Source organism: Oncorhynchus masou, chromosome 33 (assembly GCF_036934945.1).
Source record: "Oncorhynchus masou masou isolate Uvic2021 chromosome 33, UVic_Omas_1.1, whole genome shotgun sequence".
NCBI classification, from domain to species: Eukaryota; Metazoa; Chordata; class Actinopteri; order Salmoniformes; family Salmonidae; genus Oncorhynchus; species Oncorhynchus masou.
The window spans coordinates 17137751-17422370 of NC_088244.1; the positions used below are offsets into that span (position 1 = coordinate 17137751).

At 42.2% G+C, this 284620-nt stretch overlaps 11 protein-coding genes across 21 annotated transcripts; 5 read left to right on the forward strand and 6 right to left on the reverse strand.

The window, feature by feature from the left end:
• Window positions 1-10827: 10827 nt before the first annotated feature.
• LOC135527905 (DDB1- and CUL4-associated factor 1-like) lies at window positions 10828-34165 on the reverse strand. Of its 2 annotated transcripts, none has more exons than XM_064956556.1 (25): window positions 33975-34165; window positions 33002-33134; window positions 32722-32798; window positions 32530-32603; window positions 32324-32437; window positions 32080-32217; window positions 31236-31886; window positions 30962-31063; window positions 24128-24286; window positions 23819-23998; window positions 23413-23622; window positions 23047-23216; window positions 22117-22244; window positions 21774-22009; window positions 20529-21595; window positions 19987-20185; window positions 19816-19898; window positions 18961-19045; window positions 18630-18863; window positions 18317-18410; window positions 13966-14070; window positions 13542-13615; window positions 13308-13400; window positions 12874-13138; window positions 10828-12461 (listed from the first exon to the last, which is right to left on the reverse strand). In XM_064956556.1, the coding sequence occupies exons 2-25, from the start codon at window positions 33124-33126 to the stop codon at window positions 12406-12408; spliced, it is 4719 nt and encodes a 1572-aa protein (XP_064812628.1). In that variant the 5' UTR covers window positions 33127-33134; window positions 33975-34165; the 3' UTR covers window positions 10828-12405. The 2 variants fall into 2 exon arrangements, with proteins under 2 accessions (XP_064812628.1, XP_064812627.1); XM_064956555.1 differs by having other exon boundaries at window positions 10828-12464.
• Window positions 34166-34478: 313 nt separating this feature from the next.
• On the reverse strand, window positions 34479-60923 carry ssuh2rs1 (ssu-2 homolog, related sequence 1). Its single transcript, XM_064956557.1, has 13 exons — window positions 60606-60923; window positions 60334-60395; window positions 48465-48569; window positions 48208-48283; window positions 45001-45130; window positions 44488-44548; window positions 44264-44385; window positions 40892-40954; window positions 36274-36356; window positions 36010-36102; window positions 35725-35830; window positions 35497-35604; window positions 34479-35317 (listed from the first exon to the last, which is right to left on the reverse strand). The coding sequence occupies exons 1-13, from the start codon at window positions 60626-60628 to the stop codon at window positions 35177-35179; spliced, it is 1173 nt and encodes a 390-aa protein (XP_064812629.1). The 5' UTR covers window positions 60629-60923; the 3' UTR covers window positions 34479-35176.
• Window positions 60924-61167: 244 nt separating this feature from the next.
• LOC135527908 (large ribosomal subunit protein eL32) lies at window positions 61168-67117 on the forward strand. Its single transcript, XM_064956558.1, has 4 exons — window positions 61168-61276; window positions 62071-62172; window positions 62384-62565; window positions 66947-67117. The coding sequence occupies exons 2-4, from the start codon at window positions 62077-62079 to the stop codon at window positions 67074-67076; spliced, it is 408 nt and encodes a 135-aa protein (XP_064812630.1). The 5' UTR covers window positions 61168-61276; window positions 62071-62076; the 3' UTR covers window positions 67077-67117.
• Window positions 67118-69229: 2112 nt separating this feature from the next.
• Window positions 69230-121063, forward strand: grip2a (glutamate receptor interacting protein 2a). Of its 4 annotated transcripts, none has more exons than XM_064956559.1 (24): window positions 69230-69529; window positions 79021-79095; window positions 80556-80691; window positions 81969-82114; window positions 82809-82895; window positions 82994-83069; window positions 83797-83942; window positions 86819-86966; window positions 87138-87307; window positions 92592-92711; window positions 92989-93144; window positions 93392-93578; window positions 94838-94983; window positions 98446-98526; window positions 99005-99068; window positions 99893-100038; window positions 100716-100860; window positions 103572-103711; window positions 108040-108219; window positions 108370-108541; window positions 109663-109777; window positions 110186-110410; window positions 117694-117840; window positions 117930-121063. In XM_064956559.1, exons 1-24 carry the CDS (start codon window positions 69361-69363, stop codon window positions 118125-118127), a joined length of 3375 nt encoding a protein of 1124 aa, XP_064812631.1. In that variant the 5' UTR covers window positions 69230-69360; the 3' UTR covers window positions 118128-121063. The 4 variants fall into 4 exon arrangements, with proteins under 4 accessions (XP_064812631.1, XP_064812632.1, XP_064812634.1 ...); XM_064956560.1 differs by having other exon boundaries at window positions 93025-93144; XM_064956561.1 differs by lacking the exon at window positions 69230-69529 and adding an exon at window positions 72366-72568.
• LOC135527420 (uncharacterized protein slr1819-like) lies at window positions 119131-120319 on the reverse strand. Its single transcript, XM_064955959.1, has 2 exons — window positions 120316-120319; window positions 119131-119837 (listed from the first exon to the last, which is right to left on the reverse strand). The coding sequence occupies exons 1-2, from the start codon at window positions 120317-120319 to the stop codon at window positions 119131-119133; spliced, it is 711 nt and encodes a 236-aa protein (XP_064812031.1).
• Window positions 121064-126213: 5150 nt separating the features above from the next.
• On the reverse strand, window positions 126214-160136 carry LOC135527910 (sodium- and chloride-dependent taurine transporter-like). 3 transcript variants are annotated; one of them, XM_064956564.1, is made up of 14 exons: window positions 159974-160136; window positions 148193-148422; window positions 147818-147952; window positions 143285-143519; window positions 142128-142260; window positions 137124-137258; window positions 135215-135318; window positions 134946-135070; window positions 133142-133254; window positions 130911-131048; window positions 130094-130196; window positions 129051-129151; window positions 128578-128748; window positions 126214-128342 (listed from the first exon to the last, which is right to left on the reverse strand). In XM_064956564.1, the coding sequence occupies exons 2-14, from the start codon at window positions 148419-148421 to the stop codon at window positions 128187-128189; spliced, it is 1878 nt and encodes a 625-aa protein (XP_064812636.1). In that variant the 5' UTR covers window position 148422; window positions 159974-160136; the 3' UTR covers window positions 126214-128186. The 3 variants fall into 3 exon arrangements, with proteins under 3 accessions (XP_064812636.1, XP_064812637.1, XP_064812635.1); XM_064956565.1 differs by having other exon boundaries at window positions 159938-160136; XM_064956563.1 differs by lacking the exon at window positions 159974-160136 and adding an exon at window positions 153309-159922.
• A 15485-nt stretch (window positions 160137-175621) lies between these two features.
• On the reverse strand, window positions 175622-184275 carry abtb1 (ankyrin repeat and BTB (POZ) domain containing 1). Its single transcript, XM_064956566.1, has 12 exons — window positions 184030-184275; window positions 183329-183391; window positions 183174-183229; window positions 181206-181350; window positions 180841-181000; window positions 180406-180451; window positions 179881-179997; window positions 179670-179782; window positions 179335-179433; window positions 179027-179194; window positions 178722-178922; window positions 175622-178643 (listed from the first exon to the last, which is right to left on the reverse strand). The coding sequence occupies exons 1-12, from the start codon at window positions 184083-184085 to the stop codon at window positions 178437-178439; spliced, it is 1431 nt and encodes a 476-aa protein (XP_064812638.1). The 5' UTR covers window positions 184086-184275; the 3' UTR covers window positions 175622-178436.
• Window positions 184276-202856: 18581 nt separating this feature from the next.
• LOC135527912 (intermediate filament protein ON3-like) lies at window positions 202857-209056 on the forward strand. The gene is made up of 9 exons (XM_064956567.1): window positions 202857-203200; window positions 205368-205576; window positions 205772-205832; window positions 206169-206264; window positions 206391-206555; window positions 206670-206795; window positions 207333-207553; window positions 207704-207747; window positions 208012-209056. Exons 1-9 carry the CDS (start codon window positions 202937-202939, stop codon window positions 208107-208109), a joined length of 1284 nt encoding a protein of 427 aa, XP_064812639.1. The 5' UTR covers window positions 202857-202936; the 3' UTR covers window positions 208110-209056.
• Window positions 209057-229723: 20667 nt separating this feature from the next.
• Window positions 229724-236887, forward strand: si:ch73-233m11.2 (NACHT, LRR and PYD domains-containing protein 3). The gene is made up of 9 exons (XM_064956568.1): window positions 229724-229950; window positions 230254-231883; window positions 234229-234390; window positions 234730-234903; window positions 235014-235187; window positions 235347-235520; window positions 235642-235815; window positions 235970-236137; window positions 236539-236887. The coding sequence occupies exons 1-9, from the start codon at window positions 229923-229925 to the stop codon at window positions 236606-236608; spliced, it is 2754 nt and encodes a 917-aa protein (XP_064812640.1). The 5' UTR covers window positions 229724-229922; the 3' UTR covers window positions 236609-236887.
• Window positions 236888-237342: 455 nt separating this feature from the next.
• On the reverse strand, window positions 237343-243315 carry LOC135527916 (ceramide synthase 5-like). Of its 2 annotated transcripts, XM_064956569.1 has the most exons (11): window positions 242932-243315; window positions 241826-241861; window positions 241163-241265; window positions 240615-240745; window positions 240455-240512; window positions 240177-240227; window positions 239926-240018; window positions 238755-238883; window positions 238114-238220; window positions 237770-237926; window positions 237343-237516 (listed from the first exon to the last, which is right to left on the reverse strand). In XM_064956569.1, the coding sequence occupies exons 1-11, from the start codon at window positions 243102-243104 to the stop codon at window positions 237355-237357; spliced, it is 1200 nt and encodes a 399-aa protein (XP_064812641.1). In that variant the 5' UTR covers window positions 243105-243315; the 3' UTR covers window positions 237343-237354. The 2 variants fall into 2 exon arrangements, with proteins under 2 accessions (XP_064812641.1, XP_064812642.1); XM_064956570.1 differs by lacking the exon at window positions 241826-241861.
• Window positions 243316-248864: 5549 nt separating this feature from the next.
• slmapb (sarcolemma associated protein b) lies at window positions 248865-264900 on the forward strand. Of its 4 annotated transcripts, XM_064956572.1 has the most exons (11): window positions 248883-248960; window positions 249077-249186; window positions 249521-249577; window positions 254361-254486; window positions 254703-254777; window positions 257874-258179; window positions 258990-259239; window positions 259753-259924; window positions 262010-262144; window positions 263413-263500; window positions 263897-263984. In XM_064956572.1, exons 3-10 carry the CDS (start codon window positions 249529-249531, stop codon window positions 263494-263496), a joined length of 1197 nt encoding a protein of 398 aa, XP_064812644.1. In that variant the 5' UTR covers window positions 248883-248960; window positions 249077-249186; window positions 249521-249528; the 3' UTR covers window positions 263497-263500; window positions 263897-263984. The 4 variants fall into 4 exon arrangements, with proteins under 4 accessions (XP_064812645.1, XP_064812646.1, XP_064812643.1 ...); XM_064956571.1 differs by having other exon boundaries at window positions 248867-249186; XM_064956573.1 differs by lacking the exon at window positions 263897-263984 and having other exon boundaries at window positions 248865-249186; window positions 263413-263501.
• Window positions 264901-284620: the final 19720 nt, after the last annotated feature.

The window sequence follows — 284620 nt, forward strand, 5'->3', positions numbered from 1 at the left end:
GATGTGGTAAGGCTTTTCTAGCCGATAATTACAGAAGAATAGGCCAACCACCATCAGCAAATGGTTGCAGAACCTCTATTGGTCCAATAAACACTGAACATACTCCTTGGGATATACATTTTGGATTTTGGCCTATGTTTAATTCACATGAATTAATAAAACATGGAAAAGGTGAACTTGCTCTTAATTACAGTGCATAGCCTACTCAATAAAACAAAAACAAAAAAAGTAGGCTATTCCTCCCATCACATTGGCAATGTGTTCTGGTTTGGAGGGAATAGGCCTAAGTTATGATCAACTGGTAGCCTAGGTTGTATTCAGAAACAACCCCTTGTCAAAGGATATATAGTGTAACCTGCATGTAACATTCTAACAGATAAACGCCATACAACATTGTGCACTTAGTGTTGGCTGTTGCAGGTGGGTGTTGAAAATGCTACTGTGCTGTATGCAGGCCTATACCCAAATGGACCCTCTCCCCAGGATGACACCTGCGGTTTTGTCCATTCATCTGCCTGTGTTTTTCTCAGAATCTAAAGACTAGTTCCTTCTTCTGCATTGCTGTACAATGTGATCCTTGTTGCCCTCAATAGCCTCCAACATCTCAGTGGGTTCTTGAATCTAGTCTGCCCCTCTCTCCAGTGCTTGCTCTTATTGCATTGCTTAGTGGATTCAGAAAGGGTTTAAAGAATGCTGCCTGCTTGCCAGTATTGAAACCCATTAAAAATCAACTCAGACTAATCCTCATGAAACTATATTTCTAGGGAAAACAATCTAATATTTCTGCCTTGAAAACCAACACAGCTACCTGGAGTATTACGTCATCATCCCGTTGTCCTGGGTGATGGGTCAGAGCATGATATGATCAGCAGAATGTAGTGCTGTATATTGAGAAAAAAAATATGTTCCTGATTAATTTGTTTTACTGTAGATAAAGCTGTTTCCTGTGTAAATAAACAGATTTATAGAACGTTATTATCTGACGATTGACCGTCTCAGAATGTGTCTTGTAATTACAGATGAATCTCTGATGTTCAGTTCCATAGAGTAACTAGTGTGTTGGATGCTGAGTAGGAGGAAGGGCAGTGTTGTGCAGTGCTATGTCCTCATCACAGAGACTCCATACTGACTCCCATCCGTCCTTCATCTCAAGTGGAACACTGTGGGCGGTGTTTTAATCACATACATAAAACTGGATGAGTGTGTGTGCAGGTTTAGCACTACAGCACGGGTCTTAGCTGATAGAAATGTGTAGAAATTAAATGTAAACATCTAGCTTGACATATGATTTCTACTCTTATAGACAAAAATGTGAAAATGTCAACACTGCAAATGTGTAAATGTGACGAGTTTACAGCATATTTCAAAGATTAAACATTAGGCTGGGTATCAGACAAACAAGACCTGATGAGAAGTTTGATATCTGCCCTAGCCTAGTATGCAAAGACACTATGGATTTATTTTCCCTGGTTGATACAGACGTTCTCAGGAAAGTGATATCACAACATAAGCCTTCTGCCTGCCTTCTCGATCCTATCCCCACCCCACCACCTTCTTCAAAACAGTTTTTAATTGCATATCTGAAGAAGTGTAAGCTAGTGTTAATCACTCCCTGTTCACAGGCACTTTCCCCACTGTACTAAAAACTGCTATGGTGAAACCCCTTCTGAAGAAAAGTCATCTAGATTCTTCAGTTTTTAGCCATTTTCGACCAAACTTACATTCTGGAAGCAACATTCTGGAGAAATTGGTTTTCAAACAGTTAAATGCCTTTTTAAGTGCCAACTCTATTTAAAAAAAAAATCCAATCTGGTTTTCGTGCCCACCACAGCACAGAGACAAGACAGCCTTAGATAAATTGGCAAATGATCTTAGAGCCAACACCAAACATCTCTCTGTCCTTGCGCTTGGATTCAAGTGTGGTTGTGGCCTCTCCGGTCTAGTTCTAAATTTGTTTAGGACCTATTTAACCAGTTGGGAGTTTTTTGGCACCCTTGGTGAACATAACAGAGAAAATACATGTGGCATTCCACAAGGTTACATTTTGGGTCCGGTACTGTTCAGTTTATATATGTTACCCCTTGGCAGCGTTATCAGAAAGCACTTCATTGATTTTCACTGCTACACAGACGATACACAACTTTGCATTTCCATGTCACCAGAGGATTTTAGCTCCACAGATAAATTATTAAACTGTATTGGTGAGTCAAATACTTGGATGGCTCAACTCTTCCTCCAGCTAATTCACAGGCAATAAAGATAAAACACCAGGTAAAAACCTAGGTGTTATTTTAGATTCTGAACTCAATATTGAATCACACATTAGTAATATGACCAAAATACCTTTTTACCACCTGAGGAACATTGCCAAGGTGTGGCCGTTTCTCTCTAAGGCTGATACAGAGAGACTCATCCATGCTTTTATGGATACTGTCCTGTCTGGTCTACCCAAGAAAGCCACTGGTCAACTGCAAAACATACAGAATGCTGCCGCACGGGTACTGACCAAGAACAGATGGAGGGCATACATTACACTGGCTGCCTGTGAGTTTTAGAATTAATTTTAAGATTCTTCTATTGGTTTTTAAATCAATCCATGATCCTTCACTACAATACATGTCAGACATGCTTTTAACTTATGTACCCAGTAGTTCCCTCAGGTCCTCTGGCATTGGCCTTTTAACTATCCCAAAGCCTAGGACCAATAGGCATGGAGAGGCAGCCTTCAGTTATTATGCCCACAGCCTCTGCCAGAGAACCCGAGGGGGGCCGAAACTGTGGACATATTTAAAATAGATCTTAAAACATATTTTTAGCTTTGTTTTTCCTTAGGTAGCTTTTTAATCGTAGTTTTTATTGCTATTCTTTAGTTTTTTTTGTAGTAAATATTTGATTTTCATTGGTTTTATGAGTTTTTGTCTGTGAAGAACATTGCGTTGCATTCCATATCTGAAAATTTGCTGTATAAATAAATCTCAATTTGAACACAATGTAAATATAATATTGTGCTGAACATTGGTTGGTTAGTGACAGTCACTGAGAGGATGGTATGGTAGAGAGTGGTATACTGCACCATCTGGGAACAGCAAACCTGGTATTTTAGTAACAGGTGCAAAGGAATAAACTCAATTAAAATGAACTTCAATCAATGTAAAAGTATTTATAAGGTAATTACCAAACTCAGAAATGTGATATTCTGGCTCTACATCTGATGAACATCTTGCTTGAAATATGTTTTACAGATGTTATTGTATAGTTTAATACTATTTGGCTGAGGGAATGTTTATCACTCTGTACACCAGAGGGTTGTGTGGATCACTGGTCTATGGGCACTGGGAGTGCCTACCACAGCAAGAGGTGATATCAGTTTCAAAACCCTCCATTCCATCATACCACGGAAGCCAGAGGAGCGGGTAGTAAGAACCATGCAGTGCTTCCTCATCAATCATTTACCTTCAGTCACTCCAACTCTCCATCTCTTTCTCACACACACACGCACGCACACGCACACACACACACACAAACAGCAGCTCTCTCTCTCACACAAATATACAGTTCAGCTCTCGCTCTCCATCTCTCTTTCATACACATGCAACACTTCTTCAAATCATGTGTTGCCCTCCAGTTTAAAATGTCTCTCACACACACACACACCTCTGATCAAACACAGCACAGCAGGGGTGCAACTTTCACTGGCGATGGAATGGCATTCCGAAATGGCATTTTTGTCCCTCCCAGGTTTATCATTGGAATGTGATGCAAAACGAGGCAACGGTGTGCTTTAGGACCATGCGGATGCATCCGAGTGGTTGGGTAGGCTGTTTGGAATGTTTATCCGACTGCATAAAAAAAATATAATAATACCCCCCAATGTTGTGCTCCTACAGCACAGACACTATATGCTACTCTCTTATGGACACACAGACTAATGCATACATCGGTCCTCCATCTCTTCCTCTCATACAGTAAGTATATTCATTCAGACAAAATAGCCTCTGCTGGCATCAACACCCACACAGACAGAAAAATACATTTATTCCTGCTCCCTCTCCTACACTTAGGCAGACACTATCCCGCCTGTTTTCAGCATAACACAGACTCACACACATACCCTAGCTCTCCCACTCCCACACTCTCATACAGACCAAAAGACACACACACATTTTGAATTCGGTCCAGGAAATTACACTGAATAATAATATAAAATGCAACATGCAACAATTTCCAAGATTTTACTGAGTTACAGTTCATATAAGGAAATCAGTCAAGTGAAATATATTCATTAGGCCCTGAATTTCACATGACTGAGAATACAGATATGCATCTGTTGGTCACAAATACCAACAAAAAAAGTAGGGGTGTGGATCAGAAAACCAGTCAGTATCTAGTGTGACCATCATTTACCTCATGCAGCGCAACACATCTCCTTCGCATAGAGTTGTCCAGGCTGTTGATTGTGGCTTGTGGAATGTTGTCCCACTCCTCTTCAATAGCTGTTCAAAGTTGCTGGATATTGGCGGGAACTGGAACACACTTTCGTATATGTCGATCCAGAGCATCACAAACGTGCTCAATGGGTGGCAGGTCTGGTGGGTATGCAGGACATGGAAGATCTGTGTCATTTTCAGCTTCCAGCAATTGTGTACAGATCCTTGCGACATGGGGCTGTGCATTATCATGCTGAAACATGAGGTGATGGTGGTGGATGAATGGCACGACAATGGGCTTCAGGATCTTGTCACAGTGTCTCTGTGCATTCAAACTGGAATCGATAAAATGCAATTATGTTCGTTGTGTGTAGCTTCTGCCTGCCTGCCTGCCTGCCCATACCATAACCCCACCATGGGGCACTCTGTTCACAATGTTGATATCAGCAAACCGCTTGCCCACATGATGCCATACACACTGTCTGCCATCTGCCCGGTACAGTTGAGACTGGGATTCATCCGTAAAGAGTACACATCTCCAGTGTGCCAGTGGCCATCGAAGGTGAGCATTTGTCCAATAAAGTCGGTTATGACGCCAAACTGCAGTCAGGTCAAGACCCTTGTGAGGACGACGAGCACGCAGATGAGCATCCCTGAGATGGTTACTGACAGTTTGTGCAGAAATTCTTCGCTTGTGCAAACCCACAGTTCCATCAGCTCTTTAGATGGCTGGTCTCAGACGATTCATCAGGTGAGGAAGCCGGATGTGGAGGCTCTGTGCTGGCATGGTTACATGTGGTCAGCGGTTGTGAGGCCAGTTGGACATACTGCCAAATCATCTAAAACAACATTGGAGGTGGCTTATGGTAGAGAAATGAACATTCCATTCTCTGGCAACAGCTCTGGTGGACATTCCTGCAGTCAGCATGCCAATTGCACACTCCCTCAAAACTTGAGACATCTGTGGCCTTGTGTTGTGACAAAACTGCACATTTTAGAGTGGCCTTTTGTCCCCAGCACAAGGTACACCTATGTAGTGATCGTGCTGTTTAATCAGCTTCTTGATATGCCACACCTGTCAGGTGGGTGGGTTACACAGTACACACAATACCCCATAGACATTTTTGCAAATGTATATAACTAAATGTATATAATAACTAAATGTAATAACTAAATGTATATAATAATGTATAATAATGTATTTAACTGAAAAATTACATTTACATAAGTATTCAGACTCTTCACTCAGTACTTTGTTGAAGCACCTTTTTCAGCAATTACTGCCTCGGGTATGATGCTACAAGCTTGGCACACCTTTATTTGGGGAGTTTCTCCAATTGTTCTCTGCACACTCAATCATAAAGTTTGTGGACGACACAACAGTGGTAGGCTTGATTACCAACAACGACGAAATGGCCTACAGGGAGGAGGTGAGGGCCCTCGGAGTGTGGTGTCAGGAAAATAACCTCACACTCAACGTCAACAAAACTAAGGAGATGATTGTGGACTTCAGGAAACAGCAGAGGGAACACCCCCCTATCCACATCGATAGAACAGTAGTGGAGAGGGTAGTAAGTTTTAAGTTCCTCGGCATACACATCACAGACAAACTGAATTGGTCCACCCACACAGACAGCATCGTGAAGAAGGCGCAGCAGCGCCTCTTCAACCTCAGGAGGCTGAAGAACTTCGGTTTGTCACCAAAAGCACTCACAAACTTCTACAGATGCACAATCGAGAGCATCCTGGCAGGCTGTATCACCGCCTGGTACGGCAACTGCTCCACCCACAACCGTAAGGCTCTCCAGAGGGTAGTGAGGTCTGCACAACGCATCACCGGGGGCAAACTACCTGCCCTCCAGGACACCTACACCACCCGATGTCACAGGAAGGCCATAAAGATAATCAAGGACAACAACCACCCGAGCCACTGCCTGTTCACCCCGCTATCATCCAGAAGGCGAGGTCAGTACAGGTGCATCAAAGCTGGGACCGAGAGACTGAAAAACAGCTTCTATCTCAAGGCCATCAGACTGTTAAACAGCCACCACTAACATTGAGTGGCTGCTGCCAACACACTGACTCAACTCCAGCCACTTTAATAATGGGAATTGATGGGAAATGATGTAAAATATATCACTAGCCACTTTAAACAATGCTACCTAATATAATGTTTACATACCCTACATTATTCATCTCATATGTATACGTATATACTGTACTCTATATCATCTACTGCATCTTTATGTAATACATGTATCACTAGCCACTTTAACTATGCCACTTTGTTTACATACTCATCTCATATGTATATACTGTACTCGATACCATCTACTGAATCTTGCCTATGCTGCTCTGTACCATCACTCATTCATTTATCTTTATGTACATATTCTTTATCCCCTTACACTTGTGTGTATAAGACAGTAGTTTTGGAATTGTTAGTTAGATCACTTGTTGGTTATTACTGCATTGTCGGAACTAGAAGCACAAGCATTTCGCTACACTCGCATTAACATCTGCTAACCATGTGTATGTGACAAATAAAATTTGATTTGATATCCTCTCAAGCTCTGTCAGGTTGGATGAGGAGCATCGCTGCAAAGCTATTTTCAGGTCTCTCCGGAGATGTTCGATCAGGTTCAAGTCCTGGCTCTGGCTTGGAAACTCAAGGACATTCAGAGACATGTCCTGAAGCACCTCCTGAGTTGTCTTTGCTGTGTGCTTAGGGTTGCTGTCCTGTTGGATTGTGAATCTGAGCCCCAGTCTGAGATCCTGAGCGCTCTGGAGTAGGTTTTCATCAAGGAGCTCTGTACTCCACTGAAAAACATCCCCACAGCATGATGCTGCCACCACCATGCTTCACCGTAGGGATGGTCGCAGGTTTCCTCCAGAGGTGACATTTGGCATTCAGCCCAAAGTGTTCAATCTGGGTTTCATCAGACCAGAGAATCTTGTTTCTCATGGTCTGAGAATCATTTAGGTGCCTTTTGGCAAACTCCAAGCGAGCTGTCATGTGCCTTTTAATGAGGAGTGGCTTCCGTCTGGCCACTCTACCATAAATGCCTGATTGGTGGAGTGCTGCAGAGATGGTTGACCTTCTGGAAGGTTCTCCCATCTCCACAGAGGAACTCTGCAGCTCTGCAAGGTTGATCATTGGATTCTTGGTCACCTCCCTGACCACGGCCCTTCTCCCCCGATTGCTCAGTTTGGCCGGGTGGCCAGCTCTAGGGGGTCTTGGTGGTTCCAAACTTCTTCCAACTAAGAATGATGAAGGCCACTGTGTTCTTGGGGACCTTCAGTGCTGCAGAAATGTTTTGGTACCTTCCCAGATTGGTGCCTTGACACAATCCTGTCTCGGAGCTCTACGGACAATTCCTTCGACCTCATGGCTTGGTTTCTGCTCTTAAATGCACAGTCAACTGTGGGCCAGTATATAGACAGGTGTGTGCCTTACCAAATTATATCCAACCAATTTAATTTACCGAAGGTGTACTCCATTCAAGTTGTAGAAACTTCTCAAGGATGATCAATGGAAACAAGATGCATCTGAGCTCAATTTTGAGTCTCATAGCAAAAGGGTTGAATAGTTACAGTTGACGTCGGAAGTTTACATACACTTAGGTTGGAATCATTAAAAATAATTTTTCAACCACTCCACAAATGTTTTGTTAACAAACTATAGTTTTGGCAAGTCGGTTAGGACATCTACTTTGTGCATGACACAAGTCATTTTTCCAACAATTGTTTACAGACAGACTATTTACCTTATCTCAATTCCAGTGGGGCAGAAGGTTTACTGGACGGTTGATGGTGCCTTTAAACATTTTGGAAAATCGGAAGTTCACTTACATCTTAGCCAAATACATTTAAACTCAGTTTTTCACAATTCCTGACATTTAATCCTAGTAAAAATTCTATACCTTAGGTCAGTTACGATCACCACTTTATTTTAAGAATGTGAAATGTCAGAATAATAGTATAGAGAATGATTTATTTCTTTTTATTCTTTTAAGAATGTGAAATGTCAGAATAATAGTAGAGAGAATGATTTATTTATTTTATTTCTTTCATCACATTCCCAGTGGGTCAGAAGTTTACATACACTCGATTAGTATTTGGAAGCATTGCCTTTAAATTGTTTAACTTGGGTCAAACGTTTTGGGTAGCCTTCCAGAAGATTCCCACAATAAGTTGGGTGAATTTTGTCCCATTCCTCCTAACAGAGCTGGTGTAACTGAGTCAGGTTTGTAGGCCTCCTTGCTCGCACACGCTTTTTCAGTTCTGGCCACAAATTTTCTAGAGGATTGAGGTCAGGGCTTTGTGATGGCCACTGCAATACCTTGACTTTGTTGTCTTTAAGCCATTTTGCCACAACTTTGGAAGTATGCTTGGGGTCATTGTCCATTTGCGACCAAGCTTTAACTTCCTGACTGATGTCTTGAGATGTTGCTTCAAGATATCCACATTATTTTCATCCCTCATGATGATGATCTATTTTGTGATGTGCTCCAGTCCCTCCTGCAGCAAAGCTCCCCCACAACATGACGCTGCCACCCCCGTGCTTCACGTTTGGGATGGTGTTCTTCGGCTTGCAAGCCTCCCCCTTTTTCCTCCAAACATAACGATGGTCATTATGGCCAAACAGTTCTATTTTTGTTTCATCAGACCAGAGGACATTTCTCCAAAACGTACAATCTTCGTCCCCATGTGCAGTTGCAAACCGTTGTCTGGCTTTTTTAATGGTGGTTTTGGAGCAGTGGCTTCTTCCTTGCTGAGCGGCCTTTCAGGTTATGTCGATATAGGACTCGTTTTACTGTTGATTTCTTTATATTTTCCCATGTGGTCAAGCAAAGAGGCACTGAGTTTGAAGGTAGGCCTTGAAATACATCCACAGGTACACCTCCAATTGACTCAAATTATGTCAATTAGCCTATCAGAAGCTTCTAAAGCCATGACATAATTTTCTGGAGTATTCCAAGCTGTTTAAAGGCACAGTCAACTTAGTGTATGTAAACTTCTGACCTACTGGAATTGTGATACAGTGAATTATAAGTGAAATAATCTGTCTGTAAACAATTGTTGGAAAAAGTACTTGTGTCATGCACAACGTAGATGTCCTAAACGACTTGCCAAAACTAGTTGAACAAAAAAATTGTAGATTGGTTGAAAAATGAATTTTAAATACTCCAACCTAAGTGTATGTAAACTTCCAACTTCAACTGTATGTAGCTAATAGCCCTTATACAGTATGTCGATGCAGCATGTGACCGACAAAAATATTTAACTGAAGTAGCTGCGTGAGTGTGTGTGTGTGTTGAACTGGGTTATTTCACTACGATTGGGTCATACCACGAAGAGTGCCTTTTGCATCCCTTTGCTAGTTATGTAGAAATTGTGCACCAATATTGCATTTTAAATGCCTGCTAAATGTAGTGCCCTTTAATATAGACCACATGAAAAATTCAATAAATGAGATTTTCTTTCTTCATATATATACAGTGAGGGAAAAAAGTATTTGATCCCCTGCTGATTTTGTACGTTTGCCCACTGACAAAGAAATTATCAGTCTATCATTTTAATGGTAGGTTTATTTGAACAGTGAGAGTAATGTAATGTGATTAGTGATTCATTTATAACTGTCCTTCATTTTAAGGTCAACACTGTTACGTGAACTGAACTATTATTTTTCAAAAGAAACATTGAACATCGGAAGAGGTAAATCAGTGTACAAGCAGGTGAGCTGGTTCTACTCTTTTTGGCAATTTACTGGTGTTTTGTGGTGGAAAACTGGCGGTGGAACATAACACGTCAAACCTGTTACTCATAGATATACAGGCTAGAAATGCTTTTGCTTTTTTTTTTGTGAAGCTTGGATTCAATGGCCATTCCTTGCTGCGCACAACAAGCTTCCATTCCTCCTGTCACAAGGGGATTTAAGGCTGATTTAAGATTAAATAGTCAACCCCGTTACTTTATACTTTATTTGGCACTTAGTCTTTTTTTTTTAAAATTTAATCTCTTTGAGGTGGGAAAATGTATTTTTTTAAATTAAATATAAACAAACGTAAAACTTATTTAAATGTAAAAAATAAAAAATTGTGGGGGGAGTCAGATTTCTCAAACATCACTTGGTGGACCGACTCTAATATTGGGGTACAACTAATGACTACTTCTCCTCCACATGCTATTTCCATATTCTCTTTGTTTTATGTTCTGGCCGATAACCCCTGGCTCTATGTAGGCAGAGATGTGAGCAAACTCTTCCATCACAGCGACTGAATAATAGCTGTTGGGTGTATGATGCATAAGTCATATTCAATGTTCAGGCCAGGGAGTTAGTCTCTTAATGTCAATGGTTGAGTTTTCCAACAATGAATAGGCTTAAAGACAACAGAGCTCAACCTTTCATTTTATTTATAGTAAAAATACTTTTAGATACATACTGTACAGAACATGTTTTTATGGATCTTTACAAGAGTGCCTCCTTGAAGAAATGAGAAGAGGCAGAAGGTAAAGAATGTAATCAAACTCGGTAAAGAAAACATGATGTATTGGCAATAGGCAAGACCACATCTACATTTGAATAGAGTGTCTTAATAAAGAAGTTGCAACTGAATAATAGAGCTATCCACAATTTAATACTTATCAGGAATAGCTTCTAAAGCCACCCAACATACAAAGTTCAGAAAGATGATCCAAACAAGCCCATTTCAGTCAAAATACACTGTCTGCATCATTGACAGTAGGCAAACATTCCAGGTCAAGTTCTGTTGGTGTTGTTCCATGAGAGTAAAATGAAAGGTAAACAGGTTGTAGCTTACTAAAAACTGAACAAGCAATGTCCACTAATGAACGCAAAACAAATCCTAACATGTTTGCATGCAATTCATATGTAAAGTATGTATTCCCTTAAACTAACCTGTGTGTGGGAAGCAAAAACCCAAGGTTGAGATTAAGCACCATTCAAAATGTCAACCAAAGCCAAATTCATACTTGGAAAAAGACAGACATCCTTGAAGGCCTCATTTTGTAGACATACAACTACATCAATCGTGTGCTGACAATATTTGTAGTCCACATTTTACACTCACTAATGTGTGAAGTTCCTAAACAAAATACCAGTTTTCAGCATTTATCAAGAGCACCATGTTTGATCTGTTGCTGTGAAATCCAGTGGTGTTGGTCATTGATAGCACTATTGTGTGTGGCGTCTTGGTCGTTGGTCAAGTTTGTATAGTAGAAGGTGCAGTGAGATGAACCTGAGGTTATGGCTGCTTTAGCTCCACATAGACTGTGTTAGAGTGGAAGCCTCATGCAGCACCTTAGTCTTCAGCAGGCCACGTGGGAATTGATGCAGTATAGAGCAGGATGTTTGAGTCAGCCAACACTGCCTTAGCAATCCACAGTCAGAAGTAGCTTCATTCAGTTTCCCAATCTAAAAAAAAAATTCTACAAATAGCAGTGGCCATTCAGCATTCTAAAAAATAAAGGATAGTCCATATCAAAGGGTAAACTTTTGAAAGAGCTTTAATGAAATCAAAATGAAAAAATTATAGCCTCAGTTGTTGTTGTGTCTGTACAAACATCGTTTTCCACTCATCAAGCCCACAGTGTAATATAAAACTATATCATATACAAATCTATTTTTTTTTTCACTAATTCAATTTCTGTAGAAACATTTTGAAAGGTAGATCTATCTTCTGGCTCTTCACTGACTCCTTCCATCAGCTTCTCCCAGGATGACTTGCTCCTGGGTGGTGGGGGGCATTGGACAGAATTCCAAACTGGCAATGCTCTGTTGGCGCTCTCAGTTCACTTCCCAAATCCCATCCTTCTTTCTGCCCAACTCTCTCTTATCTAACTGTACCTTATAGTCTTGTCTCAGTTGTTTATGACGGTTCATCCACATGGAGCGCTCTCTCCAGGAGTCTGGACGCGCCGTCCTAGTTTCTCTGTCCCAGACACCAACGACTCCTCACTCATTCAGGGACAGGATGATGTCATCCTCAAGGTCAGAGTTGTCAGAGCTGTCTGCTGGGTTGACAGAAAGACAACAAAGATACATTTAGAGATCTGGGGGATAAATGGGACAGAATACTGTACAAGTCACTGCTGTGGTGGTAGAAAAATGACATAAAGCAGAAACGACATGTCTTCCGCAACATTGCCCCAGACAGTGTGAGGGTCCATCCTTCTTCCCCTTTTCCTATCATTCTGTCAATCCCTCTCAAGCGGAAGTGTCCTCACACAGCAGTAGAGTAACAGCTTTTCAAGAATAATAACATAAATAGCTACATCATTACTAAAAAGTGTTAAGTAGCCTAGCCCTTATGACAACAGGTTTAAGTTTACTGTTTCCAACAACTTCAACCTTGCCTGTCCTGCATCCCATGCTGTACCTATCAGTGAATGTCTGAAGGACAAACTGACAACTGTTACTCACTGTTATCCAGGGCAAGGTCCCCATCTTCCTCATCGTCATCAGAGTCATCATCATCATCTTCATCATCATCCTCCTCCTCTCCATCCCCCTCCAGCAGGCGAGACACCTCATCGTCGGAGAGAGATAATTCATTGTTCCCGTCTTCCTCGTCTTCCTCATCCTCCCCGTTTTCGTTATCCAGCTCAGCGATCAGAGGGTCCGTGTCCATGTCATCATCAGAGTCATCATCATCATCATCATCGTCATCGTCTTGATCGTCATCCTCCTGATAGGGACAAGTGTTCCAAAACAGCCGTGTAAGGAACATGCTTCACAGATCTTACATCTCTATATTTAGGTTGTTCTAATGTCAGTGATTGGTGATTTGATTAATTATCTACCAACATAATAGAGCTGTGCTTTTTGAAGGAAGCGGGTTTGTTGTCTCTCTTTACCTGATCATCTTCATCCTCCTCCTCTTCAGCCAGTCTCTGGCGTCCCACCTCGTACAGTCTGCACACCGTGTCTGTGTTGACCGAGTCCTGGTTCTGGATGAGAGACCGCAGCAGTCAGAAACATACAACTGTTGTGTCAGAGGAGGTCTCCCAATACTATTCTACCAGTGTGTAACATTGGATACAAGCCCGTTCAGATTTATTGAGTTAAATTACAGATGACAAAAGACCTACCTCAATCACAGCCAGGTAGCAGTCCTTGGTGTCTGTGCAGAGGTCAAAGATATTCCTCTTCACGTCAATGGTGGCTGGGGGGGGGAGAGAGGGGGGTATGTTTCATTGATGTCATGTAATAAATAAACCTGTCACAATAGTTCAAACTTGACCATAGCTAAAGTAGTTAATACAGAAACAAGTTGTTTGGATGGAGTCTATCCGCTTATGGAACAAAATGAATTATATTTCACATCCACAGCAAGATGCTATAGACACCAAATACATCAAGATTATTGCTTCCCAGTTGGTGGGTCAGGAATTGTTGCTAGTGACTCATGGCTGGGTTGTTTAGGGTCGTACAGTATAAAACTGGATAGTCAATTCCTGATAAATGCAACGGCTTGAAACTCTGGTGATGGTGTGGGTCTTTGAGCCATCTCACCAATGGGTTTGTAGTCGGTGGCGTTGAACGTCCTGAAGGAGGAGCCAAAGGGAGTCTTCGTCTGCATCTCCATAATGTCATCATCGTCATCTGCCTGGAGCATCGCTGCAAAAACAACCCAGCAGGGTTAGGTTCTCTACACACCACAACTGGAACACATACATAGTTGTGCTTCATATACAGAGAAAAAGCAAGAGAGGTGTATGGATGGATACAATTATTTTTTACAGGCAAAGGGTAACAGTTGCATCAGTACAAAGGAGCTGATCATAGACTACAGGAAAAGGCAGGCCAAGTGGAGCGGGTCGCGAGTTAAGTTCCTTGGTGTCTACATCACCAACCAACTATCATGGTCCAAACACACCAAGACAGTCGTGAAGAGGGCACAACAAAACCTTTCACCCCTCAGGAGAGTGAAAAGATTTGGCATGGGCCCCCAGATCCATAAAAAGTTCTACAGCTGTACCAGAGAGCATCCTGACCGGTTGCATCACTGCCTGGTATGGCAAATGCTCGGGATCTGACCATTAAGGCGCTACAGAGGGTAGTGCGTACGACTCAGTACATCACTGAGGCCAAGCTTTCTGCAATCCAGGACCTATATAATAGGCGGTGTCAGAGGAAAGCTTATAAAAATTGTCAGCGACTCCAGTCCCCCAAGTAAGACTGTTTTCTCTGCACGGCAAGCGGTACTAGGACCAAAAGGCTCCTTAACAGCTTCTACCCACAAGCCATAAGACTGCTGAATAATTAATAAAAATGGCCACCAGACCATTACATTAACCCTATTTGTTTGTATACTGTGGCTGCTCGCTGCTATCATCTATAGTCGCTTCACCCCTACGTCAATGTACAAATTACCTCAACTAACCTGTAACCCCTAACACTGACTCAGTAACCCCTGTATATAGCCCTGTTATTCTTATGTTATTGTGTAACTTTTATTATCATTTTTTTATTTTTATTTTATTTGGTAAAAACATTTTTTTAAACTCTTCTTGAACTACACTGTTGTTTAAGGGCTTGTAAGTAAGCATTTCACGGTAAGGTCTACACTTGTTGTATTCGGTGCATGTGACAAAGTTTGATTCAATTTTTTATTTAGAAGGGAAAATGGGTGGCCAGATGAGATGGCCAGATCGATAGACATTGACCCATTATTTTGGCTATTAAATCAGTGTGGTGTGGGTGTGCAGAGCCTTCATGGTATCCACAAGGCTTTGGGTAACAGGATTGGGGTCAATTCCATTTCTATTGAGTCAAGTGAACTGGAATTCCAATGAAAGAAATGAAAAATCCTCCTTGAAAATGGATGGCAAGGTTAAATTCAGGTACCTGTAATGTGAGGATTCATCATGGTAAAATAACAGCACACATACTGGCTGAACAGATGTGTGGGTGGATGAATAGATCGATAGTAAACTCAGCGAAAAAAGAAACGTCCTCTCACTGTCAACTGCGTTAACTTTCAGCAAACTTAACATGCGTAAATATTTGTATGAACATAACAAGATTCAACAACAGACATAAACTGAACAAGTTCCACAGACATGTGACTAACATAAATGGAATAATGTGACCCTAGATAAGAGGGTGGTCAAAATCAAAAGTAACTGTCAGTATCTGGTGTGGCCACCAGCTGCATTAGGTACTGCAGTGTATCTCCTCCTCATGGACTGCACCAGATTCGCCAGTTCTTGCTGTGAGATGTTACCCCACTCTTCCACCAAGGCACCTGCAAGTTCCTGAACATTTCTGGGGGGGAAATGGCCCTAGCCCTTACCCTCCGATCCAACACGTCTCAGACGTGCTCAATGGGATTGAGATCCGGGCTCTTCGCTGGCCATGGCAGAACACTGACATTCAAGTCTTGCAGGAAATCATGCACAGAAAGAGCAGTCTGGCTGCTGGCATTGTCATGCTGAAGGGTAATGTCAGGATGAGCCTGCAAGAAGGGTACCATGAGGGAGGAGGATGTCTTCCCTGTAATGCACAGCGTTGAGATAGCCTGCAATGACAACAGGTCTAGCAACGGTGGGTTTATGCCCATAGGCAACGTTTTTGCCGGTGATGTCTGGTGAGAACCTCCCTTACAACAGGCCGACAAGCCCTCAGTCCAGCCTCTCTCATTCTATTGCGTTCCTGATGTAGCTCGGACAGTTGTTGTTGCCACCCTGTACCTGTCACGCAGGTGTGATGTTCAGATGTACCGAACCTGTGCAGGTGTTGTTACACGTAGTCTGCCACTGCGAGGACGATCAGCTGTCCGTCCTGTCTCCCTGTAGCACTGTCTTAGGTGTCTCTCAGTACGGACATTGCAATTTGTTGCCCTGTCCACATCTGCAGTCCTCATGCCTCCTTGCAGCATGCCTAAGGCACGTTCACGCAGATGAGCAGGGACCCTGGGCATCTTTCTTTTGGTGTTTTTCCAGAGTCAATAGAAAGGCTTCTTTAGTGCCCTAAGTTTTTGTAATTGTGAACTTAATTGCCTACCATCTGTAAGCTGTTAGTGCATGTTCATTAATTGTTTATGGTTCATTGAACAAGCATGGGAAACAGTTTTTAAACCCTTTACAATGAAGTTATTTGGATTTTCACAAATTATCTATGAAAGACATGGCCCTGAAAAAGGGACATTTCTTTTGCTGAGTTCATGATAAGAGTGGTACTGCTGTGTGTGGATCTATCATGGCCTCAGTGTCTCTGTTTACTGAGCTGTTAGAATGGTGTGCATGTGGAAACTTCAGTTTGTGCTAAATAAGGCTGCTAGAATCCTGACTAGAACCCCAAAAATGTGATCATATTACTCCAGTGCTAGCCTCCCTACACTGGCTTCCTGTCAAGGCAAGGGCTGATTTCAAGGTTTGACTGCTAACCTACAAAGCATTACATGGGCTTTCTCATACCCATCTCTCTGATTTGGTCCTGCCATACATACCTACACGTAAGCTATGGTCACAAGACGCAGGCCTTCTAATTGTACCTAGAATTTAAGCAAACAGCTGGAGGCAGGGCTTTCTCCTATAGAGCTCCATTTTTATGGAATGATCTGCCTACCCATGTAAGAGACGCAAACTCGGTAAGTCTTTACTTAAGACTCACCTCTTCAGTGGGTCATATGATTGAGTGTAGTCTGGCCCAGGAGTATGAAGGTGAATGGAAAGGCTCTGGGGCAACAAACCGCCCTTGCTGTCTCTGCCTGGCCGGTTCTTTCATGCTGTCCCTAGGAGGGGTGCATCACTTGAGTGGGTTGAGTCACTGATGTGATCTTCCTGTCTGGGTTGGTGCCCCCCCTTGGGTTGTGCCGTGGCGGAGATCTTTGTGGGCTATACTCGGCCTTGTCTCAGGATGGTAAGTTGGTGGTTGAAGATATCCCTCTAGTGGTGTGGGGGCTGTGCTTTGGCAAAGTGGGTGTGGTTATATTCTTCCTGTTTGGCCCTGTCCGGGGGTATCATCGGATGGGCCACAGTGTCTCCTGACCCCTCCAGTATTTATGCTGCAGTAGTTTGTGTTGGGGGGGCTAATGTCAGTTTGTTATATCTGGAGTACTTCTCCTGTCTTATCTGGTGTCTGATGTGAATTTAAGTATGCTCTCTCTAATTCTCTTTCTCTCGTTCTTTCTTTCTCTCTCTGAGGGCCTGAGCCCTCGGGCCATGCCTCAGGACTACCTGGCATGATGACTCCGTGCTGTCCCCAGTCCACCTGGCCGTGCTGCTGCTTCATTTTCAACTGTTCTGCCTGCGGCTATGGAATCCTGACCTGTTCACCGGATGTGCTACCTGTCCCAGACCTATTATTTGACCATGCTGGTCATTTATGAACATTTGAACATCTTGGCCATGTTCTGTTATAATCTCCACCCGGCACAGCCAGAAGAGGACTGGCCACCACTCATAGCCTGGTTCCCCTCTAGGTTTCTTCCTATGTTTTGGCCTTTCTAGAGAGTTTTTCCTAGCCAACGTGGTTCAACACCTGCATTGCTTGCTGTTTGGGGTTTTAGAATGGGTTTCTGTACAGCACTTTGAGATATCAGCTGATGTACGAAGGGATATATAAATAATTTTGATTTGATGTGGGTGGATCTATCATGGCCTCCCAGTGGCTGTAGATGTGAACCTGCTGGTTAGACCCCTCTGCTCGCTCAGGGCACAGCCTTCCGGCCATATGGTTCAGCAGGGCCGTGTGGCATCAAACACACACATCTACATGCACCTTTCACATGTCGTGAAAACACAACCCCACAAGCATTCACCTTTCAACACACATCTAAAAGTCTTAGCTCTTCACCATAAGGTGGAATTTGACCAGCCTTGCTACCACCTCACACTACTTCATTTCCCATAGTCCTTACCTCCGTAGATGACCGTGCCGTTGTTGTTGAAGACGATCCTACACTGGTCCAGAGCTGGCACTGTATGGAGGAGGTGAAAAGTCCGCAGGTCCCACTGACACAACCATTAAGGAATCACACTGTCACATTATCAATATAGCATATTGACTACTCTACCTAATACCTCTGGGATTGGGATGTACTCAGATGTACTCAGATGGCATGGGACAGTCCCATCTTGACATTAGGTCACTTAACAGACAAACTGATGCAGGCTCAGTACCGCCAATTAAGTCTACAAATATAACTATTGTACAGTCTGTGAGTCGGATACAATCTCAGTGTTGACGATGACCTCCAGGCCATTGGGGTGGAACACTCCACTGATGTTCATGTTGAACTTGTCAAACTTGTGGATGGCACGAGCCGAGCGCACGTCCCACAGTACACCGTCGTTCAGCACCAGGTCGTCAGTGGGGTTAAAGGTCGCACAGTTCCTCTTGTAGTTATTGGCCAGGTCCGGGTAGTTGAGGGTCAGGGTTTTCTGCCCCGTCTGGATGTCATAGATCTGAGACCCAAAGATCAGGTGATCAGGACAAAAAAAAACAAAGCTTGTGTACCTGGTCATTCAGTTGAACCTTTAGATGTTTATAAAGAAGACTCACGTGAGCTATGTGTTCCTTTGTGCCAATAACTCGGTCTTGTGACAGTTTGCTGAACTCCACATAATGATCATCTAAGAAGGAATGCCTGAAAGAAGAATAAATAGAGATAAATAGAAAATATTCCTTACAACCTCTGACTTCAGGCCATATAGAACAAGCCATTTAGGTTAAGTAATGATGCACCAACGTTGCTTTGGTTAAACTGAGGGCAGGAGGCTCCACTACACTGTGTATTGTATGAAGTGAACATTCCAGCCCTAAGACATAGTGATGGGGATAAAAAAAATATAGAAAGTAACATATTGCAACACTATTTTGGACGATATTATATTGATACTTTGACTCCAAGTATAATTTTTTATTTGTAATTTGTTAGCTAGTACTAGAGAGCTGTACCTGCGCTAACCCTCCAGTATTTTTCATCCTATAGCTTGTTCGCCATCTTTTTAAATAGTGAGACATGTTTTCAGTTATTTAATTTCTCTCTGCAGTAGACATATAGTGAGCAGTGTTCCGAAAATCAATCGCAATAAAAATTACAGTATTGAATAGTGAGAGTCTCAATACATATCGTATAACAACTAAGTATTGTGACAGTATTGTATTGCAAGGTCGCTGGCAATTCCCAGCCCTACTAAGGCAGTTCAGTTAGTGTGTTTAACGAATGTGTCACCCTCTTTCAGCAGTTCCATGCTCTGCTGGCACTGAGCAGCTGGACCATTGGGCAGGGAGCACCATAAACACACAACCAATAGAATTAACCATAGAAATGGAATGGCTAAAGCAGTCATCCCCATTTGAAGAAATAACCAACTGTATTGATCTGACAAGGTCAGTCTACTGTGTCACACTTACTTCATGATGAACACTGACTTCATGCCCCACAGTGCAGACAGAGGATAACTCCATGATGCCGACGTCAACAACAGAGAGCCATCCTGATGACAAAAAAGACAAAAGTTTCACTAAAAAACTAATGTATTAGATATCCACAAGACATGTAGATTTGTAAATGTCCCCACTGACCCGTGATGGCTCTAGGTGTGTGATGGCAGAGCTGTGGCAGCTGTAGCTGGCCTCCTCCTGGCCTGTGAACACATTGTAGAGTTTGAGCTGGCCCGTACACGTCCCCAGCATCAGGAACCGCTCACGGGCAGAGAAGGCACAACACATGAACCCACTCTCATCCTCATCTGCCTCCCTGAACACAGACATGGGACGAAACCTGGGGGAAAGGGGAACATGTTACCCAGAGAAACCTGGGGGAAAGGGGAACATGTTACCCAGAGAAACCTGGGGGAAAGGGGAACATGTTACCCAGAGAAACCTGGGGGAAAGGGGAACATGTTACCCAGAGAAACCTGGGGGAAAGGGGAACATGTTACCCAGAGAAACCTGGGGGAAAGGGGAACATGTTACCCAGAGAAACCTGGGGGAAAGGGGAACATGTTACCCAGAGAAACCTGGGGGAAAGGGGAACATGTTACCCATAGAAGTCCATCTAAAAACCCAATTAAAAGATAATGACAAGGACTTTGAGTCCCCAGTGTATTAGGAACCAAACATACCTGCTAAAGATGAGGTGTCTGTCGAAGCAGCCCCCGTCCACCCCTCCATACTTGGGGTAGACGACCCTGCGTGTGTTTCGGGAGGTGAAGTTGGTTGGGGCCTGGCGCCTCTGCTTGGGTTCGGGGCACTGGTGGGGGGTGAAAAGGGAGAAAGGGGGGCAGGTGGTGACAGGGTTCTTGCAGCGCGCGTGCTGCTCCCTCAGGTACTCTGTGATGATGCTGTCCAGGGCGGGGGGAGAGGGCAGGTGTCTGTCCAGCTGTTTCTTCATGGCTGGACTCTGGCTGAAGGCACCGTAATCTGACTTCTGCCTCAGCACCCGCGGCTTCTTACAGCTGGCAGGCACGGGGCATGGCGACGGGCGCTCTCGCGTGAACACGATCCGACCAATTAGGGGAGAGCCGTTGCTTTGGTGAGGGGTCAACAGGGGAGGGGCGGCCGGAGGGAGTGCGAGGAGTTGCGATGTCGAGGGACGGGGCTGAACTGACAACGGTATGGACGGATGAGAGCCGTGGCTCGCCAACCGCGCTGCAACCCCATTGGCCAGCCGAGGGGTCCGGGGGAGGGCAGGGGCAGGAGAGGCAGGAGGAGGGGGAACAACGACAGGAAGTAAAGCTGAGGAAGATGGGTGGGGGAGGATGGCCATGGGGAGGTCGGCCTCCTTGGTGAGTGTGGTGGCCGTGTCATGCAGGCCTTTGGCCACCAGGTGGTTCCGGATCAACAGCAGTAGCTCCTTCTCAGGGAAGGAGATCCTGGACTGGGCCACCACATTAGCCCTCTGCAGCCAGGCCAGGGACACATCCGTCCCTATCATGAGGGGTTTACCAGACACTCGCTTGATGAGCTCTGCCGCAAACTTGCAGAATTTGACGTGTTCGCTGCGTTTGTCTTGGAGCACAGGCTCCTTCATAAGCTGCTGGATGTGTCCGCTGCTGAAGAGAGGCAGCTTGCTGATAATCTGTCTGACTGAGCTGGAGCGGGACAGACCCACCAGGGCCTTACAGGCCAGGGCCCGGATTTGATCCGCATCTGTGATGGGCATCTTCACCGTCAGCAGGGACAGGAGCACCTACAGGGAGATGGCAGAAGAACTAGCTATGGTTACGAGTGCATAATAACAGTATTGAGAAATCATAAAAGAAACCCAAACCATTAATGAATAGAGACAAATCAGAGACCAGTAGCGCCCAACAACATACCAGCGTAATATCTATCAATAGACAGTTCCGAAGTTAATCTTCTCTCACCTTGATGCCGTTGTTAGACTGCACCACGTTCCACATCTTGCTGAGCACGCTCTCGCTGCTCTTGGTAGTCTGGGGCAGGCGTCTACGAGGAGTGCCCGAGATGAACTTGCCGATGCTGGACATGCGTTTGTCCGGAGCACACACACAGTTGATGACCACCTGCAGAGCAGACTTCTGGATCTCGGCGTCGTTCACAAACACCTCTCCCTCCGCCACCAACAGGACTACACTCATACCTGAGGAACAACTGAACATTAAGATTAAACCCCAAAGCAAACAGTCCTGGTCTACTGGATAGATAAGGAGGTGTCAATAGAACGCCATGGAAGGACAGGTAACGTACCCACGGTGGAGACTGCATTACCCCCCTCCCCATCTGGCACAGCCACAGACTCAGCCATCAGCAGCTGGGTCTTCGGGATCACCGTCAGGATGCTCAGTATGTCCAGGGCATAACGCACTGTGTCACTCCTAGGGGACAACACGGAGAGAACCGGAGGGAAATAGTCACACAGTATTACTCGGGTATTCACTTAAATTGTGAAAAGATATAAACAAGTGTTCTCCATAATGAATAGAGATGTATTTTAATATAGAGCAGAGTAATTATGGTGATATGATATATGATACCCATAAGGCACTGGTTAGTTGTGCAGCAGCTCCTCTTCCTGGGGTCCAGCAATATTGAAGTTGCACTATGCAGAAATCACTCTGACATTTCCTGGTTGCTAAAACTAAAACAGTTCGTCTAATTTCAGTTTATGTGACAAAATAAGCTAGTGTAGTGTAGAGAATCATTGTACCGTCTAAACCACTGTGAAATACATTTTCCATAACCATCAATATTAGTTCAGCTGTTTGAAACTGGTATAAAACCGAAAGAAAAAAGAAAAAGGGAAGCATGGAAATAGTGCACATGAACAGATCTACCGCTTCTTAGACTTTTGCTTTCAAGTAAAACGAGATCTGTACATTCGGTCAGGTCGCCCAAAAAGTCACATATTGCCACTAAGGCAAATTAAATACAATATTAGCAAATTATTATATTCTCACCAAAACATTTGTAGCATCTGAACAGTTTGGCCTACAAACTATTGTGTTTATGGAAAGATAAGACTCTCATGAACACGATGGTGTTCTCCGTTTTGCTCTACAACCCCAAACAAGTGTCTTGGCAGTCGTCTGAAGTCGGCACAGCCGATCTGCCAACTTCCCACAAGGGGATCTGTACTTGCAATAGAGAAGGAAGGTTGCATTTCTTATCTGTCCTTACCTGCCATAGTAGGTCCTCCAGTCACAAGCAATGGAGATGAGCTGCAGCAGCAGCTGAACACAGGACAGCTTGTGGAAGACCTCAGCTGGCTCCCAGTACAACCTGACTGGGCCGTACTCGATCAGAAACTCCATCATCTCCACCACCTGCTCATGGGTGTAGCTGCACGCCTGGGGAACAGAAGGACAATGAGGCACCTCTGAAGGAAAAACATCACCAAGGTATATCTGTGATGATGGGTTCCAGGGGGTTGGGGTCAATTCAGAAAGGGAACTTTATAAATCCCTATAGAAAGAAATTGGCAATTTAGAGAAAACACAATCACTTCAATCTCCCAACTCAGATGGGATGGCCTGTTCCGCCTACCTTGTAGTAGGGCTGCGGGTGAATGGGAGCGCCCCCCTCAGTCCGCTGCAGGGACTGCTTGACCTGCTCCACCTTGATGGCCAGATGGGCCTCGAAGAACCTGCGCAGGGCCATGCAGGTGTGCTTGGCTGTCTGCCTGCTGGAGAAGATCTGGTCATCACTCAGCAGGGCCGCCTGGTCTTCAGGGTTTAAGATCTCCAGCGTACTTATCTGGAGACAGTAGAATTATACACAATAAGCAGCAGTGTAATACACACTGCAACAGTGAGCATGTTCAGAGAACTGATCGAGAGACAGAAATACCAAAACAGTTTTTTTTTTTTTTTTTTTACAAATATTAGAAAACCCTGTCGTAGTGACAGCTAGAGGAAACAGAAGCAAGAATAAACCAGACAGGCCCTCCTACCAGGTTGACGAGGCGTCGGAGGCCGTCCTGCCTGTCGAAGAGCTCCAGCACAGCTCGGTAGGAGAAGGAAATGGAGAAGAACATGGTGGCGTGGCAGCAGCCCGAGGCGTGGGAACACTCCAACAGCCACAGAGTGTAGCTCACCACGTCAGACAGGATGGAGTGAGGCAGCATACACACCTAAGGGGAACAGAGAAACATGAAGTGAACACACAATTTGTATGGACTTAATTTACTTCAATGTAAATCTGTATTACACACACAGACCACAGGAACAGTTGATCTTTATGGTGTGTGTTGGTCCCCTACCCTCTCCATGGCATCCTGGTTGTAGGCCAGGTAGTAGAGGCACAGAGACACCCCTGTGGCGGCCATGGAAGGCTTGGGGATCTCCAGAAGCTTCTGAACTCCTCCATGGGCCACAAACTGGGCTGCAAACTTCTTATGCAGGAGCAGGGAGGCCAGGTACTACAGGTAGAGAATGGGAATCCTAGGATAAAGCTGGGATGCACTTCTTTAAACAATTGAGACACATTCTAAGTCAGTTCCTGCTAGGGCTGTGGGAGTCACTAAATTTCATCAGCCAGTGACTGTCAAGCAAATAACTGTTGGGTCTCACGGTAATTGACCGTTAATTAACAAACATTCAGCATCTCCTGGCTTCCACACATCTACAGTTGAAGTTGGAAGTTTACATACACATTAGCCAAATACATTTAAAAACTCACGTTTCACAATTCCTGACATTTAATCCTAGTAAAGAATTCCCTGTCTTAGGTCAGTTAGGAGCACCACTTTATTTTAAGAATGTAAAATGTCAGAATAATAGCAGAGGATTAAGTTCAGCTTTTATTTATTTCATCACATTCCCAGTGGGTCAAAAGTTTGCATACACTCAATTAGTATTTGGTAGCATTGTCTTTAAATTGTTTAACTTGGGTCAAATGTTTGGGTAGCATTCCACAAGCTTCCCACAATAAGTAGGGTGAATTTTGGCCCAATCCTCCTGACAGAGCTGGTGTAACTGAGTCAGGTTTGTAGGCCTCCTTGCTCGCACAAGCTTTTTCAGTTCTGCCCACAAATGTTCTATAGGATTGAGGTCAGGGCTTTGTGATGGCCACTCCAATACCTTGACTTTGTTGTCCTTAAGCCATTTTGCCACAACTTTGGAAGTATGCTTGGGGTCATTGTCCATTTGGAAGACCCATTTGTGACCAAGCATAAACTTCCTGACTGATGTCTTGAGATGTTGCTTCAATATACCCACATAAATTTCCTAACTCATGATGCCATCTATTTTGTGAAGTGTACCAGTCCCTCCTGCAGCAAAGCACCCCCACAACATGATGCTGCCACCCCCGTGCTTCACGGTTGGAATGGTGTTCTTCAGCTTGCAAGGATCCCTCTTTTTCCTCCAATCATAACAATGGTCATTATGGCCAAAAACGTATATTTTTGTTTCATCAGACCAGAGGACATCTCTCTCAAATGTACGATCTTTGTCCCCATGTGCATTTGCAAACCGTTGTCTGGCTTTTTTTAATGGTGGTTTTGGAGCCATTCTTCCTTGCTGAGCAGCCTTTCTGGTTATGTTGATATAAGGACTCGTTTTAGTGTGGATAAAGATACTTTTGTACCCGTTTCCTCCAGCATCTTCACAAGGTTCTTTGCTGTTGTTCTGCACTTTTTGCACCAAAGTACGTTCATCTCTAGGAGACAAAAGGCGTCTCCTTTCTGAGCGGTATGAAGGCAGTGTGGTCCCATGGTGTTTATACTTGCATACTACTGTTTGTACAGATGAACGTGGTACTTTCAGGCGTTTGGACATTGCTCCCAAGGATGAACCAGACTTGTGGAGGCCGGCATTTTTTTTCCTGAGGTCTTGGCTGATTTATTTTGATTATACCATGACACCAAGCAAAGAGGCGCTGAGTTTGAAGGTAGGCCATGAAATACATCCACAGGTACAACTCCAATTGACTCAAATGATGTCAATTAGCCTAATCAGAAGGTTCTGAAGCCATGACACCATTTTCTGGAATTTCCCAAGCTGTTTAAAGGTCACAGTCAACTTAGTGCATGTAAACCTTCTGACCCACTGGAATTTTGATACAGTGAATTATAAGTGAAATCATCTGTCTGTAAACAATTGTTGGAAAAATTACTTGTGTCATGCACCAAGTAGATGTCCTAACCGACTTGCCAAAACTATAGTTTGTTAACAAGAAATTTGTGGAGTGGTTGAAAAACGAGTTTTAATGACTCTAACCTAAGTGTATGTAAACTTCTGACTTCAACTGTACATCTATATTTTAGAAAGCCTAATAAATCCATGTAATACAGCCTACACCTTCAAAATAAATAAATGTTTTTAGACAGGTCAAAAGAAACATGATATGAAGAAAATGTAGTCTATTTCAGAAGAACAGAATAGCATACTCTGAGTTCTCCTTATGCTAGGTCGTGATCTGGCTATGCCAAATGCCTGTGGCCTAAACTAGTTCATTTAGCAGACAAGATTTGCTTAGAATTCCATTGCATTATTTTATAGTATGAAGAACACAATTTAACAAAGCTGAAAACAGAAATATTTCTCCAAACAACAAATCAAATTTTATTTGTCACATACACATGGTTAGCAGATGTTAATGCGAGTGCAACTTGAGTGCGCACATGCAGCTGCAGCTGTTCTATGTTGAGCAGTTAACAAAGAAATAAGTACTCCTTTCTGCGTAGTTTACAGTTATTAATCAAATTAATCTAAACTTTGTTTTTTGTGCAGGCTGTAAAATACTCATTAGTCTCATTTACAATTTGACAAGAACTTGATAATGTCTTGAATTTCACGGTGGCATTCCATTTCTGGCTGTAATTCACCTTTAAAAGAAAATCCATGCCTTCTCCCTGAGAGATGCGCACTCTCCATCCCGTGATCGGGTCTTTCTCAGACTACAAGCGAAGACCAACACATCCGGGACACGACTGCGAATGTCCTTCTCCAATTCCAAGGTGCATATTGAAGATTTAAAGATATATTTTACTTTTCGTCGGCCAACAAGATGAGTAGGCATAACAAACAACAAAAGCAATCTATCCCACATAGCACAAAAGTCGACCTGTTCTATTGTGTGCGAGAAATAAATATTCCAAAGTCTGACAGTTGTGGGATGCAATAGATCCCAAATTAAAACAACCACTAGCATCAATGTTTTAAAAAACATTTTTTTTTACACAATGTGGCTGACAACATATTAGAATGTTTAGCGTAAAATGTTAAACTATTAGGCCATTTCTTCACATTATAAGCGCAGCAATGCGCACATGGCAGTAGGCCATAAGCTGGAATCTTCCATTAGCTGGAAAGCACCATTATCAAAAGTGACTGCAAATGCGATTATCCATGTAATGCTTTATTATAGAAATGAATTTATGGTGAATATTATCTTCACAAAACTTGAAATAAAAATCCTATTTCATTTGTCACATGCACCGAATACAACAGTTATTGGTGTTGACTTTACAGTGAAATGCTTACAAGCCCTTAAAACAACAACGGAGTTCATTTTTTTTCTTAGGTAAAAAATATGAAATTGTAAAAAAAAACAAACAAAAAAAAAAACAGTAAAAAAAAAAAAAAAAACTATACAGAGACTATATACAGGGGGTACCAGTACAGAGTCAATGTGCGGGGGCACCGGTTAGTCAAGGTAATATGTACATGTAGGTAGAGTTAAAGTGACTATGTATAGATAATAAACAGAGTAGCAGCAGCGTAAAAGAGGGGTCTGCTGGGAAGCCCTTTGAATAGCTGTCCAGGAGTCTTATGCCTTCTGAGTAGAAGCTGTTAAGAAGCCTTTTGGACCTTGACTTAGCGCTCAAGTTCCGCTTGCCGTGCGGTAGCAGAGAGAACAGTCTATGGCTAGGGTGGATGGAGTCATTGACAATTTTTAGGGCCTTTCTCTGACACCGCCTGATATAGAGGTCCTGGATGGCAGGACACTTGTAGTGCCTTGCGGTCGGAGGCCAGGCAGTTGCCATACCAGGCAGTGTTAAACACATGCAACCATGCTCTAGATGGTACAGCTGTAAAACCTTTTGAGGATCTGAGGACCCATGCCAAATCTTTTCATTCTCCTGAGGGGGTAATAGGTTTTGTCATGCCCTCTTCACGACTGTCTTGGTGTGTTTGGACCATGATAGTTTGTTTGTGATGTGGACACCAGGGAACCTGAAGCTCTCAACCTGCTCCACTACAGCCCTGTCGGTGAGAATGGGGGCGTACTCGGTCCTCCTTTTCCCGTCGTCCACAATCATCTTAATCACGTTGAGGGAGAGGTTGTTGTCCTGGCACCACCTGGCCAGGTCTCTGACCTCCCCCTATAGGCTGTCTCATCGTTGTCAGTGACCAAGCCTACCACTGTTGTGTCGTCAGCAAACTTGATGGTGCTGGAGTTGTTCCTGGCCATGCAGTCATGAGTGAACAGGGAGAACAGGAGGGGACTGAGTACGCACCCCTGAGGGGCCCCTGTGTTGATGATCAGCGTGGCAGATGTGTTGTTACCTTATCACCTGGTGGCGGCCCGTCAGGAAGTCCAGGATCCAGTTGCAGAGAGGTGTTCAGTCCCAGGGTCCTTAGCTTAGTGATGAGATTTGAGGGCACTATGGTGTTGAACACTGAGCTGTAGTCGATGACTAGCATTCTCACATAGGTGTTCCTTTTGTCTATGTTGAGTGCATTAGGAGATTGCACCATCTGTGGATCTGTTCAGGCAGTTTGCAAATAGGAGTGGGTCTAGGGTTTCTGGGATAATTGTGTTGATGTGAGCCATGACCAGCCTTTCAAAGCACTTCATGACAGTAGTCATTTAGGCATGTTCCCTTGGTGTTCTTCGGCACAGGGACTATGGTGGTCTGCTTGAAACATGTTGGTATTACAGAATCAGTCAGGGACAGGTTGAAAATGTCAGTGTAGACACTTGGTCAGCGCATGCTCTGAATACACGTCCTGGTAATCCGTCTTACTCACATCGGCTACGGAGAGCATGATCACAGTTGTCTGGAACAGCTGATGCTCTCATGCATGTTTCAGTGTTCCTGAAACTCTCACGCTGCTTATGTATGCTAGTTAAGCTCTAAACCAGCTCTAAACCAGATGAATGAGCTTAATTTAAGAAGTTATTTGGCCACTTTAGTTGTGATACAAACCTTATTAAAACATATAGGCCTTTGGGCTAGGTTACATGAGGTGTGCGACTATGATTCGAAAAAGTCGCAAAAAAAAGGCTGTTTCTTATGCTGGGCATCATTCACAAGTGATAATATATCATTCACAACCCATCAGACTATTCATGATTTCATCATGTCTTCACATATACTAAAAAAAGATCCAAAATCAGTCAAAAGTTTGTACACACCTATTCATTCAAGGGTTTTTCTTTATTTTTACATTGTAGAATAATAGAAGTCATCAAAACTATGAAAACATGGAATCATGGTAGTACCCCCCCCCCAAAAAATTAACAAATCAATATATGTTTTACATATTTGAGATTATTCAAAGTAGTCACCTTTTGCCTTGATGACAGCTTTGCACACTCTTGGCATTCTCTCAACCAGCTTCACCTGTAATGCTTTTCCAAACATGTTGAAGGAGTTCCCATATATGCTGAGCACTTGTTGTCTGCTTATCCTTCACTCTGCTGTCCAACTCATCCCAAACCATCTCAATTTGGTTGCGGTGATTGTGGAGGCCACAAAGGCACGGTGGTTGGAACCAAAAACCTCAAATTTGCACTCATCAGACCAAAAGACAGATTTCCACTGGTCTAAAGTCCATTGCTCATGTTTCTTGGCCCAAGCAAGTCTCTTCCTCTTACTGGTGCCCATTAGTAGTGGTTTCTTTGCAGCAATTAGACCATGAAGGCCTGATTTCACGCAGTCTCCTCTGAAAAGTTGATGTTCAGATGTGTCTGTTATTTGAACTCTGTGAAGCATTTATTTGGGCTGCAATCTGTGGTGCAGTTAACTCTAATGAACCTATCCTCTGCAGCAGAGGTAACTCTGGGTCTTCCTTTCCTGTGGCAGTCCTCATGAGAGCCAGTTTTATCATAGCGCTTGAAGGCTTTTGTGACTGCACTTGAAGAAACGTTCAAAGTTCTTCAAATTTTCCAGACTGACTGGCCTTCATGTCTTAAATTGATGATCGCTTATTTGAGTAGTTCTTGCCATATTAAGAACTTGTTCCTTTACCAAATAGGGCTATCTTCTGTATACCACCACTACCATGTCACAACACAACTGAAATTACACAAATTAACAAGGCACACCTGTTAATTGAAATGCATTCCAGGTGACTACCTCATGAAGCTGGTTGAGAGAATGCCAAGAGAGTGCAAAGCTGTCAAGGCAAAGAGTGACTACTTTGAAGAATCTCAAATATATGATGATTTGTTTAACACTTTTGGCTACTACATGATTTCATGTGTTATTTCATAGTTTTGATTTCTTCACTATTATTCTATAATGTAAAATTAGTAAAGATAAAGAAAAACCCTGGAATGAGTAGGTGTGTCCAAACTTTTGACTGGTACTGTGTGAGTGAAATTTATATTGATTTAGAATGGACCATTATCACGCAACTGTCTCGAAAAATGGGCAGACGAAAAACAACATGTTATCTATGCACTTAAATAGAGAATGGAGGATGCTTTTCCAGTGATTCATTTTCATGCCAGCCAGTTAAGGCTATACTCCTGTTGTATGGTTGAGCAATGTGCTTAATATTAGGAAAGTTGAGAAATAAATATAGTTGGTCTAGCCTATAGAAAGCAGATGTGATCCTCTTTTCTCATGCAATTGCATACCCTATAGAAATGCTGTGCAACATTAGCCCATGGGCTCTCATGAAGTGTAGGATTCGATTTTCAATAACATTTGCATTAATGCCAGAGTGATTAGAGGGACAATATAGTGCCGAATACCAGGCAGTTAGCAAGTTTGGTAGGCTACTAATGACCAGCAGCATCTGAGCTTTGAGAAGCCTAATTAGCATGACTAAATGGTCACGTGGAAATTGGCTGCCTTCCTGACTCGTGACTGCCTGTAATACGGTCACAGCAACAGCCCTAGTTGTAGTAAGGTTACCTTGAGAGCCTCAAAGGTGAGCTGTACATCGTTGGTCTGCTTCAGGTCCATGTAATGGATGAGCAGCTCACAGGCTCCCATCTGCATGAAGACAGCCAACAGCTGAAAGACAGAAAATAATACAGAGAAATTAAACATTTATGCAGAGCACTACTCGTCCGTCTAGCAGCCTTCAGTTATTTATGGCATAATGTCTTCAACGAGTACAGTACTAGCTCTTATAGAGTTTGACAAGACTGACATCTGCTGGTAGGTTTATGTAGCAGACACTAACCTCCTGGTACTCCCCCAGAGGGGTGAGGTACTGTAGGATGAGCCTCTGCTCCATCTCCGGGGTCAGAGGGTAAAGGTGATAGTTGTTCCCAATCACCCAGGGGCTCATCTCAGACCAGCTACTGTTGGACAGCTCGCTGAAGTTCCTCTCCGGCTCCGGCAGGGAGAAGTTCAGCTTCTGTTTCACCTTCCGTCCATTCTCCCTCTCCGCCCTCCTCTTGAGATGACTGCTGCCCTCCGCCCTGCCATCTGGGAAGTCCCGGTGGGACAGAGACTGCGGGGCAGACACAGGTTTCATCAGGCCTTTAATGGACGAGCTGGTGCAGCTGCTGATCTTGTGGGAAGAGTTGTCAGACTCATTGCTGGGGAAGGGGCTCTCCTCTATGTCCTCCTCTGGTCCCTTCTCTGTTCTGTTATTCCCTGGGGGGAAGGGGTTCTCCTCTCTGTCCTCCTCTGGTCCCTTCTCCACCCTCTCTGTGCCGTTATTCCCAGAGGAGAACGGGGTGTCCTCGAAGCCTCCGTCAACAGTCTCCTCATCCAGAGGAAGGAGAGGTTCCCCCAGGGCCTTCCTGGGACTGGGCCGTTTAAACTCCTTCCTGTTCTCAGTGTCCTTGGCCTGCAGCTCACGTAGCCGCTGCAGCATTAGAGGCACCTGAGAGAGCGAGAGAGATGCATCTAGCGTCATTCAGAGATCCAGATGGACACCATGGCGCCCACATGTGGCTACACAAGGTCAAATTAAATTGAACCCACATTGCAGTATTTATACAAGATCTTATGTTCATGTTGTTAAACCTTCTCAGAGGCTTAATAAAAACACCTCATAATAGGGTTTGGGCACTGACCAGGACTGAGTTCTCCTCCCTGTAGTTGGCAGCGATGTCCTGGTTCTCCATGGCTCCTGCCAGCAGGCCCGTAGCATAGATCATCAGGGGTTGCTCAGCCTCCTGGGCCCATTTAAACAGCCTCTCCACTATGCCCTCCTGTCACAAACACAACATCATGATTGTTGAGTAGGTTGCATATTCTAGCTAACTAAATCTATAAACATGTTTAAGTGCATCTCCACAGAAGCAGGTTGTAGCATACCTTCTCCTGAAAGACCACAGCGGTCTCCAACCCAGGCATGATGTTCTGCAGCAAGCGACAGGCTGCCGTGTTAAGGGTGAGCTCTCTGCTGGTCATCACATAGCTATTCACCAGCTGGAAAAAGACAGGAGTTGAAATAACATGCACTCACCAGATCATCAATTTACAAATAATACTAAATAAGTATAATTGTTTTCCATTCTCACCGCATTCATGAAGTCATCATCTTTGAACAGGATCTTAAGCAGATGACCCAATACGCATTCTGGATCAGCTCTCCCTAAGTGACAAAAGGTGGGGAGAATTAAAAATATACAAAATGTCAACAAATATCACTTTTGCTAGATACAGTTAATTATATAGCTATGACTACACACAACAGAAATAAAACATCTTACCAGGGTGCCTGTCATCAAAAGGATCAGGATCAGCTTTGTGATATTCCTCAGTCTCCCTCTCCACCAGCTCTGAGATCCTGAGAGGAAAATAAAAACCCATGATATATTCAAAATATACAACATATTCCTAAATGTCCAGAGGCTTTAAAACAATCATCCATCCCTTCCTTCAAGTAATGTGATCTGAATAAAGTAAGTGCATTTTTGTTGTTGTTGAAACTTCCCATAATATCCACTGGTGTTACAAAACATTATCCTCCTTTATTACACAGGCACTCACTTGGTGAGGATGTTAACCAGGTCTGGTGTGCTAGCCTGCTGCTCCCCCTCCCACTTCTCCAACCAATGCTCCAGCAGAGCAGTCAGCTCTGCCTTGGAATCCACGCTGGCAGATGCCGACGCCATGGTGTGGCCTAATACACAGAAAACACATGATGAAAGAATGTGCAAAACACTGGATTGGTGCAAGCAAGATGGAAGCATTGAATGTTGACAGAAAAGTGGTAGGAAATCAATCTAGCCCATATCAACATTTACAATGACAGGCAACTGACGGATAGTGATAGTCACTAACACTAGCTTACTTATTTGGCCTACTCCTGAAATAAAATATATTTAATGCATGATCGATCTATGCACACAAACCACGACTTCCTCTCCAGTTGCAACCAGTGACTCAAAGGGGACCTTTCTTTGGGCTTCAGTTCAGAACAGATCCAGTCAGACAGCTGCATAGGTCCCTAGAGACTCCAACGGTCAACAGGTGATTTGGTCATGATGCTAGAAACCGTCCAATAGCATTAGCTATCTAACGTTACTGTGTAGTAGCTACTAATTAGCCTATTTCTAACGTCAGCTTGCTACCGTTACTGTCTCCGGAATATATAGCTAAACGTTAGCTAGCTACTGTACAGGATGACAAGCAACACCGTCATCGGTACGTCGATAGCTAACTTATTTCTTAGATAAACTCTGCAGGTGTGAAATACCCCTTTTAGCTAAATGTACCAGCTAGATAGCTAGCTACGGATATTCGCTATATAGAGTTACAACGTCGGAAAATCTGTTTAAGCGAAGTTACACTTAGTTCAATGTTCAGAAACTGCTGTTTGCATTGATTGTGCACACGAGCTAGCTACAAGACCGCCCAGAGTAGACAGTTATTAATGTGCGAGACAGCATTGTTGGCTAACTAACGCTAGCTATGTAGCTAGCTAGCGAACACATTATTAGCATGTTATGCGAATGCGTACCTTGATATGCTCAATTTTCCCTCGCTTTCCTTATCCCTTCCACAAAAAAAATACTTTTTAAAATCCCGACATACACTTGCTAGCTAGACATGTATTGTTAAAAACAATACAAACTGCAGCTTCGCACAGCACCTTATCACTTGTTTTAGCACAGCCTTGTTCGGGGTTTATTATGGCGAACACGTTCTACACGGTTGTCACGAGTTACCACAGCCACAAAGTCAAAACTGGATATATCGTAAAAATACATACTTTCTTTTGTTGCTTTTTGGTCTTAATTTAATTTAAGGGTTATACATAAGGTTTGTAGTGTGGTTAAGTTTAGGTTTAAAGTCAGATTTTAAGAAGATAAATTGTAAATAAAATACAAAAAGAGGCGGGGTTTATGCCTTTGTGGCTGTGCTAACCAATGACGACCGTTTACACGTCAAAGTTTAGCGCCGACTGTCGATTTTTTATGACGGACACAGGGCCGAGATAAACCAAGATTTGATCATCACAAAACACAGTATGAAATCCTTTATTTATACAACAAATATTAATGGATTAGAAAACACTCTCAACATATGTCCGGTTATTCCCCACATGTGGTTATTTCATTAAATTGTATCAATGTTCATATTTCTGTTTTGTAAGGTGATATCTAGAAGAAAATAGTATAACATACAATGGGAATGATATTCAGCCTTCCATTGAACATCAATCACACAGATATTTGTTGTATACATTCATGAAAAATAAGAGTACAAATTAGCAGACATGTTCACAAATGACAGAACTATCGCATAGCGCAATGCATAGGTTTCAGTACATTATACATTACAGCCAGTCTTCCATCTTTACTTATTCCCACTGGGCACAGACGTTTATTCCACATTGGTTCAATTTCATTGAAAATATGTGGAAACAACATTGATTCAACCAGTGTGTGCACAGTAGGTTCATCCTAGGGCCTGTGTGGTCCCCAATGACTCCTGTGGAAATTGTATTACATCCATGTCTATTTCACAAAAATTTTTTTTTTTTTTTTTTGCAAGTAGAAAATACAAATATTCCAAAAATTCATGCATTTGTTTAATGACATAACAAATTGCCTGATTGACAGTCTGCCAATCATAAACTCCTTTATAATCACATTCTTTAGAACACAGAGTCATATTCAATATAATCAAAGCAATGTCTTCCTCTGAAGCAAATCTGGGTTACATTACTGTGCAGCAACAGGTAGCTGGGTAGTTATCAGCGCTGACTTTGAACTCATTTCCATAGACAAAGTAAATGTGTGAATCTCCCTTCCATTTGTAGGTCACCTTGGTGACAGGAATCAACTCAATGGTCTGGCGCTGCAAAGGGAGAGCGAGTGCGAGAGAGGATTCTGTTATTAAAATAAGCCAAATACCATGACAAACCTTTTCAACTTAGAACAAGCAAATGCACAAACAATCTTCCAGCATAATAAGATACTTCATGTAAAGAAGGAGTTGTTATTTGAATCATGAGGTGTGGGAAAAAATGTCTGTACCTGTTGTAGAATGCGTGAGGTCTGAGAGAACCTGGCTTGGTGCTCCCTCACTAAACGCTCTGCAGCACGCACCACATTAGAGTCTGGGAACCCCATCACTGGGTAAACCTACACGACAGAGGATAAAAACTGATAGGAAAAACCCATTGTCTCACATACATCACCAAATATCTTCATTTCATGCAGACTGATGTCATATTCCCATAAAAATATGACTTTTGTTTTTACCATGTACTGAGCGTCCCTAAACATTTCCTGCCCGGACACCTTGCTCAGGTTGACCACATGCAAACCACTCGACTGTTCCACAATGTAGTCGTCAAGATTATTAGTCCTAGTAAGTGTGGATACAGAATTAGAGGAAATTAAGTTAAAGTTGAAGATAAGCAATAAACAAATCTTCTAGTTAATCATACAAATGAAGCAGATATCTACTGGATCTAGTGCATCTAATGTATGACACATACTGTTATTCAGTTGAAAAATGCTGAGCTAACACCAGCACTCACTCACCATATAACCTTGAGTTTGATGAAGACCAAAAGCTGTCGTTTGCCTTTACAGGTCTCACACTCCCTTGACCCTTGACCATGACAATGGCTGCAACTGATGAGATAAACAACAGGTCAACCACACCACCCAAGTCCCTGAGAGGCCATAGGGAAATGACTGAAATACAAACACTGTACTATAGCTACACACAATTTATTTTCCCCATATTTTATTTTAAATGACCTGTGTTTAAAAGCTGATAAATAGAGTGCATAACATACTTACTTGACCCTTCCCCTCCCTTGGCAATGATGGCATCTATCACCACTACTACGGTTACCAGCTCCATTGCACACCCAGCAGATTTTCTGGAAGCGGTGATAAAACAAGGAAATAACACAGCTGACACACTTCATAGAGCACCAAGTGACAACACCACAGATTAATTATTTAGGCTTTTGTTTGTGACAGTTAGAATGAACAAAGAGAGAATCACATTAATTCAAACTGAAAGTAACTAGTAGTTTAGTTAATGTGAAGGTGCAGTTAATTCAGTAGTCAAAATATTGAATTATCTTTTCTTTTTTTTTACATCGTTACCAAGGCTGCAATGCAACTGTGAATTATCGTAACTTAATATTGTCGGCTATAAAAAAAATAAAAATAAAGAGTCCACTAGAGATCCTGGTTAGAGTCTAGGCTCTGTTGCAGCCGGCCGCAACCGGAAGACCCATGGGGCGGCGCACAATTGGCCCAGCGTCGTCCGGGTTAGGGGAGGGTTTGGCAGGGATGTACTTGTCCCATCGCGCACTAGCGACTCCTGTGGCGGGCCGGGCGCAGTGCATGCTGACACAGTTGCCAGGTGTTCAGTGTTTCCCCCGACACATTGGTGCGGCTGGGTTCTGGGTTAAGCGGGCATTGTAAGGGAGTTGTGATGAGACAAGACTGAACTAAAAATGAGGATACCACGAAATAGGAAAAACAAAAAAAATTATAATCTGACTGTTGGCCAAAGATGTGTTTTAATCCTGCACAACTGGCTATATGGTAAACCATTCTTCATAGGAAGGGGATGCATACTCTCCACGAGTAGCAGGGTGTTGCGGTCTGTGGGCTTTGTATGTAATGCATCATTCTCTTTGATGAAAATAGTTTATTTTTCTCTTATCAGTCTACAATTGAGATATTCAGTAATCTCATTTACCCACGTTTGGAATTAATTTAGAATGATTCCTTCCCAGAGCACAAAAAACATCTATGTAGCTCTTCCATAGAAGGACTATAAAAATAATGATGATGCTTATTGTGCTGGGCCAATTGTGCACAGCCCCATGGGTCTCCCAGTCGCGGCTGCCTATGACAGAGCCTGGACTCGAGCCCAGAATCTCTAGTGGCACTGCATAGACCACTGCGCCACTCGGAAGGCCCCTCAACAGTCAAATTTTGACAACAATACTAAGAAAATGACAGACAAATTTGAAATGAGAGGCTACAAGGACAAAACTCTTGATGATGCAATGATGACTATCCCAAAAACCAAGAGAGGAATTTCTAAAAACAAAACCAAAGAAGAAATACAAAACGCAAGTCTTTTGGTCTAAGTATCACCAAGTGTTAAGATAAAAGAAAACCTGAAAAAGCATTGGCATATTCTGCAATCAGACAAAATAATTCAACACCTATTCAATGAATTTCTACTGGTACAAGCATGGCAACAATATTGGAGACAGCATAGTGAGATCTGACCTGCCCCGAGCCCACTTAGACACTCTTGGGACCTACACATGTGGCTCATATGCCGTTTAACAGCACTACAAAAATATATAATTTCATACTCCCAGGCTGAAAAATCCTTGTTAGAGGTGTTCTCATGCAAGACAAAAGGAGAGTGAGGCCTACTGGATCTCCTCTCTAAAAACACTGACCCCTAGGTCTGAAAATTGACTTTGACCTCAGGCCCATTTTTATGAATTAGTCCCATTTTTAATGAACAATTCTTCTAAATGGACATATTCTTTCTACAGTTTATCAGCGTGAAACCCAAGATGTTCCCTTTGTTGATAATACTAATTGTGCATTACAGTTGAACCAAAAGATTACATGTAACAAAGATTAAATGAAAACAATGAAATATGTATAGGAAATTAAAATAATGTATACGGATGATAATAGTATGTACAATATCTAATTATGTTTTATTTTAACAGTTACACTATATGGCTTTGTGGCAACAGTTTCAGTAAGGCCCTTTCCTGTTTCAGCATGAAAATGCCCCGTGCACAAAGGGAAGTCCATACAGAAATAGTTTGTCAAGATTGGTGTGGTTGAACTTGACTGGCCTACACAGAGACCTGATCACAACCCCATCGAATTGGAATGCCGACTGCGAGCAAGACATAAACAACCCAACATAAGTTCCCGACTTCACTAATGCTCTTGTGGCTGAATGGAAGAAAGTCCCAACATCTAGTGGAAAGCCTTCCCAGAAGAGTTAAGAATGTTAGAGCAGCAAAGGCGGGACCAACTCCATATTAATGCACATGATTTTGGAATGAGATGTTCGACGAGCAGGTGTCCACTATCCATATACTTTTGGTCATCTAGTGTATGACATCCCTCACCATTGGTCATTGGTTGCACTAATTGCAATGTTTGACTACATAACCTGGTTCAAGCATTCATGACATCAACCTGAAGAATGCACAGTGATGCCGAATCGTTGGTGGTTTACCCATTAAATAACTAGGAGGTTGTATATAGAGTGTGGGACTCCCTTTATTTTTTTATAGCCTATAGTTTACTCGCCGTTAATAAGCACCTTCACCAACATTTTTTTTATTTCACCTTTATTTAACCAGGTAGGCTATTTGAGAACAAGTTCTCATTTGCAACTGTGACTTGGCCAAGATAAAGCATAGCAGTTCGACATATACAACAACACAAAGTTACACATGGAATAAACAAACATACAGTCAATAATACAGTAGAAAAAAAAGAGACTATATACAGTGAGTGCAAATGAGGTAAGATAAGGGAGGTAAGGCAATAAATAGGCCATGGTGGAGAAGTAATTACAATATAGCAATTAAACACTGGAATGGTAGATGTGCAGAAGATGAATGTGCAAGTAGATATAAGGAGCAAAATAAATAAATACAGTATGGGGATGAGGTAGTTGGATGGGCGGTTTACAGATTGGCTATGTACAGGTGCAGTGATCTGTGAGCTGCTCTGACAGCTGGTGCTTAAAGCTAGTGAGGGAGATATTAGTCTCCAGCGTCAGTGATTTTTGCAGTTCGTTCAAGTCATTGGCAGCAGAGAACTGGAAGGAAAGGTGGCCAGACGAAGAATTGGCTTTGGGGGTGACCAGTGAGATATACCTGCTGGAGCGCGTGCTACCGTTCGGTGCTGCTATGGTGACCAGTGAGCTGAGATAAGGTGGATCTTTACCTAGCAGAGACTTGTAGATGAGCTGGAGCCAGTGGGTTTGGCGACAAGAGTGAAGCGAGGGCCAGCCAACGAGAGCGTACAGGTCGCAGTGGTGGGTAGTATATGGGGCTTTGGTGACAAAACGGATGGCACTGTGATAGACTGCATCCAATTTGTTGAGTAGAGTGTTGAGGCTATTTTCTAAATGACATCGCCAAAGTCGAGGATCGGTAGGATGTTCAGTTTTACTAGGTTATGTTTGGCAGTATGAGTGAAGGATGCTTTGTTGCGAAATAGGAAGCCGATTATAGATTTAATTTTGGATTAGAGATGGAGAGTCTGGAAGGAGAGTTTACAGTCTAACCAGACACCAAGGTATTTGAAGTTATCCACATATTCTAAGCCAGAACCGTCCAGAGTAGTGATGCTAGACGAGCGGGCAGGTGTGGGCAGTGAGCGGTTGAAGAGAATGCATTTAGTTTTTCTTGCATTTAAGAGCAGTTGGAAGCCACGGAAGGAGAGTTGTATGGCATTGAAGCTCGTCTGGAGGTTAGTTAACACAGTGTCCAAAGAAGGGCCAGAAGTATACAGAATGGTGTCGTCTGCGTGAAGGTGGATCAGAGAATCACAAGCAGCAAGAGTGACATCATTGATGTATACAGAGAAGAGAGTCGGCCCGAGATTGAACCCTGTGGCACCCCCATAGACTGCCAGAGGTCTGGACAACAGGCCCTCCGATTTGACACACTGAACTCTATCAGAGAAGTAGTTGGTAAACCAGGCGAGGCAATCATTTAAGAAACCAAGGCTGTTGAGTCTGCCAATAAGAATGTGGTGATTGACAGAGTCGAAAGCCATGGCCAGGTCGATGAATATGTCTTTTATCCATGGCAGTTATGATATCATTTAGGACCTTGAGCGTGGCTGAGGTGCACCCATGACCAGCTCTGAAACCAGATTGCATAGCGGAGAAGGTATGGTGGGATTCAAAATTATCTGTAATTTGTTTGTTAACTTGGCTTTCGAAGACCTTAGAAAGGCAGGGTAGGATAGATTTAGGTCTGGAGCAGTTAAAGTCTAGAGTGTCTCCCGCGGCAGCTTCCCAATCTTTGGGAATCTCAGAAGATACGAAAGAGAGGTTGAACAGGCTAGTGATAGGGGTTGCAACAATTTCGGCAGGTCATTTTAGAGAGAGAGGGTCCAGATTGTCTAGCCCGGCTGATTTGTAGGGGTCCAGATTTTGCAGCTATTTTAGAACATCAGCTATCTGGATTTGGGTGAAGGAGAAATCGGGGAGGCTTGAGTGAGTTGCTGGGGGGAGTGCAGAGCTGTAGACCAGGGTAGGGGTAGCCAGGTGAAAAGCACAGCCAGACGTAGAAAAATGCTTATTGCAATTCTCAATTATAGTGGATTTATTGGTGAGGTGTGCGTGTGCCAGCTCATACTTTTTATTTAACTTCATATTGACACTTACATTACCAACTCCGGCACATTCTTTGCAGGGAGTTCTTCCCATCCCCAAACAGGTATGGCAGTTCTATTGATGAAATTACAGTTTATAAAAAGGCATATTTAATAATTTCAGACATGAATATTGTATTCAGAACAGGTTATACAAAATAAATTAAAATGGTACGATGTGTTTGGAAAATACTGTGTATTTCCAATGCGGACGACAGGCATCAGATAACTTCATACAGTTGAAGTCAGAAGTTTACATACACTTAGGTTGGAGTCGTTAAAACTCTTTTTATCAACTACTCCACACATTTCTTGTTAACAAACTATAGTTTTGGCAAGTTGGTTAGGACATCTACTTTGTGCATGATACAAGTAATTTTGCCAACAATTGTTTACAGACAGATTATTTCACTGTATCACAATTCCAGTGGGTCAACGTTTAAATACACTAAGTTGACTGTGCCTTTAAACACCTTGGAAAATTCCAGAAAATTATGTCATGGCTTTAGAAGCTTCTGATAGGCTAATTGACATCATTTGAGTCAATTGGAGGTGTACCTGTGGATGTATTTCAAGGCGTACCTTCAAACTCAGTGCCTCTTTGATTGACATCATGGGAAAAGCTAAAGAAATCAGCCAAGACATCAGAATTATTTTTTGTAGATCTCCACAAGTCTGGTTCATCCTTGGGAGCAATTTTCAAATGCCTGAAGGTACCATGTTCATCTGTACAAACAATAGTACACAAGTATAAACACCATGGGACCACGCAGCTGTCATACTGCTCAGGAAGGAGACGCGTTCTGTGTCCTAGAGATGAACTTATTTCGGTGCAAAATGTGCAACTCAATCCCAGAACAACAGCAAAGGGCCGTGTGAAGATAATGGAGGAAACAGGTACAAAAGTATCTATACCCACAGTGAAATGAGTTCTTTATCGACATAACCTGAAAGGCTGCCCAGCAAGGAAGAAGCCAATGCTCCAAAACCGCCATAAAAAAAGCCAGACAATGGGGACAAAGATCGTACTTTTTGGAGAAATGTCCTCTGGTCTGATGAAACAAAAATATAACTGTTTGGCCAAAATAATGTTATGTTTAGAGGAAAAAGGGGGAGGATTGCAAGCCAAAGAACACCATCCCAACCATGAAGCACGGGGGTGGCAGCATCATGTTGTGGGGGTGCTTTGCTGCAGGAGGGACTGGTGCACTTCACAAAATAGATGGCATCATGGAAAATGATGTGGATATATTGAATCAACATCTCAAGACATCAGTCAGGAAGTTTATGCTTGGTCACAAATGGGTCTTCCAAATGGACAATGACCCCAAACATACTTCCAAAGTGGTGGCAAATTGGCTTAAGGACATCAAAGTCAAGGTATTGGAGTGGCCATCACAAAGCCCTGACCTCAATCCCATAGAAAATGTGTGGGCAGAATTGAAAAAGCGGGTGCGCGCAAGGAGGCCAACAAACCTGACTCAGTTCCACCAGCTCTGTCAGGAGGACTGGGCCAAAATTCACCCAAATTGTTGTGGGAAGCTTGTGGAAGGCTACTCAAAATGTTTGACACAAGTTAAACAATTTAAAGGCAAAGCTACCAAATACTAATTGAGTGTATGTAAACTTCTGACCCACTGGGAATGTGATGAAAGAAATAAAAGCTGAAATAAATCATTCTCTCTACTATTTTTCTGACATTTCACATTCTTAAAATAAAGTGGTGATTCGAACTGACCTAAGGCAGGGAATTTTTACTGGGATTAAAATGTCAGGAATTGTGAAAATCTGAGTTTAAATGTAGTTGGCTAATGTGTATGTAAACGTCCTACTTCAACTTTATATGCAGGACCAGTCAAACGTTTGGACACACCTACTCATTCAAGGGTATTTTATTTTTATTTTTTACATTTTTTTTTTACAATAATTCTGAAGACATCAAAACTATGAAATATGGAATAATGTAGTAACCAAAAAAGTGCTAAACAAATCAAAATATATTTTATATTTGAGATTCTTCAAAGTAGCCACGCTTTGCCTTGACAGCTTTGCACACTCTTGGCATTCTCTCAACCAGCTTCATGAGGTAGTCACCTGGAATGCATTTCAAGTTCATTTGTGGAATTCCTTTCCTTCTTAATGTGTTAGAGCCAATCAGTTGTGTTGTGACAAGGTAGAGGTTGTATACAGAAAATAGACCTATTTGGTAAAAGACCAAGTCCATATTATGGCAAGAACAGCTCAAATAAGCAAAAAGATCAACAGTCCTTTAAGACATGAAGGTCAGTCAATGTGGAAAATTTCAAGAATTTCTTAGAGCGCAGTCACAAAAACCTTCAAGCACTATGATGAAACTGGCTGTCATGACGACACCACAGGAAAGGAAGACCCGGATTTGCCTATGCTGCAGAGGATAAGTTCATTAGAGTTAACAGCACCTCAGATTGCAGCCCAAATAAGAGTTCAAGTAACAGACATCTCAACATCAGCTGTTCAGAGGAGACTGTGTGAAATCAGGCCTTCATGATCGAATTGCTGTAAAGAAACCACTACTAAAGTATACAAATAAGAAGAGACTTGCTTGGGCCAAGAAACACAAGCAATGGACATTAGACCGGTGGAAATCTGTCCTTTGGTCTGATGAGTCCAAATTTGAGATTTCTGGTTCCCAACCGCCATGTCTTTGTGAGACGCAGAGTAGGTGAACAGACAATCTCCGCATGTGTAGTTCCCACCGTGGAGAATGGAGAAGGAGATGTGACGGTGCTTTGCTGGTGACACTGTCAGTGATTTATTTAGAATTCAAGGCACACTTAACCACCATGGCTACCAAAGCATTCTGCATCGATACGCCATCCCATCTGGTTTGTGCTTTGTGGGACTGTCATTTTCTTTTCAACAGGACAATGACCCAAAAACACACCTCCAGGCTGTGTTAGGGCTATTTGACCAAGAAGAAAAGTGATTTAGTGCCACATCAGATAACCTGGCCTCCACAATCACCCACCCTCAACCCAATTGAGATGGTTTGAGATGAGTTGAACTGCAGACTGAAGGAAAAGCAGCCAACAAGTGTTTAGCATATGTGGGAACTCCTTCAAGACTGTTAGAAAAGCTGGTTGAGAGAATGCCAAGATTGTGCAAAGGTGTCATCAAGGCAAAGGGTGGCTACTTTGAAGAATCTAAACTATTAAATACATTGACATGACTCCATATGTGTTATTTCATAGTTTATGTCTTCACTAGTATTCTACAATGTAGAAAATAGTCAATAATAAAGAAAAACCCTTGAATGAGTAGGTGTGTCCAAACTTTTGACTGGTACTGTACATATATTTTTTCAGTATATTTTCTGTCATACTTTAATCAACAGAGAAATAGATACCTTGACAGATGAGGTGTTGGGAACTTTGATGACCTGTTTGTCATCCTGAAAAAAGGTGGGGGCTTTGGCAGGGATATCCCAGGGCCCAGGGGGTGATTGGGTATAGGCATCCACTGGCTGACCTAAACAACAACAAGATAGAAAGAAATGCAGATACTACAGTGGAACTGAACATTTAAATAACACAAATAAATAGGGTCATTTGAATTACCAATATTAGTTACCATTGTATGGCTGATGACTCCATTCAGTGGTTCTTGACTCATTAAAGGTTTCCAGGCGATACTGCGAATGCAAAATAAAGAAGGAATATTATATTACAAAGAGTTGAGTAATTCCTTCCTTCACTGTTGGTGATACATACATTATATTTGAAACTTTAGCGCCATCTAGTGTATATTTTTCACATTCTCTGGTTTGGGCCCGTCACTCTTTTATCAAAATAAAGGGAATCCTTTTAAAAGGGGAGCATAGGGTGCAATTATAGATGGCCACGGGTAGTCAGTTTCGACCCCAAACTAAACAGCTGTCAATATTCAACATTAACACTCAAGATCAAATATTCACAGAATAATAGTTTTCATTTGTCCCTCACTCAGGTCATCAATTCTGTAAAGATCTGAAAAAAGTGTGATTATAACAGGAAGTTGAAGCGCAGGAGAAGAAAAAAAACAAAAAAGCCTAACAGTAAGACCCTTCAATTTTCAGAAAGGGCAGAGTAAAAACATTAATCTTACCCTGTATGTATTGTATGCCTCCATGTTGGTTATCACGCCATCCTTAACTGGTGCTGAACTGTAACAGCACTTACTGGAGGCATACTGGCTAAAGGCCTCCCGGGCAGTGTCTTCGGTGATAGATGGGATACTGTGGAGGATAAAACAACCACATATTTGTCAGACAACTACACAATTGAAAGTGTACACATTGAGTCTCAGTTCAACTGTCATCACGGGTAGTCTAGTTAAGTAAGTACAGCACCACTTAAGATAAACCTGTTTTCAAGTTTGAAGTTCAAGACAGTAATAAGCTATAAACAGGGTCAGTTCCAATACCATATTACAATGTGCAGGGATACTGGAGTCATAGAGGTAGATATGTATAGGGGTCAGGTGACTAGGCATCAAGACATATGATAAACAGAGTATCAGCAGCGTAAATTATGATTGTATGTTAGTGTGTGTGCATGTGTGTAGAGTCAGTATAAATGTCTGTGTTTTGTCCTGTGAGTGTGCAGAGACAGTGCAAACATAAAATACAAGGGTCAACTCCGATAAGAATCATTGCAGATCAGATCAATCGTTATTTGTCACATGCCAAATACAACAGGTGTAGACCTTACCGTGAAATGCATACTTACGAGCCCTTAACCAACAATGCAGACTTTAAAAAAAGAAAAATGTGCAAAATAAACTAAAGGAAAAATAAAAACACAATGAAATAACTATTATGAAGCTCTATACAATGGTTACCGGTACCAAGTCAATGTTCAGGGGTACGGGTTAGTCGAGGTAAAGGTTAGTACGGGTTAGTCGAGTGGTAAAGTGACAATGCATAGATTATGAACAGAGAGAAGCAGCAGCAGCATACAGTGCATTCAGAAAGTATTCAGACCTTGACTTTCTCACATTTTGTTAGCCTTATTCTAAAAATGATTACATTTTTAAAAAAATTCAATCTACACACAATACCCAATAACGACAATGCAAAAACAGTTTTTTTTATAACATTTGCCAATGTATTAAAAATGGAACATATAGAACTTATTTACATAAGTATTCAGACCATTTTGCTATGAGACTTGAAATTGAGCTTAGATGCATCATGTTTCCATTGAGCATCCTTGAGATGTTTCTACAACTTTTTTGGAGTCCACCTGTGGTAAATTGAATTGATTGGACATGATTTGGAAAGGCACACACCAAGATAAAGCAGGAGTGGCTTCGGGACAAGTCTCTGAATGTCCTTGAGTGGCCCAGCCAGAGCCCGGACTTGAACCCGATCAAACATCTCTACAGGGAACTGAAAATAGCTGTGCAGCGACGCTCCCCATCTAACCTGACAGAGCATACCCAAGAGGACTTCAACAAAGTACTGTGTAAAGGGTCTGTATTTTTCATTGTTTAATCTTAATTTGCTATATTTTCTAAAAAACAGTTTTTGCTTTGTCATTATGAGGTATTGTGTGGAGATTGACAATGGAAAAAAAAATATTTTAATCCATTTTAGAATAAGTCTAATGTAACAAAATGTTGAAAAAGGCAAGGGGTCAGAATCCTTTCCGAATGCACTGTATGTGAAGAGCATAAAGGAATGTCAGTGTATGTACAGTTGAAGTCAGAAGATTACATACACCTTAGACAAATACCAAGTTTTTCACAATTCCTGAAGTTTACATACACTCAATGAGTATTTAGTAGCATTGCCTTTAAATTGTTTAACTTGGGTCAAATGTTTGGGTAGCCTTCCACAAGCTTCCCACAATGGGTGAATTTTGACCCATTCCTCCTCACAGAGCTGGTGTAACTGAGTCAGGTTTGTAGGCCTCCTTGCTTGCACATGCTTTTTCAGTTCTGCCCACAAATATTTCATGGGATTGAGGTCAGAGCTTTGTGATGGCCACTCCAATAACTTGACTTTGTTGTCCTTAAGCCATTTTGCCACAACTTTGGAAGTATGCTTGGGGTCATTGTCCATTTGAAAGACCCATTTGTGACCAAGCTTAAACTTCCTGACTGATGACTTGAGATGTTGCTTCAATATATCCACATCATTTTCCATGATGCCATCTATTTTGTGAAGTGCACCAGTCCCTCCTGCAGCAAAGCACCCCCACAACATGATGCTGCCACCCCCATGCTTCACGGTTGGGATGGTGTTCTTAGGCTTGCAAGCCTCCCCTTTTGTCCTCCAAACATAACAATGATCATTATGGCCAAACAGTTCTATTGTTGTTTCATCAGACCAGAAGATATTTCTCCAAAAAGTACAATCTTTGTTCCCTTTTGCAGTAGCAAACCGTTGTCTGGCTTTTTTAGGGCGGTTTTGGAGCAGTCTCTTTTTCCTTGCTGAGTCGGCCTTTCAGGTTATGTCGATATAGGACTCGTTTTACTGTTGATATAAATACTTTTGTACCCATTTCCTCCAGCATCTTCACAAGGTTCTTTGCTGTTGTTCTGGGATTGATTTACACTTTTCGTACAAGTACGTTCATCTCTAGGAGACAGAGCGCGTCTATTTCCTGAGCGGTATGACTGCTGCGTGGTCCCATGGTGTTTTTACATGCGTACTATTGTTTGTACAGATGTACATGGTACCTTCAGGCATTTGGAAATTGCTCCCAAGGATGAACCAGACTTGTGGAGGTCTACAAATGTTTTTCTGAGGTCTTGGCTGATTTCTTTTGATTTTCCCATGATGTCAAGCAAAGAGGCACTGAGTTTGAAGGTAGGCCTTGAAATACATCCACAGGTACACCTCCAATTGACTCAAATTATGTCAATTAGCCTATCAGAAGCTTCTAAAGCCATGACATCATTTTCTGGAATTTTAAAGGCACAGTCATCTTAGTGTATGTAATCTTCTGACCCACTGGAATTGTGATACAGTGAATTATAAGTGAAATAATCTGTCTATAAACAATTGTTGGAAAAATTACTTGTGTCATGCACAAAGTAGATGTCCTAACCGACTTGCCAAACTATAGTTTATTAACAAAAAATTTGTGGATTGGTTGAAAAACAAGTTAATGACTCCAACCTAAGTGTATGTAAACTTCCGACTTCAACTCTATGTATCTATGTATCTATGCATCTATTTATGTATGTATGTATGTAAGTAAATATGCATGTGGTGTGTGTGTGTCCTGTGTAGTTTGCAAGGACAGCCATGCAGAAAAATGTGTATGACGAGACAAAATTATGGCAATTGTATTTTACACCTACTTCCAGTTTGATTGTGCGGGACCAGGCTGGGGCTGAGGGGCTGGGTAAGATGGCATAGGAGGGGGCAGGTATCCACCTACAGTAAACAGTCACACATAATGAGAAGGGCTTTCAACATGTTTGTTATTAGGGAGTTATTACTCTATATGGAATTTCCAACCATAAGGAACAGCGCTGGTGTGATACGTGACTTGTTTGCTAATAAAACTAAAGATCACTGGCAGGAAACATAGGACCATGGATCTCAGGTCACATACCTTCACCCCCGGCCACCGTCCCTTCATATCCTGGCACGGTGTCAAACATACTAGCTGGAGGAGCGCTAGGGCCGTGGAAGTCGCCCACAGGCGGGGCAAACATTGCTGAGAAAAAAAGACAAACCAGTTCAGATTCAGGAGTGAAGAGCAGGGCAGGGCTGGGGTCCATTTGAATTGAAGGCAGTTGATTCAGGAAGTGATTTCAATTAAAAATGAAAAAAAATATATATTTTTTTTGAAAAGCTTACCGAGAAGTTATTGAAAAGATGCTGTTTTTTTCTCATTTAGATTTATTTAAAAAGTTCACTTCCTGAATTGACTGCCTTTAATTCAAATTGTCCCGTTGCCCTAGTGAAGAGACACTTACATATAACTGTGGTCATTTGAACCAGCTTAAATCTCTTAAAAAAAAATTTAAAAAATTAAAATTAAAAAAACAAAATCGGTGCTTGACTTGGGATGGAAGAAGTGCAGGAGCTGTCTTTTTCCAAGACAGTCGATTAGACTTTGTTCACCGAAATTCACAAAAGACATTATGCTATTATGATTATTCACTGTTAATGGTTTATACACCTTTCCCATGACTTTCAACCAAATTTTCATTACTATTATAGCCTATGTGAAAAAGTAAGCATTATTGACACTGGGAAACTGCTGTGTCTGATCCCATGTAGACCTACCACCTGCCGTTGTGCCCTTGATCAAGGCACTTAGCCCCCCACACAAAGCTGCATTGTAAGTCACATGTTGCCAACCCTCCATCTGGAGAGCTCCTGGGTGTGCAGACATGGCTTTTTCAACATTACAACCAAGTACTTTAGTCTTTATAAAAGTATTCCCTCATTCAATAAATCAGGGACCAAAATGGATAAATTAGGCTACTTCAAAGAAAGGTATCCAACTAGACATGTTTACATTTAAGGCTCAAATATGAATGTTTCAGGGGAGATCTATGCACAGGAAGCTAATTGTCATTAGGCTATTCTTAATTCTATGTTTACGTTGTCGTAATTACATGGCTACCATTTAATTAAGAGGGGAATGCCAGCTTTCCAATGGTGCAGATTTAGTTAGGCTCTACAGTGCCGGTGGAAAGTCAACGACGAAATGAATGTTTAGTTAGCTATAGCTACCGAGTGAGATAGCTGCTACAAGTTATGTTTTGAGTTGGCGATCTAGTTTGTCTGTCATTATTGTATACCTGCTGCTGAAATGTCGCACTCTTCTCCGGCAAAGGAGTACACGCAGCATACTCGGACATGCAATGAAGGGCCATTCCGATAATTGCTTATAAGCAGTTTTATAATTGATTGATCATATTTAGAAGTGTGCTTTTATGAATTACATTAAAAATTATTAAACTAATTTCCATGACCTCCCTCGTTTGACAATTTGAAACAGCGCACCATGCCATTCAAGCTGGGACATTTTCAATCTGCGCAATCTCGACAAGTCTACTGTCACTCACAGATTCACAGACTAAAGGCAAATAAACATGAACAAATCGGAATCAGGAAATGAATGCCCACTCTCCATTTCTGTTCAATGAAGACCCCGCCTTAATCAAGTTGTTTGCCTCTGTGTGTATAGCTGTAGGCGACTTTGTTTTTATAGAGGAGTTGGCACTCAATTCTCCAAAAATTAGAAGCGCCGGTATGGCGTTCCAGACAGCTCCAGCCCAAGTCAAGCACTGCTTAAAATAATGATAAAACCTCACTTAAAATATCTACTGGTGTGGCCCCATGCCAGACTATTGAACTAAACATCAGATTGACCCCTGATCCGCATTGACAGAGCATAAAGGTGGGGAAAAAACCTAGTTGTTGTCGACCTCATACAAACGTATTGGTTGCTACAAAATAAAATTTAGAACATCACAACATTGTTACCTGTTTCCCAGGTGACACTGACACAGTTGAAAAGGTAGCCTACATACAGTGGCAAGAAAAAGTATGTGAACCCTTTGGAATTACCTGCACTTCTGCATGAATTGGTCATACAATTTGATCTGATCATCTAAATCACAACAATAGACAAACCGTCTGCTTAAACTAATAACACAAACAATTATGTTTTCATGTCTTTATTGAACACACAGTGTAAACGTTCACAGTGCAGGGTGGGAAAAGTATGTGAACCCTTGGAATTAATAACTGATTGACCCTCCTTTGGCAGCAATAATCTCAACCAAACGTTTTCTGTAGTTGCGGATCAGACCTGCACAATGGTCAGGAGGAATTTTTAACCATTCCTATTTACAAAACTGTTTCAGTTCAGCAATATTCTTGGGATGTCTGGTGTGAACTGCTCTCTTGATGTCATGCCAAGGCATCTCAATCAGGTTGAGATCAGGACTCTGACTGGGCCACTCCAGAAGGCGTATTTTCTTCTGTTGAAGCCATTCTGTTGTTGATTTACTTCTGTGTTTTAGGTCGTTGTCCTGTTGCATCACCCAACTTCTGTTGAGCCTCAATTGGTGGACAGATAGCATTACATTCTCTTGCAAAATGTATTGATAAACTTGGGAATTCATTTTTCCGTCGATGATTGTAAGCTGTCCAGGCCCTGAGGCAGCAATGCAGCCCCAAACCATGAAGCTCCCTCCACCATACTAGAGGGAGAGGTTGATGTTAGTGTGCTGTGCATTTTTTCTCCACACAGTGTTGTGTTCCCTCCAAGCAACTCAACTTCAGTTTAATCTGTCCAAATAATATTTTGCCAGTAGCACTGTGAAACATCCAGATGCTATTTTACAAACTTCAGATGTATAGCAATGTTTTTTCTGGATAGCAGTGGCTTCTTCAGTGTCCTCCTATGAACACCATTCTTGTTACGCGTTTTAAGTATCATAAACTCTTCAACAGAGATGTTAGCATGTTCCAGAGATTTCTGTAAGTCTGACACTCTAGGATTCTTCTTAACCTCATTGGGAATTAGGCGTGGTGCTCTTGTAGTCATCTTTGCAGGACGGCCACTCCTAGGGATAGTAGCAACAGCACTGAACTTTCTCCATTTATTGACAATTTGTCTTACTGTGATGAACATCAAGGCTTTGAGAGATACTTCTCTAAACCTTTCCAGCTTTATGCAAGTCAACATTTCTTAATCTTGGGTCTTCGGAGATCTCATTTGTTCAAGGCATGGTTCACGTCAGACAATGCTTCTTGTGAATAGTAAACTCACATTTTGTGAATTTGTTAAAGGGCTGGGCAGCTCTAACTAACATCTCCAATCTCGTCTCATTGATGGGACTCCACATTAGCTGACTCCAATTTGGTTTTAGAGAAGTCATTAGCCTAGGGGTTCACATTAATTTTCCAACCTACACTGTGAATGTTTAAATTATGTATTCAATATAAACAAGAAAAATATGTGTGTGTGTGTGTGTGTGTGTGTGTGTGTGTGTGTGTGTGTGTGTGTGTGTGTGTGTATTATTAGTTTAAGCAGACTGTGTTTGTCTGTTGTGATTTAGATGAAGATCAGATCAAATTTTATGACCAATTTATGTAGAAATCCAGATAATTCCAAAAGGGTTCACATACCTTTTCTTGCCACTGTACATATTTGAAGGCACATTGACCGATTAGCCTCTCTCCAAAGTATTGTCCATACTCAAAATATTGATTTGCAGATAATTTAACGATTGAATAAATGTTCTCCCAGGACGAAGTAGACAAACTATAAGACCGAGCTACGGCTTCAGCTGTCAAAAAGTGAATTGTGTGGCAGGAGCGCCCATTCCGTAATGTACTGAAACGTGGTCAGAGGCTCCATAAAGACTATAGATGTGATGAAATTCCATTCTGAGGCCAAATTGAGCTCCTCCTCCCAAATTTTGTAACAATGCTAAAAGACTCTGAATGGTCAATACAGCATTTACTGGGATGCAGCATCCGCAGACAATTGGGCTTTCATACTTTTTGCTCTTAGCAAAGCAGAGCTATTGTTAAGGAAGTTGAAACGGAAGTGAGTTTGTGTTGATACAGGATGTACCACCCCCACCTACCAATCATGTCAATGCAGAGCTATAGAGCTCTCCGCATTGTTAATTTTTTGGGGGGGAAGTGCATGGGGATGCAGTACTGAGCTTGATTTGACCTCTGTATGCCACCTGAGGCTCCGCAATTGCATCACACCCTCCATATGAAGCCTACAACCACATTTCAGATCAAGCATAAATTGGCTTTGAGAGCTCCACATAGCTCTGCATTGACGTGATTGGATGATGGTAGATGAGAGTGGAAAGTCCTGTATAAAGACAAATTTGCTTCCTTGACAACTTCTTTCACAATAGCTCTGCTCCGCTAAGCGCAAGAAGTATGAAAGTCCTTTAGTCTGGATGCTGCATCACAGTAAATGCTATATGGCCACTTCAGATGTCAGCTTGACCATGCAGAGCCTTTTATACCTGGAAAAGTAAGGGTAAAATAAAAATTGTGGGTAAGGCACTCACCCTAAGGGACCGTGTTAAAAGAACTATCAGCCTATCCCTGGTGTTTATAGATTATTTATTTGTATTTTTATGAACTACATCTTAAACCAATTTAGTATTTTCCCACAACATTTATATTAAAAAAGTATCTTGTTTATTACTTATGAATTATATGTAAACATATGAGCCCCAAAAAACCAAATAGGTCAACGTCCCATAGGGCAGGGCACAATATAGAAAATAGTAAAAATACAGAAAAACTCCTGAATGAGTAGGTGTTCTAAAACTTTTGACCAGTAGTGTACATCTAAAACCCTTTGAGTTTTAGTCTTTGACCTCCCCCTGTCCATAGTAATATTTATTTAACTGATTTTACATAAATATTTCCTGTGGTCTAAATTTCAATAGCTTTACACTTTGTCCGTATGGGCTACAGATCTACAGACAAGTGTTGTGAGTTCCTTGACCTTTCTTATCAAATGTACACTTTTTTCCCCCCTCCCCTTGGTCCTCTTGGAAATATTTTTTTTTTATGTTACTGCTTTGGTTACTAATTCACATACATATCTACTTTTCTATAGCTTTATATCCAGATGGTTTTGAAATCTAACACTGAAAATACTTTCCAATATTGTACATATTTAACATATTCACCTCCAAAATATTTGGCACCCTTGATAAACATAAATAAATCTTTCAAATAATGAGATATCACATTATTTTATACTAACACAATTGGTCAGCGAAAGAGATTTTGTTTAACACCCGTTTTCAATACTCCAGCACTTTCCCCTTGCAACAATAACGACACAGCCTTTTTCTAAAATATTTTATGAGATTGGAGAACACATTGGGAGAGATGGGTGCTTTCACATATACAGTGCCTTGCGAAAGTATTCGGCCCCCTTGAACTTTGCGACCTTTTGCCACATTTCAGGCTTCAAACATAAAGATATAAAACTGTATTTTTTTGTGAAGAATCAACAACAAGTGGGACACAATCATGAAGTGGAACGACATTTATTGGATATTTCAAACTTTTTTAACAAATCAAAAACTGAAAAATTGGGCGTGCAAAATTATTCAGCCCCATTAAGTTAATACTTTGTAGCGCCACCTTTTGCTGCGATTGCAGCTGTAAGTCGCTTGGGGTATGTCTCTATCAGTTTTGCACATCGAGAGACTGACATTTTTTCCCATTCCTCCTTGCAAAACAGCTCGAGCTCAGTGAGGTTGGATGGAGAGCATTTGTGAACAGCAGTTTTTAGTTCTTTCCACAGATTCTCGATTGGATTCAGGTCTGGACTTTGACTTGGCCATTCTAACACCTGGATATGTTTATTTTTGAACCATTCCATTGTAGATTTTGCTTTATGTTTTGGATCATTGTCTTGTTGGAAGACAAATCTCCGTCCCAGTCTCAGGTCTTTTGCAGACTCCATCAGGTTTTCTTCCAGAATGGTCCTGTATTTGGCTCCATCCATCTTCCCATCAATTTTAACCATCCTCCCTGTCCCTGCTGAAGAAAAGCAGGCCCAAACCATGATGCTGCCAACACCATGTTTGACAGTGGGGATGGTGTGGTCAGGGTGATGAGCTGTGTTGCTTTTACGCCAAACATAACGTTTTGCATTGTTGCCAAAAAGTTCAATTTTGGTTTCATCTGACCAGAGCACCTTCTTCCACATGTTTGGTGTGTCTCCCAGGTGGCTTGTGGCAAACTTTAAATGACACTTTTTATGGATATCTTTAAGAAATGGCTTTCTTCTTGCCACTCTTCCATAAAGGCCAGATTTGTGCAATATACGACTGATTGTTGTCCTATGGACAGAATCCCCCACCTCAGCTGTAGATCTCTGCAGTTCATCCAGAGTGATCATGGGCCTCTTGGCTGCATCTCTGATCAGTCTTCTCCTTGTATGAGCTGAAAGTTTAGAGGGACGGCCAGGTCTTGGTAGATTTGCAGTGGTCTGATACTCCTTCCATTTCAATATTATCGCTTGCACAGTGCTCCTTGGGATGTTTAAAGCTTGGGAAATATTTTTGTATCCAAATCCGACTTTAAACCTCTTCACAACAGTATCTCGGACCTGCCTGGTGTGTTCCTTGTTCTTCATGATGCTCTCTGCGCTTTTAACGGACCACTGAGACTATCACAGTGCAGGTGCATTTATACGGAGACTTGATTACACACAGGTGGATTGTGTTTATCATCATTAGTCATTTAGGTCAACATTGGATCATTCAGAGATCCTCACTGAACTTCTGGAGAGAGTTTGCTGCACTAAAAGTAAAGGGGCTGAATAATTTTGCACTCCCAATTTTTCAGTTTTTGATTTGTTAAAAAAGTTTGAAATATCCAATAAATGTCGTTCCACTTCATGATTGTGTCCCACTTGTTGTTGATTCTTCACAAAAAAATACAATTTTACATCTTTATGTTTGAAGCCTGAAATGTGGCAAAAGGTCGCAAAGTTCAAGGGGGCCGAATACTTTCACAAGGCACTGTAGTCCTCTTTAAAATAACCAATCTCAGTCCTCTTTAAAGTGAACTCCGGGGTAAAGAAATTGCAAAATAACTTATCTTTGTATTGACACTGCCCTTGCCTTTGAATAAAGACAATTATTTTGCCAATTCACATATTGTGGTCTGAGTCCTCTTCGCATTCACATTGCTGTGTTTAAAAAGGAACCAATATCTTTTTCCAACATTCACGTAATGCACTCTGGGTTTTTACAAAGTGCAGGACAAGCCATTCCATCTGAACGTGCTATCGGACAGCTCGATATACCTACTTATATTTTGTAAGATAATAGATAGCATTTAGATTTTTTAAAATGAGGCATAATAAATTGTAAATCAGAAGATACCAATAATATTTGTTAATAGTAACAGAATAAATAGCTAAATAATAACTGCAGATTAAATAATGCTGTATTAAATAATTGAAATTGTACACACAATGTAGGCTACTGCCCTTTAAGAGTGTGTCATGATTATCGTCAAATGTTCTCTTCTCACACTATTCAAACCCAACAATCGAATAAAGAGCTTTGAAGCTCTCTTAGCCTATAGATAACATATTACGAACAAATAATCTGAACATCGTGTCAGTATAAAACTCCACACATATTTTGGTATTTATGTGCATCCTTGAGAATCGCTAATAAATATCCAAAAACAGCGCACGGTTCTCTCTCCCACAAACCTGAACATCATCATCTTATCTCTTTTGTGACACCAACGTGAGCAGTTATGGCAGGAGAAACAGTGTTGCAGTAGTCTAGTGTGTGGTGCGGGAATAATGACAAGCAAATCCGGGGAGCTTTGTGTTCACATTGTCCTAAAAAAGGGAACCAGATTCAACCAATTCAAGCGACCCAAACTCAGACCAGAGACTCAAATCTTATTAGTCACATACGCCGAATACAACAGGTGTAGTGAAATGCTTACTTGCAAGCCCCGAACCAACAATGCAGTTTAAAAAATACAAATAAGAAATAAAAGGAATTAAAGCACAGCAGTAAAATAACAATAGCGAGACTATATACAGGGGGTACCGGTACAGAGTCAATGAGCTGGGGCACCGGTTAGTTGAGGTAATATGTACATGTAGGTAGAGTTATTAAAGTGACTATGCATAGATAATAGAGTAGCAGCGGCGTAAAAGAGGGGGTGGGCAATGCAAATAGTCTGGGAAGCCATTTGATAAGATGTTCAGGGGTCTTATTTCTTGGGGGGTAGAAGCTGTTTAGAAGCCTCTTGGACCTAGATTTGGCGCTCCGGTAATGCTTGCTGTTTGGTAGCAGAGAGAACAGTCTATGACTAGCGTGGCTGGAGTCTTTGAAAATGTGTAAAATCATTGAGGATAACACACAAAGTCTGGGACTTTTTCCCATTGTGGTCCACTTGAGACAAGATGGATAGGCAAGATCGAACACAAACACAGTATGGAATTTAGATAACAAGACCTAAAAACAAAGAAGAAAAACATTATCTCATCATTGCAGTTGCATTCACGAATGTCTTTGTTTGTTTAGACCATGATATTTCATTGGTGATGTGGACACAAGGGAATTGAAGCGCTCAACCTGCTCAACTACAGCCCCGTCGATGAGAATGGGTGCATGCTCGGTCCTCCTTTTCCTGTAGTCCACAATCATCTACTTTGTCTTGATCACGTTGAGAGAGAGATTGTTGTCCTGGCACCACACGGCCAGGTCTCTAAACTTCTCCCTATAGGCTGTCTCGTCGTTGTCGGTGATCAGCCCTACCACTGTTGTGTCATCGGCAGATTTTATGATGGTGTTGGAGTCATGTATGGCCGTGCAGTCAAGAATGAACAGGGAGTAAAGGAGGGGACTGAGCAAGCAACCGAGGGGCCCCCGTGTTGAGGAACAGTGTGGCGGATGTGTTTTTACCTACCCTTACCACCTGCTAGCGGCCCGTCAGGAAGTCCAGGATCCAGTTGCAGAGGGAGGTGTTTAGCCCCAGGGCCCTTAGCTTAGTGATGAGTTGAGGGAACTATGGTGTTGGAACACTGAGCTCAATGAATAACATTCTCACATAGGAGTTCCTTTTGTCCAGGTGGGAAAGGGCAGTGTGGAGTGCAATAGAGATTGCATGATCTGTTAGGGCAGTATGCAAATTGGAGTGAGTCTAAGGTTTCTGGGATAATGGTGTTGATGTGAGCCATGACCAGCCTTTCAAAGCACTTCATGGCTACAGACGTGAGTGCCACGGGTCGGTAGTCATTTAGGCAGGTTACCTTAGTGTTCTTGGACACAGGGACCTATGGTGATCTGCTTAAAACATGTTTGTTTTACAGACTCGGACAGGGAGAGGTTGAAAAAGTCAGTGAAGACACTTGCCAGTTGGTCAGTGCATGCTTGCAGTACACATCCTAGTAATCCATCTGGCCCTGCAACCTTGTGAATATTGACCTGTTTAAAGGTCTTACTCACATCAGCTGCGGAGAGCGTGATCACACAGTCGTCCGGAATAGCTGGTGCTCTCATGCATGTTTCAATGTTATTTGCCTCGAAGTGAGCATAGAAGTAGTTTAGCTTGTCTGGTAGGCTCGTGTCACTGGGCAGCTCTCGGCTGTACTACCCCTTGTTGTCTATAAAGGTTTGCAAGCCCTGCCACATAAGACGAGCGTCGGAGCCGGTGTAGTACGATTCGATCTTAGTCCTGTATTGGTGCTTTGCCTGTTTGATGGTTCGTCAGAGGGCATAGCGGGATTTCTTATAAACTTCCAGGTTCGAGTCACGCTCCTTGAAAGTGGCAGCTCTAGCCTTTACCTCAGTGCTGATGTTGCCTGTAATCAATGGCTTCTGGTTGGGGTACGTACAGTCACTGTGGGGACGACGTCATCGATGCACTTATTGATGAAGCCAGTGACTACTGTGGTGTCCTCTTCAATGCCATCGGAAGAATCCCGGAACATATTCCATTATGTGCTAGCAAAACAGTCCTGTAGCTTAGCATCTGCTTCATCTGAACACTTTTTTTATTGACAGTCACTGGTGCTTCCTGCTTTCATTTTAGCTTGTAAGCAGGAATCAGGAGAATAGAATTATGGTCAGATTTGCCAAAAGGAGGGCGAGGGAGAGCTTTGTACAAGTCTCTGTGTGTGGAGTAAAGGTGGTCTAGAGTTTTTTTCCCTCTGGTTGCACATTTAACATGCGGATAGAAATTTGGTAAAACAGATTTAAGTTTCCCTGCATTAAAGTCCCCAGCCACTAGGAGCGCTGCCTCTGGATGAGCTTTTTCCTGTTTGCTTATGGTGGAATACAGCTCATTGAGTGTGGTCTTAGAGCCAGCATTGGTATGTGATGGTATGTAGATAGCTACGAAAAATACAGATAAACTCTCAAGGTGGATAGAGTCTCATGATAAGCTTCCTTAGATATTGTGCACCAGCTGTTGTTTACAAATATACATAGTCCACCACCCCTCGTCTTACCAAACGACTCTGTTCTATCCTGCCGATACAGTGTATAACCAGCCAGCTGTAGGTTGATAAAGTCGTCGTTCAGCCATGACTCCATGAAGCATAAGATACAAGTTTTTAATGTCCCGTTGGTAGTTTAATTTTCCTCGTAGGTTGTTGATTTTATTTTCCAATGATTGCATTTTAGCTAGTAGAACATAAGGAAGTGGGGGTTTATTCAATCGCCTACTAATTCTCAGAAGGCAGCACGAACTCTGTCCTCTTTTCACGCACATGACGGGATTTGGGGAAATAGTATGTCCTTCACATCGGGCTTATTAAAGGGAAAAAAAAGCTTCTGCAAGTTCATGGTGAGTAATCGCTGTTCTGGTGTTCAGAAGTTCTTTTCGGTCATAAGAGACAGTAGCAGCAACATTATGTACAGAATAAGTTCAAAAAGAAGTTACAAACAATGCAAAAAAAAAAAACTGTTAGTTAGGAGCATGTAAAACATCAGCCATCTTCTCCAGCGCCATGATACATGACTGAGATGGCCATTGCAAAATGTTTATTTTTGTGGTCAATTTACCCTATATTTGTGGATTTTTATGAAGCTTGAGGTTATTGTCTTGCTGGAAGATCCACTTCCAGCCAAGTTTCAGTCTCCTGGAAGAGGCAACCAGGTTTTTGGCTAAAATGTCCTGGTATGTGGTAAAGTTCATTATACCGTTGACCTTAAAGTTCCCCAGGACAGGTGGAAGCAAAATAACCCCATAAAATCAAAGATCCACCACCATATTTTACAGTAGGTATGTGGTCATTTTCTGCATATGCCTCCGTTTCTAAACACCAGACTCATCGCTGATGTGCGTGGCCAACGAGCTCTACTTTCCTCTCATCTGACCATAGCACCGGTTCCAATCCAAGTACCAATGCTATTTAGAAAACTCCAGCCGGTACTATGGCCCAATGACATGAAAATAGAGCTCTTTGGCCACACACACCAGTGGTGGGTTTGGTGTAAAAAAAAAAAGAAGCAAAGGACCTCATACCTACTGTAAAATCACACAATTGCACTTTTATGACGGTTGCTAAACGACCTGAGTGCCAGAAAACAGCTCTGCAATTAAGGTTCGAGTTCGACTTTTGGTCAAAACAAAGTGTGTACCTTGAACTCTAATGTCATCCGATTCTAGATATAACACCCTAGGAACTTCCGCAAAGCCCCCCACGAATAAATCTACTTGTTTTGAATTGAAATTACACGACGTCATCATTCACAGCAGCAGAGAGCACTTCAGATGGCATTTTGAAATTGAATCATTACAGCATCAGGTCTACAAACTAATACTTTATAACGTTGTATTATGTTCAAAAACTCCCACAATGATGTGGGAATTCACACGACAGAGGCTGTTATTCATCAGGTGCAAATGCAACTAGTAGATAGGCTAATAATTCAACATAATACAAAAACGATGAGATGGAATCACGAGATTACCTGGAGTTCCTTGTGCTATTGGTGCATATCCAGGATTGGCGGTGCCATAAGACCCATAGCCGCTATGAAGATATAACAGGTAAAGTTAAAGTAGAAGAGCAATGTGAGATTTAAATTGCTACAGACTACACGTTCTATCAAGATGTGCATTTGATTGTATCATCACAGAGGACTGTATTGGCTCACGTATATTGAAAAAGTATAGTATATATATGCTAGGCCTAAACCCAATCTCCATACATACATGCATTTTACACAAATGACGTTCTCACCTTAAAATCGGGGTGCTCTCCATTTCCACCTAAACTTTCACAACATTCAAAGAAATAATGCAAGTGAGAGTTGGTTCCCACCCTTGCATGTGATTTATGTAAGATTATCGTAAATCATAACACACATCCACAAAAATCCCCTTCGTCTGTGGTTCAATGACTCGCAACTCTTCCTCTTTTTTTAAACAAATCTGATGAAACACCAAAAACACAATTTCCCCTTAACAATAACTTTACACAATTTCGATTTAGGCTAGGCTATGACCTATCTCGTCGTTTAGTTTCGTGTTGAGGAAGTTCCGTGGTATTTGGGACACTGATCTTGGATCAGTTTAGGTTTCTTGCTAACAATGATAATGACAATTGTTTGGGTGCTGGAAGCGGATTTTGGATCAGCTTCTTGAGAAACCAGCAACCCGTGACAGTGATGATGCGTGCCTTACACAGGGAAAGCGTTTATGGGAAACGATTTACAATTACAATGAGTAATATTGAGGGAGATGTCCTCAATTTGACATACATAAGAACAGCTATTCAGCCTAGTGCCTACACAAATTAAAGTACGTAACTAATCTAATTTAATTCACTACCCATAACACTTTGCGGTCCTTCCGGAAGCCCTTTTCTTCCTTTCCGCCGTTGCCGCCGTCTCCTTAAAATTATACAGGCGGGTGAGTTATCTAAATCTATGTCCATCTACATATTTAGAAGACGTAATAACATATATCTAGCTCATTAATCACATATGTGAATTCAAGTTCTACAATTTACCGCAACATTATAGGCATTGCACATTTCTAATCCCTCAAATGCCGTGGTTTTGAACGGCTTGCTTTCCCAGTAGCTAGCTAGCTACCTACCTTTCCACACTGGTGTTTCCAATATCATAACTCTAGTTATCTTGCTAGTAGCTACGTCCATACAGTGGGGCCGACATGTTAAATAAAATATAATTTGCACATTGATTGTGCATGTTTTTTATAGCCAACGACAACGTTTTAGACTCGTACTGAAATGCATATCAAACAAACTAGTTAGCTTCGGAGCTATTTATCATATTGCCATACACAACACAGTCAAAAAACTCACGCTAGTTAGCCCAAGCTCATACCTTCCAACAATGTTGATTGCTTTAGAACGCACATGCTGCCTACTTCAATGGGATTGACATGTTACACATTCATATCTTTACACTTACGGCGTCATGTGTTTACACCGTTAAGTTACCTATAACTTGTCATTGTGATACAGGGGAAATCTAAATGTCTTGCATGAGTCAACTACTGGTAGCTAGTTAGCTTGTTTCTAACAATACGAGTTGTTGGTCGAATTAGCTAGTTATGGTAACTAACGTTACACAGCAACTGATTGTGGGTGATTTGATAGGCTATAATTGTTGATGTTTTGCCAGTTTTAATTGTTGCCCGTGTGTATTTAATATTAACAAATTACCTTTCCTCCTCAGTTCACCATGGCAGCCCTCAGACCCCTTACCAAACCGAAGATTGTCAAGAAGAGGGTTAAGAAATTCATTCGCCATCAGTCTGACAGATATGTCAAGATCACGGTAAGCGCATTTGCTAAACAGATATCAAAGATGGCACTGCTCCCTTTGTTATTGTTAGGTTGCATATCATGTAATTTGTGGCGGAAGCCAGGCTTTTCAAACATTGCACTTGCAGGGAGGCAAAGGACATTAATCTCTCGAGCAGAGTAGTTAGAAGGAACATTGAGCCTAACTTCCGTTCTATGTAACGTCTTTGCCTTTCTGCCTCCAGAAAAGCTGGCGTAAGCCCAGGGGTATTGACAACAGGGTCCGCAGGCGGTTTAAGGGTCAGATGCTGATGCCAAACATTGGTTATGGTAGCAACAAGAAGACCAAGCACATGCTACCCTCTGGCTTCAGGAAGTTCCTGGTACACAACATCAAGGAGCTCGAGGTCCTCATGATGAGCAACAAGTAAGTTTTGTTGGTTAGTTTTTGTTGGTTTTTATTTTCAAGTTAAAGGTACCTAAAGGGCAATATTATTCCTCATGGGGGTATTTCCAGGTCTCCTATTTTAACTGATACCACCCACAACATGAAGCATACTACATAGGGCATTACGTGCAAAGCTACATGGGGAAGAATTATAGAAGAGAGGGCATAGTCTTAGTGGAAAGAGGATTGCGTCTGTCATGCCTGTCCACAATGGTCAGGAGCAAGTTGCCGCAGAATTTACATGATCTATAATTCACCTCTACTCACCTTATGATGAAGTATACGCCGTGCCTACCTTGGGTAGACTCTTGTAAATCAAGTATATTGCTTTGATTTTCTAATCCGGGTTACCCACAGTTATAGACCTGTACTAATACCCCTGGAAGAAAGCCCCTTCCTGTTTCAGAAAGTTAACTGGGGTGTGTTCAGCAGGACGTAATGTTTTTGACCATTCAAATAGAAATGTTCTATGTAGACCGAACACGCCTCTGACATGTAAAATAAGGAATCACGTCTCACTCTGTTCATGGCATTTTCTATCTTCAATGTTGGAGAACGTTTGGCTACTGCACATGACCTTCTATACATTAATATGTAAATAAACGATACAATTTAAGACAGAGAATAGTATGTTCATTACCCGGGATAAATAACAAAGTGCACGCTCTCATCCACGCGTGCAAAAATACTACAGCCAAAATGGGAGTCATCTAGAAAAACTTCAAATTCTAGCTAATTTTTTCAAAAAACAAGCCTGAAACACTTTCTAAAGACTGCTATCTACTGGAAGCCTAAGGAACTGCAATCGGGGAGGTATTCCATTGATATTCCCAAAGACAGCCATTTCAATGAGTGGTGAGCTCAAACAAACAAAAATCTGGATGGATTCTCCTCGGGTTTTTGCCTGGTATATCAGTTCTGTTATACTCGGACATTATTTTAACAGTTTTGTAAACCTGTGTTTTCCATCCATTACGACCAATTATATGCATATCCTAGCTTCTGGGCCTGAGTAACAGGCAGTTTACTTTGGGCACCTCAGTCATCCATACTTCTGAATACTGCCCCCTATCCCTAAGAAGTTTTAGTGATAGCCTAGACTAAATACCAGATGAAAATGAACCAATTACAAAGATGAGCAATCCAGCACGTGAAGTTATATGTATGGGTAGGAGCTACCGGAATGTCATTTTTGCAAGCGAATGTGAACAAAAGACATTGTGCAAATGAACAAAGTTCTGCTGCATGCAGTGCTTGAACTCCAGCATGTCTGGAGTCTAGTTGCTAGGGCAACCGGTCTGCCTGCTCTGATCGGAGAAGACGAGAGGAGAAAAAAAAGCAAGGAAGTCAAGATGGCAATGGCAGCTATGCAAATAACGAATCCAAATGGCTTTTTTAAATGTTATTTTACCTTTATTTAACTAGGCAAGTCAGTTAACCTCACTAGGGTATGTGGGAAGCTAGTGTCCCACCTGGCCAACATCCAGTGAAATTGCAGAGCGCCAAATTCAAATACAGAAATACTCAGTATAAATATTCAGAAAACAAGTATTTTACATAGGTTTAAAGATTAACTTCTTGTGAATCCAACCACTGTCAGATTTATAAAATGCTTTACGGCGGAAGCATATCTCAGAATTATTTGAGAACATCGCACAGCAGACAAATCATTACAAACAGTAACCAGCCAAGTAGAAGAGTTACACAAGTCAGAAATAGAGATACAATTAATCACTTACCTTTGATCTTCATATGGTTGCACTCAGAAGACATTAATTTACTCAAATGTTTGTTTTGTTCGATAGTCTCTTTACATCCAAGAACCTCAGTTTGCGTGTTTTCTTCAGTAATCCACCGGTTCAAGTGCAGTCACAACAAGCAGACAAAAAAAATCCAAATTGTATCCAAAAGTTCATAGAAACACATCAAACAATGTTTATATTCGATCCTTAGGTTGTTTTTAGCCCAAATAATCGATAATATTTCAACCGGACAATAACATCGTAAATATAAAAGATAAACGTGAAAGGCACTTTTTAACATTTTATTTTACCTTTATTTAACTAGGACACGTCAGTTAAGAACGAATTTGATCTTGCAACTTTTCGGTTACGAACGCTCTAACCACTAGTCTACCTGCCGCCGTTTTTTTCCTTCTCAAACATGGCAGAAAGCAAACACAATATGATTCTTAAGTCAACCACTCAGCATGTTAAACTAGGGGTCATCTTAGTGCATAATTCTGTGTTATTCATACAGGAAATAAAGGAAACTTATCTTTCTGCTTTTATTTATACACTGAACCAAAATATAAACGCAACATGCAACAATTTCAAAGATTTTACTGAGTTAGAGTCCATAAGGAAATAAGTCAATTAAAATAAATTAAATAGACCCTTATCTATGGATTTCACATGCCTGGTCACAGATGCCCCCCAAAAAAGGTAAGTGCCATGGATCAGAGAACCACTCCTAATCTGATGTGACCACCATTTACCTCGTGCAGCATGACACATCTCCTTTGCATAGAGCTGATCAGGTTATTGATTCTGGCCTGTGAAATGTCCCACTTAAATGGCTGTGGGAAATTGCTGGACTTTGGCAGGAACTGGAACACACTGTCGTACACGTCGATCCAGGGCATCCCAAATGTGCTCAATGGGTGACATGTCTGGTGAGTATGCAGGCTATGGATGAACTGGGACATTTTCAGCTTCCAGGAATTGTGTACCGATCCTTGCAACATGGGGCTGTGCATTGTGCTCAAACATGAGGTGATGGTGGCTGATATATGGCACGTCAATGGACCTCAGGATCACGTCACGGGATCTGTGAAGAGCACACTTCTCTAGCATGCCAGTGGCCAATGAAGGTGGGCGTTTGCAGTCCAGATCCTGATGGGGACGATGAGCTTCCCTGAGATGATTTCTGACCGTTTTCTGACCCGAAGAAGCGGGTGTGGAAGTCCAGTGCTGGCGTGATTACATGCGGTTGAGGCCGTTGGACGTACTGCCAAACTCTCAAATGATTTTGGAGGTGGCTTATGGTAGAGAATTGAACATTCCATTCTCTGGCAACAGCTGTGGTGGACATTCCTGCATTCATTCATGTTTAATGAACATGCTGTTTAATCAGCTTCTTGATATGCCACACCTGTCAGGTAGATGGATTATCTTGGCAAAGAAAATGCTCAGTAACAGGGATGTAGACCCATTTGTGCATATATTTTTTTTTAGCTAAATAAGCTTTGTTTCATCTTTATTTTATTTCAGTACCTGAAACATGGGACCAACACTTTGTTTCATTTATATTTTTCTTCTGTGTATTTTCTGTGACAGAGAACTACAGTTGCATGTTCCTGATAATACTATTGAAGCAAAAAAACGCTGTCTTCATATATAAAACGTCAATACACAGCTGGACTCACCTGCTTCCTGCTTTCTCCTTTTGTGCTATTTACAAACAAACACGTGACTAGCTCAACTTCTGGGGAACTAAGTAAGCTTCATAATGTGACTGGTGTAATAAGAAACCGATTTTATTTATATTCTAACGCATTGCAAAAGTTCACTGCAGGTATTTACTTTAAATAGCTACAAATTATAATGTATTGAAAAACCTCAAATAGTTTCTACGGTATTGAAGAAAACATTCTGTAGCTTTTTCCAAATGCCCCAGTATATGGTATACCACTGTTTCCCAACCCTAGTCTTCGATTAACCCCAACAGTAAACATTTTTATTGTAAACCTGGGCAAGCACACCTGATTCAACTTGTAAACTAATCAACAAGCCCTCGTTGAGCTGAGTGAGGTGGGTTTGTTCAGGGCTACAATGAATGTGTACTGTTGGGGGAATTTGAGGACCAGGGTTGGGAAACACTGCGGTATATAACCTAAGCCTACTTCAGTCTCCAGCACACTGTTTGGTTGTTGTGGTCTTTTTTTTTTCTTTACTTGTCAAATGTATGAGTGCTTGTGTGGTTGAACATCCAAACGTTGCCCACATATGTTAACGTTACCTAATTGGTACAACAACAACAAACGTTTGAGGGTAGTCAGCCATGCACAAATTAAATGGCAACAGTGTGCCACTTTTCACAACTGTGCTGAGGCACAAGGTTAGATTTCTCTGCGATTTGTCCTGTAGCTATCACATTGAAGCAGCGTGAAGCACAACGGTACACATGCACAGATACTTAGTGTAACTGTGAGGGCAAAGTCTTGCATTGCGCTGCTCATAGCAACATAATGTTGTCTCACTGAAACAATCCTCTCCTTCTCTCCCTGTGCCGTTCATTCTCCAGTGCGTATGGTATTTGGTAATTATCTTGCCTCTAACCATCCTCTCCCCCTCCATAGGACCCACGCTGCTGAGATCGCCCACAACGTGTCTTCCAAGAACAGGAAGCTGATTGTGGAGAGGGCAGCCCAGCTGGCCATCAAGATCACCAACCCCAATGCCAGACTCCGCAGCGAGGAGAACGAGTGATCCAGACATTATTTTCTTAATAAAACAGATGTTTAAATGTGTTCTTGTCGCAACAATTTCTTACCTATTCCTTTTCCCATGGTGTTTGTTTATGCCCCCCTCAAGAATTTTAAAGCAATGGATGAAAGCAAAGGTGGGTGAGATTCGTGACACCAGTCCCTCTAAAGTCCATGAGGAGAATTCACACTAGAGCCAAGGGTAGAAAATAGATATGAAGCACTGGTAGCGCCCTGCAAGGGCATTCATTTTAACCCCTACCCATGCGCACTACTTCAAGCCCGACCAAAGCCCGGTTGCTTCAGCCAAATGTAAGGCCCAGACCTGCCCCAAATCAGAAATGACTGTCAGTATATCCATTAGCTACTCTGTCACTCAATCCCTGCATGCACTCTGCTCTTGACAGCTCGGAGTAATCATAGTAAGGTCTGCTTGGGCTCCTCAATGAAGAGACATGAGAGCTGTTAGCTACTTTTCATCACTCTAAACTCCTAACTCAAGGAACATCAATTTCTGTGAAACAATGTCTTATATATTTGATGAGGTTGAAGCACTTCTGTCACCATGTTATGATCTTAGTCAGATATTGCTGTACTTCACAGCGGAGCACGAGCAAAGGGCACAGCTTCAAAATGTGATACCCGAGCCCTGCCCGTACCCTAGTTATTGATGGAAAAAACAGGCCCTAACCCAATATGTTGGGGCCCGTCGGGTAGCAGAGCTCTTGCTGCTGAAATACAAGCAGTTAGCCACATGCATTAACATCTGCAGCTGGTTCTGAGATTTCTCTGAAACATTTGAAGGTGTGACATTCCAGTGCACTTTTGTGCGAAGGGAGCTTTGAAGGTCTTATGTTTAGCTCAACATTTTTATTCAGCTAACACTTTCACACCCAATCTTGCATGAAGTCCTACTTGTTAAGAGTCCTATAGATCAGATCTGGTTCTATCTGTATAAAATATGGTAAATCTGGTAAAGTAATGTCCCGGAAGCAGTGGAATCTAGTCTTCTAATACAACCCAAAAAGATTCTGTAAGACCACATTTGTTTTGTAGAATATTTCAATATCTCACTGGAGTCCAGTGATCTGTGCTACACAGTGGGCATTTTAGACAAGCGTCTAGACTGTAATTATGGGATAGCACTGTACTTGGCCCAAGCACATGCATCAGTGTGTTTGTCATACTTCAGCCTGTCATGCTGGCATCCTTGCCGACACCCAGCAATGATCCAGGCTGGTCCTTATCCTGGTTCCGACAACAGGATCTCGAACAAAAACAATGGAGACTTTTTAGAGATTTTTTTACATTGCAACTTCCATCTGATATGCTACCAACAGTGATTTTATTATGAGGCTCACAGACGATGGATGGTTGGATCCTCTTTAGGATCTTTGAATATCAAGAAGAACATGTTAATAAATTTGTTATGTCCGGCAATCAAAACAAACTACTCGATCAACATGAATGCGATTTGAATTTAGCCAATGGTTTAAAGCCCATCTGAAGAGACCAAAACCAGATTCTTTCCAATCAAGATTCATCTTGATTAAATGGCAATTAATTGAAGATTTAACACAGCTTTGAAGCTTTCTGCTGAAGGTATTAGATTAAACCAAACCAGTTCTTCTACACAGAAATGACTTTAATGTATTGTCTGCGTATGACAGCTGTATTTTGGGCCTCATACCCTCAACCGCATACGGTATTGTTAGAATTACAAAAATTGACAATCACGTTTAGATTCTGTAATTCTGAAATGCTATGTTTTGGGTAGCATGAATAAATAGCCAGTGTCGTCTACCGCCAGCCTCCTGGGGTGAAAGTTTCCATTGCGTTCTGGCAGGCAGGCTGTGCCATCTCTGCAGCCTTTTGCTCCCATCCATCTGTTCATGTAAAATAAATTGATCCAAAGCACACACAATAATAGACATATTTACGTTATCATACCTGGAATGAATTGCGTTGGTTTGCATCTTCAGTTTTTTGTTTTCATGTAGTTTTAATGTCACGTGTGTGTGTGTGTTGCAAGAGAGACAGACACTGATGGGTTCATAAATATGCATAGGTTTATGCAAATTCATTCTCTTTTATCTTTCCTAGCATCCCCCTGTTCTCCATCTGGTATTTTAAGGCTGATTCAGACACACCTGAGAATGTTGGAACTGCTCCAGTTAGGGTGGGGATTGTGGAGACATGAGGACAGAGCTAGAAGAAACACTGTGAGGTAAACAGAGAGCAATAGAAAGGAGAAAGATCAGTCTGTTTTTGCTTCCAGTGACTAGAGAATGAACATGGCAAGCAGAGTGATATGTGGTAAGGGACGCACGGCCAACCCAAAGCTCTTCACCCCGGCCTTCTCTCAGACAGATTCCATCAGGAAAGGAGGAGGGAAGAGGAGGATGTTCTCCTTTTCACTACGGTGTCGACTCGGCATCATCAGAGGGAGGACCAAAGGTAATGCGATTAGAACATAGTTTCTTCATACTTTTTAATCAAATCCAAACTGCCCGTAGGTCATTGGATTTTTATCTACTGCTATTGTATTGTGTGTACTGCTTCAGCCTGAGGATGTGGTTGCAAGTTCAAATCCCCGAGCTGACAAGGTATAAATCTGTCGTTCTGCCCCTGAACAGGCAGTTAACCCACTGTTCCTTGGACGTCATTGAAAATAAGAATTTGTTCTAAACTGACTTGCCTTGTTAAATAAAGGTTAAAAAAACAAAAACAAGTGTATTACTGTCCTGAGAGGGTGTACCGGTGCAGGAGATTTATCAACCTGGCACGCCGACTGCTGTACATTAGTCAGTAGTCAGCTCCCATGTGATGTAGTCGAAGGATTGTATTCGCCTAATGTATACCAGTATCTGCTTGTAATGAAAGAGATTAACCTTTTTGAATGACAGTGGGCCAAGTGTGAGAGCTGATGTTCCTCTAAAATGATAGGGGCGAGATCCCGGTAGTTAAGAGTAATAGCAGAATGATCACTTATGAATCACTTGATTAGGGATTTGCATACAAATTTCTCTTCTCATGTTTATTCTGTTTTGTCAAAATCTATTAATAGGATAACCTATTTTAAACATGATATTAAGTGACATTCCTCAAATAGAGCCATATTTGACCTTTGTTTGACGTTTGGCCTACCTTGCAGGTGAACATTGTACTGTGGTTATGTGATCATGTCTCCATGAATTATGACTGAGTCATGTTCACCGCCCCTGGCCCATGGTGTCAGTAATCCTGTGATCTGTGTGTTGACTCGAGTCTCTTTAATCTCTATTGCATTCAGTTGGTTGATGTATTTGCAACTACAGCTGATAGCCATAAGATGGCAGTAGGACCACCTACATGATATAAAATGTACTGCACTAGCCTTGGTTGGGGAATATTTTATATCATATCTTCACTGTACTTTCAATTCTTATATGAGAGGTTAGTCTTTCACTCGGGTACTTGTCAAGTGAAAATGTTACATCTTATTTGTCTTAGTTCCAAATAAGCATTATATCATAATGGAAGTGTCAAGTATAAGGCATTAGCACTGTTTATACCCTTTTTAAACAAACAATTGTGTGTTGAATCTAAAATCGATTGCATATTGCTTCCTAGTATAATATTTAAAAACATATTGACTCACTATTAAATCAGTTTATTGACATTGAATTTGTTCTCTTTCTCTGGTCTATATGTTGAATTCTTTCAACATTACAGAACTACACTGAGTGGGTGTGCTTCTACTGCTATACATAATTAACCTAATTCTGTTGCCTTGTGTGTTCCCCTGGGTTTTTATCAGACCATCTCACAGCTCTGTGTCTCCTGTTCCTCTTTTATTCTGTAATAAATTAATTAGTTTCGCTCTGAATCACCAAAGAGTAAATGGGGTATTAAGGACAAAACTCTCTGAGGAAATTATCTACGCCAAAGAATGTTGTGTCCACTGGAAAGAGCCGACTAATTAGGCGACATGCTACAATGAAGAGAAACACGGGAAGCGTTTGTTTGTAATTGTTTGATGTGTCTCTGGTCAGGGCTATGCATCATAGACTCTATAAATCTATGCATTATTGGGCTCAAGGATGTATTTGCACGGCACATAAAGACTTAATTTACTAGCTCATTTATTTGTACCTGAGCATATCCTCACATCTGTGGACATTTTTGTCAGTGTTGTTTTCTAAGAGCTTGTTTAGTACTTTCATGTGGTCTTTGATGCCATTTCCCTACTCTCAGACTATGACAAAAGTTCCTTTGGGGGCGATTGTCAGACCTTAATACAGGGCAACATATGGGGGGGTGATGGCGTGAGGGTGACAAATGGACAGACAGGTGTGGCTCTCAATCAGTCAGCGGCCGTGTTAACCCCTCTCTGTATGTGTCTGGGTGGAGGGCAGATGGCAGATGGCAGCAGAGATGCAGTGGGGCAAAGAGCCCTCTCACCCAGAGTAGGGAACATGAGATGTTCAGCACTCCACAGATTCCACCGATTGAAAGAGAGAAAGCATATCGTTGATTCGATTTATATCCATTGCAGCCAAATGGCTGATGTAAAAGACAGAATTCTATGGTCAGCAGTTCAAGCAGTTCAGAGAAAATCACAGTCTCTTTTGGCTTTGTCGCAGCATGAATATATGTGTATTGGTAGTGATGCTCTTGTATAAGCAAATAACAATCATTGTGATGAGCCTATGGAATGTGAGGTAGAATTGAATGCATGTGAGGGAAAAAGCACACAGGCATTAGCTAGCCAGTGTGTGTGGGTGGGATAACTATGGTGGTACAATAAGATGGTCACTGACTAGTGTGGAAAATGTGTGGCTGATATTTTATGGGCTCAAAGCGACAATGGATATGGGGGTGGTGTTGATTGTGCGCTTGACTGTAGGGAGTGTGTGCGTGTGTGTGCAGTGGGTGTGACTGCTTCATCACACCCCTCTGGCAAAGAGAGGGAGAAAGACCCTCTCCGACACAGTCATTGAGGCTGTGTGAGTGTGTCTGACGGTTTGTATGTGTGTGAGCGGGTATGTGAGTGTGTGAACGAGGGGAGGATTATTCCTCTGGAATAGGAAGCGTGACCAGGAACACCTTTAAAGGAACCTCAGCATGTTGGGGGGAAAAGAAGGAGAGATGATGATTCCTTTGTTGCTTTGATCATTTAGTGTCCCTGCTTTCCGTCTGTCTGTGGGAATGACTTATTACAGCAACAAGATAATTGTTTGTTATCAAGTTTAAACAGTTCATGGGCAAAAACATGGATCAGGATTTGTTATGTAATTTGCAATAAATAAATATATGCTTCAAGTAGAACAGTGATATGAAGATAAGAAGACTGGGTTTCTGAGGACGGACAGACAGACAGTATTCCCAGGGGCACCTCGCTGGGTCCACTGGCCACTACAACAGAACAGCTACTTTCCTCTCAAATCGGATGTTTTGACAGGACTGCAGACATGCTGTGTGGTCTGAGGAGAGAGGCGAAGAATAGCAGCATCGGTAAGACTGCCTTAACCCACTGACTGGAATCATATGAATGAATATCACAGACATGATATAGCTAGCTATATGTACTGTAGCTGTGTAGTTAGTGTGTAATGTCTGTCATATGTGCTACAGTATATAACGGGTGTAATCCTGAATGCTGATTGGTTAACAGTATACTCTAGTGCTACACCCTAGTAGTGTAATTGTCATAGTAATGGATTTATGACTATCGTTAGCGCCTGTAATAGTATTTACTTATGAATATGAAGTGTGTAGTGATGCATGCTGTTCAACTGAGGAGCATCAACTTCCTGCTTTTGTACCTGTAGTTATACCGGTGGATGCCAGCCTTCTGTCATTAGAAGTTATTTGATCATCTGGGAATGTGATTATCTTTTCCTACATTGCAGTTTCTTCAGATTGGTGGATATTTATTAAACTTTTTAAATGACAGCTCTGTCAAGCACCAGTACGTCTATTATTTAGCTAATAAGGCACAGTAGACGTCAATGCCATTTGATTCAAGCCAGACAGTACTAAATACCAGATTGCAGTCTGAAGTGGGGGCTGATATAAAAATGCAAACTGGGTCTACTGGAGCCCAGTTTATTTAAATAATGTACCTCTGAAAATAGCATTTTGATTTAAAAGCCATTATCAGAGCGGCCCCCACATTTAACCTACATTCTGATTGGTTCTGAGGGAGATTGCCCTGAATTACATTGAGTTAATTGACTCACCAGAAATACATGGGGCTGACTGTAGTTTTCTGATTACTTTGCACACCACTTTCAGTAATGTTGTAAGTACAGTCCTGTTTGCAGATCTCAAATGTATGGTATTGCAGTTCTGCTCTTGACCCTTGAGCCACAGACAGTAGTTGAGTATTCCCTCTGCCAAGACAGCATGCTTCTACCAGCATTCTGCCATACCCAGTTCATTGTTGTTGCTCAGGTCAGTTTTTTTGTTTTGGCTGCTAAATTGATTAAGCCAGTTAAATAAGTCACATATTTCGCCTATGATTGGCCAATCCAGATCACTAATGATGTTTCTAAACTGGTGCATGTGTGTATGTGTGTGCGTGAGTGGCCAACATGCGCGTGTGATCTAAGGCTGTTGAGCAGGATATTTTTGCAAGGAAGTGAATAGAAGGTCGTACATGATCATAGTATGCATATTCCTGCATGCCCTTGAGCTTTGTTTTGGTCAACTCTCACTATGTTGGATTATTACATTATTTCTGCAGATTTGTCATAGTTAACATGTGGCTTTATCAACCTCCACAATGATATGGAGTGCATCTCAGAAGACATATATTCTCCTAGTCTCTTTCCTTCAAATGCACTGATCTGAAAATATAGGAAAGCTGATAGAAAATGATTGATACATTACCTACCAGTAACAGGTAGTTGTTTTCACTAGATGAAAGAAAACAGGCAAGGAGAAGAACCATTTAAGACTAGTGAGATACACCCCATGTTATTTTGTCTTTGTGCAAATTAGTTCAATGCATGCAAATAATGAAAATTCATAATTTTTCCATTTTTGACCAAAGGCTGGCCTCATTGAATATTTCAGAATGTGAGTTTAGTTGGTGATGTAATATTATGGATTAAGAGTCATGATACCAAAGTGGATGAAGGGTTAATTGAGTGCAAAAAAAACACAGAACAGCAATATCACCCACACACATGTCCAGGGTTGTGGAGTACATGTAACTAAAAAAACACAGAACAGCAATATCACCCACACACATGTCCAGGGTTGTGGAGTACATGTAACTAAAAAAACAACAACTGTAATCTGTTACATGACCAGCAAAAGAATTGTAATCAGATCACAGATACTTTTGAAAATATAGATGATTAGGCTACTTCTAAGGTTACTTTTAAATGCAGAAAGGATGTTTGTGAAAAAATACTTTGATACCTTTCTGTTTTCTCAATGACATTCAAATCAGCATTGAAAAAAGGCACAAGTTTAAGTTTGTTCTCTCTGCCCTGAGCAAGTCTGACCACAAGCCAGAGACTACTATGGCAGAATTTACACAGGCAGCCCAATTTTGATAAATCTTTCCCGATTTGGTCTTTTGACCAATCAGATCAGCTTTGAAATAGATCTGATGTCAAATGATCTGATGTGATTTGTCAAAAGACCAATAGTGAAAAAAATTATCAAAATTGTGCTGCCTGTGTAAACGCAGCCTATGACGACACACCAAATGTGTTTGATGGATCGCAGGAATAGGTTTTTGTAGAGTGCAGTGCAAGCTACAGTAAGTCCCCCAATGATCTGACTGCTGTACTATTATTATATTATGACCATCTTGAATAAGCACTTGGAGGTATTACGACAGCAGTGGTGTAGCCTACGGGCTATACGGATATCACTTAGGCCCATTATTCTACTGATATCAACACAGCAATTAGGAATATGTGAATCACACTGCTGCTCTCTCAATTATTTGCGCCTTACGGATTGTGGTTGTTATGGATGACCGTTCACAAATGTATAGTTCTATTTTACCCCAATAATGGTTGAATTGAAGAAATATAGGCTAAGTTCTCCATCAATTATTGTTAATGGGACCGGTGGACAGACAGCCAGTGAAAAATGCTCTCTTGCAACAGCTGAATAGTGCAGATCCCAGCCTATGGAATAAAAGTTTGAGAGAGTTCCTAACACCTTCGTGGTATAGTGCTCCATACATACTGTCAAAAACGAGTAGGGCTTTTATTGTTCAATCTAGTTTGTGCTGATAGAACAAAAATGTCCAAAGGCATCAACAGCTGCAAATTATTGAGATATGTAAGTGTCACCCATAGAGATCCTATTAAAGATGTCTCTACCTATTTGCCTTATGTGCTTTTGTCTGTGCCTAACAGTGTCCATACCATGTTTGTGCTGCTATGATGTTGTGCTGCTGCCATGTTGTATTGCTACCATGTTGTGTTGTCATGTTGTGTTGCTACCATGTTGTGATGTTGTCTTAGGTCTCTCTTTATGTAGTGTTGTGGTGTCTCTCTTGTCGTGATGTGTGTTTTGTCCTACATTATTATGCACTACCGCTCAGAAGTTTGGGGTCACTTAGAAATATCCTTGTTTTTGAAAGAAAAGCCAAGTTTTGTCCATTAAAATAACATCAAATTGATCAGAAATACAGTGTAGACATTGTTAATGTTGTACATTTTTTTACATTTCTTTAACTAGGCGTGTCAGTTAAGAACAAATTCTTAATTACAATGATGGTCTAGGAACAGTGTTAACAGGTTAACTGCCTTGTTCAGGGGCAAAACGACAGATTTTTACCTTGTCAGCTCGGGGATTCGATCCATCAACCTTTCGGTTACTGACCCAACGTTCTAACCACTAGGCATCCTAGTGTCGCTGGAAATGACAGATTTGTTTATGTAATATCAACATAGACGTATAGAGGCCCATTATCAGCAACCATCACTCCTGTGTTCTAATGGCACGTTGTGTTAGCTAATCCAATTTGATCATTTTAAAAGGCTAATTGATCATTAGAAAACCCATTTGCAATTATGTTAGCACAGCTGAAAACTGTTGTTCTGATTAAAGAAGCAATACAACTAGCCTTCTTTAGACTAGTTGGGTATCTGGATCATCGCCAACTGTGGATTCGATTACAGGTTCAAAATGGCCAGAAACAAAGAACTTTCTTCTGAAACTTGTCAGTCTATTCTTGTTTTGTGAAATGAAGACTATTGGATGTGAGAAATTGCCAAAAACTGAAGATCTCAAACAGCACTGTGTACTACTCCTTTGACAGAATAGCGCAAACTGTCTCTAACCAGAATAGAAAGAAGAGTGGCAGGCCTCAGTGCACACCTGAGCAAGAGAACAAGTACATTAGAGTGTCTAGTTTGAGAAACAGATGCCTCACAAGTCCTCAACTGCCAGCTTCATTAAATAGTACCTGCAAAACACAAGTCTCAATGCCAACAGTGACAAGGTGACTCCAGGATGCTGGCCTTTTAGGTTGTGCTGACCTTTTAGGCCAGCATCCTGGAGTCGTCTCTTCCCTGTTGACTTTGAGCCTGGTGTTTTGCGGGTACTATTTAATGAAGCTGCCAGTTGAGGACTTGTGAGGCATCTGCCAGTGCAGTCAAAAATGTGATTTTCCTGTGTTTTATATGTTTCCACACTATGAGGTTGGTAACATACTACGGAATTGTGAAATTATGACAATGCACTTTTAGTGTAACAGCTGTTTGAAAAGACTGCCTGAAATGGCAGCTTTTTTGGCTGGGTGGGGTTTGGTCTGCCTGATATAAGTTAATAGACCAATAAGAGTTTGCCCTCCTCTCTGCCAGAAGCAGCAAGGTTTCAGATCACACATCCCTCCCATTAGGCTCCTCCAATTAGACCCGTTTCTCTGACCACTCCCAGACAGTCCTGGCAAAAAAATTTTTTGAGCTATTTTTGTTTCTTTTTGACCCTTTTAATTACAGTGTCATGCATAGGTGTAATAGGTGGCAGGGAAGTCAGGCGCAGGAGAGTCAAACTGAGTGTAAAATGGAGTCTTTTAATAAAGTTTCACGAGTATGCTCCATAACAATAAATGAACTAACAAACCAAACATGGGTACGAGGACCCGACGCGCACCTATGCAACAATCACACTATACTGACAATAAAACAATCTCTGACAAAGACATGAGAGGAAACAGAGGGTTAAAATGAATGGGATTGAAAACAGGTGTGTGGGAAGACAAGACAAAACCAATGGAAAATGAAAAAAGGATCAATGATGGCTAGAAGACCGGTGACGTCGAACGCCGAGCACCGCCCGAACAAGGAGAGGCAACGACTTCGGCAGAAGTCGTGACATACAGTCACAGTAAGGTACTTAATTGGTACCCAGAAATGATTTGATATTGAGATAAAACGGCTGCATTGGACCTTTAAGTGTGTAATGTGCTGTTTAAATCACTTGGTTGAAAAGGTAGTCCTCAGTGGACTGGATTTTAGGAAGTGCAGCGTCAGATTTCTCATCATCGCGAATGCTGACATACCCACACTGCTGTATCCAGCTTCAAACAGCCAGGCAAAGCAGGGCCACTGCTAATCTGGGCCCGGTGCTGCTGTGGCAGTAATGGCTCCCACTGTAAAAAGAAGATCCTATAAGAACAGATAGAGCATTTCCTGGTTTCCTCTGTAGCAGCTGTTGTAGATGACTGAAAGTGGTTGTATTCTCCACATGCCTGAACAGTCCATTAACCACAACACATTCACTCAAGAGTATTTCCCAGCCCTAACGTATGCTGTATGCACCATCTTGGTGCATAATGTTTCACTGCAGGTAGAAGATGCCTGTGGACAGAAATCTAGGATCATCTACTCCAAATCTAAAGGCAACATTATCTTCAGATCAGCGTCTATTAGAGAAAAATCCATTTACTCCTAATGTGTCTAATAGGGTTCTCTGTGTGGCTTCTGTCTCACACTAAAACTAGCTGTCTTGATCTCTTGACCCTTCTGTTAGTAGAATTTAATTATGCCAATGTACTTTCATCAATTGAAAGCCCTTAATCTATTTTATGAGAATTTGTAAGATTTCTTGTTTGCATGAAATAGATGCAGACCAGTCTTTAAATAATAGGTAATAGAATTTATTCTCGGAGCGCGCTACCACTTAAACACGTACAGCAGTTTATATACAGATCATGACTTAATTTTACTGCTTTAACAGAATCACCTCCTCTCGACCGGGACAAAGTGAGGTGAAAAGTTCATTCTAACTTACAAACACACTCCCAGATAACTTTTGACCCCTCAACATTATCGATCACCACTGAACTGACAGTTAAAATTAAAAGAAAACCTAGGAATGCACTCACTGCCTTATCTAAAAACCCCAGAGCTAAGTTTCAGTTGGGTCAACCATAGGCTAACGACCTTATGTGTTTACACAGTCCACAACCCATTTGTTCCTGCCTAGTTGGAATGGTGTTCATTAACTTTTATTACTCCTTGTCCTGTCACACAATTCCTTCTTATGAACTCATTTAGTCTATTACTTATAAAACAGAGTATAAGTTTACCTAGATACAATTCTATTTAAAATGGGGATATTGTTTATTCATTTATCCATAATAAATCCATAATAAATTCAACACCTTCCCACTATGTTACTGTGGAAACAGAGCAGCATGACCTTCCGGGTCACAGATTTACCTGCCAGTATTCTGTTTGAGTTACCTAAGTGCCTGTTGGATGAGTTTCTTCCTGTTGTACCTCTCTCTAATGTCCACACTCCCTCTAATGGGGATCAAAGGGTTAAACGAGGCCCTGGCAGCTGTCAGCGTATGGATGGGGGATGTGTTGGTGTCAGGTTCCCCCCTCCTCCCTCTCCTCTCTCAGGAGAAAACATTCCTTACATACTGTAGTAGTTCTCCAAACATCCAGACTATTCACCAAATGTTCCTTTCATTGTTTCAGATGACGGGCCCTACTCTAAGGGCAACAAGGACTCTGGAGGGACCGACCATGCCTCCAGGAGACGCAGTATTGCAGGTACAGTGGAGTTACAGCTTACTGTGACTTTCAGTGATTCCACTGTTTCTCCTCTGTGGTACCATGTCCAATATTTTCAGCCTTACTCTCTCCAAGATGTAAGGATATCTGAAGGAGTGAAGCTTTTCAATGTGATTGTTTGATCACACTTGTTCCATCACGTCTTCACTGCGTTGGTTGATAGGTATGGCACTGTTATGAATATCTCGTGCTGCAGTGCTTAGATAAGGAGGAGATATGCCTATGTAGCATACCTGTCGTTGGAGACAAAAGGAGTCCTCTCCCCCCATGAATTTAGCATGATTTAACAGCACAGCACATTGTGGCCAGAGACAGAGACAGAATGGGACTAAGTACATAACCTCCACAAAAAACTACAGCATCTGAAGGCACTACAACTAGATATCCATCAGAACTAGTGTCAAGCCCAATTTATCCTCAATTCTGTTCAGGAAATTTAATTTACAAATCTGTAATAATTTACTTTTTTCTGTCAAGATGTACTTTTTCAATTAATTCACTGAATTCCATCCCATTATGGGGAATGTACTGAGTTTAAATGGAACTGACCCCACCCCACTATCCATCAGTTTATATGGAGCAGACCACATCCCCCATCCATCAGTTTATATGGAGCAGACCACATCCCCTATCCATGACATCCATCAGTTTATATGGAGCAGACCACATCCCCCATCCATCAGTTTATATGGAGCAGGCCACATCCCCTATCCATGACATCCATCAGTTTATATGGAGCAGACCACATCCCCTATCCATGACATCCATCAGTTTATATGGAGCAGACCACATCCCCTATCCATGACATCCATCAGTTTATATGGAGCAGACCACATCCCCTATCCATAACATCTATGAGTTTATATGGAGCAGACCACATCCCCTATCCATAACATCTATCAGTTTATATGGAGCAGACCACATCCCCTATCCATGACATCCATCAGTTTATATGGAGCAGACCCCATCCCCTATCCATGACATCCATCATCAGAGAGTAGAGGGAGGGGGAGAGAGGAGAGAGAGAAAGTGAGTCAGACAGAGAGAGATAATGAGGGGTAGAGAAAGAGACAGAACGTCAGAGGCAGAGATAATCAAGCCGTGTTTGTAACAGTTCAGACAAACAGACTCTGTGTCCCAGATGGATGCTGACTCAGTGACTCTGTCCATCCACTGTTCCTCCTGTGTTTTTTCCCTGTGTCGCTGTGTATCCCTGTGTGTCTCTGTATGTTCCTGTGTGCCCCTGTGTGTTCCTATGTGTCCCTGTTTGTTCTTGTGTGTCCTTGTATGTTCCTGTGTGACCCTGTGTGTTCCTATGTGTCACTGTTTGTTCTTGTGTGTCCTTGTATGTTCCTGTGTGACCCTGTTTGTTCCTATGTGTCCCTGTTTGTTCTTGTGTGTCCCTGTGTGTCTTCCTGTGTGTCCCTGTGTGTGTGTAGAAGACTACCGGGGTGTGACCACCGTGGACCTAATAAAGAGGGAGGGCAGCAGCCTGGGCCTCACCATCTCCGGGGGGTCCGATAAGGACGGCAAGCCCAGAGTGTCCAACCTACGGCCAGGTGGGCTAGCTGCCAGGTGAGATCTCCACTGAGATGACACATCCGTAACCTGGCAACCGCAGCGAGCTGTCTGTATGTGTTACCCACACCATCCACACTGTAACACACCGCCTCACATTAACCTGGGGATCATAAACGCTGCAGGAGACCAGCTGTTTACTGGGTGATGTGGAGCTTGGAACTGATATTCCACCAGAGCATAGTTTAGGAGAGGGTCTCCTATGTTAAAAAACAAGATACATATGGATGTTCCCTATCACACAAACTAAATTAAATGACATCTTACTACAGTGAATTAATTGGTATTAAGTTAATGTAGAGAGAACTGTTTTAAGCGACTACCTGCTTTATTATTTGCCTCCCAATTCACTTGTTATTCATAGTGATTTAATGTTTCTATTTTGGAGTGTGGAGCCATGTTATTTCGGTAAAGATAGTTGAATAAACATTCGATTCATATAATTTGTCCTTATGTCAGCTATAAATGCAGTGGAAAGCTCTCTCACGCTTCAGAGTGACTAAGTGGCATGTGACTGCAGCCTCTCATCTTTATTTATTACACACACACTCATATTAAATACTGGAAAATTACATTCTTTCTGCCACCACAAAAGTGTCTCAGTATAGAATGTGGTCGACCGACTAGATATGACAATCATGATATTACTTAACAGCTTATCTCACTGCTATTATAACCATTACACCACTGGCCTGTTTGCTAGTCGACTCGGTTGGTCTCATACACACAACATATCTATGTTAAGATGAAAGCGTATGACCGTGTTTGGTAGGCTCATGCTGATGTGTGTGTCCTGAGTCACTGTAGCGATTGGCAGTAGCCCAGAGGTGTAGCAGAGCAGCACATCTATTTAATTAGCATCCAAATGAGCATCGTGTTGACTCACAATGTCACATGGGAGACATCATGTGAAACATGTCTCTCATCTCTATCTGTCTGTCTGTCTGTCTGTCTGAAGAATTCTAGGGTTGCATCTATTTGCATAGCTTGTGTTATAATTAGACAGACTTTCTGCTACAAAGATGCCGAACATTAGTCATGACAGGGCAGTGATGAAGATACACAACAACGTTCTGAAGCCATGAATCAGGAGATAATATGTTGTTTTCAGAGTTTATCATTAGTGGGGCCAGGAGGTTTTCCTAAACATGTGACCCAACCAATCCAGAGATATTCCCTGGCTAAGTGACATGGTCAGGAAAAACTCATCAAGCAACGTCTTCAATGTTCTCTGCTGGGGTTGTGCTCTATTGTAGCTCTATCTCTCCTTGTAGGAGTGACCAGCTGAATGTGGGAGACTACATCAAGTCTGTGAACGGCATCAACCTGTCCAAGCTCCGCCACGAGGAGATCATCAGCCTGCTGAAGAACATTGGGGAACGTGTGGTGCTGGAAGTGGAGTACGAATTACCTCCCTTTGGTATGAGCACTTCTAGTGTGTATCGTCCTGCATCTATTATAGTAGGTCTATAATATCCATATCTTTTCAAAAAACATATACAGTAGTGGAGTTAAGGTCAACATAGCTTGCCTTTGTTCTTGGTTGAAAAAGCATCAAATTCTCTCAGTTGTTGTCTTCTCATGCTGGGATATTATTCCAGTACAGTAGTTGTCAATTTATTTCTGGACTGTGACCCAACAAATAAACAAACTAATCAGAATCCCATTGCTTGCTGTTTGGGGTTTTAGGCTGGATTTCTGTACAGCACTTTGAGATATCAGCTGATGTACGAAGGGCTATATAAATAAATTTGATTTGATTTGATTTGATTTGGAGGCTGGTGTCATTTTCAATCTGAAGGCACGCTCATTTGATGGCCCAAATGGAAAGAATGGAATGTGTTTGATTTCTTTGATACCTTTCCATTCTAGCCATGAGCTGTCCTCCCTCCACTGGATGATCCAGTTTTGACCCATAAGGACCAAAACAGCAATCCAGCAATGGGTCGCAACTCACATTGGCAGTTAACACTAACCCTGAACCCAAGGACCCTGTACAGCAAACGAGAGGGGAAAATGCTAAGATAAAATAATTTCAACTCAGGTTAAAACACTGAATGTGAATCATGAATGTGACAGTTGTTCTCTCTCTCTCTCCCCGTCTCTGTTTCCAGTCCAGAATGCTCCCTCGGGTGTCATATCTAAGACCATAGAGGTGTGCCTATACAAAGAGGGTAACAGCTTTGGATTCGTCATGAGAGGTGGGCATCATTCAGTCTGCTAGAATGTACAGTGTGTATAATGAAGGGTGGCAGAGGATGAAAGATTGAACCTGATCGTGTGTGTTCTGCTTCTCTAGGAGGGTTCCATGAAGACTGGCACAGGTCTCGTCCTCTGGTAGTGACCTACGTACGGCCCGGGGGTCCTGCTGATAGGTAAAGGCATGCATAGGTGTGTGTGTGTGCACACGTGATTATTCCCTCATGAGTAATTTCACATGAGTAAGCAATTAAGAAGCTCTGGAATGCCTTGTTTTCAGTCAGTGTATGTATCTGTGTGCAATCTGTACAGCTTGCTGGACCTGGTTTTCTCTTTGCCATTTGTTTCAATGGCAAATGCTATTGAAAAGATGTAGTGATGCGTGCCCCCCAGACCTATGGAAATGCAGTCATGCATTAATGTTATATCCACATTAACAGTATAAAGAGCAAGCTTCATCCTAAGGCTAGGGACTAGCTAGCTGAATGCTGTACTGCACTGTTTCTGTCCAGGATTTCTCAGAAGATTAAGGGCAACATACATTGTATATACATCAAACAGTGATATGTTAAGTGTACTGTACACCATGAGAGAATATATATATATTATTTATGCTTATTCATTTATGTTCATTCATTTCCTGAGAGGTCAGAGGTAAAAATCTATCTTTTACCAGAGAGAGGACATTGGGAGCTGTTTGGTGGCGAAACATGACTGTACTGCAATGTCCAAAACACCTCCTTCGTCCCTTTTTAATGTTCCTCTATTCCTAGAGACAGCAAACAGAAAGATGGTGACCATGTGATGTGTCTGTGTGGACAGAGTGCCTGCATTCGATGCCCTCTTCTTCATGCACACTTAAGGGTTAGTGTTCTCTCACCTCTCTCTCTGTTTCCCTAACAGAGAGGGCACACTGAAGGCTGGTGACCGCGTGCTGAGCGTGGATGGGATGCCCTTAAACCGAGAGAAGCACGCTGACACCCTCACTATGCTGATGCAGTGTAGCCAGGAAGCCCTGTTCCTGATTGAGTATGACGTCTCCGTCATGGGTGAGCACACACACGCTGGTCGGAGGGGTATTATGTGAGAATACGGCAGGCAAGGCAACATCGCTCTGAGGGTAAATTATGCGCCCGTTCCACCAGAATGTATTAGAGCGAGTGTTCGTTGCTCATGAGCCGCCACTGGGGATTCACACGACTACAAAACATGTCAACACTTAGTAGGAATGGTAGAGCAGGTACATACAATAAATACTCTACTGATTCTAATATAGAAGTCGACTCTATACCATATGTAAGTAAGCCAAACCACCCGGAAGTATAGGATTATTTTCTATCATTTTGCATGTTACATAGAACGGTTTTATTCTTCTAAATGAAGCAAAAAAACTAAAACAGAGATCTAGGCTTTTATATATCCTAATTAGAACTAGTGCTTCACAGTCAGTCAGTCAGTCAGACAGTCAGTTAGACAGACAGATGTTCCTGCCCCCGAAAGAGCCTCACAGAAGGGTGCAGAATGTTGAGGACCGAGAGCTCGCGTCAGTTTGACATGGCCAAATGTCAAATAACCCTTCAGTCTGTTCTCTTCCGATTAAAAATACAGAAACACAGAAATACTTCATTTACACAGGTATTCACACCCCTGAGTCAATACTTTGTGGAAGCACATTTGGCGGCGAATAAAGCTATGAAGTCTGAGAATATAGAGCTGGTGGGATTTTCCATGCACCGGCAGAACAGAGACGCTACCTCTGGTAAGACGAGGGGTGGGGGGTGTGTATTTATGTCAATCACAGCTGGTGAGAGGTATTAACAGATGTCTCGAGGTATTACTCTCCTGAGGTAGAGTACCTTATGTAGGTAGAGTACCCTATGATAAGCTGTCAACCGCACTATTTACCAAGAGAGTTTTCATCTGTATTATTCGTAGCGTCTATTTACTACCACAAAGAGAAGCTGGCATTAAGACCGCTCTCAACCAACTCTACAAGGCCATAAGCAAAGAAGAAAATGCTCACCCAGAAGTGGAGCTCCAAAGTGTCCGGGGACTTTAATGCAGGCAACCTTAAATCAGTTTTACCAACATTTTACCAGCATATCAGGTGCAACCAGGGAAAAAAAATCCTAGACCAGATTGAGAAAAGCGTCCAGATTAGTCTCCCGCTCCTTGAAAAAGGCAGCTCTAGCCTTTAGCTCGATGCAGATGTTGCCTGTAATCCATGGCTTCTGGTTGGGATGTGTACGTACAGTCACTGTGGGGACGACGTCATCGATGCACTTATTGATAAAGCCGGTGACTGAGGTGGTGTATTCCTCAATGCCATTGGATGAATCCCGGAACATATTCCAGTCTGTGCTAGCAAAACAGTCCTGTAGCGTAGCATCCGTGTCATTTGACCACTTCCGTATTGAGCGAGTCACTGGTACTTCCTGCTTTAGTTTTAGTTTGTAAGCAGGAATCAGGAAGATAGAATTACGGTCAGATTTGCCAAATGTAGGGTGGGGGAGAGCTTTGTATGCATCTCTGTTGGTGTCCACATCACCAACGAACTATCATGGTCCAAACGTTCCAAGACAGTCGTGAAGAGGGCATGACAAAACCTTTTCCCCCTCAGGAGACTGAAAAGATTTGGCATGGGTCCCCAGATCCTCAAAAGGTTCTACAGCTGCTCCACCGAGAGCATCTTGACTGGTTGCATCACCGCTTGGTATGGAAACTACTCTGACTGTAAGACGCTACAGAGGGTAGTGCGAACGGCCCAGTACATCACTAGGGCCAAGCTTCCTGCCATCCAGAACCAACCAGAACGGTGTCAGAGGAGTCCAGAAAATTGTCAGAGACTCCATTCACTCCATTCACCAAGTTATAGACTGTTTTCTCTGCTACCGCATGGCAAGGCTCCTCAACAGCCTCTACCCCCCCCCGTGCACTGCTGCTACTCGCTGTTTGTTTGTTACCTATGCATAGTCACTTCGCCCCCACCTACATGTACAGATTACCTCAACTAGCCTGTACCCCTGCACACTGACTCTGTACCATTGCCCCCTGTATATACTGTAGCTCTGTTATTCTTATTGTGTTACTTTTTACTTTTTATTATTACTTTATATTTTAGCCTACTTGGTAAATATTTTATTCTTCTTGAACTGCACTGTTGGTTAAGGACTTGCAAGTAAGCATTTCACAGTAGTCTACACTTGTGGTATTCAGCGCATGTGGCAAATAAAGTATGATTTGTTTTGATTTGAGTCATCTTGGGTATGTCTGTATCAGCTTTGAACATCTGGATTTGGGTATTTTATCCAATTCTTCCTAGTAGATTTTCCCAAGCACTGTTAAGTAAGATGGGGACCGGCGGTGAACAGCAATCTTCAAGTCATTCCACGGATTTTCAATGGGATTCAAATCTGGGCTTTGGCTGGACCACTCAAGGACTTTCACATTCTTGTTCTGAAGCTATTCCAGCATTTCTTCGGCTATATTCTTGAGGTCATTGTCCCGTTGGAAGGTAAATCTTCGCCCAAGTCTAAGGTCATCCGTTATCACTGGATAGCATGTCTCATACCGTATGTCATCAGCTGAGACAGCTTGACATCTGTGCTGCCGGAGTTAAATGTTAAGTGAGGTGGGTTGAGGTGAAGTAAATGGGAATATCCTTGTTTGGAATAAAGTGGGAAAACATCATTAACAAACCAAATGTTCTCTGAAATAAAATAATGGGGTCTTCAATTTAGAGAGAGGGAATAATGAAGACAAAGTAAATGGAAATGATAATTATAACATTTCTTAAGTACTCAGACACTGATTTCATCACTGTACTGTAGTGACCTTATTAACCCAACACCAAGCAACCTCATCAATTCACTACAGTACTATGGATATTCCACCCTAATGCCGTGCTTGTCTATCTTTCTCTCAGAGTCTGTGCAGCAGGCCTCTGGCCCCCTGCTGGTGGAGATAGTGAAGTGTCCTGCAGCCAGCCTGGGTGTCAGCCTGGCTACTGCAGTGTACAGGAACAAGCAGGTCATCGTCATTGACAAAATCAAACAGGCCAGTGTGGTGGAGAGGTGAGCCAAGCCTCCTGTCACTATCAATGTAAAACTTTTTTACTTGCATACCAAAGAGATCATACTGTATTTTGCATGAAAATAGCTTTATACTAAATGTAATATGCTTTTCTACTTTCAAACCCCTCTCTGTCTATCCCTTTCCTACCTCTCTCTCTCTCTCTCTCTCAGGTGTGGGGCATTGCATATAGGTGATCTTCTCCTATGTATAGATGGGACCAGTACTGAGCACTGTTCCCTGATGGAGGCCACGCAGCTGTTGGCCCAAACCTCTGACATTGTTAAATTGGAGATCCTGACAGCCAATCAGAGCAGACTTCCCATGAGACCTCAAGACACAGGTCTTTATATTTTTATTTATTTAACCTTTATTTAACTAGTCAAGTCAGTTAAGAACAAATTCGTATTTACATTGACGGCCTACCAAAAGGCAAAAGGCCTCCTGCGGGGACGGGGGCTGGGTTAAAAATATACATATATATATATATATATATAGGCCAAAACACACATAACGACAAGAGAGACAACACAACACGACATAAAGAGAGACCTAAGATATCAACATAGCATGGCAGCAACACATTACAACAACACAGCTGGGTAGCAACACAACATGACAGCAGCACAACATGGTAGCAGCATAAAACATGGTACAAACATTATTAGGCACAGACAACAGCACAAAGGGCAAGAAGGTAGAGACAACAATACATCACTCAAAGCAGACACAACTGCCAGTAAGAGTCTTTGAGTGAAGAGATAAAAATGTCCAGTTGGAGTGTTTTTTGCAGCTCGTTCCAGTCGCTAGCTGCAGAGAACTGAAAAGAGAAGGGACTCAGAGATGCGTGTGCTTTGGGGACCTTTAACAGAATGTGACTGTCAGAACGGGTGTTGTATGTGGAGGCCTAAGAGGGTTTTATAAATAAGCATCCACCAGTGGGTCTTGGACGGGTATACAGAGATGACCAGTTTACAGAGGAGTAAAGAGTGCAGTGATGTGTCCTATAAGGAGCATTGGTGGCAAATCTGATAGCCGAATGGCAAAAAACATCTAGCCTGCCGATCTATAAATGACGTCTCATTAATCTAGCATGGGTAGGATGGTCATTTGAATCAGGGTTAGTTTGTCAGCTTGGGTGAAGGGGAGTGATTACGATAGAGGAAACCAAGTCTAGATTTAACCTTAACCTGTGGCTTTGATATGTGCTGAGAGAAGGACAGTGTACCGTCTAGCCATGCTCCCAAGTACTTGTATGAGGTGACTACCTCAAGCTCCAAACCCTCAGAGATAGTAATCACACCGGTGGGGAGAGGGGCAGTATCCCAACACTCTCCAAGGCGTCCTCTCCTCCCCCCTTCACAGTCCTTTGTTTATGCATAGTTTTCTTGCTAGTAAGATGGCACCAACAGATATGGCAGCTCTGCTTCTAGCTCCGAAGCAACTTTGCAGTATTTCGTTTTTTTGTGTGTTATTTCTTACATTATTAGCCCAGAAATGTTTTTGTGTTATTACATACAGCCAGAAATATTGTAACATACTCTGTTTCACGGAAACATGGCTCTCTTGGGATATACTGTCCCCGTCCATTCAGCCATCTGGGTTCTCAGTACATCGCCCAGACAGGAATAAAGAACTCTCCGGAAGAAGAAAGGCGGGGTTGTATGTTTCATGATTAACCTATATGGTGTGATTGTGATAACATACAGAAACTCAAGTCCTCTGGTTCACCCAACCTAGAAAATCTCACAATCAGATTCTGTATTACCTCCCAAGAGAATTCTCTACGATTATAGTCACAGCCGTGTATATTCCCCCTCAAGCCGATACCATGACGGCCCTCAAGGAACTACACTGGACTCTATGCAGACTGGAAACCACATATCTTGAGGCTGCATTTATTGTAGCTGGGGTTTTTAACAAAGCAAATTTGAGGAAAACGCTACCAAAGTTCTAACAACACATTGACTCGCGCTGGTAAAACATTGCTTACTACTGACTACTGCTTACTCATCCCTACAAGGCCCTCCCCTGCCCTCTCTTCAGCAAATCTGTTCACGACTCCATTTTGCAACTCGCTTCCTATAGGCAGAAACTCAAACAGGAAGTACCCGTGCTAAGGTCTATTCAATGCTTGTCTCACCAATCGGAATCCATGCTTCAAAATTGTTTAGATCACGCGGACTGGGATATATTCCGGATAGCCTCTGAGAATAACATCAACGAATACACGGATACGGTGACTGAGTTCATCAGGAAGTGTATATGAGATGTTGTACCCACTGTGACTATTAAAACCTACCCAAACCAGAACCGTGGATAGATGCTAGCATTCGCGCAAAACTGAATGCACAATCCACCGCATTTAATGATGGCAAGGTGACTGGGTATATGGCTGAATACAAACAGTGTAGTTATTCCCTCCGTAAGGCAATCAAACAGGCAAAACGTCAGTATAGAGACAAAGTGGAGTTGCAATTCAACGGCTCAGACATGAGACGTATGTGGCAGGGCCTACAGATAATCATGGACTACCACGGAGAACTACTCCAACCTCAGGAGGCTGAAGAAATTTAGCTTGGCCTCTAAAACCCTCACAAACTTTTACAGATGCACAATTGAGAGCATCCTGTTGGGCTGTATCACCGCAACCACTGGGCTCTCCAGAGTGTGGTGCAGTCTGCCCAACGCATCACCGGGGGGGGCAAACTACCTGCCCTCCAGGACACTTATAGCACCTAATGTCACAGGAAGGCCAAAAAGATCATTAAGGACCACCCTAGCCACGACCTGTTCACCCCACTATCATCCAGAAGGTGAAGTCAGTACAGGTGCATCAAAGCTGGGACCGATACACTGAAAAACAGCTTCTATCTTAAGGCCATCAGACTGTTAAATAGCCATCACTCGCTGGCTTCTACCGGGTTACGCAACCCTGCACCTTAGAGGCTGCTGCCCGATATAGTACATAGACTTGGAATCACTGGCCACTTTAATAATGGAGCACTAGTCACTTTAATAATGTTTAAATAATATTTACATACTGCTTTACTCATCTCATACATATATAATGTATTTTATTCTACTGTATGTTAGTCAGTGCCATGCTGACATTGCTCAATCTAATATTTATATAATACTTAATTCCATTCATTGACTTTTATATTTGTGGGTATTGTTTCATTTTTAGATGCTACTGCACTGTTAGATACTACTGCACTGTTGAAGCTAGGAACACAAGCATTTCACTACATCTGCAATCACATCTGCTAAATATGTGTATGTGACGAATACAATTTGATTTGATTTGCATTTGTAACCCAGTAGGGAAAAAATCAGATAAACTGTGTTTTAAGCACATTACCTACATAGTTCCCTCTGCTGCTGTAAAGGGACTGCAGAGGGTGAGCTGCCTCCTCCCGTATGCTGTGAATCACTTAAGTGTGGAGAGGGCTGGAGGTTATGAGCACTGTACCCTGGTGTAGACCGCTGGCCTTTTATGCATCCCAACAAGCTACACATACACACACACACGCACGCACGCACGCACACACACACACACACACACACACACACACACACACACACACACACACACACACACACACACACACACACACACGCGTTGTTTTGTTTTTGGGCAAACAGTCTGAGATGGTTTCTTTTTAAAAAAAATTTTTTTTTCAAAATGATTAATTTACAAAGCACTGATGTCATGTACATGATAAACAGCTTTAGTTTAAATAGTTTGATCCATGTAAGTATTAACAGGTAGAAAGGAACACCTAACAGTTGATTGACAGAGCCTTTGGTCAGAGGTTGTTTCTTAGTATGTGAGGTTGGGAAAGATTGTGAAGCCTGAAGTGTGGTACAACTACGCTGTGTCTTAGTGTCAACTACAGTGGCTTAGTCTTATCTGCGGTGGGCGTCTCAGCATTAGAATATGGATCTTATGGCTAAGTCATTATATTATGGAGACACCCACTACCCAATGGAATTGAATTACATATTGTTATCTGTCATCGTGAACATGGATTATCATATTGCACTGTATCACACTTATGTATGTACTCAAGATAGTGAAAAGAAAGTGTTTCAGGTAGGTTTTTATTTGTGTCTATAAAATTACTGTAATTTTTCATGTGCTTCTAAGTTGGATTAGATGTAGATTCATTATTGAAATTAAATGCCACAACGATGAGATTATATTTTAATGATACATTCCCTTTGGGTATTAGACATGATCATAAAATGCAATTTGTCTAATCCTCGCTGGGATTTAATAAGACTGATATGGCAACTAAAAGATAAGCTGTTTCTAAAGTATTCCTCAGTAAAGAGAGGAATTAGAGCTCTACTCTACAGGAGCCAAATGGTTACAGGACCATAGAGTGGGATGGAAGATTTGGAGGAGTGGATAGAAGTTGCCCCTAACTACTGAGAAAGGGTCACATCTTGTCACTCTTCCTATGGTTAGGCCTAGGGGATACGAAAGGGTTCATGACAACTTCTGCCTGAGACGAACGTTGTGGACGTTTGAAAAATACTTGCTTTCATAAGACATACTACAATGTCTTGGATTTAACCAGAGGACCTGGATCTGTGAGACATCCATGGCTTTCTTGCAAATCCTTTATCCATGTGAGGAGGGAGACTGTCACAGATTAAGACTGTACGAATAGAACACTACGGATTACTGTCGTGTGTAATTCTCCCCGTTAAATATAGCTGTGTGGTTTGGTCACATTCAAGTGTTCAGTGTAGCTCCACATTTTTCCCTTGAATGTTTCATTAATGATTGGGTTTTACTACATTGTTTGTGGGTGTGAGAATAGAATAGCCAATACTGTATCTTTCGGCTACAACCTGCATTTTACAGCATTAAAGAATATAAATCATTTGTAAAGGGGGCAAACATTTGGGGACACAGCCATCACACAGTAAATGCAGTCCAAAGAGTAGAACATTTCAGATCAGTATTTATTCTGTGTCATCTGGCATCTTTTTCTCCAATCCCATTAACTTTACACACAACTGAATAAGCCTCAGGTTTGACACTGACAGCTCACATGCTCAATTGGTCAATTGGCCTGCCAATCAGGAGAGAGGCAGGACATATCTTATCCATGAGGCGTCATCTGTAATTAGCCTTTCGGGTTTCAGCTGTGTTCAATGAAGGCAGATTCACATGGCATGTCCTCACTTCGCAAGGCAGTATTAGCTCAGTGAGTCAGTTCTGGCTGACCTACCAGTGTTTTTACAAACCTAGTTTCTTTTGCTTTCTTCAAAGTGAAATTGTAAAATGTTCGCAAATCTGCATTCAGCTTTGTTGAAGCTTGTTCGTAAAAGTAAGAACATTTCTCAGCCATTCTGTCCTTTGCTCCATTCAATTACATGTGTCTCACTGATTTTCCTGTGTTGACAAATGCATTATGCCACAGGATTCAATCTAGTGTACCATGAAGAAAACAAAATATCAATGACTGCCTGTTATCCTGCAGACTCTGGGGTGTAAATGGAGATTAAAGCAGCATTTAATGGGCAGAATTTAGCAGCACATTGCTGTGCCTGAGTAGAGTAATTTTCCTTATAAACAACTATTTTATTTTGTTTCATTGTGGCTGCAGTGAAAGTGGAGAAGAGCAACCTTCACCATTGGGACCCCACTGTTAACTACAGCCACACCCAACACTGCAAGACATGGAGCAGTCCCAGCCACCCACTCAACCAGCAGGACCACTGCACATGTGAGTTATAATGTGTGAATATGCTGCTGGGTATAGTTCAGTATATAGAATTTTCCTTGCTAAGTGTATGTATTTTAAAAGTTGCTGTTGATCATCTGTCTTTTTTCAGTTTATGATCCTCTGATCCCAATGATAATGTTGCGATATCATTAACTGTGTATTAGCATGTAGGCTAGGTGCAGTATGGAGTTACAGGTCAAGTGACGAGTTGCATTATTCTACCTTGAAGGGGTTTCTTTTTGCATTGATTTGATGTTGTGAGCATGTGTCCTTTCAGCTCTGCTGTGTGGTGGCTTCTCCCCTTCCTCCACAGCCACCTCAGGGTACAGCAGTAGCCAGGGCAGCAGCACCCTACCTTGCCCCATCCCATCCACCAGCCCCCGTAGCACCACACATAAGAGACGCCAGAGGAGGAAGGAGCACAAGAGCTCACGTATGTGGATTGTGTACTGCTTTAAACACGTGTATTCATAACCGGCTTTTAGAATAGTTTGAGAATTGACCTACCTCCCCTCATTAAAGGAGTGACTGCTCTGACGACGGATCACTGACATGGACTGATGGAAAGGCTGATAGCTGACTCACTCTCCCTCTCTCTCTGCATCTCTCTCTCCATCTATCCATTCATTCCTCCCCTTTCTCTCAATGTATCACACTATCCACCCTTCCCCCTCACCCAGTGTCCCTAGCATCCAGCTCAGTGGGCCCTGGGGGTCAGGTTGTTCATGTGGAGACCAGCGAGGTCATCGTGAGGGGGGATCCACTCACAGGGTTCGGGGTTCAGCTGCAAGGGGGTGTCTTTGCCACAGAGACCCTGACCGTTCCCGCAGTCATCCGCTTCATCGAGCCTGACAGCCCTGCCGAAAGGTTACACACACACACAGCCTCCCAGACAGAGAAGTACTGTACAGTGTGGAGTGACCTTGACCTTAGGGCCATGTCTTAGTCACTCATCGGACGGTAGGATATCAGAGGAATACTAATCTGGGTCTCCTATCCGAAGATGACACTTTTAGCTCCGCTGTGTCCTAGCAGTTCCATTAAGCACCTTGCTTTGAGGTAATGGTAATAACTACAGTTGTATTAGAATCTGTGAGAAGCAAGTGAATCAATTAAATTTTACTACATTTATTTATAAAAATTTATCCTGGCCTTGCTTCTAAAAAGCATTTATCTGTTAATTTATTAAGGAAATGGATAGCCCTGATCAGGCCAATGTGTGCTCTCTGCCCTTGTAAGAGTAATGTTTGTGTCTGTATGGACAACAGAAGGCCACGTCCTCTGGGTGGTGTAATACCATTTAAAGTCTCCCTCCGTTGGGAGGGAGTGACTCAAGCAGAACATCCTATTGTGATGTTTGTCTCAGCACTAACGCAAGGTTAATGAATTGCAGTGTTTAGTGAATTAATCCTAGTTGACAGTGCTGCTATGTGTGTGTCCAAATGATGTGATCATGGAAGTAAGTGTGTGTGTGGGGGGGGGGGGGGGTGAAGTGTGTGTCCTTGCCCTTTATTTAAGGTCAAGCAAGGTGAAGAGTAATTTTCTTATCAGAGAAGTGATTGACAATTGTTCAACTTTGGTGCATATTGATCCATTATTCAACAGTCACTGGAGTCACAGCCATTTTTCTGAGAATAGAATAAATCTATTTGAATGTTTCCCATTGCTCCTAGCCAGAACAGGAGGGTCTAGCTTTGTTCAATTTAACAACAAGGGTTGATTGTGGGTAGGATTGTGCCTTTCAGGGTCCTGACTCAGTGGTTTATTGTTATCAGTGAGTTGAGGTCAAAGTGGAGTTGAAATATGTTCACCATAAACCACCTATCTCTGAAATCTAAAGCAGAGTCATGAGAGTAGAGAACCAGACAGCTGTGTATATTTTGATATGCTCCATATAACACTTTCATGGTAGTAGTGGTGGTGGTAGTAATAGTACGGATAAGGTTTCTTATCGTTTTACAGCAGGACTCTCATGGTCTTCAGTTTGAGGGGGCTTCGTCTGAGAAATGGGATGTAAACGAGAGAAGTATTACATAGAATTACACATTGTCCCTTATTGTTCTCTACTATGTATTAAAAAGATTCTCCCTCCGGTGTACTCTTCTAACTATTCGCTGTGTCATCAGATGTGGGTTGCTGCAGGTGGGGGACAGACTCCTGTCCATCAACAGAATCCCTACAGAGGATGGAACACTGGAGGAGGCCAATCAGCTACTGCGTGACGCTGCTCTGGCCAATAAGGTCACCCTGGAGATTGAGTTTGATGTAGCAGGTATAGTCTTTTTAATTAGTTTAACCTTTGTTCATCCAAGTTGAAATAGCATCTCAAATCAAAATGTGTTGGTCACGTGCGCAGATTTGCAGGTGTTACAGCAGGTGCAGTGAAATGCTTACGTTACTAGCTCCAACAGTGCAGTAGAATGTCAAATACACAAGTAATCTAAACAGCAAATCAAGAAATAACAATCCAAAGTAGATATATTAGTGAGCATGTGTGAGAATCGAGAATATGATTATAAATGTGTTCTGTGTAAAGACAGTATATAATTTCTAAAATGGTATGTACAGTCGTGGCCAAAAGTTGAGTGACACGAATATTAATTTTCACAAAGTCTGCTGCTTCAGTTTGTATGATGGCAATTTGCATATACTCCAGAATGTTATGAAGAGTGATCAGATGAATTGCAATTAATTGTAAAGTCCCTCTTTGCCATGCAAATTACTTGAATCCCCCAAAAAACATTTCCACTGCATTTCAGCCCTGCCACAAAAGGACCAGCTGACATGTCAGTGATTTTTCTCGTGAACACAGGTGTGAGTGTTGACGAGGACAAGGCTGGAGATCACTCTGTCATGCTGATTTAGTTCAAATAACAAACTGGAAGCTTCAAAAGGGGGGGTGGTGCTTGGAATCATTGTTCTTCATCTGTCAATCATGGTTACCTGCAAGGAAACACGTGCTGTCATCATTGCTTGGCACAAAAAGGGCTTCACAGGCAAGGATATTGCTGCCAGTAAGATTGCACCTAAATCAACCATTTATCGGATCATCAAGAACTTCAAGGAGAGCGGTTCAATTGTTGTGAAGAAGGCTTCAGGGCGTCCAAGAAAGTCCAGCAAGCGCCAGGACCGTCTCCTAAAGTTGATTCAGCTGCGGGATCGGGGCACCACCAGTACAGAGCTTGCGCAGGAATGGAAACAGGCAGGTGTGAGTGCATCTGCACGCAAAGTGAGGGGAAGACTTTGGGAGGATGGCCTGGTGTCAAAAAGGGCAGCAAATAAGCCACTTCTCTCCAGGAAAAACATCAGGGACAGACTGATATTCTGCAAAAGGTACAGGGATTGGACTGCTGAGGACTGGGGTAAAGTAATTTTCTCTGATGAATCCCCTTTCCGGTTGTTGGGGGCATCTGGAAAAAAGCTTGTCCGGAGAAGACAAGGTGAGCGCTACCATCAGTTCTGTGTCATGCCAACAGTAAAACATCCTGAGACCATTCATGTGTGGGGTTGCTTCTCAGCCAAGGGAGTGGGCTCACTCACAATATTGCTTAAGAACACAGCCATGAATAAAGAATGGTACCAACACATTCTCCTAGAGCAACTTCTCCCAACCATCCAGGAACAGTTTGGTGATGAACAATGCCTTTTCCAGCATGATGGAGCACCTTGCCATAAGGCAAAAGTGATAACTAAGTGGCTCGAGGAACAAAGCGTCTATTTTGGATCCATACTCAGGAATCTCCACAGACCTTAATCCCATTAAGAACTTGTGGTCAATCCTCAAGAGGCGGGTGGACAAACCAAAACCCACAAATTCTGACAAACTCCAAGCATTGATTATGCAATAATGGGCTGCCATCAGTCAGGATGTGGCCCAGAAGTTAGTTGACAGCATGCCAGGGCGAATTGCAGAGGTCTTGAAAAAGGGTCAACACGGCAAATATTGACTCTTTGCATCTACTTTATGTAATTGTCAATAAAAGCCTTTAATACTTATGAAATGCTTGTAATTATACTTCAGTATTCCATACTGAAGCAGCGAACTTTGTGGAAATTAATATTTGTGTCATTCTCAACTTTTGGCCACGACTGTACAGTAGGTACAATTGAAGTTGGAAGTTTACATACACCTAAGCCAAATACATTTAAACTCCATTTTTCACAATTCCTGACATTTAATCCAAGTAAAAATTCCCTGTCTTAGGTCAGTTACGATCACCACTTTATTTTAAGAATGTGAAATGTCAGAATAATAGTAGAGAATGATTTACTTCAACTTTTATTTCTTTCATCACATTCCCAGTGGGTCCGAAGTTTACATACTAATTGAGTGTATTTGATAGCATTGCCTTTAAATTGTTTAAATTACGTCAAACGTAGCCTTCCACAAGCTTCCCACAATAATTTGGGTGAATTTTTGCACATTCCTCCTGACAGAGCTGGTGTAACTGAGTCAGGTTTGTAGGCCTCCTTGCTCGCACATGCTTTTTCAGTTATGCCCACAAATGTTCTATAGGATTGAGGTCAGGGCTTTGTGATGGCCGCTCCAATACCTTGACTTCGTTATCCTTAGGCCCTTTTGCCAGAACTTTGGAAATATGCTTGGGGTCATTGTCCATTTGGAAGACCCATTTGCGACCAAGCTGTAACTTCCTGACTGATGTCTTGAGATGTTGCTTCAATATACCCACAGCATTTTTCTTCCGCATTTTCCTTCCCCACCGTAGTCTGGCTTTTATGTGGTTGATTTGGAGCAGTAGCTTCTTCCTTAATGGTTATGGCCTTTCAGGTTATGTCAATATCGGACTCGTTTTTACTGTGGATATAGATACTGTTGTACCTGTTTCCTCCAGCATTTTACACAAGGTCCTTTGCTGTTCTGGGATTGATTTGCACTTTTCGCACATGTACGTTCATCTCTAGGAGACAGAACGCGTCTCCTTCCTGTGTGGTGTGACGGCTGCGTAGTCCCATGGTGTTAATGCTTGCGTACTATTCTTTGTACAGATAAACGTGGTACCTTCAGGAGTTTGGAAATTGCTCCCAAGGATGAACCAGACTTGTGGAGGTCTACAATGTTTTCTGAGGTCTTGGCTGATTTTCTTTTGAGTTTCTCATGATGTCAAGCAGAGGCACTGAGTTTGAAGGTAGGCCTTAAAATACATCCACAGGTACACCTCCAATTGACTCAAATGATGTCAATTAGCCTCTCAGAAGATTCTAAAGCAATGACATCATTTTCTGGAATTTTCCAAGCTGTTTAAAGGCACAGTTAACTGAGTGTTGTGAACTTCTGACCCACTGGAATTGTGATACAGTGAAATAATCTGTCTGTAAACAATTGTTGGGAAGATTACTTGTATCATGCACAAAGTAGATAGTCCTAACCGACTTACCAAAACTATAGTTTGTTAACAAGAAATTTGTGGAGTGGTTGAAAAACAAGTTTTAATGACGCCAACCTAAGTGTATGTAAACTTCCGACTTCAACTGTATATTAGGATGGGCTACAGTATGTGGAGAACACAGTATATATACACAGTGAGTAAAAAACAGAAAATAAACCAGAATATGAGGTGACCAGTGTAAAATGACTATCTATATACATGGAGCATTAGTCTCAAGGTGCAGGGCAGAGAACCGGGCAGGTAGCTCGGTAGTGATGGCTGTTCAACAGTCGGATGGCCTGGTGATAGAAGCTGTTTTCGCTCCCTTTTTTTTCCCCACCCATTAGAATCAGTGGTTCCCAGTAGTGGCACGTTCCATGTAAAACTGCCCAAGAGGAGAGGAGTGGAACTTGGCATCACCATCAGTGGTGAGTTACCAGATGCAAACGGCAGGGGGCGACGTAACCTAACATAACAACCCTTGGCCTGCATATCTCTCTCTGTGTGGATCAATGCTCTGTGATCCATAACTGTGGCCTAGACTGTCATGAAAGCTACTGCCTCATTAAGTCTGATGAATAATAATGGTCCTCAAGCATTTATCACCTCTTTCACACTTTAATGAACCTGGAAAAGCAATGAAGGACAGTAACACTCTCTACTACATAGAATATGTTAGTGATGTCACAGATACTGAAGCTACTAGGGCAGGCCATCAGTTGACTTGTGATACATGCAATGCTTTGGACTGTGTGCACTAAAGTAGAACATGCAGGGATCCAGAGCAAATAAAAATAATTTGGGCAACAGTCAACTCCTGAAAAGTGTTATTTGTATTCCCTGCCTGTCTGTCTCTGCATGTTATTAATGTTTAATTTAATGGTGTCTGTCTGTCTGTCTGAACAGCAAGCAAGAGACCTGACAAACCACTGATCATCTCTGATATCAGGAAAGGAAGCATAGCCCACAGGTATGTCCAGCCTCCCAATCACATGGGGGAGATTCCTCAAACAAATTACTTGCTTTACTGCCACAGGTCTGGGGTTAGTTTCACCTGGTCAGTATGAAATGATACTAGTCATGAGGAGAACCAAGAGTGTTTCCCAACCATGTGACCTTAAAATGATAGTTCACCCAAATTACAAAATAACTTATTGGTTTCCTTACCCTGTAAGCAGTCCATGGACAAGGTATGACTGCAATCCAGGCTTTGGTTTAGTTTCCATGGCACTGTTTCCACAGGCTAAAGTTTTAGAGGCTCAAATCCCATTCAAGTCATGAGACCGATATCGTCATTTTTCATCTATCATGTTAAAGGCATACTTCGAGATTTTGACAATGAGGCCCTTTATCTACTTCTCCAGAGTCAGATGACCGCATGGGTACCATTTTTATTTCTCTCTGTCCATTATGAAGTTAGAGGTAGTTTGGCAAGCCAATGCTAATTAGCATTAACACATGCCAGCAGATACCCATAGACTTCCAGTCAATGCGCTAATACTAGTTAGCATTTGCTCTCGTGCTAGTTAGCAACTTCCTTCAAACTGCACGCAGAGACACATTATCCTTGAGTTCATCTGACTCTTGTGAGTAAATACAAATCTCACTGACTTAGTTGAGCTTCATAATCAATTTAAGATATTTTAGAAAAATGCTATTATCAGTCCCTTGAAATCAAGTATAAGCAGCTTTGAGATGCAAAGCAAATGTCAGGTACAAACTCACACAGTATTATTAGATTTAGTTTAACTCGTGGTTTAATTTCCTGCCCACCTCTTACCTGCCTGCTAATAGGACTGGTACGTTGGAGCCAGGAGACAGGCTGCTGGCCATCGATAACGTGCGTCTGGAGAACTGCACCATGGAGGATGCTATGCACGTGCTTCAGCAGGCAGAGGACATGGTCAAGCTCCGGATCCAGAAGGACGAGGACAACGCTGGTAGGAGGAACACAGTCGTGCTTCAAAAATAAACATGCAGTCCTGAAGCTTATTTGCATGGAGAGGTGTGTCTAGAAGAGACGGACGGCAGGTAGCCTAGTGATTAAGAGCATTGGGCCAGTCCCCGAGATGACTAGGTGAAAAACTTGTCAATGTGCCCTTGATAAAGGCACTTACCCTAATTGCCCCTGTTAGTCGCTCTGGATAAGAGCGTCTGCTGAATGAATTAAATGAAAATGTACAATAACACATTTCTATCCAATTAGGTTGAATTTCCCAGTAGAAACATATTTAGACTATCTATACATTTCTGTCTATTTAAATGACCTAATATAAACAGCGTTACATACCATTTGGTATAAGGAAGTTAGAATTTGTGATGGATGATTGTACTGTAATGCCCACTCTTATCAAATATTTTCATGTTCAACACCATCAGATATACTTGGTTAAATTCTATCTGAAAAATAACTGTGATTAAGTGGTGACTTGGTATGTCATGTGGCTGCTATATTTGTCCTACAAAATGTCTACTTATACATGTTTTATTTGTGTCTCATAATGTCTCATGTTGCGTGGGAGCAGGTTTGGATGTGACCCATATTTGAGCTAGACAAGTTCATCCCTTTATGTAATTGTCATATTTGTCATGTGTATGCTCTCTCTGTCCCTGTCAGATGAGCTGGAGATGTCTGGTTCCATTATCTACACGGTGGAGCTGAAGCGTTACAACGGCCCGTTGGGTATCACCATCTCAGGCACAGAGGAGCCCTTTGACCCCATCGTCATCTCAGGCCTCACCAAGAATGGCCTGGCTGAAAGGTGAGAGGTCATGTGCCAAGGGCATGAGGTTGACCCTCCTATTATAAGAGTGGAAAAAAGGTGATGAGACTACAGACTGGCTCCGTAGGTGGGATTTTGTACACATTTAATTTGTCAAAAGCGCCTGCCTTGTCTGCTCTGCTTCATTGGTACTGATCTGTATGGAGAGGTGAAAGCTATATGGCAGATGCCCACTTACCAGGCATCTGCTTTCACTCTGGGTTTTCTATACAATTATTTAATATCAGTTTAGATAGAGGCCTCTTTAGACTGTTGGACTATTGAGATGCACCTCCACTCTCCTGTTATGGTTGTGATGTATGGCTGAGAGGAGGACCCTACAGACTATTGTTATGTATGGCTGAGAGGAGGACCCTACAGACTATTGTTATGTATGGCTGAGAGGAGGACCCTACAGACTATTGTTATGTATGGCTGAGAGGAGGACCCTACAGACTATTGTTATGTATGGCTGAGAGGAGGACCCTACAGACTATTGTTATGGTTGTGATGTATGGCTGAGAGGAGGACCCTACAGACTATTGTTATGGTTGTGATGTATGGCTGAGAGGAGGACCCTACAGACTATTGTTATGGTTGTGATGTATGGCTGAGAGGAGGACCCTACAGACTATTGTTATGGTTGTGATGTATGGCTGAGAGGAGGACCCTACAGACTATTGTTATGGTTGTGATGTATGGCTGAGAGGAGGACCCTACAGACTATTGTGATGGTGGGAGTTTGATTCACTGTCAATCATTGGCCTGTGTTGCCCACTAGAGTGGATATCTGTGGAAACATCAAGCCCTCAAAGCCTCACTGTGATATATAAAATATATCAATAAACAATAGTATGGTCTGTTGTTTGTCAGTCAGCCCTTTATTACTGTCTGGTCAAACTGGACAGCCAGGCAGTTTTAAGGTCACAACCATACAGAAAAGCTTATGAAACTGGGGAGATATCAGCACTCTCTGAGATGGGACTCTCTAAGATGGGGAGATATCAGCACTCTCTGATAGCCTTAATCACCTTCTCATTACAGGCCTTTTACCAATATATCGATATCTTCCGATAATTCCACAGATTTTTTCAATAAATAGGATGAAAAAGGCAAATGTTACTTTTTAAAACTTTATTATTACAGTTGGTGGGCTCAAACACAAGGTTACCAGAATAACAGGAAGTTGCTTCCTTAGCAAAACCTCTCACAGACCTAGCCCATTTTACATCTGCATGTGCTTCAGGGATGGGAATAGAGCTGTGAAGGAGTGACTGGTCAGCTAAAGTGTTTTCCCTGTTAAACCCAGGGGTTATCATTTAACATGCATGTTTATGTTCATGTTGTGTTTCTAATGTCAGAATCTGTGTGTGGGTTTGGATGTGTGTTCAATCATGTGGTCTTCCTAGGTGTGGATTGATGCTGGCCCTGGAAAAGTGTTTCTTCTCTAGAAGATTTGATTCATGAAATTGTGAAATCAATGACTCTTATTGGCATCGTAACAATGATCGTCAGAGGAGTTTGACTGCAAGTTCCAACAGAATCACCTATATTCACAACAGCCTTATTTCCCTGATCGTGTTTCCCTAGGCAGTATAGGCGTGCCGCAAAGTGGCATGAGATATCCTTAGTGTTGGCACACAAAACAGAAAAGTCTTAGAATGTTGTAACTAGATGTCCATACACGTTGAGGACATTATATCATGTAATAGCATCATGCCATGTGATTACATGATGTAACGTCCTCAACGTGTATGGACATGTAGTTACAACATTCTAATACTTTTCTTTTGGTTTTAGGTGGTTTGAACAACCAATTACCGAAGTCCTTAAATGTTACGACAATCATTAAATGTGAAGCCTGTATATTATGAAATCAGTTCTCTGTGTAATTTAATTATACGATTAAACTAATAATTGAACTTTAGATTTCTTCACCATTTCAGTATGTGGATGATCTCCTCCTTCTCTGGTCTTGTCCTTTGGTAGAGTTACCAACCATTTCAACATGTAGTGACAGCTCCATGTTTTCTGATCTCAATGTACATTTTGTCGGGAGTTAGCACCTGTCTTGGAGGGCGGTTCCATGACGTTTGGGGTATAATGTCTGTCCTCACGAGGGTGTGGCCACTGACTAGTTTTGACTTAAAATGAAAACCCGTACTCTCTTTAAGAAGGCTAACATCACATTTAATCTTTTCAAAAGTATTCCTATACTCAATCATTTATTTTATACAACATTCAGATCCATAATTGGGAAGTGTATACAAACAAACAGTGATGTGTGTCTTCTGTCCTTCATGACATCACCAAATGAAACAAACTCTTCATGACTGTTCCTTAAGTTTCCATGGACCACTCCAACTTCTTGGAATACAGAAATACTGCTCAATTATTCCACCTTTTGACGTTAGCATACTGCAAAGTCTTTCTTTATGGTGACAAAGGGATTCTCAACCTTCATTTGGGCAGAGTGGGGAAGGGAGTTTCGGTATTTACGTCCGTCATAAACCTGTGGTGAGAGAGGGGGGCTGCTATGATCCTCACCCAAAAAGGGCGTGTCGTGACACCAAATACCGTGTTGCTTTATTAGCTATTGTTATATGCTGGATATGTTTGTTGTAGTTTTGTACCCTTGGAAATGACAATCTTTTCAGTGGCATCCTCCTCCTTCAAATAGAGATACAAATATTGTCTTCTAATGTTTGTAGGACTGGTGCCATCCATATAGGGGACCGTGTCTTGGCCATTAACTGTGTGAGTCTGAAGGGGAAACCACTGAGTGAGGCCATCCATCTGCTCCAGATGGCCGGAGAGACCGTCACCCTCAAGATAAAAAAACGTCAAGCCGGTATGTATCGTTATTGTTAAGTTTGTTAATTAAATAGATTTTTAAAAAGTATGTATGGAAGGGGATGTGAAGCCTCCTTTATTGAAGACTCTGATTGGATGGAAGGAAAGACTGCCATCATTGGATTTGATGTTGACAAACTGAGTATTCTCTCGTTAGAAGCATTTCATTGACATAATTAAATAGAGCTGGATCGATATGATTTTTTTGGGGTCCCATACTGATTTAGATTTTGGGGGAGACAAAGCTTACCTATACCGATATATCTGCCGATATGCAGTTTTACAGTGGAGAATTTAGTGTCATTTTTCCATTCCGAGTTCCATCTCCGGCCCCACGCTTGAGGTGGTGTCCATTGCCAAAGCGCTCTGCGTGACATTCTGAGTTCCATCTCCGGCCCCACGCTTGTGGTGGTGTCCATTGCCAAAGCGCTCTGCGTGACATTCTGAGTTCCATCTCCGGCCCCATGCTTGAGGGGGTGTCCATTGCCAAAGCGCTCTGCGTGACATTCTGAGTTCCATCTCCGGCCCCATGCTTGAGGTGGTGTCCATTGCCAAAGCGCTCTGCGTGACATTCTGAGTTCCATCTCCGGCCCCATGCTTGAGGTGGTGTCCATTGCCAAAGCGCTCTGCGTGACATTCCGAGCCAACCGAAAATGGGACAAGCACATCTGACATTACCACCGAAGGCTCTTCATGATGAACCGTCTTAGCCACTTCACCCTCCCCCTGAAGACCTTCTGGCAGTCTACACCCGCTTTGTCCATCCAGTGCTCGAGTACTCCGCTCCGGTATGGCACCCATGTGTAACAACCAATTTGACAAGGTCCAACGAAGTGCAACCAAAATCAACATGGGCCCCACCTACACCCCCTACGACTCTGCATGCAATGACCTGGGCTTACAGACCTTGGAATCCTGCCGCACCTGCCTCTGCTGATCCTTTGGCCCAGACGCTTGTATAATCCCAGGATTACAGTATATGGCTGCCTCCGACGAGAGGCCATGTCATTAGCCGATCTACCTGATCCAGTCACAAACTGAACTTTGACAGATACTACAACAGCCTTATGCCTTACATTGAGAGATTGCTTAATGCTGCTTGACTGTAATGTTGTATACGAGATCTTCATTTGTATTTGATTTACTTACATAGGTCTATGTATGCTGCAATTCAGCTTTTAGCTGCAAACATGTACAGTACAATTCAAATAACCTTAAATATATGTATTTATTTATTTAACCTTTTATTTAACCAGGCAAGTCAGTTAAGAACATTCTTATTAACAATGACGGCCTACCAAAAGGCAAAAGGCCTTCTGCGGGGACGGGGGCCTGGGATTATACAAATAAATACAATATAAATATAGGACACAACACTACATGAAGAGAGACCTAAGATGACAACATAATAAGGCGGCAAAACATGACAACACAGCATGGTAGCAACACAACATGTTAGAAGCACAAAAACATGGTACAAACATTATTGGGCAAAGTCGACAGCACAAAGGTCAAGAAGGTAGAGACAAAAGCCACAACTGTCAGTAAGAGTGTCCACGATTGAGTCTTTGAATGAAGAGATTTGAGATTAAACTGTCCAGTTTGAGTGTTTGTTGCAGTAGCGAACTGAAAAGCGGAGCGACCCAAGGATGTGCGCGCTTTGGGGACCTTTAACAGAATGTGACTGGCATAATGGGTGTTGTATGTGGAGAATGAGGGCTGCAGTAGATATCTCAGAAAGGCAGGAGTTAGGCCTAAGAGGGTTTTAAAAATATGCTTCAACCAGTGGGTCTTGCAACGGGTATACAGAGATGACGAGTTTACAGAGGATTATAGAGTGCAGTGATGTGTCCTATAAGGAGCATTGGTGGCAAATATAAATATATAAATAAATAAATCCCAATCCCAAATCTGATGGCCGAATGGTAAAGAACGTCTGGCCGCTCGAGAGCACCCTTAACTGCCGATCTATAAATTGTCTCAGTAATCTAGCCTGGGTAGGATGGTCATCAATCAGGGTTAGTTTGGCAGCTGGGGTGAAAGAGGAGGGATTACGATAGAGGAAACAAAGTCTAATTTTTACTTTAGCCTGCAGCTTTGATATGCGCTGAGAGAAGGACAGTGTACTGTCTAGCCATACTCCAAAGTACTTGTATGAGGTGACGACCACAAGCTCCAAACCCTCACGGATAGTAATCACACCGGTGGGGAGAGGGGCATTCTTCTTACCAACCCACAAGACCTTTGTTTTGGAGGTGTTCAGAACAAGGTTAAGGGTAGAGAAAGCTTGTTGGACACTAAGAAAGCTTTGTTGTAGAGCATTTAACACAAAATCCTGGGATGGGCCAGCTGAGTATAAGAATATCATCTGCATATATAGTTGAAGTCGGAAGTTTACATGCACTTAGGTTGGAGTCAATAAAACTCGTTTTTTTCAACCACTCCACACATTTCTTGTTAACAAACTATAGTTTTGGCAAGTCGGTTAGGACATCTACTTTGTGCATGACACAAGTAAAGTTTACATACACCTTAGCCAAATATATTTAAATTCAGTTTTTCACAATTCCTGACATTTAATCCTCGTAAATATTCCCTGTTTTAGGTCAGTTATGATCAACACCTTATTTTAAGAATGTGAAATGTCAGAATAATAGTGGAGAGATTTCTTTCAGCTTTTATTTCTTTCATCACATTCTCAGTGGGTCAGAAGTTTTACATACACTCGATTAGTATTTGGTAGCATTGCTTCAATATATCCGCATTCTTTTTCTACATCATGATGCCATCTATTTTGTGAAGGGCACCAGTCCCTCCTGCAGCAAAGCACCCTCACAACATGATGCTGCCACCCCTGTGCTTCTGAGTTTGGGATGGTGTCCTTTGGTTTGCTAGCCTCCCCCTTTTTCCTCCAAACATAACGATGGTCATAATGGCCAAACAGTTCTATTTTTGTTTCATCAGACCAGAGGACATTTCTCCAAAAAGTATGATCTTTGTCCCCATGTGCAGTTGCAAACCATTGTCTGGCTTTTTATGGTGGTTTTGGAGCAGTGGCTTCTTCCTTGATGAGCGGCCTTTCAGGTTATGTCGATATAGGACACGTTTTACTGTGGATATAGATACTTTTGTACCTGTTTCCTCCATTAACTTAACAAGGTCCTTTGCTGCTGTTCTGGGATTAATTTGAGCTTTTTGCACCGAAGTACATTCATCTCAAGGAGACCAAACATGTCTCCTTCCTGAGCGGTATGACTGCTGCGTGGTCCCATGGTGTTTATACATGTGTACTATTGGAGGTCTACAAAAATGTTTATGACGTCTTGGCTGATTTCTTTTGATTTTCCCATGAGGTCAAGCAAAGAGGCACTGAGTTTGAAGGTAGGCCTTGAAATACATCCACAGGTACACCTCCAATTGACTCAAATGATGTCAATTAGCCTATCAGAAGGTTCTGAAGCCATGACACCATTTTCTGGAATTTTCCAAGCTGTTCAAATTCACAGTCAACTTACTGTATGTAAACCTTCTGACCCACTGGAATTGTGATACAGTGAATTTTAAGTGAAATAATCTGTCTGTAAACAATTGTTGGAAAAATTACGTCATGCACACAGTAGATGTCCTAACCGACTTACCAAAACTATAGTTCAACAAGAAATTAGTAGAGTGGTTGAAACACTTAGGTTGGAGTCATTAAAACTAGTTTATGTTAACTTCCGACTTCAACTGTCTGTGGTATGTATGTGTATTTATTTAGTACACCAAACATTAGGAATAGCTTGCTAATATTGCGTTGCACCCCCACTTTTGTCCTCAGAACAGCCTCAATTCGTCAGGGCATGGACTTTACAAGGTGTCAAAAGCGGTCCACAGGGATTCTGGTCCAGGTTGACTCCCACAGTTGTCAAGTTGGCTGGATGTCCTTTGGGTGGTGGACCATTATTGAAACACACAGGAAACTGTTAAGCTTGAAAACCTCAGCAGCGTTGCTTTTCTTGACACAAACCGATGCACCTTCTACCATACCCCGTTCAAAGGCACTTCAATCTTTTATTTTGCCCATTCCCTCTCTAAATGGCACACATACACAATCCATGTCTCAATTGTCTCAAGGCTTTAAAAATCCAACTTTAGCCTGTCTCCTCTTCATCTGCACTGATTGAAGTGGATTTATCAAGTGACATCAAAGGAATCCTAGCTTTCACCTGGTCTGTCTGTCATGGAAGGAGCAGGTTTTCTTAATGTTTTTTTACCCTCAGTGTATTTTATTACATAATTGAGTTATGATTCTCACTTAACTCTCCTGACTTTGTTCCCATGCAGAATCAGATGTGCAGCAGATGTCGGAGCAGGCAGGATTCCTAAGCGACACAGAGGATGAGCTGACTGACTCTCAGAAGACCAGTAAACATTCAGGGGTGTACTCTGCCACCGTGCCCAGCATGGACTCTGCCATGAGCTCCTGGGACGGCTCCGGCATCGACGCTGACTACGGCAGCCAAGGTGAGGACAGAACATGAACGCGTAGTCATTACCAGTTTAGACTACCAGTTTAGGCCACTTTAGATTGATATGCTCACATGACTCTCCTGAAAATCAGTTGCTGGGTGTGTAGAAAGTTGTTTTTTTTTGTTTTTTGTCGCTTGTGTGCAGGAACGTATCTCCACAGAGCTGCAGATTTGACTTTCCAGCCTAATGAGTGGAGACGCACCAAACCACCCAGGACCCAACCCAACTCCATCTCCACTGGCCTTACCGGACTTTCCCACCACTCTCACCTCTACGATGGGAGATACACTGAGGATGACTGGGATGCGGCTGCTGGGTGAGTGCCTACTTTAGGCTAACAGGATACAGCAAGTATAAGACACTACAGTGAAATTATTACTTGCAAGCTCTTGCAAACAGCAGTATTCAGTATCAAAGTGAGAGGACATTATATAAAGGAAGGAGACACACGAGAAATATGAAGAGAAAGAACACGAGAATGCATGCTATATACAGGGTCCGTGCCAGTACCATGATTACAATGAGCATGGGGTACTGCTGCCTGGTTCCGAGGCTGTTTGTGCTTTTTCCAAGTCATAAAGCACATAATACAGATCTGGCTAATGGATTTGATAGTTGTAATAATTTGTTTCATTCTGTGGCTTTCAGTGTTGTTCTTTTTTCCTTTTAATCTATGTGTATGCCTTCTGTATGCCTCCATGTATGTACGCAATGATCATAAATGTTGAAGTGAGGTACAAAAAAAATCTCTTTCAAGTCTGGTTTAGTCTAAAACTCTATGTATTGATTCACTGACAGCTATTGATTTGGAAAGTGAATCTAATAAATCTGCAATGTCACTCAAATATTTGGATTTAGAATGTTTTTCTAAATCACCACAGTTGTTTCATTCCTCCATTTTATCTGCTCCTATCTGTGCTTGTTCTCCCTTTCTCAGGTACTCTCTCTCTCATCTGCTTTACTAACTGCACGTGAGGCTCCTGGTGTTTCACATAAACGTGTATTTTTCTGTCGCTTTTTGTCTTCACCAAACCTGCCCCTCTAAAACACCCAAAGGCCCCATGGACACACCTCTGCCTTGTCTGTTGCCTCACTCTTAACTCTTCACTTGATTTTTTTCTGAACTTTTGTGTCCCTCACTGCCACAAACTGTCTACACCCTAAGGCTTTTTGAGTGGCTTAACTTTTAAACGATGAACTATCTGCATGAAGACTCTTTCTATTCTAAGGGACTACACTGTTCTGTGTTAGAGAGAGCGTTTACTCTTGCCCTCACTGAGGCCTGAAAGGTTTTTAAAGGACCTCTCAACGTCATGCAGTCCATTGCCTGCATTACCCACGCTGCTTTGCAGGCAACAACTGTTTCAAACCAGTCTCAAAACACCCCAGTCTCTGGACAGCAAGACTCCTCATGTTCTGGTTCCTGCATTGTCATAGATACGCCAGCCCCCCTAGTTACCATGGCACCCGGAAACAGGAGGATAGCTTCTGGTCCCAGGCACTGCAGGACCTAGAGACCTGCGGCCAATCAGAGATACTCAGGGAGCTGGAGGTAAGCTCCCTCTATCTGTCCCAATCTGCTACTAAAAGAAACAATTGGGGCGGCAGGTAGCCTAGTGGTCCAGTAACTGAAAGGTTGCTTAATCGAATCCCCGAGCTGACAATGTAAAAATCTGTCGTACTGCCCCTGAACAAGACAGTTAATCCACTGCTCCTGGGCCGTCATTGTAAATAAGAATTTGTTCTTAACTGACTTGCCTAGTTATATAAAATAGAAATAAATAAAAGCCTGATTGTCTAGACCGTCCAGACTCCTGCTGCCACTTTGATCATTGGAGACATTGGCACAAAGCCTCCCTATTAAATCAAGCTGTGAGTGTGCATGTCTTCAGTTATACATGTATATCATGTTATTTTATTCACACACCTGTAATTTAACAATCCTCTTGTCTTCTCCCAGGCGTCCATGACTGGCAGCACTCTCAGCCTGTATCTGGAGGAAACGAGGTCCAAGGATGACTCAGTGCTACAGAGCAGAATCAGTCCTGTGAAGAGGGGTCCCATTCATGACGAGCCCAAAACCAAAAGCAACCTGCAGAGATCAAACAGGACCAGGGACACACCACCCAGGGGGAGAGGGGAGCCCCAGGAGACCAGCTCCCCTACAACCCTGGAACTACTGAAGGTACATGGCAGGATTGGAGGCAGCATCTCAATTCCATTAATTTAGGGAGTGCATTGAAGTTCCTATTCAAGAACTGAAAAATAATCTGAATTTCAGACTTGTACAAAAGGCCAGCCTTCTCAATCTGATTGGCCTGCAGCCCTGTCAATCACTCTTCATACCTCTGTTCACCTCTGTTCGCTTGGACACATTCCAGGGCTCCAGCCCCGCATTCCTTGTGTTAGATTGTGTTCACTTGCCGTCTCAAGAAGAAACAAGTATTTTGTAATGACGGACTTCAACATGCTGTTTGCCTATCTTCAAGTGTTGTGCATCCATCGAACATGTAAGTGTTGTGAAATATGTATAGATGAGCAATGCCTGACCCAGGACGAGGCCTATTTGTTAGGCTTTGATTGTTTCCGAGTGAATTTTGTTATGGTTAGCTTGTAGCTAATGCTAGCGCTATTGTTATTCAAGTAGCCTATTGCATTTCAACACGTGTTGCTATACCTTTGCATTCATTCATGTTTATATTATGCCACAATTTTATCTTTGCATTATTGTATTGCATGTACAGTAAAAAGTTTGGACACCTACTCATTCAAGGGTTTTTCTTTATTTTTACTATTTTCTACATTGTAGAATAATAGTGAAAACATCAACTGAGATTCTTCAAAGCAGCCACCGTTTGCCTTGATGACAGCTTTGAACACTCTTGGCATTCTCTTAACTTGCTTCACCTAGAATGCTTTTCCAACAGTCTTGAAGTAGTTCCCACATATGCTGAGCACTTGTTGGCTGCTTTTCCTTCACTGTGCAGTCCAACTCCCCCCAAACCATCTCAATTGGGTTGAGTTTGGGTGATTGTGGAGGCCAGATCTTCTGTTGCAGCACCTCATCACTCTCCTTCTTGATCAAATAACCCTTACACAGCCTGGAGGTGTGTTCGGTCATTGTCCTGTTCAAAAACAAATGATAGTCCCACTAAGCACTGTAGCAGCCATGCTGGTTTGCCTTGAATTCTTAATGAATCACTGACAGTGTCCATGCGTCACGGTAGGAACCACACATGCGAAGATCATCAGTTCACCTACTTCGCGCCACAAAGACACGGCGGTTGAAACCAAAAATCTCAAATTTGGACTCATCAGACCAAAGGACAGATTTCCACAGGTCTAATGTACATTGCGCATGTTTATTGGCCCAAGCAAGTCTCTTCTTCTTATTGGTGTCCTTAAGTAGTGGTTTCTTTGCAGCAATTCGACTATGAAGGCCTGATTCATTCAGTCTCCTCTGAACAGTTGACGTTGAAGTGCGCCTGTTACTTGCATCTGTTACTCTGTGAAGCATTTATTTGTGCTAAAATTTGATGCTGGTAACTGAAGAAATGAATTTATCCTCTGCAGCAGAGGTAACTTTGGGTCTTCCTTTCCTGTGGTGGTGCTCATGAGAACCCGTTTCATCATCAGTGCTTGGTGGTTTTTGCAACTGCATTTGAAGAAACTTTCAAAGTTCTTGACATTTTTCGCCTTGACTGAACTTCACGTCTTAAGGTAATGATGGACTGTCGTTTCTCTTTGCTTATTTGAGCTTTTCTTGCCATAATATGGGCTTGGTATTTGACCAAATAGGGCTATCGTCTGTATACCACCCCTACCTTGTCAGAACAAAACTGATTGGCTGAAACACATTAAGAAGTAAAGAAATTCCACAAATGAACTTGAAATGCATTCCAGGTGACTACCTCATGAAGCTGGTTGAGAGAATGCCAAGAGTGTGCAAAGCTGTCATCAAGGCAAAGGGTGGCTACTTTGAATAATCTCAAATATAGAATCTATTTTTGTTTAACTTTTTTTTGGTTACTACATGATTCCGTATGTGTTATTTCATAGTTTTGATGTTTCCACAATTATTTTACAATGTACAAAAACCTTGGAATGAGTAGGTGTCCAAACCTTTGACTGGTACTGTGTTTATATTTCTTAGTCTTTTAAGTGGATCCTAATGCTTGTATTGTTTCTCCATTTTTAGAACCACACAACAATATAAAGAACTTTAATGGAATCAGCTGTGTCGGTGTGCGCGCGTGGTGGTGACCAAATGTTCATTATGGGCCTCAGCATGGACAACACTGTAGTGAGAAGAACCTAAGCAATCAGCATACGTTACTAGCTGGTGAGGGCATTCACAGCCGAGCTCCTGTTAGCCAATTTTTTAATTTTTAATTTAGCTACCAATAGTAAAAAAAAAAATCGAGACAGATTCTAACCTGCTATAGTTAAGATGTTGAGATACCCAAAGAGGAGTTTGTGCATCTCACCACGAGACATCACCACCCACCTCAGCCCACCCCCGCCATACGAAGCGGTCACGCACCTGAGCCTTCCTCACTTTCTCATCCAAGAGACTACTACAAGCCCTGTTCCAGGCCTTCTCAGTGGTGAGTGACCACACCCTCTCCAGTTCGGAGCTGCAGAGGGACTACTGATCTATGAGCAGGAAGAGCTCAGGAGGGCGTACTCTAGGTCCTCCCGGCCTGAATCGCCACCACGGGAGCACCATTACTGCCGTTATTCTCCTGACCGCAACCGCTCTAGGCCCCCCTGGCTAGAGCCATCGTCATGGCCTCAGAAGCACCGCCGCTGCTGATACTTCCATAGTCAGCCCGGCTGCTAACCTGAGAGACTCTACTCCAGGCCTCCCCGGCCAGAGTGTTCACCACCTCAATGGGAGCATTGGGACTTCTACTACGCTCCGAAGTGGCCCACAAGGCGTAGTCGCTCCAGTCTCTACCCGGCTGGAGCCTACATATCTTTTTTTTAAATGTTATATATATTTTTTACTTCCCTTTTTCTCCCCAATTTTGTGGTATCCAATTGGTAGTTAGTCTTGTCCCATCGCTGCAACTACCGTACGGACTTGGGAGAGGCGAAGGTCGAGAGCCGTGCGTCCTCCTAAACACAACCCAACCAAGCCGCGCTGCTTCTTGACACAATGCCCATTTACCCACAAGCAAGCCGCACCAATGTGTCGGGGGAAACACCATACACCTCGTGACCTTGTCAGCGTGCACTGCACCCGGCCCACCACAGGGGTTGCTAGTGTGCAATGGGACAAGTACATCCCTGCCGGCCAAACCCTCCCCTAACCCGGACAATGCTGGGACAATTGTACACCGCCCCATGGGTCTCCCGGTCGGGGCCGGCTGCGACAGAGCCTGGACTCTAACCCAGAATCTCATCTCTAGTGGCACACCACTTAGACCACTGTGCCACTTGGGAGGCCCCGCCTATGTCGTATCTACCAGCGCGTCGGGAACGCCTCCTGGTCTAGATCCCAAGCCAAGCTGTGGATTCTATGCCTGCTCCTAGTATGTAACCATAGCCTGCAGCTACTGGCAAGGTTAAGTGCAGGCTTATCCACCCCGAGTTGCCAGCACCATGCTAATTCCAGCCCCAAGGGTGCTGCTACCGCCAGACCTACCAGATGTCGCTTCGGAACTCGACACACATCACTTCCAGTGTCCCACCAGAAGTCATCCCTGGTGTCCCACCTGACCTAGATGTCCAGTTTCCTTCCCTCCTGGTAGGGTCAGAGATTCAGTTTCCTGCCTACCTGGAAGGTGTTCAGGCTTAGAGCCTCCTACCCTGCAAGGCCCCAAGTGCTGCTGCACTCGGTTCACTGTCTCCAGACTGTCAGCTCTCGGTCCCTAGCACTATGTCATCAGTCTTCCGCCATGCTAGGTCTGTCTCCCCAGCATAAGTCTGCCCTCAGTACCTAGCCCAGGTGGGTCATCAGGCTTCTACCCGGTTAGGCTCAGAGTTACCAGTTCCTCTAGTAGGCCCAGAGCTCCACTGCTCTCCTAGCTATTAGTCATTCTCCCTGGCAGGTCCAGAGTCAGTCTCCCTGGCAGGTCCAGAGTGGGTTTTCCTTCTTCGGTCCAGAGCTACTTTACCTGTCAGGCCCAAATTATTGGCACTAGGCTCCCAGCCATAAGATGTTTTAGTTTCAAAGTCTACAGCTCTAGTCAACCCTCAGTCCACTGCTCCACCACGCGAAAGGTTCTTTGCCACACTAGGTCGGCAGCTTCTGCCCTCAGTTAGTCCTCAGCCCCCAGTCTCAGTTGACAAGCAGTCCGATCCCTCAGTGCTACATGCCAAACCTCCTGCCCTGTCTTCAGGGCCCAGCCTGCCCCTGCCTCCAGATCCCTGATGAGCCTCGCCCAGGGGTCCTCACCTGCTCCACCATGGTGCCATTGTGAGGCAGTCACCAACCTCAGCAGCAACAGCCAATGCTGCTAACGACAGTTGTGGCCGGCATGCCACAATCCTCCGCAGCAGTAGGCAATCCACCACCTCCAGCCATGACCAGCCTCCGTCATTTTACTCAGCGCCAACAGATGGACTAGAGTTAGAGGGTCCTTTGCAACACTTGTGTTGTTTCATGGGGCTGCCCAAAGCTGTCTCTGCGCCTCTGTGCACCTCCCTTCCCTTGCGGCCCCTAAGCCACTTATGTATACCAGTGCCGGCACCCTCCTGGCCCCTATGGTCCCCTAATTGGATACCCTTCACTGCCCTGGTCCCTTCATTTTCCTGCCTATCCTGCAGGATAGGACTAGGCCCTTTCAGGACTTAACCTCCAAAGAAATCCAGGTGTGGCTATACAAAAGGCTGCTCCTCTCAAACTGATTGGCCTGCAGCCCTGTCAATCACCCATTCACACCTCTGTTCATCCAACCAATCGGGGCACTTGGACGCACTCCAGGGCTCCGCCCCGCACACCTCTTGGTAGAGCTTGTTCACCGACCATCTCGAAGAATAAGTATTGTGTAATGACTGACTACAACATGCTGTTTTCCTTTCTTGAACATGTGAAATATGTGTAGGTGTGTGCAATGTCTGACTCAGGACGAGGCCTATTTGTTAGTCTGAGTGTTTCTGAGTGAAGTGTTATGGTTAGCTTGTAGCTAATGCATGTATTTGTATTGCCATATTATAAGTAGCCCATTGCATTTCAACACGTGTTGCTATACCTTTGCATTTGTTTATGTTCATATTATGCCACAATTTTGTCTTTGTATTATTGTATTGCATGTATATCTATTTCTTAGTGTTTAGTGGATCCTAATGCTTGTATTGTTCTTTCCTTTTTAGAACCACACAACAATATAAAGAACGTTAATGGAATTAGCTGTGTGTGCGTGTGGTGGTGACCAAGTGTTCAGTATGGGCCTCAACACGTTGTTTTAACACGCAGTGCGTGGGTAAAGCCACCACAAGACCATATTACAACCTACACTGTGTGTGTTCTGATAATTGCGTTGTTTGCTGTCCGTTCATATGCCTTGCGACTGTGATATATAGGCCTACAGGCCGAGACAATAAGACAATGGCAGAACAAATTCAACCACACCTTTGTTTTATAACACAACCGGATAGTCTGAGACTCATATTACATGTAACAAAGTTACATGACCTACAGCATGGTTAGGTAAATTAATATTTTCAGACAGAAATCAGAACCATGGACAGCCACATCATAATTAGCTTATGTTGTACTTAATTTAAAATATAATAAATGAAAACAACAACAAAAACTATGGATTTAGAACCACAGTTACCACAAGTCGCAAAATAACAGGACTTGCCTCCACTATTCCAGCACCATCTCAACTTCATTTCAACATCAAATCATCTCTGTTTAGTCTAAAACAGTGACAACTAAAAGATACCAGAATTGTTTTCTTTTATTTTAATTTAGTCCAACATAAGCTAAATATGTGGCTGTCCATGGTTCTGATTTCTGTTTGCGTGCATGTGTGCCCGTTCCTGCAAGTAGAAAAACATGTTGAGTCACCCAACTTGCAGAGGAACGCCAATGCCATCCTCTCTTTCATGTTGACGAAACGGTCTATCACGCTGTCATACAGTACAGGCTTTAATTTGTTGTTGTCCTAGACTACCTGGCTAAAATGCTTGCTCGCCTAACTTCCATTCATGGGCAACGTTACCCTTCCACCTCTAGCTGCATATTGAACTTCCATCATCTCAGGCCAGGGGTACAACAATGTATAAATTAATGGTTGGATCAGAATCGCCATTATAATCATTGGCCAGTACAGAGAATTAAGTAAAACCACAAGTCCAAATTCCTATCTCTATCCATGGCTAATTTAGGAAAGAGAGAATTTTAGCTAGCTAGCCACTGGAGGACGACAACACGAGATGCAAAAAGTCATATTGTTTCTGTTTAATGACCTATGCTCTCAAAGTAATTTGATAGGAGAGATGCCAAATCCAAGCTAGCTTCCCTTGACACTATTTCTTTGATTTCTTTCACCAGGACCATTCATAGTTGAGCTGTGAATGTCAAGGGAGACCAAATGCTCGCTGGCTTCCCTTGCATTAAATGCTACAGGTGGCAACAATGTCATACTCATTTGGACCGGACAGTATCAGATAATGTGCTAAATGTAGAGAGACAGAGGGAAGCTGTTTCACTCCATCGGATGCTTTCTCCTGTGAGATACATTCAGCCTCTTGCGAATTGAACAGCATTTTTTGTGGAAGCCTGGCTTCCCTTCGCACCCATGAATACACGCCACTGCACGCAACTCTGCCCATGACTGAGGTCATACTGGACCCAGTGGATGCCAGGCCAGTCAGGACTTGTAAAGTATGGGGTAATAGATAAAGACATAGATAAAACCGCACGCTGAGTCAGATGCTTTGACTCCTGACTCTTCTCTGATGGCTCATACTGCTGCTTGGCAGTCCCTATACTGCTTGGAAATGGCAGACGTGACCTAAACGCTATATGTACAGAAGTCTGTTCTGATGTGCTGTGCTGTAATGTACTGTTGGCTTAGGAGGCAGGTTGAGTAAGGGCACAAGCACTTTGAAACTGAACGCCCTTAAAAACAAACATTCATTGAAGTTTGAATACATAATTGTTGATATTGGTTTAATTACCCTTGACAGTCATAATCCCACATTAATCTTAGGTTCTGCATCATTTACATTGCAAAAAAAAACATGATATGAGTGACTGAGCCTGTAGATGCGTAACCTGTAAAGCTCAATTCACATGACTTGTGCAAGAATAGCATTGTACTGAGCGAGCCATTGTTTTTCCACGGAGGCATTGTGCTCCACAAGAGGGTTGCGGCGAGCAAAGTCCTTTGCGGTCAGTCGTTGCACTCCGACTTTAAGTAAATTTACACCCCACACTGTGCCGGACCCAATGGAGAACTTGACGACTTGCACGAGTCAAGTGAATGGGCCTTACTGTCTGTCCTTTAGGTGACCCTGAGGAAGGACCCAGACTGTGGAGACTTCGGCTTCAGTGTGTCAGACGGCCTCCTGGAGAAGGGTGCCTACGTCAACATGATCCGACCAGATGGTCCTGCCGACCAGGCCGGATTGAAACCCTACGACCGCATTCTGCAGGTACACATCTTTGTTCAACTAACGTAATTTTTTCCCCTTCTACAGTATCTACACCTGTGTGATATGTTACCTGACCTCTCCTGTTGCAGGTGAACCGAGCAAGGACCAGAGACTTTGACTGCTGCCTGACCGTCCCCCTCATCACTGAAGCAGGAGACAGCTTGGACCTGGTAATCAGAAGGAACCCCCTGGCACAGGCAGATAATGGGCCGCCACAGGACTGCGAGGACCCCTCTGATTCACTGTTGGACTTCCCATATTACAGGACCAACAGTATCGCCCTGTGACCAAGGGCCAGGTGGGAGATTATGGATTAATAGGCACTGCACATTATACACACTGATTTTGTTTCATATCTCTTGTACAGACACACACACAGAACCCCATTCACACATGAGCATACATTTGTATGTGAATATTCACACACACACTGTCATTCACACTGTGTGACCAGTGTTAGTCAGTCTAATCATGTGATTTAGAGCAGAGGAGACTCTGTCAGGCTCCTAGGGCTGTTCTGGAAAAAACACATGTCATTACATAACAGCTTCTGGATGACAACACTAGCGTTGCTCAGTTCTGCAGAAATCCTAGAGAAATACTTCCATCCCAGAGAAGCAGGTGTGTTTGGCACACCACCACAGCATCTATTTTTTATTTTATTTATTGTGTGTTTAATTGACCCTCTGTGACATTTTGCTGGGTATTGGTGCAGTTACATGTACACACACACTTGACACACGAACGTGGGCACATGCTGTGCTGGACTATTATTTAAGCCATGGGTTGGCTGGCTGCCTTCTCTTTCCCCTCCTGGCCCACATTGCCAACCCCAAGCAAAAACGGCTAACTAGCACCTCCAAATAGATAGAATGCTAAACTGTCACTCACTGTTACTTGCCAAGCATTGCAAATATTTCTATTTTAGATCCCCCCCACTCTATCCTGAAGTCTAAAATGTTTGTGAAAATGGACTTGGTGACTCAGGTCCAGGTTTTATCCCTGTTATAAAAAGGCCATCATATGAAGGACAAATACTTACGAACGACTGTTTTATCACACCTTCTACTTTGTCCACAACAAAAGTTACATTTCAGAATGTTTCTTTTTCTCATTACATTTCTCACCCTGTTAAAAGCTACTGGATAGACAGGGCAGAAGTGTGTAATTCATACTTTTGGGATCAGTGTTTTTGTTTCGCAAGGTTCTTGTCAACGGTTTTATGTAATCAAGTTCACTATTTATTTTACCAAGCCACACTTTTGTTGCTAGCATGCACTAGTAGTTCACCTAAATGAGATCCATGCACTGGTAGTTCACCCATATCAGATCCATGCACTGGTAGTTCACCCAAGTCAGATCCGTGCACTGGTAGTTCACCCAAGTCAGATCCGTGCACTGGTAGTTCACCCAAGTCAGATCCGTGCACTGGTAGTTCACCCATGTCAGATCCGTGCACTGGTAGTTCACCCATGTCAGATCCGTGCACTGGTAGTTCACCCATGTCAGATCCGTGCACTGGTAGTTCACCCATGTCAGATCCGTGCACTGGTAGTTCACCCAAGTCAGATCCGTGCACTGGTAGTTCACCCAAGTCAGATCCGTGCACTGGTAGTTCACCCAAGTCAGATCCGTGCACTGGTAGTTCACCCAAGTCAGATCCGTGCACTGGTAGTTCACCCAAGTCAGATCCGTGCACTGGTAGCTCACCCAAGTCAGATCCGTGCACTGGTAGTTCACCCAAGTCAGATCCGTGCACTGGTAGCTCACCCAAGTCAGATCCGTGCACTGGTAGCTCACCCAAGTCAGATCCGTGCACTGGTAGCTCACCCACGTCAGATCCGTGCACTGGTAGCTCACCCACGTCAGATCCGTGCACTGGTAGCTCACCCACGTCAGATCCGTGCACTGGTAGCTCACCCAAGTCAGATCCGTGCACTGGTAGCTCACCCAAGTCAGATCCGTGCACTGGTAGTTCACCAAATCAGATCCAGGCACTAGATTGACTCGTTTTATCACTCATGATTAGATTGTATTGTACCACGATTGGTGATAGTCACATTATTTTGAAAAGCTTTGTCACCCACTAAAGGAGTGTTCCTTATCATAAACACACTACTTGATTGTGTTGTTCAGGTCACATCTCTTTAGATTTCACCCTCAATATCAGCATCTCCCATGTGAGGCCAGGAGTTTGTCCTGACTAGGAAAAGCTCATTGCTCTAGTCCTATGTATACACGTTTCAGAAGGCATTATACCAGAGTAGCAACTCTCAGGAGTCCAGGGTGTGGTTTCCCCACAAACAGACTCTTAAATGGATCACATCCCCTGCCAAATGTGGAATAAAATACATTTCAATTGAGATGAGTGATTTCCTTTAAAACCATTTTCATGTATCCGTTAAGGCCCATACTCAAAAAGGTGTGGCCTTGGATTAGAGTATTTTTCTGAACCTCCATGGCTGTTTCTCCCACCCATGTTGGTAAGCATGTAGTTATAGGATTTAATGCCCCACCTAGTAGAAAGCTCACATTGTTCACAAGGGGGAATTGTGGAACATTTCTGCGCTGAACAATTGCCATCTCTTTCCTACTCCGTCAGACAGAAGGTTCCCCGGAGATGTTTCCGTTTTATCATGACATTGTGTGGTTTTATAAAGCTCTTACATAACATGTCTAGCCCTGGCCTGCTTACCAAGCTGCCTCAGTGGAAATAAGATGATTTGTTTAATTTAATGTAATGGCTGGTGTAGAGATGTAGTGAGACTGCAGTCACGCTGTCCCGTTCAGGGCTCAACTATCTGCTTTTTAATCCTCAGGAAGGAAACCATGTTTTTAGATTATTTCATCACACATGAAAAATGTCCCATTTGATACAGAGGACTATGTTGTTTTTATACATTTTATTTGAGGTGCTTCTGAATATTAGTCAGTACACGGTCTGTACATGGTCTCCCTATGTATAATGTTTTTATTTGTAATGACATTCTGCGTGTGGTTTCTGTATCTAAGATGTGACTGAGTGCAGTATCTGTTCTCTGTACAGTTCTTCTGTTTACATGGTCCCCAGCTGCAGCCAATCATTGCTATTTAAGTAGGGGGGGGGGGTGGAGTGAGCCAATTTGAAGGAATTTGTTTTGTGAGATGTACATGAAATGGATGAAATTTTATTCTTTAAAGAGATTTCCTGCTTTTTATGAAAATAAAGATATGACTGATGGGATGTCTTTTTTTTTCTTTCTTGAATTCTTCTACCTGAGCTGTGATCTTTGCTAGTTTAGGTATTGAGCAAACACTACATGGATCCTCTACCATTGGACATCAAGTGAAGGAACGTTTGCAGAAAGAACATAATGTCCTGAATAGTTTGGTTAATTAAGGATTTCATTACTATTTCTAGAAAGAAAGACCTTACTCCAACCATGTTTGGCCAGCCTCCCCCACACTGTTGATGCCAGGTAACAAGCTGAACATAAATCTGCAATGGTCTCAGACCTGCCACACTCCCACTTCTCTGTAGATGTGAACGTCACGTCTTTGTGGGTGAGGTGTTAACATGGTTTCCACCGGTCAGTGGATTTATGGCAGAGAGGACACCTAGGATCGTTTACCAGAAGTGTCAATGAGCTGTCACACTGGCTGCCGTAGGGCCAACCCCAAGGGGACAAAGTAGGACTCAAGTTCAAATAAATATAGTTGGCTATTTTGGGGAGTGGGGTGCAAGATGTATTGTGATTTGTTGAAGCAGCACTTGCTGAACAAAACAGTATTGATCAGCAAGGTGGAGATGAAGTCATATTATATTCCTTTTGGTATTAATCAGGTATTACATTACTCATTATTTTATTTTTATTTCACCTTTATTTAACCAGGTGGCAAGTTGAGAACAAGTTCTCATTTACAATTGCGACCTGGCCAAGATAAAGCAAAGCAGTTCGACACATACAACGACACAGTTACACATGGAGTAAAACAAACATACAGTCAATAATACAGTATCAAACAAGTCTATATACGATGTGAGCAAATGAGGTGAGATAAGGGAGGTAAAGGCAAAAGGCCATGGTGGCAAAGTAAATACAATATAGCAAGTAAAACACTGGAATGGTATATTTGCAATGGAAGAATGTGCAAAGCAGAAATAAATATAATGGGGTGCAAAGGAGCAAAATAAATAAATAAAATTAAATACAGTAGGGAAAGAGGTAGTTGTTTGGGCTAAAATATAGGTGGGCTATGTACAGGTGCAGCAATCTGTGAGCTGCTCTGACAGTTGGTGCTTAAAGCTAGTGAGGGAGATAAGTGTATCCAGTTTCAGAGATTTTTGTAGTTCGTTCCAGTCATTGGCAGCAGAGAACTGGAAGGAGAGGTGGCCAAAGAAAGAATTGGTTTTGGGGGTGACTCGAGAGATATACCTGCTGGAGCGTGTGCTAAAGGTGGGGGATGCTATGGTGACCAGCGAGCTGAGATAAGGGGGGACTTTACCTAGCAGGGTCTTGTAGATGACATGGAGCCAGTGGGTTTGGCGACGAGTATGAAGCAAGGGCCAGCCAACGAGAGCGTACAGGTCGCAATGGTGGGTAGTATATGGGGCTTTGGTGACAAAACGGATTGCACTGTGATAGACTGCATCCAATTTGTTGAGTAGGGTATTGGAGGCTATTTTGTAAATGACATCGCCAAAGTCGAGGAATGTTAGGATGGTCAGTTTTACAAGGGTATGTTTGGCAGCATGAGTGAAGGATGCTTTGTTACGAAATAGGAAGCCAGTTCTAGATTTAACTTTGGATTGGAGATGTTTGATATGGATCTGGAAGGAGAGTTTACAGTCAAAACAGACACCTAAGTATTTGTAGTTGTCCACGTATTCTAAGTCAGAGCTGTCCAGAGTAGTGATGTTGGACAGGCGGGCAGATGCGGGTAGCGATCGGTTGAAGAGCATGCATTTAGTTTTACTTGTATTTAAGAGCAATTGGAGGCCACGGAAGGAGAGTTGTATGGCATTGAAGCTTGCTTGGAGGGTTGTTAACACAGTGTCCAAAGAAGGGCCAGAAGTATACAGAATGGTGTCGTTTGCGTAGAGGTGGATCAGAGACTCACCAGCAGCAAGAGCGACCTCATTGATGTATACAGAGAAGAGAGTTGGTCCAAGAATTGAACCCTGTGGCACCCCCATAGAGACTGCCAGAGGTCCGGACAGCAGACCCTCCGATTTGACACACTGAACTCTATCAGAGAAGTAGTTGGTGAACCAGGCGAGGCAATCATTTGAGAAACCAAGGCTGTCGAGTCTGCCGATGAGGATGTGGTGATTGACAGAGTCGAAAGCCTTGGCCAGATCAATGAACACCGGCTGCACAGTAATGTTTCTTATCGATGGCGGTTACGATATCGTTTAGGACCTTGAGCGTGGCTGAGGTGCACCCATGACCAGCTCTGAAACCAGATTGCATAGCAGAGAAGGTATGGTGAGATTCGAAATGGGCGGTAATCTGTTTGTTGACTTGGCTTTCGAAGACCTTAGAAAGGCATGGTAGGATAGATATAGGTCTGTAGCAGTTTGGGTCAAGAGTGTCCCCCCCTTTGAAGAGGGGGATGACCGCAGCTGCTTTCCAATCTTTGGGAATCTCAGACCACACGAAAGAGAGGTTGAACAGGCTAGTAATAGGGGTGGCAACAATTTCGGCAGATAATTTTAGAAAGAAAGGGTCCAGATTGTCTAGCCAGGCTGATTTGTAGGGGTCCAGATTTTGCAGCTCTTTCAGAACATCAGCTCAACGGATTTGTGAGAAGGAGAAATGGGGAAGACTTGGGCGAGTTGCTGTGGGGGGTGCAGTGCTGTTGACCGGGGTAGGAGTAGCCAGGTGGAAAGCATGGCCAGCCGTAGAAAAATGCTTTTGAAATTCTCAATTATGGTGGATTTATCAGTGGATTTATCAGTGGTGACAGTGTTTCCTATCTTCAGTGCAGTGGGCAGCTGGGAGGAGGTGTTCTTATTCTCCATGGACTTTACAGTGTCCCAGAACATTTTTGAGTTAGTGATGCAGGAAGCAAAATTCTGCTTGAAAAAGCTAGCCTTCTGCTTTTCTAACTGCCTGTGTATAATGGTTTCTAGCTTCCCTGAACAGCTGCATATCACGGGGGCTGTTCGATGCTAATGCAGAACGCCATAGGATGTTTTTGTGTTGGTTAAGGGCAGTCAGGTCTGGGGAGAACCAATGGCTATATCTGTTCCTGGTTCTAAATTTCTTGAATGTGGCATGTTTATTTAAGATGGTTAGGAAGGCATTTAAAAAAAATATCCAGGCATCCTCTACTGACGGGATGAGATCATTATCCTTCCAGGATACCCCGGCCAGGTCGATTAGACATCACATGAGCATAGTGCACTGAACCACTTCGGCTACACCCATATGTTTCTGTCACTGGCAACAGGGTTTGAGTTTTCCACAACACCAGAGGGACTTCTCAACTGTACTACGCCACTGTCTGCCATTCCAAGGTTTCACCTACCTTTTAATACCCATTTTGGCTAAAACTAGCTACATTAGAGGCCCAGTGCAATCAAAAATGTTTCTGTGTTTTACATACTCAGTGGGCAGTTTATTACGTACACCACCCAGTTCACAGAGATGGTTTGATTCATGTGGCGGTGGTTTGCTATGTAAACCAGGTAGAAAGACATTGAGGCATTCAGTTACTGTTTGATTAAATATTAGAATGGGCCAAACAAGTAGCCTAAGCGACTTTGAGCATGGTATGATTGTCAGTGACAGGTGCCCCGGTTCCAGTATCTCAGAAACAGCTGGCCTCCTGGGATTTTCACGTGTGGCAGTGTCTAGGGTTTACTGAGAATGATGCAACAAACAAAAAACATCCAATCAGCGGCAGTCCTGTTTGTGATGAGAGGTTGAAGGAGAATGGCAAGAATCATGCAAGCTAAAAGGCAGGCCACAAACAGGCAGATAATGGTGCAGTACAACAGTGGTATGCAGAACGGCATCTCGGAACGCACAACCAGTTGGTCCTTGTCACGGATGGGCTATTGCACCAGACGACGACACCGGGTTCCACTCCTCTCAGCTAAAAACAAGAAGAAGAAACTCCAGTGGGCACATGATCAGCAACACTGGAGGGGGAAAACATTGTCTGGTCCTACGAATCCCGTTTCCTGTTGCGTCATGCTGATGACAGAGTCAGGATTTGGCTTATGCAGAAAGAGTCCATGGCCCCATCCTCCCTGGTGTCAACGGTACAGGCTGGTGGCGGTGGTGTAATAGTGTGGGGAATGATTCCTGGCAACGTTAGGTCCCTTGAGACCATTTGCGCAAAGTTAGCATGCCCCAAAGAAATCAGGCTGTTCTGGAGGCAAAGGGGGGGTCCGACCCAGTACTAGATATACCTAAAAATTGTGTGTATATTTCCACACAATGAGGTTGGAATAATACTGTGAATGTGATGATAATGCCCTTTTAGTGTAAGAGCGAGTGTAAGAACCGAAAATCTGCCAGAAATCTCTGCCTGTTTTGGTGGGATGGAGTTTTCGCCTACCTGGTGACATCACCAGGCAGTAAATTAGTTAATAGATCATCAAGAGAGTTCCAAACCTCTCTGCTAATAACTCATTTTATTTGGTCCCCTCCCCACTCAAACCACTCTGACAGTCCTAGTACAATTTTTGCTTGAGAAACTGCTCTTTGCTAAGAACCTTTTTTTTGACCATTTGAATTGAAAACAATTACAGTAAGGTGCTTTTAATTGTTACACATAATGGATCTGATACTGAGATAAAAACGGCTGCATTGGACCTGACGTTGAAAGTTAAGTAATTCTGAGAGGAACGTATAGGATGTGTCTGTCGAGGTCATCTGAGGGGTCAGAGCTGCCACATCCTATAGCCCATCAGTAACTTTCACTGTTGTGACCAAGCATAAGTGGTCTGTGAGTGGTCATTTTGACAGGGTGTGTGATTACAGGAAAAAGTCTTAAAATAGAAGCCCAGGCACTCAATTCCTGCAGGGTGTCTGTCAGCACCATAACAACAGTACAATTGTATTTGTTTAATTAAATATGAGTCTACTCTATTAACACCAACATAATTCGATAATTACACAAGATACAATTTTTATTGCGTGGTTATTAAAGCCTCCTTATTTGAATGCATTTGTTTTAAGTCCTTTTCAATATATACATGTAGGATATGAAAATGGAATATGAATATGGAAGAATGTAGAATAATATCCTCATGTTAGAAGTGAATGTGTGTAGTATTTCCATAGCAGTCTGTATGAGAGAAAAGCAGGCCAGTAGACCCTAGGGAAAGTTACTTAAATGCACTTCACAGAACAAATGAATAATTCACTCAAAGACGTGTAAAGAAAAATAAGTTTATTTTCAATCTAGGAAGAGATGATGCAATGAGCATCTTAAAGAAGGACAGACGTTAGACAAAAATACTTTGGTACACTTGATTTTCCAACAGGGTTTATTTATCGCGCTCTGGACTAGTAATCTTTCTGACCAAGCACTGTACTGTGGATGTTCATGTACATGCATTGGGTAAAATAATCTCACTTGAACTTTAAACATTCATATTTTTTATGTTGGTCACATATCAATTTTTGTATTTTTACATCTGTTTTCAAATTGAAATCAAATCATTTGAGTGGTAAAGGCCATTTCTTTGACGAATATTACACGCTGCAAATATTCATTCAGGCTCATAACATTTAACATTAAAATACAAATTGCTGACTGTATTCAGAAAACATCAGTCCTCATCAGTGACAATGTTCATATGATGTACAGTATAAAATGGTTAATACAAAAAGGCATATGTGATTCACAAACAATAAAAATACTAAAATACAAACAAGTAAAATACTAAAATACAATTGCCTAAAATGAACATGATAAAATCCAGAGTCTGGTGGTAGATTCATATGATACAGATATTTAGTGACCATCGCTGCTATTAAAATGAGTGCACTGGCGAAAAAAACCTATTATTTCACATTTTTAGAAAAAACATTTTGTTAAGGTTACATTTTTTACTCCAATCAAGTTATGGTTCTCACAACTCTCACAGGTTTATTCCTAAAGAAACAGAATGTTTGATGGAAATGTTCCGCCTTTATTTGATATATTTATAGCAAGTGAGTGAGAGTCTAATGCTCCTGTTTGTACCGATAGATAACAAAGTGAACAATACCAAAAAGGTTTGAAGCTATATACTTTCCTTTTGAAATGCATGGTGCAAATGTAACTGTAGGTTCTTGCAACCATTACAGAGGAGGTTGGTGGCACCTTAATTGGGGATGACAGGCTCATAGTAATGGCTGGAACCGAATTAATGGAATGATATCAAATATATTAACAGCATGGTTTCCATTTGGTTGATTCCATTCCAAACATTATTATGAGCCGTCCTCCCCGCAGCAGCCTCCTGTGGACCATTATCATAAGAGATCACTACAATAAAGGTGAAACTCAACGTATAAAGTGCAAAGAGGTTTCAATAAATGCACTGGGGCAGACTGTAGGCAATGTACAAATACTCTTCAAATGCTTCTTCCCTTTTATCCTTCACTTCCTCCTTATTTTCCCCACCTCCTTTCCTGCCTCCCTCCTACGGACATGTGATCCTTCCGGGAACATTTTGTACAGTATTTGGGCATGGCCATAGTTAACCTTAAGGACGTATGAACTTCTATATTTACACTGCATGTTGTCACTATACATTCAGGTGGTGTGGATGTCTACTCTACTAGCAGATGTGACTGGCTGGCGTCCACTAGCGCAACTAAGATTTTTTCAGTTGAATCTCAAAACAAACAACAACGACAACAGATAAAAAATGACCTCAGACAAGGATACTGCCACAATAATGTGAGGAAATTATCTTAATAGTTTGCTACCTAACATGTTACACGTTTAGTTTACTGTATTTGTGATAAGTGAAAATTACTTTTTTTCTAGTATTTCCGAACAAACACCTTCTCGATTCTCAACAATGAACAGAAAGTTAATTAACATAGAACAACATGTTCTATCTCAAAATATTGCCTGAACTGAGATCACCACCCACTACAGCAACGACAACAACGGTAACAACAACATTTAAAAAAATACAGAGAGAAAAAACTACAACAACTCAACGACAATATATATAATGTAGCTCTCTTCATCTTCATCATCATCATCATCGTCATAGAAACCAAACCAGAATATTCCTAGTGCGGATATATAGAACAATGTAAACCTGGTTCTACCACTATCAAAGTTAGCAAATATATGATAAAAACATAGAAAGCACGTCAATCAGCATGTCCTCTCACAGAGAGTGCTCACATCATTGTTTCTACAATGGTGTGGGTGGGATTGATCAGGCCGTTGTTCCCATTGGGGTCCAGAGGCTGGGTCAGCTCGCTGCCCTTCATGCTGTACTCTTTGGGGCGAGAACTCGCACCTCCCTTTACTGGGGCCGCCACTGCCTTAATCCTCTGTGGGGAGGAGAGGAAAAATCATCCTTATATCATGCCATAAAATCATATTACATGGTATACTGTATCATGTGAATATCATATATCTTGTGTTCCATACAATACAAGTTACTCAATTGCATACCGCATGCCATTCCCACATTTGCTGCACTTCCTTGCAGGCAACTATTTAACCCTTTATCACTGATTTGGGACATCTTCTAGGTTATCTAGTATCATCTTTGTATTTGCGTACCTCGATGAGCGGGCCATCGGACTGGAGGATCTTGATGACCATTACCATGGGGATGCAGATCATGGAGGCCAGGGCCAGAGACCAGCCCAGGCCGATGGACCAGTCTGGGTACTCATACACCTTGTTATAGGTCAGTGGCTTGTACTTCACCAATGAGAAGATAAAACAACCCTGGGAACAACAAGAAAAATGGTTTAGGACCTGGTCCCTCACGGAGACATTCTACAGTACATCATCACTCTGATCCAAGAGGTTCCTCATGTTTTCAGAACCACAACACAACAGTGTCGGTCTGTTGAACACTTTGTAACAGCGTTGGGCTGTTGATCACACTGTAACAGTGTCGGGCTGTTGAACACTTTGTAACAGGGTTGGGCTGTTGATCACACTGTAACAGTGTCGGGCTGTTGAACACTTTGTAACAGGGTTGGGCTGTTGATCACACTAACAGTGTTGGGTTGTTGAATACTCACCGCACAGAGGACAGGAGTGATAAAGGTCCAGCTCCATTTCATCCACGGGTTTGGTCGGTAGCCAATCATGTCTTCAATTGCATCATAGAAATTATCAGCGCCTGTCAACCATACAGAAGAACAGACTTGTTGTAAGAGACACACTCCTAGTCTCCTATACAATAAAGGTAACCATCCTATTAAACATGTGCATTTTCTGGAGGTAAAACATCAGGGTGATGTATTACCTTAAAACAGAATCAGTATCTCTTCATCTCTAAACCAATGACAAAAGCTACAGTACAGGATGTGGCGCCATCATAGCCTCTATAAACACCCTAATCTACCTGTCGGCTTTTCCATGAAGTCACATATTATGGCATAAACAATCTCTCTGTAGGGGCTGGATTCAATCCGTATTGCAGACGTTTCAAGGAAGAGCCACACTTTTGCTCGATTTAAATTTAAGGGCAATGTTCCCACCTTAGCGGAGACTGCATTCACGGTAAACGCTGCATATGTCAGCTCAATCGGAAATGACCTTTACATTTTAACACAGATACTCCGATACTTCCGTGATACAGATTGAATCCAGCCCTAGTTTACTGTTAACGTTACAAAACTAGGAACAGGTTCTACTCAGCAATACAGACAACCCCTGTTATGGCTTATGTGACATTGCATGATAAGCTATTCTTAGCAATACCGGCATGCTTGCTCTCTTAATAACGGCTATAACAGCGTTACTAAAAACACCCCTAGGAATGGCAGCTGGGTCATTGTGCTCCTGTTCACCTCTTCATTATAAAGGTCATTGTGATGAGGCGGCATAGTTCTTAGTAATTTGCCTTCAATAGAAGCCAATGGGCCGTGCGTAAAAGCCAATTCAAGTGATTTACAATTGGCGTGAAAGGAAACAAGGTTATTGTTTATCCCAAGCAAGGTCATAACTCATGTGTTATTGTTTTTGTTTAACACTTTAAAAACACAGTTATCTTAACATGTGTTTCCTAAATGTAGGCTACACACTTTATTTGGCAAAAAGGGCAACAAAAAAAACTTACCATATACCCAGGCTACTGCAATACATTCAAAGAATGCAACCCACAAAAGGCACACACCACTGGCTGCATAGTAGTCAAAGAGTTGAAACACATACATGCCACCCTGAAAAGAAAGCACATAGCAAAAAGAGAGTGAGAGAGAAATACAGAAAGGGAGAGCGATGGGGTGGGCATGGGTAGGAAAAAGTGGAGGAGGTTGATACATCAGAATGCGGGCGCCGGGCCAATGAAAGGAGAGTTCAACAGGTGGTGAGATGTGAGATATAATTGAAGTAAAGTTAACTGGAACATAGCATTCCAAATGGTTCCATTCGTGATGTCAAGCACACAGGATGTGATATGAGAGGTCGTTAGTAGAAACCCCATATTGGGGGTATAACGGCAAAGTATGTGGGAAAACTGTTGTGATCTTATCTTATATGTTAACCTGAACTGTGTGTAGTAGAAACGACACTGTGTATCGTTAGCTTATATTGAAGAGATGTTTCTGTATGTGAACATAATTTAATTACAAAGGTCCCAGAAGTGATTTAAAAAAAATTGTATTTAACTAGGCAAGCCAGTTAAGAACAAATTCTTATTTACAATGACAGTCTATCAGGGAACATTGGGTAAACTGCCTTGTTCAGTGGCAGAACAACAGATTTTTACCTTGTCAGCTCCGGGATTTAGATCCAGCAACCTTTCGGTTACCGGCCCAATGCTCTTATCACTAGGCTACCTGCCACTAGTCGTAGTATGTCAATGTGTCTTACAAGTAAGGTAAAAACAACATGTCTTGCATAGAGATACGTTAAAGTGCTGTTGGTGTACTTACCTTCGTTACCATGGTAAGTCCCAAAAGATAGCTTATGCAGCACATTACAGCTATAAAGATCTCGCGGCGGTAACCCGTCCTTAGGGCGGCTGGATACAGATCGACCAGGGAGGTGATCTGTCCTTCCACCTCCACAAACTGGGGAGACAGAAAGCAACACATCAACCTTAATGTCCCACCAGAACTCTGACATCCATTACCACTATAATTGATATTGCTTTTAGGCCTCATTACAAAAACATGAATACTAAATAAATACATTATAAAGTAACAACCTATATTTATAGCCCTGAATCTCATATGAGCAAATACGCTGAGAAACTGTTGAGCATGAAAAATCCAGCAGCGTTGCAGTTCTTGACCCACTCAAACCGGTCCACGTGACACCTACTACCATACCCCGTGCAAAGGCACTTAACTCTTTGGTCTTGCCCATTCACACTCCCCTTAATCTACACTGATTGAAGTGGATTTAACAAGTGACATCAATAAGGGACAATAGCTTTCACCTGGTCATGTTTTGTACAGTCAGCGTACAGGAATATGGAAACATTTAAAAAATGTGCAGCCTGGAACCAATTTAATTTCTCAGTGGTCTGTCAAAAGCTTAACAAAAAGTAATGTCTGCCTCTCTATATGTTCACTTTTCTTTCTTCTCAAATCATTGATTAGACTGGACTAGAGAATGACTGCTGTCTTTGTTGTGCAGTAATGAGACATTCTAAACAAGTCTTCTCTTGGGAAGGCCTCCTATTGGTTTGTTGATGCAAAACAACACTGACTGTCTCCCACTCTCAACCTCTCTCTCGCCCTCCACCTCCCTCCCTCTCTTTCTCTAGTCTATTCTTCATGGAAACCCTCTCCACTTCAAGATACTCCAGTTGTCTTGTCATGGGTTGAATTATTTAATAGGCAGTGCTGCTGTCGTCACGGTAAATGTATCTGGAGTCACACTACTCTGATTTAGTGAAATAGACTTACATACACTGAAAACAGTTTTTCCCCCACATCTTACAACAAGCCCACTCCTCATAACTATGGCATATGAGCCATGAAACCATACTTTATTCAGCACCTCTAATCTGCGTAAAATGTATGGTCAAGAATGACGGCCACTCTCCTACTGCTCAGTTTGCCTATGGAAATAGTAGTGCTAGAAGCACAAGTATTTATTTCAAGTTTGGACCATCATCCTGATGTCCTGTTTTGGCTGAGATATATCATTGGCCATGAGGAGGGCTGACTTAGCACAGAGTAAAATTACACTTGGAAGCTGGAAATGTGATAGTGAGAGAACCCCACTGATGCCACTCCTGTGTTGTCTCCCTGGCCTTGCCTCCGTTCATCTTAATCAATGCCCCGGGACTCTGGAATGCAGGGACACCTCAGAGGAAGGCTATAGGACTAGATTGTTTGGTTCCACCTACTAAATTACTATGCGTTCAGAGATTCATTTAATTTCACACACTTTTACAAAAACTGTTTACTATTTGCGTTCAAGCCTTCAAGATGTAACAGCTGTTTTTAACAGTAGAGTCCACTCTGGGAAAACACTGTTTAAAAATACTGCCTGCTGTGAAACGTGTTGGGTCGCCTTTCTTGTCTGGAAGTTATTTGAAACCAGGGGTCGTTGATGTTGATCAGACACACAATCTCTTTCATACCCATGACTGACCTGACTGCAGCCCTGTGCTCCATTTGGAGCACAACTGACTACTGTACTGGGGTACTCAAAGGAACTATACCAATCGAAAAGATACCACTTTACACTTCTGTATGTGTACCTACTTCCTATATATTTACAGGGTACTGTAAATACATAGGCATATTGTAATTAGAGTTTAAATACACTAACAACATACTGTAATTACAGTGTAGATACTCTAATGACATATTGTAATTACAGTGTGGATACACTATATTGTAAATACAGTGTAGATACACTATATTGTAATTACAGTGTAGATACACTAACGCCATATTGTAATTACAGTGTAGATATACTAACATATTGTAATTACAGTGTAGATACACTAACGCCATATTGTAATTACAGTGTAGATATACTAACATATTGTAATTACAGTGTAGATACACTAACAACGTATTGTAATTACAGTGTAGATATACGTTGTTACAAGGTCCTTATATCTAGGGACATGTACTGTCACGTACTGTGGTACGTACCACTAGCAATAGTAATGTATGCTAGCTATTGGTTTAGTACTGACCTGACTGTCGAGGCCCAGTAGCAGAAGCATGATGAAGAATAGGATGGCCCAGAACGTGGGATAGGGCATCATGGACACAGCCTTAGGGTAGGCAATGAAGGCCAGGCCAGGACCTAGAAGGAGGAGAAGAGAGGGGAAGGGGGGAGAAGGGGGAACGAGAGGGGAATGGGGGAGGAGGGGAAGAGGAGAGGGGAGGGGAAGGGGGTGAAGGGGAGAAAGAGAGGGAAGAGAATTAACCAACCCATCTAATTTGAGCTTGGACGGTATGAGGGGGGATAAAAACATTAAACTAAAGACATTCAAAGTATCTGGAATGCTAATGTTACAGTACTGGAAGAGACTAAGTGATAAACCTTTGGTATATGCTATGTGTTTCTGTTCTGTAAGGACTGGATAGATTGAGGAACTATCCACTAAGTATCTGCTACCGTTCATATGCTGTGTGACTCTAGCATCCTGCATTAGTTTATTTGCTAAACAAATACTGACAAAGCAGATAGCGATTTGCTCAAAAGCATAAGCTAATTCAACAGGATTCTGAAAGGCACTTGAACATATACAAACAGACAGGAAACTGAACTCAACCAACTATATATCATTAACTCTTGCAAGTCCATCCAACACAATAAAGTATTGCACAGCTTTAGTTAGACCTCACATTTGTCATTATTTACTGTTATCCACAATAATTTACATTTACCATAACCTTAAGAAAATAAGACCTATTTTTCAAGTTAATCCTTTTCCAATAAATATGCATGAATTATAGCAACAATAAAAAAAACAATCAGACATGGATTTTCAATCATTCCAATTGACAAACACAGCAGACACAGCTATAACAGTCACAGTACAATATAATTATCTCCTCTTACTAATTCAAGTTAAAGTACATGGAAACAGTTTCTCTCTGAACCAGGTTGCTGTCAAGGAAGGAACAATAGCAACACTGAACTGGACAGAGCGAGCATGCTGAAAGAAGATGCATCTCCTTCGGAATCCACATAAAATACAATATCAAGGTGGGCAGAAACAGAACCGCTTAGTTAAAGCCACCTCAGGGATCCACAGCTCACTGCAGTACAGTACTTAACATTACAGTTACATAACAATACTTGGCACTGTCATTTTCCACAACTATTTCACTGGTTGTGAGCAGTCTACTGTATTACCCAACATAAATGATAACAATTTAATTGGAACAGAATTGGCTTATTTTATTTTGGCTTATTGCACATTATAGTGACTGTAAACAATTTCTTAATTAAATCAATTCAATCCACACTTTCCAAACTTATGGATGACCCCTCACCATAAGATGTAATGATTTTTTAAATAAACATAAATATTGTAAATAGATTATAAACCCTAGAGTGGAACATTGGTGCACCTGGTGCCTTTGAGCCCAGGTGACTGTGAATGGTAGAATATAGCTGTGATTATGAGTGTGGTTTTATAGAGTGGCTCTTTATTTAACCCAGCTTTACATGGTCGCTCAGACACACGGCACAGTGCTCAACCAGAGCCAAATTCGCTGTGGAAAACACAGCATAGAAAAAGCAACAATTCTGTTTCTTTCAGGCCTTTATTCAAGGAGTGTCCAATTGCCGATACCTCTACATTTCAGCATTGTCGTTTCCAAAACTTATCTTTTCAAATGCCGCATTTTAATTTTTTCCCTCTTTCAAATCTGGGTGTCTTTTTGGCTAAATCGTTTAAAAAAAAACTTTCCAATCATCTGTTTTGTTCGTTAGCAGTGCCCACCATCACTACTACGTTCACCGTTGACCTTTGACCCTCATACCTGACTCTGCCACATCGGCAATGTCCACCCCTTGCTCTTGTGCCATGAAGCCCAGGACGGAAAATATTGCGAAGCCAGACACAAAACTGGTACCGCTGTTCAGGCCTCCCAGCAGCAAACAGTCCCTATGTCACACATATGTCATGGAGGATGTTAATTTACACAGACGGAACCGAAGTTCCCATTTTTTTCTTACGCAACCGCCTTTGACACGAGTTGCTCTCTCTACTACTACAGCAGTCCCCCGTCACCATGACAATGAAGCTCACCTGTAGCAGTTGTATTTGTACTTGTTGTAGCTCCCTAGTGACGTCATAGCCCCCAGACAGATGGCGTAGGAGAAGAATATCTGGGTTCCTGCGTCGATCCACACCTGAGACAACAACAACATGATACCAGGCGGCTCAGTTCGCCATTCATCATACACTTCTGGTCACATGGCCAGCAACCCTTTTCATCTTTGTTGGGACATAATTGGGTTAGATTAACCTAATAAGCAATGAGATTTGGCAATTAAGGCATTTTACTATGACCTTTTCCTTCTGCGTCTGATCAAACGTACAAGTAACTAAGCTACTGAGGCTAAGACACATAACTACTTGATTAAACATGTTGCGAGCTCAAATCAAATTGAGGGCACTGAATTGCTCTTCAGTGCACTCTCAAAATTGGGGGATAAAAAGGAAAATTTCCATCAAAACTGAACATCTTAACTCCAGCATTGAGCTAATTGAATTACATACACAAAAGTATGTGGACACCCCTTCTAATTAGTAGATTTGGCTATTTCAGCCATAACTGTTGATGACAGGTGTATAAAATCGAGCACAAAACCATGCAATCTCCATAGACAAACATTGTCAGTAGAATGGCCTTACTGAAGAGCTCAGTGACTTTCAACGTAGCACCGTCATAGGATGCCAACAAGTCAGTTATCAAATTTCTGCCCTTCTAGAGCTACCCTGGTCAACTTTGTTATTGTGAAGTGGAAATATCTAGGAACAACAACGACTCAACCGCAAAGTTGTGGGCAACAAAAGCTCACAGAACTGAACCTCTAAGTGTCGAAGCGCGTAATTATCGTCTGTCCTCGATGCAACACTCACTACCGAATTCCAAACTGCCCTTGGAATCAAGGTCAGCACAACTCTTCTCCAGGAGCTTCATGAAATGTTTTTTCATGGCCGAGCAGCCGCACACAAGTCTAAGATCACCATGCACAATGCCAAGCGTCGGCTAGAGTGGTGTAAAGCTCGCCGCCATTGGACTGGACTGATGAATCACGCTTCACCATCTGGCAGTTCGATGGACAAATCTGGGTTTGGAGGATGACAGGAGAACGCCACCTGCCTGAATGCATAATACCTACTGTAAAGTTTGGTGGAGGAGGAATAATGGTCTGGGGCTGATTTCAAGGATCGGGCTAGGCCCCTTAGTTCCAGTGAAGAGAAATCTTAACACCACAGCATACAATGGAATTCTAGATGATTCTGTGCTTCCAACTTTATGGCAACAGTTTTGGGAAGGCCCTTTCCTGTTTCAGCATGACAATTCCCCCATGCACAAAGCGAGGTCCATACAGAAATGGTTTGTCAAGATCGGTGTGGAAGAACTTGACTGGGATGAATTGGAACGCCGACTGCGAGCCAGGCCTAATCACCCAACATCAGTGCCTGACCTCACTAATGCTCTTGTGGCTGAATGGAAGCAAGTCCCCACAGCAATGTTCCAACATCTAGTGGAAAGCCTTCCCAAAGGAGAGGAGGTTGTTAGAGCAGCAAAGGGGGGACCAACTCCACATTAATGCCCATGTTTTTTGAATGAGATGTTCGACGAGTCAGGTGGTGTATGTCATAAACCTGGATGGTTGGAGAGTTCTAGCGAGTCTTGCATTGTGAGCGAGCACATGTTCTCTCATTGATTATAGTGTCACTAATAATTCAACCAGCCCTAATCAAGGCTGTGTACCGGTTCCTTTTCCGCAGTCCAGATTACTTTATGATGTAGAGATGTCAGTGAGAGGCCCTGATAGACGTGCAAGTAAATAGATATGCATTGATGCTGAAAGGGGATATGTGCAGTCATGTCATTGGGGGCAGGCAGAGGGGATTGCACAGAGACAGGGAAGATGGGTAGAGGGGTGGGGGTGAGGGTTTGGGTAAGAGTTATGGCTCCTACCTCTGGGTCCTGTAGGCGGGTCAGGTTGGGGTAGAGATAGAATTTGATCCCTTCAGACGCCCCTGGCAGAGTCACTCCACGCACCAGCAGCACAATAAGCATGACGAAAGGGAAAGTTGCTGTGATATACACCACCTAGAGAAAACAGATAAGAGGCAATTATAGATTTATTAGCTGATTTAAGGTTTCATAACATAATGGAACTTGGAGAGGATGCTTGAGGTAGAAGTTACCCCCAACTACAGATCTAGGATTCGATTACCATATCCCCAATTCTTAAAGGGATGAAGAAATATCTGATCCTGTGTCAATGGTTAATTCCTTAGGGCTCCAGAGATAGCCCATCAACTGAGGCCAAGGTTTCAAAATATAAAAGGTGGCGCAGTTGGCCATTTTACAGAATGGAATGTTTTTTTGCTAGGAAATAAATTGGTTTAAACAAATAGGAAAGGGAGCCTGGAATATACAGAAGGACACAACTGCACAAAGATAGTTGACTGTTGTGGATGGCATTGTGTGAGGTGTTTTCAGTTGGGGTGGGAAGCTGGAGTGAGTGCATGGATATATACTTTACAATAGCCTTTTAACTGAAGTAACAGCTGCCGTCATATAAGTAGTGGCCTCCATAACATAACCTGGTGACCTGTAGAGCTCTGTGTTTGCTCTAGGTGCGTGGGGATAAGAATATGTATTACATGGTAATAATGGAAGCCTTTTACAGTGTAGATTTAAGCCACTCCCTTGTTAAGATATGGTAATGAACAATTCAAGATGGCGCCGACAGAGATGGTTGCCTCGCTTCGAGTCCTTAGGAAACTACCCAGTATTTAATTTTTTTTATGTATTATTTATTACATTGTTACCCCAGGAAATCTTAAGTCTTATTACATATAGCCGGGAAGAACTATTGAATGTAAGAGCGACATCAACTTACCAACATTACGACCAGGAATACAACTTTCCCGAAGAGGATCCTCTATTTGGACCACCACTCAGGACAATGGGTCTAACCCCAGAAGCCGACCCAAAACAACAGCGCCACAGAAGGGGCCTCCTGGTCAGGCTCCGTAGACGTGCACATCGCCCACCACTCCCAAGTATACTATTCGCCAATGTCCAGTCTCTTGACAACAAGGTAGATGAAATTCAAGCAAGTGTTGCCTTCCAGAAAGACATCAAAGATTGTAACATTCTCTGTTTCACGGAAACATGTCTCTCTGGATATGTTGTCGGAATCGGTTCAGCCACCGTGCCTCTCCATGCATCCCGCCGACAGAGATAAACACCTCTCTGGGAAGAGGAAGGGCGGGGGTGTATGCTTCATGACTAACAACTCATGGTGTAATCATAAAGGCATACAGGAACTCAAGTCCTTCTGCTCACCCAACCTTGAATTCCTTACAATCAAATGCCGGCCATATTACCTCCCAAGAGTATTGTCATCAGTTATCGTCACAGCTGTGTACATTCCCCCTCAAGCAGACACCAAGACGGCCCTCAAGGAACTTCACTGGACTCTATGTAAACTGGAAACCATATATCCTGAGACTGCATTTATTGTAGCTGGGGATTTTAACGTAGCAAATTTGAGAACAAGGCTGCCTAAATTCTGTCAGCATATTGATTTCACTACACGCGGGGTAACACACCCGACCACTGCTACTCTAACTTCCGTGATGCATACAAAGCCCTCCCCCGCCCTCCCTTCAGCAAATCAATCAAGATGTACCAGTGACTAGAACCATTCAACGCTGGTCTGACCAATCGGAATCCACGCTCCGGTCAGCCTCAGAAAACAACATCAGTCTACATGTTGGCTCGGTGAGTGAGTTTAGAAAAAAGTGCATTGGAGATGTTGTACCCACGGTGACTATTAAAACCTACCCTAACCAGACACCGTGCATGGATGGCAGCATTTGCACAATACTGAAAGTGCGAACCACCTCATTTAACCATTGAAAGAGGTCTGGGAATATGGCTGAATATAAGCAGTGTAGTTATTCCCTCTGCAAGGCAATCCAAAGAGCAAAATGCCGGTACAGGGACAAAGTGGAGTCGCAATTCAACGGCGCAGACACGAGACGTATGTGGCAGGGTCTACAGGAAATCACGGACTACGAAAAGAAAACCAGCCACGTCATGGACACCGACGGCATGCTTCCAGACAAACTAAACACCTTTGCCCGCTTTGAGGATAATACAGTGACACCATCGTGGCCCGCTAACAAGGACTGCGCCCCCACCCTCCTCCGCGGCCAAAGTGAGAAAAACATTTAAACCTGTTAACCCTCACAAGGCTGCTGGCCCAGACGGCATCGCTAGCTGCGTCCTCAGAGCATGTGCAGACCAGCTGGCTGGTGTGTTTATGGACATATTCAATTGCTACCTATCCCAGTCTGCTGTCCCCACATGCTTCAAGATGTCCACCATTGTTCCTGTACCCAAGAAGGCAAAGATAACTGAACTAAATTACTACCGTCCTGTAGCACTCACTTCTGTCATCATGAAGTGCTTTGAGAGACTAATCAAGGATCATATCACCTCCACCTTAATGGTCACACTAGACCCACTTCAGTTTGCATACCACCCCAACAGGTCCACAGACGATACAATCTCCATCACACTGCACAGTTCCCTATCCCATCTGGACAAGAGGAATACCTATGTAAGAATGCTAATCATTGACTACAGCTCAGCATTCAACACCATACTACCCTCCAAGCTCATCAAGCTGGAGGCCCTGGGTCTCAACACCGCCCTGTGCAAATGGGTCCTGGACTCTCTAATGGGCCACCCCTGGTGGTGAAGGTAGGAAACAACATCTCCACTTTGCTGACCCTCAACACTGGGGCCCCACAAGGGTGCTTGCTCAGGCCCCTCCTGTACTCCCTGTTCACCCATAACTACGTGGCCATGCACACCTCCAACTCAATCATCAAGTTTGCAGACGACACAACAGTAGTGGGCTTGATTACGAACAACGACAAGACAGCCTACACAGAGGAGGTGAGGGCCCTCGGAGTGTGGTGTCAGGAAAACAACCTCTAACTCAACGTCAACAAAACAAAGGAGATGATCGTGGACTTCAGGAAACTGCAGAGGGAGCACCCCTCTATCCACATCGACGGGACAGCAGTGGAGAAGGTAGAAAGTTTTAAGTTCCTCTGAGTACACATCACAGACAAACTGAAATGGTCCACCCACACAGACAGTGAGGTGAAGAAGGCACAACAGCGCCTTCTCAACCTCAGGAGGCTGAAGAAATTTGGCTCGTCACCCAAAAACCTGATAAACTTTTACAGATGCACAATCGAGATTATCCTGTTGGGCTATATCACAGCCTGGTACGGCAACTGCACCGCCCTCAACCGCGCGGCTCTCCAGAGGGGGGTGCGGTCAGCACAGCGCATCCATGACACCTACAGCACCCGATGTCACAGGAAGGCCAAAAAGATCATCAAGGACAACAACCACCTGAGCCACTGCCTGTTTACACCGCTACCATCCAGAAGGCGAGGTCAGTACAGGTGCATCAAAGCTGGGACTGAGAGACTGAAAACAGCTTCTATCTCAAGGCCATCAGAGTGCTAAACAGCAATCCCTAACTCAGAGAGGCTGCTGCCTACATTCAGACCCAATCACTGGACACTTTAATAAATGGATCACTATTCACTTTAAACAATTCCACTTTAAATAATGCCACTTTAATAAGGTTTACAATTGCATATCCAGCATTAAATCAAATCAAATTGTATTGGTCACATACACATGGTTAGCAGATGTTAATGTGAGTGTAGCGAAATGCTTGTGCCTCTAGTTCCAACAGTGCAGTAATATCTAACAAGTAATATCTAACAATTCCCAACAACTACCTACTACACAAAAATCTAACAAGTAATCTAACAATTCACCACCAACCACCTAATACACACAAATCTAAAGGGGTGAATGAAAATATGTACATATGAATATATGGATGAGCGATGGCCGAACGGCATAGGCAAGACTGTATTTTATACCATTTTGCACCTTGCCTATGCCGCTTGGCCATCGCTCATCCATATATTTATATGTACAGATTCTCATTCACTTTAGATTTGTGTGTATTAGGTAGTTATTGGGAAATTGTTAGATTACTTGTTAGATTTGTGTGCAGTAGGTAGTTGTTGGGAATTGTTAGATATTACTTGTTAGATATTTCTGCACTGTTGGAACTAGAGGCACAAGCATTTCGCTACACTCGCATTAACATCTGCTAACCATGTGTATGTGACCAATACAATTTGATTTGATTCAATGCTGGATATGCAACTGTTTACCATAATGGAAGTGGCTAATTCTGTGTTCTGTACAGAGCTGAAACCACAAATGAGGTATTTCCGTAATAGCTCGCCAAATAGACAGTTGATCGGTATTCCAACAAGCCACAGTGGTCCTTTAAGTGGTTCAGCAATCAGTGTCGACACAGCCCAGTGACTGTCCCGCTCCATTGACAGGCAAACAGAGCTCTGAGGGGATCTGCTGTACTGTACTGCACACTAACACACTGTCAGCATTGAGTCTGGCCAAAACCTAATGTATAGTACAGTAACTCACGGTCCTTAATCAAACAGACTAACCTGCCTGTTTCTGCAATCATCAACAGACGGTTACTGCTTTGTCAGTGACAAGTTGGCTACAACAGAAAACACCTAGCACCCAGGTTATTGCCCTTAGGGAGCAGACAATACATATTGAGTAATTTCCTTTTTTGTGTGTATACATACACATGTAGGATACTAACTTGAGTCAGTTTGCACCAGCAGGAAAATAATTCTGCAGCAACAGGAAATGTGAAATATTATGTGGATTATATTTAATGTACATTTTTGTAGGGGTTGATACATTTTTCGTAGTAAAGTTGTCCTGCAACAGGGTGATCAAATTAAGATCCGACATCTGTAAACACACTTTTTAAGAGACTACAAACAAGCCTGATAACAACCACATTGTGCTACTACTCACCTTCCCAGTGGACTTGACTCCCTTCCAAATGCAGAAGAAGCAGACAATCCACACTGCCAGGAGACACAGGGCTAGGTCCCACTTCAGTGGTCCGATGTCATCAATTCCAGAGGAGATGCTCAGCACATTGCGTCTTAGCAGAGAGGAGGCAGACAGCATCCAGGTTATTGACTGTTCTGATGGGACAGAACTGTAGGCTTATGTAGACCCCTGAACGATAATACAGTACAGTACATTTTCCACTCTATAAAAACATTTTAAAAAGTAGGGCAAGTGTGACATGTCATAATTCATGTGGGTCCTTTCCAAGGTTTTATGCCAACAGAGGTTACATCACAGCAGTGAAAAGCAAACATCCACATGATGTGACGGTAATAGTGTGTCTGTGAGGTGTAGTTTTCACCAGCCCTCCTCTGCTCTAGCTCACCCTGGACCTGAATGAACTGTGCAGTGAGATCATTTTAAAAGAATATGACAGAATGTTATTTTTATTATATGTGTTCGATTTCTGTGGAACAGACTCAATTCGTCGGGGCATGGAGTGTTCAAGGTGACGAAAAGTGTTCCACAATGACGGCCTAGGAACAGTGGGTTAACTGCCTTGTTCAGGAGAAGAATGAGAGCTCAGGGATTTGATCTGGCAACCTTCCGGTTACAAGTCCAACACTCTAACCACTAGGCTACCTGCTTCCCCATATATGAGTGGTAGAAAGTAGATATCATCTATGCTGGATTGCTGGATTTCTTAACCTAAATTGTGATTTGAAGTTAAGTGGTTGTGGCTTCCAAAGAGGATACCATTTTGGCAGGACTTTTAAGAGGAAAAGAAAAGGATAATACCCCTTGATCCAAATATAGTACAGTGAAATTATCCAATTTAAAGAAAGAATGAACCTCATGATAGAGGGGGGATTTCTTGGAAATGTTGCCCATTCAAACATAAGTTTACAGCAAACAAGGAAGAGGCACAGTATCTGCACTGTCTATATTTGAGTTTGTTTTTGGCATTGTAAACCTGTCTGTGTTCACGTGCGTGTGTATGCATGAAAGGTGCGTGTGTGTGTTTGTGTGTGTGCGCGTGTGCGCGTGTGTGTGCATGCGTTTGTGTTTGTCTGTCAGTACAGAGTCAACCCAGCTGTCAGACAGTGAGTACTCACTCCCAGAACTCAGTGACGGGGGAGGTGAAGTTGGTGATATTGGCAGCCAGCATCAAGGTCTTGTTCTTGCGGACTGTGTCCTCCACACACCGGTCTGTGTTCCACGGCTGATTGCATTTGGCCCAGGGCAGCTCCGGTTGAAAGCACTGGAACAGGTAGTAGAGTCCCCAGGCTAGAATCACTATGTAGTAGATGTTCAGGAGAGAGACGATCACGATAGAGGCATAGCCAATACCTACAGAGAAGAGAAATTATTCATTAAAACCAATACTGGATTGATTCTTTGTTATATCAGTAAACCAGTGCAGAAGCTTGGGAGTAAACAGAGAACTAGTGTTCTTGGAATAAGTCACAGCCATGATGAAATCACCATGAAAATTGGGGTTTATACAATTAGGGAAAAGAGGATACCTAGTCAGATGTACAACTGAATGCATCTTCTGCATTTAACCCAACCTCTCTGAATCAGAGAGTTGCAGGTGGCTGCCTTAATCAACATCCACATCATCAGCACCAGGGGAACAGTGGGTTAACTACCTTGCTCAGGGGAAGAATGACAGATTTTTACCTTGTCAGCTCAGGGATTTGATCCAGCAACCATTTGGTTACTGGCCCAAAGCTCTAAACCGGCAGGCTACCTGCCACCCTCCACATGTAATAAAGTATCGATACATAAATAAACACATATTAAAATCATTAATTTGTTTAAACTATATTACGCAAATACCCTATCTCATATAGAATTTATTGTATCCAGAGAGTGAACAGTGTATGGAAAGTATGTTTTCTTTTTGGACATTTAAGCAACTTTTGGAACAATTTTATAGGGTTATTACACGTTTGTATCGGAAAGATTTTGAGTTTGATTATATACACTTCATAATAATGTACATATAATAGTACAACCAGAGGGGAGTGAGGTCTGCACAACGCATCACCGGGGGCAAACTACCTGCCCTCCAGGACACCTACACCACCCGATGTCACAGGAAGGCCATAAAGATCATCAAGGACAACAACCACCCGAGCCACTGCCTGTTCACCCCGCTATCATCCAGAAGGCGAGGTCAGTACAGTTGCATCAAAGCTGGGACCGAGAGACTGAAAAACAGCTTCTATCTCAAGGCCATCAGACTGTTAAACAGCCACCACTAACTATGAGTGGCTGCTGCCAACACACTGACTCAACTCCAGCCACTTTAATAATGGGAATTGATGGGAAATTATGTAAAATATATCACTAGCCACTTTAAACAATGCTACCTAATATAATGTTTACATACCCTACATTATTCATCTCATATGTATACATATATACTGTACTCTATATCATCTACTGCATCTTAATGTAATACATGTATCACTAGCCACTTTAACTATGCCACTTTGTTTACATACTCATCTCATATGTATATACTGTACTCTATATCATCTACTGCATCTTAATGTAATACATGTATCACTAGCCACTTTAACTATGCCACTTTGTTTACATACTCATCTCATATGTATATACTGTACTCAATACCATCTACTGTGTCTTGCCTATGCCGCTCTGTACCATCACTCATTCATATATCTTTATGTACATATTCTTTATCCCCTTACACTTGTGTCTATAAGGTAGTAGTTTTGGAATTGTTAGCTAGATTACTTGTTGGTTATTACTGCATTGTCGGAACTAGAAGCACAAGCATTTCGCTACACTCGCATTAACATCTGCTAACCATGTGTATGTGACAAATAACATTTGATTTGATTTGATTTAATAACTTACGACTGAACAGACAAATATAATGACAATGATTTGCTAAATTGCTCACTTTTTCGCCAGCAGTAATAACAGTTTGGAAGGTTCAGCACATCTGGACAGTGGATTTAGCCAGAGCCATATATTTAGAGAGTTGGGCTAACTTTTTGCATTTAAAAAAAATAATTGTAGACATTCAGTTAGGCTACATAGCATTTTTTTCACAATTCCTTGCGTAATGTTAATGGCGTGCTAACATGGCTGCCATACAATGTTGTAGTGTCATGTAAATACATCATAATGCAGAAACACCAATGTCCCTGCTCTCTAAACACGGCTCTGGATATAACACGTTTTCGTATGAAACAAGAGTGTCGGATATTGCGTTATGCAAAAAAAAATAATCTAAAGCAAATGCTTTGAAAGTATGATAACAGCCATAATTGATACACAGAAAAAGGACCATTCTTTTCAATTGCCGTTTATCGTATATTGGAATCAAACCCTTCAATGCATTTACTGTAGCAGAAAAGTGCCATAGGGGCTTCAATATGTGTCACTGAATCCTCTTCACACTAAACTAAGTAAAGCCAACATTGGAGCTGAAGCACTTCAGTGAACAGCACTGACCTAGTGCCATTTGACTGCATTTATGTCTATAAAATCATTAGAAACCAATCCACTGACTCGGATGTTCACAACTCAACACTCCTATTTCAAAGAGAGGATGTTTCCCTGGCTTGAGTGTACTAACTCTGGTAATAATGACTTTAGTCGCAGAAATCCCCTGTAGACTTCCACTCCTCTGATCTATTTGTAAAGTGGCGTTACCTCCGCCAGTCAGGGTTGTGTGTGTGGTGGGTGAGGCAGGGCAGGCCTCCTGACGGTGTGATAAAACACTAAGAGGGACAATGGCAGCCGGCCTATAGGCCACCTGTGGGCATCTGTCACTCTCTCTAGTCTATATGTGGGTAAGCAAACGTGTGCGTGCGTATGTGCGTGTGTGTGCGCACGTGTGAGTGTGTGTGTGTGTGTGCGCAAGTGTGTGTGTGCGTGCGTGCATGCATACGTGCATGTGTGTGCCAGTTCACACAACCCGCCAATCAATTAGGCAGCTGCCTCAGCACTCCTTGATTATTCAAGCTCATCAACAGATGCTGACGATTGGCTAAACGCCCAGTCTTCAGCTGTCTGTTTCTACCTGCCGCTCCTGGCTTCATGGAATAGCAGTTAATGGCTGGGAACAGTTTCTCTCCCTACTGGTCTACATGTTAGAACTGGTCTGCCAGTAGCATATCACAGTGTAAACCTATGGCAGGACCCTGACTGATAAGGAGATATGTTACAGTGCCAAACCGTGACGCCAGACCTGTAATAACGACATCATGCCACAGTAATATCCGATAACATATCCGTGGTGCTGACAAACAAAACAGGTGGCCCCCTGCTGCCAAGATCTACACCGTCCATCATTTCATGAAAAAAAAGTGTTTCTTTGCTGATCCACTGCATGAGATATTTATCATTTTGGGGCAGATCCCATTGCTAGGCAACTCGCTCTAACCTTCTCTGTTGCCATGGTAACACAGAACTCAGCACTACTTTACACAACCAAGGCTGAAAATACATGTGCGTGTGCATGTATGTACATAGCTGCCACCATTACAAAAAAATAGGCCAGTCTAAAAGCCAATTTATGCTTGATCCGATGTGGTCGAAGGCTCCGTATGGAGGGTGTGCAATTGCGGAGGCTGTGGCAATTGTGGAGCCTCCAGAGGCAAGCAGAGGCCAAATTGAGCTCCGTACTGCATCGCCGTGTGCCTCCCAAATGTTGTAACAATACTGAGGGCTCCGTATAACTATGTATACCTCCTCATTGACATGATTGGTTGACGGTAGGTGGGGGCAGGAGGTCCTGTATAAACACAAACTCACTTCCTTGACTACTTCCTTCACAACAGCTCTGCTCAACATCTCTGCGCTGTTCCGCGAAGTGCAAGAAGTATGAATGCTCTGACTTCTGCAGAGGCAGTATCACCGTAAATGCTGCACTGCCAATGAAGACATTGGGTTGACCATGCAGCGCCTTTTAGAGTGTTCAATGTTTGGTGTTTGATTATGTCCACTCTAGGCTCCAATGCAAATGAGGCAATCCTCAACTAACCTGTTCGTAGATCAGCAGCACTGTGTGCTTTAGCTAAATCCTTATGCATGTCAAAAACACAGTCAGAGAAAGTTGGCTGAAGCACATCCATATGTGAAGTAACTATGGTCCAATTACCCATCAGAACACAGGGAGGGAGATCTCAGCAGAACTCAATGTTTGTGTACTGAGTCTAGCAACCCACAGACCAACAGCACAATCAGTGCTGTTGGATGCTGCTAGGGAGTTTCACAAGAGCAGTCAGAAAAACAGAACTACTGCAGTAGATGTCACTGGAATACGTTTATTTTTCATTTTTAAAGCAGGACGTGAATAACATCGAGGCTAGATCAAGGTCTGGTAACATCATTATTTTCAGTAGGGATTTTTTTCTGCAATGGGACAAGGCACTAAGCAGGCACAAAGCAGGTTTGGCGCCCCGCCTGAGCAACGTTAATGGAAACTGTGTTTAGGCTCTTCGCTAATCCCTCTGTCAGTCGCTGACGTTATCACCTACAGTACATGTCCAAGAAGGCTTACACAACCTCCTTTCCCTGCCTACTTTCCCGGATGACGACCGGCCTTAATGGCAATAGGGGAGAATGGTATTAGGATAATGGGAAGCAGTGTAGTTACTCACCAGTGAAGATGGGGCAGAGTTTTTCCCAGCAGGTGATGCCTCCCTCAGAGGTATACTGGCCCAGAGCCACCTCCAGGAAGAACACCGGCAGGCCTCCACCAAACAGGAAGATGGTGTAGGGGATGAGAAATGCACCTGGGTGGAGGAGAGGAAGAGAGAGAGAGGGAAAGGAACAGACAGTTAGCCTACAAATGTCAGGGTCTACAGTATGTGCTCACCCACAGCCATTTCACAAACAAATCAAAATCCTGTAATTGCAGTCTCCGACTTGAGTTTTTTTTATAGGTTCCTGAAAACTATTATCAAACTTGTGTGACCCCCAACTTTAAGACCTGTCTGTATGGAGAAAGGGCCCATGTTCATTTGAATGCCTACCTCCACCATTCTTATAGCAGAGGTACGGGAAGCGCCACACGTTCCCTAAACCAACAAAGCCTCCGGCCACGGACAAGATAAAGTCTAGCTTGCTGGCCCACTTCTCCCTCTGGATTGGCTTGCCCTCTGCCTCGTCCTCCGGCCGTGTGCCCGGGCTCTTCCCTGGCGAAGGCTTCAGCGTGTCCTTGTGGAAATCCTTCAGACATTGGAGTTTCTCTTTCTGTGCCATGCTATAGAGGTTGAGAGGAGAGAGGACAAGGACAAGGAAAGAGAGAGAATTAGAGAAAGCGAGAGAGAGAGAGAGAGAGAGAGACGTGAGCCGGATAAGGCAGAGACAGGACGTCGCATTAGCAAGATGAGGGTCTCTCACATGCTGTATCGTCAGCCATGGCGTGATACAGTGATACAGCTATGTGTCAGTATAGAGCCTGCAATGAGAACTGCTACAGGAGTTACTGTATCGCTCTCTCCTCGCTACAGTTCTCTTTTATTTACTCCACATTAGATATGCATTTCATCTTGCATTGCAAATCTCTCTGGGTTGAATAATCTCTTCACTTGCACTGTACAAATATAATTTCTATGTGCATAATATAAGAAAACTTGATTATGTATAATTTTGTATCCATTAATTAACCAGGGACATCATATTGAGACATGTCCTGGTAATCAGACCTGTGTTCAAATAATATGTCAAATAGCTCAATTGCTTTCACATACTTTCAAAGTAAGTATTCAGATATATTTTATTTGAAAAGTAGTTTAATATTTTAATGTATTTGGAAATACACTTGGAAAGTATATGAAAAACGAATTTACACTGACTCAAATACACTCCCATGCATTTAACCCAGGTATTTGAAAACAGTATTTGAAATAAGCATTGAACATACTGCCAAATAACATTTGGCACACTATTTTACAAATAACCATTCCAATACTCAAATAAAAGTACTTATTTTTGGTTGTGTATTTGAAAATACTCAAATACACAGAAATAGTATTTTAAGTACCACTCAAACACACAGGTCTGCTGGTACTGCAGCTCGAACAATACATGAAGAACACAAATCCAAGGAGAAGCAACAGCCTACCCTTCCCTTCAAGGTGGGGGTACATTGTCATCTAAGGAAAATATAGATTTTGAACAGGATATAGCGTATGCCTTTCAGACCACTTATAGACTAAAAATATAATTTATTAAATAACTACAACACTGACAAACTCATGAAATCCACCATAAAATGTAACCAGAATCACTGCCAAATAATTTTCCTAATGCTAAAAGCAAATTTAAAGAAGATACAGGGCCTTCAGAAAGTATTTATACTCCAAGACTTATTCCATATTTTGTTGCGTTACAGCCTGAATTCAAAATCTACACAATACCCCATAATAACAAAGTGAAAACTTGTTTAAGAAATTGTTGTACATTTTTAAAAATGAAATACATAAATATGAATTTACATAAGTATTCACACCCCTAAGGCAATACTTTGGCAATGATTACTGCTGTGAGTCTTTCTGGGTAAGTCTCCAAGAACTTTCGACACCAGGATTGGGAAACATTTGCCCATTATTTGCCCATTTTCAGGTCTTGACATTGATTTTCAAGTAGACTTCATTCAAAACTGTAACTCGGACACAGGAACATTCACTGTCTTCTTGGTAAGAAACTCCAGTGTAGATTTGGCCTTTTGTTTTAGGTTGTCCTGCTGAAAGTCAAATTTATCTCCCAGTATCTGGTGGAAAGCAGACTGAAGCAGGATTTTGCTTGTGCTCCATTTTTATCCAGAAAAACTACCCAGTCCTTTATTACAATTACAAGCATGTGCATTATATGATGCAGCCACCACTATGCTTGAAAATATGGAGAGTGTTACTCAGTAATGTGTTGTATTGTACTTGTCCCAAACGTAACATTTTGTATTCAGGGCAAAAAGTGAATTGCTTTGCCACATTCTTTACAGTATTACCTCAGTGCCTTGTTGCAAACAGGATACATGCTTTGGAATATTCTGTACAGGCTTCCTTATTTTCACTCGGTCAATTGGAGTAACCACAATCCATCCTCACTGTTCTCCTATCACAGCCATTAAACTCTGTAACTGTTTAAAAGTCACCATTTACCTCAAGGTGAAATCCCTGAGTAGTTTCCTTCCTTTCCAGCAACTGAGTTAAGAAGGATTCCTGTATCTTTGTAGTGACTGGGTGTATTGATACACCGTACAGAGTGTAATTAATAACCGCACCATGCACCAAGGGATATTCAATGTCTGCTTTTTTTTACCCATCTACCAATAGGTGCCCTTCTTTGTGAGGCGTTGGAAAACCTCCCTGGTCTTTGTGGTTGAATCTGTGTTTGAAATTCACTGCTCGACTGAGGGACCTTACAGATAATTGTATGTGTAGGGTACAGAGATTAGGTAGTCATTAAAAAAATCATATTAAACACCGTTAATGCAACTTATTATGAGACTTGTTAAGCACATTTTTACAAAATTAACAAATTATTATTTACAATGACAGCCACTTGGAGAACAATGGGTTAACTGCCTTGTTCAGGGGCAGATTTTTACCTTGTCAGCTTGGGGATTTGAATCAGCATCCTTTCAGTTACTGATCCAATGCTCTAATCACTAGGCTACCTGCCGCACCAAACGTATTAAGCCTTGTCATAAGAAAGGGGTTAAATACTTATTGGCTCAGGACATTTCAGCTTTTCATTTTTTTGTCATTTGTAAACATTTCTAAAAACATAATTCTACTTTGAAATTGTGGGGTATTGCGCATCCATTTTAAATTCAGGCTGTAACACATCAAAATGTGGAAAATTCAAGGGGTGTGAATACTTTCTGAAGGCCGTTTCTGTATCCGTGTCCATTCCGAAAGCTTGGATGGGTTCTGGAAGATCCCACAGCTTAAGTTCACTGAATGTTTATCCTGTAAACAGCCTTTCCAAGAAAGACAGGATTTGGAATTACTGTCTCAGGTATCCCGTTTCCCTGCCTGTGCCAAAGGGCTGTAAAAAGGTATCCCGTTTCCCTGCCTGTGCCAAAGGGCTGTAAAAACAATCAAAGCATGGCAGGGCAGGAGAAATTCCTTGGACATGGTAAGACACAAATGGATTTAAGCTTCCTGCAGGAATACAATGAATGGTGTCGTATAAAACAGGAAGAATGAAAAAAGCAGCTATGATTAATTGTAAGTCAGATAATATCAGTGTAACAGAGTAAGGTTTCCTGTCCTTTTGAGGAAGGCTCAGATTGAAATGCAGTTGGCAGAAACACAGAAACAGAGAACATTAAAGGCTTCCCCTCTACTCTCGCGGGCTCCAATGAAAATCTGTCATTGAAGATTGTGTGCCTCACAAAAGCTTACGAGTCAGTCGACTAGGTGCTTGGTTTCCAAAAGACTCACAGAACAATAGCTAGAGAACAAATCTTTCTCCAATAAGTAAACATTTCTCTTTAAGCCTCTGAAAGTAACAGTATAATTCAAAGTTGATTTATAGTTGGATCTCTCAACAATACATACTATTGTCAGACACCCTGATGAAATGTAAGCCTATACGCATTGGTGTATTTTAATAATATCAGCCCATACATTAAAGGCTTTTTAACTTTCAAACCTACACGAGCGCATGGACTTGCCACTTAACACTTCGTACCATTTGTGGTTATCATTTTTGCTTTTGCTTTTCAAATACATACATGTATTACCAGTTTACAGAACAATCTATCCAAACTACTCTCAGTTGAAAGGCAGCCATAGATCTTTAAAACATAAGGTATCTGCATTCGCCTTGTCGTGTGACTAGCACTCCAGACAGTTACATCCTGTAGCCACTGTACAAGCAGACTAAGAAATAGAACAGAGCTGCTTTTAAGCAGCTCCACACACATTGTAGCTACTCACAGACAAATACCACATTGTGAAAATCTAATGCAAAGCTGCACTCATTGACCAGTGACCGCTCTGTGCTTCTGTTGTTCAGAGTCTGATAAAAAAGTTAACTTGTTATGCAGTCTCAAATAACTACTTATTAGTTCATTAAATGATTAAAAGGGAAATTTCATTTTAACTTCATATTCATAATCTCCAGCACCACCCCAACATCAACATATGTGAAAGTGGATCATTTCTATGTTTTATATTAAAAAAGATATGCAGATTAGTGTTTCCAATGACATCATCAACTAATTAGTAGACAATTAGTGGGCAATGCCTACTCATAATTGGTAAAAAATCACACGATGCACACTGATGATGTCACTGGAAACACTCATCTTTCTCTATCTTTTTTATGACAACACATAGAAACGCAAAATTTCCACATCAGTTGATGTTGGGGTGGTGCTGAATATGAAGTTGACAAAATGTGAAATTGCCCTTTAAATGGCTGTTTGAGCTAAAACCACACAGCCCCTCATTACTAAATCAAGCTCCAGTTAAGGTCCTCTCCATCGCTCTGCTCATTCCGCTGTCATTTTCCAGGTTCTCTCTGTCTCTGTTATGCATGACAAGTCAACTTGAATTGCTTTCCACTCTCAAAACTCATTACATAACTGTATCAGCTCTCACGCACTCTATTTTTCTTCCTCTCTCTATCCCTCTATCACTCTCTTGCTCTATGTGCTTTCACCTGCTGGGTGCTGGGAGGCTGTCTGCTGTTAGACTTAAGGCAAACCGTCCGTGGGATCTGCCACATGACCCACCCAGACACCCTTGACCAGACATTCTCAAACCCTTCTAAAACATAACACTGTCATTATCTGAAAAACACCGCATTGGACACATCACCAAGTTAGCATTCAATCAAACATAAAGAAAGATTCTGTAACAAACATGCATTGCAAAAGATAAAAGGCAAATGGAAATAAAGGACTGAATGCAATCCTTAGTCTTTGTGAAGTAGCTCCCCCTATTCACACTCAAACAAAGCATTAACAAAGCTGTTTAAAATGTGCTAATTCCAGGGTTTCTAAGTACTTAAATGAAATTGTCCATTCAGATTAAACTAAAAGCATCCCAAAACAGAACTTAATAATCACTTGACATAAAGATTTAGATAAGGCTATGTTATTATTTCAGTTGAGTAATTCCAAAGACTTACATTTCCTTCATGGCTGTGGATATATGTAGTATGCTTCTCTCTCAGCTGTCACCATTCCTCTGTACTGAATGTCTTTATGCCAACACTGCTCACAAGAAGTGAAGCTGACAGCGAGTCCCGCCCTCAGCTAAAGACAATTAAATCCTATGTGGAGATTGGGCACAGCCTCGCAGTCGCAGACCAACTCTCCAGATACTGATTCGGGACTGTAAATTTCCACTTCCCACTTACAACATCCCCCCCCACACACAACACACACACACAGTGAGGGACTGGGGCTGAATGCTTTGCCCTGCATGTGTCACAGGCACCTCTTATTCATGTAACTGAAACAGATGACAGGATAGGAAGAGGGAGGGAGGGTGTGAGCAGAGTAGTAGGCCATGAGCATGCAGAGGAAATCAAGCCTCATGGGACAGCTTCCAGGCAGGAGAAAGAAGCCCTCTTAAAACATTATGTGAGTAAGGGGTGGTGGCTGGACAGGGACTAAGGAAGGGATTGATGACTGGCTTGGCTGACCATGCTAAGTTTTCATGTATTACTGTCTTAATGTCCCACTTCCACATAGCATTGGAAATGTGGGACATTTCCTATTATAACTGCTTATGACTGTGTCATTTCACATCACAGCAAAGACTTTCAAATATCTCTATGGGAACTGTTTGTGAATATAAATATAGTTTTCTTAAAATCGGGGGCAGGATATAATCAGGGAAGTTTCTCTGTGGTGTATTTGGGAGCCTTCTGCTCCATTTTGACATGACGTGTGCCAGGTTATCTCTGAAACGTAAACCGGGTACAGCACACTGTATAACAACACCTAATAAGGTGATGGTTCCTGTATTCTTCCCTGTTCTGTTTAGACACCATAATATACTCATAAAGGATCTCACGTGTACAATAGCTGGCATGGTAATTAAAAAACAGTGTTAAACTTGACTACAGGATTTGCGCAATCCTTTTGACAGAAGACAGGGCTTGGCTATTGGCAGGCTTTTACACACATACACACAGAAGTAGTTACTTCAGATGATATTTCCAGACTGCAAATATCCTTGCCACTTCTGGAAAAATACAACAACTCACATTGTTTTGCATAGTGCAAAGAAACTTTATGTTACCTAAATCTTCTTAAGGACTGGGCGGCAGTATTGAGTAGCTTGGATGAATAAAGTGCCCAGAATAAACTGCCTGCTACTCAGGCCCAGTTGCTAATATATGCATATTATTAGTAGATTTGGATAGAAAACACTCTGAAGTTTCAAAAACAGTTTGAATTATGTCTGTGAGTATAACATAACTCATATCACAGGCAAAAACCGGAGAAAAAAATCCAACCAGGAAGTGGGAAATCTGAGGTTTGTAGTTTTTCAAATCATTGCCTATCGAATATACAGTGTCCATGGGGTCATATTGCACTTCCTAAGGCTTCCACTAGATGTCAACAGTGTTTAGAACGTAGTTTGAGGCTTCTATTGTGAAGTGGGGGCTAATGAGAGCTGAATGAGCCAGGTGTGGCTGAGCTCTGGCAGACTGCCATGAGCTGATCACACGCACTCACGTGAGAGTTAGCTGCGTTCCATCGCATTTCTACAGACAAAGGAATTCTCCGGTTGAAACATTATTGAAGATTTATGATAAAAACATCCTAAAGATTGATTCTATACTTCGTTTGACATGATTCTACGAACTGTAATATGACTTTTCATCTGAACTTTCGCCTGGACTTGCCCACGCCTCGTGAGTTTGTAATAAACGCATGAACAAAATGGAGATATTTGGACATAAATGGACTTTATCGAACAAATCAAACATTTATTGTGGAACTTGGATTCCTGGGAGTGCATTCTGATGAAGATCATCAAAGGTAGGTGAATATTTATAATGCTATTTCTGACTTCTGTTGACTACACAACATGGCGGATATATGTATGGCTTGTTTTGTTGTCTGAGTGCTGTACTCAGATTATTGCATGGTGTGCTTTTTCCGCAAAGTTTAAAAAAAATCTGACACAGCGGTTGCATTAAGGAGAAGTGGATCTAAAATTCCATGCATAACCATTGTATCTTTTATCAATGTTGATTATAAGCACTTCTGTAAATTGATGTGGCTCTCATCACCGGATGTTTTGGAACTACTGAACATAACGCGCCAATGTAAACTGAGATTTTTGAACTTTATCGAACAAAACATATATGTATTGTGTAATATGAAGTCCTATGAGTGTCATCTCATGAAAATCATCAAAGGTTAGTGATTAATTTTATCTGTATTTCTGCTTTTTGTGACTCCTCTCTTTGGCTGGAAAAATGGCTGTGTTTTTCTGTGACTAGGTACTGACCTAACATAATCATTTGGTGTGCTTTCGTCGTAAAGCCTTTTTGAAATCGGACACTGTGGCTGGATTTACAACAAGTTTATCTTTAAAACGGTGTAAAATACTTGTATGTTTGAGGAATTTTAATTATGGGATTTCTGTTGTTTTGAATTTGGCGCCCCGCAATTTCACTGGCTGTTGACGAGGTGAGAGGCTACCGTCCCACATATCCCAGAGAGGTTTTAAAGAAACCAAAGTTATACTATGAATGAGTTTCCTTGAGATTTGTCTTGTGTTCTGTTACAAATTTGCAGACAACAGAGGAGTAGGAGTGGGACAGAGCTCCTGTTTTATACAGTTGCTTTAAATTGTCAGTCAATGTAAAGTCAAGCAACATTTTTATATGAAACTGCAGACCCAGGATTTTTGTTTATTTTACTTTATTCCACTGCATTGTGTTCTTAGACTGTTGACATTATCATCTGAGACTGAAGCATTAAAGACAGAATCAAAGACTGTAAAATATCAAATGATTTGATAAGACCTTTAGTCAAAGGTATATCTCCTGTTTATGACGAATCATGCACCCCGCATGCGCTGGGCATGGTTGAAAAAAAAGAAGACTTGTCTGCATGTTTTATAACAGCCAAACCATTCCTCAATTACTTAATAGAGTGGAGTATTAAACATTGTCCAAACCAATTAATATGTAGGCTCACTTGTAGCTTTGCTTCTATAATTTCTACTCACACCACCCCATACCACCCTTATTTGGATATACAGTGGACCGCACACAATCGTTATTATGTAATATAATAGATTTATGGAGTTGGAATGCTTGTCCTGGCTTCAAATTCTGGGATGGCTCTAAGAAGATCAAATTTAACTGACGCAGCTTGCCTGGAGACAACAGTCCAAGGGGAGGTTGTTTTTTTACTCTTTACATTCAGCAGATAAAGTTCAAATCAAGTTCATCTGTGAGGGCGGACCCTCTATATCAACATGACAGGATGTTACCGTGTAGCATGATATTATAGAAAAGAGAAACATTCATCAAATAACAGCTAAGCATCCCAAACCAGCTCTCCGGTTCCCATTGGAAACAACTGGGGTTTTGTCTTGCACAACATTTGTATTTAAGAAAATGGAATACATTAAAGGGGTAATCCAATAACAAATGTCCATTTTACATATCAGGAGGGAGAGCTACAGCGCATTCGGAAAGTATTCAGACCCCTTAACTTTTTCCACATTTTGTTACATTTTGCCTTGTTTTAAAATGTATTAAATACTGTTTTTTCTCATCAATCTACACACAATACTCCATAATGACAAAACGACAACAGGTTTTAATTTTTTTTTGCAAATGCATTAAAAATAGAAAAACAGAAATACCTTATTTACATAAGTATTCAGACCCTTTGCTATGAGACTCGAAATTGAGCTCAGGTGCATCCTGTTTCCATTGATCATCCTTGAGATCTTTCTACAACTTGATTGGAGTCCACCTGTGGTAAATGCAATTGATTGGACATGATTTGGAAAGGCACACACCTGTCTATATAAAGTCCAACAGTTGACAGTGCATGTCAGAGCAAAAACCAAGCCATGAGGTCGAAGGAAATGTCCGTAGAGCTCCGAGACAGGACTGTGTCAAGGCACAGATCTGGGGAAGGGTACCAAAACATTTCTGCAGCATTGAAGGTCCCCAATAACACAGTGGCCTCCATTATTCTTAAATGGAAGAAGTCTGGAACCACAAAGACTCTTCCTAGAGCTGGCCACCAGGCCAAACTGAGCGGGGGGAGAAGGGCATTGGTCAGGGAGGTGACCAAGAACCCTATAGAGTGGCCAGACGGAAAACACTCCTCAGTAAAAGGCACATGACATCCCGCTTAGAGTTTGCCAAAAGGCACCTAATGACTCTCAGACCATGAGAAGTAAGATTCTCTTGTCTGATGAAACCAAGATTGGCCTGAATGTCAAGTGTCACATCTGGAGGAAACCTGGCACCATCCCTACGGTGAAGCATGGTGGTGGCAGCATCATGCTGTGGGGATGTTTTCCAGTGGCAGGTACTGGGAGACTAGTCAGGATAGAGGGAAAGATGAACGGACTAAAGTATGAGAGATCCTTGATAAAAACCTGCTTTGGAGTGCTCAGGACCTCAGACTGGGGCAAAGGATAACCTTCCAACAGGACAACAACCCTAAGCATGCAGCCAATACAATGCAGGAGTGGCTTTGGGACAAGTCTCTGAATGCAGTTGAGTGGCCCAGCCAGAGCCCAGACTTGAACCCAATCGAACATCTCTGGAGAGATCTGAAAATAGTTGTGCAGCGACACTCCCCATCCAACCTGACAGACCTTGAGGGGATCTGCAGAGAAGAATGGGAGAAACTCCCCAAATACCCATGTATTGTAGCATCAAACCCAAGAAGACTCAAGGCTGTAATCGTTGTCAAAAGGTGCTTCAACAAAGTACTGCGTAAAGGGTCTGAATACTTATGTAAATGTGATATTTATGTACATTTCTAAAAACTTTTTTTGCTTTGTCATTATGGGGGTATTGTGTGTAGATTGATGAGGAAAATCAATTTTAGAATAAGGCTGTAACGTAACAAAATGTGGAAAAAGTCAAGGGGTCTGAATAATTTACGAATGCACTGTATGTCAGATAACAGAGATGTGGGATAATGTAGCCTGATGCTTGACCCCATGGCACTGTTATTTTGATAGGTGTGGAATACTGCATACTGGATCAGTAATAAGGTGCACACATCAGTATAGCTGCAGTGTATTACACATTCATATGACAGAAATATCAATACAGTTACCCCTTTTGATGTCTTCTTCAACAAGGGCCCATTTGAGTTAAACAAATAAAAGGGTAGATATAATGATTGATCATATAATGAAGACAATATGAGATGAAGAATCAAAATGGTAATATGCAGTTATACAATGAAAATAAAATGCACATATCTATTGATTTCACATTATCCTTTGATTCTTTGGAAACAGGCTTCTGTGAGAAAGCAACATATTTGCAGCATCACTGTAAGTGTATGCTTGGCTACTGACCCAAGACAATGGTTAGGAAATAGAGCAATGCCTAGTTTCATGATCCACTCTTGACACACAAAACAAAAACACATGCCATCTTCATCTTAATGACACATTAGTTTGTAGACTAGCCTACTATAGCCTATTGTGTCAGTGTCTCAAAGACTCAACCAACACGTCAATAAGTATTTATCCAAAAGGAGCAGCAAATTTGAAATGTCATTATCTGATTCATAAAACGTCACCTCTTTAAAGTCGACCAAAAGCCAATGGAGGGCGAGAGTCGATCCATTTTCATCTACGGATGGCAAACTACAACATTGTTGTTCCTAAAGAATATGGTACCAAAAAGGACACGCCTCAATCTCAATCAATGCCTGTTTCTCTGTCGGGAGTTGCGACTCTGTCGGGCAGAGTAAAGACAAAATAAGTGGGTTAAAATGTACAACCTATAAATGGGTATTAAAACCATCTTAAACCGTCACAACTAATTCACGAACAGCATCGTCTTTCAAATAACAGTCCTCATCATCATTCCACTTTGACATAACCAATCCATCGAATATGGCCTCGGTTAGATTAAGAAGGCACACGTGGGAGAGACAGACAGTAACATCGTAAAGGAGTGCGAAGGCTTGAAGGCAATACATCCACCCAAACCCCAAAAGTCGACCTCTTAGAATGCATCGCATTATAAAAAAGCAATGCTATAGTGTAGGAAATATTTCCTATTAATGTATAGTATTTTAAACGCGGAAGCGCACTCACAAATGCAATGGCAACCAAAATATCCCTATACTTTAATGTTGCATTTTGTCATAATTTTACGACAAATGAAATATACTAAAACCATTGGCTTTAATTAAATAGTTTGACGTCCAAAAGCAATATAAGGCACCCTTGGGTTGATGTCCAAGCTATGGTGTTTTTAGCCTACACATCATGTGCGCTCACAGACACACGCACTGCATAATTAGGTTTTATACACACAGCAATTATTAGCATCACTTCAAATAAAACATTATCAAGCAGGGAGAGAGATTCCCAAGAGGACACTTATTTTTATATCTGAAAACGTCAAAGAGCAACATGTATATTTCAGTCCAAAACCTTGAGAAATTGTTACAGAACATACATTGGCTGCTCTATTCAGATAATATAAATCATAATATGACTTATATCATGAAAATAATGTGAATATTAGCCTATACATTAAGAACATAGAAGCAACAATCTTGCTATTACTTATCTCTCTGATGGGTAAAGATGATGCTTAATTACCTGCCAGGTAATTGTTTAGCTCGAGCTGTCCCTTAAACTTGTGTTGTGCTGTGAGTGCTCAATAAAACAATTGCATCGGAAATGAATTACACGAGTTCTCTCTCTCTCTCTCCCTGACCTTTGTTTCTGAGAGCGGGTGCGCGTTTAATATGAGTTTGAGTGGAAAATCACCAGCTTCCCCATGCAACAGGAGAGTTTATTCTTAAAGTGACAGGTTCCCGCTAATTTGAATCGCTCGGCGCTCTCACCTCATCTGGCTCGATCAAGTCTCAAAGCAAGGCACGCATGCGGACTCACAAACTCAGCCAAGAAAGGAATGGAAAGGACAAAGGACATGAGTGACTGCTGTGGCGTTTTCATCACAGGCTTGGTAACCAGTGAAACATTACAATAACTATAACCCACATTGCCATGAACAATAATACCTAAAACATAAGCAAGGACCTGGGTGATGATAGGAAAAAGGGACCTGAATGTAAGTTCCATCACATTTGTCTTCAGTATTGCACAACCTAAGAACATCAGGCCTAGCCCATTTTTCAAGGTAGCCTAATATGAAAACACAACTTTGTATGTTTGTTCAGCTCAGTGCATATTGGTTCATTGCACTTTAGTAGACTAATCCAATGCTGACAGACAACCAACCCTACCCAAACAGATGGCAAGACCACGTGTTGGCATGGCGGAGCTTTGTGGGACACACTAGCCAGGGGGTAAGGGGAACAGTCAGCAAACCACAGGGGAAACTAGTCACACCAAATGCTATGCATTCTACAGAGAGGTTACATTTCTATACCTGAACCACAGAAAGTGATATTTTACTCCCAAACCGCATGCTATCTGTTGTTAAACTGTATGCCTCAATCTGGAAATGATGTGATTTCGGGCACTCTAACAATGACCCATTTCTTGTGTAATGTTGAGCAGCCGGTTCAAGACTACATGTCGTTTTTTTTCTTCATCTTCAGAATTGAATCAAAAAGAGCCTTTCTTTATTGTTTGTGCAGATGGGCAGCAGCCATGGTGGCCTGTACTGGGTACCTTGGCGCAGACTTTCAGCCAAAGTGCCTCTTGTAAAGCAAAGACTGTTGTCAGGCCGCCCAGTCCCCCGAGTTTCAGCACCCATTTCCCCAAAGAGAACAATATGCTCTGTCAGCAGGACCCACTATTTTCTCTCAGCGAAATGGGAAATGGCAGAGAAAGAGGAAGTTGTTTCAAGACTACTCTGTTTTGGACCAGTGTTTGTGACTGCGACTGCAACTAAACTTGCATCTAAAGTAGCTGCTGGACATGTTACATGAAACAAGAATATGGACTTTTTTTCACCAGTGACATGAACAAAATGGTGGGAACACTCCTAAAGCTGTATTTGGAATCTTGATCGCCTGATGAGATTGCTTTGTGATGTCATATCTGTGTTGTTCCATATCAGCCTTATAGTTGTGTAACAGCCTACCTTGTGCAAGACCACTATTTACCTAACTGCCGAGGGAGGTGTTATTCTGAATAAGCTTAATGCTGGAGGTTTGGTAACAAGGTGTTTATAATGATAGTTTATTGACTCTGTCTTGTGCAGGCAGTGCAAATTCAGTAACGGCAGACAACAGGCTTTAGATACATTTTGTTTTAGGCACGGCTTCTTGCAAAATGTCCCATTCCATAAATTCTGTGTCTTGTAGCAGCTGCATTTGCGTTCAAATCAAGGGCAGTTCAAATCAAGTGCAGTTCAAATCAAAGGCAGTTCAAATCAAGGCAAGCATCCATCTTGTCTTGATCTTATCTTTAACTTTTTGAGTTCATAGACTTTTGTACTGTAGCCTTGTGCTCTAACCAAACCAAAACTCCATTATACCAATGTACTTCAACACTTCTTGTGGGCAGAAGCACAGTGAGCTTAAATACAACTATTCAGGTCACACAACTGGTCAATTATTCAATAGGTTTACTTGGTTAATTAAGCATGCAAAAAGTCATCTGTGACAGTGACTGTTCCAGTGATACTAGTCACTATCATAGGAAATACATAGTAACAGCTTTAATATTCTAACTTTGTGTGATACTGAGCGTAAGGCATGAAATAACAGAAAGAGAAAACTTTTAAAGTATCATCCTTAGGAAAATGTGCCAGATCACTATCTAGCCGTAGACTTTACATACAATTTACTGATTCCTTAATTGATAGTTTACAATTAGATAAACCCAACATAACGTTGGCGCGTTTTGGACTTCTAACCCCTATTAAACATTGTGTTTGAGACTTCTGGGTTGTACCATTGCAAGCAGGCCTTTCTAATCGACCTGGCCTGGTTTATCCTGGAAGGATATTGACCTCATTCCGTCAGTAGAGGATGCATGGTTATTCTTTAAAAGTGATAAATCTACAATAATCGAGAATTTCAATAAGAATTTTTCTACAACTAGCCATGCTTTCCACCTGGCTACCTCTACCCTGGTCAACAGCTCTGCACCCCCCACAGCAACTTGCCCAAGCCTCCCCCATTTCTCCTTCACCCAAATCCAGATAGCTGATGTTCTGAAAGAGTTGCAAAATCTGGACCCCAACAAATCAGCTGGGCTAGACAATCTGCGACCTCTCTTTCTAAAAGTATCCGCCGCAAGTGTTGCAACCCCTATTACTAGCCTGTTCAACCTCTCTTTCGTATAATCTGAGATCCCTAAAGATTGGAAAGCTGCCGCGGTCATCACTCTCTTCAAAGGGGGAGACACCCTAGACCCAAACTGTTACAGACCTGCCTTTCTAAAGTCTTCGAAAGCCAAGTTAACAAACAGATTACCGACCATTTCGAATCCCACCATACCTTCTCTGCTATGCAATCTGGTTTCCAAGCTGGTCATGGGTGCACCTCAGCCACGCTCAAGGTGCTAAACGATATCATAACCGCCATTGATAAAAGACAATACTGTACAGCCATCTTCATCGACCTGGCCAAGGCTTTCGACTCTGTCAATCACCACATTATTATCGGCAGACTCAACAGCCTTGGTTTCTCAAATGACTGCCTCGCCATGTTCACCAACTACTTCTTAGACAGAGTTCAGTGTGTCAAATCGGAGGGCCTGTTGTCCGGACCTCTGGCAGTCTCTATGGGGGTGCCACAGGGTTCAATTCTCGGGCCGACTCTCTTCTCTGTATACATCAATGATGTCGCTCTTGCTGCTGGTGATTCTCTGGTCCACCTCTACGCAGACGACACCATTCTGTATATTTCTGGCCTTTCTTTGGACACTGTGTTAATAAACCTCCAGACAAGCTTCAATGCCATACAACTCTTCTTCCGTGGCCTCCAACTGCTCTTAAATGCAAGTAAAGCTAAATGCATGCTCTTCAACCCGCACCTGCCCGCCCGTCTAGCATCACTACTCTGGACGCTTCTGACTTAGAATATGTGGACAACTACAAGTACCTAGGTGTCTGGTTAGACTGTAAACTCTCCTTCCAGACTCACATCAAGCATCTCCAATCCAAAATTAAATCTAGAATCAGCATGCTATTTTTCAACAAAGCAACCTTCACTCATGCTGCCAAACATACCCTCATAAAACTGACTATCCTGCCGATCCTTGACTTCAGTGATGTCATTTACAAAATAGCCTCCAACACTCTACTCAAATTGTAGAGTGTTGAATTGGATGCAATCTATCACAGTGCCATCCGTTTTGTCACCAAAGCCCCATACACTACCCACCACTGCGACCTGTATGCTTTCGTTGGCTGGCCCTCGCTTCATATTCGTCGCCAAACCCACTGGCTCCAGGTCATCTATAAGTCTTTGCTAGGTAAAGCCCTGCCTTATCTCAGCTCACTGGTCACCATAGCAGCACCCACACGTAGCACGCGCTCAAGAAGGTATATTTCACAGGTCACCCCCAAAGCCAACTCCTCCTTTGGTCGCCTTTCCTTCCAGTTCTCTGCTGCTCATGACTGGAACGAATTGCAAATATCACTGAAACTGGAGACTCATATCTCTCTCAGTAACTTTAAGCATCAGCTGTCAGAGCAGCTCACAGATCATTGCACCTATACATAGCCCATCTGTAAATAGCCCACCCAACTACCTCATCCCCATACTATTATTTATTTATTTATTTTGCTCCTTTGCACCCCAATATCTCTACTTGCGCATTCATCTTCTTCTCATCTTTCAGTCCAGTGTTTAATTGCTATATTTTAATTATTTCACCACTATGGCCTATTTATTGCCTTACCTCCCTAATCTTTCTTAATTTGCACACAATGTATATAGACTTTTCAATTACGTTTGTTTATTCCATGTGTAACTCTGTGTTGTTGTTTGTGTCGCACTGCTTTGCTTTATCTTGGCCAGGTCGCAGTTGTAAATGAGAACTTGTTCTCAACTGGCCTACCTGGTAAAATAAAGGTGAAATAAAATAAATAAATGAAATTAATATGAATTAATTTTGATCAGGTTTTTGCTTTGGCTGACATTATTTTATTGATATTTGTCCAATGAAACTCAGGAATGCAACTGTTTATGTCAAATTGTTATGTGTTCTACTTTTATCCCTGGTTGTCCTGAAAGGAAAATTGTAAAATACTTAATTGTAAAACTAAATATAAGGGCTGGACATGCAAATAAATAAAAATCTGATAAATGAAAAGCCGCTTTCTGCTGGGGTCTCGGGACTGATGGGTTAACTGATGACAACAACCACTTTCTAATCTAAATCTTTGCAAAACAAGACCTTATCTGACTGTGACGGTAGTGTACGGAGGGATGTTTTCCAGTGATTTTCCATGGATGTGTTTACCAGCAAGGTCCTATAGGTTCCTGTCCTGGATAGGTCCTCCTCAGCCTGTCTATTGTTAGAGGTCTGTCTGATGGAGGTCACATGGTGACGGTGTAATCCTCTTTCTCTCTCACATGCAGACGATTTGCTGTCTGAGTATTTGTCCACAGCCAGCCGGCCTGTTCCACCACTGTCAACCTTGTGACTCACTTCAAAGGGAGCATGTACACACACACACACACACACACACAAACACACACAGCCATAAATGCACACACATACATTAATGGCACATACAGTACACAGCACACACACAAAATGTAGCCCCATAGCCAAATATCTATACATGTGTATGAGAGCAGAGACATACAAATACACTTACAAACATACACAAAGATGTCTAGCAGAGACACACAACCATACACTGTCGCTCGCATGCACTAGTTGTGTTCTGCAATATGAGGAGCCTGATGTCCCTTATATACGTGGAGGACACACTTTAACTCCCCCCCCCCCCGTCTGTGTTTTGGTCGCTAATGCTTTAATTGAGCATGCAAGGTTTCATCCCATATTGCTTGGGCTAATAAGTCATGTGAAGTGTAAGCATCTGACTCTCACACACTGCCAAGAGGAGCCTCAACGCAGAGCACGGAGATAAACAGAATTCCTATTAGATAAGCCTCCTGCACTATAATCACTGTTAATGATGTGTTATACTCATCTTTAGCTTCAGCGTGGGCTTGGTCATGGTTTGACATTGGGGAAAGGGAAAGGAAGAGCATGAAAGGACTCCCACACCAGGGCCTAAATCCCTCGCCTTTCTGGACACAATCTTGTAAAGTGATCCTCTTGGCAAAAACTTAGCTCAACTTTGTCAGGGCATGTACAGTCTAAACAGTACCCTTTATTATATAATCCCTGGACCCATGCCCACTAAGCATCTTAATTTACTCACAAAATGTCAGACGTTGTTTGAAGAGGGAGATGTACCTATCAAATCCCAGGTGGGACCAGTGCTTGACTTGGACTGAAATAGGTACTGGTACTCATTTTGGGTGCTGGTTCTGCTTACAGTTAGGTGCAGGAGCTCCACAACACTTTTGAGCTAGTATTCTATAAGAGGAACAGCAATAGAACATTTGAGGTGCCTGTACTCAGCTCCGGTGAGCTCCTGCCCAAGTCAAGCACTGGGTGTCCCAGAGGAGGTTTGATCATGAGTACTAAACCATAGACATCAGTTGTCACCATGCTGTTAAAACTCAAGGCAAATGGGTGTTAATGCTGATTAAATGTCCTAAAAGGAGTGCCCCTGCCTTCACGTGGCACTAAGGTACCAGGTTGAGGGTAGGGTGTGTCTCTGTGTGTGAGCAATAAGACAAATAAAGGTAGGAATTTGGAGGAGAATGAGATGAGATGAAGAATGACACAGACTCAGTGTACAGACTCAGTGAGCATAGCCTCGCTATTGAGAAAGGCTGCCGTAGGCAGACCTGGCTCTCAAGAGAAGACAGGCTATGTGCACATTGCCCACAAAATGAAGTGGAAACTGAGCTGCACTTCCTAACCTTCTGCCCAATTTCTGACGATATTAGAGACACATATTTCCCTCAGATTACACAGATCCACAAAGAATTCAAAAACAAACCCGATTTTGATAAACTTCCATATCTACTGGGTGAAATACCACCGTGTGCCATCACAGCAGCAATATTTGTGACCTGTTGCCACAAGAAAAGGTCAACCAGTGTAGAACAAACACCATTGTAAATATAACCCGTATTTATGCTTATTTATTTTCCCTTTTGTACTTTAACCATTTGTACATTGTTACAACACTGTATATATACATAATATAACATTTGTAATGTCTTTATTATTTTGGAACTTCTGTGAGTGTAATGTTTACTGGTTATTTTTATTGTTTATTTCACTTTTGTATATTATCTACCTCACTTACTTTGGCAATGTTAACATATGTTTCCCATGCCAATAAAGACCCTTGAATTGAATTGAATAAAAGAGAGAACGAGTTGAGACAGATTTATGATAGAGAGAGGGGAAGAGAGAGAGAGCAAGAGATAGGTGAGAGATAGACAGCAAGATATAGGTGAGAGATAGACAGCAAGAGTCATCAAAGAGAGAGACAAAGACTGAACCAGAGAGGGACAGAGTAAAGGGAGAGAGAAAGGAGAGACATGAGGGACAGTAAAAAAAGAGAGGGAGAGCGAGAGGGTGAGGGACAGACTGAAGAAAGAGAGAGGGAGAAAGAGAGAGAGGGTGAGAGACAGAGTAAAGAAAGAGAGAGAGAGAGATTTCCAGGTCAGTCTCTGGCTAAGTATGGGGGCTTACCACTCTTTCTCTTTGGTGGTAATCCGTAACTAATATAAAATTAGGACATTGGCAGTGACAGCAGCGGTCTGTCCCTTTGTCTCCTGGGAGGACAGACAAACACCAAGACAAGAACACAGGCCAGGATGTTCTTTATGTCCTTTACTCTAGTTTATATTGTAATGCTGTCTTTACTGAACACATAATTGTACTCAGATTAAACACATTGACAGCTGTATCCCAGCCATTTGCTACAGGGACAGCAGTGTTACTTGTAATGCTCTGAAGTCTGCTTTTCATGTCCAACACATATGCTGCTTCACTAACCCATTATTTATTGTTAAAACGAGAGGCTGCCTGGATCTTTAATTTAAAGACCCTTGCGCCCTTCGGTCTCAACTTAGACTTTGATCTGAAGCCATTCTTGTGATTATTGTAACTTTGCCATTGTAATTGTGTGTAAACTTGTACAGTCAAATTAATCTATGATTGTATGCTATCCATTTGTTTGTATGCTGTTCTTTGTATGACATTTTAATATTTGATTATTAACCAATGATATTAGGCCACTCCTGGCCATGATTACAGACACCTGTGTCCTTTGACACTATATAAACGAGTCATCCCACAGTGCTTGTAATTATACCCTGATGAAGACAGCTTGGCTGTCGAAACGTTGGTATTAAATTTTTGCATCTGAGCTCCAAGTGTGTGCGGCTTTCTTTTATTTTCAAGCTTCACTAACCCTACCATATTTAACTCCAGGACCATCGGCAGCACTGTGCATCTGTTTGGTATCTATTGAAGTTTCCATATAAACTAATTGTGTGTTACATGTATGTTAAAACTAGCAGAGCTGTTCCGTGGCACACGAAGCAGACAGATGATAGACTATGTACTGTATGGAACAGCACTGCATGTCCTACAAACACAAGCCATGGCAACTGAAGTCACAAAGTATATATTGCTTAAGAGTGAAGAAATGTAGCTGAACTAAAAAAAAACACATCTCTCTTCTCCCACGTACTGTTCTGAGGAGGGACTGCAGACATGAGAGAAAGAGAACGGTAGTAAATTTCCACCAGTGAACGTTTTCTGGCACTGTTGTCAAGGGGTAGATTCTGTTATTGCAACCAAAACCACATAGGGCTAACCCAGAATGTCGATGAGACAGTATATAGGGAGGATGTCAGAGGCCTGGCAGTGTGGTGCCGGGACAACAACCTCTCCCTCAATGTCAGCAAGACAAAGGAGCTGATTGTGGACTACAAAAAACGGAGGGCCGAGCACACCTCTCCTTTCACATCGACGGGGCTGTAGTGGAGCGGGTCGAGAGCTTCAAGTTCCTCTGTATCCACATCACTAAGGACCTATCATGGTTCAAACAAACCAACACAGTTGTGAGGCTGTAAAGATTTGGCATGAGCCCTCAGATCCTTAAAAAGTTATACAGCTGCACTATTGAAAGCCTCTTAACTGGCTGCATCACTGCTTGGTATGGCAACTGCTTGGCAATCGACCGTAAGGCGCTACAGAGGGTACTGAGTATGGCCCTGAACATACGGGCCGAGCTCCCTGCCATCCAGGACCTCTATACCAGGCAGTGTCAGAGGAAGGCCCTAAAAATGGTCAAAGACTCCAGCAACCCAAGTCATAAACGGTTCTCCCTGCTACAGCATTGGCAAGCAATACCGGAGCTCCAAGTCTGGGCCCAACAGGACTCTGAACAGCTTCTACCCCAAAGCCATACGACTGCTGAACAGTTATTAATCAAATGGCTACCCAGACTATGTGCACTGACCCCCTTTTTATTTGCATTGAAACTGTTGCACCAGCTCTATGCACACTCACTGGACTCTACCCACACACTCACACATGCTACACTGACACTTCAACACACACACACACACACACACACACACACACACACACACACACACACACACACACACACACACACACACACACACACACACACACACACACACACACACACACACACACACACACTTTTACCCCTACCTACATGTACATATTACCTCAACTACCTCGTACCCCTGCACACTGACTTGGTACTGGTACTCCTTGTTTATAACCTAATTATTGTTATGTTATTGTGTTACAATATACTTTTTAACTCTGCATGGTTGGGAAGGGGCTCGTAAGTAAGCATTTCACTATAAAGTCTACACCTGTTGTATTCAGCACATGACAAATACATTTTGATTTGCTTAATGTCACGAAGCCAAGAAGTGTGGGCCTATTGTATTACACACCGCACCTTACTTCCGCATCCGACTTCAATACCTCAGCGGCACACTATAGGCCAATAGTTTGTTCTGTTCTAAAGCGAAACAGAACATTGTATGAAGAAACAGGAGTTAAAGGAACTGTTTGTCCCTCAACTTTGTTCAGCCAAGCTCTCTCTCCTCTACTTCTAGGCCCCTCCGGGAAAGATAACTCTTGAGTGAGTCAGGGTTGTGAGTCACTAACCAACAACCCATTTCACCAATTGACATGTCTCCCTTTTCATGGTAGGCAATACATCCTCATCTTCTCCTCTGCTTGGTTCCTCTCTGTTCTTTCTTTTTTATTCCTGTTTTTTGGGCATAAAAACGGTGGAAATTGTCCTTGCAAACAACGGCCTTTAAGACAGTGGAGGAGATGCACGAGGTCAGAGCATCAGTTACTTCTCTAATTGGACAACATGATTCATGACCACACTGAGGAAAACTAAATTCTGTTGTTTAGAAAAAAAACACAATGTCTTTAGAGCAGGGTCAAGGCTGTGGTCAGATGTTACTTAGGAACGATTGTCTTGTTGTCCTGCTTATTTTAAGATGACAAATTGTGGTAAAAAATAATTAAAAAAATATTACTTGCATAATCGTGTCAAAATCAAATCAAATTGTATTTGTCACATGCATACAACAGGTGTAGACCTGACAGTGAACTGCTTACTTACAAGCCATTAACCAACAATGCAGTTTTAAGAAAAACACCTACAAAAATAAGAAATACAAGTAACAAAAAATTAAAGAGCAGCAGTAAAATACCAATAGCGAGGCTATATACAGGGGGCACCGGTTAATCGAGGTAATTGAGGTAATATGTACATGTAGGTTGTCACGCCTTGGTCTTAGTATTTTGTGTTTTTGTTAATTAGTTGGTCAGGCCAGGGTGTGACATGGGTTTATGTTGCTGTATTTCATAGTGGGGTTTTTTAGTTATTGGGATTGCGGCTGAGTAGGGGTGTTGCATAGGTTTGGCTGCCTGAGGCGGTTCTCAATCAGAGTCAGGTGATTCTCGTTGTCTCTGATTGGGAACCGTATTTAGGTAGCCTGGGTTTCACTTTGTATTTCGTGGGTGATTTGTTCCTGTCTCTGTGTTAGTGTTCACCAGACAGGCTGTATAGGTTTTTCACGTTCCGTTTGTTGTTTTTGTATTTATAAGTTATTTCATGTATCGTCATTTGTTTCATTAAAGACATGAGTAACCAACACGCTGCATTTCGGTCCAACTTTCTTGCGACAAACGAAGAACGCCGTTACATAGGTAGAGTTATTAAAGTGACTATGTATAGATTATAAACAGAGAGTAGCAGTAGCTAAAAGAAGGGGGGGGGCAATGCAAATAGACGTTCAGGAGTCTTATGGCTTGGGGATAGAAGCTGTTTAGAAGCCTCTCGGACCTAGAGTTGGCTCTCCAGTACCGCTTGCCGTGCGGTAGCAGAGAGAACAGTATGACTAGGGAGGCTGGAGTCTTTGACAATTTTTAGGGTCTTCCTCTGACACCGCCTGGTATAGAGATCCTGGATGGCAGGAAGCTTGGCCCCAGTCATGTCGGAGGCAGAGCAGTTGCCATAACAGGCAGTGATGCAACCAGTCAGGTTGCTCTCGATGGTGCAGCTGTAGAACCTTCTGTGGATCTGAGGACCCATGCCAAATATTTTCAGTCTCCTGAGGGGGAATAGGTTTTGTCTTGCCTGCTTCACGACTGTTATGGTGTGCTTGGACCATGTTAGTGTGTTGGTGATGTGGAGACCAAGGAACTGGAAGCTCTCAACCTGCTCCACTGCAGTCCTGTAGATGAGAATGGGGGTGTGTTCGGTCCTCTTTTTCCTGTAGTTCACCATCATCTCCTTTACCTTGATCACGTTGAGGGAGAGGTTGTAGTCCTTGCACCACACGGACAGGTCTCTGACCTCCCTGTGGGCTGTCTCGTTGTTGTCAGTGATCAGGCCTGATCAGACAATTCTCTTCTCAATAATAGATCATCAGTATCTCCTCCCCTCCTAGGAGTCTTAACATGTTCGATGCCAATGTATCTCAAAGAGCTAATGTTGTGACAAGCCTCTATAAAATGCGCAGCCACAGGGCTTCTCTGGTCAAGGGTCCTGATATTACTCCTGTGTTCTATCCTTGTTTTTAGAGCTAATTTTGTTTTTCCTACATAGCATAGACCACAAATACACTTGATAAGGTATATAACTTTTTTTTGTGGAACATATAATGATGACCTTAATCTTAATGGCCTTGCCCGTAATAGGGTGATTGAACATTGTGATTTTGTTTGTGAAGTTACTGGATGCATCCGCCACATCTATAGTTACCGTCTGGCACATTGTCTAGAAAAATACTGCGTGGCACTGGTGGAAGATCAGACCTCACCACCATTTGACTGATGCTGGGGGCGCATCTGAAGACTACCCATGGGGGTTCTTTAAACGTCTTTTCCAGTTGTGGATCAGTACTCAAGATGTAACAGTGTTTTTTAATGACTGTTTACCGAGTGGGGAGTACTGAAGGATGTATTGAATGCGTTGGGCAGGAGGGCGGGGAGGTTTGGGCATGAGGCTGTCATCCTGGGTAATATTTTTATAACATTCCCTTGCATCATGCAGCCATTCCTCTGGGTAACCCCGCTGTCTGAAACGCTCATCCAGATGGTTGGTTTGTTTGACGATCCTGCTTATGTGACTGTATTGACAGCCATCTGGAACAGCTGATGCTCTCATGCATGTTTCAGTGTTACTTGCCTTGAAGCGAACATAGAAGTCATTTAGATCATCTGGGAGGCTCGTGTCACTGGGCAACTCGCGGCTGTAGTCTGTAATAATTTGCAAGCCCTGCCACATCTGACGATTGTCGGAGCCGGTGAAATACGATTCGATCTTAGTCCTGTATTGACACTTTGCCTGTTTGATGGTTCGTTGGAGGGCATAGGGGATTTCTTATAAGCTTCCGGGTTAGAGTCCCGCTCCTTGAAAGCGGCAGCTCTACCCTTTAGCTCAGTGAGGATGTTGCCTGTAATCTATGGCTTCTGGTTAGGGTATGTACGTACAGTGACTGTGGGGACGACGTCATCAATGCACTTATTAATGAAGCCAGTGACTGATATGGTGTACTCTTCAATGCCATCGGAAGAATCCCGGAACATATTCCAGTTTGGGTTTATCAATGATATGATTTGTTGCTATGATAAATTGCATGAAGTACACTGGATTGAACATATGCTGGTATAACTGAGAATTTGTACAGAAGTAATCATCTTTATAATAAGAAATATCAGGGCAATGATGCAGACATTTTGTTGAGGTCCCTGTGTTCTTGCTCCTTCAGACATCCCATTTTCTCTTCCTGTTGCCATGGCAATTGTTTCACTCCTGCTGAAAATGAGAGCCCCTGAAGAAAACTACAGTACGAGGATCCTCCTTATTCTCAAAAAGAAAACGATAAACCAAAGGTTTCAAATGGCACATCACAAATTGACACACAAAGAGATAATTCACGACTTGATTAATAACATGAGAGACTATGGGTGAAAAGTTGAGCGCTGCACAGGGCAACAGTATGCGTAACTGTGATCTATACATGAGGTTGAGTCATGTAATTTGCTGATACGTACAACAAAAGCATTATGCAATCTCGGTACACTTAAGCCTTGTTAACATTCACTTGTCACAGAGTATTATAGTCTAAAAGTCTCCGAAAGGGAACTTTCCCATCACCTCTAAACCCAGAACCCCTGAGTTGCTAAGGAACAACTATAACCTCTGTGAAGACAACTCACTGGGGCAGTAACAAATTATTGTTTATTTTGTCTTTTCAATATGTGTGGGAACCCAGCCAAGGGTTTTTGTTGGCTAATGGGTTGAGTTTTAGGTTGAACCCCACTTCAACATGCTTTTACAACAGCTTTGCCCACAACTTATTCCCTGTTGCGCTTTGGCCTATTCTATGTCTGCCACCACTGAAAACCTTTGCCACCACTGAGCTCCATTAAGGTGACATATAGCTCTGCATCCCTTTCAAATGAGAATGATTATGCACAAAGGGAGGCAGAACACTGGAGACTTGCAGGCAAGGGCAATCTGTTTGTGAACACACACACACACACAATGGGTGAAGGGGGTACATTGGCCTTGGTATGCCACCACACACACACAACCATCCCTCTTTCCACTGACCTTCTCCGCACCTTTGTGGACTTCTGATAAACTGGGATTAAAATGAGGGTTGGAGACAGAGAACCCTATGAGAGTCCCTGGCTGTGCACCCAGAGAGAAAACATTGCCAGGAGTATAGAGCCTTGGTAACACGATAAATGGTTTGCATTATTGTATGAGGATGCTAGATCAGTATGTTTACCCTAATTACTGTTTTCCTCCCCCCAAAAATATGTCTTGGCAATTGACAAACAACTCTTCTATCCTAAAGGCTCCATCTCTGATGAGCAACTGAGACAATCTGAATGAAGAAAGGGCACCACCTTGAGGGTGTTGGAAAGTATTGGCAGACCAGGACTTCATATTCCACTTCATTCTCTATCTTCAAGAACAGGGATAATCAACTAATAGATTCAGCAGGGGGCCAACTTTTTCTTGAGCAGATGGTCAAGCAGCCGAAACATTATTACAAATAATTTGTACACTGCAAATTGACTGCAAAAAAGCACAAACAGGTATAATATTTCACTAAAACAATCATTTAAAAACCTTTCTTATATTTGTTTATAATCACATCTCTCTATTATACATGGGAATATTTTAGAAGAGATTTCCCAAATTAAAAATGTTGCTAATTTATTACAAAAACTGAAATTTCACATTTACATAAGCATTCAGACCCTTTACTCAGTACTTTGTTGAAGCACCTTTGGTATGGATTACAGCCCCGAGTCTTCTTGGGTATGAACCTACAAGCTTCGCACACCTCCGCACACCCCCAATCATCTCTGCAGGTCCTCTCAAGCTCTGTCAGGTTGGATGGGAGCGTCGCTGCACAGCTATTTTCAGGTCTCTCCAGAAATGTTCAATCGTGTTCAAGTTCGGGTCACTCAAGGACATTCAGAGACTTGTCCTACGTTGTCCTGTTGGAAGGTGAACCTTCACCCCAGCCTGAGTTCCTGAGCGGTCTGGAACAGGTTATAATCAAGGATCTCTTTGTACTTTTCCCTGTTCATCTTTCTCTCCATCCTGACTAGTCTCCCATTCCCTGCAGCTGAAAAACATCCTCACAGCATGATGCTGTCACCATGCCTCACCGTAGAGATGGTGCCAGGTTTCCTCCAGATGTGATGCTTGGCATTCTTCAATGTTGGTTTCATCAGACCAGAGAGTCTTGTTCCTTATGGTCTGAAAGTCCTTTATGTGCACTTTTGCAAACTCCATATGCCTTTCCCAGGGGCGAGGCTTCCGTTTGGCCACTCTACCATAAAGGCCTGATTGGTGGAGTGCTGCAGAGATGGTTGTCCTTCTGGAAGGTTCTCTCATCTCCACAGAGGAACTCTGGAGCTCTGTCAGAGTGACCATCGGGTTCTTGGTCACCTGCCTGACCAAGGCACTTCTCCCCCGATTGAGCAGTTTGGCTGGGTGGCCAGCTCTAGGAAGGATCTTTCTTGGTGGTTCCAAACTTCTTCCAATTAAGAATCAGAGGCAACTGTGTTCTTGGGAACCTTGAATGCTGCAGATATTTTTTGGTACCCTTCCCCAGATATGTGCCTCAACACAATGCTGTCGTGGAGTTCTACGGACAAATCCTTCGACCTTATGGCTTGGTTTTTACTCTGACATGCACTGTCAACTGTGGGACCTTTATATGGACAAGTGTGTGCCTTTCCAAATCATGTCCAATTACTTATATTTACCACAAGTGGACTCCAATCAGGTTGTAGAAACATCAAGGATGATGGAAACAGGATGCACATGAGCTCAATTTTGAGTCTCATAGCGAAGAGTTTGAATACTTAAGGAAATAAACGTACGTTTTACATGTTTTATACATTTGCAAAAATGTCTAAAAACCTTTTTTTGCTTTGTCCTCATGAGGTATTGTGTGTAGATTGAGGAAAATGTTTAATTTAATCAATTTTAGAATAAGGCTTTAACATAACAAAATGTGGAAAACGTCAAGGGGTCTGAATTCTTTCCGAATGTACTGTATGTCTAACATTTTTTTTAAAATCACCTGCGGGCCAGATCTTTAGACTTTAAGGAAAATGTGTTTAATAATATGTACAAGTAACTTTCAAAAAGAACAAAAACACCAATGGAAATGAATTTTTTTTTATTGTACTGACAGCTTTGTCTATAATATATTATTTCACTTAAAATAAAAAGTATGTGGAGTCAATATTGCTAACAATGGGACAATGGTAAAACCTTTCCGTTTCAAATAAAAGCTAAATACAGGAGTAAAAAAATCAAATAAAATTGGAAGCACTGTCATGGACCATCCTACTACCACACACAATCATGTCAACATCCAGAGAAAACAAGTTATATCCAATTGTAAACCGGGTGGTTCGAGCTGTGAATGCTGATTGGCTGAAAGCCGTGGTATATCAGACCGTAAACCACTGGTATGACAAAACATTTATTTTCACTGTTTAATTACATTTGTAGCCAGTTTATAATAGCAACAAGTCACCCCAGGGATTTGTGGTATATGGCCAATATACCACAGCTAAAGGCTGTATCCAGGCATTCCTTGTTGCATCATGCATAAGAACAGCCCTAAACCGTGGTATATTGGTCACATACCACACCCCCTCGGGCTTTATTGGTTAATTATACCATGGCATTGTTGAATACTTGTTTTGAATTAACTTGAAGGGCATTCTAGAACATGCATTATTTCCCTATAACGCATGGTATATTTGCACGGTATAATTCAATGGCTATAGTTCATTCTTACATGTGCTATGTTTGAGCTGCTTTTGAAAGCAAAATTCGAATTGAAAACATCATTGGCATTGTAGAATTCGACTTTCATAATAGCAAACTACGACTGATGGTTTGGTTAGTTAAACTAGCACGTTTGTTTGGTTACCAAGGCAACTACCGTCACTAGCTAGTAAACTGCATCCCTATCTAAGTGGATGTTTAACACATTTCTAGCGGTAAATGTGCTAAATTATAGCCATGATATAAAATGGATAATCAACTCGGGGCTCTATACGTTCTCTGGAAAATAATGCAACTCAGCTGCACACCTTCCACTTTGTTCATTATTTTCCAGAGAAGGCACAGCCCCTCGTTGATTATCCCTTACATATTTATCAAAGCGGACTGGCTAAATGATTGATCCTACTTTGTGCATATAATGGGAAATCATTACTAACTATAGCGTGTGTTATCCTCTTAAAGAGCAGTCCGCATAAGAAACTTAAATCACACAAGCTTCACAAACAAATAACATGTATTTGTCTGTTCAGCATGTACAGGTGTTAATGTTATTTACAGCACAATCCTATATGCTTACCTAGTAGTATGTGTGATAAAGTTGACAATGAAAAATACATTTGTATTTTGAAAGTGATATATGCATAGCAGTGGAATGTCATAGTTAAAGATAAGAGATATTGGGACTTAGATTGAGTTCAAAATAAATAAATCAAAATTGCACTGTATTGCTTGTGGTTAGTTGTCTGTCTGCTTGTCCATGTACATGCAAGTATGCTTTAAGAAAATTAGGATCATTGTGACTGCTGTATGTGAAAATACTCACTTCCTTCTTACTGTGGTTTCCCCACACTGCATGCAAATTGAGGCTAAATGCATTTGCTGCATGAACGTGACTGACAGGATTCAATATCTAGTTATCAAATCAAGTAGATTACAAGTTGTGTCATGAGTTCTCTAAAATATTGCCAACTAAAAATAAAAAACAATTAAATGTTGTAAATTATCTCTTATTGGGTCTTTACTTGAGTCCAGTCATCATTCTTTCAAAACTAAATCAGAAAAACAAATTATTTACTTTACTCATGATTAACAGTAAAAGGTTTCAATACATTGTCATATGAGGCTGAATTTCTTTTCATAAATTTTTGGATTTAAACAATATTTAACATAGCCATGTAACTAGCTATGGTTTCCTCTCTCCTAACACCTAAATAAAAAGCTACATTCTATAAAGATAAATCATGCATACACAACAAGAGTAATCAGCATGCATTTAGGCCTACAATATACTAGCGCAAGGTGAAAAATAATCAAAATGTTTTGCCTCTTAAGAAAAGCAAGCCGCTAAAACATAGTTTAACAAATTCATACCAGTCAGGAAAATTTGAAAGTAAAAATAAGAGTGATGTCCATGTTAGGGGAAACATTTGCTGTCATTCAGAATTCTATAATTATTCTAAATCATCACACGAGTAAAATATTTGCTCTTTCTCTGAGTCTCTTTGTTTAAAAACAGAGATTTTCATAATTGGGTATTTTTCACACAAATGCGAAGGTTCTTTAATAGCTACATTTCTAAGCCGACATACTGTAATATCTTCTGTGATATTGGGTCTACTATGTTTGTGGTCAGATGACTTGTCATTCCCCAACTGTTTTGATCCAAGAAAAAAAGACACATTACTTCAAAATAAAAGCACAAACGAAAGTATATATTACAATCAGAGTCCACACTCCATTCCTCACTCTTCATTCTCATCACATGGGCTTCTGTATCTGTGTTTCATTCATCCATTCCAATGCAACATCATCCTCAACTTCTTCAGCAACCCTATCCTTGTCTAGATACTCAATAGCAACTTGACGCCTCCAGTCCCTACATACTTCGGTCTTTGACATTCCAGGTCAATACTAGAATGTACCCAATACACAAATTGTTGCATTATCAGCTTTCACATTATTCGGAAAAAGGTGCTTTGCCCACCACCTGGTCCGGCCCAGAAGCATTTAAACTATTTGAAGCCATTGCTGGTGAAATACACACTCTTTTGTGTATAATGTGAAAGCTATTTAATGTCTCTCCCAATACCCTTCAACAGTCCAATACAAGTCCTTCTTGCCACTGGTTGTGGTTAGCTGAGCCAGTAACTAGCCCTAACACACCACTACACCTTCTCATTAGCATTCCAGACCGATGGTGGAGAGCAGCTGATCCAGGGCGTCCAGCTTCACGTTGGCCTCTTCAATGGCACTGAAGGTCTGAACGTTGCTGGTGATGTGGAAGCGGATGTCGTCCACCAGAGGGATGGAGTCAGTCTCGTGTCGGTCCTCGACCGCCCCAGCATCCTCCTTGATCATGTCAGCAAACTCAGGCTTCTCTACCAGCTGTTGAGGAGATGGGAAGAGGTCAGATGGGACACAGCAAAGACCATCCTTGCACAGCCTAGAATGACAGACACTCACCCTCTCTATGATCTTAGCCATGTACTCCGTGCACTGGTCCTCCAGACGAGACAGTCTGAAGAGCTTGGCTGTCTTCCACATGTGCAACACGTTATCTTCACACAGCATCTTGGCCAGCGTCTTACCACACAGACGCTTCAGCCCGGGGAGCAGGTACATATCAGCCACACACAGCACATCAAACACATTCTCTGGGGACAGCTGGACCCAGGCAGAGAGAGTAGTACAATACATTAGGAGAGAAAGACAAAACTCTGGTGAGTTCATAGAAATATCATCACTGCAGGAATTCTGTCTGAACTGACCTCCGTGTCGTCGCTGTAGACGTAATAGAGGAGACGGATAAAGATCTCGTGGGAGATGTTGTGGATGGTGAGGACTGGAGTGCTGGGCTGGGACTGCATCACCTCTCCCTCACTGAAGTGGTCCTGCAGCAGCGCCTTAAAATAGTCACTGCGTCCACAGAAAAACGCCTGTCCAGAGGGGATAAAGACAACTTTTTAGCCCATAATAATTAACTGAGGAGATGCATAAATAATGACTAATTCCAAAATCATAGCCTGACGATTAACTCATACATCTATGTACTTTGTTAGAGGTATGTGGAGCACACCTTATGACACAGGAAGTCATAACCTTCAACCCTGAAGCAAATGTCAGGGTAGCTAGGGAAGTTGTCAGTTCTGTCAAATGGAAGCTCGCCAAATCCCACCTACAGAAAAACAAAACAAAATGACAAAGACAATTAACTTATTATGAACAAAAGGTTTATTTACATCAAGGGATAATCATAAGTGGCAACCTTTAATATGATTAGCTGGTCCCACATCTGGTTGGTATGTGCTTTAGCCAATGCCTCGGACTATTCTTGCCATGCTAACAATGGTAGTTGAAGAGTTGGCTAAATCCCAAACGATGTGGGACCAGGCTAGTTTGTAATGTTCTTACTTTTAGCTCAGCAGGGAGGGCACAGTCTGCCAGTTGAGCCATCTCCTCCTGATGCTGACAGCTGTGAGGCTCCAGGGTCAGAACCTTTACACAGGTCCCTGGTTTATTGGAGACTATGCATGGAGGCAGACACAGAGAGACAGGTGAGACACCATGTAACAATGTAAACGTGTAGGCCTAACTTCAGGAGATTTAAGAAACAGGAGCGTACCAAACTCATACACCTGTTTACACTTGCTCTCCAACTCATCAATAAGGTCACCCATTTTGCACTGTTTGGCCAGCCGCTTGCAGTCCTCCACGTGGCTCACATCAATGTCCATACGACCTGGAAGTGAAAGCCGGTTAGCTCATAGCTTTGTAACACTAAATGTAGGCTACACAACTTTGAAAGACAATGTATCCTGGCTCTTTATGATGCAGTCATGTTAGACTTTATGGATGCCATATCATCACCTCTTTAAAGAAAGACTGAAAATACCCTAATCTTCTGACTGGATCGAAACATACATATCAGTCATCAATCAATCAGGCATCCTTTACAATCACTGGGATGACTATGACATACTTAGACATCTTTGAATGCAAAATGTCATTTTACATACTGCACGTTTGCCTAATCTTAATTAAAATGTCAACATGTCTGATATGTCAACTTCCATTATGTTAATTTGTGATCTTAGCCTAATTCTGCATTTATACATCTAGTTATACACCTCAACCAAGAGAAACCCACCAGTGTAAAAATACTGCAGGATGGCACCAAAGGCTGCTGGGTTGATCTGAAACAGGGTGAAACATTTTTTCTTCTTAATTCATATGGATCTTTTACTGTGTTTTCACTGTTACTTTAGATTCCCTTTTGGCCCAGTGAATGTTTTGGTAGCATTTATGCATACAGCCCTGATTGAGTTTGTTTCCACAGAAATTCTTACTGAAACCATCTTTGTAGTACATACTTCATATAATCCCTGTATTCAATGGTTTGCAATTGTGCTTGCTGTAATGACTCCTAACACAATTACAAGGTAAATAGCATATTATAAAGTAAAGTAAACACATTTTCTATCAATAACCTCAAATATAGCTGCTACCCCCCACCCCCCTGCGGTCCAATCCAACGTATTGCTGTCATGCCTATCTGAAAGAGGTGGTGTAACACAACACCTACCAAAGGGTGTTTGAGGGGGATCAAGTTCTTTCCTTTCCATTTGGTTTCAAACATGGCTGTGAAGTACTCTGAGCGAGCGCTCAGCACACAGCGGTGAGCCTGAAATGTCTCACCGTGAACCAGGAACTTGACGTCACTATACTGGCCCTGCTCCAGTAACCTAGATACAGACAGCACAGACAGAAGGGGAGGACAGGGAGAAAGCATGGCCAAATGAGTGTTGATGTTACAGAGTTTCACTGCTTCTGTATAATATAAGCAGACAAACAGAAGTACAGGCAACACCAAATGAGGAAAACACAAAGCTAACGGCTATAAAACATTATGATGCAGTTAAGATGCATTGTAGCGTTACAGTGCCTTACGTGAGAAGGAAGTGGTCATAATAGTCCCTCTGCATGGCTTGGGCTGTGATGCACTTGTACTCTTTTAGGAGACGTCGGATGGAGTCACTCAGAGACCCATACATGCATCGCTCTCCATCAAATGTGTTTGCTTCACACTTTGCTCCTGAAAGCCCAAGTGGAACAGTGTACAAGTCACCTCCAAGACACAATTAATTGCATATAGGTTAACGGTGCATTTGGAAAGCATTCAGATCCCTTGACTTCTTCAAAATGTTCTTACTTTACAGCCTTATTTTAAATTAGTTTAAATAATTATTTTTCCTCACTACACACAATACCCCATAATGACAAAGTGAAAAACCTTTCTTTTTTTTTGCAAATGTATTTTTTTTTAAATAAAAAAATGAAATACCTTATTTACATAAGTATTCTAACTGTTTGCTATGAGATTGAGCTCGGGGGCACCTGTTTCCCTAGATCATCCTTGAGATGTTCCTAGAACTTGATTGGAGTCCACCTGTGGTAAATTCAATTGATTGTACATGATTTGGAAAGGCACACCTGTCTATATAAGGTCCCACAGTAGACAGTGTATGTCAGAGCAAAAACCAAGCCATGAGGTTGAAGGAATTGTCTGTAGAGTGCCTAAACAGGATTGTGTCAAGGCACCAGATGTGGGGAAGGGTACCAAAACATTTCTGCAGCATTGAAGGTCCCCAAGAACACAGTGGCCTCCATTCTGAGATGGAAGAAGTTTGGAAGCACCAAGACCATTCTTGGAGCTGGCCGCCCGGCCAAACTGAGCAATCAGGGGAGCAGGTAGCCTAGTGGTTAGAGCGTTGGACTAGTAACTGAAAGGTTGCAAGATCAAATCCCAGAGCTGATAAGGTTCAAATGTCATTCTGCCCCTGAACAAGGCAGTTAACCCACTGTCCCTAGGCCGTCAATAAAAAAAAAAATGAAAAATGTTTTCTTAACTGACTTGCCTAGTTAAATAAAGAAAATTAAAAAGGGCCTTGGTCAGGGAGGTGACCAACAACACGATGTGGAGATGAGAGAACCTTCCAGAAGACAACCATCGCTGCAGCACTCCACCAATCATGCCTTTATGGTAGAGTGACCAGACAGAAGCCACTCCTCAGTAAAAGGCACATGACAGCCCACTTGGACTTTGCCAAAAGGCACCTAAAGGACTCTCAGACAATGAGAAACAAGATTCTCTGGTCTGATGAAACCAAGATTGAACTCTTTGGCCTTAATGCCAAACATCACATGGAGAAAACCTGGCACCATCTTTACGGTGAAGCATGGTGGTGGCAGCATCATGCTGTGGGGATGTTTTCAGCGGCAGGGACTGGGAGACTAGTCAGGATCGAGGGTTTGATGAACGGAGAAAAGTACAGAGATCCTTGATGAAAACCTGCTCCAGAGTGCTCAGGACCTCAGACTGGGGCAAAGGTTCACCTTCCAACAGGACAACGACCCTAAGCACACAGCCAAGACAATGCAGGAGTGGCTTCGGGACAAGTCTCAATGTCCTTGAGTGGCCCAGCCAGAGCCCGACTTGAACCCAATCGAACATCTCAGGAGAGACCTTAATGGCTGTGCAGCAACACTCCCCATCCAACCTGACAGAGGTTGAGATCATCTGCAGAGAAGAATGGTAGAAACTCCCCAAATACAGGTGTGCCAAGGTTGTAGTGACATATCCAAGAAGACTTGAGGCTATAATCACTATCAAAGGTGCTTCAAAGTACTGAGTCAAGGGTCTGAATACTTATGCAAATGTTATATTCAGTTTAATCCATTTAAAAAAAATGTCAACCTGTTTGCTTCATCATTATGGGGTATTGTGTGTAGATTGATGGGGGAAAACAATTTAATCCATTTTAGAATAAGGCTGCAATGTCACAAGACCCCCCCACAAACCCTGTTTTTAAACCATGTAAATGTGCTTTGACCCTTGGGGCAAATTCCAGCTTTTACCATTAGCCAACAGGTACTGGACGAGCTCCTCATGGCCACAGAGGCAAGAATAGTACCTGTGGAAGAATACATTAAGTTACATTACATTCTTAACAATGATCTTGTCAAATATATTGCGTGCAGGTTATATTCTGCAATATTAACTCCGTACTTACAACGGGGTGCTGTCCCATTTGTCTCTTACATTGAGGTCCACGTCTCTCTGTTCAACAAGATACCTTGACAGGAAAATGGAAGGTCAATAGGCCAATACAGGCAGTTAATAAGACGGGTTATGGCAGAAACGGTCTTCATCTTAATGCTGGTCTCCACATGTTCTCATTCCATACAAACAGTACAATCCTAACTGTATTCCAAATTCTAGACTGACAAACTACCTTGTTTGATTTAACATACGTTAACACCATATAGCCCACTTCAGAGGAATATTGTTTCTTATTGCACTCTTCACTAATAGATAGGAGAAGAGTATGGAAAGCAACCTACTTCAAATTTGCATATCGGTCAAGATGAAAAGTTTCCAGGTTGGAAGTTGCCAGATATGGGCGCAGAATAAACAAGAGTTGTATTTATAGTTTCTAGCTAAACCTACTTTCATGCACATAAATTGAACCTAGTAATACAAAAACACAATATCGCCCCTGGCATGACTTCAAAGGACCAGACTTCAACAGACCAACGCAAATAGCATAGCGTATGCTAACATAGGCACTAACGTTAGCTCACTGACAAATTTGCTAAATATTTGTAACACTACTACTAACCACAAGGTTGTCTTTGTGTATAGCTAAACAAGCTAGATATCCTCATCCCGTTGCTGCGAACTACGCATTTATATTCCACAGACTCCATTTACCTAACTCTGGAAATGTCGCCCTTTCTGCAACTTGTAAACAAATCGTACGCGTCCATCTCCGCAGCGTTTTCGGTTCTCTGTAATGCATTGAAACGGCCTGCCTGTTAGACAGGTGTGGATCCAGTTATAATTTCCTGTAAAGTGTAAACAATTTATCTTGCCAGCAAGTTCTTTCTTGCAGGACAACTATTTACAGACTTATATTTCGATCACCAGTGTTGTTTTGCGGTTTATATAGTCACATGACCAGAGAAGGTGGAGTGAGATGACATTTACTTCCTTATTTTCTTGATGCCCTCTTTTCTGATAGGTTGACTAAACCACGGGTCTAGGATCAGATTAGTATCACACCCATAATCCTTACCAAGGGGCCAGAGTTCGTTTAGAAGCACAGTTTCGACTGCTCCTACAGTTTTATTTCGGTACTGACACGGCCCATAAAGCCTATTTCCATACACGGCCTCATAGAGAAGGCAGATTTGAAAATTCCCAATAAGACACTTTAGCCATCACCTTGGTCCACAAAACATCCATTGAATTATTCAAATAATTGTTGCAGAGGCCGTTTTCCCCCCCATTACTCACAGCATGTTTTTGGATGATGACCAGAAGGCATTGTTGCTGATGGTGCTGCTCCCTGTTGCCATGTTAATATGATAGTCGGAATAGAAAACTCTGAAATGTTCGACCCAGCTAACTGATTGAACATGGCAGGTGTATAACTACAACCAGTTAGCAAGTCGTAAATGTCAAAATTTCCTAGTTCCGATTTGCATGTTGGTCAGTATAAACCGGATGCAACCCGGATATAGATGGTCCATGATTCCTTACCCATAGGATGTTGTGGCACCTTAATTGAGCAGGACTGGCTTGTGGTAATGGCTGGAGCGGAATGGTATAATGCAATTCCATTTGCCCCGTTCCGGCCATTATTATGAGTCGTCCTCCCCAAAGCAGCCTCCACTGTCCTTACTCTAACTATTGGGGCGATGAAAAAGTATCTGGGTGTGTTCAAGCAGTAAGCCTAATGAAGCCGACTGTAGATACAATGTGGCGAGTGAAGTCGGGGAGGTGTATCAGTGTACGAAAGTCGTACATGGTAATGGTTTTCCAACAATAAGGCTCAGATCAACATAGCTGCAATTGCCTATAAACGTTTTTCTGTATAAATGTCTCAAACTTTTCTATATCCCCATGTCACACACTCACAAACTGAAAACATAATGTGTGTACAATGAATTGTTTAGAGAGGTCTCAAATATCACTTTCGTTTGTAGCTTTAGAATTGCATCAAAGGCGATTCCTGTTTCTGTCACGTCTTTGGCCACGTCAGCATGGGTCAAACAAAACACCCAAATACTGCCTCCCACAATGCAGGTGATGGCTGCATGATGCAGTTGGTGAGAAGTGCAGCGACTGTAAAGCGACTTCATCAAAAAGTGCATGACCTTTGGTCACATGTAGTCGCAAGTTGGACAATGTTTCTAAGCATAATGCAACACACTTTGAAAGGCGTCACCGACTTGACAAAAGTGCTCCCCTCGAACGAGCCTTCTGGTTAGGGTAACTTATTTCACCCACGTGACAGCATTTTATCAAAGACAGGCAGAAACTGCTTCCCCAATAGATATTCCGATCATGCTTGTAGTCAATGTCATGGCAACGTTGCCTAGCTAACCTCATACGCAGAAACACGCCATCGGGTCTAACGGTCGTCTCGCCAAACTGCGCATGTGCAGGCCAATAAATAGAAAAGGCACTCCTTCGATATAAAGTTGTTTTTGAGTTTGTCACGAGGTTGGTGTAATAACGTGTAAAACGAGATAAGGTCACAAGTGTTTCCATAAAATATGTCTGGGTTTATACATCTTCTATTGTACAGAAAGTGAATATCTTAATCAATGGATAGTGACAGAATTAGATTACTTCCCAAGCAAATCTAGTTTTTGTCTCCTCGGCAAAAGGAGGTTGTAGCTCAGCCTTTGAATCTCAAAGAAACTAAACAATGATATTCCCATATGCATCGGTGTCACGTCTTTCCCAGGTTTTTTACAGCTGTTTTTTAGCATAAAGCATCGAGGACCAAAGCACTGTTATAGATCACTTTATATTTCAGATCAGTTTTATTTTCTGAAAAAGCTTAAGCTAACAAGGGGTAGGCCTGTGCTGTTTGCCATTTTCTTTAATAAAGTGAGGCCTATGGCATATCTTCTCATACCCCTTCATTCAAGTCTTGGTTTTAACTTGACAGGCCTTCACTGACACTGAGGTAGGCTGTTTAATTAAAGAGTGCATGGTGGGTGGAAAAATTGACTGACAAATCTATTGATATAGCAGGCTTTAGCCTCTTATTTCTTTAATAGGAAGAAATAGGGTCCAACATAAAGTCTAATTAAAATTAAAACGTTTTAAATTAATTATGCCTACTAGAATTTGCCTTTCATCACCATGAGCTGTCGATTTCTGATTGAGTGTGCTGCAGCTGCTGCTTCAAGTTTCAGCACCACAATGAAAGTTACTTGAATCTGGCTTATTTTGAGGTCAATAACTCTGATAAATACATCATAGGCAAGAAACATATTATTTTTAATAACAATCAATTATAGTAGTCGCAAGCTATCAAAGTTGACCCTCCGGTCCTCATCTCCGCACTCTCCTTCTCAAACTGAACAGAACATAGGCTATAGGCTAGTACACACGCAAGAATTTAAAAAAGAGCCTTTTACCCTCCTCCCAAACTATTGCCTTATGCCTACACAGCACAGCCATTGGTTAGGTAGCATACAAAAACGTTTTTGATCAGCAAGAGAAGAGCAGGCCGGACTCAGGGTTGGAATATCCATTGCATTGTGTTATGCAGCTCAGTTGTATTTACACCATCTCAGCAGCGGTCTTAGAAATATAACTTTGCTCTGTGATTTTCCCGAGTATGCATTTCATAGACTATAGGCTATGAATGATTTGATTGAGACCACACTAAATACTTTATAGGTGCAGTTGATATTGCCCGTCCAGCCTGAATCAGAGATGCACATCGATACAGTGCCTTGCGAAAGTATTCGGCCCCCTTGAACTTTGCGACCTTTTGCCACATTTCAGGCTTCAAACATAAAGATATAAAACAGTATTTTTTTGTGAAGAATCAACAACAAGTGGAACACAATCATGAAGTGGAACGACATTTATTTGATATTTCAAACTTTTTTAACAAATCAAAAACTGAAAAATTGGGCGTGCAAAATTATTCAGCCCCTTTACTTTCAGTGCAGCAAACTCTCTCCAGAAGTTCAGTGAGGATCAGTGAGGATCTCTGAATGTTGACCTAAATGACTAATGATAATAAATACAATCCATCTGTGTGTAATCAAGTCTCCGTATAAATGCACCTGCACTGTGATAGTCTCAGAGGTCCGTTAAAAGCGCAGAGAGCATCATGAAGAACAAGGAACACACCAGGCAGGTCCGAGATACTGTTGTGAAGAAGATTAAAGCCGGATTTGGATACAAATAGATTTCCCAAGCTTTAAACATCCCAAGGAGCACTGTGCAAGCGATAATATTGAAATGGAAGGAGTATCAGACCACTGCAAATCTACCAAGACCTGGCCATCCCTCTAAACTTTCAGCTCATACAAGGAGAAGACTGATCAGAGATGCAGCCAAGAGGCCCATGATCACTCTGGATGAACTGCAGAGATCTACAGCTGAGGTGGGAGACTCTGTCCATAGGACAACAATCAGTCGTATATTTCACAAATCTGGCCTTTATGGAAGAGTGTCAAGAAGAAAGCCATTTCTTAAAGATATCCATAAAAAGTGTTGTTTAAAGTTTGCCACAAGCCACCTGGGAGACACACCAAACATGTGGAAGAAGGTGCTCTGGTCAGATGAAACCAAAATTGAACTTTTTGGCAACAATGCAAAACGTTATGTTTGGCGTAAAAGCAACACCGCTCATCACCCTTACCACACCATCCCCACTGTCAAACATGGTGGTGGCAGCATCATGGTTTGGGCCTGCTTTTCTTCAGTAGGGACAGGGAAGATGGTTAAAATTGATGGGAAGATGGATGGAGCCAAATACAGGACCATTCTGGAAGAAAACCTGATGGAGTCTGCAAAAGACCTGAGACTGGGACGGAGATTTGTCTTCCAACAAGACAATGATCCAAAACATAAAGCAAAATCTACAATGGAATGGTTCAAAAATTAACATATCCAGGTGTTAGAATGGCCAAGTCAAAGTCCAGACCTGAATAAAATCGAGAATCTGTGGAAAGAACTGAAAACTGCTGTTCACAAATGCTCTCCATCCAACCTCACTGAGCTCGAGCTGTTTTGCAAGGAGGAATGGGAAAAATTGCAGTCTCTCGATGTGCAAAACTGATAGAGACATACCCCAAGCGACTTACAGCTGTAATCGCGGCAAAAGGTGGCGCTACAAAGTATTAACTTAAGGGGGCTGAATAATTTTGCACGCCCAATTTTTCAGTTTTTGATTTGTATTATTTTTTTTAAATATCCAATAAATGTTGTTCCACTTCATGATTGTGTCCCACTTGTTATTGATTCTTCACAAAAAAATACAGTTTTATATCTTTATGTTTGAAGCCTGAAATGTGGCAAAAGGTCGCAAAGTTCAAGGGGGCCGAATACTTTCGCAAGGCACTGTATATAGCTTAATAAGCAACTAATTCAAATACACTGAGAAATACTGAAATGTCATCAATTACAAATTACATGACCCTCCCCTGGACTAGATTTTAAAATGCTAAATCCTCCGCATGGCTGAAATGTAAAAAGTATCACCCTCCATTCTCCTCCAGGTATCCGTTCTGAAAATTTCAATCCATCCCTAAGGAAGAATTTTTCTCTTCTCTCACTGCCCGTGATCTAGTGATGGGTCGTTATTTTAGTGGATTTCTACACTGGAAATTTTAGAAGCTTATTCTGTATCCGGAAAACTGTCACTTAATGAGCAAGTACCCCATACACCAGTCATGGTGTCAATACCAAGTGCGTTATACTGCTTGGCATATTGTTGGCATATTGTTTACCCAGTAACTTATGTGAACTGATGTACATATAGTCTAATCCTTTTCATATTGTTTAACCAGTAATTTATGTGAACTGTATAGTCTAACACTTTTCTGTGCACTGTTTTTTACATGATTACTGACAAAAGCAACATAAAGGTTGAGAATCAAATAAATACACTACAGTCTGAAGCGATGCTGACATGGAATCATTTACCATACAGTAAGACACTTTGTGGACTCAATTTAATCACATCTGTTACAATTCCAAGGATGGTCACCGACTTGACAAAGGTAATTCCCTCAAACGGTGACCTCTCAAACCCCAAACCCTGGCCTGGTCTGCCCAGTGGGTTTGCCGAGTCTGGTTCGCAAGCATTCCTGGAAGTCTCACGGCAGGGTAGCCTCGTGGTTAGGGTGTTAGGCTAGTAACCGAAAGGTTGCAAGTTCAAATCCCTGAGCTGACAAGGTACAAATCTCTTGTTCTGCCTCTGAACAAGGCAGTTAACCCACTGTTCCTAGGCCATAATTGAAAGTATGAGTTTGTTCTTAACTGACTTGCCTAGTTAAATAAAGGTTTAAAAAAATGTTACGCATCTGGGTTTAGAAACTCTGTGGTTTTATAGACTGGCTAAATTGACCACTTAATCGCTTTTCTCACTTCCTCATACTCTGAATGCTTGAATATAAAAATGCAGGTAGACCTAGTCATAGATAAAACAGACGGATATGTTTCACAATGTTTTATAACGTTTTTATTTTCAAGATGTGTATTGTACAATGTATCAAATTACAAAAAAATGAAAAATATAAATATAGACAAATTAAGAAATAAGCTTGCAGCTACATGAAAAGACACAATTCAGAAATGATGTCTGTTATGTAGGCTAATAATACCAAAAAAGGAAAACATTCAGTAACAAACAACAATAACAAACATTATATTTGTTCCTTCTTCATATAGCCCAAACACAGCGCGCTTCTGTTTCAGCAGCTTGATCTCCAGATTAAGTATTTTCCGTTACAACAGGAGGATCTACTTCTTCAGTTCCAACACATCAAAATATAAGCCCTCATGCATGTTCACTGGAGGAATAGACTTCTTAGCAAAGATACATTTCTCAAGCAAGAGTTTTGCTAGGACTGTCTAGGAGTGATCCAAGTGAGAGGACTAAGTGAATGGGTCAACTGGGAGGGATCTGTAACCTGAAAACTACCTGTTATTGGCAGAGAGGTCTGAAACTCTTTTTGTTATTGGTTTATTGACTAATACCGCTTGGTGATGTCACCAGACAGGCCAAAACTCCATATTGTAATGCAGGTTACAGTATGATACAGTGGGGCAAAAAAGTATTTAGTCAGCCACCAATTGTGCAAGTTCTCCCACTTAAAAAGATGAGAGAGGCCTGTAATTTTCATCATAGGTACACTTCAACTATGACAGACAAAATGAGAAATAAAAATCCAGAAAATCACATTGTAGGATTTTTTTAATGAATTTATTTGCAAATGATGGTGGAAAATAAGCATTTGGTCAATAACAAAAGTTTATCTCAATACTTTGTTATATACCCTTTGTTGGCAATGACAGAGGTCAAACGTTTTCTGTAAGTCTTCACAAGGTTTTCACACACTGTTGCTGGTATTTTGGCCCATTCCTCCATGCAGATCTCCTCTAGAGCAGTGATGTTTTGGGGCTGTTGCTGGGCAACACTGACTTTCAACTCCCTCCAAAGATTTTCTATGGGGTTGTGATCTGGAGACTGGCTAGGCCACTCCAGGACTTTGAAATGCTTCTTACGAAGCCACACCTTCGTTGCCCGGGCGGTGTGTTTGGGATCATTGTCATGCTCAAAGACCCAGCCACGTTTCATCTTCAATGCCCTTGCTGATGGAAGGAGGTTTTCACTCAAAATCTCACGATACATGGCCCCATTCATACTTTCCTTTACACGGATCAGTCGTTCTGGTCCCTTTGCAGAAAAACAGCCCCAAAGCATGATGTTTCCACCCCCATGCTTCACAGTAGGTATGGTGTTCTTTGGATGCAACTCAGCATTCTTTGTCCTCCAAACACGACGAGTTGAGTTTTTACCAAAAAGTTATATTTTGGTTTCATCTGACCATATAACATTCTCCCAATCTTCTTCTGGATCATCCAAATGCTCTCCAGCAAAGTTCAGACGGGCCTGGACATGTACTGGCTTAAGCAGGGGGACACGTCTGGCACTGCAGGATTTGAGTCCCTGGCGGCGCAGTGTGTTACTGATGTTAGGCTTTGTTACTTTGGTCCCAGCTCTCTGCAGGTCATTCACTAGGTCCCCCCGTGTGGTTCTGGGATTTTTGCTCACCGTTCTTGTGATAATTTTGACCCCTCGGGGTGAGATCTTGCGTGGCGCCCCAGATCGAGGGAGATTATCAGTGGTCTTGTATGTCTTCCATTTCCTAATAATTGCTCCCACAGTTGATTTCTTCAAACCAAGCTGCTTACCTATTGCAGATTCAGTCTTCCTAGCCTGGTGCAGGTCTACAATTTTGTTTCTGGTGTCCTTTGACAGCTCTTTGGTCTTGGCCATAGTGGAGTTTGGAGTGTGACTGTTTGAGGTTGTGGACAGGTGTCTTTTATACTGATAACAAGTTCAAACAGGTGCCATTAATACAGGTAACGAGTGGAGGACAGAGGAGCCTCTTAAAGAATAAGTTACAGGTCTGTGAGAGCCAGAAATCTTGCTTGTTTGTAGGTGACCAAATACTTATTTTCCACCATAATTTGCAAATTTATTAATTAAAAATCCTACAATGAGATTTTCTGGATTTTTTTCTCGTTTTGTCTGTCATAGTTGAAGTGTACCTATGATGAAAATTACAGGCCTCTCTCATATTTTTAAGTGGGAGAACTTGCACAATTGGTGGCTGACTAAATACTTTTTTGCCCCACTGTATATTGACATTGTCCTCTGTTCTACCCTCAGAATTGACAGAAGACCCCATGGATGGTAGATATGGCTGTGTGCTGACCGACCAGCAGGAGTTGGCAGTGGAAATGGTGAGAGTCAAGAATGACATATGGCTGTTGGCTGAAATATGACATATGGCTGAAATAAAGCAGGTCATTGAGGAGAACAATGACACCTTTGCCAATGTGGCATTCATCAGCCTTCCAACAATCACCCACCTTTTGAAGAGGCACCAGGTATCTATGAAACACAGTCTTTTGAGATAAACAACAACCGAGTAAAACAACTGAGGGCCGAGTATGTTCAGGTACATCACTATTTACTGTATTACTGTTACTATTTGATGCACATGCTACTTCACAATATCATATTGGAACTATACTGTAAAAAATAACTAACCAAAATATATCTTTAGAGGGTGATGGTGCCTGATGCTGCTGTGAACCATCGCAAATATATCTTTGTTGATGAAGCGGGCTTTAACCTGGCCAAAACTCGGCGCCGTGGGCGGAACCTCGTCGGCCAACGGGCGACCGTCCAACGTAGGGGAAACATCTCCATGTGCGCAGCTATTTCTGAAGATGGTGTGGTAGGACATAGGCAGTATTTGGATCCTACAAAGCTTTACACAATGTGTTTCTCAATTAAATTGAGCAGGCCTATCAAGGTGAAGGGGCACCTATGTCATTGTGTGGGACAATGTCAGGTTCCACCTTGCAGAGGTGTTTCAGGCATGGTTTTGGGCCCATCCCCGATTCATGACCCTATACCTGCCCACATACACTCCTTTTCTGGAGTTGGAAGGTGTACAATCGCCATCCCGAGAGCGTGCCGCTTCTGGCCATGGATGAGGCATATGACGACATCAATGCAGACTAATGTCAAGCTTAGATTCGCAATGCCGAAAGGTTTTTCCCACGGTGCATGAACAATGAGGACATTCACTGTGATGTGGATAAGAATATTTGGCCAAATGCTCAAGACAGGCTTGATGCAAATTAATGCGTGATAAACGTTATGTTTTATTTTAATTTATTTCATTTCTTACATTTGATTAGACAGTACATCTATGTTCCAATTATATATGAAAAATAAAATGTTATTTTGCATGAATGATTGTAGATGATGTCTTCATTGAGCGCACTTTCGATTACACATTGGATAGATATTATGGAAATTATAGATTCTGTCAAATTTGTTGGTATCTAAGTGTATTGCCTCATGTGAAGACTATAATTGACCATTTAGGCATTTAGCAGGCACTCATGTCCAGATCGACTTACAAGATGTAGTGAGTGTATACATTTTCGCTCTGGATGAAAGTAGTAAAAAGTTAAGTGTTTTGTCCCATATTCATAGCAAGCAATGATTTCTTCAAGCTTGTGACTACACATCTGTTGGATGCATTTGCTCTTTGTTTAGGTTGTGTTTCAGATTATTTTGTGCAAAATATAAATTAATGGTAAATAATGTATTGTGTCATTTTGGAGTCACTTTTATTGTAAATAAGAATATAATATGTTTCTAAACGTCTACATTAATGTGGAAGCTACCATGATTACGGACAATATTGAATGAATCGTGAATAATGATGAGTGAGAAATATCATACCCCCCAAAAAATGCAAACAGCCCGTTTTTGTAACGGTGAGAGGTTAGCATGTCTCGGGGGTATTATATTTGTAAGTCTGTAACTTTCTTACTCATCAATATTATTTAGAAACTTCTGATAGGCTAATTGACCTCATTTGAGTCAATTGGGGGTGTACCTGTGGATGTACGTATTTCAAGGCGTACCTTCAAACTCAGTGCCTCTTTGCTTGACATTATGGGAAAATCAAATGAAATCAGCCAAGACCTCAGAAAAAGTCTGGTTCATCCTTGGGAGCAATTTCCAAATGCCTGAAGGTACCACGTTCATCTGCACAAACAATAGTTCGCAAGTATAAACACCATAGGACCACACAGCCATCATACCGCTCAGGAAGGAGACGCGTTCTGTCTCCTGGAGACTAACGTACTTTGGTGCGAAAATTGCAACAATCCCAGAACAACAGCCAAGGACCTTGTGACGATGCTGGAGGACACAGGTACAAAAGTATTTATATCCACAGTAAAACAAGTCCTATATTGACATAACCTGAAAGGCCGCTCAGCAAGGAAGAAGCCACTGCTCCAAAACCACCACAAAAAAGACAGACTACAGTTTGCAACTGCACATGGGGACAAAGATCCTACTTTTTGGAGAAATGTCCTCTGGTCTGATGAAACAAAAATAGAACTGTTTGGCCATAATGACCATTGTTATGTTTGGAGGAAAAAGGGGGATAATCACAAGCCAAATAACACCATCCCAACTGTAAAGCACAGGGGTGGCAGCATCATGTTGTGGGGGTGCTTTGCTGCAGGAGGGACTGGTGCACTTCACAAAATAGATGGCGTCATGAGGTAGGAAAATTATATGGATATATTGAAGCAACATCTCAAGACATCAGTCAGGAAGTTAAAGCTTGGTCACAAATGTTTCTTCCAAATGGACAATGACCCAAAGCATACTTCCAAAGTTGTGGCAAAATTACTTAAGGACAACAAAGTCAAGGTATTGGAGTGGCCATCACAAAGTACTGACCTCAATCCCATAGAAAATCTGAGGGCAGAACTGAAAACCTTGTGCAAGCAAGGAGGCCTACAAACCTGACTCAGTTACACCAGCTCTGTCAGGAGGAATGGGCCAACATTCACCCAACTTATTGTAGGAAGCTTGTGGAAGGCTACGCAAAACTTTTGACCCAAGATAAACAATTTAAAGGCATTGCTACCAAATACTAATTGAGTGTATGTACACTTCTGAATCACTGGGAATGTGATGAAAGAAATAAAAGCTGAAATACATAATTCTCTCTACTATTATTCTGACATTTCACATTCTTAAAATAAAGTGGTGATCCTAACTGCCCTAAGACAGGGAATTTTTACGAGGATTACATGTCAGGAATTGTGAAAAACTGAGTTTAAATGTATTTGGCTATGGTGTATGTAAACTTCCAACTTCAACTGTACATTTAAAGAATCCTATGTGGCCATGGTCAAAAGTAGTAGTCTACATAGGGAATTGGAGGGGATTTTAGCTGTGCCCCCAGACTTACCTCAGTCTTCCATTTGTCCCACACAGCCAGGAAGACCTCAAAGAGCTCCTCCAGCTCTCTCTCTGAGTCATTAGGCTTGTTGTGGACGGGGTTCATAGCCAGGTCCTTCAGCACTACAAATGCATTATGGTTTATTGTTTATCAAATAATTCAGCCAGATTCTGGGCACTTCTATTCAAATTATTTTATACATGCCTAAAGAACACGATAGTACCTTGGTGTGCATAGACTTCTTTTCGACATCATTCAGTGTAACAGTGATGAAACACGGAATTGAAACAACAAACTACCTGAGGTGAACATGCAGGCCAATCATGATGAAATGGTGAATCCCCATTGATAAATCAAGCTGAGGTTATTGTTTTACTGTATATATAATGTTGTGAATGTCTCAACAACAGGTTAAAAGTGTGACCAACCTGTACTGCGAGGCCTAAAGTGCAGAAAATATGGCTCTCTGGAGAAAGCATCCATATCATTGACTTGGTTGTCTTCAAACTAGTAGCAGTCAGCCAGATCATCCCTTACAATATGTGAAAAAGTGATGTTACATTTTCAGTCATAATGTTGCCGTGAATCATATGACATTATGACAAAACTAGTATTGGTTATAAAAAAATGTATAATAATTACCTGTAAAGTAAAAGGAACTGTTCCTTATATCTAGTCGTTCCCAAGCGGATGCTGAGTTTCAGGGCGTAGTGATCTGTTGTGTTGACTCTGTGGTACAGTATACATGGAGGCTGAGGGGATTAAAGCAACTCAAAGTTATTGAGTTACAGAGAAAGTGAGGTGTTCTTAAAATGTTATGTGCCATCATATATTCAACTCAATAGGAAAGGTGAGGTTGAATATAAACCTGATGAACAGCAATGTCACCAGTTTAACTCTCTCGGGAAGCAGATAGCAGGATGCCCCCCTCTCATCCACCACCTCCAGAACCACTATATTTTTATTTTTTTTGGAAAAGTTTTATTGGCATAATTCCTTTAAAAACAGCTCATACATTTTTTACATCATTTATACACATAAAAACGGCAGCAAAGCATAAAACACAGCATTTGAAAGTTACATTTAAATTTGTTAAAAAGTACGTTGTTAAAACCAATGAAAACAACCATGAATAAAAGTACTTTCCTTGTAAAAACATCAAATCTGTAAAGCCATTTAAAATGTGTACTAATGATCTAACAAAGGTAAAACATTTTTAAGACATGAAAAACATGTTAAAAAGCCACTTTGTTAAAAGGCTGTCTTCAGTCCCTTGTACAGGAGCGGGGTGAGTCTTTATCAAGCTCACCTCATCCTGCTCTTCTGAATAGATCATCGTCCCGTCCTTCGGGGCCCAGGGGGGATCCCTCCCCTAGGCGCATCGCCCTAGGCGCCGCAGCACTGTCAGGCCGTGGCCGCCGGGACCTAGGGTGTTGTGGGGGACCCTTCGCTTCGGGTCGAGGCCCCCTTCCTTCCGCATCACCCCAGGGCTTCCGTGGCTACCATGGCCACTGCCTGGGGGGTGGTCTCTACGTTTTTCGCTACCAGCAGGTTACGGGAGGACCACAGTGCTTCCTTCAGGCACGTGAGGGTGGGCCAGAGCTTGGTGAAGGTCTTCGATGGAATGGGCCTTTGGCCCACCCCATACAGCACCAGCTGAGGTGTTAGGTCCTCCCCTGCTGGCAGACACGAGATGATCAGGGGGCCTGCTTCCTTCCACAGGTCCCTGGAGGCTCTGCACTCCCAGAGCATTCAGGAGAGCAGGATGGGCCACGTTGCGCCAAACCGTTGTGGGCTCACCTATAGCGAGCCCGCGCACTGGTTCCCGATCCTGCACAAGAGAGAGAAGAGAGCAGTGTTTTGTTAAAACCGTGACTGTTTCTTTTTCCTGAGGTAAGATCCCAGCCAGAACCGTGCGAGGGCCTGAGTCTTGTTGTTATGTCATAACGAGACACAATCTACAAAAGACTTATAGACCCAGCTGGTGTGAACCCTGTAGGTATTTAGTGGGTGTGGGATCTCCAATTATGGTTTGGTGACTTACAGCCTTTCAAGCAGCTATCATGTGTAATTATCTTGTTTTCTTCTGTAGTCATGACGACCTTAGCTGTCAGCCAAGATAAAACACATTATGGTATTGTAACGATTGTAACTAAACATGTGTTATAAGAAAGCCACTCCATGAGCTGTGGCTTATTCCACTACTGCGGTTGAGCCTTATAATACTAATTCCAAATGATGACTAAAGTCTTCTTATAGTAAGAATACTGCCAACAGATTCATTGAAATGGTTCTAGAAATATTTTTTGTTGTCAAAAAATTAAATATTGTGTTTGATATTTTCTCCATTTACAGAACCCTGTCAGGTATGAATGCATAAACAAATGTTTAACTTCACAGGTGTTGGGCATCTGGATCAGTAACGTTATCCAGTCCAAATCTCCCGATGTTAAAGGATGCAACCTTCATAACCCCTCAGACAGAGAGAGAACCTAAGTGTTAAACATTTCCAAGGCATATACTTACAACACGTTAGTAAGTTAACTGTAACTGATAAAATAGGGAGTGCTAGCCAGTGCTCGCCTCCCTACACTGGCTTCCTGTCAAGGCAAGGGCTGATTTCAATGTTTTACTGCTAACCTACAAAGCATTACATGGGCTTGCTCCTACCTATCTCTCTGATTTGGTCCTGCCGTACATACCTACATGTACGCAACGGTCACAAGACGCAGGCCTCCTAATTGTCCCTAGAATTTCTAAGCAAACAGCTGGAGGCAGGGCTTTCTCCTATAGAGCTCCATTTTTATGGAACGATCTGCCTACCCATGTAAGAGACGCAAACTCGGTCTCAACCTTTAAGTCTTTACTGAAGACTCATCTCTTCAGTGGGTCATATGATTGAGTGTAGTCTGGCCCAGGAGTGGGTAGGTAAACGGAAAGGCTCTGGAGCAACAAACCGCCCTTGCTGTCTCTACCTGGCCGGTTCCCCTCTTTCCACTGGGATTCTCTGCCTCTAACCCTATTACAGGGGCTGAGTCACTGGCTTACTGGGGCTCTTTCATACCGTCCCTGGGAGGGGTGTGTCACCTGAGTGGGTTGAGTCACTGATGTGATCTTCCTGTCTGGATTGGCGCCCCCCCTTGGGTTGTGCCGTGGCGGAGATCTTTGTGGGCTATACTCGGCCCTGTCTCAGGATGGTAAGTTGGTGGTTGAAGATATCCCTCTAGTGGTGTGGGGGCTGTGCTTTGGCAAAGTGGGTGGGGTTATATCCTTCCTCTTTGGCCCTGTCCGGGGTGTCCTCGGATGGGGCCACAGTGTCTCCTGACCCCTCCTGTCTCAGCCTCCAGTATTTATGCTGCAGTAGTTTATGTGTCGGGGGACTAGGGTCAGTTTGTTCTATCTGGAGTACTTCTCCTGTCCTATTCGGTGTCCTGTGTGAATTTAAGTGTGCTCTCTTTAATTCTCTCTTTCTCTCTCTCGGAGGACCTGAGCCCTAGGACCATGCCTCAGGACTACCTGACATGATGACTCCTTGCTGTCCCCAGTCCACCTGGCCGTACTGCTGTTCCAGTTTCAACTGTCCTGCCTTATTATTATTGGACCATGCTGGTAATTTATGAACATTTGAACATCTTGGCAATGTTCTGTTATAATCTCCACCCGGCACAGCCAGAAGAGGACTGGCCACCCCACATAGCCTGGTTCCTCTCTAGGTTTCTTCCTAGGTTTTGGCCATTCTAGGGTGTTTTTCCTAGCCACCGTGCTTCTACACCTGCATTGCTTGCTGTTTGGGGTTTTAGGCTGGGTTTCTGTGCAGCACTTTGAGATATCAGCTGATGTACGAAGGGCTATATAAATACATTTGATTTGATAAAAAAAAAATATATATTTAAAATATTGTAATATTTAAAAAATATAAAAAATGTCCTGTGTGAGAGGTATTTGTCATTTTTAATTGGGCAAAATCACGCAATCCAATATCGCTCTCTCTCTCACACACACACACACACACACACACACACACACACACACACACACGCACGCACGCACGCACGCACGCACACACACACACGCACACACGCACACACGCACACACGCACACACGCACGCACGCACGCACGCACACATGCAGATCCCACTATACACACACATATAAATAACATTGCAAACATCCTCATCGACACACCTATATGAGATGTGTAGATAATAGAGATAGGATCAGTCTCATACTGCTACAGTTCAAAAATCAAATGAGAGCAGTGATCAAAACCAAACCACACGGTTGGTTGTAGACAATCCAGTTATATCTCTGTTACTCTATCTGTGGAACTGTGATGATTGATTAATCTGCCTTCACACCTGGGCAAACCTGACAACCACCTGACAGCCACCTGACAGTGCAGTGTAGTCATCCATTAGATGGGGAGGGCCAATCGATAATCATCATTGTAGTCACAGCTGAATGACAGTGAATAGAAGCGTCTGCCTGCAGGCTGACAGACCAGTTTGTTGTTTATATCCTACCTCAGAGCTGCCTATTTGTCAACTGGAGAGAGCACCGTATGTGTCACAAGCAGCCAATGTTGATTCAAAATCTGTAGTTTTGTAGGTCTTATGTACACTCTTAGAAAAAAGGGTTCCGAAATGGTTCTTCGGCTGTCCCCATAGGATAACCCTTTTTGGTTTCCAGGTGAACCATTCTGGGTTCCATATAGATCCTTCTGTGGAAATGGTTCTATATTGAACCCAAAAGGTTTCTACCTGGAACCAAAAAGGGACAGCCCAAGTACCCTTCAAGGTTCTCGATTGCATTTGATTTGTCACACCCTGACCATAGTTTGCTTTGTATGTTCTATGTTTTGTTTGGTCAGGGTGTGATCTGAGTGGGCATTCTATGTTGGATGTCTTGTTTGTCTGTTTCTGTGTTTGGGCCTGATATGGTTCTCAATCAGAGGCAGGTGTTAGTCATTGTCTCTGATTGGGAGCCATATTTAGGTAGCCTGTTTTGTGGGTGATGGTTCCTGTCTTTGTGTTTGTTGCACCGGATAGGGCTGTTTATGTTTTTTCACGTGTCTTGTTTTGTAGATTGTTCTATTTTCATCTTTATTAAAGATGTGTAAAAATAACCATGCTGCATTTTGTTCCGCCTCTCCTTCCCAGGAAGAATCCCGTGACATGCTTGACCAGTTTTACCTGGATCTTTTGTGCTGTGGTCCAAGTCTTGATATGCAAAGTCTTGTTTTGGCTATAAATATTTACATGTGAAGTTTCTAATCTTTTGGAGAAAGATAACGTTGCTTGTGAACACAAATTTAAGGTCAGTTACAGTGCCTTGCGAAAGTATTCGGCCCCCTTGAACTTTGCGACCTTTTGCCACATTTCAGGCTTCAAACATAAAGATATAAAACTATTTTTTTGTGAAGAATCAACAACAAGTGGGACACAATCATGAAGTGGAACAACATTTATTGGATATTTCAAACTTTTTTAACAAATCAAAAACTGAAAAATTGGGCGTGCAAAATTATTCAGCCCCTTTACTTTCAGTGCAGCAAACTCTCTCCAGAAGTTCAGTGAGGATCTCTGAATGATCCAATGTTGACCTAAATGACTAATGATGATAAATACAATCCACCTGTGTGTAATCAAGTCTCCGTATAAATGCACCTGCACTGTGATAGTCTCAGAGGTCCGTTAAAAGCGCAGAGAGCATCATGAAGAACAAGGAACACACCAGGCAGGTCCGAGATACTGTTGTGAAGAAGTTTAAAGCCGGATTTGGATACAAAAAGATTTCCCAAGCTTTAAACATCCCAAGGAGCACTGTGCAAGCGATAATATTGAAATGGAAGGAGTATCAGACCACTGCAAATCTACCAAGACCTGGCCGTCCCTCTAAACTTTCAGCTCATACAAGGAGAAGACTGATCAGAGATGCAGCCAAGAGGCCCATGATCACTCTGGATGAACTGCAGAGATCTACAGCTGAGGTGGGAGACTCTGTCCATAGGACAACAATCAGTCGTATATTGCACAAATCTGGCCTTTATGGAAGAGTGGCAAGAAGAAAGCCATTTCTTAAAGATATCCATAAAAAGTGTCATTTAAAGTTTGCCACAAGCCACCTGGGAGACACACCAAACATGTGGAAGAAGGTGCTCTGGTCAGATGAAACCAAAATTGAACTTTTTGGCAACAATGCAAAATGTTATGTTTGGCGTAAAAGCAACACAGCTCATCACACTGAACACACCATCCCCACTGTCAGACATGGTGGTGGCAGCATCATGGATTGGGCCTGCTTTTCTTCAGCAGGGACAGGGAAGATGGTTAAAATTGATGGGAAGATGGATGGAGCCAAATACAGGACCATTCTGGAAGAAAACCTGATGGAGTCTGCAAAAGACCTGAGACTGGGACGGAGATTTGTCTTCCAACAAGACAATGATCCAAAACATAAAGCAAAATCTACAATGGAATGGTTCAAAAATAAACATATCCAGGTGTTAGAATGGCCAAGTCAAAGTCCAGACCTGAATCCAATCGAGAATCTGTGGAAAGAACTGAAAACTGCTGTTCACAAATGCTCTCCATCCAACCTCACTGAGCTCGAGCTGTTTTGCAAGGAGGAATGGGAAAAAATTTCAGTCTCTCGATGTGCAAAACTGATAGAGACATACCCCAAGCGACTTACAGCTGTAATCGCGGCAAAAGGTGGCGCTACAAAGTAACTTAAGGGGGCTGAATAATTTTGCACGCCCAATTTTTCAGTTTTTGATTTGTTAAAAAAGTTTGAAATATCCAATAAATGTCGTTCCACTTCATGATTGTGTCCCACTTGTTGTTGATTCTTCACAAAAAAATACAGTTTTATATCTTTATGTTTGAAGCCTGAAATGTGGCAAAAGTTCGCAAAGTTCAAGGGGGCCGAATACTTTCGCAAGGCACTGTATACTTTTTTTTAACCAATTTTGGGATATGGTTTGGATTTGAAGTTCTACTCACAACAAAGCTGTCTGGCAATGTACCATTCCTATTGTTACTACTTTATTTGTATGCTGACCTCTAGGGTCACAATTTTATACCAACACCATTTACAATCCTTCAATTACTGTCATGGGGATGTTTAAGACCTGCAACACCAGGGGATGAACTTTCTGGTCAACCAATGACTTTAATTTATAAATAAAGGAATATAGAACCCAAAGAGGTGAGATGCTGGCTAACTGTCACATACTCTCATAACTGGACAAGCTGACTTGGAGAACATGAAAGACATACATCGTTACCTCTTTTAGATGGCACCAGTAGTTAAAGAGAGAAAATATTAAGTTAAATATAAAGGCCAGTGTAAAGTCTTGTTATTAAAAAACAAAGTCCTAAAGGCTGGCCGATACAGCACATCACATTCCCTCTAAGGTGTTTTTTGACCTTTGAGTGTTCGTGTGGTAGAGGTAAAACCACAAGTCTTGGTTCCCTAAAGCAAGTCAGGAGAACAGGTATCCAGGTACACCATGTCTGTAACAGAGGGTGAAGGGGCTTACAATAGGTATGTACAGTATGCATCTGACTGGTTCTTCCACATTGAGAAGTGGCATACCTTCACCACCTCTTTCACGCCCACACACATACATACACCCACACACAGACACAGGCTATGCTGGTCCTACCCTGGCCCTTCTATATAAGGGGATGAATTTGTTAACGGTAACACACCTCAGCAACTCCAGCCTCAGTCTGCAATCATCCCAGCTGTAATACATTCACACAACGGAACCATGAGCATAAGGACAAAGAATCGCACTGGGACAAGCCCTAATTACATGAGGGACTTCAGCAGCATGTCCTTGGGCTCCAGAAATGGCCCCAGGAACAGCAGCAGCGGCCTCTACATGGGAGGCTCCATCACGGCCGTGACCATCAACCAGAGCCTGCTGGCACCCATCAACCTGGATATCGACCCCAAAATCCAGGCTGTCCACACCCATGAGATGAACCAGATCAAGGGTCTCAACAACCGCTTTGCTACTTTTATTGATAAGGTACAGTATAAATAGTGTTTTTTGCCGCTTGCTGTTTTTTTGTCTTTTGTTTGTGTGAATGTTCAACTCAAGTGAAAAATACTGGAAAAATATTTAAAAGTCAGAGTTATTGTGGTAAATCCAGAAAATGTATGAAAAGCATTAAAAATGAGGAGTGAGGTGGATTGCATCACATCTTCTTAATAACGGCATTCTTAATAATAATAATAATAAGAGGAATATGGTTGTGATGATGGAAATGACACTCCAATCTACAGTCGTGGCCAAAAGTTTTGAGAATGACACAATGTCACGCCCTGACCTTAGTTATCTTTGTTTTCTTTATTATTTTGGTTAGGTCAGGGTGTGACGAGGGTTGTATGTGTGTTTTTTACTTGTCTAGGGTTTTTGTATATCTATGGGGTTTGGTATGTTTAAGTAAATGTAGGTCTATGGTGGCCTGAATTGGTTCCCAATCAGAGGCAGCTGTTTATCGTTGTCTCTGATTGGGGATTCTATTTAGGTTGCCATTTCCCATTTTGTTTTTTTGGGTTATTGTCTATGTGTAGTTGTCTGTCAGCACTCGTGGTATATCGCTTCGTGATCGTTTGTTTAGTGTTTTTCCTTCATTAAAAGAAGAATGTATGCTTATCACGCTGCCCCTTGGTCTCATCAATATGATGAACGAAACACACAAATATTAATTTTCACAAAGTCTGCTGCCTCAGTTTGTATGATGGCAATTTGCATATACTCCAGAATGTTATGAAGAGTGATCAGATGAATTGCAATTAATTGCAAAGTCCCTCTTTGCCATGCAAATTAACTGAATCCCCCAAAAACATTTCCACTGCATTTCAGCCCTGCCACAAAAGGACCAGCTGACATCATGTCAGTGATTCTCTCGTTAACACAGGTGTGAGTGTTGACGAGGACAAGGCTGGAGATCACTCTGTCATGCGGATTGGATTCGAATAAAAGACTGGAAGCTTCAAAAGGAGGGTGGTGCTTGTAATCATTGTTCTTCCTCTGTCAAACATGGTTACCTGCAAGGAAACACATGCTGCCATCATTGCTTGGCACAAAAAGGGCTTCACAGGCCCTTTTTGGAGGATGGCCTGGTGTCAAGAAGGGCAGCAAAGAAGCCACTTCTCTCCAGGAAAAACAAAAGGGACAGACTGATATTCTGCAAAAGGTACAGGGATTGGACTGCTGAGGACTGTCATTAAATGACTGCAAAGTAATTTTCTCTTTCCGATTGTTTGGGGCATCCGGAAAAAAGCTTGTCCGGAGAAGACAAGGTGAGCGCTACCATCAGTCCTGTGTCATGCCAACAGTAAAGCATCCTGAGATCATTCATATGTGGGGTTGCTTCTCAGCCAAGGGAGTGGGCTCACTCACAATTTTGCCTAAAAACACAACAATGAATAAAGAATGGTACCAACACATCCTCTGATATCAACTTCTCCCAACCATCCAGGAACAGTTTGGTGAAGAACAATGCCTTTTCCAGCATGATGGAGCACCTTGTCATAAGGCAAAAGTGATAACTAAATGGCTCGGGGAACAAAACATTGATATTTTGGGTCCATGGCCAGGAAACTCCCCAGACCTTAATCCCATTGAGAACTTGTGGTCAATCCACAAGAGGCAGGTGGACAAACAAACCCACAAATTCTGACAAACTGCAAGCATTGATTATGGGCTGCCATCAGTCAGGATGTGGCCCAGAAGTTAATTGCCAGGGCGGATTGAAGAGGTCTTGAAAAAGAAGGGTCAACACTGCAAATATTGACTCTTTGCATGAACTTCATGTGAAGCCTTTGACGCGTATGAAATGCTTGTAATTATATGTCAGTATTCCATAGTAACACCTGACAAAAATATCTAAAGACACTGAAGCAGCAAACTTTGTGGAAATTAATATTTGTGTCATTCTCAACTTTTGGCCACGACTGTACATAATTAGAGAACCAATCTTGTATAGTCAATAACAGGCTTAAGACATTGTTTCCTCCTCTTGGAGTGTTTAACCCTAGAAGCACCTCTCCCTCTGGGCACTGTTTCAACGTTTGTGTGTGTGTGTGTGTGTACGTGCCTGCGTGTGTGCCAAACATGACGTGTGGACTGAGGAGTCCAAACATCTATAATAACAAATCAATTATTCATGTGTATGTGTGTGTCACAGGTGCGACACCTGGAGCAGCAGAACAAGATGCTGGAGACCAAGTGGAAGCTGATGCAGGACCAGACAGCTGGCCCCTCCAACATGGAACCCATGTTCCAGACCTACATAAAAAACCTGCAGAGACAGCTGGACCAGATCAACAATGACAAGGACCGGTTGGATATGGAGAACAGGAACATGCACCATAATGTGGAAGACTTAAAATCAAAGTAAAGACACGGTGACGTTAGTCTGGTTGGAGATCTATTTGTGCGTTAGCCAATTCCTCTGTCATGTTTGTTGTCATGCAAGACATGCATGCTGGACTGTGACAAATGCCTGCATAATGCAGCTCTTCGGGGCCAGAGTTGGTCTCCCCTGTTATAGAGACCCTAACCCTATTCTATTGCTTTGGCTTGTTCCAGGTATGAAGATGAGATCAGCAAGAGGAACACAGCAGATCTTGACTTTGTCCTGCTAAAAAAGGTATGCAACTGAATAACATTCAGTGAAGAATAATCTCAGAAATGTATTGTATAGATAAAGTATAGCCAGAGTCCCATTCTGATCTAATTTTACTAATCTGCCATGGGTGGAAGATTAATAATAGTTAGGGAAAATAGGCAAATCATCAAAGGTGTATTACAAATGTGCCTTTTATGTTCAGTAAAGCTTGAGTATTTTCCATGTAAACAAGAGTCAGTAATGCAAACATCACCATATGAACAGGAAAAAAGGAGCTATGACGTGTTATGTGAGGCTGCATCGGGTAAGCATGTTTCTCAGTGTCACAGCTGTTGACTGTCTTCTGATGTCCTGTAGGATGTGGACGCTGGTTTCCTGTCCAAGGTAGCTCTGGAGGACAGGTTGGCTGGGCTGGAAGAGGAGGACAACTTCTTAAAGGTCTTGTACGATCAGGTAAGGCAGTGCTAAATCACACGCATATATTTTTGATGCCCCTATAGTCAAAGATGCCAATACTATAGAGACACGGTATTTAGCACTATAGAGATGACAGAAATGACATTGTTTCTTTCATGACAGGAGCTGGGTGAGCTGCAGTCTGACGTGAAGGACACCTCTGTGGTGGTTCAGATGGACAACTCCCGGGGCCTGGACATGAACCAGATCATAGCTGACGTCAAGGCCCAGTACGAAGACATCGCTGCTCGCAGTCGGGAGCAGGCCGAGAGCTGGTACAAGACCAAGGTGAGGTCTAGGGGTTAGAGAATGAGGAAACCTTAAAGGTTCATGCCTAACGGAGCAGTACAGCAGGTCAAACAATCATTCGTAAAATAAACCTGTCGTCTCTGCCCACATCAGGTTGAAAGTCTGGCCGGCCAGGCTGGCCAGGCTGCAGAGGAGCTGCGCAACACCAAGGCTGAGATTGTCGAGCTGAACCGACTCATCAGCCGCCTGCAGAACGAGATCCTGGCTGTCAAGGGACAGGTGAGCATCACACCTGACTAGAAGGAGTAATAAAGAATTCTATAATTGAAGACTGTTAATCTATCCTAGACTAAGGTGTCAGACTTGATAGAACACCACCTTTATAATTGAGGAGTACTGTATATCAAGGCTTGGTGCCAGACTGATTTCTGCTTTGGCCAACTTCTCATTATCTACGATTTGGCACAACACCAATGTGGCATTGTTGATGGCAAAACAATGTTACACTCTCAGAATAAAATACCAATATATCTTTGTCTGGGAGGACAAAGACACATTTTAGAATGGAGCAATTAAGTCATATGCCGGATGGCAGCACATGTCTCCGCTCACTGGGAATAATTACACCTACACAAATGGAGGACAGATGATGACAGTGTTTATGCATACCTGAACTACATAGGCCTACGTTATGCATACAATAATGCATTCTGGGCTATAATGAAAACCTAATTACTGTAAAAATGACCCATTTCTAACAGCGTGGAGAAAACCATGCTTATTTTTTCTGTTACATTTTCCCCCTTAACCCTATAGAAGGCCAACCTGGAGAGACAGATAACCGAGGCGGAGGAACATGGGGAGATTGTCGTTAAGGATGCCAGGGCTCTAATCATGGATCTGGAGGTAGCTATGCAAAGAGCCAAGCAGGACATGGCCTGCCAGATCAGGGAGTACCAGGAACTGATGAACGTCAAGCTGGCCTTGGACATCGAGATTTCCACCTACAGGAAACTGCTGGAGGGCGAGGAGACCAAGTAAGGAGATGATGAAACTCTGAGGGACTCAAAGTTCCACTATGACCAGCTCCTCTGCATAGACAGCTTCCGAAATCCATGATGCAGAGAAAATTAAGTGTGTGTATAGCTGTATGATGTTCTTATTCTCTCTTCCTCTTCCGTCCACAGATTTGGACAACAATCAATCACCAACATTTCTACCACAAAGCCTTGTAAGTTCTATCACCCTAATCTACTAGACGCTCCTGACAGAACTATTATCTCTAAAGTTAACATTCTCCTCTCACATTCCTTTGATTGTGAGAGGAACCTTGTTTTACGAAGGCTTATACTATACTTATACGAAGGCTTATACTATTGATAGGATTTAGGGATCAAAAACAGGTGTGGTGATTGGCAGGAAGAGGGGTAAGGGAATCTTGATGGTGACATGAGCCTTTGTAATAACAACCCGCATCCTCCTCTTTTCCCCCCAGACACCATGCCAGAGACCAGCTACCAGCAGCCCACCCGATCTTCTGCTGTCGTCATCAAAATGGTGGAAACCACCGACTCCTCCAGATCGTACCACTGAAAATCAAAATGTTGCTGAGATGCAACATGACTCAGAGGTCATTTTCAGAAGGGGCTACAGTTTTCATAACAATCTGTAGCACTCATAATATATTCATAGCAGCCTATTGATGCAGTCATAGAGCATTATAAGACTAGAGCCCATTGGCTGTGATATTTACCATACTATGAATATTTATAAGACAATATCACCCAAGAATTTGCATCAAGTAAAGTGTTACTGTTACTTTATACGATGGCATTGTTGAATACTTGTTTTTGATTGGCTTGAAGGGCATTCTAGAACGTGCACTGTTTTCCAATAACACATGGTGTATTTGCACGGTAGAATTCAATGGCTATAGTTAATTCTTACATGTTCTATGTTTGAGCTGCTCTTGAAAGCAAAGTCGAATTGAAAACATCATTGCCATTGAATTCGAAGATAGGACTGGTGATTTATTTAACCAAACAGACTTGCAAGTTCAGCTATCATGGCAACTACTGTAGCTATCTAGTAAACATGATAGCTTCTTCAGTGGATGTTGAAAACATTCCTACCTGCAAATTAACTAATTTCTATTGGCAATTATGTTAAATTATAGTCATGGTATAAAGTGGATAATCAACGCTGGGCTCTTTTCGTTCTCTGGACACTAATGCAACTCTGTGTGAGGTCAGTTCCACTCTGCTAGCACGTAGTGGAACACACCGTGTCGTTAATTATTTTCCATAACGCATAGAGCCCCTCATTGATTATCCCTTACATATACTTCATCATACTACATCAGAGAAATGATCTGTCAACCAGACCTCACAGAACCACTTTATTTGTTATGCTCTACTATAAACTGCATTGAGCTTAGATTAGCCTAGAATTGTTTTCTTTACTTCTATTAAAACCGTTTAATGATGCAATATCATGTACCAAGATGTTCAGACACAAATAGACTCATAATGGGGATCACATGCAATCGTTTGACTCATTTTTCACTTCTGACAGATTATTGACTAGACTACACATCCGCATTTTCTACATTCTCTTCATTCCAACCTCCAAAGTACCAGATGTTGTGTGATGGTTATCATGACAATACCTTCCTATAAGGAAGATGGGATCCACCCAAATCATTTGCGTTCCTGGATCCTTTCACAGCATTATAAGGCTGCGTTGAGATGACCCAATGACCCAGGCCCAGCTCAGTTAATCCCTACCATTGTGACGCAGAGTTGTCATAATGCTTCAGAAAATGTATATTACACCAGGGTTGTTGGTAGACACAATGTAAGTAACCTAATTTATGTCCCTCTAACTGTCCTCTGCTGATCGTACAGCTGTTGTATGCATTACTCATGTACTTATGAACCAGATTTATACTATTAACACTGAGCCGGGGGGCCCTAGGAGGAAGTCCACTGTGTGCAGCTCACCCTGCACTAACATAAATAACCTGAGCATATCTACTTCTGCTAAGCTTCCCAGTAAAGCAATAAAATAAGTAAGCATTCCAGAAAAGTGCTCAAAATGGCCTACATTAACATATGTAGCTTAAGAAACAAGGTTGATGAAATCAATAATTTGCTAGAAACAGATGACACTCATACTCTCATATCTCTGAAACTCACTTAGATAATACCTTTGACACAGTGGTAGCAAAACAAGGTTATAAAATGTACAGAAAAGATTAAGGTGTTGCTGTTTATATTCAGAACCACATTCCTGTAAAGATTAGGGAGGATCTGATGTTAAATACTGTTGAAGTAATATGGCTACAGGTTCATCTGCCTCACCTAAAGCCCATTCTGGGGGGAAGCTGCTATAGACCAAGTGTTAACAGTCAGTATCTGGATAACGTGAGAAATGCTTGACAATGTATTTGATATCAACAGATGTATATTTTATTTTTGATTTAAATATTGACTGGCTTTCATCAAGCTGCCCACTCAATAAAAAACTTCAAACTGTAACCAGTGCCTGCAATCTGGTTCAGGTTATCAGTCAACCTACCAGGGTAGTTACAAACAGAACATGAATGAATCATCAACATGTATTGATCACATCTTTACTAAGGCTGCAGAAATTAGCTTGAAAGCAGTATCCAGAACCATCGGATGTAGTGATCACAATATAGTAGCCATATCTAGGAAAACCAAAGTTCCAAAGGCTGGGCCTAATATAGTGTATAAGAGGTCATAGGAATCATTACAAAATGTTTTGTATGTTGATGTAAAGAATATTTGTTGGTCTGTGGTGTGTAATGAGGAGCAAAGAGTTTGAAACATTTCAAATTATGACAATCATTGTCATTTTGAATTTTGAGTGTGGAAGAGGTGAAAAAAATATTGTCTGTCAACAATGACAAGCCACCGGGGTCTGACAACTTGGATGGAATATTTCTGAGGATAATAGCGGACGATATTGCCACTCCTATTTGCCATATTATCAATTTAAGCCTACTAGAAAGCTTGTGCCCTCAGGCTTGGAGGGGAACAAAAGTCATTCCGCTACCTAAGAATAGTAAAGCCCCCTTTACAGGCTCAAATAGACGACCAATCAGCATGTTACCAACCCTTAGTAAACTTTTGGAAAAGATGGTGTTTGACCATATACAATGCTATTTTAAAGTAAACAAATTGACAACAAACTTTCAGCAAGCTTATATGGAAGGAGATTCAACAAGCACACACTTACACAAATGACTGATGATTGGCTGAGAGAAATTTGTGATAAATAGATTGCGGGGGCTGTTTTGTTAGACTTCAGTGCGGCTTTTGACATTATCGATCATAGTCTGCTGCTGGAAAAACTTGTGTTTTGGCTTTATAGCCCCTGCTATATTGTGGATAAAGAGTTGCCTGTCTAACATAACACAGAGGGTGATCTTAATGGAAGCCTCTCCAACATAATCCAGGTAGAATCAGGAATTCCCCAGGGCAGCTGTCTAGGCCCATTACTTTTTCAATTTTTACTAATGACATGCCACTGCCTTTGAGTAAAGCTTTGAGTACAGCTATGTATGCAGCTGACTCAACACTATACATGTCAGCTACTAAAGTGACTGAAATGACTGCAACACTTAACAAAGAGTTGCAGTTTGCTTCAGAGTGGGTCACAAGGAATAAGTTAATCCTAAATATTTCAAAGCATTGTATTTAGGACAAATAATTCACTAAACCCTAAACCTCAATTAAATCTTGTAATAAATAATGTGGAAATTGAGCAAGTTGAGGTGACTAAACTGCTTGGAGTAACCCTGGATTGTAAACTGTCATGGTCAAAACATATGATACAACAGTAGCTAAAATGGGGAGAAGTATGTCCCTAATAAAGTGCTAATCTACCTTCTTTACAGCAGTATCAACAAGGCAGGTCCTACAGCCCCTAGTTTTGTTGCACCTGGACTACTGTTCAGTTGTGTGGTCAGGTGCCACAAAAAGGGAAAATTGCAATTGGCTCAGAACAGGGCAGCACTGCTGGCCATTTGGATGTACACATAGAGCTAATATTAATAATATGCATGTCAATCTCTCCTGGCTCAAAGTGGAGGAGAGATTGACTTCATCACTACTTGTTTTTATGAGAGGTATTGACATGTTGAATGCAACAAGCTGCCTGTTTCAACTACTGGCGCACAACTCGGACACCCATGCATACCCCACAAGACATGCCACAAGAGGTCTCTTCACAGTCCCCAAGTCCAGAACAGACTATGGGAGGCGCGGAGTACTAAATAGAACCAGGACTACATGAAACTCTATTCCACATCAAGTAACTGATGCAAGCAGTAAAATTAGATTTAAAAAAAAACAGATAAAAATACACTTTATCGAACAGCGGGGACTGTGAAGCAACACAAACATAGGCACAGACACATGCATACACACACACAATAACATACACACTATACACACATGTACACATGTATTTTGTACTGTAAACGTGGTAGTGGTGGAGTAGGGTACACAGTGTGTTGTGAAATCTGTGAATGTATTGAAATAGCAGTAGCTAATGGGGATCCATAATAAATATAAATACACATTTTCACACTCAGCAGACCTGAAACCTGACAATGAGAGAGAGAGAGTGAGAAGAGAGAGAAAGAGAGAACAAAAGAAAATAGGTTTATGTTTTCATAATAGTTTTCTTGTGTATAATTTGGAACAATAAGTGAAAGACAACAACTGGGTTTGTAGGTATAACCAAAGGAAATTGTGGTCATGGGGCAGGTGAGAGTGGGCTTATATAACAGCACATTCAGATATCAATGACTTGGGCTTATTCACTTGATGCAAATAACAGCACATTCAGATAGCAACATCTTGTGAATAATAATAATAATTTTAAACTAGGCAAGTCAGTAAAGAACAAATTCTTATTTACAATGACAGCCTACTGGGAAACAGTGGGTTAATTGCCTTGTTCAAGGAAAGAACAACAGATTTTTACCTTGTCAGATCAGGGATTTGATCCAGCAACCTTTCGGTTACTGCCCCTGCGCGCTAACCACTAGGCTACCTTCCACCCCACAACACACATCTGTTATGTAGAAAAGAGAATAATAGGCAGTCATGCCAGCATCAAGCTGACCAAAACAGATACACTCAGGGTCTTAGTTTTAGGCTAGAACTAGAGTCTGGAGTTTTTCTGCATCAGGTCACGTCTTCTTCAGGAAAAACTAGAGTCTAGACACAAGACGACTGGACCCTACCTAACGAAGCTATTTGATATGAAGAGCAAAAAGCCTTTACTGGGCGAGATGCTGATAATTATTGACAGTGCTTGACAGATTAACCCCGCCCACTTTAGCACTCTCCTTCCTTCCACCTCTTGATGAATGGAATGTTGTTTTCAGGAAGTGCAGAAATATTTTATCTTAGATGAATGGTTGCTAACACCCTACTGTTGTTCTGAATCATACACTTATCTGTCTCGTTGTGGTATGTGATGACTCAACCTAAATGTTACTTTGTGTGTAAATGGCTGTGATTGTACACTATATATACAAACGTATGTGGATACCCCTTCAAATTAGTGGATTTGGCTATTTCAGCCACACCCTTTGCTGATAGGTGTATAAAATCACGCACACACAGCCATGCAATCTCCACAGACAAACATTGGCAGTAGAATGGCCTTACTGAAAAGCTCAGTGACTTTCAATGTGGCACCGTCATAGGATTTCACCTTTCAACAAGTCAGTTCTTCAAATTTCTGCCCTGTTAGAGCTGCCCCGGTCAACTGTAAGTACTGCTATTGTGAAGAGGAAACGTCTAGGAGCAACAACGGCTCAGCCGCGAAGTGGTAACCCACACAAGCTCACAGAACGCATTGGCCCCAGCCTACGTCCATGGTGCAGCTGCAACATTTCCTGGGATTCACCGACTTTTATCGCCGCTTTATCCGGGGTTACAGCACCCTGGCTTCCCCACTGTCTGCACTCACCTCTCCAAAGGTTCTGTTCACATGGTTCCCAGCTGCTGATCGGTGTTCCAGGATCTCAAACACCGTTTCACCACAGCTCCCATCTTGGTTCATTCGGACCTGTCCTGCCAGTTCGTGGTGGAGGCCGATGCTTCGGAAGTCAGAGTTGGGGCTGTCCTGTCCCAGCGTTCTGCCCCGGACTTCAAGTTACACCCCTGCGCCTTCTTCTGCCATCGCCTCAATGCCACGGAGAGGAACTATGTGGGGAATTGTGAGTTTCTCGCTGTGAAGATGGCATTGGAGGAGTGGAGGCACTGGCTGGAGGGGGCGGAACATCCATTCATTGTGTGGACCGACCACAATAACCTGGAATATCTCTACACCACCAAGCGTGGGGGGGGCAGATAACCAAAAGTTCATTCTTGACCCGGTCCGCTACTCGGTCCTAGAGAGGGCCCACTCCTCCAGGCTTGTCTGCCACCCGGGCTCCCGATGGACCTGCTTTTGGTGGCCTACCATGATTCCTGACGTCTCCGCGTTCGTCACCGCATGCACGGTCTGTGGTCAGAACAAGACTCCTCGGCAAGCTCTGGCTAGTCTCCTTCAAACTCTGCCGGTCCCTCACTGTCCCTGGTCTCACATAGGCCTGGACTTTGTCACGGATCTCCCCCATCTGATGGCAACACCGCCATCCTGACAGTAGTGGATAGGTTTTCCAAAGCCGCTCACTTCATTGCTCTCCCCAAGCTACACTCTGCCAAAGAGACGGCCCAGCACATGTTGCAGCACGTCTTCCAGATCCATGGACTGCCCGTGGACATGGTCTCCGACCAGGGTCCTTAGTTCTCGTCCCATTTCTGGAAGGCGTTCTGCACACTCATTGGGTCATCAGCCAGCCTGTCCTCCGAGTTCCACCCCCAGCCCAATGTGTTATGAACTTGAGTGAAGACCCAAAAGCGGTTTTAACAGAAAACAGAGTTCTTTAATGAAAATACAGGAATGGCATAAATCCTCTTCCAACGTTGTCAGCGGAACAAAAAGAACGTTAGTATAGTGCAGGATGCTCCTGCCAGGCAGACTCCGATAGGACAGGACAAGGTGGAAGCAAACGAGACGACAGCTTGCTTCTGGCATCAAAAAACACAAACAAGAATCAGCCACTGAAAGTAGCAGGAACAGAGAAAGAAATAGAGACCTAATCAGAGGGGAAGAGAGAACAGGTGGGGAAAGAGAGAATGAGCTAGTTAGGGGAAATGTAGAACAGCTGAAGGATGAGAGACAGAGAAGGTAACCTAAAAAGACCAGCAGAGAGAGAGAATGAAGAGAAAGGACAGGAACAGACATAACAAGACATGACACAATGACCAGTTGGAGCGAGCCAACCAAGACTTGGAAATGACTATTCGCTGCCTGGGGTAGGCCTTTTTCTGTTTTTGCATCATACAAAGCCTCCGTGCACAAAGTGAGGTCCATACAGAAATGGTTTGTCCAGATCGGTGTGGAAGAACTTGACTAGCCTGCACAGAGCCCTAACCTCAACCCCATCAAACACCTATGGGATGAATTGGAACAACGACTGCGAGCCAGGCCTAATCGACCAACATCAGTGCACTATGTCACTAATGCTATTGTGGCTGAATGGAAACAAGTCCCGCAGCAATGTTCCAACATCTAGTGGAAAGACCAACTCCATATTAATGCTAATGATTTTGGAATGAGATGTTTGACAAGTAGCTGTCCACATACTTGTGTTCATACACTACTAAATCAAAACTATTAGATTTGTAGTTTACTTCTCAGGGTTTGCTTTGATGCAATCATGAGATATGATATTATCAATACAACTTCAGCAGCATAGGAGGCTGCTGAGGGGAGGACAGCTCATAATAATGGCTGGAATAGAGTGAATGGAATGGTATCAAACACATGGAAACCTTGTGTTTGATGAGTTTGATTCCAATTAAGGTGCCACCAACCTCCTGTGTCCAGCAGGTAAATCATGACAGACAGACATTTGGTAGTCATCTGAACTCTGATGCTGAGTTAAGTTTGAATACTCCTTTGTATGCTCACATACAGCCTCTCTCACTCTCCATTGCCCTCTAATAAACTTTTAGCAGTGCCATGTATACCCAGCTCCATATTGTACTTAAAGTGCCCATGAACTGAAGATAATGGGGAGGCAGGTAGGCAGTTAACGTTGTCAGCTCAGGCCATCATTAAAAATAAGAATTTGTTCTTAACTGACTTTCCTAGTTAAATAAAGGTTAAATTCAAAATAAATTGTATTCATCCAGAGGACCATTATCATAGACTGTATATAGACCATTACAAACATCTACTGGCCAATGAGGGACACTACAACAACAGAATGTCATAGTTCAGTTCTCATCAAATAAACTAAGCAATATTTTATACTGGATTGAGCCATGAAACAAACAGTGTGTGCACACATGACAAAATACTGTAGAATCTGCTGTAGTGTGTGTGTGGACATTACGGTGGTATACTGTCATATTTTCTGTAGTGTTTTTGCAGACATGACTAGTATATTGTTGTTTTAACAGTTTACTATGGTATAAATACTGCAGCATTACTATAGTAAACAAAACTATAGTATATATTATTGTAATTACTGTAGTATTTTGCAGACTTTACTGTGGTATTCACTATGATATTTTGTTTTATTATCTTTGACATAGAAAGTGGGGACTTCTTGAAGAAATAATAAAAGAGCACATTTTCAATAACCTGTAGGTAGGGCTGGCTACTGAACAGATATTTAAACACTTACTTTCTATAAGATTTTGGGAACACAATATATAGTCTATACTTGGCATGTACGTTTCTCACTCATGGATGGCACAAATTGTAATATGAGGGATAGGAATGGGTGGAGTATATGCAAATGAAATGCTTTAGTTTAAAACCTATTTGGGATAGGGGGCAGCATTTTCACATCTGGATGAAAAACTTGCCCAGGGTAAACTGCCTGCTACTCAGACCCAGTTGCTAATATATGCATATTAGTAGATATTTGGATAGAAAACACTCTGAAGTTTCTAAAACTGTTTGAATGATGTCTGTGAGTATAACAGAACTCATATGGCAGGCAGAAACCTGAGACAAATCCAACCAGGAAGTGGGAAATCTGAGGTTTGTAGTTTTTCAACTCATTTCCTATCCAATATACAGTGTCTATGGGGTCATATTGCACTTCCTAAGGCTTCCACTAGATGTCAACAGTCTTTAGAACCTTTTTGGAGGATTCTACTGTGAAGTGGGGGCTAATGAGAGCTGTTTGAGCAAGGTGTCTGGCAGAGTGCCATGAGCTGATCTCAAGATAAAGGATTTGGAACATTATTGAAGATTTTTGTTCAAAACATCCTAAAGATTGATTCTGTACATCGTTTGACATGTTTCTACGAACTGTAATATAACTTTTCATCTGAACTTTCGCCTGGAATTGCTCGCGCCTCGTGAGTTTGGATTTGTGAACTGAACACTCTAACAAAAGGAGGTATTTGGACATAAATGATGGACTTGATGATGGACTATCGAACAAATCATTTACTGTGAAACTGGAATTCCTGGGAGTACATTCTGATGAAGATCATCAAAGGTAAGTGAATATTTATAACGCTATTTCTGACTTTTACTGACTCCACAACATGGCGGATATCTGTGTGGCTTGTTTTTGTTGTCAGAGCGCTGTACTCAGATTATTGCATGGTTTGCTTTATCCGTAAAGTTTTTTTGAAATCTGACACAGCGATTGCATTAACGAGAAGTATATCTCTAATTCTGTGCATAACACTTGTATCTTATATTAAAGTTTATGATGAGTATTTCTGTAAACTCTCTGAAAATTCACCGGATGTTTTCGAGGCACATTACTGAACAATAACGCGCCAATGTAAACTGAGATTTTTGGATATAAATATGAACTTTATCGAACAAAACATACATGTATTGTGTAACATGAAGTCCTGATTAATTTGATCTCTATGTGGCTCCTCTCTCTGACTGGAAAATGGATGGATGTGTTTTTGTGACTAGGCTCTGACCTAACATAATCATATGTTGTGCTTTCGCTGTAAAGCCTTTCTGAAATCGGACACGGTGGGTAGATTAACAAGTAATTAAGCTTTAATTTGGTGTATTGCACTTGTGAATGTATGAAAGTTACATATTTTAAAAAAATATTTTACTTTTCAGCGAAATGTTGTCGAGGGGTTCCGCTAACCATAAGAAGATAACGATAGTAAAAATGTGGTGTTTTGTGGAAACTAGTTTATTTTACAGACATACTGTAGTCGGCCCTATTTAATATATTCTACAGTATACTACAAAATTCTATAGTAAGTACTTTACATGTTCGAGGGATACTACAGTTTTGTAAAATACTGTAGTATCCCTCGATTGTGTAGTGCTTAATATAGAGTCATGACGTGGCCCTTCCTGGGTATAGATTGTGGCATCCCCCTCTCTCCCTCCCTCTCTTACACTCAGGCTCTGTTATGTCAGGTCATAAATTCCTTGCGGAGACTCTCTCCCCCTGGCCATGCATAAAAAGAGACACGTAGAGAGAACAAAGGATTTCACATGGCGAACTCCTAAATCCCCAAAATGGGGATTTGATACATAATGTTCACTTGTGAGGTGGGAATGATCCATGGACACTTAAGGGACAGGTATGACGAGTGTGTTTTATTTGGTAACCTCAAAGAGGACAGAAAACACACATAACTATATCTCTGAATATGTACATTTCTCAATTATTAGGTTTGCATCTAATTCTTGTATAAAATGAATGAGTAAAGATTCAACTATTTGTTAAATGATGTAATATGATGTTAAACCTTTAATGTGAAAGAATTCTATTCCCTTTGAAGTTTAACTAAGTCATTGGCCCTGTTACGAATAAAACCACTCCTGAGGAAATCCTCTTTAGACCACGCGTACCTTGGTCAGCTGCAAAGGTTTGAGTTTAGACTGCGCAAACCCACAGCGTGAGCTGTGATTGCGAATAGTTATTGAATTCCTAACCATACCACGTGGAGCATTGGCTACATGGCTGGAAATGGTTCAACTCTGAGACTATCGATCCCTACAGAGTAAGAGCAAATCTTAGATAATAATTACTAGTGTGCAGCTAGAAATTATGTCAATCTGGGATGTGAAGACCGACAACCGCCGAAATATCTATTCTATGAGAGCATTTCTGAATTGTACTCTGAAGTATCCATTCTAACCACGAAAGACTTTGATCTACAGGGAAGTAGAAAGAGAGAGAGAGACTCAGATGACCTCTCCAACAGAAGGACTGACGATTCCAACAGAGATCACGACGACACACTGGGCGTAAATATATATTGATTGTAATTATTCCCAAATGAGTGAGCGTTCATGTGCAACGTAGGTGAACGGATGATCTCCGCATGTGTGGTTCCCACCGTGAAGCATGGAGGAGGAGGTGTGATGGTGTGGGGGTGCTTTGCTGGTGACACTGTCAGTGATTTATTTAGAATTCAAGGCACACTTAACCAGCCTGGCTACTACCGCATTCTGCAAGCGATATGCCATCCATTCTGGTTTGCGCTTAGTGGGACAATGACCCAAAACTCACCTCCAGGCTGTGTAAGGGCAAATTGATCAATAAGGAGAGTGATGGAGTGCTGCAACAGAAGACCTGGCCTCCATAATCACCCAATATCAAACCAATTGAGATGGTTTGGGATGAGTTGGACCACAGAGTGAAAGGAAAGCAGCCAACAAGTGCTCAGCATATGTAGAAACTCCTTCAAAACTGTTGGAAAAGTATTCCAAATGAAGCTGGTTGAGAGAATACCAAGAGTGTGCAAAGATGTCATCAAGGCATGGCTACTTTGACGAATCTCAAATATAAAATATATTTTGATTTGTTTAACACTTTTTTGGGTACTACATGATTCCATATGCGTTATTTCATAGTTTTGATGTCTTGACTACTATTCTACAATGTAGAAAATAGTCCACATAAAGAAAAACCCTTGAATGAGTAGGTGTGTCAAAACTTTTGACTGGTACTGTAGGTACAGCAGATCTCCTTATTGTATGAGACACTTTTAAATGTACTTTTAGAGGCCAATCAATATAATATTAATCATTAAAACAAAAATAAATGTAGGTTGAAAGAGATTAAACTAATAAAGGAAATAGAGGAAATAACAGTGCAGGTGGATGGTAATGGAAACTGTACTATAGAGGCACAACATAGGTTAGAGGAAAAGCAAAAAGAATTGCAGGTACTTATTCAACAAGGACCAAGTGTAATGTATTACAAGAATAAATCGAATTGGACATTTTTCTTGAGTCTTCAACATAGAAATGCTACCAAAAAGAATTTACAGAAACTCGTTACAAATGATGGAGTCATCCATGATTCACCAAATTATATTTTGAAAGAGGAAGCAAAGAGGTGGCAGGGCTGAGTATTTGTAGAGGTCTTGATTATGGAGCAGGTTGCAGCAGGTGGGGATCTGCTCTGACTCCAGCACACCTGTCTCTGCACGCGCGCGCACACACACACACACACACACACACACACACACACACACACACACACACACACACACACACACACACACACACACACACACACACACACACACACACACACACACACACACACACACACACACAGAGAGAGAGAGAGAGAGAGAGAGACAGAGGGAGAAAGCACTGGGGGAGTGGCGGAAGGTCAAGGAGACGGGCACCACTTGGCGCCCGACCAGGCTTATCTGGGTGTGAGGTATAGAAATCACGTAAGAGGGAGGGGTCCAGAATGTGACGGTGTGGCACCCAGTAGCACTCCTTGGGCCCGTATCCTTCCCAGCCAACCAGGTACTGCCAGCTGCGACCCCAACGGCGAACATCCAAAAGCTGCCGGACGGTATAGGCAGGATGGTCATCGATGAGCTGAGGGGGTGGAGGAGCCGCTGCAAGTGAAGACATGGGCCTGTAGCAGACAGGTATAATCAGGGATACATTGAAGGTAGGTTTGTACCTTGAGGGAGGCTGGGAGTTTCAGATGCACAGTAGAGGGGTTAATGACACGGCCAATTTCAAATGGACCAATGAATCTAGAGGAAAGTTTCTTTGATGCCACCTTCAATGGCAGGTCCTTTGATGAGAGCCATACCTTTTGACCTGGGGTGTAGACTGGAGCTGAGGCCCGGCAACGGTTGGCTTAGGGCTGGGTCCTGTCAGAGGCACGAAGAAGGGCAGCCCGGGCCTTCCTCCAGGTACGGTTACAACGGCGCAGATGGTCCTGGACAGAGGGAACCACAACTTCAAACTTTTAGGTCGGGAACAAGGGGGGTTGGTAACCCAGAGCACACTCGAAAGGTGACATACCTGACAATGCGTTGGTGAGGGTGTTATGGGCATATTCAACCCAGGGTAGCTAAGCACTCCAGGAGGAAGGGTTAGCAGAAGTCACACAGCGTAGGGCAGTCTCCATCTCTTGGTTGGACCGTTCGGCCTGGCCGTTGGTCTGGGGGTGATATCCAGAAGAAAGACTGACATTGATATCAAGAGAGAAGGATGGATCTCCATAACTGGGAGGTAAACTGGGGTCCTCTGTCGGAAACAATGTAGGTGGAAATGCCATGCAAATGAAACACATGGGATACTAGCAGGTCCGCACTCTCTCTGGAGGACGGGAGCTTGGAGAGGGGAATCCACACACACACACACACACACACACACACACACACACACACACACACACACACACACACACACACACACACACACACACACACACACACACACACACACACACACACACACACACACACACACACACACACACACACACACACACACACACACACACACAGGGAGAGAGTACTGGGAGAGTGGCGGCAGATCAAGGAGACACAAGATGAGCAGTAGAGGGCGTGACAAGAGCAGATGTGACACTTTGTTTTGTTGACGTTGAGTGTGAGGTTGTTTTCCAGGCACCACACTCCCAGAGCCCTCACCTCCTCCCTGTAGACTGTCTCGTCATTGTTGGTAATCATGCCTGCTACTGTTGTGTCGTCTGCAAACTTGATGATTGAGTTGGAGGCGTGCTTGGACACGCAGAAAGGAGGGCGGGGGAGGGCCTTGTAAGCATCCCGGAAGTTTAAATAGCAATGGTCAAGAGTCTTAGTAGTGTGAGTAGGACAGTCAATATGTTGATAGAATTTCAGCAGCCTAGTCCTCAGATTTGCTTTGTTAAAATGAGTATCCCGAGAGAGTTATGTTTCCATGAAACAAAGTATGTTACAGGCCCCGATATCTCTCTGGAAAGAAATCCTTGCTCTAAGCTCATCAACTTTGTTATTCAAAGACTGAACATTAGCGAGGAATATACCTGGAAGCGGTGGGTGGTGTGCGCGCCTCCTAAGTCGAACCAGCAGGCCACCTCCAGTGCCTCTCCTCCGCCAGCGATGTTTTGGGTCGGCCTCTGGAATATGTTAAATGGCTCTGGAGAGAGTGAACAAAGGATCTGCTCCAGGGAAGTCGTATTCCTAGTCATAATGCTGATATTTCTGGTGAGTTACCACCACTCTAATATCCAGTAGTTCTTCCCGGCTGTATGAAATGACACAAAACATTTCCTGAACTAACAATGTAAAAAAGAGTACATAAAAAAACAAACTACTACACAGTTTTCTAAGAGCTAGTCGCGATGCAGCCATCTCCATTAGCACCATATTTAACGTACTCCGAAGAGGGGGGAGGAGAAAAGAAAGAAAAGGCCGATTGATAGTGGAAAGATCAGTGGGTTTTTATTTTTCATTATAAACTGGGTGGTTCGACCTCTGAATGCTGATTGGCTAACAGCCGTGGTATTTCAGACCATATCCCACGGGTATGACAAAACATTTATTTTTTACTGCTCTAATTACATTTGTAACCAGTTTATAATAGCAACAAGGCCCCTCGGGGGTTTGTGGTATATGGCCAATATACCGCGATGCGTTGTGCATAAGAACAGCCCTTAGCCGTGGTATATCGGCCATATAACACACCCCCTTTTTCCTTATTGCTTAATTAGACAATGAGGCTAACCATATTGAAGGATACCAGCCTTCTACAGCTACTGTACATGCCGTACAATGGATTAGTGCATGCCCCACCCATGTAATGAAGGTTGGCCTTAAGTATGACATGCTCAGGAGAGAGATGTGTGCAGAAAGGAGGGGGTGTGCAGAAGAGGGTGTGCAGAAAGGAATATTGCTGCATGAAATAAAGTTGCAATTTGTTTGCTTCATGTAATGTACAGTATCATCCCAGTGTAATTAATGTGCAGTTCAAAATTAGCATCACAAGGTGTCAGCGCTAGCATTTGTTTTACTACATGTAAACAAACCAATAGCTTGCTCTCTTAATTAAAACCTCTTAAAGGATTGGACCCTTTTTTTATAAGTGCTCCGTAAGCTACAACCCAGTGGGCAGAGCTAGGCATTTTGCACTGGGACACGTTTTTTTTAATGGTATAAATATACGATATAAAGCCTCTCATTTTACACTGGGTCCGCCGTAGTTCTGTGTAACCTAGTTAATATATTTGAGACCAATGTATTGCAGTTAATTTTGTCTTTGACCTAATAAGTAAAATATCTTTGAGTAGTAAACAGGGAAACACGTCCCAGACAGTTTGCAATAGAACATACCAGACGGGGGCATCGTTAGGCTACCTCAATTATTGGGATCATCTGGTTCTCACCTTATGATAGAATGTTCCGATTTTTCTGCCAGATTATCTTTCTGCACGTCTCTTTATTTACAATGCTGTTTGTCAAGCTTAACACAAACACAGGACATTGAATGTTACCCCAATTGACCCAGAAAAGTAACAAAAGTAGGCATACAGTATTTTTTAAATTTTATTTCACCTTTATTTAACCAGGTAGGCTAGTTGAGAATAAGTTCTCATTTGCAACTGCGACCTGGCCAAGAAAAAGCAAAGCAGTTCGACACATACAACAACACAGAGTTGCACATGGAATAAATAAACATACAGTCAATAATACAGTAGAAAAAGTCTATATGTAGTATGTGCAAATGAGGTAGGATAAGGGAGGTAAGGCAATAAATAGGCCATAGTGGCGAAGTAATTACAATATAGCAATTAAACACTGGAATGGTAGATGTGCAGAAGATGAATGTGCAAGTACAGATACTGGGGTGCAAAGGAGCAAGATAAATAAATAAATACAGTATGGGGATGAGGTAGTTGGATGGGCTATTTACAGATGGGCTATGTACAGGTGCAGTGATCTGTGAGCTGCTCTGACAGCTGGTGCTTAAAGCTAGTGAGGGAGATATGAGTCTCCAGCTTCAGTGATTTTTTGCAGTTTGTTCCAGTCATTGCCAGCAGATAACTGTAAGGAAAGGTTGCCAAAGGAAGAATTGGCTTTGGGGGTGACAAGTGAGATATACCTGCTGGAGCGCGTGCTACGGGTGGGTACTGCTATGGTGACCAGTGAGCTGAGATAAGGCGGGGCTTTACCTAGCAGAGACTTGTAGATGAAGCCCGTGGAGCCAGTGGGTCTGGCGCCGAGTATGAAGCGAGGGCCAGCCAACGAGAGCATACAGGTCGCAGTGGTGGGTAGTATTTGGGGCATGGGTGACAAAACGGATGGCAATGTGATAGACTGCATCCAATTTGTTGAGTAGAGGTTGGAGGCTATTTTGTAAATGACATTGCCAAAGTCGAGGATCGGTAGGATGGTCAGTTTTCGAGGGTATGTTTGGCAGCATGAGTGAAGGATGTTTTGTTGCGAAATAGGAAGCCGATTCTAGATTTAATTTTGGATTGGAGATGCTTGATGCCTTGAGTCTGAAAGGAGAGTTTACAGTCTAACCAGATACCTAGATATTTGTAGTTGTCCACATATTCTAAGCCAGAACCGTCCAGAGTAGTGATGCTGGAGGGGCAGGCATACTGGTATTGCTCTTTCCTTATTGAAATGGGGAATAAAGGAAGACTGGTTTCATTTTCAATGAAGACACAATGAAGACATTGTTAGATTGAATGTATGCCTTTAATCCGTTTTTTATCTCTGTATTACAGCAAGTCAAATAAAGATTTGTGCAAACTGGAAGTGTGACTTCTTTCCCCAATGATTTCCTAAGGCTAGTTATCAGCTATTCTGTACCAAGGCTAGATGAGGCTGAATGGCAAAGAATTCATGTCCTTGGTACATGAAGAGAGGAAAGAAGGAGAGGAGAGCTGAATGAGCGGTGTCGTATGTGCCCACATTCAAACCACATTCTAACCTGAAAGGGGCAATATGATGATAAAGACACCGCTCACCGCTCACCGATAAAGACTCTTTTGGGGGAGGGTTTCAGCCTGAGTTTCAGCCTGGCTTTTCAGTTATTATTAAGACCATTGAAGATATAAAAAGTTAATCTTGCATAAGAGCAGGAAATAGATGTGTGTGAATACAAAACCAAATGTGGATTTTTTTCACCGTGTAGACAACCAACTAACATTCCTCTTTGGATATTTTTCTAACATTCCCCTTTGGATATTTTTCTAACATTCCCCTTTGGATATTTTTCTAACATTCCCCTTTGGATATTTTTCTAACATTCCCCTTTGGATATTTTTCTAACATTCCCCTTTGGATATTTTTCTAACATTCCCCTTTGGATATTTTTCTTAGTTTATATTGGGGCTGTTTTTTCAAGCCATTGTATGTGTACAGAAAGAACTTGAAATAAAGAATGTAAATAATAATCCCAACGTCTCGTCTCACTTCATCATTACATCTCTCGCTCTCACCATAAGGTCACTTTAAATTGTTGCTACTTTTTTATAACCTATTGCACATACAAAAGTGAGATTTTATGTTATTCACTCAAAACTACACATTTTTTGGTATGTTTTTGCACCATCCTATTTTTCACATTACTCTGTTTAAATCTCCATTTTATGACCTGGCAACCTTCGGGGTCTTATATGTTGAGATAAGTGGAATTGAAGAGTCTGACATGGAATATATACCCTAACCTGTGATCTGTGTAAGAGGCACTATCTAGTGAGAAATTGTCAGTTGTCACCCACTCGGTTGTGGCTTTCAGCCCTCTCAAAATATTACAAATCATTGGAGCTTCAAATGGGTTAATGAATAACCTTTGGGGTCTAGGATGTTGAGAAAGTGGCAATGAAGAGACTAACATGGAATTTCACGCCTAACCTGTGATCTGTGTAAGAGGCCATATCTAGTGAGAAATTCTCAGTTGTAACCCATTAAGCTGTGGCTTTCAGCCCTCTATCAAAATAATGAAAACCATGAGCTTAAAAAGAGTTCATTAACAACGTTTGGGGTCTAAGATGTTGAGAAAACTGGCATTGAAGAGTCTGACATGGAATATAATGCCTAACCCTAACCTGTGAATAATGTGTGTACTACCACAATATCTGACCTTCCCCCAATTCAGTAATGGTCTTCAGTGAGGGGCACAGCTGCATGTTTCTGTCCTCCATGACATACATAGAAGATCCTAAATCCATTTCATTAGATCAGAAGAGGATGGATCGACAGGGATTCATATTTATGGTTTACAACCAAACGTATATTGTGTTCATTGTTTTCCCAGCCTTTATGTGATGGGATTAAGGACAGGTGTCACATGATGGATTAAACATGTTTGGAGAATTTGACTTATTTGACACATGCTATACATCACGAGGAAAATGCAGTTTAAAGTCATTCACCTTTGGATGAAAGTGTCTTATATCAGTTACTTATTGCAATCCATTAGGGAATCACATAATGACTATGGACTCTATGAATAAACCTGCTCTTCAACATGCTTGGCTTGCAGTATGTTCGGCTTGGAGTCTTGCATCGGCAGTTATCTAGCTGCTGTGGTGATGACAGTAATACTGGAGGAGGTCCTTGGTAAACAGGATAGATTTAGTATTTTGTCAGGCCTTATTTATTCAATTTGCCAATGTCCCCCTTTCTGAGAATATAGAGACACCAACAAAAGGTTGGTTTAACCTCACAAAGCAATCATCTATGAAGGAACAATATATTTACTCATGCTATTTTAACTATGAGGGATTCAACAGCCTTAGTTTCATAAAATTGGTTTAATTTAATCAGGTATTTTTTCATACAGTATATGAACTGTTCACACACACAGACATATACTTGTATATATGGTTTATGAGGTCAATCAGTTTATAACATGGTTTATGGGGACCCACCCTTCCCATTGTCCTATTGATGAAATACATTTTTTTATGTAGAAGATACATCGGACTTCAGATTTGTTCATAGGATCATATTGGAATAATACGCTTGTAAATACACACACACTTCACATTTTACATTTTAGTAATTTAGCAGACACTGTTATCTAGAGTGACTTACAGGAGCAATTAGGGTTAAGTGCCTTGCTCAAGGGCCCAAGGACAGATTTTTCACCTAGTCGGCTTGGGGATTCAAACCAAGAACCTTTCAGTTACTGGCCCGACGGTCTAAACCACTAAGGTTTCTCCAGACCCAGATTTGATATCATTCTCCTCGCTTTTACTCTTGAGGAGGGCTGGATGGAGGGCAACTTCAACCTGAAAAACAAACATTTCCCACACACACGCCTAGGTTGTAAAACGCAGTTAACACAACAGTTGTTTGGCACAAAATATTTACACAACCATTGTGTCAAATGCTTTGTTCATCAGTTTTACAATCTGAGTGTGTATGGTGGCCATTAAGGGAAAAAAGACACTGAGTATTCAAGCTGTAATTTCAATATGATTGAGATTTGTAAAGTCATATATTGGTTGGTGGTAACATATGACTTACTTTCTTTTAGCCCCTTGGAGCATAGGGCTTCAACAGCATTGAGTAAGGGTTCAGCCCACAGGGTCCTGGAGACACATGATGCATGCTGCCCCACCACGACAGCCAGCCTGGTCTCATAGACTAGACGTAACATAGTAAATGTAAATCCGGGACGCTCCAATTAGTATTATATGTTATGTTTGGTGTGGTTACATAAGACAGATGGTAACTTATGACCAAAACAAAAGAAGGGTGGTTGGTCAGGGTAGATAGGTGGGCATATAATGCGAACTTCTCTCTCTCTCAATCACTTTCAATTTGAGGATCGATATTTCTTTTTTTAAAGTTTTCCAAAAAATTATTGAGATTGTGATTTTTTTTCTGAAAGGGTCATAAGGGAGATAAAGAACAGAAGACGTAAAAATAGACTTGTGGTTGATTATTATTCCATTTCTAAAAAAAATCCCAAAAGATTGTGCTTTCGTGATCAGTATTAAGTTTTACAGAGAGTTAAAAACCGCAATGCTGACAAATTGCACTCAGTGCTTTGAGCAGCGCTCTCCATAGACAGACTGGGGAGAGCAGAGTGCCGACCACCCTCATAAAGCCAAGGTTCGACTGGGGAGAGCAGAGTGCCGACCACCCTAATAAAGCCAAGGTTAGACTGGGGAGAGCAGAGTGCCGACCACCCTAATAAAGCCAAGGTTAGACTGGGGAGAGCAGAGTGCCGACCACCCTCATAAAGCCAAGGTTAGACTGGGGAGAGCAGAGTGCCGACCACCCTAATAAAGCCAAGGTTAGACTGGGGAGAGCAGAGTGCCGACCACCCTAATAAAGCCAAGGTTAGACTGGGGAGAGCAGAGTGACGACCACCCTACTAAAGCCAAGGTTCGACTGGGGAGAGCAGAGTGCCGACCACCCTCATAAAGCCAAGGTTAGACTGGGGAGAGCAGAGTGCCGACCACCCTACTAAAGCCAAGGTTAGACTGGGGAGAGCAGAGTGCCGACCATCCTAATAAAGCCAAGGTTAGACTGAGGAGAGCAGAGTGACAACCACCCTAATAAAGCCAAGGTTAGCGGAGTAAAAGTTTGAGTAAAACGCCACTCACCTTGATTCTTTCAGCGCTTGCCACAGTCTTCCCTGCTACCACTTCAGTCATGGCGATCTGCCGCTGCTGTGGGCACTGTTCTGACATTCTCATATGCTCTTCTGTGTATTGTCGACTTTCTCTAGTTTCCAATTGTTTTGCACGATCGTTAGCTGTTATTTTAGTTGGCAAATTATATTGATTTCTGTTCATTGTATTGGTCAAAATTGAGGGCTCTAGCATAATATGCCCTGATTGGTTGATTTTGCATTGAATTATGAGATCGCAGAATCCTGGAGGGACTGATTAATAGGCTAGGTTGTAGCAACCTGATGTAGCAAGCTGATGGGTATAGGGAAATCATGTAGTAGCCTAAATCTATCGATGTTACATTGAGCTGGGTGAATGGAATATGCATGGCAGTCATCCAATATGCTGTAATAGAAATACAAATAACGCTTATAAAAATTAAAATAAATCTTAAACGGCACCGGCCGCAACTGAGTGGAACCGCCAACCGGATGCTTCACATTTATACATCCAGTGAAATATCTGGCTCATTGTTCTGTTTGTGGTAGCTATATACCTAACTATCTCTCTGTACCCATTTCTGATGATCCACTGATCTCATCTATGATGTCTTGATGGCTGGTGTCGGCAGCTACATGCACATATTTATTTTACAAATTGTTAGGACCAATGAGAGTAGAGATACTGAATTCGGACATCATATACACATGTCAATATATGGCATTGCATTGGTAGCCATATTGGACTTTATGTCCATTCCTGGAACCGGGACCACATTCCTCACCAGCGCGGCAGTATCCTACTCGAGGGTATTCTTTCAAAGTGTATGTCAGATACTGAGTGTTGATAAATAATCATTAGAAATAATATATTTTCCTCTTTTCTAATATATGTATGTTATTCATAATTCACTATGTGGTTGCTAGCTGCATTCATAAAAACATTGGAAAAAATCTACTTATTTTCGCGGACCACCTGCAGTACCTCTAGGGGTTCACGCACCCCAGGTTGAATACCCTTGCTCTATACTATAGAGCAAGGGTATTCAACCTGGGGTGCGTGAACCCCTAGAGGTACTGCAGGTGGTCCGCGAAAATAAGTAGATTTTTTAGAGTCTATAGTATTGGCTGGCTGAAACCAATCCCAGTATATGAAGGCTGAAACTAGACCCTGCTGCCGTTAGGTGTTCATCGGAATAAGCCGTTCCCAAAAAGGAGTTGTTGAATCTTGTCCATAAAGGATATTGCACATATCACTTCCTTATTTTTCATCCTCTATTCTAGCTGCCACCCGGAACATATTGTACAGTTTGCACAGATACAACATCGGCTGCGATTAGTTTTTATTAATTTGCGAAAACATACTGTTTCAAGCCTCTGCCAAGCATTTTTATTGCTTATTGTTCAGAACGAACGAAAGCACAGGACACCAGCGGGAATTATAGATACATTATGGCGACATCAAAGGATTGTTTTCAAAGTAAGTGTACGCCGCCCCATAACAATTTGATTTTCATGTAAATGTTGGCGACTTTGTGAAATCCATAGACATTAAAACCAGGTGCAACAGCCTAGAAAAACTGTAAACCGCAATATGGTTTACCTTATAGTGAAAATGTATTTGCATGCTTGTTTTCGCATGCCTGTGCGTCTGTGTCTACTTTGTGCTCCAATATGTGTGTGCCGACTTTGCGTTAATGCGCGTGCATGTGCTTGCGTCACCTAACAATGTCCCTCTGTTTCTCAACGTTCCTTTTTTCAAACTGCTGTTTTCTCTCGACAGCTATCCACACGATGCACAAGGAAGCACTGCTAGCCCATAGAAAGCAGAAGTCAGAGGACACATCAACCCTTCTTGGAGGCCAGATGCCAAATAAAGTTGTGCATGATAATAATTACATTCCGCTCATGACTACTGGTCCTGATGTGTCAGAAAAACAGATGCAAGAGAAACCACAGTCATTTCAACATGCCATTCTAACTGCATTGCCTGAAGATAGACACCAGCCAAAACCTGTTATAGTGGTTGGTCCAGCTGGAGTTGGCAGAACCACTGCCCTGGAGAAGCTAATAGTGGACTGGGCCACTGGCAAACATCTCCAGCACTTTTCCTGTGTCTTCCATTTCACGTTCAGGGATCTGAATGCCCATAAGGGGGTGCTGTCTCTGCAGGCATTGCTGCTTCAGTGCTACAGTCACCTTTCCCCTGAGTCCCTGGCTCTAGTCCTGCAGAATCCAAAGTCTCTGCTGTTTCTGTTTGATGGGCTGGATCAATACCAGCACAGCCTGGAACCCCCCACATCCCTGACCCTCTGCTCGGACCCTCAGCAGCCAGCCTCAGTCTCTATGCTAGTGGCCAGCCTGGTGCATGGACCTCTGCTGAAAGGGGCAGCCATACTGCTGACCTCAAGGCCTACCGCAGCCAGTCTTGAGTCTCTAGACGGCTACCGCGTGGAGCTGTTGGGGTTTCTGAAACCCCAGAGGAAGGCCTATTGTGAAAGGTTCTTCTCTGATCCAATTGTAGCCAGTCAAGTGTTTGAGAACATAGAAAGGACAATGGGGTTCTATGATTTCTGCAGCTCTCCTAGATTCTGCTGGACGACTTGTTCCATTTACAAGACTCTAATGGAGGCTGGAGAGATTCTTCCTGAGACACTAACCCAGGTGTTTGTTTATATCACCGTCCACCTTATCCGGGCACTGTCATTGGACACGACCAATGCCAGAGACCTGGTGACCTCCCTGGGTAGAATGGCTTCCCATTGCTGTCTTGGCCCGGATTCAAACTGCTCCAAAGAAGAAATGGCCTCCACTGATGTACAACAGTTCCTAACAACTCCAACATCACTGAAAGATTTCCTGCACGTTGATGGTGACCTGGAATCGGACAACTGCATTTTCTCCTTCCACACCCAGAAGATCCAAGAGTTTTTCTTGGCTGCATCCTTCTACTTAGACGAGTCAGAAGCAGTGAGTGTGGAAGAGATGTTGGAGAACCATGAGGGTTGTGTAGAGTTTCTCGACCTTTACCTGGCAGGGCTTTGTGAGCCGTCTCAGAGGAAGCCTCTGGAATCTGAACTGGGAGAGTTCAACACTGACCACATCATGGACTTCAGCAGCTGGTTTAAAAGCACCTCTCGGAAGGCACTGGAGAGCTATCACACAGACAGACACCTTCATTACTTTCATCTGCTCCATCAACGTCAGAATGAGAAGCTGGTGAAGGAGATCATCATTCCGTCTGCCCGTGGCATCAGCTATGGAGTTCTGGGTGTACATGACTGTGTGTCTCTCAGCTACATAGTGACATGTCTGGGGGAATGGGATCAGCTGAATCTGTACAGCAGCAAGGATTTAACTGAGGAAAAAGCCAACCTTTTGGTTCCTGCCATACGTCTCTCTCATAAAATAATGTGAGTAATTGAGGAAACAGAAAATCAATGTGATTTGTTGTCTAGTATTTTGCTGCTAGTAAGTGTGACCCAATTTAGTTTGGTAAATCATATGGTACAGTGGCAATCAATACCTCTCGTCTGCAACTAGAAAGTAAAACAGAAACCTAAAGCATGTTTTTCCAATCCTACCACTGTGGGACCACATACATACATACAAATAATCAAACAAATTATGTATCTAATGTAACCACCCTGGTTTATAAGTGTGGATCGCAATACTACTATTCTACAGCTATACATATTACTGCCTGGTATGGCAACAGCTTGGCCTCCGACCGCAAGGCACTACAGAGGGTAGTGCGTACGGCCCAGTACATCACTGGGGCCAAACTTCCCGCCTTCCAGGACCTCTACACCAGGCGGTCAGAGGAAGGCCCTAAAAATGGTCAAAGACTCCAACCACCCTAGTCATAGACTGTTCTCTCTGCTACCGCACGGCATGCGTTACCGGAGTGCTAAGTCTAGGTCCAAAAGACTTCTTAACAGCTTCTACCCCCAAGCCATAAGACTCCTGAACAGCTAATCAAATGGCTACCCAAACTATTTGCATCCCCCCTCTCTTTTACGCTGCTGCTACTCTCTGTTTATTATCAATGCATAGTCACTTTAACTCTACCTACATGTACATATTACCTCAATTACCTTGATTAACCAGTGCCCCCACACATTGACTCTGTACCGGTACCCCCTGTATATAGCCTCGCTATTGTTATTTTACTACTGCTCTAATTATTTGTTACTTTTTTTTAAACTATTTTTTTTTACTTAACACGTATTTTTTTCTTAACTGCATTGTTGGGCTTATATTAAGGGCTTGTAAGTAAGCATGTTGTATTTGGTGCATGTAGGGGCTCCCGAGTGGCGCAGCAGTCTAAGGCACTGCATGTTAGTGCTAGAGGTGTCACTACAGACCCTGGTTCGATCCCAGGCTGTATCACAACCGGCCATGATCGGGAATCCCTCAGGGACTCAGCATTGTCTGGGTTAGGGGAGGGTTTGGCTGGGGTCATTGTAAAATAAGAATTTGTTCTTAATTGACTTGCCTTGTCAAGTAATGGTAAAATAAATCAAAATGATCTCAACCAGCTTCATGGTGGAAGGGAATGCATTTCAATTAACAAGTGTGCCTTGTTAAGAGTTAAAATGTGGAATGTCTTTCCTTAATGCTTTTGAGCCAATCAGTTGTGTTGTGACAAGGTAGGGTGGTATACAGAAGATGGCCCTATTTGGTAAAAAAACGTCCATATTACTTTAATCTTATTACTTTTTCATATTACATCATTACTTTAAGACGTGAAGGTCAGTCAATCTGTAAATTTCAAGAACTTTGACAGTTTCTTCAAGTGCAGTTGCAAAAACCATCAAGCTCTATGATGAAACTGTCTCTCATGAGGACCGCCACAGGAAAGGAAGACCCAGAGTTACCTCTGCTGCAGAGTTAACTGCACCTCAGATTGCAGCCCAAATAAATGCATCACAGAGTTCAAGTAACAGACACATCTCAACATCAACTGTTCAGAGGAGACTGCGTGAATCAAATCAAATGTTATTTGTCACATGCACCAAATACAACAGGTGTAGATCTTACAGGGAAATTCTTACTTACAAGCCCTTAACCAATGAGGGGTAAAAGTTGTTGAGAAGCCTCTTGTACTTAGACTTGGCACTCCGGTATTGCTTGCCGTGCAGTAGCAGAGAGAACAGTGGGTGGCTGGAGTCTTTGACGATTTTTAGGACCTTCCTCTAACACCGCCTGGTATAAAGGTCCTGGATGGCTGGAAGCTTGTCCCCGGTGATGTACTGGGCCGTACGCACTACCCTCTGTAGTACCTTGCGGTCAGAGGCCGAGCAGTTACATTTTGTTACATTTTGTACAATTTTAACAGTTCTTAAAGGGGAAATTTGCAGTTGCTACATTTATTTTAGGACTTATAAGTTAATGATATATACCCGTTGATTCCTGGAAGAATATAAATGCCTCATGATTTTAGTGCAACTGTCTTACCCCATCAGAACCCCAAATATAAGCTTATTTTACTCCCATGTTTGTAAACAACAATTGGAAACAAACACTAGCCTCAACATGGTTAAAACTATAATTTTGATATCATGGGTGGTTAGTCCTTGTATCCATAGCCCTGTCTATGAATTTGAGTGGTTACATTTCTCCAGCCCCATTACTCAGCTTTCTCCCAACACTGGTGGGGTGGCTGCTTTGTTATTGTTTCAACTGCAGATTTTCCCTTTAAAACATCACCAGAGCTGCATACACACGCACCTCTTTTCATCTGTTTTGTCCACAGCCTGGTTCAGAGCTCTCTTAGTGCTGGGGCTCTCGCTCATCTGGCCTCGGCCCTCAGCCAGGGAAGGACCACAGAGCTGGATATGTCCTACAACCCCATGGGTGACACAGGCTTCAAAGTTCTTTGCACAGGACTTGGGGACTGCAACATACAAACATTAAAGTGAGTTCCATCTTACTTCACAGAATATGACATTTACAGTGTTTGCATCATGCCATTCATATGTAATGCACAATCTAATATTGATGGCAGTGTTACAGTAAATTATGATTTCAAAATGTTCTCAACTTCAATAGGTTATTGAAGATGAGGTCCCATACTACTCATACACGGAATATAAAGCATGTAAAACATATGACACCATAAACTTAATTATAACACTAATATAATTTCCTTATAACAGGGTTGTATTGGCATTTGGCGCATGCTATTGAACTACATAATAGTAAAGTCACTTGGTCTGTTTGTTGTATCTAAATGGATGATGATTGGTTTCTGTAGACTTCCAGTGTGCGGGTTAACAGAGGTTTGCTGTGGGGACCTGGTGGCAGTCCTGACCTCAGAGAAATCACATCTCCGCGTGTTGGACCTGAGGGGGAATACTTTCCATGACCAGGGGCTCAGGAAGCTGAGCCATGCACTGGGAAGCCCTCACTGCAAACTGCAGGAGCTTCAGTACGTACTTTAGCAAAGATATTGTATTGGTATCATTTTGGAAGAAGAATACATCTATGATTGACAGTTCAAATATCATTATTAGCCTGTAATTAGTTGACTTTGTGAAGGTTACCAAGGTGTGAGTTGATGGGGGGGTCCATGGAGGCCTTGTCAACTGCACTGTGCGTTGGCCAATCAGAGCTGAGAATACTGAACCTGTCACAGAACTGCGTCACCGACCAGGGGGTGGATTGGCTGGCCAAGGCACTCCAATATCCCCACTGCCAACTGCAAAGCCTGATGTAAGGACCAGATAGATAATGGATGCTGTTATTATTAGTTATAATATCTCACTCAAGTCTCTGGGACAAATAAAAAACAACACATTGCTCAGATATGAAGGTGTGTGAAATGACATGGAGTATCTCTCCTGATTCCCTCTCTGCTCTATCCCTTGCCAGATTGTTTGATAATGAGTTGACAGCTGCGTGTTGTGCTGGTGTGGCTGAGGCCTTGCAGTCAGAAGGCTGTCGGCTGACTGAGCTGGATCTGTCTGTGAATGCGTTGGGCCAGGAGGGGGCACTGCAGCTGTGTAAGGCCCTCAACAGGCCTGGACACCCACTGGAGACACTGCGGTACTACAGTCCACAGAATACTTATGTATTGAGTGTATTATCTGTTGTAGTCTGGGGACCCCCTTGGAAATGAGACGATTCATGCCTTTGTATCAGAACCAATTAGGGTTTTCTGTTGCAGCTTGGTCCGCTGTGAGTTGACTCCCCTGGTCTTCAAGGAGTTGGGTATTTTGCTGAGCAGTGGGACCTCTGGACTGAGAACACTGTCTGTGGGCCTGAACAAAATAGGAGACGAAGGAGCCAAACACCTCTGGGTCGCACTGGGAGACAAACGGTGCAGTCTGGAGCACCTGGAGTAAGTGAACAGACAGTGTGTGTCGCCAGACCGGTTTTGCTTTGCTGCGGATCAGTGTAACACTTGAATCCTCATATGTCACATCAAAGATTTAGAGGTATATACCAAGGCTTAAGTCCTTGGCAAAACTTAGATAATGGTGTGTGTGTTCCAGTGTTGAGATGATCCAGCTGACGGATGCCTGTGTTGGAGACCTGAGTGTGGCGTTGAGGGCCAGTGGCTCCCTGAAGAGCCTGGTCCTGAAGAACAACCATCTGACTGACACCTCAGTCCCAGCCCTGGTCCAAGTCATGCAGGATAGTCGCACCATGCACAAGATGAAGTGAGTGAGCCAAGTAGTAGTGGACTCCACTGATACATTGTAGTAGTATTGATGGTTCTCTATACAATAGTATTCATGTTTTAGTGTTCAGTGCGATTTATATTTTGATAGGACCACACCAGAGGCTAGTGGGTGGAGCTTTAGGAGGACAGGCTCATTGTAATGGCTGGAGTAAAATGTTAGTCAAACATGTGGTTTCCATGTTTGCTGTGTTCGATACGTTCCAAAGAAATCCATTCCAGCCATTACAATGAGCCCGACCTCCTATAGCTCCTTTCACAAGCTCCTCTGTACCACACGCAAAAGACACGGTTTCGTAATCCCTACTGCTGTTGTGAAATGTGCTATCACAATTTGTCATGTGAAAGGGTTCTTCTGACATTTGCCTTCGTCTCTTTCAGTCTGCAGTATAACGACTTCAGTGAAGACATGTTTGAGATGATGGACCAGTGTGCAAAAATCAAATACTAAACAAAAATGACCTTTGAAAAATGTCACCACCAAAAAAACTTGACTAATTTAGCCTGAGAAGGCTAAATAAAAACCAATCCATTGACAGTATGTTTGATCCCTCCATTCTCTCTACTAGTATAGAGTTACATGACAATGGGCTTCAAACAGCCATGGGCTGAACGGTGTCTGATAGTGAACACATTCATGTTACTTGAGTGCCATTGCTAAAGTTTTGCTTGTCAAAAGATGTTAACTAATGATTTGGTTCAAATAAAGGTTTTTAATGAGAAAAATACAGATCATTTCTACTTTATTTTTTCCCCTCAGATGAGGGGAGGCAGCATATTCAGTAAGGCACACAATTTCTTAACCATTAAAATATCACCGGTTTCATCTATAAAGCTCTCTCCAAGTAAAAAAGTGAGTTGTCAAAACGACATTGTAGAAATGAAGAAGCAGTATTTGACCGGTAAAACTTTATGAAAACTTTCCTCCCCTATTTCTACTATAAGCAAAGGCAAAGTTGTAAACTTGATACAAAGAAACACACAGTGATAAATAGGATGTCCTCAAGGCAGCAAACATTGTCAATTTTATCATCGTCTTCACAACCCACACCAGTCCTGAGAGGTTTTGTTTTTCTGAAAGTGAAAGAAGAGTTGAAGTTCAGTTAAACAGAGCTGGGACCCATTTAAGTGGCACACAGCAGAGGGGATCCATTTCAGAGACCTCCGTGTCCAGTTCATAATCACCTCTCCCTGTGTTCAGTGGTCTTTTGTTCCACCTTTGGCGAAGCCATTGGTCCCGTTCTCTTTTTTTGGTGATTGCTCGCTACCGTTGGGATGTGACTTGTTCCTGCTCTTGACATTGGTGTCCGTCTCCTCTTCTGAGCTGCTCTCGATGTCACTGCGGTCATCCTTCGCCACCTTTTAAAAAGGGACAGAGTTTGTGCTCAGTAACAATGAATAGTCTGCAAAGGAATCATATCATACAAGGAATCAGATCTACGTATTACTGTTTTTCCTCCCTAAACCTAAACAGGTGGTCTGTGTAAAAGGACAAATGTTTCGATATTGGCAATGTTTATTTTTTAGGTCTACAACGTGAGCATATTACACAAACTATCACTGTTGCTACCATAGGTTCACTATTATTCAAACGGAGTAAAGTTAAACACACCTTGCCCTTAAATATGGCTTTGATGGCGATTCTAGCGATGAGGTAGAACCAGAAGACATGAAGAGACTGCAGGACCAGAAGCAGGCCGTTCAACAGCCACCAGGACCTGTACGGACCGACAATCTCCCAGCTCTCCACCAGCACACTGTATATGATCCTTCAACACACACAACCAAGCACACGCGTTACCAGGGCACTGTCACAAGGAGACGCCAAAGAGCCAAATCCTTTTATAGAAATCTAATTAATTATACATCTATCCTATAGTGCTGAGGACAGAATGGCTGGAGTTAGATAACGCAGCTCTGTGCCTTGTTGCATAATTCAATATGTACCCCCCTTACCAAAAGGGATAGATGACAAGTCGCGTGATGAAGAAGACGATGCTGAATACTACAAAGCCGGTGTCACAAATCCGCTGGTACTTTGCATAATTGGCCAACTTGGCCAACTTGGGGGGGAAGGAAATGAATAGACACATGAGTACAGATAGCAAACCAGCAAACATGTTTAATTCTCCTTCAATGACACCTCTCGCTGTACCTTGGTAAACAGACATGTTAAACAGTCAGATTCCAGTTAAACAGGTATTAACTAAGTGCAGCAATAGTGCACACAGCTGTTCAAACACCGAGTAAACACACGCCAGGGTGAAACCCCGTACTCTCACACCCACAGACCATAAATAATATTTCAGTTGTGTGTAGAACCACCTCAGCCCGTGAAAAGACAGCTCTACACATACAGTATAGCATAGGCCAAAGCCAAATATTTAGAAAAGAAAATACCTTTTTGAATAGTGTTCTAATTCTAGACATTCAGTTACATAGCATTGTTTAAATATTCCCCATGCAATGTTAATGAGGTGCTAACATGGCTGCCACAGAATGTTGAAGTGCCATGTAAGTACATCAAAATGCAGAAACCGCATTGGCCAACTCTCTAAATACATGGCTCTGGTATAGGCACTTGACATTTTATCTACCTCCAGCACGATGTCGGAGGCGTCATGGACACACATGACCATAGTGCCTATTCGCAGCATGTTGTTACAGTAGGAGAAGGTGATGAGAGTTATGGTGGCCAGGTGATGGACAAACATGATGAGGAAATCCTGTCAGAGGACAAAGGTAAACAAAGAAATAGAGGGATAGATAGAGGTAGACAAGGGGGAGAGAGGGGGAGGGGGAAATATTTACACACATGCCATTTCATTCCAATAAAACGCATAGAATTACTGAGTGAGTGGAACCAAGGTCACAACAACCTGGTCTATTAAACCATCCCAACAAGTTCATTGACCTGACACAATGTCGTCACCAGCTTTTGAAAAGGCTGCATCTGCTTGGCAATGAGAATTCTTCCACACATGATTAATGATCTCCTAGAAACTTCACCAGATACTTTTAGTTATATATTAAACTAGATCGCATGTACTGAGTATATTTTCTTAACTTGAAACGACTTGTGATTTTGCAATGTGTTGGTCTTCATTGCTCCTGCTTAATTAAGGATCTTTGCATTTGTAATGATGTACAAAGATGCTAGGGTCAAACATAAGAGTATTGGAAAGCTTTACCACATGTAAAACTTGCTAAGTGATACAAATAAAAAAAATATTCCTTTCCCCTTGACCCACTACCAGAGAACAACACGGTGCTAATGTAATTCTACCTCTTCCAGCAGCACCCATGTGACAATGGATTAGGTCTACTCTCAGTAGGATTGGACTCTGGGCTAGTGCTTCATACATAAACTCCTGCCTCAAACTATGCTTCTATAGAAACTCACTGCTGCGTCTAACCTGTTCATCAGAGTTCACACAGTATCGTAGGCCTTCTAATACAAAACAATAATTACCTTGCTAACCTAGAGTGAGAAGAAAGTGTCTCTGAAATGAAGTAACAAAAACAGGACATACTGGTAACAATTCTTGCTAAACGAGCAAAGACTTTCCAGAAAATCAAGTGGATTTAAATGGCTTGCATACCAGCTACAATAGATTGGCCAATTAGCATGAATGAAAGCCACTGACTGAAGTGGTGGTAGGATTAGTGTTTTTGAGAGAGGGGAGCACAATAGCTGCAGTTTCAATGTCCACCTACCCCACTAAAAGTACACCCACCGTGCCCCTCCAAACCAGTCACCTGGCTCACCTTCCTTTTGATGTCTGTAAACTGGGAGAACATGAGGGACCAGTAGAAGGCCAGCTCGGCTACATAGTAGTTGTACTGGCCAGGACTCAGCGTCTGTGGAAGCAAGGAAGAACAATAACACGGTATCCTTAGCAAAAGTGGGCCATATTGAGAACATGAACAACCCCTAGGGTTCGGAATTGAATTTTCATCTGTTGACTATTTAGATGAATGATCATGGTATATAGGTACTTGGTATGTAGATCCTTCACCTGAAATGGGTAGTTGTACCAGCATTGCCGTGTGTCCCACATCCAAGGAGACTAAAGGAGGACATGCACATGTCAAAGATAATCAAAGAGGATAACAATGCTTATCAATAGGACTTCCTCTTGAAAGCGATCTGCATAGTCAGCATGTTATTCTTATTGTTACTTTCTTTCCTATAGTAACAACAATTTCAAAAGGGCTCCTTTCAATTTCAAGTGTGTTTGAATTATATTAAAGTTATTTAGTGTAGTCCAGTGCAGTAGAAGTCAATTCAACTCACCACCCACAGATAGCGAATTGCATAGGTAAATATACCGGTATAAAATGTCAACCTCCACCTATGATGCAAAACAAACAGCAAAGGAAACATAAAGAAAAGAAACAGAACAGCAATGCTGAAGCTAGTGCATCTAGATTGATTAAGACTTTTCAGAACCTACATGCTCTCGCAGAACTTTGTGAGTGTACTGGGCTTGTCCTGATTCCTCCGGAGTCGGAACCATCTCTGGACTTTCCGTACATCCCAGTCCAGCTGCTTAGAGAGCCCCTCGACCCGCCGTGATTCTGGACTCTGAGGAAAAGGCGCAGGAGACACAGACACACTGCTTTAGAGTCAAAAACACTACATTGCTGCCCTGCTAAACAAGTCAAAGGAAAGTTGGCTACAGACAAAACAGACTGGCATCTAACAGAGCTAATTGGCTTTGGACAGTAACCAACAAATTCTGATCACACTTTCCCGAGTAGCAAGTAAAAATCAAGTTCACCAGCGTGGAATACATCTACGATAGGTTGGATTTTTATAATTTCCATTTTTTATTTTTATTTTTTTACTTCCACTAATCCACTTGCATTTACAGAACATCCCGTTAATTTACATGTGGTGAATTGCTTTTACATCGTGAGCAATAACATAAGAAAGATTTCAGGTCACAATGCTGCATTTGCCCACCCAGCAGCAGTGTATGAGACCAATGCTTTTAAGTACCGTTGTGGATGTAAACACCCTCTCCAGGACAGCGTTGGGCTGGGCCCGTCGGCTCTCTCCAGCCTGAATCTGAAGTATGTTGGCACAGGGCTTGGCTACTAGCCTAAACACACACACAGCCCCAGAGAGAGAGAGCAATATTAAACATGGACACAGGGTTGTCTCTATAGTACCAACAGTTCTCAGAAACCTCAGCAGAGAAGATCATGGCTTTCACCAGGGGCCTATTCCACAAACAGACACGGCGCCGTCACAGTTTACCCACAAATGTATTTTATGTGCAGTGGGTGTGTGTGTGTAAGAGAAAAGCAGTTAGAATGAGAAAGGGATGTGGAGGAAAACAGACAGTCAGAGGGAGAGTATGAGGAGGAATGTAGCACTAACTCTAAACAGAGGAGGCTGATGAGCTGTCATGTGAGAGGGCGGTGGGTCAGGGGGAGAAAGCTCCTAGCTGAGAGTGAGACAGACCTCAGTTTGCTGGTTAGTGTCTATCACAAGACCTCCCCGACCTCAGTGTACTGCCTCTTTGACCCATTCAAACAACATTCACTTCCTTCCTATCACACAATCCAATGTACTACCTAGGCCTAAACATATGCCCAGCTAACATTTCAGAAAGCATCTGATCAGGAGAGGCCTTGCTATGCAGAGAATTCAAATTACCTATTTGGATAAGCAGACAGCCAGCATCCAATTCTACTGCGGTACACAAAAGAGAACACCAGTAGTGCATATCATCAATAATCTTGTTTTTCCAAATCCTTCACCCTCATTTACAATAATCTGAAATAAGATGGATAATTAAAAAGCAGATGGGGCAGTAGGTAGCCTAGTGGTTAGAGCTTTGGGCCAGTAACCAAAAGGTTGCTAGATTGAATCCCCAGCTGACAAGGTAAACATCTATCTTTCTGCCCCTGAACAAGGCAGTTCACCCACTGTTCTTGTGAATTTGTAATTAACTCACTTGCCTAGTTAAATCAAGTTGAAATAAAATACAAATATGGATAGACACATCGACTGTTGACTTTTACCAGTTCCGTTGCTTATTTCACATCAAAACAGTCAAAAGGGACACAAAGATAAAGACTTTGAAAGAAAAGGACAGAGAGAAGTGACATTTTAGACGTTAGAGATGCACACAATATAATCCAATGGCCATGTCACTTGCAGCAGTCAATTTGCGTGAACTTCGTCCCTCTACAAAGATTAGCATCAGTGCAGCTGACCAAATTACTCGCGAGATTGTATTTATTGGTTACAGAGATTACTCAAAGCCTGGTTACTAAGTGACTGTATGGCGTTTAATATAACACAGGTCAATGAAGCCAGAAGGTTTACTGTTTCTCTCACACCAGTGGCACAATTTTCCACCCTAAATTAGGCTACCCTTCAGGTTAAACAAGACACCTATGATCCAAACGTATACTCAATGGCTATTCGTAGCCTACTTTTGGCCTACACACAGTAGCATACTAATAGTATTATCCACAATAGTGTAGGTGTCAATAGTCTAAATGATAGACTAGAGTAGTGTTGGGGACCTATCATCAGAAAACAATGCCTCCTTATAGGCCTATCATGGCCCAAGCGCAGTTCGCTAATTAGTTCCTCTGACTGGCACTTACTAAACGCGCGCACAAACACACACACAATCAGTTTAGCCAAGGACTTGGTCTTGGTTTATACCGCTAAATCTTTGACGCATAACAAATGCGGAAATATTGTTTACAAAGACAAGTCAATACACGTTATTTTATTACATAGCCTACCTCTCAAATAACACCCTGACAGCCAACACGCCAAAAGCAAGCGGTAAGCATGAGAGTAGCTGGTCAGCTCTGGGGTACTCCTCTCCTGGTGGTGGGTGCTCGAGTTCCGCCCAAGTAACATTCGGTGGAAGCCAGAAACTCTCACTCCAAAACCAAGCTGAGAGCGAATTCATTTTGTGGTGATTCCGGTCCTTCTCAGAACAAAACAAAACAATATGTTGTGTGTAGCTGTGCGAGGGAGAATCCACCTGTTTCAGGCACTACTTTGGTAGACTTCCCATAAGTGTGTGGAGCTAGAGAGTCTGCTACTCCTGGATAAATTGAGGAAGTAGGCTAGGTGCGCGGTGTCACCTCCTTCTTCCCCAGCACCATCAGCTCACTGGCATTTTTGGAAACTCTCATTCCCATGAGACCGCGTAGTCACGACGACACATTACAGGTAACGCCCATAACTGGCAACGCCCACGATGTGTCAGAGTTTCGAGCATCCCTTTGTGTGTCTTGAATTGCATAATAACTAGCTTACGCAAAACTAAAAACAATCATCTTAGAAATAATTAAAAAAATTAAAAAAATACAAAATATGGAGAGAGGCTGCATAACCTTGGGTGTTTTCACATATAGTCCACAACCAAATAACCGATCTCAGTCCCCTTTAAAGAGAACTCGGGTAAAAAGAACAATAACTCAGTTATCTTTGTACTCACACTGCATTTGCCTTTGAATAAGGACTCAACTCTTGCCAGTTCACTTCACATATTTGTGGTCCCAGTCCTATTTGCATTCACATTGCTATGTTTAGAAAGGAACCAATATATTTGTCCAACATTCACTCGATGCAATCAAGGTTTTTACAAAGTAAAGGACAAGCCATTCCATCAGAACGTGTAATCGGTAAACTAGATACTGTACCTACATATATTTGGAAGTTAATAGATTGCATTTAGTTAAGATATGTGATAATTGTCATCAGAAGATACTATTAACATCTAAATATTATTTGTAAAAAAGTAAAATAGCAAAAGAACAACTGCGGATTAAATTATGCTGTAACAGAAAACTGAACACCTAATGTAGGCTTCTGTCCCTAGAATATAATTGACTTTGTACCCTATCTTGTGATTCTCACCAAATATGTTGTTGACTTCTCACAATATTCAAACCCCACAATCGAATAAACAGTTTTTGAAGCTCTCTTAGTCGATAGAAAACATATAGATTTTTTTAAATCTGACAATCGCTAATCAACAGCACATTTTTTTTCACGAACCTGCACATCGTCGTCTTCTGTCGTTTGTGGAACCAATGTTTTTTTTTCGTACCTTCATTTAAGTAGGCAAGTCAGTGAAGAACAAATTCTTATTTACAATGAGGGCCTGGCAAAAGGCCTCTTGCAGGGACGCGGGCTGGGATTTTAAAAAAAATATACAGTTGAAGTCAGAAGTTTACATACACTTAGGTTGGAGTCATTAAAACTCGTTTTTCAAAACTACTCCACAAATTTCTTGTTAACAAAATATAGTTTTGGCAAGTTGGTTAGCATATCTACTTTGTGCAAGACACAAGTAATTTTCCAACAATTGTTTACAGACAGATTATTTCACTTAAAATTCACTGTATCACAATTCCAGTGGGTCAGAAGTTTACATTCACTAAATTGACTGTGCCTTTAAACAGCTTGTAAAAGTTAATTGAGTTAATTGGAGGTGTACCTGTGAATGTATTTCAAGGCCTACCTTCAAAGGACCTTGTGAAGATGCTGGAGGAAACAGGTACAAAAGTATCTAAATCCACAGTAAAAACGAGTCCCATATCGACATAACCTGAAAGGCCGCTCAGCAAGGAAGAAGCCACTGCTCCAAAACCGCCATAAAGAAAGCCAGACTACGGTTTGCAACTGCACATGGGGACAAAGATCATACATTTTGGAGAAATGTCCTGTGGTCTGATGAAACAAAAATAGAACTGTTTGGCCATAATGACCATTGTTATGTTTTGGAGGAAAAAGGGGGATGCTTGCAAGCAGAAGAACACCATCCCAACCGTGAAGCACGGGAGTGGCAGCGTTATGTTGTGGGGGTGCTTTGCTGCAGGAGGGACTGGTGCACATTCACAAATTAGATGGCATCATGAGGTAGGAAAATTGTATGGATATATTGAAGCAACATCTCAAGACATCAGTCAGGAAGTTAAAGCTTGGTCGCAAATGGGTCTTCCAAATGGACAATGACTCCAAGCATACTTCCGAAGTTGTGGCAAAATAGCCTAAGGACAACAATGTCAAGGTATTGGAGTGGCCATCACAAAGCCCTGACCTCAATCCCATAGAAAATATGTGGGCAGAACTGAAAAAGCGTGTGCGAGCAAGGAGGCCTACAAACCTGACCCAGTTACACCAGCTCTGTCAGGAGGAATGGGTCAACATTCACCCAACTTATTGTGGGAAGCTTGTGGAAGGCTACCCAAAACGTTTGACCCAAGTTAAACAATTTAAAGGCAATGCTACCAAATACTAATTAAGTGTATGTAAACTTCTGACCCACTGGAAATGTGATGAAAGAAATAAAAGCTGAAAGAAATCATTCTCTCTACTAGTATTCTGACATTTCACATTCTTACAATAAAGTGGTGTAACGTAACTGACCTAAGACAGGGAATTTTTACCAGGATTAAATGTCAGGAATTGTGAAAAACTGAGTTCAAATGCATTTGGCTAAGGTGTATGTAAACTTCCGACTTCAACTGTATGTAGGACAAAACACACATCACGACAAGAGAGACACCACAACACTACATAAAGAGAGACCTAAGACCACAACCATGGCAGCAACACGACAACACAGCATGGTAGCAACACCACATGACAACAACATGGTAGCAACACAACATGGCAGTAGCACAAAACATGGTACAAACTTTATTTGGCACAGACCACAGCACAAAAGTAAGAAGGTAGAGACAACAATACATCACACTAAACAGCCACAACTGTCAGTAAGAGTGTCCATGTTTGAGTCTTTGAATGAAGAGATGGAAATAATACGTTCCAGTTTTAGTAAAAATAAATTGCAGCTCGTTCCTGTCACTAGTTGTTGCACACTGAAAAGAGGAGCAACCCAGGGATGTGTGTGCCTTGGGGACCTTTAACTGAATGTGATTGGCAGAACGGGTGTTGTCTGACGAGGATGAGAGCTGCAGTAGGTATCTCAGATAGGGACGAGTGAAGCCTAAGAGGGTTTTATAAATAAGCATCAACCAGTGGGTCTTGCAACGGGTATACAGAGATGACCAGTTTACAGAGGAGTATAGAGTGCAGTGATGTGTCCTATAAGGAGCATTGGTGGCAAATCTGATGGCCGAATGGTAAAGAACATCTAGCCGCTCGAGAGTGTTTTCTGGTCTGAAGAGTTTAAACCACTTTGTAAGGTTCAGCTCATGCTGTATGTCAGGATGGTCTAATTTAAATTTCATTAGCGAGTCTTTTTAAGAACTCTGGCCAAAGGGGGCATTCCGTCTTGCTGACACAAACTCTGAGCTCACTTGGGCATGGCTACTGACAGGGCACAAGTTTATATGAAAAGCAATTATCTAATTTAGAAGGCTAAAATCACATTGTTATCTTCACAAAAGTATTTTCATATTTAATCATATATTTTATACAACATTTGATACATAGGATGTGTACACTTTCAGAGTTACAGTTACTTTGTCATACCACCCTTAGTGACATCACAAAATAATAAACCATATGACAGGATTATTCTTTAGATCCCAACGGACTGTTCTTACCATTCCTGTCTTATGAATATTGTTCCAAAGTGAATTCTCTGGCCATTAGAATTTTAAGGCGGCAAAGGTCTTCTGTAGATAAATTAATTTCTTTCCCAATACTGCAGGGCAAGGAAGGAGAGTTTCTGCAAACTATTTATGACCGGCTGTTAAGTCATAAAACTGACCCAACTCCCCCCTCTCCTCTCCTGTGGGAGGGGGGGGGGGTCTGGCTATCTGTCTGCCATGTGCCAAGATGATCTGGCACCTTTGATCCTCACCAAGGAGAAAGAGTCAAACCATGCCACATCCGACGAGTGTCAGAGCCGGTGTAGTAGGATACAATCTTAGTCATGTATTGATGCTTTGCCTGTTTGATGGTTCTTCTGTGAGAGAGAGAAAAAGGGGGCAGTATGATGCTGGGCCTTCAGGCTAGGGTTCAGTGGAGATCGCTGGAATGAGGACACTAATAAAGGATGGTAGGCAGGCCTATATGAAATTGAGTTCTTCCTCTGTCTAATATTGATGCAGGCTTATACCTTATTGTCACTTGCTCGACTAGCACAGAAAAAAGGGGTTTGGTAGTGGGTTAATGAAGATATTTAGATTGTTGAAGAATGGATAAAAAAATAGGTTTTGTTTGGGATTCATGTATTCATTATTAAGATGGGATTTTTTGAGATGACTTAGTCTTGAGTTTTTCTAGCGATAGTTCTACAAAATCTCATCATAAGACACTCAAACGGTTCAAATGGGAAATTAACTGAAGTGACCTTGTTCTTTTTCCTAGTTTTTTTGTTCATACTATTCTGTAGGTCTATGTATAGAGCTCTCTTGCTTTTCTACCTTTTCTCACAGGATACTTCCAGGAAATATAAAAACATATATTGTGTGTCTCCAGCTTAAACACAATACAGTATAAGTTGCATTAAAGTGGACATTGATGAGAATGTATTGATCTGGTAGGGCCTAATACAGATTTAGTTCTATGTTTAAGGGTAACCTCATGACCTGACTAGAACAAACTGGGCCCTAGTTCAACCCTTTAATTAGGTTACATATTTTCTCCACTCCAGGTCACATCACATGGTCAGAAAAAACTTGGGTCCCTACAGGAAATATTTTATTAACTCCCTTCTTCATTTCTACTCATCTGTACATGGATGATCAAATGCATCCATTCAGTCTAGGAGGAAAAACGTTGTAATACTGTGGAAGTCACAGTACTTGGTTGTCACACACACAAACACACAGCAGAGTGGCAGTATTACCCTGGTGGTATTTACATTCTATTTTTTCATTCTGTTTTGGTCACAGTTCTCTAGGTTGTCCTTGAGACTGTGTAGTTTCAAGTTTTATTAGTTGAATGTACAGGATACACGTAGTATACACTGTCCAATGAAATGCTTATTTGCAGGTTCCTTCTCGACAATGCAACAACAATAAGAAATAATACAATGTTTTAGCATAAGTATAATAAAGGAATGCACAATTTATATTACAATATGTACACATGTATCAGGGAAGTGTACTGGCAGTATTTCCTTCATTCATGGTTTTCCTAGATTAGTCTCTGTGGTTTTGCTAAATCTCTTTTATTATTCTGTCCCATTCTGAACTTCTGGCAAAGCCTCCTAACCTTTGTAATGTCACACCACATTAGTTCAGTGTATTAGTTGCATTCTCCACTTCTAACATTACACCGTTTATATTATGTCATACTCCACATCATTTATTTCTGTTTATTCTATGTCCTGCTTTTATTGTCAACAGTACCCCTTTCAGAGCTCAAAATGTTGCAGCATAATTTATCCTTATGGAAACATATGGTCAGCATGGAGTTAAATTAAAGGGAAATGGCAGTGCCCTACTTGGCATAACAAGGGCACACACACACAGACACACACACACACACACACACACACACACACACACACACACACACACACACACACACACACACTCCGAAACTCATACACTCACACACTACCCACTCTCACACAATCTCACATTGGAAGGTCCTATTGTTAGGCTAAGCCCCCATTTCTACATCAGTACCAACTGGCCTGGGAACAGCTCATTCCCTGAACAAAACCTCCCTCTGTTTCAGTATGCAGCTGCAGCTTCCGAGATGCCCCAGTCAGATTCATGACCTAGTGTGGAAAGACTGGGACCCTCCACCATGAAGAGGGGGGACTATTTGTGACAATTATTGTTTTGATCTGGATGACCTCTATCATTAGATTTTGACTACCTTCAAGGTAATCAACCAGTCATTTTTACTGTACCAGTGGTTCTTTTCCTAACATGCCTTGGAAAATAGCTTGGCAGTCTGATGGATAGTCTTTGTTATTGCATTTGATGTCCCCCTCTTCAGATGGACTATTCCATTTCGCATCTGAAAAATCAGATAGTTGGAAAGAATTCTTCATGCCAGGGACTGCTGTAGCCCCAGCACTGATAATAGCAGAGAACACCTGACCTGAGGTAATATCACATTATTATATGTTTTGTAATGTAATGTAATGTACTAATTTATAAGGCTTTCTTACTTTCAATTTATTATCCTTTCATTTTTAATTCCTTTCATAGAATTGTAATACAACATCTCTTCATAAAGTCTTCAATGTACGTTGTATGCACATTCATTTCACATTCAATTACGCTTTTCAGTCTTGTGCTTCATATGTTATGTTATTGATTTCTTCTTCTGCTATGATATCTTGTTAATATTCTATTCTCAAGTTAGCTCATCTCTCACCCCGAACTGTTTGCAAAGTCACTGTACTCATATGAAATGATAATGTATCCTTTTTTGCAGATAAGCAAATGGATCATCAGGAGCTGAAAGAACCCATGAAGGTCTCACTCATTAAAGGTGAGTGAGACCTTCTCTTTATTCTTATTACACGTAATTGGACAGATTCTAATAACTGACCCGGGATCTGTTGGATCAGTTCTGATGTCTCTAACTAGTCATCTGCTATTCTATTACTGACTTGTGCAAGTCATCCCAGACCTCGTTGCCGAGTGAGGAGGAAAGGGTCAAAGAGAGAGAGACTTTGTAAAGGAAAGACTGGGTGTGGAAACAGGACATTTAAGAGCTCGCATTGCTATAAAAGGCATTGTGTTTAGGGCCACAGTTCTCTGGTTTCAAGTGGAATCAAACCGTAATCTGAAGGAGCCTTTAATACATTAGGGATCAACTCAAATGACTGTTAAATGACAGTATTGACATTTAGGTTGACAGGATTGACAACCAATTCTAACAAGTAGTTAACATTTGAGAGAGGACACTGGAGTACCTTGTGTATGTTCCTGATGCATGTCTGTGAGTGAATCAATTGTGCATGATCAATTAATTAGTAATGCCACTAGTCACATAGGCTATACAGAACACATTGGCTATTCACCAGAACAACAATAACACATTTGACCTTAAGGTTATCTTTTTTTCACAGTTTATTGTGTAAATCTCATCAGAGTTTAATAATATGAAGTTACCCTTATAACATAGGAATCATTATACCTGCAGTATATTCTGTAGCTGTAATCCAAAGCATCAGGCCTAGACCAGAAGATTTCTTTGTGAGTGTTAATGTATACAAATAGAGTACCGGTCAGGGAATCATGAAGCCTCTGACTCAGTTTTGAATGGCTGCCACAATGGTAGCGGGCTTAGACATTAGGGTGGATGGAGCATGACGGCTATAGCCTTCAGCATGATGAGATGTAAAAATAGAAAAAGGGTTAGAAGGATTCTCATTACATTCATTCTGTGGTGCCTATGAGGGAACGTAATGGTCGATGATCAAGCAAGTCTGAAATATGTTTAGACGTAGAAAGGAATATTCCACAGTTGTGTTTTTTCATCCGGCATCATTTGATGACACCAAATATCCCAAGAAGTAATGGCCAACCATGATGTGTCAGTGAGAGATAAACCTTTAACTTAGGGATGTCAACAAAAAAATACATTCCGGGGGCTGTGTTCGGTTTTTAACGAGATCCGGAGGGCCGCACTGAAAATTGGTTATATTTCCTCACGGTCAGAATTTGCATAAAATAGTCCTCAACCGTTTTTGGAATTTTCTAAGGTCCCTGACTGTCTAGCTTTCATTTTGGTGATTATTAGCGACCTGAACACAGTCACGAAACGGTATGGTAGGTCCATTGTAATTTCTACATAGTAATTTGTCATTTCAATTTGGTTTTAGTGATTTTAAATTAAATAGAGCTTTTTATTTGTATTTATTGGGGCCCACAGGCCATATGTTTGATACCCCTGCGCTAACACATCATGTTACTACCGGACACATTCTCTCACACACACAGCCTCTCTTTCTCTCCCTCTCTCTTGCTTTCTCTCTCTCACTCTCTCTTGCGTTCTCTCTTGCTTTCTCTCTCTCTCCCTCTCTCTTGCTTTCTCTCTCTCAGTTTCTCTCGCTCTCTCTCACACACACGGACACATTTAACCTCACTCAGCTCCTCACGAAGAATCTATTTCCTCAGAGAAACACACACAACGAAACTCACTCAGCTCCTGACATATGCTCCGCGCAAACATCCATACACACACCTACACACATTCTCATGCTCATTCAGCCATTTACAGACATGCACACACATGCACGCACACACAAACACACACACGCACTCTCTAAGATAGAGGCCAGAGCATTCCTCCCTGTCTTCACACACAGTGAGAGGTCATGTGCCTGAACAGGGATGGGGGGTGGGTGCACCACCAGCCTCCAGCAGACTCTAAACACTGCTTTGTTTATGGACATTTATTAGCATAACTAACATCTCTAATTAGTTCTCTGGTTTGACGTCAAAGCTAATATTCCACAGTGACGTTTGCACATGTGTATTTAAACAAGCTAGCGAGCGTGAGAGGTTGTGCTTGCATGTCTGTTATCTGAAACATATTGTTAGTTTCTACACTGATACAGTGTCTGCCACAGTGATGTCATAGCCCTCTTATATCTCCATTTATGGTGCACAAGCTCCATCTGTTATGGCGTCTTGTTTTGGCCTCTGCCAAACGCTTGATCTAGGATGAGGTCGTCTCTTTTTACAGCCCTGGCAGATTAGAAGAAGAGTTTTAGCTGGGTTTTATTCCATCTATTTTGAGAGAGAGTTATGCGTTGCTTTCCCTACTAGTCATCTTTTCGACCTATGAAATCATAGTCAGTAGAGGTCATTGCTTTGAAACTGTGAGAAATGTGATTACTTTGAGGGTACATCAAAGGGCTTGACTACTATAAGTGCCTGCTAATATAAGCAGACCCCAATATGTGAGTTCAGATGACATTATTCATTATTCTATTTTTGGGATGTAATTAGTTCATGTAATAGTCAAATTTTTGGTCATCTTGGGAAATTATCTCACATTTCATCCATGGCTTAATGTAATCTGTTGGCAGGGAGTGGGGAGGCAAAACAGTCCAGAGAGTCAGACATTCAGTCAAGTTTGACATTAGCTTTGGAATCTCGCAAAGGCCTAACGAGGGTCATAGAAAGTACCAGACCACATGTGGCTAATGTCAGTCATCTATAATTTTACAAGAACATTTGTCCTCATTTTCCCCTACTGTAGATACAGTGGATTGGGAAAGTATTCAGACCCCTTGACTATAGCCTTATTCTAAAATTGAATAAAATCGGGCAAAACATCAAAAACAGGCTTTTGACATTTTTGCACATTTATAAAATATTAAAAACAGAAAGGCCTTATTTACATAAGTATTCAGACACTTTGCTATGAGACTCGAAATTGAGCTCAGGTGCATCCTGTTCAGTGGTGTAAAGTACTTAAGTAAAAAGACTTTATTAAAGTACTAAGTCGTTTTTTGGGGTATCTGTACTTTACTTAACTATTAATATTTTTGACGACTTTTACTTCACTACATTCCTAAACTAAATAATGTACTTTTTACTCTTTAAATTCGCCCTGACACCCAAAAGTACTAGTTTTGAATGCTTAGCAGGACAGGAAAATTGTCTAATGCACGCACATATCAAGAGAACATCCCATGTCATCCCTACTGCCACTGATCTGGCAGACTCACTAAACACAAATGCTTTGTTTGTAAATTATGTCTGAGTGTTGAAGCCCCTGGCTATCCGTTAATTAAAGAATATAGAAAATTGTGCCACCTGGTTTGCTTAATATAAGGAATTTGAAATTATTTATACTTTTACTTTTGATACATAAATATATTTTAGCGATTACATTTACTTTTGATACTTAAGTACATTTAAAAGCAAATACTTTTAGACTTTTACTCAAGTAGTATTTTACTGGGTGACTTCCACTTTTACTTGAGTCATTTTCTTTTACTCAAGTATGACAATTGGGTATTTTATCCACCACTGATCCTGTTTCCATTGATCGTCCTTGAGATGTTTCTACAACTTGATTGGAGTTCACTTGTGGTAAATTCAATTGATTGGACATGATTTGGAAAGGCGCACACCTGTCTATATAAGGTCCCACAGTGCATGTCAGAGCAAAAAACAAGCCATGAGGTCGAAGGAATTGTTTGTAGAGCTCAGAGATAGGATTGTGTCAAGGCACAGATGTGGGGAAGGGTTCCAAAACATTTCTGCAGCATTGAAGGTCCAAGAACACAGTGGCCTTCATCATTCTTAAATGGAATAAGTTTGGAACCACCAAGACTCTTTCTAGAGCTGGCCCCCAGGCCAAACTGAGCAATTGGAGGAGAAGGGCCATGATCAGGGAGGTGACCAAGAACCCAATGGTCACTCTGACACTCTGGGAGAACCTTCCAGAAGGCCAGACAGAAGCCACTCCTTAGTAAAATGCACATGCCAAAAGGCACCTAAAGACTCTCAGACCATGAGAAACAAGATTCTCTGGTCTGATGAAACCAAGATTGAAACCAAGATTGGACTGAATGCCAAGCGTCACATCTGGAAGAAACCTGGCACTGTACGGTGAAGCATGGTGGTGGCAGCATCATGCTGTGGGGATGTTTTTCAGTAGTAGGTGTAACCAATGTGAAATGGCTAGCTAGTTAGTGGTGGTGAACACTAATAGAATTTCAATCGGTGACGTCACTCGCTTTGAGACCTTGAAGTAGTGGTTCCCCTTGCTCTGCAAGGGCTGCGGCTTTTGTGGAGCGATGGGTCACGATGTTTCGTGGGTGACTGTTGTTGATGTGTGCAGAGGGTCCTGATGTGTGCAGAGGGTCCTGATGTGTGCAGAGGGTCCCGATGCTTCGTGGGTGACTGTTGTTGATGTGTGCAGAGGGTCCTGATGTGTGCAGAGGGTCACGATGCTTCGTGGGTGACTGTTGTTGATGTGTGCAGAGGGTCCTGATGTGTGCAGAGGGTCCCGATGCTTCGTGGGTGACTGTTGTTGATGTGTGCAGAGGGTCCCTGGTTTGAGCCCAGGTGTTACAGCTATACTGTTACACAGGGGCTGGCAGAGCGAAGTACTGCGAGATTCTTGATGAAAACCAGCTCTTGAGCGCTCAGGATGATTTTACCAATTTTAGAAGAAAGCTGTAACGTAAAACAATATGGAAAATGTCAAGGGGTCTGAATACTTTCCATATGCAATGTAAGTCTCCACCCTGTCATGTTGGTCTGTCCTCTGCTGAACACTGTATTTACCTCCATTCCTTTCCCAGATGAGATGAACCGATCCAACACGGGAACAAGTGACTCAGAGAAAGTCATCAAGCATCTGAACGAGGAGCTTCGTGAGGCCCAGGAGCTCTCCAACACAGGAAAACTGAAATGCATGGAACTGCAAGGTAATGGAAAAGCTTGGGAATGACACTCACCCAACAGTGGATTATAATAGTAATATATGCCATTTAGCAGATGCTTTTATCCAAAGCGAATTACAGACATTACCCAATACTGTACAAAGATAACAGGCACAAGCATACACACCTTCACACAACAGCTGCAGCAGTGAATGTTCATAGTTAGAGAAGTTAACTTATTATTTGTGTCATACATTATAGGTCTCCTGGAGGAGGAGAGGAGAGCCAACAAGCAGCAAGCTGACGAGTCTGCGAAACAGTTGAAATTCCTACACGGTAGCTATAGACCAAAGTGTGTGTGTTTGAAGTTGGATCTTGGATCTTCCTTACTAGAATTACTTTGGGGTGTGTGAGAAATGTGTAGGAATGTGTGTGGGTAGAGCTGGATTTTTGTTTGTATGCGTGACTGTTCATGAATCTAGGCTACTGTATGTGGTTAAAGTTTGGGTGTAGTTGTGTTGTTGGTTCAGTCCTGTGAGATAGAGAGAGCTTCACCGCCTTTTGGATATCTTTTGTTGGTGCAGTACCGGACCGGCCTTGATTTCCACATCCAAAGCCGTCTATGTTTGGTTCAGATTTTGTCCGGTCTGGACCAGCCTGGATTTGGCCTAAACATTCTATTAATTACTGTAATGGTCTTCTTGAGTTGAAGGAGAGGTGGACCAAAATGCAGCGTGGTTTCTATTCATGGTCCTTTAATAAAGAAAAAACTATACATGAATAGACTAATAAAAACAATAAACGTGCGAAAACCTAAACAGCCCTATCTGGTGCAAACACAGAGACAGGAACAATCACCCACAAAACCCAACACCCAACAGGCTACCTAAATATGGTTCCCAATCAGAGACAATGACTAACACCTGCCCCTGATTGAGAACCATATCAGGCCAAACATAGAAATAGACAAACTAGACATGTAACATAGAATGCCCACTCAGATCACACCCTGACCAAACAAAACATACAAACATACAAAGCAAACTATGGTCAGGGTGTGACAGTACACCCCCCCCCATCCCCCCCAAGGTGCGGACTCCGGCCGCAAAACCTGAACCTATTGGGGAGGGTCTGGGTGGGCATCTGTCCGCGGTGGCGGCTCTGGTGCTGGACGTGGCCCCCACTTCACCATAGTCTTAGTCCGCCTTATTGTCTGCTTCCGTGGCCTCCTAACCACGGCGACCCTACTAAATGACCCCACTAGACAGAGGGGCAGCTCGGGACAGAGGGGCGGAAGCTCTGGGCTGAGGGGCGGGGGCTCTGGGCTGAGGGGCTCTGGCGCCTCTGGGCTGAGGGGCTCTGGCGCCTCTGGGCTGAGGGGCTCTGGCGCCTCTGGGCTGAGGGGCTCTGGTGCCTCTGGGCTGAGGGGCACTGGCGGCTCCTGGCTGACTAGCGGCACTGGCGGCCCCTGGCTGACTGGCGGCACTGGCGGCTCCTTGCAGACTGGCGGCACTGGCGGCTCCTTGCAGACTGGCGGCGCTGGGCAGACGGGCGGCTCAGATGGCGCTGGGCAGGCGGGAGACACCAGCAGCACTGGAGAGGAGGAAGGCTCTAGCAGTGCTGGACAGGCGGGAGACTCCGGCAGCGCTGGAGAGGAAGGCTCTGGCAGCGCCAAACAGGCGGGAGACTCCGGCAGCGCTGGAGAGGAGGAAGGCTCCGGCAGCGCTGGACAGGCGAGGCGCACTGTAGGCCTGATGCGTGGTGCTGGCACTGGTGGTACTGGGCCGAGGACATGCACAGGAAGCCTGGTGCGGGGAGCTGCCACCGGAGGGCTGGTGTGTGGAGGTGGTACTGGATAGACCGGACCGTGCAGGCGCACTGGAGCTCTTGAGCACCGAGCCTGCCCAACCTTACCCGGTTGAATGCTCCCGGTCGCCCTGCCAGTGCGGCGAGGTGGAATAGCCCGCACTGGGCTATGCAGGCGAACCGGGGACACCGTGCGCAAGGCTGGTGCCATGTAAGCCGGCCCAAGGAGACGCACTGGAGACCAGATGCGTAGAGCCGGCTTCATGGCACTTGGCTCGATGCTCACTCTAGCCCGGCCGATACGCGGAGCTGGTATGTACCGCACCGGGCTATGCACCCGCACTGGGGACACCGTGCGCTCCACCGCATAACACGGTGCCTGCCCGGTCTCTCTCGCCCCCCGGTAAGCACAGGAAGTTGGCGCAGGTCTCCTACCTGGCTTTGCCACACTTCATGTGTACCTCCCCCCCAAGAAATTTTTGGGGCTGACTCTCGGGCTTCCTACCGCGCCGCCGTGCTTGTCTCTCCAACTCCATTCTCCTATACCCCTCTTCACACTGCTCCAGCGAATCCCAGGCGGGCTCCGGCACTCTTCCTGGGTCGACCGCCCACATGTCTATTTCCTCCCAAGTAGTATAGTCCATACTCTTGCCGTCCAAAACGTCCTCCCATGTCCATTCCTCTTTTCGCTGCTCCTGCTGCCGCTGTCTGTCACCACGCCGCTTGGTCCTGTTGTGGTGGGTGATTCTGTAACGGTCTTCTTGAGTTGAAGGAGAGGCGGACCAAAAGGCAGCGTGGTTTCTATTCATGGTTCTTTAATAAAGAAAAAACTATACATGAATAGACTAACAAAAACAATAAACGTGCAAAAACCTAAACAGCCCTATCTGGTGCAAACACAGAGACAGGAATAATCACCCACAAACCCAACACCAAACAGGCTACCTAAATATGGTTCCCAATCAGTGACAATGACTAACACCTGCCTCTGATTGAGAACCATATCAGGCCAAACATAGAAATAGACAAACTAGACATGTAACATAGAATGCCCACTCAGATCACACCCTGACCAAACAAAACATAGAAACATACAAAGCAAACTATGGTCAGGGTGTGACAATTACATATATTAAACTCTCATTCAGAACCAACAATTAGCCTCATTTCACCATTTCAACATCTGTAAAATACACCTTTTCAACATCTGTAAAATGTGAAAATCTGTGAAAGAAAATAGATGAAAATCTGTTGATGTGCCTTTGAGCAGGGCACTCAACCCTAATTGCTCCTGTAAGTCACTCTTAGACCATCTGCTAAATGACAAAAAAATGTCAACAGAAAATGTTCCTGATTTCAATGTCCTGAAAATAGTTTTTTTTTGCATCAGGAAAATATGCCTTTTCAACGTTCTGGAAAATATGTATTTTAAACATGGAAAATATCTTTTCACCTTTCATTCAGAACCTAAATTTAACCTAACTTCAACATCTGGAAAAATATGTATTTTCAACATCATTTTGCTTACTGGGACTATTCTAGTTTTGCTGGGGCAGAACAGCAAGGACCAGCCTTAATATAACTCTTCTCCTCCTTAAAAATGTCCACTGTCATCTGTGTGAGCAGGCCAGCTGCGACAGCTACAGGACGAGCTGGGGGTCCTTAGAGAACAGAAAGACAGCGCCTCCCTGAGTTCACAAGATGAACTGCACAAATCCCGAGAAGAAGTGAAGACTCTGCGTCGCACCCTTGATGCTGCCACCGCCGATTGGAAGCGGGAGGTCTCTACGGTCCAGGGTAACCTAGCAACCGTCTCCAAGGATATGGAGAAGTGGCGAGAGACAGCCAGCAAGTACGAGCGTGAGATTAACGGCCTGCAAGGTGACCTACAGCAGCAGAGTAAGCAGTGGCAGAAGGCTGCCGAGTCACAAGGTACCAGTGGTGTAAATTTCTTAAGTAAAAATACTTTGAAGTACTACTTTAGTTGTTTTTTGGGGTATCTGTACTTTTACTTCACTACATTCGTGAAGAAAATAATGTACTTTTTATTCCATACATTTTCCCTGACACCCACAAGTACTTGTTACATTTTGAATGCTTAGCAGGACAGGACGATTGTCTAATTCACTCACTTAAAGAGAAAATCCCTGGCCATCCCTACTGCATCTAATCTAGCGGACTCATTAAACACACATGCTTTTTTATGTCTGAGTGTTGGACTGTGTCCCTGGCTATCAAGAAAATCATGCCATTTGGTTTGCTTAATATAAGGAATTTGAAATGATTTATACTTTTACTTTTACTTTTGATATGTAAAGTATATTTAAAACCAAATACTTTTACTTTTACTCAAGTAGGATTTTACTGGGTGTCTCACTTTTTACTTTAGTAATTTTCTATTAAGGTATCTTTACTTTTACCCAAGTATGACAATTGGGTACTTTTTCTACCACTGCAAGGTACTACATATACAGTGCATAGAAAATACATAACAAATATTGATATTCTGTACACGCAATGTTTATCTGTAATGAGTGTTATTTATGTGATTTATAAAGCATTTGTACACAAAGTTGCATCCATATGAAAGTATATCCACATCATTAGTTTGGGCAGCTAATTAGCCCCGAATAGACTAAATAGTTTTACTGAAAGTATCAAGGAGTTGGCTGAAGCAGAAACAGACAATCACCCAGGCTGTGATATAATTCCACGTCCGAGCATCCCTATGGTTTTCTACAGCAGGTGAAATGGAGTCCATGCAGAGGGAGTGCACCAGCCTCCAGAGGGAGGTGTCATCCCTGCGCTTGGAGAAACAGGAAGTGCTGAATACACACCAGAAGGAGAGTGCTGCCCTCAGGGCGGAGAAGGAGGAACTGCTCAGGGCCCACCAGAAGGAGAAGGGGAACCTACAGAATGAGAGTTCTGTCATGCGCTCAGAGAAAGAGGCCATGCTGAAGAAGCAAAAGGAGCTAGAGAAGGATTTGGCCAGGTCAGTCTGTAGTCTGAAACGCAACTGGCAAGAGCATCTGTGCCTAAACATCATACACAGATTCGACGGTGCGCAACTCAACTCAAAAATCGTCCCAGTATTTGCACGTCTGTCTCTGCCACTCTCACACTCTCCCTTACTCTAATGCCCAGTTATCTTTGACTCTTTCTTTCATGCACACACCGACATACACAGACATATATACATATACACACCCCACACACCCACCCACCCACACACACACACACACACACACACACACACACACACACACACACACACACACACACACACACACACACACACACACACACACACACACACACACACACACACACACACACACACACACACACACACACACACACACACACACACACACATTAACAGACCAATACATTTGACATTGAAATGGTCACAATTAGAATACATTGGTCTACAAATCATTCATAGACAGTAACACTGTTCCTGAACCTCTGTCTCAATCTCTTTCAACCCCTCTCTCTCCCCCAGCTCACGTGCCCAGAGTGCTGAGCTGGGCAGCATTCTGAAGGCCCTGGAGCTCTCTCAGGGGGAGATGGAGAAGAGGCTGGGGGCCCAGCAGGAGCAGCACCAGCAGGACAACACCAAACTTCAGAGCCAGCTGGACCAGTCAGACAGCCGCACCAAGGACCTGCAGAGAGAGGTGGGCACATGCATGCTGTCTTCCTCCCTTCCTTGAAGTAATCCCTGATCTATGATCTGACATGACTGGATAGGCAAAAAAAGCTACATTATAAACTAGGTGATTTGAACCCTGAATGTTGATTGGCTGACAGCCATGGTATATCAGGCCGTATACCACGGGTATGAAAGAAAAAACATGTTTTTCCTGCTCTAATTACATCGGTAACCAGTTTATAATAGCAATAAGGCACCTCTGGGGTTTGTGGTATATGGCCAATATACCACGGCTAAGGGCTGTGTCCAGGCACTCTGCTTTGCGTCGTGCATAAGAACAGCCCTTAGCCATGGTATATTGGCCATATACCACACCCCCTTGGGCCTTATTGCTTAAGTATATAATGGAACCCATAAGGATCACAATCCTATCTTGTTAGCCCAGTGGTCACTTCATGGAAGTGTCTTGTCTTTACTATCATTAACTGAAGACATAGTTTTTATCAAAGATTATCTGTAGTTAGTATTACACGATCAACTGATTAATCATGTAACTAATTAACTAGGAAGTCGGGGCACCAAGGGAAATATTCAGATTACAAGGTTATAATTTCCTAATATAACCTTTCAGATATTTTCATATCTGATCCATAGTCTTCTGATTAATGAATTATTTACTTTACCTCACGTTAGTCTCATTCCAAACGTCTTAAATTGTTGGTTATCTGCATGAACCTAGTCTTCACCATGAGTCATCCATACATCAATTGTCTTAAATAATTTATTTATTACTAACTAAGTAATTCATAGAAATGCATAAACAAACAAACAAACAAGGTAAATGTAATGATAGGAGAATGTGCCCTAGTGGGCTAAACCGGCATGGTGGCTTGTTAGACAAAAGGGGAAGTGGGGATCGACTAAGAAGTCACTACAAAGTGATAATTATAACAATTGAAATGCTAATCCTTTGCACATGAACGCTCACTCATTCGGGAACAATTGCAATCAATATATAGATTTACTCTCAGTGTGTCGTCTTGATCGCTGGTGAAAAGTTAATTTATTTTGTAGAATTGTCCGTCTCTCCCTCTCTCTCTCTGTCGTGGTTATAATGGATAGTTCAGAGTGACATTCATTCGTTTTGTTATAGAATGGATGTTTCGTCGGTTGCCGTTCTTCGCGTTCAATGATACTGAATTCCTAGCTGCAGACTAGTAATTAATATCAAAGACTTGTTCTTATTCTGTCGGTATCGATAGTCTAAGTGTTTAACCACGTGGTATGGTTAAAATATTCAGCAATGGTCTGCAACCTTTTGTCCTCCCTTGATTGAGAGAATCATGGTCTGCAACCTTTAGCCATCTCGTAATTGAGGTAAGCTCGGTCTGCTGATCAAAAACCAGAGTGGGGGTTTTAATCGGAATGGCAGAAAAGGCTGTCCCAGGATGTCTGACCCTAACTGGGTTCAGGGGCGGTCCTCTGATTAAGTTCAAATCCAATTCCCTTTTTGAGTTTTCCTTCATTAAACAGTCCAAAATCACATTGTAAAATTGTGTAAACAGTATCATACTCACTCATTCATTTTATACAACAATTCGATGTAAACCTCGTATCTAAGGCTATTATATAAACAGTGTTATGGTGATGTGGCCACACCGTCTCCCATGAGCTTCCCCAAGTTGTGACAAACGGACCAGTTCGTAGCTGGATTCTTCACCGATCTTTTATACTTTCTCCGGAACATGAAATTTGTTCGTACCTCAAGTTCTGTGAGGTGCAAGGATTTCCTTTGTTCTCCATGAAAATCTACTCTCTCTATACTGTGTCCATGAGGAGATTCTCAGGAATTTATGACGTCTCTCTGACCACAGCAACCTAGTTGAAGGAGAAAAGGGGGAGGCAGGGAGAGGGGGATGGGCTTGCTATACCCAAAGAGGCCAACTTCATGACAGAAGGGAGGAAGGAAGTATTTGTTCAAAGTATTTGATGAGGGCCTGGACTTTTACAACCTCCGTTTTTTTATCCCATTTGAAACAGAATCCGTACGGTTGCTCAAACTATGCATGTTTTATGAATGCCCTGTAATATTTATAACTTCTGTTTTCAGTACGAAGAGACGCAGGCTGAGCTGTCAGACCTGAAGGAGAAGTTTGAGAGGACCGAACAGGAAAAGCAGTCGATCACTGATGAGCTTGAGGAGTGTAAAGCTGAACTGAAAATGCTGCGGGAGAAAGGAAACAAAGTGAGTTATCCACTATCAAGACTTTAAAAAATATCCTGCGACTAAGAGGAGGGAGGAATATTGCATGAATCATCTTCAACATGCATTCTGTAAATATATATGTTTTGGAAATGTTGGGTTGAATTCAAATGTTGAGCTGAGATGAGTTCAGATGAAATTGACTTCAAGCATCACCAGTAGCAGGCTACCCCTTCCTTTGAGTTTCAAGTTGAAAAGTTTCAGAGTTTATTCAACACGTGCACAGGATACAACAGGTGTTCACCAGAGCCTTTCTAATCACACCACAACTGCTCCCCTCCTCCTCCCAACCAGCTTGTCCCTTGACTATTACATCTAGACTTAGACACGCTTGGACACGCTTGTAGTATGTTAGAATATGGTCACATACATATTGTGTTGTGTATTTTATGTACCAATATCAATATATGCTGAGTGTACAAAATATTAGGAACACCTTCCTGATTTTGAATTGCATCCACTTTTGCCCTCAGAACAGCCTAAATTCGTCAGGACATGGACTCTACGAGGTATTGAAAGTGTTCCACAGGGATGCTGCCCCATGTTGGCTCCAATGCTTCCCACAGTTGTGTCAAGTTGGCTAATGTCCTTTGGGTGGGGGACCATTCTTGATACACACAAGAAACTGTTGAGTGGGAAAAACTCAGCAGCATTACAGTTCTTGACACACTTAAAACGGTGCGCCTGGCACCTACTACCATACTCCGTTCAAAGGCACTTAAATCTTTTGTCTTGCCCATTCGACTTCTAAATGGCACACATACACAATCCATGTCTCAATTGTCTCTCCTCTGAAATGGATTTAACAATTGATTTAACAATTGACATCAATAAGGGATCATAGCTTTAACCTTTTAAGCTTTCCTGAGTGGTTCAGTGGTCTAAGGCACTACATCTCAGTGCAAGAATCATCACCATAGTACCATGTTCAAATCTAGGCTGTATCACATCCGGCCGTGATTGGGAGTCCCATAGGGCGGCGCACAATTGGCCCAGCGTCGTCCGGGTTTGGCCGGAGTAGGCCGTCATTGTAAACAAGAATTTGTTCTCCACTGACTTGCCTAGTTAAATAAAGGTTAAATGTAAAAATGAAAAAAATAAAACTTGATTCACCTGGTCAGTCAATGTCATGGAAAGAGCAGGTGTTCTTAATGTTTAATACACTCAGTATATTTGATGAGTTGACCCACTCTCCTGGGGTCAAACTCACCCATTCCCAATGATGTCTTTATATCCCTTCCCTCCTGTAGACCTCCCTATTGCTGCCTGTCCAAGCCATACTCATCGGCCTTATCCTGGCTTTGCTGTATTGGTGCTTCGGCGCATTGTGGTAGAAAGGTACACCGTACTCCTGTCCAGTCAACCCGGCCTACATCTCGCATTGTTTGTCTCTGTCAGCACACTGCATGAAACAAATCTCAAGTCTCGAAATTGAAAAGTCTCTCTCGTTCCTCTGAAATACTGAGGAAAATATGATGTCTCCCCATGACAGAACTAACATTTCTAATATGACATCTTCTCCTCTTGCCTGGATCATTAATATCTAACGAATCTCTCTTTCTATGGGCTGATTTTTGTCTCGTCTTGCTCTACGTGAACATGTTGCTTTCAACCGTCATTGTTCTCTGTGCATTCCATGACAGCTTTGGCCAATCAGGTGCTATTAAAGGGCCAAAGCAGCCTGTCAGACGGTGCTGAGGTGAGTGTTTCAGTTTGTGTCACTTCCTATTTCAGAGTGGTTGGATCGTCTGGGTGCCTCATGCCGTTGCCGTGGTAGCGACTATGACTGCTGCTGTGCTCTACGCCAGGACCTGAGTGTGAGACACACATACACACACAAGGATATATTAGTGCAAACATGCACACATACGTACATATGGTCAGACTTCTGTACACTAAACCTATTAAATGCATTGCCTCCTGATCTGTTCAGTTGTTTACTCATGTTCAGATGTTTTAAAATGGAGAGCCCTTTAGTTGAATACTTATATAGTTTCACTGATATATTTTAGAGAAATTTGAGAAATGAATATCAAATATACTGTACAATTAAAGACAAGTTCAATCTTCCTAAATGTAGAATTTCAGAAACTCATAAATGCATTTTTGGTTTTCTCTTTATGTTTTACATTAGGACTCTATCTTCTAATAGGATTTCAACAATGAATATAGGCTAAAGATACTGTACACTGTTATCCTCACTGATAATGATTAATATTACTGCAGAAAGACCTGTCTTCGAGGTCCAACTGCCCTAAACACTTTGTTTTAGAGTCCAGTAAAATATGTAAATTCACCTTCAACTTTCATTTGCTGCATTGCAACGCCTAAGCTCTGTGTGAATACATGGTGAATGATCTTAGATAATTTGCATACACTCACTCACATAATTCTGGTAAAAAGGGTTAAGGAATAACCAGAGATTAATGATCTTGAGGCCAAGAAGTTAGAAGTTCCCCCTCAATTTGATGTTAACTGTTGACTATTCAGTAGGCCTACCTCCCTTTTGAATCAATGTTTGCATGCAATTTAAACCTCTAGTATCAATTCATTTGTCATCCAATTAAATTCACCACAAAATATACTGTAATTCAAGCATTGCTTTTTCAAATGTAAATAATTGTGCGAAGTATACTGTATTTTGAAAAGATAGGTGATGGTATAGTTTAAGTTTGAAGTAAAACTATTTGCTCTAAAATGTACTTTTGTGTGACCTTAATTAAACCTTCTAAATCTCATGATCATGATTATTTTTCTCCATTACCCTGATAGTACCACATATTAGACAATAAGTGGAGCCACATGTTAAGTTTGGGTTGGTAGAAAACTCTCATTGACCGTATGAAATCTCAATGTTTACAGTATGGCATGTGAGTCATGTTGAACAGTTGTTGATTTGGCCATCGGCTACAAAGTATCTATCATGCCAGGTTTTTTTAACTTCTCCAGGCATCTCTGATGGATATTACTTTACTATTGATAATCAGAAAAGGTGCTTTCGGAAGAAAGAGGAAAGTACCTTCAACTTGGACATGTGTTTGGCGTTTAGAGGACTCTTGTTTCAGTATTTTGCAAAGATGTAGAGTCAACATTTTTCAATAACACGCATGCACACACACCCCTCAATGCCGTCCTGCAGTCCATCTCGATGAGGACAGGGGCCAGGACAAGACCAAAAAACAGACCCCTGAGCTACAGATGCTACACCGACAACGTAAGGTGAGCTGTTTCTAGCCCATCAAATTATGTATTAGTCTTATCCTGATATTAATAATGAATAACATCAATGCAGGCAGGGGGTTTAGGGATGAAATCAGGCCTGGATATTAGTCATATTGTAATGAACACGAGGGGAGACAGAGCTGGTTTCAAGCACAGGGCGCAGCAGGTGTTTATTGCAAAGGACCACAGGAGGCAGCAGGTATCTGGGTCCAGGGGCAGGCAGAAGGTCATACACTGGAGGTCCAAAAGGGCAACAGTACAGGCAGGGAAAAGGCTAGTAACGTAGTCCGGGGGATTAGGCAATAGGTAGATAACAGGAAATCCAACAGGCAAAAGGTGTCGTTAGTGAGGCTGGCAAAAACGATCATACATATTAGTAACGCACGGGAAACCAAGCGCTCTGAAAGATGTGTCACAAAACAAACAATACCTCACAGTGAAGGGGTGTAAAGAACTGAACTAAAAAGTGTGTGATAATGACATGCAGGTGATTAGAATTCAGGTGATTGGGATCTGGAGAGTGAGCTGCGTTCAGGGGATCTACATGTTTGAGGGTATGAGTTGGAAGCAGATGTTACATATAGGGCCCCCAGATGGGGATCAGCTTTACATCCGAGGAGTATTCTTACTGACCTCCATCCAATAACCCTCAATGCACATCCTAGTGAGGTCATGAAATCTAGTGTCTGATGCACTTCTTTCTATGCTAAAGGTTTGGACAATGTTTTGTGTTATGATAACACGGAGAGGGAATATTTTATCCCTCCCCTCCAGCAAAAAATTTGTGAGGTTATCGCTTCTCATATTCCACACCTCGCCCTCCTTTAAAAGCTCCACCGCACTATGGGGAGACAGACAGATCAGATTCGAAACAACAGAGGAAGGGGAAGAAGGCAACAAGGAACAAGCAACGTTAGTATATTACAGTATGCCATTTACCAAGAGCGAGGTCTCTCTGGCTGAACACAGTGTGTGTGCCGCTGAGTGGAACCTGACAGATGATGTACCATTGAAGAATATCCAGAAGAACACCATCACACGGTGGTGCAACAAGCACCTGAAGTGTGTAAACAGGTTCATAGGTGAGCTTCAGTTTGACCTCAACGACGGGCTGACTCTCATCGCCCTACTGGAGGTCTTGAGCCATAAGAAGATGTTCAGGAAGTACCACACCAGGCCCTCATTCAGACAGATGAGGCTGGATAATGTCTCTGCTGCGCTCGAGTTTCTGGAACGGGAGAATGTCAAGATGATGTCCATAGGTAAGTGACATGTTGAAATGCTCAGGGATCATTTTCAGTCTGGCAGCCAGGCCAAGATAAGGAAGAAGATAAAGTCACACTTCTTTGGTTACACTTTACATGAGGTTGCATGGTTGCATTGTGCAGAAACCATATTTATTTTTAATTTCTAGGTGCCATTACTTGTAATTATTCAGTATACAATTTGGCCAGTTTTCTATGATTCAGTTTAGTCTTTGTTTAATGTACCTCACAGTTACTGTGTACAGTCATGTCATTGCACATGTTGCCACAATTTTTTTTGTTATTAAAGTGAAGACTATAGGACTGTTTGATTTACCCTGGGAGATGTGCGATACTGTTTGTGTTAGATAACACTGGATCTCCCATCCATTCTTGTGGGTTTAATACGATGCTGCCTCAACAGACAGTAAGGCCATCGTGGACGGGAATGTGAAGCTGATTTTGGGGTTGGTGTGGATCCTACACTACTCCATCTCTTCTCATTTACTGGAGGACGAGGGCCAGGACAAGACCTAGAAACAGACCCCTGAGCTACGGCTGTTGGGTGGATCCTGGACAAGGTGCCCGAACTGCCTATCACCAACTTCAGCCAGGACTGGCAGAATGGCATGGCTCTTGGGACACTGGTGGACGGACTGGCCCCAGGTGAACTATAACTGGATTCATGAAAACAAAATCCAGCTTTGGGTAAAGCATACTTCCTATAGCGTATATAGTCTAGGACCTGATCTTTTATACTCTGTCTTTCTCCCTGCCTGCAGGCTTGTGTCCAGACTAGGAGAGCTGGGACGAGGTACAGCAAGTAGACAATGCCAGAGTGGCCATGCAACAGGCTGACGAGTGGCTGGGAGTGCCAAAGGTGAGTCCTAGGACTATCAACATTCTTGTTGTTTCCACATATTACATACTGAATAAACCACTAAATCACAGGGGAACAGGGCTGACATTTCAAAACGTACGTGCCCCGAATTGTTATGAGAGTGGTCAACACCCCTCAAAATCCCATATGGTTCCCATTACATTGGAAAACATTGGTGTAACTCTAGGAATTTGTACAGATTTCATTTTAGGTTTTAACTTCTCGGAACAGCCTCTGGAGGGTAATCTTTTGGCCTACGACATCATTGGGCATGTAAGAATTCACCACACTAACAAAGCCTTCAGGAAGTAGAGTCCTTTGCTCATAGTGAAAGGAATACATGAAATGTAGCAGATTTACATCATACACGTTGTTTTAGCTTGTAGGTGTTGATGTCACCCTGCATGTGACCTGAAGAGGCCAGTTTGGCGAATAATTGGTGCTAGCATAATTCATCAGGAAAGGACATACAAACATATACATAACCATTGTTTCTCTTTTGCATCCAGGTCATTGCCCCAGAGAAGATCATCGACCCTCGTGAGGATGAGCAGTCCATCATGATTTACCTCTAAATGTTCCCCAAAGCTCAACTGAAACCTGGAGCCCCTTGTTGTGTCTTTGGCTATGCCGGATTAAGTGATATGACATGCTATTCTATAAAATAACTTCTCCGTAATTAATATCACCTGATTGAGCTAATCATGTAAATGTAATTAACTAAAGAGTCGGGCACCACGAAAGAATATTTATAGAGCTGTTATCTTCTGAATAAACTCTTAAAGACCTAGTAATATTTTACATCAATAGCAGTCAATATTAATCCTCATCTTAATTCAGTCTCATCTGAAAGTTGCAAATTCATGGTTATCTGCACGAACCCTGGCTAACAATTTGAATCAGCAATACAACATTGGGTTTAATTATTTATTTACTAAATACCTAACCAATTACACAGAATTACACATACACATGATTAAATCATAACTTGATTACAAATTACGTCATAAAGGAAAACGTCCCTAGCGGGTGGAACAGATATGACAGCTTGTTACACAAAAGATAAGGGGCTGGGTTTGAGTGAAGGAGGGGGAAGACAGGAACAAAGGCGAAGCTGTGCTATCGTAAATACAGTACCTGATGCATTCTAAATTACCGCCCATTTGGAAAAAGAAAATGCAATAAATATTTACTCTGAGCTGCGCTTCGGTACGTTGGTGGTAGATGAAAGGCCGTGTTGCCAAACCGAGTCCTTTGAAGAATGTCTCTGGTTGTCAATTGGTACGTTGTAGTAACGTCATTGGGTGATAGACGGGATACTCTGTCTGTTCATTCCTAACCCTCGTTGCATCTGCTGTTGCTAACTCAACGGCTAGGAGGGATCACTTCTGTAGTGAATAAGAGTTCAAAGTTCATACCATTCGCAACTAAGCTCACGCTGATGTTGGCTTCGTTCTGTAGTTATTATCTGAACCATTCTGACATTGGACCTTCGTCCTCACATCATCGAAACAGGAGGTTATATTGTCGTCAAGGGCTTATATAGGAAGGGAGAGGAGGGCGTGTTTGAAAAGTTTTATAGCCCACGTCCCTTCACAGGGGCGGGCCACTGATTGAGCAGAGCCCTGTCTTATGAAAACCCAAATCTCACATTTTAGAAGCTAAAGTGACATTTCATCCCATCACGAATAATTTCATATTTAAACATTTAAATTGAACAACAATTCCATGTGAATCCGATAACTCTGATGTGTAGACTTTCCACTGTAGAGTTTTTGTCATCTTATCATTGATGAGAATGTCTCAGATGACAACTGAACTGACATCATATTCATTAAGTACCACCGCATATGTTCAATTGTTTCGGATTTCCCCCCACCTACTGATGTTCCCAGAATCTCTATGTTAACCAAGAGTTTTGCAAATGTAACCTCAGTAGGGTAGAGAGAGGAAAAATGGGGGGAAGAGGTATTTATGACTGTCATAAACCTATCCCCCAGGCCAACATCATGACACCCCCTCAATCCCCAATCAGATTTGTCACTGCTCTACCCCTCCTATGTTAATCAGCGCTCATAACAGGCAATCTGGCTAGCCTTGTTTTTACACAAAGGTGATTTGTGTTTTGAGGTTCTATGGACAAATCTGGGACAATACGCTGTGCATGTGACCTGTGATGAAGATGAGATCGAGGACAGTCCTTTCATGTCCCACAAACGCCTGAATAAAAATAAATGCTACCCACACAAGACGAGTGCCTCCCTGCAGTTACTGGGTCCATTTCTTCTGCTCAATTTAGCATTTGGGTCATTCTGCGCTTGTCCATGTATTTGGGTCATTCTGTGCTTGTCCATGTATTTGGGTCATTCTGTGCTTGTCCATGTATTTGGAACATTCTGTGCTTCTCCAGAGATGCAGAAGTCGTGCAGCACATGAAAGGATTTTGTAAGTGATTTTATAAACTGTACTTGAGATTTAGGTACAGTAAATTGTTTTGTTCAGTTAGTAATTTGATGTATTTTTTAGGTGAATGTGTATGGAACAGGTGTGAGTTAATATGGCTGTTTAGTGGACAGCGCAACAGAGTTCACAGTGGATGCCAGGTTTGCTGGTGATGGATCATTGGGCGTCTTTGCTCGGGTAAGAGGTGTCTGTACAAACAATGAAGATAAACTGGCAGCATAAGGCTGAGTTTGCCCAATTTTGGCTCCATGAGGCCATGTCTGTTCTATAATTTCTAATATGGTCAAATCAAATTGTATTTGTGACATGAACCGAATACAACAGCTGTACACCTTACAGTGAAACGTTTACTTACGAGCCCCTACCCAACAATAGTTGAAAAAAAATATGGATAAGAATAAGAAATAAAATTAACAAGTAATTAAAGAGCAGCAGTAAAATAACAATAGCGAGACTATATACAGGGGGTGCCGGTACATAGTCAATGTGCGGGAGCACCGGTTAGTTGAGGTAATATGTACATGTAGGTAGAGTTATTAAAGTGACTATGCATAGATGATAACAGAGAGTAGCAGCGGTGTAAAAGGGGGGGCAATGCAAATAGTCTGGGTAGCCATTTGACGAGATGTTCATGAGTCTTATGGCTTGGGGTAGAAGCTGTTCTTTGCCATAAAGAACTGTGCTAGATATGATATACATTAGTATTCACTACAGTTATTACTGTTGTGTATAGCCTTAAAGTAGGACTTATTCTATGTGTATACAATTCCTCTAACCCATTGATGAAGTCCCAGTCAATGTGGAGGTGGTTCGTAAAGAGCGGAGCCTCTATACTTGCTACCACACTCCAACCACTCTGGCCAAACACGCTATCTGTGTGACTTGAAGGAGGGGTCAGTGTCCCTGGCAGTCCTTTTACAGTAAGTAACAATAGAATGATTAAAATATGAACCATTCAACAAGAGAAATATGTATATATATTTGTCTTTGTCTGAAAGTGTTGTCTATTTTAGGTGACCCCCGACAGAGTTAGAATAGAACCATAATTAAACAGCCCGGTGAGCTGATTTTACACATAAACTCTCTATCTTCATTCTCAAACTAATTGTATTGCATGTCCTACTGCATGAGAGATGGACCAGGGATTTTCAGACAGCACTTATTTGTTGTACAAGCTTCATTTGCATGTAACTGGCCCAGCAGACGGGTCAGCTAATGCCTCCAATGTATGATGTCCACTACATCCAGAGACATTGCATTACTCTTAATTTAAAGTATATACTAACAACTTTTATGATAACATTTGATGCTTTCATCATTTTTTTAGGTCAAGGGTGGTTTCGTGGGAACCCCAGAAGAGTTCACCATAGACACAAACAGCTCGGGCAGCCACCGGCTCAAGGTGACAGTAGACGGCCCCAGCCCGACGAAAATAAAGTGTTTTCAGATAACGAGGATGGAACTTGTACAAAGATAGTTCCTATAAGGTGGTTTATCTGCTCCTCATCGCTGGTGTACACGCTACGGCTGAAGTAAGGTGGGGAAGTGGTGGCCAATTTCGCCTCCGAGGTTGTTGTGCATCCGGCTTTTTACAAGAGGCAAGTGAAGGTGTCTGGGACTGGAGCTGAAAGGGAAGGTTTCGTAGATTTGTCATAAAGCCTGGTGACTAAGCTTATTGCAATGGATAGGAGTTCTTAAGGCCATCATAATGGATAGGAAACGTCTTAAGTTTCTCTATTTTTTTAATGTCACTATAATATTTTCAGTAATGTTGTTACTGTGACATACTTTGTTGAATGGTCTGAATGGTATATCTTTTGACAGGAGGTCTGAATGGCCTTGACAGAGAATGTGACCCAGTCAGATTGTTTTCAAATGGCATAAGACTTCTAGGGCAGAGTAACAGTTTCAACATCACAACCAGGTCAGGCAACCCTATGTTAGAGCCAACACTTCATTACAAAGCAATTGATTACCACTGATAGAATAGCCATTTCAACAATCAGAATGTTATTATGGACATCTCTTGTCATTGTACATTGAAGTTCGTTTCTGACAAATTATATTGAATTCACACGGGTGCTCGAGCAGGTGGCTTGGCCATCACTGTGGAGGGCCCATCGGATGTGCAGGTCACCATCACAGAAAAACAAGATGGATGCTATGTTGCAGAGTACATCCCCAGTGTGCCGGGGCTGTATGACATCAACATCACCTATGGAGGAGAACACATTCTAGGCAAGCGTTTTCAGACTGGAAATATGTTAGTGGTTTGTGTGCCATTGATGCCCTTTCTGTTACCATTGTTGGTAACGTGAGAACTGTTGAGACACATATCTGTTTATCAGATAAGATTTCAACTTAATTTATACTCTTCATATATGAGCCCTACTAGTATTGAGTAATCTAAAATGGATGATATGTATTAGACAAGAACATTAGACAAGCATAATTTATGCACTGGGAGTCGAGAAGCAGGTGGTACATTTAATAAAACAAAGAACATGGAATAATACACCATAGGAGTAGAATCTTGACATGAAACACAGACACAATACTGGCTGGGGAAAGGACCTCAGGAAGTGCCAGTTAAAGGGAAGGTAATGAGTGAGGTAATGGAGTCCAGGTGTGTCTCATAATGAAGTGCAGGTGTGCGTAATGATTGATGACAGGTGTGCTTAATGATGGTTGCCAGGATCAATGGTTAGTAACCCGGCAGAGGGGAGGAGTGGGAGTAGACGTGACAAGAAGTTGATCGTAAATATTTGATTGATTCCATCTATCAAACAGGTAGCCCTTTCAAAGTATCAGTGATGTCAAAGTGTCTTGGACAAGCTTGGAGATTGTGTCAAAACTCCTCAGACCTTCACCATAAACTGTAGCAAGGTTGGAGAAGTACTAGCATATGTGGCTGTTATGACACCAAGTGGTGGGCTCAAATTATATCAAGATACTCATTTCAAATATACAGACATTTTGGTTGTTGCTTGATTTACCAGGTAAGATAGAACTTTTGGAGGTGACAGACAATGGTGATGGGACATATTCAGTGGCCTACTCCCCTTCTATGGTGGGTCCTCACTCGGGTGGTCAAATATGCCAATGAAGAGGCATTCTCTAGGTGAGATCAAATTTTTTCAGATGGGAAATGCTTAGTGTGTACATTTTTTTAATATAGTTATGATGTACATATGCAGGATCCTAGTCTGACTATTTTTGCAGGTTGGTACTTTTTTGTTAGGACAAATCAAGACTGACTATTGTAAAGTATAAATTACAAACTTTTTAGAAGCCCTTTAAACCTTGAGTACAGAGGACATTTGCTGCAACAGGGTGATCAAATTTTAAGATCTTATATCTGTATGTGATATGATTTTTACTAACCATATCCATATTGCATTTCATTTCTGTCATTTCTTATATTGCAATCCAGTTGTGTTCCAAGTGTTGCCTACTAATGATGCCAACAAGTTGCACGTGTCTGGATCAGGCTTGAAGTCAGGAATTTGTGCCCACATTCCTCAGACCTTCACCATTGACTGTAGCAAGAGTGGAGAGGCCCCAAAATCTGTGGCTGTCATGACACCTAGTGGTATGCATTTGGAGGTTGTATGCAAATCAAATTCACTACCGCATATCTGGTAATTTATTGTTCTGTTCGTGACTTTGCAATTTCTATTTACTTTACTATCTTTCTAATAAGGTAATATAGAGCTTGCAAAGGTGACAAAGAATGGATGGGACATTATTTAGTGTGCTACTCCCCTTCCATGGATTCTCTGGTGGCAAGATGAAGATGAGTTTCATAGGTAACGCAGTAGGATTTCATATTTTAGATGCCGTTGTTAATGTAGACCAGTCACATTGTCATTTTGTGAGAAATTCAACTTGATTGTTCGTATATAACTGTATTGCAGTCTCTAAAACTTCCAAGTTTGTGTGGGCCAGGCTTGCAGTCAGGAATTTGTGCAATGTTCCCTCTGATATTCACAATTGACTGGAGAGACCCCAGTCTGACTTATGACACCTAGTGGTGAGTATCTGTGTTTTGCAGTAATCTCTTGAGTTGGTTTCAATTAAGTTTAAGAATTTTACATGGGTGAAGTATTATGCTCATTTTGATTTAAAATAACCAGGTGAGCTTGTGGCGGTACCATACAATGGGGATGGGACATACTCAGTAGCCTACTCCCCTTCCATGGAGGATTCTCACTCTCTGGTTGTCAAGTATGAGGATGAGTTTTGCAGGTAAGACTTTAAAAAATCATGTTTTTTGGGGGTTTTTTTGTGCGAAATCCCATTTAATAAACAATGATTTTATTTAACTAGGAAAGTCATTTAAGAACATTTTTATTTACAATGATGGCCAAACCTGGACGATGCTGGGCCGATTGTGCGCTGCCCTAATGGACTCCTGATCACGGCCGGTTGTGATACAGCCTGGAATCGAACCATGGTCTGAAGTGAAGCCTCTAGCATTGAGATACAGTGCCTTAGATCGCTGCGCCACTCAGGAGTGTTAACATGTTCTTTACTGCATTTCAGTCTGTCCCACTTCAAGTGCTGCCCACAAATCAGGACAACAAGTTGATAGTCTCAGGGTCAGGCTTGGAGTCAGGAACTTGTGCCCAAACTCCCCAGATCTTTACAATTGATTGTAGCAAGACTGGAGAGGCCCCATAGCATGTTGCTGTTATGACTCATACCAGTGAGAATTATTTAATTTCTGACTCATGTATTTTTATTTTTTTGACTGTCATGTGGATTTTGCCGTCTTTTACTTTATTTAAGATAAAGTTTCTTTATTGTATCTATGCAGGTAAAATGGAGCCTATGGAGATGAAACCTACTCAGTGGCCTACTTCCCTTCCATGAAGGATCCTCACTGGTTGTCAAATATGGTGACGAAGATGAGTTCTGCAGGTAAGATATGGAACAGTTAGATTAAATGTAAATGCACTTTTGTGTGCCTTTCTGAGCAGTATGTTTCAGTTCCTTGTCTTGTGCTCTCATGATGCCAGTAAAGTGAGAGCCAAAGGTCTGGGCCTGGTATCTGGGTTACCTGCCAGCCTATCTTCACAATTCACCATAGATGCTATGACGTAGGAGAGGGCCCTTAATCAGTGAAGATTACTGTGAGTTATAAATTATGATTTACTTAAGAGCCATATTATAAGCCTGAACCCCTTGTGGAGGCCACAGTCTAAGGTTTTATCACCAGCACATTTTACGTCGCATCACATGTTTTCAAGTGTAGTTTCATGTTAACGCATGTTGCTTTACTTGTTATTGCATTAACTTCAAATAAGATCACATGAAAACATGTGTTTTTGCAACACTTCACATGTGAAATTTATATTTTTTCATAAGGGTCTTCATAGCAAAAATGCATGGCTATTATGAGTTATATTAATCTCATCAACACAGTATTTATATTCCATAAATTTAAGTGACACTGGCTCAATCTGTGCATGGCTAGTAGTGAAATGCTAACTAGATTATTCGTGAAGGGGAAAGCTAATTTCATGTTATGCAAATTAAAGTTGATACTACTCATGACCAGTCAGTCTTCAAACAAAAAAGCTGTTCCGCTTCTGTCCTGAACCTAGTCCGCAGAAATCCACCATCCATGGAGGTAAGCCTGCTCGACCTAGCTACCTTGTAGTTGTAGAACTAGCTAGCATTGGTCAGTTGATCCACTCATCAACGTCTCCGAAGATATTGCAACTTGATTGCGTTTTAACTACTTTGTTTTACTCATAGTTACTGTGAATAGCATCTAACTAGCTAGCTACAACTGCGGCTGTAGTCTTGAGACAGCTAGCGTTTTCTGTTCCTGTCTTCTGACTTACTGGTTAGGTTAGTAAGGGTTGATGTTGAGCCTGGTGTTTTGCAGATACTATTTAATGACGCTGCCACTTGAGGACTTGTGAGGCGTCGGTTTCTCAAACTAGACACTAATGTACAGTGGGGTAAAAAAGTATTTAGTCAGCCACCAATTGTGCAAGTTCTCCCACTTAAAAAGATGAGAGGCCTGTAATTTTCATCATAGGTACACTTCAACTATGACAGACAAAATGAGAGAGAAAAAATCCAGAAAATCACATTGTAGGATTTTTAATGAATTAATTTGCACCTATGATGAAAATTACAGGCCTCATCTTTTTAAGTGGGAGAACTTGCACAATTGGTGGCTGACTGAATACTTTCTTTGCCCCACTATGTCCTCTCAGTTGTGCAGCGGGGCCTCTCACTCGTTCTATTCTGGTTACAGACAGTTTTTGCTATTCTGCAAAGGGAGTAGTACACAGCATTGTATGAGATTTTCCGTTTTCTTGGTAATTTCTCACATGGAATAACATTTTAATTTTTCAGAACAAGAATAGACTGAGTTTCAGAAGAAAGTTCTTTGTTTCTGGTCATTTTGAGCCTGTAATTGAACGCACAAACGCTGATGCTCCACATACTCAACTAGTCTAAAGAAGGCTAGTTTTTTTTATTGCTTCAATTACTACAACAGTTCATTTGTGCTAGCATAATTGCAAAAGTTTTCTAATGATCAATTAGCCTTTTAAATTGATAAACTTGGATTAGCTAACACAACATGCCATTAGAACACAAGTGATTGCTGATTAGTGGGCCTTTGTACGCCTATGTAGATATTCCTTAAATCTGTTTCCAGCTACAATAGTCATTTACATTAACAATGTTGACATTTTCTGATCAATTTGATGTGATTTTATTTGAATGGACGACAAAAAAATTCTTACAAAACAAGGACATTTTCTATGTGACCCAAACTTTTGAACGGTAGTCTATGTACAGTGCCTTGCAAAGTATTCATCCCACTTGGTGGTTCTTCTATTCTGTTGCATTACAACCTGTAATTTTAAATGGATTTTTATTTGGATTTAATGTAATGGACATATTGGTGAAATGAAATAACTAACGGGAAAGTGGTGCGTGCTTTTTTATTCACATCCTTTGCTATGAAACCCCTAAATAAGATCTGGTGCAACCAATTATCTTCAGAAGTCACAATTTGTTAGCTTGCACACAGGTGGACTTAATATAAGTGTCACATGATCTCTGTATATTAATTACACCTGTTCTGAAAGGCCCCAGAGATTGGAGTATCTGTCCATAGGACCACTTTGAGCTGGGCTTTACAGAAGAGTGGCCAGACAAAAGCCGTTGCTTAAAGAGACTCCCCATACATACGGATGAAGGTACTCTGGTCAGATTCGATTAAAACGTAGCTTTTTGGCCGTCAAAGAAAACTCTCTGGTGCAAACCCAACAGGGTGGCCTAGTGGTTAGAGCGTTGGACTCGTAACCGGAAGGTTGCAAGTTCAAACCCCCGAGCTGACAAGGTACACAGCTGTCGTTCTGCCCCTGAACAGGCAGTTAACCCACTGTTCCTAGGCCATCATTGAAAATAAGAATTTGTTCTTAACTGACTTGCCTAGTTAAATAAAAATAAAGGTAACACCTCTCATCACCCCGATACCTCATCCCCACAGTGAAGCATGGTGGTGGCAGCATCATGCTGTGGGATGTTTTGATTGGCACGAACTGGGAAACTGGTCAGAATTGAAGGAATGATGCATGGCATTAAACAACGGAACATTCGTGAGGGATAACCATTTCAGTCTTCCAGAGTTGAGACTGGGACAGAGATTCACCTTCCAGCAGGACAATGACCCTAATTTTTACTGCTAAAGCAACACTTGAGTGGTTTAATTAAGGGGGAACATTTGAATGGTGATAATGGGATTTATTTGATCATGTGAATGATTAGAATATTCCCCCCTGAAACCGTATGATTGTATGAAATTGATTAGAATCATACAATTATTCTAATGGTGTGTGTGGTTTTAGTCAGTAGAATTATATATCTGTGTGTGTAGGTCTATTATAGTATCTTAAAAACAGACTGTCTGAGCAAGATTTGGTGCAGACCTTGGCTGGGGCCACAGAGTACTTCCCAGGGTCTCGGACTCCCTATCTTGAAGGGGGATGGGGAGTAAGTCTCACGGATTCCCCTATTCTTTGTTGGCTGGATAGCAGGACATGTGTGTGCGTATGTTAGTGTGAATGTGTGCATGAGAAGCCAGTATAAAATGAAGGGTTTTGTACAATTTAACCAGTGCTCTCGTAAATAAACGAGCTGGGCCTCTGTCTGATTCGTTTCTTACAAATTCTGGGTTTCGGGCTGAGTAGTCCCTTGAATTGGGTTTATGAACATTGAACATAATTCTCGTGATAATTTGGTCCTTCAAGTGCCGGATCGCAAGACCGAGGTGCCTCTGTCATCCCAAGGAACTGCTGAAAAACATGCACGGGTGGATCCAGGATCCGTAAGACAAAGACCTGACCTCTGAATTGAGGGTTTATTTCAGGCCAGTGGTGAACTGGTACACAACAGAAGTGGTGACGAGATCCAACCTACATTGCTTTTCCCAGTCTACAAGAAGGTCAGTAAATCTTTATTCACAAATTTGGGGAATTGACGCTCGGGCTACATTCAGAAATATATTTGATTTGTTCTTGTGTAGTTTAGGTGTTTATTTTAAAAATCCCACAGGGCATTCTTAACTGGTGGCCTTTTTTATTTTTTTTTATTTTGTGTAGAGAACCCTGATATAGGTAGTTTCTAGGCAATTGGAAAATAGGAATTGGGTGTAGAGCCACCTAGGCAGCAGGAGAAGGGGTCCATAATGACCCCGGGTATCTGTGGTCACTACCAATAAACTATCTAATGTTGAGACCTAACCGTTAAATTGGCCAATATACATTAGCCGATCTAACATACTAAGATCTAACAATTTCTCTAAAGTATATTAGCAGGGAGGGAGGCAGAACTACCGGAGGCGTGCAAAATAGGTCTAACTATCCCACGAAAGGAGACACCCACAAAGATTGTGCAGGAATAACAACTATAGTAATTGGATAATGGGGGGGGGGGGAAAGCACATACATGATCATAGAAATACAAACACACAGATTTTGAGAAAAGGTATAGGAACTACAAGGGTCGCTAACAATGGGCAGTAAATCCTCAAAGGAGGTTCCAGAGATGAGCGCTATATGCAGGTAACTTGTTATGGCTGCAATCCCGATATCGGGGTAAGTGTCATCAACAACCGCTGAATAGCATAGCGCTACATGCAATAAATAATTATAGTCTTGAAATCACAAGTGCAATATAGGAAAACACAGTTTAGCCTTTTGTTAATCCACCTGTCATGTCAGATTTTGAAATTATGCTTTACAGTGAAAGCAATCCAAGCGTTTAAGTTGATCAATCGCACGATAAAACATTAAGTACACTTAGCATCAGGTAGCTCGGTCATAAATCAGAAAAGCAATCAAATGAATCATTTACCTTTGATCTTCGGATGTTTTCACTCAGGAGGCTCCCAATTACACAACAAATGTTCCATAAAGATTATTTTTAAGATCCAAAATACCTCTGTCGCATTATGTTCAGAAATCCACAGGAAAGAGTGGTCACGACAATGCAGACATATTCCAAATAGTTTCCATAATGTCCACAAACATGTCAAACCTTTTTTAAAATCAATCCTCAGGTTGTTTTTAAAATATATCAACCGCAAATGTCTTTCACAGTAGGAGAGGGAAAGCAATACCTATCCAAACTCTGTAGCGTGGAGCAAAACATTACGTCAAGTGTTCACATGAGTTATCGTTCTGGCTTATTTTTCAAAATAAAAGCCTGAAACTGTCTGAAGACTGACACCTTGAGGAAGCGATATGAAAAGGAATCTGGTTCATATCCCTCTAAATCGAGCAAAGGGAGGCTATGGAACATGGAGTTTTCAAAATAGAAGCCACTTCCTATTTTGATTTTCCTCAGGTTTTCTGCAATATCAGTTCTGTTATACTCAGACAATATTTTGACAGTTTTGGAAACTTTAGAGTTTTCTATCCAATACTAATAATAATATGCATATATTAGCAACTGAGGAGCTGGCCGTTTACAATGGGCACCTTTTCATCCAAGTTACTCAATACTGCTCCTGCAGCCATAAGTTAAGAGAATTGCCTATTTCTGTTTAAAGTGGAGGAAGGAGTATGAATTTGATTGAAGTGTGGATGTAGAAAAGTTGGAACTAATGATAAAACAGATGCATAAGGCATGTGGAGAGTGGCTGGCAGATAAACGACGAGCAGAGGGGCTAGACACGGCGAGGGTATGGCTAGGTGAAGAAGGGAGCTGAGGGAGAAAAGGAAAATGTAAGTTGCAATAACTCCCACGGCTACTCTGGAGGTCCCTCATAAGCCTAAATTGTACCCAACCCGGATAGACCAGGCATAGAGAGAGAATCCCGATGATGAAACGGTGGTGAGACTACGGCAGCCAGGGCTTCCCGTCCCACCCCCACCACTCCCATATGGGGAACCTCCTGGAGCCGAGGGAGGGGTAGAGGAGGAAAGCATGGGGCTAGCTGCCCTAGGGAAAGTGTTGGATGTATCAGAATAGTTGGGTAACATAGATAAGATGTTTTATTTTCATTATATGCTTGTGAGTTACATTCTAAATGAGAAGTATCTTGTTGTACTATAGTGGTGGCCATTTGCAGTTATCCTTTCTCTGTCCCTGGTTCAGTTACTTGGGCCGCAGAGGGGGGGAGAGGTCAAGCTTGTCTTATGTAAACATATCTTTTAAACCATGTGAAGGGATGATTGAAGGGGAACCAATTATCTCTTGGCTCCACAATGTCTGTGTGCCAGTCACTGTGTCTATGTGATCTTGTCCAGGAGGGGTGTATTTGATATATGCCTGTTGATGAGGTTTTGTTTTATGGTCCTGAGTGGTACCAAGAGCGAGATAAGAACATAGTTTAGGAGACAAAGCTGAACGATAATTTATAGCCAATGCTGTCTGGCTATGTGTGTCTTTGCTATAAAGGATCTGTTGCAATTATAGACACTGAATTGATCTGAGAGTCACAGGGTTGTGATGGAGCTCATATAATTAAATATGGACTTTATGATAACTCTGACTTGTGTGGTTTGCTCTCATGATTTGGTAAATACAGGACATTTCCACTACAAAAGTCAGGAAAGACTTAACTGAACTAGGATGTAGGATGAACAAGTGACAGGATGCAGGGGAAAGAGGTAGAGACAGGGCTTTACCACTCAAGGCTGAGGTCGCATATCCAGAGCCCAGGGAGGAGAGGAGTGGCTGGATGAAGATGAAATGGAGGCTAGTCAGTAACCTCTAATTGCCTTGCCCAACCCATGGGCTGGGGATGCAGGACAGGAACCCATTATAGAAGTGTTTTGGGCATGGACACATAGGTATGTAGAAAAGGTGTACCATTCCTTCCACCACCCTAAGACCAGTATGGATGGATTTAGGAAGTTTGGCAGCCAGCTTCAACTTACACATAGGAGAAGTGGAGAGAGCAGTAGGGCAGTTGGTGTGAAAGGACTGGGCAGCTGTACGAGGGCAATGGGTGCCGGGACTTAACAATTGAATTGCATTGCCATGGGCAGCAGATGGTAGTTAAGTTAGAATTACAGAATTGTATAATAATTTGAGGCATTATTATCACCGACACGCAGACTTCTCTAAGGTTTCTGAATGCAGGCAGGGAGATGGCGATACCATCAGGCAGTACTTAGAGAGACTGAAGGATATGTTTTAATGCCAAAAGTGGTTTAACAGAGCCCCCCCCCCATAGCAGATGGTTTTAACACTGCATATCACCAGCAGCTGAAGATGGCTTTCCTCAGCGTAATACGTCCCGAGATTAGCAGTACCATAAAGAACCTTGGTAGGGTGGGGACTAGCAGAACTGGGGGAAGTAAAAAGATATACAATTCATTATGAACAGCACGGTAAAAGTGAGGAGACTAAGAAGAAGCTGAAAGGGGAAGAATACTTGGCCACTCTGGGTGAGATAGCAGGTAAGGGCTCTGGCAGAAAGGGATGGAAGGCTAACAGAAGAGGAGATTAGGACAGATAAGGATAGATGTTTTAATGTAACAAGTCTGGTAACTTTGCTTGGATTGTGAGGCACCATGCAGGCACTGCAAGGAAGTAGGACACAATCACCGTGATTGTCGTAACAAGAAAGAGAGAAGGGACAATAGAAGCAGGTGCCCACAACCTGAGGAAGAGGAGGCGTGACTAGATTCAGGGGCAGAGGATAGCAGTAGCGAGACCGGGGGGGGGGGGGGGGGATGTCGGAACAGAATTGTGACATTTTTTGAATTAGCAAATATTGATTTGACATTGCAACAGGAACAGAAACCCTATTTGACTTTAACCGTAATGGGACAGAAAATTAAATTCCTCTGTGATACTGGGGCTCGTCGTACAGCAATCTGTGCCGACGACACTCCCCCCGGGGTACTGAGTAATGGGGAAAAGATCGTAGTACGGTCCGCATCAGGACATCCAATTCATGGAACGGCTATCCTCTCCTGTGACACTGAAACATGAGTTGTCTGGGGGAGAATCTACCGTTCCCGTACTGATTTTATTTTACAGGGACGGTGCACATTGTGTGTAAAACTAATGATTAGAGGGAGTGAATGTTTGGGTTTCTGAATCGGGGTAGTATAATGAATGCTGCCCAAGTGGTTTTTCTGTGAAAAGGAGTGCTTCATTGTCTTTCTTTGGAATGTTTTCTGGGGGCTGTAATCTTGAAGGGAGCGAGTGACAAGGCCTGGAAACATTTTGAGTTTTTAGCCTTTGGGTTTGAGATTTCCTTGTTTTCTAGAGACTGTATCTTAAAGGGGTACTCACACATATGGAATATTTGAAGTTTATTTTCTGAGTTTTAATTAAACATGTGATTTCTTTACACAAAGGGAATGTTCTGGGAACCTGGGATATAACAAGTAATTTGTATAATATATAGTATGAAACACGACTGTAAAAGGTTGGTATGACTTGACCTCAGTGCTTTCCTTTGGGGTCTGATCAGCCTCATGGGAGGGCCATTTGGATAATACATCTAAGTTCATTTGTGAAATGGATAATTATGAACGAGTTCTTTGACATTTGTAATTTGAACCAATGAGAAGAAAGAAATGGCATAGCCTTGGATTAATGGTAGACTTATGTTAAGTATTTAGAACCTAATGTAAGCCGACAGGGATATATGACACCTGTGGTGATTTAGGATCATTGAGAGCATCGACATAACATTAATCAAACTATGTAATAACCTTAGATTGCCACCATAGACAGGTGATTTTTTTTTTTATGTATTTTTTCTTTTTTTCTTCAAATCCATGATTTCAGACAGGGAGACAGTGAGACACTTAGTCAAGATTTGGAAACAACCCATATTTGATACTGACTGTTATGAGAAAGAGCGACAGAAGGACAGACGGAGAAGCCCTCCCCGCACTGCTGAGACAAGATAGAAGTGACACCGAATGGGTAGATAACAGGGGAATGAAAGCTTAGTTGGTTTCGGGAGCAAAGATGTTAGACAATGAACCATGACCTAGAAATTGACATGACGATAATTTACTAATCTTACCCAAGTTATTGTTATGAGGCAATATTGATACATGGGCAGAGCCATGTATCAAGAGGGGGTAGGTTAGGACACTTTGTGGCCTATTGGATAATAAACTAATCTTTTTGTATTAGATAAATATAGCAATAATTTGGATAATGCCAGACAGAACAAGTAGACATACTAGCAGAACACATGAGAAGACTGTTAACCAAACCCGTCCAAGATTTTTTGTCCAACAGGTGAATTATAGGAGAAGGTGATTCACTCAATGCAACCAGGAGACTGGGTATGGATACAGTCCCTGAGGAGAATAGATGGGAAGCAGCCACGTTGGGAGGGGCCATACCAAGTACTCCTGGTGACAGCCTTCGCGGTGAGAATTGCTGAAAGAGCTACCTGGGTTCATGTCACACATTGCAAGCGGGCACTGACACTGCCAAACAATCAGTTAGGCGAAGAACAGAATACCAATGGGGTTCGGAGGTTACCTCTCTAACAAAGATTTCCTCCCTGTGTATGTTCATAGAAGTGAAATTGTGGGCTTGCCTCTAGCTGATGATATGTTCTCTGGGAAAGGGTGGGGCTTTACAGGAGTGCTGATTGGTCTGAGCTGTCTTATTGTGGGAGCCATATTCCTAATACACTATGACCCAACCCGAGAATGCAGAAGGTGGTATATTCACCCATAGTTCAGACGATGAGGATTTTGTATTAACCGAGTGTCAAGACAATTATGTTCTCAATGTTCATAACCCAATTCAATTATACTACTCAGTCTGTGACCTAGAATGTGTAAGATACTGGTCGAATGAAACAGGAGGCCCAGCTAAAATAGTCAAAGGTTTATTCACGGGAACGTTCTAAAGTAAATAATACAAAACAATTAATTTTATACTGGCTTCCCACACACATTCACACCACCATACGCACACATTCATGCAAACATTAGCACACAATGTCCTGCTACGCACACACATTCACACTAACCAGCCGAAGAGATTAGGGAGACCTTGACCTTGAGACGTACTCCGCGTTCTCTCCCAAATCTCTAGTCAGGTCAGCACCGAGCTCAGACTTATTGATTATGATTTTATACATTCTAATCATTCAATTAACAGATAAATCCAACTAACAAT

Excerpts from the sequence above, each read along its gene's own strand:
- LOC135527905 (XM_064956555.1), bottom strand. The coding sequence starts at position 33,126 with ATGGCGTCGGCATCTGCCAGCGTGGATTCCAAGGCAGAGCTGACTGCT. Across the intron at positions 23,999-24,127 it reads ACCAGGATGCCATGGAGAGG|GTGTGTATGCTGCCTCACTC; the intron begins GTAGGGGACCAA and ends TGTTCCCCTTAG. Across the intron at positions 23,623-23,818 it reads TCCGACGCCTCGTCAACCTG|ATAAGTACGCTGGAGATCTT; the intron begins GTAGGAGGGCCT and ends TACTGTCTCCAG.
- ssuh2rs1 (XM_064956557.1), bottom strand. The coding sequence starts at position 60,628 with ATGGAGAGCACCCCGATTTTAAG. Across the intron at positions 48,284-48,464 it reads GACGGTGGCCGGGGGTGAAG|GTGGATACCTGCCCCCTCCT; the intron begins GTATGTGACCTG and ends TGTTTACTGTAG. Across the intron at positions 45,131-48,207 it reads CCCGCACAATCAAACTGGAA|TATCCCATCTATCACCGAAG; the intron begins GTAGGTGTAAAA and ends TATCCTCCACAG.
- LOC135527908 (XM_064956558.1), top strand. The coding sequence starts at position 62,077 with ATGGCAGCCCTCAGACCCCTTACCAAACCGAAGATTGTCAAGAAGAGG. Across the intron at positions 62,173-62,383 it reads ACAGATATGTCAAGATCACG|AAAAGCTGGCGTAAGCCCAG; the intron begins GTAAGCGCATTT and ends TTCTGCCTCCAG. Across the intron at positions 62,566-66,946 it reads GTCCTCATGATGAGCAACAA|GACCCACGCTGCTGAGATCG; the intron begins GTAAGTTTTGTT and ends CCCCCTCCATAG.
- grip2a (XM_064956559.1), top strand. The coding sequence starts at position 69,361 with ATGAACATGGCAAGCAGAGTGATATGTGGTAAGGGACGCACGGCCAAC. Across the intron at positions 99,069-99,892 it reads AAAGGAAGCATAGCCCACAG|GACTGGTACGTTGGAGCCAG; the intron begins GTATGTCCAGCC and ends GCCTGCTAATAG. Across the intron at positions 110,411-117,693 it reads CAACCCTGGAACTACTGAAG|GTGACCCTGAGGAAGGACCC; the intron begins GTACATGGCAGG and ends TCTGTCCTTTAG.
- LOC135527910 (XM_064956563.1), bottom strand. Across the intron at positions 133,255-134,945 it reads TGCCGATGTGGCAGAGTCAG|GTCCTGGCCTGGCCTTCATT; the intron begins GTATGAGGGTCA and ends TCCTCCTTCTAG. Across the intron at positions 128,343-128,577 it reads CCGATGGCCCGCTCATCGAG|AGGATTAAGGCAGTGGCGGC; the intron begins GTACGCAAATAC and ends TCCTCCCCACAG.
- abtb1 (XM_064956566.1), bottom strand. The coding sequence starts at position 184,085 with ATGGACGCGTACGATTTGTTTACAAGTTGCAGAAAGGGCGACATTTCC. Across the intron at positions 180,452-180,840 it reads TCCCCCTCAAACACCCTTTG|ATCAACCCAGCAGCCTTTGG; the intron begins GTAGGTGTTGTG and ends ACCCTGTTTCAG. Across the intron at positions 179,195-179,334 it reads ATGACTTCCTGTGTCATAAG|GCGTTTTTCTGTGGACGCAG; the intron begins GTGTGCTCCACA and ends CCCTCTGGACAG.
- LOC135527912 (XM_064956567.1), top strand. The coding sequence starts at position 202,937 with ATGAGCATAAGGACAAAGAATCGCACTGGGACAAGCCCTAATTACATG. Across the intron at positions 205,833-206,168 it reads ACTTTGTCCTGCTAAAAAAG|GATGTGGACGCTGGTTTCCT; the intron begins GTATGCAACTGA and ends GATGTCCTGTAG. Across the intron at positions 207,748-208,011 it reads CATTTCTACCACAAAGCCTT|ACACCATGCCAGAGACCAGC; the intron begins GTAAGTTCTATC and ends TTTTCCCCCCAG.
- si:ch73-233m11.2 (XM_064956568.1), top strand. The coding sequence starts at position 229,923 with ATGGCGACATCAAAGGATTGTTTTCAAA. Across the intron at positions 235,816-235,969 it reads TGCAGTCTGGAGCACCTGGA|TGTTGAGATGATCCAGCTGA; the intron begins GTAAGTGAACAG and ends TGTGTGTTCCAG. Across the intron at positions 236,138-236,538 it reads CGCACCATGCACAAGATGAA|TCTGCAGTATAACGACTTCA; the intron begins GTGAGTGAGCCA and ends CGTCTCTTTCAG.
- LOC135527916 (XM_064956569.1), bottom strand. The coding sequence starts at position 243,104 with ATGAATTCGCTCTCAGCTTGGTTTTGGAGTGAGAGTTTCTGGCTTCCA. Across the intron at positions 241,266-241,825 it reads CTGTCTGCTTATCCAAATAG|GCTAGTAGCCAAGCCCTGTG; the intron begins GTAATTTGAATT and ends GTGTGTGTTTAG. Across the intron at positions 238,884-239,925 it reads TTACAGACATCAAAAGGAAG|GATTTCCTCATCATGTTTGT; the intron begins GTGAGCCAGGTG and ends GTCCTCTGACAG.
- slmapb (XM_064956573.1), top strand. The coding sequence starts at position 249,529 with ATGGATCATCAGGAGCTGAAAGAACCCATGAAGGTCTCACTCATTAAA. Across the intron at positions 254,778-257,873 it reads ACAGTTGAAATTCCTACACG|GCCAGCTGCGACAGCTACAG; the intron begins GTAGCTATAGAC and ends CTGTGTGAGCAG. Across the intron at positions 259,240-259,752 it reads CTAGAGAAGGATTTGGCCAG|CTCACGTGCCCAGAGTGCTG; the intron begins GTCAGTCTGTAG and ends TCTCTCCCCCAG.